The sequence below is a fragment of the Equus quagga genome, chromosome 10 (genome assembly GCF_021613505.1).
Source record: "Equus quagga isolate Etosha38 chromosome 10, UCLA_HA_Equagga_1.0, whole genome shotgun sequence".
NCBI lineage: Eukaryota > Metazoa > Chordata > Mammalia > Perissodactyla > Equidae > Equus > Equus quagga.
The window spans coordinates 23353987-23642344 of NC_060276.1; positions in this window are offsets into that span (position 1 = coordinate 23353987).

The window sequence follows — 288358 nt, forward strand, 5'->3', positions numbered from 1 at the left end:
AACTTAGTAGAAAAGGACTTTAAATTACCTGTTTAAATATGCTCAAATAGCTAAAGGAAAATATGAACAAAGAACAAAAGGAAATCAGGAGATCAACACATAAACAAATAGAGAATATCAATAAAGAGATAAATTACATAAAAAGGAACCAAACATAAATTCTGGCGATGAAAAGTACAATAACTGAAACGAAATCTCACTAGAAGCTTTCAATATCAGATTTGAGCAAGCAGAAGAAAGAATCAGTGAACTTGAAGATATGTGAATTGAAATTATCCAGTGACTTGTCATGTTCAAGGGATCTTCAATAAAATTAACATCACATTTCTCAACAGCATTCACAGCAGACAGAAGGCAGTAGAGTGACATTTTTAAAGTGCTAAAAAAAGCTGTCAATAAAGAGTACTATATCTAGCAAAACAGTCCTTCAAAAATGAAGAAGAAATTACTACATTCCCAGATGAAAAGAAGCTGAGGGAGTTTATCAATAGAAGGCTTATACTATAAGAAATGCTAAGCGAATCCATCGGGCTAAAATAAAAGGACACTAGACAGTAACTCAAAACCATATCAAGAAATAACACTGTTAAAGGTCACTGCATAGGTAAATATAAGAGCTGGTATTATTGTATTTGTAGATCATAACTCCTGTTTTTATTTCCTATATGAGTTAAAATACAAATATATCAAACAAATTATAAATCTGTTAATGGTCAAACAGTGAATAAAGATATAATTGATGCAATAACAACAAAAAGGGGAAGGAATGGAGCTGTACAGAAGCAGAGATTCTGTATGCTGCTGAAACTAAGTTGATATCAATTCAAACTAGAATGTTATAACTGTCATGAATTTAGGATATTAAATGTAATCCCCATAGTACACACCAAGAAAATATATTAAAAACATACATAAAAGGAAGAATGGATAAAAAAATAGAATCTAACATATGCTGTTGTGGGGGAATCAGAATTGGCCAGCCCAAAATGTGTCTCTTTAGCATGAAGATTATTTAGCCTTGTTATTTTTAAGAAACTACAGACAGGGGAGAATCTCTGAAAAGTAGAAGTTACCCTTTGTAAGAGATATTTACATTTGTAAGGGAAATCACCATCTGTAAAGGTATCTCCCTCTCTGTACCAGGAAGAAGGGGATACAACCTTATCTCTAGAAACTCTTATCAATGCACAAGTCAAGGACTTAAATCTTCATAATAACCTTATTCTTGTTTACTGAGATTTTCTGGTCATCTCCCATAACTGACTCCCCCTGCCCCCAAAACTCTCTTTGTCTTTAGCTGAAGATAGTATTTAAGGTAACAGCCTCCAGCATTTTAGTGAGTTACTCAGTTTTCCTGGGTTTCTCCAATGCACACATTATAATGCTTTGTTTGATTTTCTCCTGGTATTCTGTCTCATGTGAATTTAATTCATACCTCAGCCAGAAGGACTTAGAGGGTAGAGGATTTGTCTTCTTCCCCGACTCTGTCTACACAAGAGTCATTTTGGATCCAAAGATACAAATAGTTTGAAACTGAAAGGATAGAAAAATACGTTCCATGCAAATAGTAACCACAAGACCTAGAGTGGCTATAATAAAAATAGACTAAGTAAAAAAATTATTATAGAGAAAAAGAGGGATATAGCATATTGACAAAAGTGTCAACTCATCAAGAAAATTTAATGACTATAATACATACACATCAAACAAAAGATTCAAAATATATAAGGCAAATATTGACAGAATTAAAGGGAGAAATAGACAGTTCTACAATGATAGTTGGAGATTTTATAACTCCACTTTCAATAGCAAATAGAAAATATTGACAGAAGATCAGTAAGGAAACAGAGGCATCAAACAACACTATAAACCAACTAGAACTAACAGGTAAATAGGGTGTTCCACCCCAAAACAGCAGAATACACATTCTCTTTAAGTGCATATAGACCATTATAAATGGTAGAGAAAAGGTTAGGCAAAAAATATGTCTCAATAAATATAAAAAGTTGAAATCATATGATGCATCTTTTACAATCACAATGGAGTGAAATTATAAATTAAAAATGGAAGGAAAAAAGAAAAACCAGACCCAACTAAATGTTATCTACAAGAAACTTACTTTAAATACAAAGACTCCTACATATATATACATAAAGACTCTTAAAAGTAAAGGTATTGAGAAAGTTATACAATGCTAACACTCATCAAAGAAAGTGGGAGTAGAAATATTAATTTTAGACAGAGCAGACTTTGGAGCCAGGAAAGTTATCAGGAACAAAGAGGGGCATTACGTAATAATAAAGGGATCAATTCTCAAAGAAGACATAACAATCCTTAAAATGTATGCCCTTAACATCAAAAGCACACTTTAACAATTTAAAAGTATAGAAATTAAACAATGTCTGCCCTTAGACCACCATGAAATTAAATCGGAAATCAATAACAGAAAGATAGCTGAAAAACTCCAAAATAATTAGTGATTAAACAACACACTTCTAAATAACACATGGATTTCAGAAGAAATTTTAAGATATTTTGAACTAAATGAAAATGAAAATACAATTTATCAAAATTTGTGGAAAGCAGCAAAAGCAGAGCTCAGAGGGAAATTATAGCATTTAATACATATATTACAGAATAAGAAAGATCTAAAATCAATACTATAATATTCTACTCTAAAAAAACTATAAAAAGAAGAGGAAATTAAATCTAAAGTGAGTAGAAGAAAAGAAACAAAAATTCGAGCAAAAATCAATAAAACTCAAAACAGAAAAGTCAGTAGAGAAAATCAACAAAGTCAAAAGTTGGTTTTTTGAAAAGCTCAATAAAATTGATAAGCCTCTAGCAAGGCTGATGGAGAGAATAGGACAGAAGACAGAAGTTTGGAAATATCAGAAATGAAAAAAGATACATTGCTACAGATCCCATGAATAATAAAGGATAACAAAGGAACACAATGAACAATTCTACGTGCACAAATTTGATAAGCTAGGTGAAATGGACCAACTCCTCAAAAGCTACAATTTGATAAAACTCACACAAGAAGAAATAGAAAATCTGAGTAAACCTCTTCTATTAATAAGATCAAGTCAATAATTAATAACTTTCCGAAACAGAAAGCACAGGTTTAGATGGGTTCATTGGTGAATTCGACCCAATATTTAAGGAAGAAATCATACCAATTCTCTACAATCTCTTTCAAAGGATAGAAACAGAGGGAATAATTGAAAACTCATTCTGTGAAGCCAGCATTACCCTAGTACCAAAACCAGACAAAGATATTACAAGAAAACTATAGATCGATATCTGCTATGAACATAGATGCAAAATTCCTCAACAAAATATTAACAAATCAAATAAAAAAATGTATAAAAAGTACTATATATCGAGACCAAGTGAGATTCATCCCAGGTATGCAAGGCTGGTTCAACATTTGAAGATCAAATAATGTAATCCATCACATCCACAAGCTAAAAAACGAAAAAATCATTTGATTATATCAATAGATACAGAAAAAGCAATTGACAAAATTCAACACCCATTCATGATAAAAACTCAGTGAACTAGGAATAGAGGGGAACTTCTACTTGATAAAGAATATCTACAAAAACCCTACAATTAACATGATACTTAATGGTGAGAAACAAAGCTTCTCCACTAAGATCAGGTGCAAGGTAAGCATGTCACCTCTCACCATTCCGTTTCAACATCATACTGGAAGATCTAGCTAATGCAATCAGACAAGTAAAGGAAATAAAAGATATACCGATTGGAAAGGAAAAAATAAAACTGTGTTCATAGATGGCATGTTCATCTGTAGAAAATCCAAAAAAATCAACAAAAAACCTCTTAGAACTAATAAGTGATTATAGCAAGGTGGCAGGATACAAGAATAATATAGAAAAGTCAATTGCTTTCATATATATCAGCAATGAACAAGTGAAATTTAAAATTAAAAACACAATATAATTTATATTAGTACTCCCCAAAATGAAATACTTAGGTATAAATCTAAAAAAAAATATGTACAAGATATGAGGATATCTTATAGATATGAGGAAAACCACAAAACATTGATGAAAGAAATGAATGATGAACTACATAAGTGGAGAGAGATTCCCTGTTCATAGATAGGAAGACTCAATATTTTCAAGATGTCCATTCTTCCCAACATGATCTACAGATTCAATACAATCCCAACGAATCTCCCAGCAAGTTATTTTGTCCATATTGACAAACTGATTCTAAAGTTTATATGGAAAGACAAAAGATCCAGAAGAGCCAACACAATGTTGAAGGAAAAGAACAAAGAGGATTGAAACTATCTGACTTCAAGACTTACTGTAAAGCTTAATTAAGACAGTATGATATTAGCAAAAGTGTAGACAAATAGATCAATGGATCAGAAAAGAGGGCACACAAATTGACCCAAATAAATATAGTCAACTGATCTTCGACAAAGGAGCAAAGGCAATATAATGAAACAAAGATAGTTTTTTCAACAAATAGTACTGGAACAATTGGAAATCTACATGTACAAAGCATGAATCTAGACACAGACCTTACATACTTCACAATAATTAACTCAAAATAGATACAGGCCTAAGTGTAAAATACAAAAATATAGAACTCTTAAAAGATAACATAGAAGAAAACCTAGATGACCTTGGGTATGGTGATGACTTTTTAGATACAACACCCAAGGTACAATTCCATGAAAGAAATACTTGATAAGGTGGACTTAATCAAAATTAAAAACTTCTATTTTGCAAAAGACAATATCAAGAGAGTGAGAAGGTAAGCCACAGTCTGGGAGAAAATATTTGCAAAAGACACATCTGATAAAAGACTATAGTCCAAAATATAAAAAGAACTCTTAAAACTAAACAATAAGAAAATAAACAAATCAATTAAAACATGAGCAGAAGACACTTCACCAAAGAAGATACACAAATGGCAAAGAAGCATATGAAAAGTGAAAAGATGCTCCATACCCTAAGTCACTGAGGAAATGCAAATTCAAATAACAATGAGATACCACTATACACCTATTAGGATAGCCAAAACCTGGAATACTGACAACACCAACTCCTGGCATAACAGGAACTTTCATTTATTGTTGGTGGGAATACAAAATGGTATAGCTGCTTTGGAAGGTAGTGTGGCACTTTCTTACAAAACTAAACATCCTTTTACCATAAGATCCAGCAATTACACTCCTTAGTATTTACCCAAAGAAGTTAAAACTGATGTCCACACAAAAATCTGCACACAGATGTTTATAGCAGCTTTATTAATAATTGCCAAAACTTAGAAGCAACCAAGCTATCCTTTAGTAGGTGAATGGATAAACAAACTGTAGTATATCCAGACAAGGGAATATTATTCAATGCTAAAAAGAAATGAGCTATCGAGACATGAAAAACTGTGGTGGAACCTTAGATACATACTAGTAATTGAAAGAAGCTAATTTGAAAAGGCTACATACTGTATAATTCTAACTATATGACATTCTGAAAAAGCCAGAACTATGAAGACAGTGAAAAGATCAATGATTGACTGGAGTTGATGGGGGAGGAAAGAATAGGCAGAGCATAGAGGTTTTTTGCACAATGAAATACTATGTATAATACCGTGATGAAGGATACATGTTATTATACATTTATTCAAACCCATAGAATGTAAAACACAAGGAGTGAACGGTCATGTAAACTATGGACTTTGAGTGATTATGCTGTGTCAATGTAGGTTCATCAATTGTACCACTCTGATGGGGGATGTTGATAATGTGGAGGCTGTAATCATGTGGGAGCAGGGAGTATATGGGAAAAATCTATCTTCCCCTCAATTTTGCTGTGAACCTAAAACTGCTCTAAGAAATAAAGTCTTAATAAATATATTATATATTTCACATATATTAGTATTTATATTTAATTACTATTTACTTATACTTAATGTAACTATCATATATATGCATCTGTAAGTCATATATATATACATGCATGAAGTGCTGATATATGCTAAAACATGGATGAACCTTGAAAATATTATACTGAGTGGAAGAAACCAAACATAAAAGCTCACATATATATGACTCCAGCTACACGAAATATCAAGAATAGGCAAATCCATATAAGCAGAAAGCAGATGGGTAGTTGCCAGGGTCTGTGGCAAGGCAGGGATAGGTAGTAACTGCTTATTGGACATGGAGTTTCCTTTTAAGGTGATGAAAATATTTTGGAACAAAATAGAGGTGGTGGTTTCACAACATTGTGAATATACTAAATGCCATTGAATTGTTCACTTTAAAATGCTTAATTTTATGTTATATTAACTCCACCTAAGTAAAATAATAAAAGAAAAATCTTGAAAGCAGCCAGAGAGAAACAGTGCATTACCTGTAGGAGGAAAACAATTTGAGTAACTGAGGATTTTTCATCCAGAATCATGGTGGATGCAAGGAAGTGGAACAACATTTTTCAGTGCTGAAAGAAAAGAACTGTCAAGAGCAAATGATAACATACGAAAGTATTTTTAAGAAATGAAGAGAAAATAAAGACATTCTTAAATGAAGGAATACTAAGAATTTGTTGCTATCAGATCTACCCTTAAAGACTGGCTAAAGGAACTTCACCAAGCAGAAAGATAATGATAATAGATTAAGACTTGATCCCTCACCAAAGAACAATGGACTGGGTAAAAAGAGAAGTAAACATAAGAGATTATACTTCATCACATGAATTTCTTTAGTAATCTTTTATGGTTGAAGCAAAAATTATAATACCATCTTGTGCATTACTCAATGTATGCAGAGGAAATACTCAAGACAATTAGATTTTAAAAGTGAGGAAGTTGGGGCCGGCCTGGTGGCGCGGTGGTTAAGTGAGCACATTCCGCTTCAGCGGCCCGGGGTTCGCCAGTTCGGATCCGGGGTGCAGACATGGCACCGCTTGGCAAAAGCCATGCTGTGGTAGGCGTCCCACATATAAAGTAGAGGAAGAAGGGCACAGATGTTAGTTCAGGGCCAGTCTTCCTCAGCAAAAAGGGGAGGATTGGCAGCAGTTAGCTCAGGGCTAATCTTCCTCAAAAAAAAAAAAAGTGGGGAAGTTATCGGAACCTAAACGGAAAACAAAGTTTCTGTACTTCATTTTTGAATGTTAAGACACTGAATCCAATAGAATGTGATAAATCATATATGTGTGTGGCAATACCTAGAGAAATCACTAAGAAAATTATCTGAAGAGATATACTCAACAACACTTTAAATAGGAGAATACCAAATATATTTTTATGGTCAGAAATATGAAGGGAAGGAAGTTTGCTAGCTTGACAAAAAGACCAACAGCAATATTAATCAAAAATAGACCAAGGAAGTAACAAAATAAAGAGCTGGTGGTCAGCAAGTTTTAGGTCAAGTTTGGGGAAGCAGAAATTAAAGTTGAAATACAGTGGTGATTGCAATGAGCTTTGAACCTTCACTTTTTTCCAAAAAATAAGCAAACTGACAGATAAAAGAATCTCAAATTGGAAGTATGATTTCACACACATATTGATTAGAATAAAATGCAAATTCTGCAATTTTGTCTACTTTTCTCTTATTCCACCCCTTCTCAGCCTCACATTTCCAACCTGTTATCTTGAGGCCTCTTTAGCTTTGATTCAAAGATCTGTAGGCATCTAGAGTACAAAGAATTGATATCACTGTTTTTAAATAACTGCACTTACAAAATGAGGAAAGAACTGATATGAGTAAAATTATTTGGCTAAGAAAATCATCAGGAAAAATGAACTCATTAATTATTAGAAAATAATGAAAAAAGCAGACAAGTGGATAGTGTAATTTTAATTCAGTGTTCTTTTGTTGGTGGTTATTACTGCTGTATTTTGAATGTGCACCAACCTTGACCTTGTTAATTCCATTTCTAAACAGAAATCCAAAAACAATATTAAATGGCTTATATTCATCATTATTCTTCCCAAATCAAATCTTCTAGAGGAAAATCAAATAGAGTTAGAGTTAGTCTTTCGTACCTACAAAATATGCACATATTCTGTTGAGCTACAATAAAGAAAATACAATATTCTACTACATAAACTATTCTACATTAGATAAAACATGCATCTCTTCTGAGCAAGCACTACTGAGAAACATATTAAAATGAAAATTATTTTTTCTATTCCAATTTTTTCTGTGCAAAGCCTGGCCTAACATTTTATCCAGGAAGCACTGGAATAAATTAGACTAAACTGCTAGATCAATAACAGTATAGAAATCCCTGACCTAATAAAATTAAAAGTTTGCTTACTTGGCTTCCAAGGTCAAGTCAACTGTTGATCTTTAGATTTATGGACAGACATGCCCCCTAGTGGTTCCAATGAGGGATAAGAAAACTGGACAGCCCTGGCTACTGTCATTTTTGCTAGTAAATTGATCAGTCTTCAGAGAAGAGTGATGTAATCCTATAGATACATGCACGGCTTATAAGTATCAGAGGTGTAGGGGTAAAAAGTCCGAATTAATGAGTGTGTGAAACTAATATTCTCATTAAATCCCTGTGTCTCTCTCTATTCAAACACTTGTTTATTCAGATATGCCTATGTCTGTGTGTGCCTGTGTGTAAATAGGAATGTTGTCTTTCCAAATGAAAGAGGGTGTTGCTGTCCATGGAAATACCATTAACAAAAATGTTGCAAAAATATTTTAGTGTTGCTCAAACGACCTAATTGTCTTGTTTTACTTAAAGCTGCCAAACTATATAACATGTATAATGTGACGCTCACTAGAATGAAGAAATTGAAACAAACTAAAACAGAACATGGTCTCTTGCACTAAAAGTGTTAAATGAACACTGTCACGAACATGTAAATGGTATCTCTTGTATAGTGTAGAAAGTTGGTTTGTATTTCATCTAACTCTAAGTTTATGGTGTGTCTTGCTTAACATAGAAGCTTTAACACTGAGAGGGAAAATAATAATACAATATGTATATTCAGTAAGTGGTCTATGCGATTCCTACACTATATTATTTTGTGAAGTTGAAACACCTTTCTGTAATGTGCACAATTAACTCCTAATATTTGATAAGCTTATTTTTTTGTACTGCCTCTTCTTAAAATTAGATCTTGAATATTTAATAGAATTTAGTAATTGAAACCTTTTAAGGAGTATCCAGTGAAAATAGTTTACTTGTAATGAGGTTTCTGATCTTTTTGAAAAATACAAAAGCATAGTAATTTTCCCCACGTTTTCAGGGAATCCAGTTTTTAGCGTATCTTTATCTGCAAATATTTTTTACAACAATAGCATTTCATACCAAATTGAATAATTATGTTAAAAAATTTGAAAGATAAAATTAAGGATTAGCACAGTGTGATGTTTGATAAACACTTGCTGAATGAATGATAGAGAACACAATTGATTAGATCCATAAAACTGTCTTCTTAATTGATCTCAGGAACAAAATTAATTCCTTCAATAAAGAGGTTATATTTTGAAAATAAAACCCAAAATTTCTTCATTACACAGGTATCCCCAAAGGAAATATGATCACTCACTCTAAAGCTCTCTTACTCATTTTGCAGGTGTATTTCAATCTCCATGTATCTTCCTTTTCCTTGTTTAGACTCATTGAGAAAATGATTCACCTTGTCTCCTTTGAATACAATTACTTACAGTAGTAGGCACTAAAAATATATGTTGATTGTTTCCTTAATTAAGGTGCCTGTCACAATACTAAATTACTCAAGTGAAGAGAAGGGAAAATTCCAAATTGAAAATCAACATTTCTAATAACATGGGGATGGGAGTGGAGACAAAGATTTAAATATTTGCCAAAGCAAAACAAGCTTGAAGTGGAACATTCGAGGGGCCTCATTTTAAATAATCCTACTGATGAACAGCATTTATATTTGAACCCACTGTTGATGGGAGTAGGAACTGATAAAATCATGGTGGCTGGGTGTGTGTTAAGCTCTGTTTCTTACACTAGCTTTCCTTTTTTATAGGTTACTAGTATGTAAAATATACTTAATTAGTTTGCCTTCGAGGTTTGTTTGTTTAAAATAACTATCTTTAAGTATGTTGCTTATATTATGGTCAATACACTCTAAAGCAAATTTTTTTATTGTTTGGAGAACAGTAGTAAAATACATCACCATTAGACCTTGATGCAGCTGAAACAAATAAAGCAAAAACAAAATTATACTCTGATATCCTTGAAATCTTTGTTGTTTTGGAGTAAATGTGCATTGTTTCTTTAGCTTTGTCTTTTGAACAGATGTGTATTTGCATAATGTGAAGATTTAGTTAGACTTGTGAAAGGAAAATCACATCTCTATTTTACAATGGGACTAATATATGTATAAAGGATTAGATAAAGCAATCCAAAAACAAGCATATGATTTACACTTTAGTTCTAACCCACTCTTTGTACTTGAGGAGCTACAAGATGCATCATGAATGTATAACGCTATGCTTCATTTTCAATAGAGTGCATAAAGGTATGCTTCATCTGTAGAAAATTATTCTCTTTGCATCCTTGGGAAATCAACTTGTACTGTTGCAGTTTTTAATTTTTTTTTAAGATTTGTATGCTTGGGTGCTTCCTTGTGAATGCTAACTCTGAATCTTAGATAATATCCAAACCAACAGCAGATAACTAAAAATTTAATAGAATATAATACAAAATTTCAAACAGTTGGGCTACTATTGTGCCTTGAATTCTAATATCTCATTACTTCGAGTCATTTAGTGCCACAAAGACTTCCATGCACCAATTTATCATCTTTCTTCCCTTTTTTCTCCTAGAATGGAAGGGTTGATGGTGTACACAGCATGCTCATATTACACATTTTTTATGATGAGCACGAAAGGCAAGTTGCCCTGTATTAGGACTATATTTCCTGTAATAGTAGTGTTTATTGGTTGCGGTGGTAAAGAAAAATAGAAGCTTACAAACCTATTAGCAAAAGGTAGGCTGATATGAGACACATATTAAAATCTATTACAAATCAGGTCCAGTTCAACCTATTTCAATCCAGAGCAGAACAAAATATATTGTTTTGACTTTACATTCAGCACATTTGGATTTAACATAAAAATAAGGGTCTACAGTGAGGTCACAAATGTCTGAAATAAACTTGGATATTTTCTCCTTTCACTGCTCAGTTTAAATAAAGACTTTTAGTGCTTAGCAGTGTCTGACCTTCAGCACTGAAAATCCTGAATCTGCTCAACTGATAGGATGTGATAGAAGCAGAGAGCTTAAAGCAAAAACATTCAACCACATCACAACCTCAAAGAAAAATAAACACATTCAACCACGTTACCTTTTTGACCTGATCTAAATGCATCATTGTAACAAATTTCTTAAATTTGCAGTTATAGTAGTCCAAAGGTTAAAAGCACTCACTGACTAACTTTAGGTTATTCTTTGATTTATCTTAAGAGGCCTTATGGAAGACTTGGGGAAAGATTTTGCGCAAAAGGAAATAAGGTCATAAAGAAAAAGTCAGATAGCTTCAGGCTTTTAAATAATATATAGAAATTGAAATTCTCTCAAAGAAGGATTCTTTTCATTCCTTTTGCTTTATAATTCTGTATTGTTAAACAAACTTTAGGCAGTGTTTCAATTCTAAAAATTTCCAAATAAAAGTTCAAGAAAGGCAATTAATATTACATGAAGTATTGTCTTAATTTCATCCAACCCCTTACATAATAAAAGATTGCAAAATAAAGTGAGGGTCTAATAACCCCTCTGACATTGTCTACTCAAGAATCTACTGCAGTTAAATCCATAAAGTAGTATTTTATAACATCTAGAAAAATATAAAACAAACATTAACATTAGGAATTTCATCCAGTTGTTTAACTTTGATTAAAATGAGTTCATTGAATTTTGTGTCTAGCTCTGAAAGCCTTAGCAATATGTTTGGTTTATTTTTCTTACAATCTGGGAGAACTAAAATTCCTTATACTGGTTGGTAAAGGAGAAAAGCTCTGAGGAAATAAGTCATGAAATGCATGCAAGGCATCTTGTTTTTAGATTTTATTTATTTATTTTATAGATTTTATCTACCAGCATCTTGTTTTTAGAGTTTATATTACACTATTAAAACAATCAATATTTATAGCACAATCTCATAAGCATTGTCTCAGTTTTCTAAGACACATATGGAACATTCCAAAAAATTAATGAATATTAAAAACTATCGATATTCATGTTCTCACTTTATATTTTCATTTTTTACAAATATTTTCCCTTATAAATACTTCTCATGAGCACAGTAATCTCAATGAAAACTACATTTTCTCTTAAATCCCTTCTTTTTTTGTGGGAGAAATTTTAGTGATGTATATCCAAACTCATGACAGCATTCTTAAATTATATTTCATAGTAAAGCCTATATTTATGTTGCAGTTTCTGATGGCCAGGGCTACACACTTTCTAAGAGCAAATAATAATTTTACTATGCACATTCAAGAGCATAGTTAGGCTACTGTATCTCTGATAGAGATACAAGCTGAATAACCTTACACATCCGGCTTCTTGCAAATGCATTTCATTGTCTCTTTTTCACATTTTGTCTTTTCACATTTTGCCTTCGTGATAAAAAGGCATAAGCAATGATCCTGTTATAAACAAAAAAAAGAATAATTTTTGTTTACAGTCCACTATGTCTTTCAGTGACTGACTGTTCTTCATTTATTCTGTTTTTTGGTTTAGGTACACGTGTACTTTTTGAAATGCCATTATTTCAGTGCCACAGCACTTTGCTAAGCCATTTCATTTCTTTATAATTCAGATAGATTTGGGGTGGTGGAACTTTTCTAGAGTGGTATAAAGCTAATCCATGAACTAATTTTTTTTGAGATCTCTGTAAATGTTGTAACGCTAGTCAAAATAATATAGGCCCAAAGCAAAAATAGTTTACCGTTCTTAAAAAAGAAAATGTGTTTCCCTTGTTTCATTCTGAGTTGTAATACTGAAATTAACAAGTATTGTAAGCCACAGTGCCAATGTAGCATCAACAACAATAGCTAATTTTCACTGAGCACTTGTTCCATACCAGGTAAAAGTCAAGCTCTTCATATAAATATCTCATTTAATCCTCAAGCAACCTTATAAAGAAGGTACTATTGTTTATTTTGAAGATGAGGATAATGGTGTAGTGATGAGTGAGAGCTCTGGAATCACACTGTCTAGATTGGAACATCTATCACCTGTGTAACTTGGGGATAAGTAATCTAATCTCTTTAAACCTTGGTTTCCTCATTTCTCTGGAACTAGCAGATAGTCCAAATCGGCTTCATCAATGGGGCATTTGTATTAGAAAATTGTTGGACTTAAGGTTGGAGCTGTGACCTGGGAGTGAGTTTTGGAAAGCCTTGTATATTCAGCTAAAGATTTTGAACTTTATTTCATAGGCAGTGGAAAATGACATACTTTTTAAAATTTTTTCACCAATTACTATACTATAAAGATACATTTTCGGATCAATTTATGATTAAATCTTAAATGTGTCATTGAAATGTTCATGTTTCTACTGCTTTTAAGTATATCACATTTATTTTTAATATTCTAGACCTGCACTGTCCAATAAATAGCAATTAGCCACATGTGGCTATTTAAATTTAAATTAATTAAAATTAAGATACATTTAAAAATTAGTTCTTCAATCAAAACAGGCACATTTCAAATGTTCAATAGCTACCTGTGTCTAGTGGTTACTAGATTGTATTGGACAGCATAGATCTAGTACATTTCCATTATCACTGAAATTTCTCTTGTACAGCACAGCTCTAAACCATGCTTTTCTGCTCTTTGGAACTCATTCTCATCCCTTCACCTCCACCATATTACTCAATTATTTCTACATGTCTTATATGAGGGCACCTCATGTTACAGTCTATCCATTAGGAGTGCATGCAATATGTTTCATATCCTGTTCTGATTCCCCTCAGCCAATGTCTCCCTACCTTAAAGTCTTCTGGAAATGATTCTCCACTGCCACTACAGTGTCTATATCAGAGTATTGTCTCCCAGTACTCCCAAAGCACCATTCTTTCCATAAATATGAACTGTTAAAGCACTTTGCCATTTATACCCAGGAAATTATTTTTCCCACTTCCATCTCCCCTTCAAAAAGCAAGCTACATTATCCTACATAATCTCAAGCACACACAATAATTTGCATGACTAAGTTGGAGTACTTGACATCACATTCAGGTCAAAAGAACCTTACCATCTCTCTAAAGGTGTTTGGAAGTGTACCTACTTTATATTTGTATAATTAAAAGGTCCATTTTGATACTTCCTAAACAGAAGAAACCATCTTCCCTGAAAATAATTTGAAGTTGCTGCCACAACTAGATAAAACAGCCCTACAGTAACTTTGAAAATGCCTCCTCCTTTTGTCTCATTCATATTTCAAAACCTTAAGATGTCTTTATAGATAGAGCATACCATAACCAACAAAATGCCGATCAATCAATTTTATACTGATTTATAATCTGAGGTTACACTAATCTCAGTAGTCCCCAGGTATTATAGATGATAGATAGACTGTAGATAGATGGGTAGATAGCTACAGGTAGAATATACTTGCATCAGCTATTTCCTTACAATACTTTGAATTAGATAGCAATTTAGCTACTATATTTGGATTTGCTATATTTGGGCAATCTGCATCATAAAATCCCTTACTCTGTCCTCTTTGCACAAATTAGGGATAACACAAGCAAAGCAAAGATAATTGTTTTAAAGAAGTGTGATGTGATGTAGTTGTGTGCTTCAAATATTAGACAACTGGGTACTGGGCGTGAAATGAATTAGTGAGAGAAATGAAAATAAGAGGACGGGAGCAAAAATAGTTTAAAAACGACATTATTGATGATAATCCTTAATCTCTGAAAATTCACTTTAAAATTTCATAGAAATGTGAAGTACTAACAGAGGCTAAAAAATTAAGAACTGTCAACTTCCTTTAAAAAGCCATAAAACACCATTGGAACTAGAGATATCATTTTTCCTCATGCACATTTGCATATCTGTGGTTATAAACATGTCCATTTTAAGATTGTTCAACGTCTGTCTATCCAGAAGTGTTTCAGGACACTGTGTAAACAGAGGTAAACATTTAATTCTAGGGTATTCACATCATGTTTTGCTTTTATGAATATAGGAGTTTTGGCCATTAAAAAAACATGTAAGCATTATAGAGTATTAAGAAAAGATATCACAATGGCATATCACTTTACACCCACTAGGATGGCCATAATAAAAACAACAGTTGATAACAAGTATTGAAAAGGATATGGAGAAATCAGACCCTCATATACTGCTGGTGACAATATAAGATGGTACAGCCCTTTTAAAAAACAGTCTGGCAGTTCTTCAAAAAGTTAAATATAGAGTTACCATGTGACCTAGCAATTTCACGTAAGTATACACCCAAGAAAATTGAAAACAAGCATCCACACAAAAACTTGTTAATGAACGTTCATTGTATCATTATTCATCACAACCACAAAGTAAAAACAACCCAAATGTCTACCCACCAATGAATGGATAAATAATATGTGGTATAGCCATATAATAGGTTATTATTCAGCCATGAAAAGAAATGAAGTGCTGATGCATAGTACAGTAGGGATTAACCTTGAAGATATATGCTAAGTAAAATAAGCCAGTCACAAAAGACCACATATATAATTCTATGTACATGAAGTATCCAGCATAGGCCAATCTATAGACACAGAAAGTAGATTAATTATTGCTTAAGGCGATGGGAATTGGGAGTAAATAGGAAGTAAATGCTGTTGGGTATGATGTTTCTTTGGGGGGTTATGAAAATATTCTAAAATTAGATAATGATGATGGATGCACAACCCTGTGAATATATTAAAAACTTGAATTGTACACTTTAAATGGGTGAATTGTATGATATATCAGTAAAACTGTTTTTAAAAAGTTCATAGAATAAAATAATACCCTATAATCCCCCAAAACAGAAATAGCCAGTATTAACATTTTGGTGTATCTTTGTTTGAGTATTAAAACACACTTCTTTTTACATAGCTATTGAATGACATATAAAAGTGTTTGCATAATGATTTTTATGTTTACTGCAAGAATTTTTTTTTGCTGAGGAAGATTAGCCCTGAGCTAACATCTGTGCCAATCCTCCTCCACTTTATCCGAGGGTCGCCACCACAGCATGGCTGAGAAGTGATGTAGGTCCATGCCTGGGATCCAGACCTGTGAACAATGTCTTGCCAGCCCCTGGCAAGACATTTTTAAATGGCAAAACTGCATATAAGAATATAAAACTATTTTAATTAATGGTGAAATATAGCACATTCATAAATACAAAGACTTGGTATATAAAAGTTGACAATTCTCTACAAATTAATGTATACATTTAATGAAATGGAATCAAAATCCCAATAGGACTTTTTGTAGAAGTTGAAAAAATAATTATATAGGTTTTCTGGAATAAAAATAGGCAAGAATAATGTGGGAATTTTTAGAATAAATATTAATAAAGGGGTAGTAAATTGCATCATGAAGTTAGTGCAACTAAATGAGTTGGTAGTAGAATCAGTCTGGGCATCTACTACAACGGAATAGAAAAAGAAGTCCAGAAAACAAATTAAGAATAAAATATAATTTACTATATAAAGAATATGGTATTTCAGATCAGTAGGAAAAGGAAAGATTATTCAATAAATAGTATTGGGACAATTGGCTAGCTATCTGAAAGGAATTAAGGTGGCTCACAGTCTATACTAAAATAAATTTCAGTTGGATCAAAAATGTAGATATAAAATGATGAAATTTTCAAAGATTCAACATCACTAGAAATTTAAAAAATTAAAACAGGGTGTCAACTTTTGCCTATCATATTGACAAAGATGGAAAAGAATATTAATAATAATTGTTGGCAATGATGAAGAAACAGTAACTCTCATGCATCACTGTTAGGTGTGTGAATTTGTAGACACTCTGAAGTTCAACTTGGTACAAAGTAAAAAGAAAAATAAAAAGTTTCAAAAATGTTTCCTTTGAGTCAGCAATTTTACTTTTAAAGATTTATCCTGGAGATAAAGATATTCTTTACAGTGTGGGTTTTTATAGTGAAAATTAGAAGCAATCTAACTACCTACCAACTTGTACAAAATTTGGTATACACATGCAATTGATTATTATGCAAATATTAAAAGGAAGTTATTGAGTCTCATAAAGATGATTGTGATATATTGCTGAGAAAAGAAGATTCAATATATTATGATGAAAAGAGAGAGAAGAAACTGGAAACATGGAAAGATATACTCCAAAATGTTAATAGTCCATTATCTTTCTACAATGATTACACATTTTTAATTACACATTTTTCCCCTCATTTGTATTTTCTTCAAGGAACATATATTGCTATGATAAATTTTCCTTCCACGTGTGTTATATTTTAGGAAGGCTATCCCCATCCATAAACATTTCCTCCATATAGTCTATAAATTTTTACATTTACATTTTAAATCTATATTGAATATAGTTAGATTTGGATTATGATGTAGAAGTAGAATTATTTGTTGAAATGGTTAGCCAATTTTCCCAACATTATTTCTGAAAAATTCATACATGCCTGTTTAAAAAGATGATGAGTTGAACTTATGGCCCTGAGATTGTGAAACTGACAGTCAACTATCATTCTAGCCTATCCTCCTTTCTGAGTTTATTTATTTATTTATTTTTGCTGAGGAAGATGAGCCCAGAGCTAACATCTGTTGCCAATCTTCCTCTTGTTTTGCTTGAGGATGATTAGCCCTGAGCTAACATCTGTGCCAATCTTCCTCCACTTTTTATATGTGGGTTGCCACCACAGTATGGCTGATGAGTGGTGTAGGTCTGCACCCTGGATCCAAACCTGTGAAGCCAGGCCACCAAAGTGGAGCATGCCGAACTTAACCATCATGCCACAGGGCTGGCCCCACCAATCTTCCTCTTTTTGCTGAGGAAGATTTGCCCTAAGCTAACATCTGCTTCCAATCTTCCTCTTTTTTTATGTGAGCCTCTCCCACAGTACAGCCACTAACGAGTGGTATAGGTCCATGCCTGGGAACTGAACCCAGGCTGATGAAGCGGAGCACACCAAACTTAATCACTAGGCCACTGAGGCTGGCCCCTGAGTTTATTTTTAAAGGGCTGGAGAAGCAGAGTCATGAATCCTCAACATAGGAGTAGACTTCAATGGCTTTTGTTTGTGCTATTAGTGGGAGAGAGGTACAGTTTCCCTGGTAAATCCTAAAGCCAAGTAATGGTGGCCTATTAGGGCTGCTTGAAAGAAGGAGAAAGTAGGAACTAATTGCCTAGTTGGTTGTTTTCTTAGGCAGCAGATACTTTGATCTGCCCTGTGTTTAACAGAGCAGGATAAAAGTTACCTGGGCAAAGACAAAGGCTGAGTTTCCTCTGGATAAAGAGGATAGTGAGGAAAGCAGCTGAGCTTGAGAGAGCTTGCTGGTACCCCACCAAAATAACTGGCTGTATAGGCACAGGGTTCCAGGAATAAAACAGAGAGAGAGAAGCATGGGAAAGTGACCCCATAAGATGTTAATCAAATCCTGGGCTCATCCCTGAGCTGCACATGTATAGATTAGACCCTACTCAGAACACCAAAGACTTTGAAACTCGAACTAGCAAATTGACCACAACACATGTCCTAAGCTGACCACTGAGTAGCTCACACATAGGACATTTCCAAGTAGATTCAAGAAGCTCAGCAAACTCCAAACAAGACAAATTAAAAGAAATCTATGCCAGACATACCATAATTAGACTGCTGAAAGCTAAAACCAAAAATCATCTTGAAAGAAGCCAGAGAAAAATGATTCATTACCTATAGATGAATGTAACAGGCTGAATTGTGTCTCCAAAAAATTCATATGTGGAAATCCTAACCTTTAGTACTTCAGAATGTAACCCTATTTGGAGATAGGGTCTTTAAAGAGAAAATTAAGTTAAAATGAGATATTTAGGATAAGCCCTAATCTAATACGAGTGGTGTCCTTATAAGAAGGAGGTTTGGACATAGACCCATACAGAGAAAAGACCATGTGAAGACACAGGGAGAAGATGGCCATCAACAAGCCAAGGAGAGAGGCCTTAGAAGAATATAACCCTGCCACGACCTTGATCTCAGACTTCTAGCCTCCAAAATTGTGAGGAAACAAATATTCGTTGTTTAAGCCATCCAGTCTGTGGTATGTTGTCATGGCAGCCCTAACAAACTAATATGACAAATGATGATTCTAATTGGAGTTCTCATCAGAAACCACGGAATTCAAAGAGAAGTGGTATATTTTTCAATGTGCTGAAAGGAAAGAACTAGCAGCCAGAATTCTATTCTTGAGGAATGACGGTAAAATAAAGACAATCTCAGATAAAGGAAAAGTAGGAAAATTCATCATCAGAAGACTTTCTCTAGAAGAATTGCTAATGAAATATATTCAGACCAAAAGGAAATGACACCAGATAAAACTTTGGAAAATCAGGAATGAAGAACAGAAATACAAATGGTAAGGATGAGAGTAAATGTAATAGACTATTTTTAGAACTTAATAGTTTCCTGTGGCTCACCATTTTGGCCCTGTGTTCAGAAGTCTGGGGCTTTATTTACCCCACTCTGCCACATGCTTCTGCAACAGCACCTACTTCCAGAGCCAAGTAGTGGAGGGCAATGAGGAAAAAAAACCCACAATATTTTAGAAGAATGTCTTCGCCCCTTCTTAGGGCTGACTCATGTGAGCTCTCATTGGGTGTCTGTTGCCACCACCATGAGATTGCTGGAGGGTTGGTTCAAGAGAATTGAAAGAAATAACACAAATAGAAGTTTATCACACTCTTTATGACTTTTAGGTGTTCTCTTTCCTCCTCCTTGAGCCAGAAATAGTGGGCTTCTCCTGGAGAAGAAATCTAAAGTTGAAAGATCAATGATTGGGGATTACGGTGTTAACATACATTATCTTTTTACTCTTCAAGTCCTAGTTTTTCGACTAATATATCTCAGTATTACATAGATTTATGAAAAATGTTTAAACTTGAGATATATTTACATGAGGTGTACTCATAAAGAAACTATTTACTTAAATTTAAATATATTTTTCCTGTCTTTTTTCAATAAGTTGAATGCCTCAGCTTTAGTTTCTGTTTTGCTTTCTTTTGTTTTGCTTTTGCTTGTTTTAACTCATTGCATAGGGAAAGTTTTGAGTGTATTAGAATTAGTAATAGAAAGAATGTCAAGTGAGTTCTAGTTTCAATTTTATATTTTGTGACCAAAAACAAGTAATTTAATCGCTACATTTTACCAGGTAAAAATAATTAGGTTGGATGAGATAATTAATAATTAATAAAGTTCCTTAAAGTTCTAATGCTTAAACCTCTTCAGCTGTGTAGTGGACACTGTGCTGTGTTCCTACATTCCCCCAACCCCCTGCCCACGCCTGCTGGAAGTACTGCTGGCTGACATTCCTATACAGGAATTGCTTTCAGCTGAAGAGAGTCTAGTCCCATAGGATTATGCCCCTGCACCCGATGACTTGTAGAAAGGGAGATACAAATGCACATCCCCTCATCCGAACTCAGAATAATCATGAAGGGCCATCCTAGTTTCACAGAGCACTGTGAGGTTGGCTGAGGTTGTTGTTCTGAGGGCAATTTTTGTAACCCAACTTCTCCCCTTTTTAATTGAGGTATAATTGTCGCACAACATTATATTAGTTTCAGGTCTACAACATAATGATTTGATATTTGTATTTATTATAAAATGATCACCACAATAAGTCTAGTTAACATCTGTCACCTCTACCCAATCTTGTTTCCTTTCTTTCACCCAACAGGTGTTAATTCTGAAAGAACCCCCTAATAAAATTTGAGCATGCTAATCTTTGTCTCAGAGTCTGCTTCCCAAAGAGCTCAACCTTCAACAAGCTGGAAGTAATATTCCCCTCCTCAGGGGATTTTATTCTTATCTCTATCTTGGTGGTGCTTGCATTCTATAGTGTATTACACCCATTACACGTTTTTTATGTAGTTTTTTCTTTCCTACTAGTTTGCAACTTCTTCAAGTCAACGGCAATGCATTTTTTAAAATCTTTCATAGCAGCTAACATTGACCCATTGCTCAGTTGGTTTAGTAAATGCATAAATGAAGTGATATTGAAATAGTCATATTTTTCCCTGCTGATCTCTTTAGAATCAACAAGAATTAGCTTTTTATAAGTTTTTCTGTTTATTTTAGAAGTTGTGGTTTCCTATTCCCACGGCCTTTGAATTGTTTTCATAATTTTTGTGTGGTTCTTTTAGTTCTGTGGCATCTTTACAACCGTGTGATACTTAGGTTTTATTGCTGGCTATGGAGGTATTAAATCCTGTGACCCCGTGATGGGTTTTCTAATTGGTTTGTCAACTGCAAATTAGAAAACTTTAATTCTGTTAGAACTAATGAAGAAAAATGTATGATACATCAAAGATTTAAAGGCAAGTTTCTTTGCTTTCTATTATATTTGTAAAGCCAGTTGGTGATTTTTTTTAGTATTCAAGTTTCATTTTTAATCACATATGGTTGGAATAGAAATTCATTCAAATATTACAAAGTGATATTACTATTCTTAAAAGTGAAATCCATAGGTATAATCAGTTGCTATTCATTTGGAAGTCATAGATAAGAATGCCATATCATTTGTAACTGTGCAGTAAATTTCATTCTTTGCCTCGCCTTTCATTTCTAAAGAGTATTCCATTCAGTGGGAGTTTTTAGAATAACGTAAGAGACCAATCATACACTATACAGCACTCACATTGTATTAGCCCTTTTTCCAAAGCTTTCCCTTCTGTTTTCCAAATTATATTCCTGTAATTCATGAACTTACAAGCTCTCAGCATTTGAATTTCATGTTCGATCTCAGATGCTCTTTCAGTAAATCATGCCATTCCCTCTTCCAAAAAATAAAGAAAATCCTCCACATTGAAGATCCATCCAAAACCATTCCATTTGCACATCACTGAAACTCTTCCTACTTTTAAAATATCATCTTTGGAATTTTAGTTTCAAATAAAAAACAGCAAATTCTATCTTGCAGACAATTATTCGAGAAAGCAACACAAAATATCAACATTTCTACATTGCCGCACCAAAAGTGCCAGTGACAGGCCAAAAATCACCTTAAGCATTTGTTGCCATCAGATGCATTTGTCAACATCGGCAGCAAAGTCATCATCTATTTTGAAAATCGTCTCAGTCAGATTCTACATTAACCTCTACCATTCCGCCTCAAATAGTTCCAAGAAGACACATCCAAGGGAATATAATAATATTACAAAGGCACAATATAGCCATCCTATGGATTTAGTTATATCTATAAGAATTGACTCTAAGTGACATCCAGGACATCTTGAGTAAAAGAAAAGGAAGTATCAGAAAAAATATTAATGTCCTGATTATGATAAAAAACAAACTAAGAAAATATGTATACATAGTTATATGATCATATGACAGAATGTAGAGGTTATACAAGAAATTATCATTGGTTACCTTGGGGTGGTGGGGCCACGAGAATACTTGGGGCAAGAAGAAACCATTAAGCCTTTCTTTATATATAGCTATGTAGTTTTAACTATTAATTGGAGTATGAATGGCTTATGTAGTTAAAATGAAGCAAAGTAAAGGGCAAGTGGTAAATATTACCCTGTTTTAACATCCATTTGCTTCTCAAAACAAAACTACTTTCCTTCTATGGTATATTACAAATGGACTCACCATCTGAAGCATTTTTCCCTATGTAGAATATCTCTTATTTCATACCAGCCTCCTATGTTTCTTCTTTGTTTTAAACATTCCTTATACCGAATCTCTTTATGAAATCTTATAGTCATCCCAAAGACAACAACCTTTCAGCACTTAAGTGGAAGACAGGGTGAGGAAGGATCCAAGTACAAAAGACCAATTATCGAATCCATCAATTAGGGCCCTGCTTGCACCCTATCAACTTAAATCATTTCTTGTTTGAACATCTTCTTTTATTATAGTCAGCAATGACTTTTAGTGAATAATAATCTGTTTGAATTTCACAAGTATGTTAGAATTTCACAAATTGCATTTCTAAGCAAAGTCTTAGTCAATGTTTTCACAAACCAATACATGATAGGTCTTACGTAAGCTAAGAAGTGGCATTTCTCAGTAGCAGTATTTTAGCAGAAATTTTGATCAGTTCTTACCTGTGGTATTTTCTAAGAATACTTTAATCTTAACTTAGTCTTATATATAACATGTCTGCATCTCTGTAACCAATATTTTTAGGTATATTTTTGAGTCTTTGTCATTTGGATTTGTGTATGTGTATCTTTGCAGCTGTGGTTTTGTGTCTTACTCATTGGACTGCAAACTTCCCAATAGGATATATCAGATTTTCTGTTGTAATATCCCATAGTTTCTATTAAGTTTTTCCAGAATCTGGTTGATTTATTCCATAAATGGAGTGGAAACAGAACAGCAGAATTAGGAGTGTGGCATGGAGAGGTATTAAGATAGTGTTGCAGGGGAGAAGGAAAATGTGTTTTTCATTTTTCACTACCAAGTTAGGAAAAAAAAATTGAGGTCTTAATGTTGAATTTTTTTTGTAGTCAAATACATTTTCTTGCTTGAGTATAAATGTTAATCATGCTTTGTGTGTTAGTTCTTTCTGGGTATATTAAGACAGATGTTGAATATATGGAATAATAAATCTTCATTCATTCTTCATATTCTTTGCTATGACAAGCAACAAGCAAATTAAAGATGGGCACTTTCTGCTTAATCCATTGTGATAAAAGATGATCTGTTCATGTTTTGAAATTGAACCTCTGGCTATTGTATGCAAACACTGACAGATATGTCAGAATGAAGCTTATAAAGAGGAAAGAAAATTATCTTTCTCTATTTTAAGCTTAGACTAGGACCAACCTTAGGTAGTTAGGATGACTTTCACAGAAATGATCTCAGAAAATGTAGAAAAGGCCATACTTTATTTTTGAGTGTTTCTCTAACAAAACATCTAAAGTGCCTGAGATGTGGAACATCTTATCCACAAGAATTCTCTTTAGGTCCAGTGGGGTTTAACAAGGAAATGTGCTGGGCAGAGCCTCTGAATCAGTCTTAGGACAGGGAACTAAGGGATTTGGTTCCAAAGCCCCAGGAAGATCACACAATTGGAGTAGGACAAGCCTAGAATCAAGGTCCCCTGCCTCTCAATGCTCTTCCCAGTCTACTGAATTGCAGGGAAATGACATGAAATATGAGTTAGTTCCTCATTGGGTCCCACATTAGAAAATTTGGTGTATACCCTGAATCAAACTGTATGTTTAATGAGAAGAGGATAATTTAACACACTACTTTTCTACATTCATTGTATACTATACCATTGAGCCACTAGGTTACTAGCTGGCATACAAACAATTTTGAATTTGATGATGTTGGATCATTTCATTATGACAAAGAGATAATTTACCTTCAAGAAAATAATTTACAGAATTTATTTTAAAATAACTGGCCATCCCAAAAGTGAACAAAAGTCAGACCCATAATCACAGAAGTCATTTAGCAAATACTTTTGAGTGTAATCTTAAATTCTATAGTTCATACTTGTCACTATGATGATTCTCTTTGTTTTGTGATGAGTATGTCTCAGAATCTAACCTTGAAGGAGTTACCTGCTCGAGTTCTTTTCCTCTGAGTTTGCAAAGTAAAATCAATTTCTTACTCTGAAATAAATATGTTGGTGGGGATGATGGCAAAGATAGTTCCTGTAAACTACTGGTGGTAACTATGGCATACTGCTTTGAAACATCTACCATCTGGAGTTCAGCACATTTTGTGTTTTTATTTCTGATTCAATAGGTCCTATTGTTTTAAACGGTCTCATGATACTACCCATTGTAGTATTTTTTAAATAACTTAAAATTAGGAAATGCATGCATCTTTCTCATATTGTTTTTGTACTTATATGGCGCAGTTATAGCTATTATAAACCAGGCTAATGTGACAGACTAGTCAGTGTTTCATAATAAAAACATCTAAATGAACAGAAAATGTAGATGCTAGAAGTAAAAAGAACACTGGGCTCTGTATTACTCATGATCCCATATGAGAAATTTATATGTTACGTCTACATAGATACCTGAAGATATGAAAACAACTTCTAGGCAATTATGAGTAGGTCAGGAGGAATTAGATGGCCAGTTTTTGTCTAATGAAAATCTATGTCTTCATTGCTAAAATGAAGAGTATTTTTTATTTTTTGCAAAAGTTTTACTGATATAGTGTATTGCATGTATGTTTTATATACTGGCAGAGACTTATAAGCTGCTGGTTTTGTCTGATGATTTGTCAGCAAAACTGTCACTGACTTCAACAATGTGGCAAGAGCTGCTACATATTCTTCTATAGAATATGAGCCACAGAAGGACAAAATTGGGCAGTGCATCATTTCATATTTATTACCCCCTTAGGTATAGTGGGTCACAATGCAGACAGAACATTTGGCTGAGGTTGGACACATCAGAACACCTGAGGGGAAATTCTACTACTCACTTATCTACCTGCCAATGTTCCAGGTAGAAAGTCTAAAATACTGGGTTTTGTTTGTGAGTGTGTGTGTATGTGTATGTAAGCATACTATTGCATATCTCAAATAAGGTTTATCACTGAAGTAAAACTGGTAATTTTGAAGCTTCATAATTGTATGAAGTGTAAAAAACTTGATAATTAGAAAAGTAGGAGAGCCCATATTAAAATTTATAAACATTTTTATAGTTTTTATAAGTATTTTATAATTTAAAAAGTTAATATAGTGTCATTTAAAATATTAAAATACATAGAATCTATATAATATTGTTAAGGTCTACCTAGAAAAATAGTTTACTTTTAAAAATATAAACAGCTCAATAAATAGAAGAGAATAAGATGATGTTTTGGTCCCCTGCTCATCATAGTCTGAACAAGTTAGCTCAACTCTTTACAACACAGTGTCAAAGAAACCAAAATTTTGAATTTGTTCCCAATGTGAGCTAGTTTGTTTATCCACTAAAAGAAAAAAGGATAATCTCTGTTCCAGGCTTACAGATTCCACCCCTCATGCAAGGGAGTTCATTCAAAAGCATGTGTTACCCTTCACAAGGGAGGGTTCTGTGCAGGCATTTCTCCTTACCTGGAAAATAATTCAAAGCGTGTGCTTTAGTGAGGAGGGTTCAGTGATACCATCTTTACATGTGAAGGGCAGTATATACAACTTGATTAGTAAATGTGACATGTAACTTTTACTGTCTTTAACTTTATTGTTCTTTTTTTTTTTTACAGTGGAACATGAGTTCTGTGCTGTCCATAGTGAGACATCCGACAGCTTAAAGAAGAAGAAATAATTGCATTAATAAGGTATATAATGCAATGCACAATATAGTCTCACAATTGAGTCTACCAAGAGGGGGAAACGAATCTGATTTCTCTTCTATAAAACGCTTGAGAATTATTATCCAAACACAGAGCTCTGGATCTTATCATATAAGCACTAAATCAGTCACCACTGAGTTGGAAAAGCACTACAAGGCCTTTTACTGTCACAGGAAGGAGACATGTTTACAGCTCTTGAAATGCCTTTTCCTTTACAAAGTGCTAGTGCTTCTGTACCAGAAGTTAGTTACAGAAATTAAAAATCACCAACTTTTCCTAATTTTAAAGTGGTCACTATGAGCCTAAGTGACGGGTCTTGATAAAAATCTGCTTGGAATGAACTATATAATGGTGGTATTGTGAACATGTGCAATTAACCTGCACTAAAAATCAGTTTTAGCAGAAACACAAAAATCAGGTCAGGGAAGGAGTTGCCCAGGGAAGAGGCCAAAATTAAATTCTGCAATTTCATCCATCTCTTCTTTTCTTGATCTGCCTGTTCAAAAGTAGCATTTCTCTGTAGTGACTATCAGAATATACCTAATATACCTGGAAATGTTCAATACACCAAGAGGCTATTGGTCTTTTCACACAGCAAATTTCTTTTCTTTTTTTTTCTTCAAGGAAGATTAGCCCTGAGCTAACTGCTGCCAATCCTCCTCTTTTTGCTGAAGAAGACTGGCCCTGAGCTAAGATCCATGCTCATCTTCCTCTACTTTGTATGTGGGACACCTATCACAGCATGGCATGCCAAGCGGTGCGATGTTCACAACTGGGATCCGAACCGGCGAACCCCGGGTCGCCAAGAAGAGGGACGTATGCACCTAACCTCTGTGCCACCCGGCCAGCCCCTCACACAACAAATTTCTGAGACTTGGTTTGCAAGGATGACACTGCAGTTATTCAGGTCCTTGGAACAATATAAAGTGTTTTAAGTAATATGCTTCACAATGGACTAGTGCCTTACCAAACCATAAAGCAGCCTGAAAAAGAAGTGTTTTTTTTCTGTTGGGAGGGGGTGTTACCCACATTCATATAATTTACTTTCTTTTCTTTTTTTTTTCCTTTTTGAGGAAGATTAGCCCTGAGCTAACTACTGCCAGTCCTCCTCTTTTTTGCTGAGAAAGCCTGGCCCTGAGCTAACATCCATGCCCATCTTCCTCTACTTTATATGTGGGATGCCTACCACAACATGGCATGCCAAGTGGTGCCATGTCTGCACCCAGGATCCGAACCAGCAAACCCCAGGCCGCTGAGAAGCAGAGTGTGTGCACTTAACAGCTGGGCCACTGGGCGGCCCCATACTTTCTATTTATAGTCAACAAACCTGATTCTATTCAGCTTCAAATTTCTATATGTCTTCCCATTGAAATTCAGCTCTTCATGCATTTTGACCTTTTCAAGAAAGCCAGCTTCATAGTGAATTGTGGTGCATTAGGAAGGTAAACACATTCAGTGCTTGTTATTCGATGGGCTTGGATTTAGAAAGTCATTGTCAATAGGTTAATCCTTTTGCACAGACAGTCTCTTTGGCTAAGAGGCATCTTAAACAAATAAAGGTTTTACCAAAATGCTAATTTCTGAGTATTTCTGTCAACTGTAAAAGAATAAATCTCAGCAGAGGCCTTAAAATTGGTTAACTCTAGTTTATATTCACTTCCCATCAACAGAATTTCAAAAAGAACTTTAGTGTACATAAGTCTAGTCAGAGTTATTTGTAACCCAGCTCAAAAAATCATTAGAACTTTTGACTTTCATTCAGTCATCTACTTTTGTGCAATTGTATTTAATCAATAAAGGAGCTACCTACTTTGGGAGCATATTCAGGGATCATCAAAATAAAACGGAATCATAACCCTGCCTTTAATTTGGAATTCACAAGTTTTTCTGTGCTACATGAGATTGGCAAATAAAAAGCATACGTGGACTTAGAGAATGAGAGATTTTGTTCCAAAAGACTGCTGCAATAGGGGCAGAGGGACAATTGCAATAAGGGGAATGCTGTGGTCATAAGATCTGTAAAGTTCTCCAAGTCAGGCAGAAAATGACTTTTCTTTTACGGGAAGGAGAAAAGAAGGCTACAAAGAACCGAGATCCACAGTTGATCACGGCATGTCTTTCTTTGTGGTCAGCCAATTTTCAGGAGACATACTTAAGGAGGAGGGTGATGGTTAATTTTATGTGTCAACTCAGCTGGGCCACAGTGCCCAGAAATATGGTCAAACATTGTTCTGGATGTTTCTATGAGGGTGTTTATAGATGAGATTAACATTCAAGTTGATGGTGGACTTTGAGTAAAGGAGATTGTCTTCCATAATGTGGGTGACCCTCTTCCAATCAGTTGAAGGTCTAATCACAAGAAAGACTGACTTCCTCCAAGAAAGAGGGAATCCTGCCAGCAGAAGAAGGCCTTTGGTCTTGAACTATAGAATCAACATTTCCCTGGGTCCCCAGACTTTTGGCCCACCCTGCAGATTTTGGACTTGCCAGCCTCGATAACTGCATGAGTTAATTCCTTAAAATAAATCTCTTCCTATTCATAGAGTAGTCCCTGCTTACGTGCGCTTTTGCCTTCCAAGTTTTCAGTTACCCATGGTAAACCGTGATCTGCAAATATTAAATGGAAAATTCCAGAAATAAACAATTCATAAATTTTAGATTGCATACCTTTCTGAGTAGCATGATAAAATCTTGCACCACCCTGCTCTGTTGCACCCAGGATGTGAATCATCCTTTTGTTCAGTATATCCACTCTGTGTACACTACTTGCCATTAGTCACTTAGTATCCCTCTCTGTTATCAGCTCCACTGTTGCTATATCACAGTGCTTTTGGTCAAGTCACCCTTATTTTACTTAAGAATGGCCCTAAAGTATAAGTGTAGTGATGCTGGTAATTTGTATATTCTCTCACTGTGCCTAATTTATAAATTAAACTTTATCATAGATATGAATGTATAGGAAAAAAATAGAGTTCAGTACTATCCATGGTTTCAGGCATTCACTGGGATGCCTCGATGTCTTGGAACATACACCCTATGGATAAGGAGAGACTACTGTATACATATTCTATTGGTTCTGTTTTTCTGGAGAACACTCATACAGGAGCTATTCCACATTCCAATGCTGGCTCAGGCTGAGAGTGGGTGAAAGTTAAAAGTCCTATGGGAAAGAGAGAAGCCTAAATTTTGGTCAAGTTCACAAGAATTTTGTTCCCATTGATCAGTGGATACAAACAGTTCAGCTAATCATTCATGAAGCAAAAAAAAAAAAGGGAATTTGGAGGATCTGAGTCAGGCCTTGTCCTAAGTAAACAAGGCGGTTATCCAGAAGACTTACCTAAGTCGCACTGGGAAATGTGGGTCTTTGCAGTAAATCCTTTCCTGGAAGACAAAGAATGAGAGGATTTATTTGACTATCACCGTTTTTCAAGAGCACAGGGCTCAGGTAAATTCAACATTATCATGATTCTTTAAGATAAGTCTACAGAAATAATTTTGTTTATTTTATAACTGTGATGCACAATTAGGTACTATAAGCCTATTGAGAAGTATAGTATCTTCATTAATTTTATGTTGTTTATTAGTAATATTGTTGTTCTTTTAAAAAAAATTCTATTAAATAAAGTGTATTATAGTGAATACTGCATGCATTCCAAGAAACCCGGGTTTGAAACCTCCATTTACTTACTATGCATATTTGGGTATAGTTTTATAAAAACAGAGATACACTTAGTACTTATCTCACAGAATTTTTATAGCATTAAACATAATCATGTACATGCAAACTTTTAGAAATAATAGGTCTTCAATAAATGACAGTCTTTCTTCTATTTTATTCCTTTCCCTTCCTTCCATGAGGTAACTTCATTCCAATCCACATTTTGTAGATTGAGCATGAAGTACTATATTTTAATAGTTTGAGAAGAAAGTCAACTGGGCTAAAAACTGTATTCTAAGCCTCCTAGATCTCAAGAAGCAAACCCATGAAGACACTACTGGAACTACAAAATAGATTTGGCCTAAAAATAACAGTGTCAATAATAGGTTAACTATCACTCTCTTCATCATTATCGTTCTTCAGCACTATAACATGGATGAACCTTGAAAGCATTATTCTAAATAAAAGAAGCAAGACACAAAAGGCCATATGAAATATTCAGAATAGGCAAATCCACAGAGACAGAAAGTAGGTTAGTAGTTTCCCAGTGATAGAGGGAAGGGGAAATGGGGAGGGCTGCTAATAAAGAGTGACTGCTAATGGGTGCAGTATTTCTATTCAGGGTGATGAAAATGTTCTGGGACTAGATAATGGTTATAGTTGCACCACTTTGCTAAAATATACTAAGAACTATTGTACCCTTTAAAATGGTAAATTTATGGTATGTGAATTATATCTCAATAAAGATGTTATTAAAAATAAAAGGGAAATAATTTCTAAAAAAACAAATGAGAGAATTCATTGTTAGCAGATCTGCACAGCAAGGAAGGTTAAAGGGATTTGTTCAGGAAGAAGGAATATGATATGAGGTAGAAAACTGGACCTACATAAAGAAATAAAGAGTACTCAAAAGGTATAAATGAAGATAAAGATAAAATGATATTTCCTGCACTAATTACTCTAAATCATAACTGTCTATCTAAGGCAAAATTAGTTGCAATATATTCTGTTTATAGCATAATTGAAAGTGAAATATATGACAAAAATAGCACAAAGGATGGGAGCAAGGAATTGGGAACACAAAGTTGAAAGACTCTTATGCTATGTGTGAAACTGTTTTACCAAAAGCAGACACAGATTAATAAAAGGCATATTTTGTAAATCCTAAGGTACCACTAAATTCTTTTTTAAACACATAGAACAAATCAATAAAGAAAATAAAATAGAGTCATAGAAATGCTGAAATAAATCAAGTGCAGGCAGAAGGAGGAAAAATAATGATGCATGGAAGAAATAGAAAATAGCTAACAAGATGGTAGATTTCTATTTAGTCATGTTAAAATTCACATTAAATATCAATGGTCTAAACACACTAGTTAAGAGACAATAGTTGCCAGATTGGGTAAAAAACAAGATCCAAGTAAATATTGTCTAGAAGAAATCCCTTCTACATATAAGGAGGTAGATACGCAAATATACCATGAAAGCATTAACCAAAATAAAACCATAGTGTCTACATTCTGTTAGATAAAGTAGGCTTCAGAACAAGGAACATTATGAAGGCTAAAGAGAGGTATCACATAAGGATAAAGAGGTCAGTTCTCCAAAAAGATATAATGATCCTACATATGTATATGCTTAACAATGGTGCTTCAAAATACATGAAGCAAAAACTGATAAAACTGAAATAAAGAGTAGACACATCCATAATTACAATGGGAGACTTCAACATTCTTTTCTCCATAATTGATAGAAAAAGTATGTGGAAAACCAGTAAATATACAGAAGAACCAATTGATACTATCAACCAACCTGATCTAATTGACATTGATATATATATATAAGATTCAATTAAAAAAACAGCAAAAGTCACATTATTTTCCAGTACACATGGAAAATTTATTATGACAAACTTCATTTTGGGCAATAAAATAAACTTTAACAAATACAAAACAATAGAAATCATGTAACATTTTGTTTTCAGACTATAAGAAATTAAACTAGAAATCAAGAACAAATATATATATATTGGAAATCTTCAAATATTAGGAAAGTAAATAAAACATCTAAATAATGGATAGGTCAAAAAGTTAATAAAAGAAATTTACAAAATTTTTCAATTAAATGAAAATAAAACACAATATGCTAAACTGTGTTGGATACTGTGAAAGTAGTGCTTAGAAGAAAATTTATAGCATTAAGTACTTATATTGTAAAAAAAGAAAGATCTCAAATAAGTATTCTAAGCTTCTACCACAATAAATTGGGAAAATTAACAAATTAAGCTCAAAGCAAGAAGGAAGGAAATAATAAATAGCAGAAAATGAATCAGAAAAGAGAAAAACAATAAAGACCAATGAACCCAAAACCATGTTTTTTTGAGGAAAAAAAGAAATAAAATAAAATTGATGGACTTTAGCCAGACTGACCATGAAAAAATCGAGGACACAAATGACCAATAGCAGAAATTAAAGAAAATATACTACATCACTACAGACCCTATAGATAGTAAAAGTTAATAACAGAATATGGTGAGTAACTCTATGCCAATAAATTTTGAAAACAGATGAAATGGGCCAATTCCTTGAAAAAAATCTACCAAAACCCACTAAAGAGATAAAAGATAATCTGATTATCACTATATCTATTAAGTAAATTGAATTTCTAGTTAAAAACCTTCCCACAAAAAAAAAAACTCCTGGACCAGATAGTTTCCCTGGTGAATTCTACCAATCATTTAAGGAAGAAATAATACCACTTCTACACAATCTCTTCAGAATATAGGAGGGAGCACTTCCCAAATAATTTTGTGAGGTCAGCATTACCCCAACACAAAAACAAGAAAATGGCATTGAAGGGAAAAAAAACCTCACAAAATTTCAGGTGTATACCTCTTACTAACATAGATGCACATATCCTCCACAAAGTATTAGTAAATTGAACCCAGCAATACGAAATAAACTAATGCATCATAATGAAGTATGGTTTCTGCCAGAATGCAAGATTGTTTCAACATTCAAAAATCAATGTATTTCACCATATTAACAGACAAAAGAATAATAATCACACGATCATCTCAATACAATAAAAGCATTAAACAAAATACAACAGCCATTCTTTATAAAAACTCTCATACAACTAGAAGTAGACATAAACTTTTACAATCTGATACAGGGTAATATGGAAAAAATACTCATGTGTTTTCCTCAACACTCTAGTCACTATGAATACTTCAGTTCTGGCACTTCTGGTCACCAAATGTGTGTGATTTTTTCCAAATCAACCAATTCTCCAACTCTCCAGCAGACACCAGCTATGCTCCCTACAATTTAACTCAATTCTGCCACTATTTAGCTGGAGATAGCATCAGCTCTCACAGGTTAAGGGTTCAGTTTCACAAGACTGCCCCCACTTCAGATGCCGATTGCAAGTGCAGAGTATCACATGTGCTTCTGACCAATTGGCTATAAATCAGAGGTTCCCACAACCTCCTCCTCAGGTTCAACTAATTTGCTAGAACAGCTCACAGAACTCAGGAAAACAGTTTGCTTACTAGATTACTGGTTTGTTACAATGGATATTAAAAGACACAAATGAAGAGCCAGATAAAGAGATACATAAGGTAAGGTCCAGAAGGGTCTCAAGCACAGAGTTTCTGTCCCCTGGGTGTTTGGGATGCATCAGGAAGGATGTGTTCTTGTTCATCAACCTGGAAGCTCTGCAAACCCTATCTTTTGGGTTTCTATGGAAGCTTCATTACTTAGGCATGATTGATTAAATCATTGGCCACTGGTGATTAATTCAACCTCTAGTCCCCATCTCTTCTCCCCAGAGGCTGGAGGGTGAGGATGAAACTTCTAACCCTCTAACTACATGATTAGTTTCTTTGGCAACCAGTCCCAATCCTTAGGGGCTTTCTGAAAGTCACCTCATTAACTTAAACTCTGCTATGGTTGAAAAGGGCTTGTTAGGAATAACAAATGACACCTTTAATTCTCTTATCACTTAGGAAATTCCAAGGGTATTAAAAGCTCTGTGCCAGGAATGGGGAGGAAGACTAAATATGTATTTTTTATTATAAATCACACTATCACAAAGTGTAACTACAAAAAGCCTACACCTAACATTCTCCTTAATGGTGAAAAACTAATTGCTTTCCTACCAAGAATGGCAAATATTTCCCTTCATCTCCATTGTTCAGTGTTGTAGTAGAAATCCTAGCTAGTGCAACAAGGCTAAATAAATAAATGGCATAGAAATTACAAAGAAATGTAACTTTATGCTGACAGCATGATATTCTACATGAAAAAAACTCAGAGAATCTACCAAAAAACCTCTGGAACCGAAAGATTACAGGACACAAAGTCAATATATGAAAATCAATTGTATTACTTTATACTAATGGTAAACATCCGGAATTCAAATTTTTTTATAAGTACCACTCACAGTAGCACAAAAAATAAAATCCTTAGTTATATATCCAACGAAATAAGAACAGGATGTGTATGTTTAAAATTACAAACAACATCTAAAAAAATCAAAGAAGGCCTAAATGAATGGAGATAAATTCCAAGTTCATGTGTTATGAGGCTTAATATTGCTTAGGTGCTAATTTTCCCCAATTTGATCTGCAGACACAATGCAATCCCAGTCAAAATTCCATAAGGATTTTTTGTAGATTTTAATAAGCTGGTTCTAAAATTTATACAGAAATGAAAAGAAATAGAATAGCCAAAAGTGTTTTACACAAATACCAAAGTTGGAAGACTTGCACTACCTGATTTCAAGATTTACTAAAAAAATACAGTAACAAAGGCAATGTGATATTGGGAAAAGGATAGACACACAGATCAATGGAAGTGAATAAAGAGCCCAGAAATAGACACACAAAAATATAGTTCAAAGGCAATTCAATGAGTCATTTCAACAAATGTGTTGGAACAGTTGGATGTCCGCATGCAAATAAAGAAAACTGACCTGAAATTTAAACCCACACCATAAACAAAAAAATAACTCACGGTGGATCACAGACATAACTGAAAAATGTAAAACTATAAAACTTACAGAAGAAATAATAGAAGAAAGCTTTTTGAGCTTAAGTTAGGCAAATATTTCTTGACATAAGACCAAAAGCAAAGTCCATGATAGAAAAAAATGATAAGTTGAGATTTATAAAAATTAAAAACATTTGTTCTGTAAAACATATTGATAAGAAAATGAGAAGACAAGTCACAGACGGAGACAAAATATTTGCAAACCCCTTATCTGACAAATGACTTTTATCCAAAATATTTAAAGAACTCTCAAAACTCAACAATGAGAAAATAAACAGTTCAACTAAAGACATGCACAAAAAACATTTATTCCTTTGAAAATTATCAAATCCTCATAAAATTTCCCGATTTTCCAAAGGGAAAGAGTGGCCTATGATTGAGTGTTCATTGCCATTTTCACCTACCCTTTGAGTCTTTTGTTCTATGGGGAGAAGGATCTTAGTTGTTTCCTGCCTTTCCCACAGTGGCTGTTGTTCTCCTCCCCCAGGCTTTTACAAAAAGAAATGCTTTCTTAGGACTCCTGCTGTTCTAACCCCTTTAGGTTCCTGGAGAATAGCCTTCAGGTGAGCGCACATTCCCCTTACGTGTGGCCTTAAAGAGTTCTATATTCTTTTGCTAAGTCAGACTTGGCTTTTACCAGTTTGTTAGCAATTTCAGGTAAAATTTTCTTACTCGTATCTGACACTGTCTGCCTCAGGTAAGAAAACACTTGTGTCCTGTCTACCCTTGAACATATCTGAGTTTTCTTAGATTTGGGGTTAATTGGTTGCCCTGAGACTTTGGCTTTCTGATGGGATCAAGACAATTTGTGAATTTCTAGTTTGTCCAGCTTTTTTCTTGGTGTGGTAAGGGTGTGAGTGATGTTCTTCCCAGGTTTTACATCCCAAGTAAGACCAGAAGTTCCCCATAGTCTTTAAATGTACTTTTTGTAGGTAATATCCTTCATTTTATTGAATGCCAGGTACTGTGCAAGATACTTTACACATGTTATGCCACTTAATCCACATAGCAGTACATAAATTAGGACCTAGACCCATTTTATGGATGAGTTTATGAGTCTGAGAGAATAGTATATCTTGTTCTTAGTGGTGGAGGCAGTAAATAGAAGAGCCTAAAATCAAACCTAGTTCTGCTTGGTTCATGTCTGCTTTTTATTTATCCTCCATTGCTTCTCTTCAGGAGTTCAGAGAATTTAATATCCAGTTTCCTCTATTGCTACTTGGTAAGAAATCTAACATTTCTGAAAAATGACAGGAGGCACAAGGGGGATGCAGAGAGCTAAGTACGGACTCATCTGTGCTGGCAGTGCTGACTCTGGGGGGTTTGGAGTAGGAGTTTAACTTTTGACAGCTTTCTCTAGGTGAGCTGGCAGGGATAGGTCTTTGCAAATGAGAACTTTGCAACATAAAATTGATATGGCCAATCACTTACTTCACAGATGACTAGTTTCCCCCAAGAATAGGAGGCAGTTTGGATTAGTCACAAATTGGAGAGTGACACAGCAATCATTACAGTGTCTGAGTCCAGCTGCTAAACCTGGAGAGGTTAAGGCCATATCAACACCCACCAAGTAAAGCTCCCTGTTTGTAAATCTGTGTGACAATCTAGTCTTTTCCCTTCCCTTTAAAAGAGGGATACACTTGCCATGGCCAAAATTGGAAACATATTGTCATATCTATCTGATTTAGAAACCCAGCAAAAATGCCGCTGGCCTTAGAGCAAGTGCAGGTGTGCATGTATTTTAAACAATTTGGATGGCTCATGTTTTCCATATACTGGCCCTGGCTTTAAGGATGGACCCTTCCGTTTGAACACCCTTTCAGTGGGACCTGTGTTCACTCCTGAGGAAATAAGATCAGTGAGGGAGTCTGGGGACGAAATGTGGTTAAGTGGTTAAAAGTAATACACAGAAGAGTTTGATAGATAAATTCAGAAAACCTTATTTATAGCTGTGAAGTCTTAGCAAGTTATTTAGCTTCTATGTTCCTCTAGTTTCTGTAAATAGAGAATAATAATAGTAACCTACTTTATGGTTGCTGAAAATTAAAGGAATCAGTACATGTAAAGCACTTAAAAGTGACTCTACAACATTGTTAGTATTATGCACTGCATGATACAATATTGCAAGTACTACAAATACAAATATTATAAATGCAAATACAATAATACAAAATTGTTATAGTACAATAGTATATTGTATATATACTATTATATATAATATAATAGTATATTGTACTATAACAACAATAATAATACTGTTATTATTGTTGTTGTTAAATTTTATGTTCAAAGTAATGGAAACAGGGAATGATCTGATAAAAATTTCATTTGCCAAAGAAGCTTTCACAATTATATAGCATGTGATGGAGTGAAGAGATGCTAGAGATGACCCTATTGCTTTCATCTAGAAATTGAATGGTAAGGACCAGAGTCATGGCACAAATGTAGAGTGGAAGGATAGAAGCCAAAATGAATTTCCAGGGAGGTAATGGACAGATCTTGATAGTGTGAAAGATAAAGGATAGTAAAATTTTGGAAGCTGGGAGATTAGTGAAGCCAATTGTTTTAATGAGAAAATTAGTAAGGGGTTGACTGTTGGCAGGAGAGTGAGGGGTACATCATGTTTGAGGTATCATTTAGATTCCAAAGAGAAATGTTCTGTGGATGACTGACAATGTGGGACAAAACAGAGGAAGAGAGGTTAACATTGGAGATGAATACCTAAGAATTATCTTTGTTTAGGCAGGTCTTGAAATCATGTATATATCTAAGCTTCCTTCTAAAAGCTTCCAAAATCTGTAGTTGTTCCAAAATATAAACTTGGACTTGAAAATGAAGACTTGAGGATGAATAAAGAATTGTGATTTACATAAAATTATTCAAACAACTGAGGAGAAAATGAGATGCATAACATAGGCATAATAAAATCAACAAGAACAACTTGCCTGATAGTGTATTCTGACCCTGCAACAATTGCCCGAATTATACTCCAATCTAGCTATTACCTCCACTTGAGATAAGTCAACAATAATAAAGTATTCATTTTGAAATATTGTCATTCAATTAAAGTAAAACTACATTTGAAAACTTAGAGTGGCAATATAGAATAAAATAATATTTTCTCAATCCTTAGAAAATTGGCCATTAATGCCACCCTATATAACTCTCCAAAGATTGTGAAATAAGTGAATTCCTGAAGAGTTATAAGCAAATACATTATATCTTAAATGTATTGGGATAGCTAATAATTTATAAGAAAACTTTTATATGATTAATCATAACCTATTTTATCTGTGTAGTTAATTTGGAAATCTGTCTATTTGATTTTTTAAAAATAACGAATGTAGCCTAAAACAAAGATGATTAAGAATAGTGGGCTATTACATGTCTGCTCAGCTCATCTACCTTTCTCTGGGACAAGTTTGCTTCTACTCTCACCACTAATACACAGGGGTGGGCTCCCAGAAGCCATTTATCTTCCTTTCTGATTGCACACTCCTGATCGTGTTTAATTGAACTAGGTGCAAAAGCCTGATCACAGTTACTCAGATAAGAATCTTTCCCCCAGGAATTTGGAATTAGGATTTAACATAAATCAGTCTCTAGCTAGAACTATAACATGTACATTAGGAGATGAAGGGTAGCTATAGCTTACTGAGTGGAAGGAGAAGCAGAAAAGGCCCAACTGAAGAAAGAAAAGAGAACAAAACTGATAAGCAGATGTAAGCAGAGATTAGAGCTGGACTTTCTGAAGCCTTTTCAATCTTTGGCTCCAGTCTCCTTCTGAGGCCTGGGTCACCTCTGGGAGACAATTCCTTATGCTTACAATTTATTCTCCGTTTTTTTTTTTTTTTTTTTTTTATTCTGGTTTAATTTAGTTTTGCTACTTGCAACCAAAGGGTCTTATTAACAGAGCAACTGGTATCAGTTATAAGGATGCAATTGTCAGAATGTGAAATTAGTTGAGTCAAGATTAGGTGAAGCAAATTAGTGAGGATTCACGCTTCTCCAAATGGGAAGCTGGCTGTCCATTTAAAGAGCTAGGAAAGCAGTGTTTTATACTATTGTCTCTTCCCTCTTGGCATAAGACCAATTGTACCCCACGGATGATATTCAATGGAAAATGGTTACAAATTTTAGCATAAGGGGATGTCTTGGTTACTCCATGCAATGTTTAATAAATTGTAACAAGAAAGAGGAAAGTCAGGTCTAAGGTTGTCAAGCTAGAAACAGATGGGTAAAAGACTGTCTAACTGAAATCTGTGGAGTCTACATAAAAGAAAAATATATTTCACACGTATATTCCTTTACTAAAATAGCAAAATTTCTGATTTTCCCTCTTTCTCAGAACAAGAGTATTGTATCAATTGGGAAATTGGGAAATCTTGGCAATTTGAATAGGCAAATCTAAGATGAGCCAGAGACTTTAGAAAGCTCAATTTCAACAGGTTCCTCCAAAACGCTCTCCTCTGTGCTGTTCAGAACTGATTTATTCCACCCAATGCTAAGTATGTTACACCACTTAAGTTGGAATACAAAAAGGAGACATGATCATGACTCTGAGATAATTTAGAGTAGAAGACTCATTAACTAAATCATTTATTCATTCTTTCATTTTAAATTGAGGATAAGAGCACTACCACTCAAACTAAATTTGGATTCTTCTCATGCATCCACTCCTTCTTAGCTGGGTGATCTTTTTTAAATCATTGACTCTGTTTCTTCATTTCAATGCCTGTAAAATCTAAAAATTGTATCAATCTCATTGCATGTTTGAGGAATAATACAGATAAAGGGCTCAAAACAATACATGTTATGTGGCAAGAACTCAACAAATGATTATTGTTGTCATCATCATTCAATAATTATTTCTATGTGCCTCCTTTGTGCCAGTTATTATTCTAGGTGCTAAGGACGTAACAATAAAAGACAGACAAGGTCCCCATATTCAGGGAGCTTACTTTGTAGTGGAGACAGCAGGAGAAGACCAAAAACAGATGAATAAAAATAAGATAATTCTAAATAACATTAAATGCCATGAGGAAAATAAAACAGAATATTGGGATAGAGAATAATAACAGTTGGGATGGGAAGGTTAGATAGGATGATCATGGAAGCCCTCTCTGAGCTAAGATCTGAATATGAGACCAGTTATGAAAAAACTTAGGGAAGTTTGTCAAGAGGAGAATATAGCAAATGCAAAACTCTGATAAGGAGTTGGAGGAGGTAAGGACTTAGTGTTTGAGATAAAGAGAAAGAAGGTCTGTATGGCTAGAATGTTATAAGTGAAAGGGAGGTGCCAGATAAAGTCGGAGATCATGCAAAGCCTTGAAGGCCATGCTGAAACTTTGGATTTTATTCTAAGTGCAATGGAAAATGACTGAAGGGTTTTTAAGAAAAATGTTGACAAGAACTAATTTATATCTTGAGAAAAACATAAATGAGATGACTGTGGATACCTAGCATAACCACTTACTTGTAATCAAATTTTGGTGGCCTTTGTTTCCTGGAAAGACATGTAACGTAACACAGTTAGCTAGCTTTGTCACTTATTAGCAGTGTAGCCTTAGGAAAGTTACTTAAACTCTGTGTATATTAGTCTTCATTGATTCTGAAGCATTGGGAAAAATCACACTGACCTCACACAGTGTTGAGGATTAAGTTTGATATTTTATTTATTCATTCAACAAATACTTATTGGTCCCTTACTATGTGCCAGGTACTATTCCAGGAGCTGAGGATATAGCAGTGACTATAATGAAGTTCTGAGTTTCATGGAGCTGATATTCAAATGGATGAGATAGGTAATAAACACAAACAGAGGTTTATTATAAGATGAGCCATAAAGAATAATAAAGCAAGGTGAGAGAATAGAGAGGGATCAAGGAAAGTTTCTCTGAGAAGTTGACAGATTTCTTAGGCAGAGATATGAGTGAAAAGAGAGTTTGAGCCATGCATATATCTGGGTAAGAGATTACTGGACAAAAAGAACTAAAATTTCAAAACCCTGAGATATGGTCCTGCTTGGTGTTGGTGTACTTAAAAGGCATCAAGATCTGCATGGTTTGAGGTCAAAGAACAAAAGGAAGAGTGGTAGGAGATGATATCAGAGAGATAACCTGGAGGCCAGATGATGTAGAACCATGTAGGCCAAGGTAAGAACTTTGGGGAGGACATGATCTGAATTACATCTTCATAGGAACACTGGCTACTGGGTAGAAAATAGATTTGATACATTAGTAAGGATGGGTTGTATCTCTAAATTCAATATTGGACCCTTTGGTCTCTGAAGATATAAGCAAAAACAGATGGCCCAGAGCTCAACTTCTGTGGATTAACAGAAACTGAACCCTCCCCATGCTGACTAGGGTATCTGGAAGCTGGGTATCTGGAACACAGCCTTCCCCACCTCCTCACAACATGCCTTCAAAATTCTGGGGTCACTGCCAGTGGCTGTAGCCAGTGTCAATCTGTTGCCAGAGCAGGCGGGAAGGAGCAAGCTGCCTTCTGCTCTAGAACTAGCTCTGTAGTTTTCCTCCAGGATGACATCTCCAGCCAATAAGTTGAGACCTGGTTTTGGTCTGAGAAGCCTGGTGGGCTTGGTAGGGGCAAATGTAAAATCCCTAGACCTGAAGAGATCAAAGTGGAAAAAGAAACACACTCATCAAAAATTTTTAAAAGAACAGAAAAAGACCCTACCCAAAATAAGCCTGTAAACTAAAAGTTCACAGCAAGGAAGAAAACTGAAAAATAGCTAACAGACAGGAGAATTCGCTTGTAAGGGGCTTCACAAAATAGAACAATTTTCAATAAAGAATATTTAAATGAATGTGTTTTAAAAGGAATACAAGGGATTTTCCTGACCTGATAAAACATTTACCAAAATTCTACATCCAACATCATATCTAATAGTGAAACTTAAGAGTATGCCAGTGGAAATCATAATATGACAAGGTTTCCTGCTAGCATCATTACTAAACAACAGTTTAGTGAATAGTCTAGCTAATACATAGGGAAAGAAGAAGACACAAAATGTGTAAGAATTAGAAAAATTTAATTGTTTTTGTAGTTGAAATCATTTTTTACATTGCAAATCTAAGAGAATCTACAAATTTTTATAACAGACTTGATCAAATTTGCCGAATACAAAATCAACAAACAATAATCAACAGTACTATATATCAGCAATGACCAATTAGAAAATGTAATAGTAAAAAAATCCCATTTTATAATAGCAAAAAGATGCCCAGAATTGTGATATACTTAAAAATGAATTTGGAAAGATTCTATATTATAAAGATGTTAATTATTCCCTAATTGGCCTGTAACTTTAATGCTGTTCTACTCAATATCCTACCAGGGCTTTTCGTCAAACTATACCTACTCATTCTAAACTGAACCACAGAAAAAAGTGAAGGTCTAAAATATCCACATTAATTCTGAAAAGGAACAACATAGATGGAAAACTGGCTCTAGCATATATCAAGACTTGTTATGATGCTATAGTAATTAAAAATATGATATTGGCACAGGGATGGACAAATAGACTAGCTTAGCTGAAGAACCGGAAATAGATTTGACCTTATAAGTATATGAGAGGAAGTATATGAACATATGAGAGAGGTGTTATTACAAATTGAAAGGGAAGTGTAGACCATTCAATAAATTGTATAATGGAAATTGGTTCCCCATTTAAAAAAAAAAACAATTCCTTTCTCAAACTGTACCCCAAAATAAATTATAGGGGCTTTAAAGATTTACATATGAAAAATAATTAAAGCTATTAGAATAAATATTAGGAGAACACTATTGTAAATAATGGCAAGGGTCTGAAAACTTTTTGTAAGGGGCTAGACAACAGATATTTTAGGTTTTATATACCACATACAGTCTGTGTCACAAATTTTTTTTGGCAACCCTTAAAAATGAAAATAACTTTCAAAGCTCATGGGCTGTTCATAAATAGACTGCTGTCTGGATTTGACCCATCCAGATATACTTCACTGACCTCTGATATATGAGATAAAGAAGGATAGTTAAAAGAAGGATAGAATAAAGTAAAAAGGCAAGTCAGATACTAGAAGAAAATATCTGCAACCTATTTAACAAGGTTTTTGTATCCAGAGTATATAAAGAACTTCTAGAAACCAATAAGAAAACAAAAATCCTAATAGAAAAATGGAAACCGGCAGGTCAAGGTAGAAAAACCTGCATTATCCTTAGGAATTAGAAAAAAACATGTTAAAATAAAAATAAGGTACTACTTTCCCCCTGAGGTTGGCAAAAATTATAAAGTCTAACAGAACCAAGTATTGAGTACAATATGGAAAAGCTCCCATATATGGCTGGTTGGGCTATAAATTGGTGAAGCCACTTTGTAGATTGATGATAAATCCCACATAACCAACTGTATCATGGATCTGAAAAAATGCTAATACAAATTTAAGATTGAGCTAATAAAGGTCCAGTGTCTAGATCATAGGACTTAGCATCATTTTCCTGTTTGACCTTATACATCCGAACATATGTCTTTTATCTTCAGATACCACATTTTAAGAGGAAAACTGGTTAATTATAGTGTGCCTAGAGAAGGCTGGTCAAGAAGGTGAAGTGTCGGCTGAAAACTATGTACTATAAATCACAGTTGAATGACATAGGAACACAGTCGTTAGAAGGAAAAGCTAGTGGGACCATTAGAACTGACACAACACTGAAAATTACTAATGCAACAAACTTTTCTTCTAGTCTTCTGGAGTGTGTGTCTCTTTTTTTAAACTTAAGGAAGCAGATCTTATAATCGATTTAAATACCCTATTGTAACTACTATTGCTGTATTTTCTAAACCAAGAATCAGAACACATGATCTGAAAAGTAAAGGTATAATAATGAGGACAAAGGACAGAATGTTTAAATGGAACCCTGTAGAAAGTCTGGAAAGACATTATACTTCATATAGTACTCAGTAAATACCCTATGATTGATTATTTCCACTTACAGATCAGCTGTTACTATCTTTTTCATTATGAGCCCCAAATTATTTGCATGCTAATATTTATTGTGTAACTTAAAGTATCCCACAGCTGCTTGAAGGCTAAATAATCTTCAATTTTAAGAAAAAATTATACTGATTGCCTTATGAACTCTAGTGTACCTCATCATATTTAAGTTTTAGCTTTGAAACCTGGTATACTATATCATCATAAGAGATTTCACAAATGTCAGGTAATCTAGGGTTTTAGCTGCCTGGAACATTTCTCTCAAAATGGAATTTAAATATGGTAGCTATACTTTGGTTACTCTGACCCCTATTATCTAACTCTGCATTGTACCAACCATAAATTATCCCTGTCTCTATAAGATGACTTTATATATACCTCTGAGCCCTGACCCTGTTCATGTCTAGGGTTGAAAATAATTGGTCCATAAGATAGTAAAATGGTTTAGCCATCATAGATGGCTGGAAGACCAGAGAATAGTAACAGCTAAAGAGAGTGAAGTTCAAAGAACATAACAGTGGAAGCAACTGGTTTAGTTTGAAATCAGATTCTGACCTTTACCAGCTATTGCAGGGCTATTATGTTGCACAACTGGGCTTGAACAGTGCATAAACTACATAATGGACCAAGCTGCATGACCTTAAGCAAGTTACTCATAATCCTCAATTTTCTTATCTAAAAAATTGGGTTAATAATACTAGCTTTCAGAGTTTATGTAGATTTAAAGATTATATATGAAAACTGCCTACCAAATAGTATGCATTCAAAAAAGACAGTCATAATAATAATAGCAGCTGCTGTTATTTATTATTTGTTATTATTGAAATTTTAACATAGTGGTTAGGAAAATGAATTTGGGACCCAACCAGACAGCCTTCAGTGCAAATCACAATTCTGATGCTTCCTGAATGTGTTATCTTGGATAAACTAACTCGCTGGTCCTCAGTTCCCTCATTTTTACAATGTGAAATAATATCTCATCTTTAGTATGAGTCAGAAGCTGTTCTAAGAACTGTGTATATATATTTAAACATTTACTAATCACAAAATCTTAACGTAAGTACGATTATTATCTTCCCTCCTTCAAACTGAGGCACAGAGAGTTTAAGTAAATTGCTTGAAGTCATACAACCAAGAAAGAGGTTGAGCTGAGATTTGAATCCAAACAGTCTGAGTCCTGGATCCAAGTTACACTACACTGCCTTCTTAAGACTGGAAGGACTAAATCAGATAGCGTATATAAAGAATTTAGCATGCTATTTATTTATTTATTTAGTCTTTTAAAAAAGATTATTTATTTATTTTCGGATGTACATCATAATATATTTCAAATTCTGTGTAGATTGCATCACGTTCATCACCCGAAAACTAATTATAGTCCATCCCCTCACATGTGAGTCTAATCACCCCTTTTTCCCTCCCCCCTTCCCCCTTCCCCTATGGTAACTACCAATCCAATCTCCAATGCTGTGTGTTTGTTTGTTGTTGTTTGTATCTTCTACTTATGAGTGAGATCATATGGTATTTTACTTTCTCCCTCTGACTTATTTTACTCAGCAAAATACCCTCAAGGTCCATCCATGTTGTCACAAATGGCCGGATTTCATCATTTCTTATGGCTGAGTAGTAGTCCATCGTGGATAAATACCACATCTTCTTTATCCATTTGTCCCTTGATGGGCACCTAGGTTGCTTCCAAGTCTTGGCTAATGTGAATAATGCTGCAACGGACATAGGGGTGCAAGTATCTTTATGCCTTTGCATTTTCAAGTTCTTTGGATAAATACCCAGCAGTGGGATAGCTAGATCATATGGTAGATCTATCCTTAATTTTCTGAGGATACTCCATTCTGCTTTCCATAGTGGCTGCACCAGTTTGCGCTGCCACCAGCAGTGAACAAGGGTTCCCTTCTCTCCACATCCTCTCCAACATTTGCTGTTTCTTGTCTTGTTAATTACAGCCATTCTGACCGGAGTGAGGTGATACCTCATTGTAGTTTTGATTTGCATTTCCCTGATAGCTAATGATGTTGAGCATCTTTTCATATGCCTGTTGGCTATCTGTATATCTTCTTTGGAGAAATCTCTGTTCAGATCTTTTGCCCATTTTTTAATTGGATTGTTGGTTTTTTTGTTGTTGAGCTGTATTAGTTCTTTGTATATTTTGGATATTAACCCCTTACCTGATATATGGTTTGCAAATATCTTCTCCCAATTGTTAGGTTGTCTTTTCGTTTGTTGATGGTTTCCTTTGCTGTGCAGAAGCTTTTTAGTTTGATGTAGTCCCACTTGTTCATTTTTTCTTTTCTTTCCCTTGCCAGATCAGACATGGGACTTGAAAATATGCTGCTCAGACCGCTGTCAAAGAGCATACTGCCTATGTTTTCTTCTAGAAGTTTCATGGTTTCGGGGCTTACATTCAAGTCTTTAATCCATTTTGAGTTGATGTTTGTGCATGGTGTAAGGGAATGGTCTACTTTCATTCTTTTGCATGTGGCTGTCCAGTTTTCCCAACACCATTTATTGAAGAGACTCTCCTTTCTCCATCATATGCTCTTGGCTCCCTTGTCGAATATTAGCTGTCCATAAATGCGTGGGTTTACTTCTGGGCTCTCAATTCTGTTCCATTGATCTGTGTGTCTGTTTTTGTGCCAGTACCCTGCTGTTTTGGTTACTATGGCTTTGTAGTATAATTTGAAATCAGGGAGTGTGATACCTCCAGCTTTGTTCTTTTTTCTCAGGAATCCTTTGGCTATTTGGGTCTTTTGTTGTTCCATATAAATTTTAGGATTCTTTGTTCTATTTCTGTGAAAAATGTTGTTGGAATAGCATGATATTTAAAACATAGTAAGCACTTAATAGATTTCAGTAATTGTATTGGTCAAGATTCTTTTGGTTGCAAATAACATAGACACAATTGAAATTAGTTTAAGCAAACTTACACACAGAAATACAGAAGACTTTATTGACTTACATGACTGGAAAATGCATAGATCAAATAAGGCCAGCAGGACTCAATCTTTTGCTCCATCTCTTGGCTTTGCTTTTCTCTCTGTTTGCTTTATTCATAGGCAGGCTCTTTCCATGTAGTAGCAAAGACAGCTGCAAGATGGCCTATGTATACATCATCTTTACACTTAGCACTGCCAAAGAAAAGCAAACCTTATTTCCTAGTCATGTCTTTCCTTGGCCCAACATAGGCACAGGCCTTTCTTTAAATTAATTACTGCAACAAGAAGAGGAGCAATGGCCAGATCTGGGTCATGCCCCACTCTGAGACTAGGGCATGAGATCAGTCCCATCCAATCTTATGGATTGAAATTGAAAGAGGAGTGACTGACCCAAATTGACCATTCATAATGTTGTTAAGAAATCTGCCTCTTCAGGTCTAGAAACCTAGAAAGAGAAAACAATTAGAAAGAAAGACAAACTCTTTCCAAATAAACCCTGAAGAAGGTAGCACCTAATTAATCATCCTTAATTACATCCAGATATTTTTATTCTTCATGCTTTGCCAACCATCTAGATGCTTCCATATTTATTCTTCAATATTCTTAGCTCTCCCAAGTAGTAGTATGGTTTTCCATAATATTCTAACCTTCATCTAAAGACCTCCAAAACTCATGTGAATAGAGTATAAGAGTAGGGAATTTAAGGGAGAGTTTGAAAATACAAAATACTTTCAGTTCACTTTACCTTTGGTTGCAAATTTCTAAATAATTATATGCTAAATGAGCTTATGGTGTATGGATGTGAGTAAAATTTTAAAATCAATTTTCAGAAAACATTTACTGTAAAATCTTTCAGAGAAAACTATAAAAACATATGTTATATAAAGAAGTAGTATCTATATATCAAATCGATCAAACTGATACCTATATCTTTACTAAGATTTAAAAATTAATTTCTCTCTTGCAGTGATTTTAGGGAAGAGAAGGAATCCAAATAGATCTTGTATTGCTTAATGTATTTTATATTTTTTAAAATTCATGTTTAGTTTTCACTTGAGGTATATGAATTTTCTTGACTACCACACTCAAAATTCTAGTATAGAAAATGTTCTTTGATAGTACAATACATCTGAATAGATTAGTCATTTTTCTTTAATGTAGTTTTGCCAAATGCTATAACATTAAAACAAGCCATTTGTGAGATGTGATTCAGTTAGCCCAGCCTCTAAAACAGGACAGAGCCACAAGACTAGTACAGGGTATTAGTTGTACCTCACAGTATTTTTTTCCATATGTATTTTTTGATCTGTTAATCAAAGTCCTTGCATTTTAATATGTCAATATAATTTCATTAGTGGTATTGTAGATACAAAAAAAAAATTCTTGTCTGTCAAAAAACTTTGGATAAAAATTTACAATATGTTGTCCTGTATGTTGAAGATTCTCACCTGCCTGAAGGCAGCGGAATGGATATAGTGATCTCCTGAGATTTTTTCTAGGTCTGATCCTATCTTCCTAATCTCATGCTGATTTTAATATTGGTCAGAAATGTTGAGTAAACTCTCCCGCTCTTCTTTACTTGCCCTCCTCTCACATCACTCTGTCCTGTGCGTGATTGGGTGACTCTGAATAACACGGCCAGGCTATTTCAGTGCATCTCCTTCACCTATCTTGCCATTTTGTAATTCAAAAGAAAAATGTTTCTGATGACTACAAATTTTATTTCTTCTTTCTGAATTAGGTCATGTAAAAGTAGCAAGGATTTGTGGCTCTTGTTATATGACTTGTACTATGCTAGGTTATTGAAAGAAGATGAAATGGCATATTGTTCCTAGTTCAATGTAACCAACTTATTCAACAGTTTCAACTTAGTGGAGTCTAAATGTGAAATGGCTTTGCGTTTTTTCTCCAATCTCTGCCTTGCCCCTGAGCTATGTTGCATCTCCCTTTCTTGTCCTTTAACGACACCTTGAGTATATTACACAACTCCCAGTCACATGTGATTATTAAAAGCTCAGTTTAGAGCAGTTGATAACTGATTCAAATCTTCTTCTTTCCCATTGCTAGCAGGATTATGTACATACAGGAACCTGAATGGGGAGGAATATGTAGTCTGATATTTTCCTCCTCTTATCTCTTCTTCACCTTGAAGTGGTCAGTCTCCTGGAAGACCTACTCCCTCTTTCTCTCCTAGGCTCTGGTTCTTCAGATGTGTTGAAGGTTAGGATGGATAGATAGGTAGATAGATAGATAGACAGGTAGGTAAAGGAATAACAGGCAGATGTCTCTTACTTAAATGGTCATTGATTACAGTTTTCTTTCTGTTGTTGCTGCTTCTCTAACTAAAACTAAATGGTCATCAGGGCTGGGATTATAGTAAGATAAGTGAGGCATTTAAGGGACCGAAAATACTCAGTAATCAAGAATAAATAATGTTTTAATGGAATTTTTTTAAAAGTCAAAATTAATGTAACTTCTATGATGGATAATATGCCAAACTGGAAGGTTGGTAATCCTAATGAAGAATTCAGCGAGAATATAAAAATAGATTGGGAATGACAGTGCAGGGAAATTCTCAATCATCTGGGAGAGGGAATTTTATTTCCCAAAGAATGTGGGATGAGAATTCAAATATGTTTATTTGGATATTAAAAGAAAGTTGACCCAAGAAGCCTGGAGCATGTGAAGTCATTTGGATTGCATACATAATGCTCCAAAGAATAACTTTTAGCTTCAGATGAATTATTTATTAAGCATAACTTAGTGGAATTTCTGGGTTAAAAGCTAAGAATAAAAAGCTAAGACTATTTTAAAATATTTAGAATAGACAGACAAAGGATGCTGAGACGCTGACACAGGTAGACAAAGAGAACTGAAGCCGAGGCAGAGAGATGAGACACCCTTAAAGAGACAGAGATGGAGATGGGAAGAACACCAGCACTGGAGCTAACCTGATTCCTAAGTTTTCCAGTCACTGGTCAGTTATCTTTTACTATGTTACCTTGGAACCTTCCAGATACTCTTCTCACCTCTCCCCAGCCTTGACTTTCACTAGGTTGAGTTTTCTGTTCCTGGAATCCAATGAGCCCTTAATAGCAAGATAGGCACAGGGCCTGGTTCAATAGCAGTACCCATTAGCACTGAGTTAAATATTAGTCCCCATGCTTCATGTGACCACATTGCTTCAGAAAATGACCAGTGATTTGACAGAACAGCCAGCAGCGAATGACTATTGTAACAAATTATTTAACTAGGACTTCTTTCTCAGTTGAAGGACAGTCACTTTCTATGAAACCACTGAATATTAAAAACAAACAAAACTATTTTATCTCAAATGGAATAACCAAGCAAATAAATATCAGGCATTCTGATTCTACTTTTTATCAATTTAATACGAATCTTCAATTCCTACATGAGAATACACTTCTACAGCTACCCTTCCCTTCCTTTGCCTCCACTTTTCCTGATGTTCTTCTCCCTTTCTCAGAACCCCCTCTGCCCCTGCATTTTTCCCCATTCTTTCCCCTGACCTGCATCCAAAGTGTCAATTTAGCAGTAGTGGTGAGAGTTCGAGATCAGAGAGAATAAGAGGGACACACACACATACACACACACACACACACACACACGCACTCTCTCTCAGCTGCTTTGTCTTGCACTGCAGAGACTGAGTGCCCTCATTGAAATCCACTGCTTTCCAGAAGTCTTCTTTGATCCTCAGGCTTTCCTCACTTCCAGTCTGAGGTAAGCATGCCCTCATTTGTGCCACAACTATTGATAAACTTATTAAATGGCACAAAATCTTTCTGTATATGCCTGTTTCCTCTACTAAACTTATGAGTTACCCAAGGAATTTAACAATCTTATTCTTCTCCATGTTTATCCCATATTATATGTTACAATGTCTGAAATACTGTGGAAATTTAATAAATGCCTAAAAATAAATAACTTCTCCATAAAAACAAATTTTTACCCCTTCCAACTCCAAAAAAAATTTTATTTTAAGCTATTTTTAAATGAAAATCTTTTTAAAATGTATTGTATCCCCCCTTTTTTAAATAAAGAAAATACTGAACACAAGAGACAGTATGTCACACTGCCATATTGGATAAACAGCATGTGTTATGGGAGCTGCCAAACTGAGCTTGAACATTTAGTCTGCCACTTATCCATATAATCTCGAGCAAGTTACTTAACCCTTCTAAAGTTCATTTTCCTCATCTGTAAAATGGCAATAATAGGAGTACACATATAATAAGATGTATTGAGAAGTCAAAATGAGTCAATAAATGGAAAAAGCTTAGAAAAGTACTTGGCACATAGTAAGTATTCAATAAACGCTAGCTGTTATTGTCTTCATCTTTTCCTTAATGACTCAAAAACATTAACATAAGTATCAGTTTTACATTGTGCTTTAATAAGAGATTTAATTTAGAAGCTATCAAAATATGTAAAGATATTTGTTCTTATATTAGATGACCTCAGACTACTGGGATTTAAAATTCTAATGTCTATCATTTTCCTATTTTCTTCCTTGCTACCAGCTGACACTTCTTGCTAATACCAAGGTATCTGTCCATGGCATTCCCATTCCAATTTTTAATATATCATATTTAAAATTCTATGGACTAGGAAAACATATTAGTAAGCTTCTTAGAATAGTGTGTAAAGTAGTAGATAAGGGGTTATGAACAAATTCCTTATCATAAGGAATTTTCATGTGAAGAATAAAAGTACATTATTGGATGTACATATTGATTTTTCAGATGCATTTTGTGCTTTCTTCCTGATCGTCAACAGAAAATATTCTAAGTTTTTGAGTAATAAATTTCTGGGATAATTAAAGTGATATCTCACTAGCAGGCCCCCTGTAGAAGGATAATATGGCATAGTGGAACAGCAAAGAACACAGATCTGGGACCAAATTTTGATTCCATTTGCCCATGTTAACTTGAGCAATTTGTTTAGCATTTCTGAGCCTCACTTTCTTCATGTCAAGAAAAGAAATAGTCCTGGAATAATAAAACCTATAGGATTAGAAATCATCTATGTAAATAACCAGAGTGCCAATAAATAATAGGGCTCAATCCACAATAACGGTTAAAGTTATCTTCTGTTCATCCAAAATTGTCTTTAGATTCCCATCTAAATACTCAAATATTTTAATTTTTCACAGCTTTATAGTTTACTCTCTGAGATACCTCTATTTTGGTTTATAACAAATCTAAATATTTTACTGGATCAGTAATGCCTTGATAAAATGAATTATCTCAGTCTGCTTTTATTTTTTAATCTCCATTTTAAAAATAATGTTGAATATTAAAATTTTAATCCAATATGTCTAAACTATTTACAGGTAGTTTCAGTAAAAGAAGAATTAAAACTCTCACCCTTTTTGTTCCCTGCCTTGATGTGAATAATTTGAGTGGTCCTGGCTTGTAGGCTAATACTCATCCACTATGTATTCTGCTGATGGTTTTCTTTGAACAGTTCTGTCTCCATCTGTCTCCAAATCTGTCTTGCATTTTTCAAATAAATATTAATAAATTATAGATTTTTTGTTAAACAGACTGAATCTTAATAATAAAAGAAATAAGATAAGAGTAAAGGAGAACTATATAAAGTGAGTACACCCCGTACCAATTAATATGACATCAATAGCTTATCTAATTTTCGGGGGACCAGTAAGCATACAGTTTATGTAATGCATTTTGTCTGTTGCCTGATCTAGCCATTTTTCAATATTCAGGTACAAATGGTGATATCTAATGTATATAGCAGGTTATAAATTCTAATTTAGATCACAATTTCCCATTCTTGGAACAATAAACTACAATATTTATCATCATGTCACATTCGAGACACATTGGACTTTCTTTTTTGAACTACTTCCAAATCTAGTCTAAACTGAGGCAGAATTGTCTCTTTCATTCCCCTAGAAGATATCTGAGAATTTACGAGTGGGTGAGGGAGGGAACTGATATATTATGACTGGATGGCTATCTCTGTCTGATTCATTACTCTTTACTTTGAGATGTCTACATTTTAAACTTCTCATTATTTGTCCTCTCAAATGAAATATATCTTTCAAATCTCTAGAACACATTTAAAATTAAATTTTAGTCCTTTAACATTTGAAAGTAGATTTTCTACTAGCTCAGATTCATTACTGATTTTGCTGTGTCGCCTAAAATTTAATTATAAAGATGGCACTTTAATCCTAGTGAAACTGGTTGGTTTATTATAAGTGAGGAACAAAAATGCCAACAGACAGATCAGAGCTCCAGAAATATTTTTGATTTTTTCCAAAGGCACGAGTTATATTATCTTGGAAATGTATGTGAAAATAAACTTCAAATGTTATTCTTGCAGCAGTGGACATTCATAAGGGCAATGATACCTGACGTTGTGGTTCCTTTTTAGGTGCTTAATGACTTGTTGGATCATTAAACATCATTCGCTCCCTGCTTTTCATGGCCCCTCAAGCTAGTCATTAACTCCATAGTAAGGAATGTGAACAATGGAATTATTGCCTAATTGTAGTTACAATCTTTTCTCCCCTGTTTAACATGTATCTATATAACTAATATCAGAAACTGGATGATTTCCACTACTTCTGTAGTGACTGATGCCTTCACTGAACGACTTTTAAATCTACATGTTTTATAAAAGTGTTACAGATATAAATTTGGTATACAGAATAGCATTTTTCAGTTTTTTTTGGAAAATAACCAAACATTACCAATAAAATAATCCATATAAAATGATAATTTAAAACTGAAACTTGAACAGTATTGAAAAGTAAAGTAGAAAGCTATATTTGTATTACATTTTTCTCTCTGATCATTAATTCGCTTAGTTTATATTTACTGATTTGGAATGTGTCTTTCCCAATGGATAAATCAGTGGTACAGAAGTACGTAGTCTATCATTTTAATGGTGAAATATTTTAATGTATATTTTAAAAGTAAAAATATATACCAATTTAAAAGCACTTGCCTTTCATGACATCATTTGATTGTAACAGAATAGACAGGTTTTTTTACTTGATGGTTTCCATATTAAACTATAGACTAGAGGTCACAAAATGCAGCCCACAGGCCACATTAAGCTCACAGATATATATGTTTTTATAAAAATTTAGAGGCCAGCCCTGTGGCCGAGTGGTTAAGTTTGTGCACTCTGCTTCAGCGGTCCAGGGTTTTGCGAGTTCGTATCCTGGGCATGGACCTACCACTACTCATCAAGCCATGCTGATGTGGCATTCCATATAGCAAAGCTAGAAAGACCTATTACTAGAATATACAATTATGTACTGGGGGGCTTTTGGTAGAAGAAGAAGAAGAAAAAAAGAAGATTGGCAACAGATGTTAGCTGAGGCACCAATCTTAAAAAAAAAAAACAATTAATTCAAAATACTTAAAATTGACTCCTAGGAGAAAATTGAGGGAAAATCATTGTGACCTTGGCTTAGGCAAATGTTTCTCAGCTATAACACCAAAAGCTTGATCCTTAAAAGAAAAAAATTATAAATTGGACTTCACCAAAATAGTAATGTGTGCTCTTCGAAAGACACTGTCACAAGCAACAGACTAAGAGAAAATAATTTTCAAATCTTAAATCTGACAAAGGACTTACATCAAGAATTTATAAAGAGCTTTCACAATTCAATAAAATGAAAAGCAACAACCCAATTAAAAAGTGGACAAAGAATTTGAAAAAACACTTAAACAAAGAAGATATATAGATGGAAAATAAGCACATGAAATTATGTTCAACATCATTAACCATTAGAGAAATGTAAATTAAAACCATAATGAGATTTTACCACAAACATATCATAAGAGCTTAAAAAAATAGACGATGCCAAGTGCAAGGATGTGCAACAACTAGAACTTGCATTCATTGGATGGATCTCAACATATTTTTCCAAGTAGAATTTACATATATCGTATAGAGTATATAAACTCAGCACACAAACCACAATCTTCACTACTGTGTTCACTCAAATGAAATGAAAACTTAAATTTACACAAAAATCTGCACATGAATATTTATTAGCAATCACCAAAATATGAAAACAGCACCAATATTGTCCAACTGAGAAATGAATAAATAAATTGTGGTTAGTCTGTACAATGGAATGGATTAATACTCATAAATAAAAAGAAATTATTGATAAATGCAATAACCTGGATGTCTCTCAAGTGCATTGTGCTAAAGGAAAGAAGTCAGAGTCAAAAGGCTACACAACCATATGATTCTATTTATATGGCATTCTTGGAAAGACAAAACTATAGATATAAAAAAACCCAAAAAACTCTAATTGCCAGGTCCTGGGGATGTGGACAGACTACAAAAGGACACAGGGGGACTTTTGAGCTGATGCAACTGTTCTATCTTGATTGTGGTGGTGGTCACTCAACTATACACGTTTGTTTGTGAAGAATAGAGGGGATATGAAAGTCATTTTGGCGACTAAGAGGTGAATGAATCCAGTCTATCCGGACAAATAAAAAAAAATTGAAGAATCTGGGCCCACATTCCCATGTAACAATCTGACTTTCAATTGTGTCCTTTCATGTGTAGGGAGGGGCGCTGAAAAAACATTCATAAGAAGGAACTAAATGTCAAGTGATAATGATGCTGATGCAAGCTACTATTATTGAGCACCTACTATATGCAAAACATTTTACATAAATAGACTCTAATTCTCACAATAACTCTGTAAGTCACATAAGTATTATTAACCTGCATTCACAGAAAAGAAAACCAAACTTTAGAGAAAGTAATTTAGTTGAGATTCCACATCTAAGAGAACCACAGTTATCACTTAAACCCAGATCTGTTTTTTTCTAAAGAGCATTTGAAAGTGATCACCCTGGTTCAGTGGATTTTAGCCTTTTTTTCTGATCCAGCACACCTGAGAGATCAATAAATTCCCATAAGTAAAAATGGAACAGTCCTCCCATTAGTAACAAGAGAATTATGTGTCAGACTCTCCGAGGGAAACAGTTTGAAAAAAGGAGCAGGTAATTTTGAAATAATTGGGGACCTCTCTTAGGACAAGGGAAACGTGGTTCCTATCTTCAGCCTCCTTTGTTGAGACTCATTCTCTTTAATGGTTGAAATTAATATAAATCTACTTGTCTGAATATATTTCCAACTTGCAAAGCCATCTCATTTAATTGTCCCACTATTTTTTTGTTGGAGTTTCCAAATATTTACATAAATGTCATATATTTGATATAAAATATCTAAAAATAAACACAATAATAAACGCAAGTCTCCTTGCCTAAATGAATGCATCCAAGGGTATAATGAGAAATTGCAGACTTTGAACAACCCTTAATCAATGACTGTGGAGGACTTGTGGAAAATGGGAAAGATGCTTCAAGACTAGGAAAGATACTTTGCCAAAATTCCAAGAATGTCTAGAGAGACTGATATCAATCCTCAGCAATATTCTCTATTATTAATATGAGGATTCAATATCACTAGGAAAAATAAATAGAGACTCCTAGTTGCCAACACTGGTTCACTAAAAACCTGTCATATTAGATTATTTTTTTCTGACTGGTTGCTGAAAGAAACAGTAAATTTCTTCAAAAGGAATTTGACTAGGCTTTTCATGTTATCTTTGTGAACAAGACTGAGAAGTATAGACTTTATGGTAGTGCAAATAGGTGAAAAAATAAGTATTTAAATGACTGCCACTCAAAAGGTACAGATTAATTTGGGCAATTGGCCAGGGATAGAGGCTGATCACTTATGTTCTACATCATGGAGGGGAGAGTATCTAAATATGTTATTTGGAATTATTCTTTGAGGAAAATTTGTCACTTCATCCCTATTTATTTATTCAATCATTTATTTGATTGGTGCCAACCTAAATCACAAATGGCAGCTCACAAGTGTAGCTGTTCTTGGGTGTAGAAGAGGAGTTACAAGTATGAATGTTGCTATGGTCACTTTTTTTCCTACACTGTAAGTAATAAATCATGCTGCCATCACCGCACTCTCTACGTCATGATACTGACTATATACTGCAAATTGACTTCTACCTTATATATTTATCTCTCCTGTGGAAACATTATTATGCATCTAATAAATCTTGTAACATCACATTATTTTTTATTTAAATAAACATTTATAAGGCTAAAAATAAAATAAAATATTGCATCCAATAAGAGCATAAAAAAACATTACCTTAAAATACACATGGAACATTAATCAAAACAGACCATACGCTAGACCAGAAAATCTCAATAAATTTAAATGCAAGTTATAGAGTATATGTTTGTTGACCATAGAAACATTAGTGATGAATACCAGAAAGACATCTGAAAAATTTTTAAATATTTATAAATTAAATAACACACTTTGAAATAAACCATACATCAAAGAGAAATTCACAAGGAAAATTAGAAGAAGTTTTGAATTGAATGAAAATGAAACAAAACATATCAAAATTTGTGGAATGCAGATAATACAATACTTAGCAAGAAACTTATAGCTTTCAATGCTTATTTTTTTTTTAAAGTCTAAAATCAGCAATCTAAACTACCATCTCAGGAGGTTAAAAATAATAAGTAAAATATCAAGTTACACCCAAGTAAGGAAAAATAAATTTAAGAATGGTAATTAGTGAAATAGAAAACTGACAAACAATAGAGAAAAATTAATGAAAGCAAAAGCTGTTTCATTGAAAATATAAATAAGTTGATTACCATATAGATAACTGGTTAAGAAAAAAACAGACTCAAGCTAGAAATACCAGAAGTAAAAGAGAGAGCACCATTATAAAACATATGGAATTTAAAAGAATAATGAGACTATTACAAAAATTTATGACAATAAATTTGACAATTTAGATGAAATAAACACACTTTTGAAAGACAAATCACCAAAACTGATACAAAAATTAGAAAATATGAATAGCTTTATATTTATCAAAGAAACCGAGTTTGTAATTTATAACATTCTTGCAAGCACACACCCAGATTGTTTCACTGGTGAATTCTTTAACATAATTAAGGAAGAAATAATACCATGCCTACAATTTTTTTTCAGAAAGTAGAGGATAAAAAGAGCCTTCTCGGGCTGGCCCCGTGGCCGAGTGGTTAAGTTCGCGCGCTCCGCTGCAGGCGGCCCAGTGTTTCGTTGGTTCGAATCCTGGGCGCGGACATGGCACTGCTCGTCAAACCACGCTGAGGCAGCATCCCACATGCCACAACTAGAAGGACCCACAATGAAGAATATACAACTATGTACCAGGGGGCTTTGGGGAGAAAAAGGAAAAAATAAAATCTTTAAAAAAAAAAAAAAAAAAAGAGCCTTCTCAACTCATTCCAAGAAGTCAATATTACCTTTATACCCAAAACCAGACAACGTTATAAAAAAAGAAAACTATAGAATAATACTACTTATGAGCACAGACTCAAAAATCATTGACAAAACATTAGCAAATCAAATACAGAAAATATATTTAATAGACAATACATGCTGACCAAGTAGATTTATTCTAGAGATGCAAGTTTGATTAACATTTGAAAATCAATCAATGTAGTTTTCCAATTCAACATAAAACAGGAAACAAACCCAAGAGGATCATTTCAATTTAACAAAAGACGTGCAAGATAAGGATTATTGGTGCACTGCTTATTTTTCTACAACAATCAAAGAAGTGAAGTATTGATGCAAAGATAGACATACAGATCAATTGAACAGGATAAATAGTCCAGAAATAGACCCTCATGTATGGTCAATTGATTTTCAACAAAAATGCTAAGACAATTCAATGGAGAAAGCATAGGCTTTTCAAAAACTGGTGTTAAAACAACTGGATATCCATGTGGGGTAAAAAAATAAACCTTGATCATTACCTTATATACCATAAAAGAAATTTGAAATGGATCATAAACCTAAATGTATAAGAAAATTTATAAAACATCTAGAAGAAATAGGAGAACATTCTTGTGAACTTAAGTCAGGCAGAGGTTTATTAGATAGGGCACAAATGTCACAAACTATAAAGGAAAAATTGGATTTCAACAAAATGTAAAATGTCTGCTTTTAGACAGACAGTTATGAAAATGAAAAAGAAGGTTAGCACTTGGAAAAATATTCACAATGCATGTATCAAATAAAGGATTTGTATCAAAGTATATAAATGACTCATAACATAATAATAAATAGATGAAAGACAACTTCCATTAAAAACAAGAAAATGATTTGAGCAGACACCACACAACAGAAGATAAACATCTCACAGATATGCGAATGAAAAATGTTTAATATCATTAGTCATCAGAGAAATGCAAATTAAAATCACAATGTAATATCATTACACACTCACTAAAATATATAAAATTAAAAGGCTGACAAATTCAAGTATTCATGATGAAGTGGAAAAGCTTCAGCTCTTATATTCCTGATGAGAATGTAAAATAATACTTCCATTTTGGCAGTTTATTGTAATACAAAACATACATTTCTACTTACTATACGACCCAGCAATTCTTCTACCAGCTATTAGCCCCAAATAAATAAAAATAAAATACATTCAAAGACTTGTACAGAAATGTTCATAGCATCTATATATAATATCCCCAAATCTGGAAATAATCCAAATATCTATCAACAGGTGAATAGATAAACCAGTTGTGGTATTTTCATAAATGGAATATTACTCAGAAGTAACAAAGGAATGCACTGCTGAAACACACAAAAACATGGATGAATCTATATAGCATTATGCTTGTTATGGACTGAATGCTTGTGTCCCCCTAAATTCATATGTTGGGGTCCTAACCTCCACTGTGGCTGTAGCTGGAGACAGGGCCTCCAAGGGAGTAATTAAGGTTATATAAGGTAATAGGGGTGGGGCCCTAATCCAATAGGATTAGTGTCCTTATAAGAAAAGACACCAAGGAGCCCTCTCTCTCTACATACATGCACTGAGGAAAGGCCATGTGAGGATACAACAAGAAGGTGACCATCTGAAAGCCAGGAAGAGAGCTCCCACTAGAAAGTGACCCTGCCAACACCTTGATCTTGGACTTTTCGAGAACTGTGAGAAAATAAATTTCTGTTGTTTAAGGTATCTAGTCTGTGGCATTTTTATGGCAGCCTAAGCAGACTAATACAATACTTATAAAAGTCCATAAACAAAAGAATACATAATATATGATTCCATTTATATGAAGTTATAGAATAGGGAAAAAACTATATTGACATAAGTCAGATCAAGGATTGCCTGAACCTAGGAATGGGAGGAGGATTGAATAGGAAGGGGTATAGGGAAATTTTGGGGGGTGATGGAAATGTTCTATACCTTCATTACGTAGGTTTATAAATTCATCAAAACTCACAGAAAGGTACTCTTAAAGTGGATACATTTTGCTATGTGTAAATAATGCCTCAAAAAAAGTTTATTTGGAAAAAATGTAATTCAAGCTGAGAATGCAAAGAAATAGATTATATAGATCAAAGAATGAAATAAACACATCAAAATTTCTAATTTTCATACCACATCTAGGGTACTGGAAATCTTTGGGTAAGAAAAATTAAAAAGACCACAAAATATCCAGAGGAATGCAATCAAGATTCTTAAGAGCTTGAAAAACCTATCCTATGATGAAGAATTGAGAGAAACTGAGTTGTTCAGCCTGGAACTGGGAAAACATGAGGATGAGATAAGGCAAAGATAGATATCTTCAAATATTTGATAACTGCTATGTGGGAAGGTAAGTGACTCAGAGTCTGCGTAACTGCAGAAAGCAGATATAGATGATTAGATAGATGAAAGTTCCAATGGAAACTTCTAAGGCTCAATATGACAAAGTACCTTCAAATAATTAAAGCTGTCCAACAATATCCTCAGCCCTAGAAATAAGTGATTTGGTCAGGAGAAAGCAATGCCAATTACTGTCATTTTCCACAATATTTTTGAATAATTACCATGTACCACATTAATAATTCTGCATATCATTAAACATGTGTCAATTTAACCTTGTGAGTTTTATTACTATACTAAACCCTGTTCTTGCATTCTCAGTTTTTTAACTGTTATGACTTACAAAGCACGATCCTCTACTCATAAGTTAAAACAGTTAAAATATTGCTCAGCAATACTACGTACTCTTGCTAAATGCTGTGGAAGAAGTGAAAAATTCATTGGATCTTTCTATGATGGGCTGATTTCTAGTACATTTTACATCAAATAGATAAAACTTTTAATGTAAATATTTGAAAAAGCTATCTTTACATGCTGGCAGTATTACAGTGTCATCACAAATAGAAGAAATAGTGTCACAATTGAAGAGTTCAAGTTATTTATTGTAATACTTTGTGTTATATTTTAAAATGTGAGTTTAAAATGTAAGTTCAGATGTCAGGAAAAAGAAAAATCATTTTTTATCCTTAATGGCAATAAATCATACAGCAATTGTACAAGTAATTTCTGTTACCTTTGTTTTGAAATCAGAGAAAATTATCCGGTGCATGTACATGAATCATAAAAATGCAATTACATGAATCACAAATAGAACCTCCTACACATTTAGGTTTCTATTTTACTTTTTTTAACCATCTTAACCATTTTTAGATGTACAGTTCAATGATATTAAATGCGTCCATAATGTGGTGCAACCATCACCATCATCCATCTCCACATAACTCCTTTTATCTTGTAAAACTGAAACTCTATGCCCATTAAACAATGACTTATTCTTCTCTCTCTCTAGCCCCAGCAACTACCATTCTACTTTCTGTTTCCATGATTTTGATTACTCAAAGGACCTCATATGAGTGGAACTATATAGTATGTGTCTTTTTGTGACTGGCTTATTTCACTTAGCATAACGTCCTCAAGTTTAATCCCTATTGTAGCATATGTCATAATTTCCCTCTTTTTAAGGGTGAATAATATTCCTTTGTATCTATATACCACATTTTGCTTATCCGTTTATCTATCAATAGACATTTGTGTGGCTTCCACATTTAAGCTATTATGGATAATGCTGCTATCAACATGGGTGTACAAACATCTTCTCGAGGTCTTCCTTTTAATTCTTTGGATATATACCCAGAATTGGAATTTCTGGATCATATGTTAGTTCTATTATTAATTTTTTAAGACCTGCCATACTGTTTCCCATGGTGGATGCACCATTTTACATTGCCACCAATAGTGCACAATAATTCCACTTCCTCCACATTCTTGCCAACACTTTTTATTTTCTGTCTTTGTCATAGTAGCCATCCTAATGGGTCTAAAGTGGTATCTCATTCTAGTTTTGATTTGCATTTCCCTAATGATAAGTGACATTGAGCATCTTTCCATGTGCTTATTAGACATTTGTATATCTTCTTTGGAGAAATATCAAAGTCCATCCATTTTTGCATCAGGTTGTTTGCATGTTTGTTGTTGAGTTTTTGGTGTTCTGTATGTATTCTGGATATTAAAACCTTATCAGATATGTGATTTGCAAATATTTTCTCCCATTCTATGGGTTGTCTTTTCACTCTATTGATAGTGTCTTTTGATACTAAAAATATTTTTAATTTTCATGAATTCAATTTGTCTATTTTTTCTTTTGTTGCCACTGCCTTTTGTGTCATATTCAAGAAATCATTGCCAAACCCAAGGCCATGAAGCTTTTGCCCTATGTTTTCTTCTAAGAGTTTTATAGTTTAGGTCTTACATTTGGGTCCTTGGTCCCTTTTAAGTTACTTTTTGTATATGGCATTAGATAAAGCTCCAATTTTATTCTTTCGCTTCTGGATATCCAGTTTTCCCAGCACCATTTATTGAAAAGACTTTCCTTTCCCCATTGAATGGTCTTGGCACCCTTGTCAAAAATCATTTACATATGTATGCAAGGGTGTATTTCTGGGCTTTCAATCATATTCCATTTGTCTACATGTCTATCTTTATTCCAGTACCACACTGTTTTGATTACTGTAGCATTGTAGTGTTTTGAAATGAAGAGGTCTGAGTCCTTCAACTTCATTTTGCTTTTTCCAGATTGTTCTGGTGATTCAGGGTCCCTTGAGATTCCATACGAATTTTAGGATGGGTTTCTATATTACTACAAAAAGGTCATTGGGAATTTGAGAGATTGCATTGAATCTGTGGATCGCTTTGAGTTGTATGGACATCTTAACAATAGTATGTCTTCCAACCCATAAACATGGGATGTGTTTCTATTTATTTATGTTGCTTTAATTTCTTTCAGCAATATTTTGTAGTTTTCACTTTACAAGTGTTTCATCTCCCAAGTATTTTATTCTGTTTGATGCTATTGTAAATGGGATTTTAATTTTCTATTCAGATCATTCATCATTAGTGTATAGAGATGCAACTGATTTTTTTTTTTTTGAGGAAGATTAGCCCTGAGCTAACATCTGCTCTCAATCCTCCTCTTTTTTGCTGAGGAAGGTTGGCCCTGAGCTAACATCCATGCCCATCTTCCTCTACTTTATATGTGGGATGTCTGCCACAGCATGGCTTGACAAGCGGTGTGTAGGTCCGCACTTGGGATCTGAACCAGCGAACCCCGGGCCACCGGAGCAGAACATGCAAACATATCCACTGTGCCACTGGGCCAGTTCCAAGATGCAACTGATTTTTGTATGTTGATTCCATATCCTGAAACATAACTGAATTCGTTTATTAGTTCTAAGAGGTTTTTGGGGAATCATTAGGGTTTTGTATATATAAGAACATGTCTGCAAACAGAGACAATTTAACATCTTCCTTTCCAATTTCGATGCCTTTAATTTCTTTTTCTTTCCTAATTACCCTGGCTTGGATTTCCAGTACTATGTTGAATAGAAGTGGTGAGAGTGGGCATCCTTACTTTGTTTCAGATCTTAGAGGAAAGCTTTCAGTTTTTCATTGCTGAGTATGATGTTAGCTGTGGGCCTTTCATATATGATCTTTAATTTATTGAAGTAACTTCTTTCCATACTTAATTTGTTGAGAGTTTTTGTCATGAAAGAGTGTTGAATTTTATCAAATGTTTTTTATGCATTTGTTGAGAGAGCCTAATAATTTCTGTCCTTCATTCCCTTAATGTGAAGTATCACATTTAATGATTTATGTATGTTGAACCAGCCTTGAATGCCAGGGATAAATCCCACTTGATCATGGTGTATGATCCCTTTAATGTGCTGTTGAATTTAGTTTGCTAATATTTTGTTGAGAATTTTTGCATCCATTTTCATCATCTTTTCTTCCCATGTTGTGGTGTGGCTTTGGTAACAGGGTGATGCTGGCCTCATAAAATAAGTTTCGAAGAAATCTCTTTTCCTCTATATTTTGGAAGAGTGTAAGAAGCATTAGTCTTAATTCTTCTTTAAATGTTTGGTAAAATTTACCTGTGGGACCTTCTGTTACTAGGCTTTTTTCTGTTAGGAGGTTTTGTATTACTAATTCAATCTCCTTATTTATTATTGGTCTGTTCAGGTTTTCTATTTCTTGTTGATTCACTCTTAGCAAGTCGTATGTTTCTACAAATTTAACCATTTCTTCTACATTGTCAAATATGTTGGCATATAATTGTTCATAATCATTTTTTATGATCTTTTTCCTTTCTGTGGGATCAGTGGTAATATTTCTCTTTCACTTTTTTTTGTGAGGAAGATTTGCCCTGAGCTAACATCCATTGCCAATCTTCTTTTCTTTCGCTTGAGGAAGATTAGCCCTGAGCTAACAACTGTGCCAATCTTCCTCTACTTTGTACGTGGGATGCCTCCACAGCATGGTTGATGCATGGAGTAGTTCTGTACCCAGGATCTGAACCTGCAAACCCGGGCAACTGAAGCAGAGCATGCAGAACTTTAACCACTTGGCCACGGGTCAGCCCCTCTTCTCTTTCATTTTTAATTTTATTTATTTGAGGCCTCTCTCTTTTTTTCTTAGTCTGACTAAAAGTTTGTCCATTTTTTTATCTTTCAAGAAACAAACTCTTAGTTTTGTCAAATTTTTAAAAAGTATTTCTATTCCTTATTTCATTTATTTCTGCTCTGATCTTTATTATTTCCTTTCTTCTGCTGACTTTAGGTTTAGTTTGTTCTTTTTCTAGTTCCTTGATGTGAAAGTTAGATTGTTTGAGATCTTCCTTCCATATTTAATATAGGCATTTATCAATATAAACTTCCCTCTAAGTACTGATTTTGCCATATCCCACAAGTTTTGGTATGTTGTGTTTTCATTTTTGTTTGTCCCAAGAAATTTTCTAATTTCTCTTTCAATTTCTTCTTTTATCTGATGGTTGTTTAAGAGTGTGTTTAATTTTCATGTATTTGTGAGTTTTCCCAATTTCTTTTTGTTATTGATTTCTAGTTTTATTTCCTGTGGGATCAAACCAAATGTCTATAAACAGAAGACTGGATAAATAAATTGATATATATCCATGCAATTGTTTACTATACAACAAATTAAAATGAATACATAATAATTACATGCAACAACATGAATATTTCAAATATAATATTGAGTGAAAAAACAAACCACAACAGTTCATACTATATGATTTAAGTCATATGCAGTTCAGAAAAAAATATTCTATGGTGTTAGAAGTAAGGATAGTGGTTGCTTTTGGGGAAAAGGGTGGAGTTAGTGACAGGGAGGTACACAAGAGTGACTCTGCTTTGTTGGCAATGCTCTACCTCTTGATCTGGGCAGTGGTTACGTGGATGTATTAGCTTTTTAATAATGCATTGAGTTATGGTATGTGCACTTCTTCAATTCAATAAAAATAAATATATATATTAACAGATAGTATACAGTATTATTAGCAGGTTTACTTGAAGTGAATCATTTTCTGGATTTCAGATTTAGATGTGGGAGAATTGTACAACCGATTGGCCATAAGTAATAGGGTTCTTGGAAATTTTGGTATAGTGGTCACAAAGATGGAGAGAGAGAGAGAAAGATGAGTTTCTTGAAGTTTAGATTTGGAAGGTGCCCCTCATGGTTCCATTAGGACTTCTGAAACAATAAGGAATCTTTAGAGAAGTCTAAATAGAAATAATGGTTAAAACTCTTGATGGAAAATGTCTTCTAACTCTGAATCAAAATCCCATTGGGCTGCCACTAGCACTTCTTAAAATCAGACACTTTAAAAATAGCAATCTGTATCTTATTGGTTCAATTTGTATATGCAGGTAGTCAGTTTCAGTGCTGCATACTTTCTATTTTAGAGCAATCATCCATAACTTTAAAATATGAAAGATATGCTACCCATTTTTCAATACAGATATTCAGGATGTAGTATAAGATGTTTTTCCAATAAGAGTAACAAATCAACCTGATGTTTTAGACATTCTTTTGATTTGCAAATTCTTTTATTCTGTTCTTCCAGGTCTCAATATCTTTCCCATAGACAGTAGAGGGTTTCAAGAAATGTTCCATTTCATTCTTTTTTTTTTCTTAGTTTGAGAAACAGTCTTCTTTTTATCATGTATAACTTGCTCATATTTCAAATATAGTTTCTGTCATCCACAGGCTCATGAAACTTCATTTCAAATATCACAATTACTATGGAATCATATGGGTGTTTTAACTTCAATATGTTAATGTTCTTATGAAAATTATTTGGGTTACTTCTTCTGTGACCGGTGTTCAGGAGATTGTGCTATGCTGATCAATGTATGATGTTCAACACCAGCAGGAAAAAAACTCATGATTAAATATGTATTGTAAAGGGGAGAGGAAACAACGTACAATCTTAAAAAAAAAATCTGTTGGGAGCGATCATTAGTGTGCACTATTATTGCAGAGCCGAAAGTAATCAGAATTTGTGAAAAATCTGTCAGAATTCCCTAGAGTATATTCTATGATACTCTATCAACTACCAACAAAGTTGGTGTTTTTCAGAACACTGAATGTAAAATGTTGATTCAAGTAAAAAACTAAAAATATGACAATATGACCTGAAAGCTAGAAAGGCTCTTAAAGCAGTGTTTCTCAAAATCTCCTGAGATACATGCTAAAAATGCAAACAGCGCTCCACCTCCAGAGATGCTGAATAAGGCCTCTATATTTGAACAGGCTTCCCTAAAACTTCTGATGTACACTAAAGTTTGACAACTACTATCTTAGAGAACCACAGTCTAGTGTGGCTTTTTCATTTTCTAGATGGAGAACTGAGACTCCCACTTAACTAGTTAGAACAGAGACAGAATGCTAACTGAGATTTTTCAGGCTTTTAATCTTTCCACCGTGCCATGATACTCCCTATGGCAATTCATTGTTCACAAATACTTTTACAAATAATATTGTATTTTATTCCTTCAACATTCTGAAAGGTGGGAAGGTTGGGTTATTATTTATCCCTACTGCACAAATAATATACATATATATGTACATTTGTGCAATCATTATCTTGAACAAGCTGGATTCTGTAGAATGGTCTTTCAAATAGTATTTTTGTTCTTGCCCCCTCGTGAGGGATGTTGTGGTGTACTTGTCAATTTCCCCCTTCTGGATGGAAGCACTCATTCCTTCAGCTTCCATGAATGTAGGCTGCTGATGGCTCGCAGTTGAGTCCCAAACAAGGCAGTGTCTTGAACAAGGCCACACCGCCTTCCCAGGGGCAGCATAAGTCCAATGATTGGTTGATGCCTGTGTTACAAAGGTTCAGCTGTCTTGCTTCAATTTGGAACCATCTGGAAGGGTCATGGCAGTTCTAGAGCTTTCCATCATAAAGGTTAAGGCTTTTTTTGCTACTGCATTACTGTTTGACTCCACCATCTACCCAGTTTTTCATTCTTCACCCCTCATAGGTGTTCCCCAAGCAATTTCCTGTAAACCTGCATGCTAATTTCTGCTTAAGACTCTGCTTCCCAGAAAAGGGTACCTGGGACACCTCTGAATGAAATCTTGGGCAGATCCCTCATTCTTTTCAGCCATTCTCATTCAAAACAAGAAGTCTGATTTTAGAAATTAAATTTTCTAGTGGAGAATATTTCAAATTTCATTTAAAATTAAAATTTCTTCTCCCCCTATCTTGAACCAGTTTCAGGCTTAGAAACCCACTGTGGGAGATGAGGTTTGTTTGGTTTATCTCTTTTTCTCAGTCTCGCCTTTCCCCTCATTCTCATGGTTTCTTATCCCTCCAGAAAGGGGTCCCAGATGGAGGGTAGGATTAGGATAAAAGGGAATAGACTTACATGAAAACAACCTAAGTGTCCATTGATGAATGAGTGGATAAAGAAAATGTGGTATATATATATATAATGGAATATTATTCAGTCATAAAAAAATGAAATCTGGCCATTTACAACAACATGGAAGGATCTGGAAGGCAGTATGCTAAATGGAATGTTAGACAGAGAAAAACAAATACCGTATGATCTCTCTTATATGTGGAACTTACCAAACCCCCCCCAGAACTCATAGATACAGAGAACAGATTGGTGGTTACCAGAAGTGGGGACTGGGGAGATGGGAAGTGGGTGGGGGTGTGGATGAAATGGGTCAAGATGGTCAAAAGGTACAAACTTTCAATTATAAGACAAAGAAGTCCTGGGGATGTAACGTACAGCATGGCAACTATATTTAACAGTACTATATTGTATATTTGAAAGTTGCTAAGAGAGTAGATCTTGAAAGTTCTCATTACAATAAAAGAATTGTAACTGTGATGATGGATATTAATTAAACTTATTGTGGTAATCATTTCATGATATAAACGTATCAAATAATTATGCTGTACACCTAAAATTAATACAGTGTTATATGTCAATTATACCTCAATTTAAAAATAAATAAATAAATATAGAAAAGGGAATAGTTTTAAATAATTAGAATGTTTGCTATCTGGCATTAGCACCCTATTAGTAGCAAATATATTGCTGACTCTTCCCATAGGACATTTAAAAAATCTTTTTTTTTATTATGAGTATTTTCAAACACAGACAAAAATAAATAAAATATTAATTTGAAACCTCATGCACACTTCCTGCTTTGACAATTATCAACATTTTGCCAATATTGTTTTATCTACATCCTTTCACTTTTACTATTTATTTATTTATATGTTTATTTGTGCATTTCCTTTGTTTGCCTGCTTGCTTCCTTGTTTATTTATTTCTGGTATATTTTAAAGCAATCCCTGACTTATCACTTTACTCCTAAATACCTCAATATTTATTACCAATAGATAGCATATTTTAGAAACAAACTAGAATACCATTATAACATCTAAGAAAATTAACCATAATTTCTTAATATCATCCAATAGTGGGTCATATTCACATTTCCTTAATTGCCTCAAAAGTTTTAGTTAATTTTTCAAAAATAGAATCTAAACAGGTTTTTCATTTGATTGATATGTCTCTTGTTGTTTCATTCCCACAATTTTTTTTACGAGTTTTTTTTTTTTTATGTTAAAGAAACAGGGTCATTTTGTGCTGTAGAGTTTCAACATTCTGGATTTGGTTGAGTACAAATGTGTACTTTACAGTTTTCTCTCTCCTATATATTTTCCTATAAACTAGGAGATAGATGTAAAGATTAATTAGATTTAGTTTCAGTTTGTTGGCAAGAATACTTCATCGGTGATATTATACATTACTTGCTGCATCACCTCAGGAAGCACATACATGTGGCTGTCTCATTTTTAGTGCTGTTAAGATTTATCAGTGAGTTCAGGTATTATCAGCTGTTTCTATCCATTATAAATTTCTCCCATCAGCTTTTCATAATATGATTTTAGCATCCATTGCTGATCCATTGCCTAAACCCACTATTTTATTAGAGGGTACAAATAGGTCATATTCAAATTCTGTGACTCCTGCATTTATTAGCTAGGATTCTCCTATAAAGAAGAACATTCCCTCGTGAACGATTAATGCTTGGAAGTATATAATTCATACACAGAAAAAAAAATAGTTGTTCTTTCTGTTTACCAATTTCCAAGATAATGAGTGGTGGCCTAGCAACCTACAAAGATTACTTTCTCTTTCTATTACTTTCCTAGGGCCGCCTTAACAAATTACCACAAACTGGGTGGCTTAAAACAACAAAAAATTTATTCTCTCAGAGTTCTGGAGGCTAGAAATCCAAAATAAAAATGTTCGCAGAGACATGCTCCCTCTGAAGGATTTAGAAAAGAATCTTTCCCTCCCTTTTCTTAGCTTCTATTGGTTGCTGACAATCCTTGGTGTTCCTTGACTTATAGCTGCATTGCTCCAACTTCTGCATCTGTCTTCACATTACTGTCTTCCCCTTATGTGTATCTGTGTGCCTCTGTATCTCTCTCCTTACAAGGACAACAGCCATTGGATTTATGGCCCACCCTAATCAGGTGTGGCCTCATCTTACCTTGATTCCATCTGCAAAGACCCTGTTTCCAAGTAAGATCATATTCACAGGTACTGGGGTTAGGACCTCAACATATTTTTTGAGGGGACGCAATTCAACCCACAATAATGACCAGCGAGGTTTTGTTCTTGTCACTATTTTAAAAATATTATTATGACCTCGTTATATATGTAATTTGATATGGTTCGAAGCATTGCAGTTATTATCAATAATGATGCTCAAATTGGCCCATCTTTGTTCAGTGGGAGTCTTTCTGGTTGGCCTCCTCTATCCTGTTGACATGACCTCAGTAGTCTCTCATAGCTTCCTTACTGTTTAGTATGACCAGATTTCGCAGGCTCATCTTACATATTTCCTGTCTCACACCTGCAATCAGCCACTTCTCCAAGAAAATCATATTTTGAGACTTCTATCTTGGCTACAGTGTTGATAGTTTTAAAGGCTCCCTCAGTGAACAAAAAGACATACATATACATCTTTGAAAATGAAAAATAAATCATCTTATTTCCAATGATATTTAAAATTACAAGACTTTTAATTTCTCTGATTTTAATTTTTTTCTTATGGGGACAATCTTGGTAACTAAAGACATTAATGTGCTTAATTATTTGTTTTATCTAACATACATAAATGTTAGTTTTAAAATAACTGTGTTCTTATCACTACTAATATAAGAAAACCAAATTCAGTTTTCAAATTGCTTCACAGTTCTTTTTGTCCTTGATATATATCCCACTAGGAATATACAGTGAAAATACTGTGTTTTAAAGTCATTTGAAATATTTCTCATGTCTCCAACTTGATATACATATATAGATTTATTCGCTTTCATGTTATTTTGATTTAATTTTGTCATTTTAATTATACAAAATATTTACATGAGCTATAGGAAAACTGTTTTACTCACAACACTTATGACATCAAATGTGTGGGACTTGCACACCAAGCAGACACCAACTGGATGTGCTACAATTTAATTAAATTCTGACAGCGTCTACCTGGAGATAGCATCAGATCCCACAGGTTAAGGGCTCAGTCCCACAAGAATGTCCTCCACTTCAGATGCCAATTGCAAGTACTGGATCCCCAGGTTACTCACATGTCTATATGATTTGGCTACAAATCAGGGGTTCCCACAACCTCCTCCTCAGCTTCGGTAATTTGAAATAATGGTTCAGAGGTCTTAGGGAAACACTTTATTTACTATTACTGGTTTCTTATAAAAGATATTATAAATAATACAAATAGATATCCAGATGAAGAGGTACATATCGCAAGGTTCTGAAGGGTCTCAACCACATGAGCTTCACTCCTCATTGAGTTTTGGGTGTGTCACCGTCCTGGCACATGGATTCACTCATTAACCTGGAAGCTCTCCAAACCCCTTCATGTAGGGTTTTAATGAAAGTTCCATTACACAAGCGTGACTGATTATATCATTCCATTATTGGTGATAAACTCAATCTACAGCTCTTCTACTCTCCTGGAGGTCAAGGTGGAGATGGGGGTCGGGTAGGGGGCTGAAACTTCCAACCCTCTAATCATGTGGTTGGTTCCTGTGGCAACCAGCCCATATCCTGAAGTTATCTAGGGGCTTCCAGCTACCAGTCCTCTCATTAACATAAGCTCAGGTATGGTTGAAAGGGGCTTGATGCTTTTATCACCTCTATCACTCAGATTGGAAAGGAAGAGGTGAAACTCTTGCTGTTTGCAGATGACATGATTCTATATATAGAAAACCCTAAAGAATCCATTGGAAAACCGTTAGAAATAATCAACAACTACAGCAAAGTTGCAGGATACAAAATCAATTTTAAAAATTCAGTTGCATTTCTATATGCTAAAAACGAACTAGCAGCAAGAGAAATCAAGAATACAATCCCATTCACAATCGCAACAAAAAGAATAAAATACCTAGGAATAAACTTAACCAAAGAGGTGAAGGACCTTTCACTGAAAACTATAGGACAGTATTGAAAGAAATTTATGAAGACATAAATAAATGGAAAGAGATTCCATGCTCATGGGTCAGAAGAATAAACATAGATAAAGTGTCCATACAACCTAAAGCAATCTACAGATTCAATGCAATCCCAATCAGAATCCCAATGACATTCTTCATGAAATGGAACAAAGAATCCTAAAATTTATATGGAATGACAAAAGACCCTGAATAGCCAAAGCAATCCTGAGAAAAAAGAACAAACCTGGAGGCATCACAATGCCTGACTTCAAAATATACTACAAAGCAATAGTAATCAAAACAGCATGGTACTGGCACAAAAGCAGACATACAGATCAATGGAACAGAATTGAAATCCCAGAAATAAAACCACACATCTATGGACAGCTAATATTCAACAAAGGAGCCAAGAACATACAACGGAGAAAGGAAAGTCTCTTCAATAAATGGTGTTGGGAAAACTGGACAGCCACGTGCAAAAGAATGAAAGTAGACCATTATCTTGCACAATACACAAAAATTTACTCAAAATAGATTAAAGTCTTGAAGGGAAGACCTGAAATTATAAAACCTGTAGAAGAAAACATAGGCATTACATTATTTGACATTGGTCTTAGCAGCATCTTTTCAAATACCACGTCTATTTGGGCAAGGGAAACAAAAGAAAAAGTTAAGAAATGGCACTACATCAGAATAAAAAGCTTTGGCAAAGCAAAGGAAACCATAAATAAAATGAAAGACAACCCACCAAGTCGGAGAAAATATTTGCAAATCATTTATCTGACAAGAGGTAGATCTCCAAAATATACAAAGACTCATAGAACTCAGCAACAAAAAAACATACAACCCAATCAAAAAATGGGCAGAGGATGCGAACAGACATTTTTCCAAGGAAGATATACAGACGGCCAACAGACACATGAAGCAATGTTCAACATCACTAATTATTAGGGAAATGCAAATCAAAACTACAATGAGATATCACATTATACAGCTCAGAATAGCTATAATTACCAAGACAAAAAACAACAAATGTTGGAGAGGTTGTGGAGACAGGAAAACTCTCATACACTGCTGGTGGGAATGCAAACTGGTGCAGCCACGATGGAACACAGTAGATAGCTTTCTCAAAAAATTAAAAACAGAAATACCATATGATCCAGCTATCCCCCTACTGGGTATTTAGGTATTTATCCAAAGAACTTGAAATCAATGATCCAAAGAGATTTATGCACCCCTACGTTCATTGCAGCATTATTCACAATAACCAAGACGTGGAAGCAACCCAAGTGCCCTTCTACAGATGAATGGATAAAGATGTGATACACACACACACACAAAGGCCTACTACTCAGCCATAAAAAAGACAAAATCGTCCCATTTGCAAGAACATAGATGGATCTTGAGGGTATGATGTTGAGTGAAATAAGCCAGACAGAGAAGGACACTGCATGATTTCACTCATATGTGGAAGATAGCAAATACATGAATAAAGAGAGCAGATTAGTGGTTATCAGAGGGGAAGGGAGTTGGGGGGTGAGCGAAAGGGGTAAAGGGACACATATGTACGATGACAGACAAAAATTAGACTGCCGGTCGTGAGCATGACGAAGTCTATTCAGAAATTGATAAATAATAATGTACCTGAAATTACATAATGTTATAAACCATTAATATCTCAATAAAGTTACTGGAAAAAAAGTTCTGTGCCAGGAACTGCAGACAAAGATCAAATATATATTTACTACATCAAAATATCACATGTGCCAAAATTTAAAAAAAATAACTTCAGAAAAGTCTACTTCTCTGCCCTTGTCTATATCTATCTATAGGTATGCATATGTATGTCCACATCTATCTATCATCATATTACCCCCCTTCTTCATAAAAGGTAGTATAATAAAAACATTGCTCTGTATTTGAACTTTTTCATTTTTCAGTGTCTTAGAGATCATTCTACAGCATTATATAGAGAACTCCCTCATTAATTTTCACACCTGCATTGTAGTCCATGGTGGGGCACTTATAAATATTTCTTGGAGATCCTCCATTAAGGATCGACCTCTGAGGTCCCCCTGACATAGGCAATGCTTCTCCTCATGGCTAATTCTTACCCCTTTTCAGTCTATCTTATGGGAGCTTTTCAATTCTGCATATTGTCCTTTTGCCTAGAGAAAGTGCCACATTAGAGAAAGCTCAGCTTGCTCCAGATGCATTTGTCTTTTAGTGTCATCCTTTCTGACTGACCTAGGGTCAGCCTCTTGACATGTTGGCCTTTTTTAGGTGTGATTCCAACAGTGGGCCTTGTACTCCCCTGACACCAAGAGACTCAGGGCTACCTTTCTGAGTGGTTCTCTTGAAGCTCCCTCTCTTGATTGGCTTAAAGTGAGGGTAAACACTGCTTTCCCTTCTTCCATAAAACATTGACAACCCACTCCAAATATGTTCTATTATCTTTGTTCCCTCAACCTTAACCACTTATGTAGCATTTATCATGCCGTGCAAACATGGTCTAACACCTTGCTTTGGGAGGTGGAGATATGTCTTGCCTCTCTTTGTATTGGTCTCAGCTTTTGGAGTCTTTGACAAAAATCTGAGATCACAGGAGGAAAATTCTCATTTATTATCCTCATCTCATTGCTAAGAATAAGAAGATATATTGGGTGGTTTGAAATTGATAAACAGCAATCCTTTAAAAGTAGTATAACACATAGTGGTTAAGGGCACCGATTCTAGAGTGAGATTTAAATCTAGGCTCCTCCACTTATTTGTTGTTGTTACCTGCCATCAAGTCAGCTCTGACTCCTGATGACCCTATGAATGAGTGATGTCCACAATGTTCTGTCCTCGCCAGCCATACTCAGTTTCTGTAGATTCATGCCTTTATGTCCTTTATGGAGTCAATCCATCTCATATTTGATCTTCCTCATTTCCTGCTGCCTTCTACTTTTCCCAGCATTATTGTCTTTTCCAAAGAATCCTGCCTTCTCATGATGTGTCCAAAGCAGAACAGCCTCAGTTTTTATCATTTTTGTTCCCAGCAATAGTTCAGGCTTAATTTGCTCTAGGACCCACTTGGTCATCTTTCTGGCAGTCCAGGGTATCTGTAGAGCTCTCCTCCAACCATGTTTCAAATGAAACAATTTTTCCTGTCAGTGTTATTCACCATCTGCTTATTAGGTATATGAAATTTGGCAATTTTCTTACAAGCTGTGTGCTTATAAAGGGCAACACCTATATCATAGGGTTATTATGAAGATTGACTGGATTAATATTTGAAAAGCAATTAAAATAATGCCTGTCATATGATGAGTATTCTATAGGGGACAAGTTTTAAATAGTAATTAAATAAATGAATAAAGAAGTATGATACTTTGGTCTTTGAACATTTTAGCTAAAATTTATTACTGAAAATTATTACCGGCGTTTGGGCCTGAAAATCTGAATTTTTGACTCCTTAACTAATTTTAATCTCCAATAGTTTTCTGACACTTAGGCAGTATCCCAGCTAAGGCCCTACCTATGACACTGCTATCAAATGCTTGCCATCTCTTCAACTCATGTCCTGGCATGTTATGCCATATTTTTTAAAATTTCTTAATTATTTCTGTTTCCTTTGCCTTAAATCAAGACAGTATTCAGCACCTACTTCTAAATGGGTGAAGTGTTTGTAAAATAAGGTTCTTGGGAATATGTCAAATTTTATTGAGATATGCAGATAAGGGGAAGCCCAAGAGACATGAAGTGAGGAAATAATGAGACAACCTATTGTATATTATGCTTCCTCTCTTTAGATTTTTAAAATACGTTTGTATGAATCAATTACAACTGGGATCTAAAATTTAGTCTGAGTGCATTTAAACTGTAGATACACAATAAACATTTACAACATCATTAAATTCAATGTAACCCAAGCTCTTCTAAAGTGCCAATAGCTCCCTAGAGCCAGTTACTGAGTGTGTCTTTTTTACATATCTATCATTAGGTATAACTTGATCTTAATGTTAAATTAGCTAGCTAATGTTGACAGGCAAAGTTAGAACTTTGGCTTCAATAATAAATGAAGCTATACCATTCTCTTCTGAGGTGACACTGCATTTGACTATCAGCTAAATGTATGTGAAGGTTGTGCAAATGGTCAAAGAATACAAAGCCAGCGAATGTAAGTTAGGAAAACTCATCAAGAAATAAAATAACACCAATCTTCATAGTCTCTAAATGTATATTCTGTGAAGGCAAAAACATTAGAACATTGTTTCATTGGAGTGAACCATGAAGGCCCGCATGAGCCAAAGAAGATCTCTGTGATGAGACTTAACTTCTCTAAGAATATTTACAGGTTGAATTTAGGACTGCTATACCAAATTATTTAGCTGTTGCGAATTCACAGCTGGAGCCAACCTGCCTAAACACATTCCTTGTCAGATAAATTTCCTTTCTGCAGCTATTCCAAAACTTCATGGCAGGATGCATACACTTGCCTCAAATGTTCTGACAGCAGACTGGTATGTTATTTCTATCCTCCCTACCCTGCAGACTACAACAATAAACAGGAAACTAGGTAATTTTGTAATTAGATTACTCTGTTTTATCTGAAATCCTACATGTCAGAACACACAGCTATCTTTATTTAAAAATATAAGAAAATTTTCATGGTCTAATGGGTAGCAAACAGAGTACTTTCTAACATGTTGTGTCAGGCACTAGTAATTTCACTGATCACGTACGGTTCACAAAAAAAATGTAATTACCCATTTCTGTTAATCTCAGTAATTTATTTAAATTTGTTCCTGAACAAATTCCCTGGTGTTCATGAAAACTGCTGTTTGACTTCATTGTTTTCTTAGGTCTTTGAGCTGGCACTAAAAAATTTCAGATTTATGGCTGGTATTTTGATTAACCCTGCTTTTCTGTCTTTGAGAAATCATGGAACGCAGTAAGTTCAAGACTTACAAAGGTTAAAAGTTTTATACTACACAATGAGGGATATGGAAGAAGTCAAAAGCATACTTCTTCAGCTAAAGGAGTTTGGTTGTAAAGACTTTTAGATGTAAGGCACAATTGTTGTCAGTAAAGCAGGGAAGATGATGACATGAAGCTCGTGGATCACTTAACTTATGTATCCACATTACTTAGTACAGGGCTTGGATCATAGCTTAATATACATTTGTTGAATGAATGAATTACTATCAGAATGTAAAGAAGAGGTGCAGTTAACATTAACAAGATGTTAACAAGATGTAACATTAGCTATAACTGACTAATTATCCACATAGTACTTATATTTTGAAATTTTCATGCAAGATGTGGTAGATTATCTAAATATGACAGCAGAATGATATGAAACAGTACTCTTCAATGTTTTAAAGAGCCTTTTGCTCTTTTAATAAAAATAAAATTTCATGCCTCTGCTTGAAAATTTTGAAATCCATTCCCCTTATGTACACATAGACAAACATTGCTATATTCTGAATATTCACAAAGGATATTGTGTTAAGCTTTGTTTTCTACAGCATTTGTGAAAACAATGTTTTTCATTCATTCTCCAAACACAAAATTGTCTCATAGCTGTGAATATGTATTTCAAAACATTATCCAAGGAGCTCATATATTACATGCCTCCCCACACACACCTTGAGAACTCTAGTAATTATATCTGTAATAAAGCAATGTATACAGCTTAAAGGCCCCCGAACCCAAACTCAAAGACATTCTCCTTCAAAAACAAGGGAGGTTCAATTGAGGGCAGTTAATTGGGGGCTGGTAGAAAAAGCACCAGGGTGGAGTCAGCCCTGAGTTTGAATCCCAGCTCTATGACTTACTAGTTGTTTGATTTTAATGAGTAGTTTTTGATCAAGTTGCTTAATCTTTTTAAGTCTGTTTATCTATAAAATATGGATAATCCCATTCATTTTCTGTATAAGTTACTGGGAATTTACAGAGCAATCAGTAATCATTATTTGAAATTGGATAAGAGGACAGTTCCTCATCAGCTCTTACTCTAGCTCTGTAGCAAATCATGTAATTTTGAACATATACGTTCACTTCTCAAGGTTTAGATTTCTCATAAAATATTACATTTTCCCCTATTGCCTCATAGGGTGGTTGTGGTAACTAGATGAATAATTATTATGTAATTTATTAGCTTTTCTCTCCTGTATTTCCTATTTAAATGGAAGGAGCACATCATCTTATCTCTTTTGATCTGTAATTACTCTAACTCCCTGTTACAGGTTGACTTTCTGGGGAAGCAGACTATAAGGCGGTATTAAGATGAGGGAAGTTTTAGGGAGATCAGCCACCCGTGGAATGGAAGAGAAAGAAGTAGGAGTGGGCAGAGGGAGAGGTTGAGCCATAATGTAGTTTCAATGGAGGTCTCAGCTGACTCTGGAGGGAATTGGGAAGATGGGATGACCCTCCATAGCTGATCAAAAGTTAGGATAAGAGGACTGGGACTTTATACTTGCACATTAATCAGTCATTGGATATGGGCTGCTCAAGATGGAGGCATGACTAAGGGAAGGCAACTCACTTCAGCTGAGACAATCATAAAAGGAGGATGAAAACTGGTGGCTGTCTGCTAGACTCATTCCCAGCAGCTGGGGTAAAAACATCTTCATTTCTGAGCAGGAAACTGGGTGGTGAATCACCGTGTCCACAGCGGTCCATTCCGTGGACACCTCAGATCTTTTTGCTTGTCAAACTCATAGCTTATAGTTCAATGGGGCTTTTATTGTGTCCTATAGCCAAAGCATTCTCCTTTTGGGAACCAAGACGTCTAAACCCACAGAACCCAGGGTTTCAGGGATGGGAAGTATAAATTCCCCAAGCAGGTGCCTGGGAGTGACAGTAATTGTGGCCAATTCTACTTCCTCACCTTGGTCCTATGACCCAAGTATTCTTCCAGTTGCAACACAGCACCCATAGAAAGGCATTTCTGCCACAAAATCCTTGCTGTGAAATTGGTCAGTTGGTCTGATACAGTGTTATGTTGTACCCCATGCTGTGGATCAGACATTCTATAAACCCTTGCATAACCATGTTGGCTGAGGCCCTGCAGGCAGGAGAGGCAAATTTATACATAGAATATGTGTTTATCCAGTCCCTTCTCCTATACTAGCTCCATCATGTCCCTAGCTAAAGTTAAAATATAACCCTAGTTATAGGCTTAGTGACCAGAAAGGAATGTGGGAGAAGATGAAAAGAATGCACATTGTCCTGCAAGAGAGGGACTTCTGCACTGTCTCTAAACAAGGGGGAACTCCTAGACCTTCATGGAGGAGTGTCCCTCTTCTACATACTCAGAGGAATCTGCAGATTTAAGATTTTCAGGAGCATCAATCCAGAGATCCCTGTCCCATGTGTCAATGTCCTATTTTTTCCCAACAAGAGCCCTTACCTTGTTAAAGCAGACCTGCCTTGGTTGGAACTTGAACTTTTTTGGAACTCAACTATTCTTACAATTAAATCCTAGACTTGGTCCTCAGCTTTCTCTGCCTTTCTGCTTAAGGAGAAGAGTCTCTTTATATGCTACCTAGGAGGCCTTCTGGCTTTCACACTAGCCTTTAATTGTCATTTAATCATGCTCAGCTTTTTCTTGTATTTTTTCCCAAGGTGTCGATCGAGCTTATCAAGACAACCAAATTTCAATGCCATTACGGTTATTATCTCCTCTCCCATTTCTCAAAAACCTAATACATCACACTACATTATTTTATAATAACATGCCATCCCAGTTTATCACATGCAAAAGTTTTAACAATTATACCACTACCATGGACCAGGAGTCACCTGAGTTCCATCTACAATCAATGATAGAGATCTCATTACCAGCTAGGCAGCCAGTGAGCCAAACCTAAAATCTCATCCCAGTATCTGCTTTCTAAGGCCATTCTTGGCCTCAGCTATAGCTGGTTAGTTCTCTAGGAATCAGATGCTTAAAGATTAAAATACATTAGGCTTATGAGGGAATACTGTTGGGGTCAAAAACTGGAAGTGAAGGCAAAGAATAAGGATTTGCCAAAGGAAAAAGTTGAACTGTCAAGCAGTCTCAATGGAAGCTCCTGTCAAACCTATAGGGTGTTGTGGAGATGGTCCTCCATAGCAGTTTTGAGTTGGGACAGCATGACCAAGTCACGATATAAATCAGTCATTGGATGTAGGCCACCTAAGGAAGGGGGCATGACCTCGGGAAAGGTAGCTCTCTCTAGCTGAGGAAGTTCCCAAAGACGGCTGAAAACTGAGGGCTGTCATTACCAAAGGGAGGTTTTAGGCAGTGCATCACAGCATTTTCTATAAATCCTTATCCCTATCTTTCGATATTTTAATGAAAGCTATTAATGTCAAATTTGCTTTACTACCCTCTTCAGTGCCTACTAGGTTTCTATTTCTAGAAAAGTATACCCCTCTACCTGGAGTGAAACCCCCATCTGTGGTTCTTCACTTCAGAGGAATCTCTCCTTGTGTGCTTATCATTGGAGCAAATCTCAGACCGGAGCTTGGGGCAAAAAGAAAGCTGAGAAAAGAAGTGAATGGGTCTGAGGCACTTAGGCAGATGGAAGTACATTTTTGCAAATTCATGAAGATGGGACAGAAATTAGGCACTAAGGTTGGAACTACTTTTTGCTTCTGATCTGACTGGAGAAGCTTCTCTCTGAGCATTTGAGAAGTCCGCTTGTCTGCTACACAAACCAAACGGAAGTAATACCGTCTACTTTGCTTAGGTGCATAGGCTTGTTGTGAAAATAAAATAGGCAAATGAGATAAGGATGCAAAAGCATGTCAGAAAGAATAAAACACAGGCAATTCTGGGTTGTATTATTTAAAATGCATTTTCTTAAAGTAAGTTTCAACCCAAGTGCCTTTTTAGTTCTCCATCCGGATGCCTCCTTTTGTTCTCTTCCCATTGCACTGAAGAATTCTCTTTTTGAGACATTATATAAGTTTTTAGTTTGACTGATTGACGCTGACATGAATTATGAGTCTCTGAATTTGAAATATCCATATCATTACTGACAACCCAGAATCTGACCATTCCTATCTATATCCCCTTGTCACCAAAAAGATGCGTCATGCAATAATGTTAGTGGAAACGAGTGCCAACCACAATAATTGCTACCCTAGTGAGCATGAAATAAATATTAATTGAATAAATGGATGAATTTTTAAACCTATAACCAATTTTCAAGATGTATTGTAGGACTTCCACTCTGTATGGCTTGGTCTGTGGCAATGCAAAATCACTCATTTTTGTGGTCTAGGCTAGTTGTTCTTAATCTATTTTGGGGTGAGGTGTCTTTCAACTCTGTGAATTTGATAAAATACAAATACCTATATGCAAAATCTCACACAGTATTGCATATAATTTCAAGGGAGGTTACAGACTTCTCAACATCCATTCATGAGTCTTAAGTTACAAACCCAGAGTCTAGCCTAATTTGGCTATAATTTTCTATTCCAGTACTATCCAACAGAGATATAATGTAACTCACACAGTAACACAATGTCCTTATTTATTAGTATAGTAAATAATTAAATTATTTAATGATAATTACTTAATAATAATTAATAATATCAAATATATTAATGCAATCTAGCAGAAGGTATAATAAATGGCATAATTTCAATTTAGTGATAAGTATAAAAATATTTCAGGATATTTGCAATATCTATGAGTTTGACTATTTTAGATACCTCATATAAGTGGAATCATGCAGTATCTGTCCTGCAACTGGCTTATTTCACTTAACATTATGTCCTCCAAGTTCATCGATATTGTCACAAATGTCAGAATTTTCTTCTTTTTTGAGGCTGAATAATATTCCATTCTGTGTATATACCACATTTTCTTTATCCATTCATCTGTCGAGGGACACTTTGGTTGTTTCCATATCTTGCTGGCTAGCCACATTTCAGGTGTTCGATAGCCACATGTGGCTAGTGGCTACCATATTAGACAGCAAAATTCTAGACCCAACCTCAAAGTATGACAGTTAAATGGCATGTTAAATAAATAGCTGAGTATTTAAAACATAGTATTATTTAGTGATCTACAGAAATTATTCTAATATTTCATAGTTTTCAAGGAGTACATCCTTAAATACGTCTCAGACTCATGACTCAGTGAATTGCCAAAAAAATTTTCTTGGTCTCTATTTTCACTTTAGGTGATAGGATGCAGTAGGGAAGGAGCAGAACACAGTCAGGGGAATCAGACCACACATGAAATCCATGGGCTAGCTCAGGAACGCAATAAAGGTTTTAATTGGTGATGGATTCCTATATTGAAAAGATGCTTACACTTCTTTCAACTTCAAGGGAAACAAGTACCAAAACAGATTATAAATGCCTGCTATGGGCATATAATTCAAATAAGGTAGCTTATTTAGATCATTACTAACGTCAAAAGTCTAGCAAGGACTTCTGATTCTGGCAGAATGCCAGACAAGACATTCTAAACATTACAGTTATGTATTAGATAAATTAAAACAAACACATTATTTAAACGTATTTTTGAGCCTGCACTAAATGAAATCACCATGGGCCAAAACTAAAAACAAGCAAACTATAAAAGAAAAAGAAGAGCAGTGACCTGCAGTTTGAGAGGTGTACGGTAACAGAATACAAAATCTGACGATGTCCTAAGTGTAAATGTTGATGCCAGGAGCTAAAATTTAGTGGTTAACAGGGATAATAGTAAACTGAGGCATATCGGGAAACACTAACCAAAAGAAATCTGGAAGAACTATATTAATATCAAAAAATACAAAATTGAAAGACAGCATTATTAGGTCAAAAGAATACTCATAATGTTAAAAGGTTTTATTCACCAAGGAGATATAATAAATATAAACTTGTAATGCCTGATAATATAGCCTTAAATTTATAAAGCAATAACTGATGGAATTTTTAAAAAATTGACAATTCTACCATCATAGTAGGAGATATAAAAATACCTCTCTCAAATATTGATAGGTCAAGAGACAAAATTAAAATAGTAAAGATATAGAAGATTTGAATAACACAATTAATGCACTTAATTTAAGGAACATATAGAACTCTGCTCCCAACAGTTTTCAAACACACAATCTTCTAAAGCACACACAAAATATTTGGAAAATTGATCACACATAAAGTCACACAGCACATTTAAAAACATTTTAAGAATTTGTATCATAAAGACCATGTTTTATAACCACAACAAAATGGTCAAAACCCTACACATTTCGGAATTTAAAAATGCATCGCTAAAATTCTACTAGTCAAAGAAGAATTCATGATAAGAACTTTAAAATAATTAAAACTGTATAATATAAATTCTTCATATGAAAACTTGTGGAATACATCTAAATTGATACTTAAAAACACTTTAGGTATGATTGACATATAAAAAGCTGTACATAATTAATGTATACAACTCAATGAATTTGGAGACAAGTATACACCTGTGAAACCATCACCACAATCAAGGCCATAAACATATCCATCACTTCCAAAAGTTTCCTCCTACCCCCTTTTCAATTTTTTTTTTCTTTTGTGGTAAGAGCACTTAACAAAAGATCTACCTTCTTAGCAAATTTTTAAGTAAACAATACAGTAAAGTTAACTATAGGTACTTTAATGATAACAGAAAATAAGTTTTCAAGGTTTATTAGGTACTATTTCATTGATAAGGAACTGAGGCTTAGAGAGACGAAAGAACAATCAAGGTCAAATTGCAAAACATGCAGCTAGAAAAAGCAAAACCTTTTTCATGAAATCTGTGAAATACTGGTGAGAAACTATAACTTGCCCATGGTCAAATAATTAGTAAATTAAAGGAATAGCATTTGGACTGCAGCAATGAGCAATGTAGCTTTAGAATCCATCCCTTTAAAGAGTATATCATTCTGCTTTCTCTCTTTTTCCTTCCCTCCTTCACTCTTTCTTTCTTCTCTGAAAGAGACTTAATGGAAACTACCTCATGCACCTGTCTACCACCACCTTTACTTGCAGCAGAGAGAGTTGAGGACGGTTGAGATTGTGGGGCTGAGACTAGCAGGCACAGAACTGTACCAGAGCTGCCATAAATGCTGCCACAGGTCAAGAACTCCAACTGAGCTACTTTTGTTGTTGTTCTATTTAAAAAACAATAAAGGAAAACAATGTCTTTAAAAGTGTTAAACGTGTCAATCAATTGAATGCTCCATCTATTTGAAAGCATATTTCTAGAGATTAAAAAAAGCTTTCTTTCAAATAGATAATACTATGTTACAAATCAAATGATTTGGGATCAAGTGTTTATATGCATACCACCAGAATTTCTGCTTCTTTGCACATATTAAGTTCACAATATTTCACATAGTTAAAAATCAATATTCTCAAGAGAGAAAAGTGAAAACTAATTCACACCCTTAAAATAAACTATATATTTTAATTTGCAACTCCCTTGTTAAATTATTGCTAAAATCAACAGGCAATGATCATACAACCATTTTCCACTGAAGTGATAACAATGGTGTTTTAATTAATACTGCCAAAGTAAACAAAGTGTTGAGGCACTAAGTTGAAAATAATGAAAAATATTTTCACTAATGCTTAGAAATAACTATACACTACATATTTTCATTGAGATATTTCTAAGGTTCATTGTCTAGGCATACAACTAATAGTGGCTTACATCAGGAAAGTTATGTTAGAGAATATGTTATTCTTCCATTTAATGAAATTACTAAATAAAACTAAATGTTGGTTATTCAAAGTCTTATATCTTGATCAGAAGTGATAATATATATAATTGCATACTAAGCACAACTCCCCAGTATAAAATTCAGGATATTAAGTACTGTTAAATCCACATCTGCACTTTCATATTTTTGTGTATATCTTTATTATCTTCCAAATGATATGCTCTTTTTACTTAATAATGACTCTTACATATTTCCCATGTTGTTATATGTTTACAATTATAATTTAATGCCTACTTTCTATACTGTAATTTACTTATTCAACTATTTTTGGACATGTATCTGGGTTCCAACTTTTTGCTATTACAGATAATGCTCTAACAAATATTTCCTTAGGTTCAATTCTTGAGTAAAATAAGTGGTCAAAATTTTATGACTTGATATATATTGCCAAATTGCTTTACATGTTGTACTAGTTTACACTGCCACCACCAAGGCTAGAGTGCATTAATTTAATCACAGCCTTGCCTAATTTGAGTAGACTCAATTTTTCTAATTTAATAGGTACAAATGGCACCTCATTATTGTTTCACATTGCATTGCTCTACTTACTAGTGAGGCTGAACATTTATCCTTACGTCCCCTCTCTGTTTTTTCTTTTCTATTTTACTATTTATTCCTTTTACTCATCGGCTTCTTAGCTATATTCTTATGAATTAGAATCCTCTTTTTGTTCATTATTGATGTTAATTCTTGATCTGTCATACATAATGCCAGTGTATGGTTTTCTCTTTTATTTTCATTTCATGTTTTGTTGAATAGATGTTTCACACTTTATACAATTGAATCTGTCAATCTTTCCTTTTAAACTTTTCTTATTACTTCAAATTGTGGAAAGCCATCATCCAGCCAAAGATCATATTCTATTTTCTGCTAGCTTTTCCATGGCATGATATAATGTGCAATCCTTAATTCTTCTCGAGTTTATTTGCAGTGGACATAAAATATGTATCTAAACAGATTTGTAAATTAAATTTTTCCCCCAAAGACACTATCCAGTTATCCCAACACTAATTATTAAATAATTCCTCATTTCTGCATTTTTTTTCCTTTTTCTCCCCAAAGCCCCCTGGTACATAGTTGTATATTCTTCGTTGTGGGTCCTTCTAGTTGTGGCGTGTGGGACGCTGCCTCAGCGTGCCTTGATGAGCAGTGCCATGTCCGTGCCCAGGATTCGAACCAACGAAACACTGGGTTGCCTGCAGCAGAGCGCGCCAACTTAAACCACTCGGTCACGGGGCCAGCCCCATCATTTGTGCATTTTTAATGCTTGATTTTATTATATATTTAAATTTCCTATATAATTAGGTTGATTTTTAAGATGACTCAATAAGTCTGTTTCATTGAACATGTTAATATAATGACCACAATCCAACATCTTCCACAGTGGATTACCCCTGTTGCTCTAGTATTTTCTGATTTGTATAATCTCACATGCTTATTTTTAAAATGACTTTCAAGAAGAATATTATTGTGTTTTAGAACAAATTTGTGGAAATTTTATTAGCATTGTATGAGTATGTAAATTAACACAAGACAGAGTGACATAGGTTTGTAGATGATTCTTTTAGATTTTCTAGTATTCATTCAAGCTATCAACAAATAAGAACATATTAGTTTCTTCTATTGCAATACTTTTCTATGTATTCATTTTTTCAAGTCTCACTGCATTGGTCAGAATGCTAAAAAACATTAATAAATGATGCCCATCTAGAGAAAAGTGATCTGAAAACATCACAATAACTTTTTGAAACCTTTGGCAGATCTACTTGTGCAGTGCAGATAGAGGCATTAGGGTAAAGTCTCTCAATAACACCATCATCAGTATTACTCAATTAATCATTGAGTTAATGTTTGAATTCCATGCTTCCTATGTATGGTTATTTATATAGGGAATAACATGGCTTGCTGAAATAAGCAATTCAGGTAATTTCAGAAAATGGGATTATGTTTTTTTAATGGCAATATTTTCTTCCTCTTTTCCAGTGGGCATGTCTCCAGGGCTTGTACAGTAAGTAAGCAATATTAAGTATATCACTACTCTTCTTTGAAAATAGTTCCTCTTTACCACATTAAGGAAGTTTCTTATATTCTTAATGTATTTTTATTTTTATTGGTAGTGAGTGTTAAATTTTATCTGATGCTTTTAGCAGCTATTATGATTACATATTGCTTTTCTTATTTAAAAAAGTAATATGATTTATTAATAGATTTCCCGGTGCTAATAATAATAGCTACCATTGACTATATGCTCCCTCTATAGGCATTTTACATACATTATCTCATTTAATCCTCACAATAAATCTGCTAGTAGATACTGTATCAGTTTCCTAAGACCGACATGATAAATTATCACAAACTAGGTGGTGTAAAACAAGAGAAATTTATTCCCTTATAGTTCTGGAGGCTAGAAGTCCAAAATCAATGTATTGGAAGGGCAACCCTCCCTATGAAGTCTCTAAGACAGCTTTCTTTGCCTCTTTCAGTTTTTTTTAATCTGCAGACAATTCTTTGCATTCTTCCATTGTAGATGCATCACGCCAATCTCTGCCTCCATCTTCACATAGTCTCCTTCCTTATGGGTCTTGGTGTATTCTTCTTTTCTAATTCTTATAGGGATACTGTCACCGGATGCAGGGTCCATTCTAAATCCAGGATGATCTCACCTTGAGATTCTTAACTTAATCACATCTACAAAGTACCTATTTCCAGATAAAGTCATTTTCACAGGTACTGGGGGTTAGGACATGAACATATCTTTTTTGGGCCACTATTCAACCCACTAAAGTCCACCTTATGGCCCTCCAAAATTGATGTCCATCCCACATGCAAAATACATTCTCTCCATCCCAACATCCCCCAAAATCTCAACCCATTACAGCATCAACTCTAAGTCCAAACTCTCCTCTAAATATCATCAGCTCAAAAAGCTCCAAATCTCATCTTCTAAATCATCCAAATTAGGTATGAGTGAGACTGTGAATATGGTCCATTCTAGGGAAAAGCCCTCTCCATCTGTGGACCTGTGAACCTATAAAACAAGTTATCTACTCCCATAACACAAATGTAGGATAGGCATAGGATGAGTATTCTCATTCCAAAAAGGAGAAAATGGGAAAAGTAAAGGGGTCACTGGTCACAAGCAAATTTAAAATCTAGCAAGGTAAATTACATCAGGTGTCAAGATTTGAAAATAATTCTCTGTGGCTCTGTGTCCGCCCTCTGGACCTACACTGACTCCACCCTCTAGTCATTAACGGATATACTGTCTAGACCAGTGGAAGCTCCATGTTTGGCCTCTGCCTCTGGGCCCACAGGGTGGCTTAATTGGCTTCTGTAACTAGGGTGGCAGTTTGGTTGGTCTCTGCCTCTGGTTTTGCAACCCCTCTCGTCTCTTTTTCTGCCTCTGTGACTCTGCACTCAGAGTCTTCTTCCTTTTTCTGGAATGGTAGTACATGTTTGCCACAAACTGTCTATATTAGCCCATTTCTTGCTTGAGGAATTTTGAAAGTCCAACTGCTCTCTTTCACTTCATTCTAAGTCCCCTTCAGTCCAAGCTAGCAATGTTTCTGCTAATACAATATTCTGAAAAACCTCATCAGTCTTCCATGTATGTGAATGGGGTCCACTCCATTAGATGAGAGGGTTTTCCATGGATCATTCCTGGATACCCCCTCTCTATTCCTGGCTTCTGCTGAGATTGTCGATTGGATCCATGAGTGATACACCTAATCTCTTCAGGAAAGGTTTTACAGCCACACTCTTGGCCTTCTTTCCAAAGCATACTTTCTGAACCATGAATCTCCCAACATTGGCATCTTTTGCAATCTGGATAGCCTGAAAATTTCCCAAACCACCAAGTGCTGGTTTCCTTTTTGCTTAACAGATCCTTTCTCAATATATTTCTTTCCTCTTGCATTTTACTAGAAGCAGCAACAAGAAACAATTTGCTTGGAAATCTCAGCTAAATATCCAGGTTCATCACTTACAATTTCTGCTCTCCACCCAAAAGTAGAACACAATTCAGTCAGCATTTCTGTCACTTTAGGACAAGGATCACCTTTCCTATAGTTTCCAGTAATATGTCCCTCATTTCTATTTGAGACCTCACCAGAAGCACCCTTAACGTTCATATTTCTACCAACATTCAGCCCATGATGGCATGTATTCTTTAAGACGATTGAAGCTTTCTCTACAGTGTTCCTCACTTCCTTCTGTGCCCTCACCAGAATAACCTTTAACATCCATATTTCTACCAATAATCTCTTCAAAGCAATCTAGGTATTTTTTTTATCATGTGCCTCAAAATTCTTCCAGTCCCTACCCATTATCCAAGTCCAAAGCCACTTCTACATTTTTAGGAATTTGTTTCAGCAGCACCCCATATACCACTACCAAAATCTGTATTAGTTTCCTAAAGTTGTTATAAAAAACTACCTCAAACTGGGTAGCTTAGAACAATTGAAATTTATTTTATCACAATTGTAGAGGCTAAAAGTCTGAAATCAAGATATTGGTAGGGCTATGCTCCTTTTGAAGGCGCTAGGCGTCAATTCATTCCTTGCACCTTTCAGCTTCTGATGGATGCAGACAATCCTTGGCATTCCTTGCTTTGTAGATGCATCACTCTAATCTCTGCCTTGGTCTTTACACGACCTTTCCTCCTGTGTGTCTCTGTGTCTTCTTTTCTGTCTCATATAGGGACACAGTCATTGGATGTAGGGCCCACTCTAACTCCAGGATGATCTCATCTTGACATCCCTAATTACATCTGCAAAGAACTTATTTCTAAATAAGATCACATTCACAGGTACTGGGGGTTAGGACTTTTGGGATCATTATTCAACCCATATCACTTCCATCATATTAATAATATTTTTAACATTCTCTTACCATATTTCTTTTGAATAGTTGAATAGTAATGCCAGTTTAATTTTCCAACCACATCCATTTCTCCTCGTATTTATTGTTTACTATGGCTATTATTTGGTAAATATATATTATGTATTATTATTTTCCCTTTTAGCACTATGAATATATATTTTTTTATCTTCTTACTAGTTTTTGCTTAAAAATATGCTCTTCATCTTATTGATATATATTCATCCAGTAATTTTCTTTCTTTTCTGGGGACTTTATTATAAAAGTAACTCTTAAAAGTCTATGTTGTTGTACTTGTTTTTCTAAACCATTATGAAGAATTTTACCTTTTAATGATAGAAGGGTGGGAGTGGGATTCAGCATTATACAAATGCAATTTTATAGTCTGCATTTGGTTTTTTCTCTTTCTATTTTATATTTATGCGTTGTCTCTTTTCTATCATGTTCTCTTCTGTAAGCAATATGTTGTAACTCATTCCATTTGTTAATAAACTTCAAAAATGCATATTTATCTACCTATCTACCTACCTACAGATACAGAAAAGACACTTGCATCACAAATGTTCAACAGCTTGAGTAATTTTCACAAAGTGAACATACTTGTGTAACTTCCCTGAATCAAAAAATAGAACATTACCAACACTCCAGAAGACCACCACATGCCTCCTCACAGTAAATAACCCTGCCTACTTCCCAAAGATAATCACTATCTAATTTCTTTACCATAGATTAGTTTGTTTGTTAGTGAACTTTATAAGTGAAATTGTGCATGATGTCTTTTCTTTTGTCTGACTTTCTTCAAGATTATGTTATGTGTTGTTGCATGTAGCAATAATTTAATCATTTCCATTGCTGTATAGTATTCTACTATAAGAATATACCATAATACATTTATCTATTCTAATGTTGATGAATATTTAGGTTGCTTTCAGTTGTAGTTGTTATGAATAATGTTGCTATGAACATTCTAGTACATGTCTTTGGGTAAAAATAAACCAGTATAACTTGTATATTTAAATACAATTGATTTTTGAGTGTTGAACGTGTATTACCCTACCTTGCTAAACTCTCTAATTAGTCTAGGAGTTTTTGTGTAGAGTACTTGGGATTTTCTACAAGGACAATCACATTGTTTGAAATAGGACAGTTTTATTCCTTCCTATTTAGTATGTGATGCCTTTTATTCATGTATTCTGAAAATAGGGATAGTTTTATTTCTTCATATTCAATATGTGATGTCTTTTATTTGTGTATTTGCCTTATTGCATTGAGTAAGAGTTCCAGTACGATGTGGAATAGTAGGGGTGAAAGTGATCATCCTTGCTTTACTACAGTCTTAGCAGGAAATAATTCACTATTTCACTATTAAGTATGATGTTGGCTGTAGGGTTTCTTTAGATACACTTATCAAGCTGAGGAAGATCCTTCCTACTGGTTAGTTACCAAGAGTTTTTATCATGAAAGAATGTTGTATATTGTCAAATGCTTTTTATGCATGTGTTTTTATGACTGACTATATAGTGAATTGATTTATTTCTGAATATTGAAGCTGACTTGCATTCTCTGGATAAAACCCACTTGGTCATTATATATATATATATATATATATAATTATTTTTATGTATTCCTGAATTAGATTTGCTAATATTTTGTTGAGGATTTTGCATCTATCTTCATAAGGGATGTTGGTCTGTAGTTTTATTTTTTTATCCTGTCTGGTTTTGCCTTCAGGTTAATGCTGACTTCGCAAAATGACACAGGAATTATTCCCACCTCTTCTAATTTGCTGGAAGAGCTTGTATAGAATTGGTGTTATTTCTTTTTTAAATGTTTGGTAGAATTCACAGAGGAAACCACATGGGCCTAGAGATTTCTATTTTCAGTGGTTTTTAACTACAAATTCAATGACTTTGTTATAAAACATTTCAGGTTATCTACTTCAATTAGGTGACTTTTGTTAATTTGTGGTTATATTAGTTTTCTTGTTGCTTCTGTAATGAACTACCACAAACTCAGTGACTTAAAAACAATGCAAATCTGTTGCCTTACAGTTCTGGAGATCAGAATGTCTAAATGAATTTCACTGGGCTCAAATCAAGGTGTTGGCAGGGCTGTATTCCTTCCAGAGACTCTAGGGGATCATCCATTTCCTTGCCTTTTCCAGCTTTTAGAGCTGCATTCCTTGCAATACTTGGCTCAGAACACCTTCTTTCATCTTCAAGGTCAGCAGTATAACAACTTCAAATCTTTCTTTGTTTCGGTCTTTACATTGCCTTCTCTCTCATTAGGACCTTTGTGATTACATTGGGCTCAACTAGATAATTCAAGATAATCTCCTTCTATTAAGATTCATAACTTAGTCACATTTGTAAAATCCCATTTTGCCATATAAGGTAACATTCCCAGGTTCCTGTGATTATGATGTGCAAATATTTTGGGAGGAGCATTGTAAAGCCAACTACAGCAGTTTTTGAGTATTGGTCCATTTTATATAAGTTGTTGAATTTATACATGTGGAATTGTTTCTAGAATTCCCTTATTACCCTTTTAATGTCTGCAGGGTCTGTTATTATATCCCGTCTTCCTTTCTGATATCAGTGATTTTTGTTTTCTGTCTTTTTCTTTGTAACAAGTCTTGCTAGAGGTTTATTAATTTTATTGATCGTCACATAGAAACAGCTTTTGGTTTCATTGATTTTGACCTTTTTTATCTTTTTTCAATTAAAATATTTTCTAATTTTCCTATGGTTTCCTCTTTGACCATACATATGTCAATTAGATCAAATTTGTTAAAATGTCATTCAAATCTTCAATATCTAAACTTGTTTTCATGTTTTCCTATAATTTACAGAGGTATGTGTTAAAGTCTCCTACTGTGATTATGAACTTGCCTACTTCTCATTTTAATTCTGCCCATTTATACATTATATATTTGGATAGTACATTATTAGGTAAATACAAATTTATAATTGTTATATTTTCCTGGTGGGTTGACCTTTTTATCATTATAAAATATCCTACTTCATATTTAATAATGCTTCTGGTATTAACATCTATTTGTCTGATACTAATAAAACAAAACCTCAACATCTTTCTTTTGGTTAGCGTTTGCATGGTATATTGTTTTGCATCCTCTTACTTTCAACTTTTCTGTGTTTTTATATTTAAGATGTATCTCTTAGAAGCATCATAGAGGTTTTTTTCTTTTGAAAATTCACTCTATTTTTATTTAATAATTGGAATAGTCACTCAATTTTTTTTTTTTAAAGATTGGCACCTGAGCTAACATCTGTTGCGAATCTTTTTCTTTTCTTCTTCTCCTTCTCCTTCTCCTCCTTCTTTTCCTTTCTCCTCAAAGCTCCCCCAGTACACAGTGGTATATTCTAGTTGCAGGTCCTTCTAGTTGTGGTATGTGGGACACTGCCTCAGCATGGCCTGATGAGCAGTGCTAGGTCTGCGCCCAGGATCTGATCCTACGAAACTCTTGGCTGCTGAAGCGGAGCTTGCGAACTTAACCAGTTGGCCATGGGGCTGGCCCCAATTCACTCAATTTTTAACATACTTACTGGAATAATTAGGTTCAAGCATCATCTTAGTCTTTATGGTCTATTTGTACCACTTTGAGTGTTTCTCTTTTTTAACATCTTTTTCTCTCTTCTTTTCTGTCAACATTTTCATTATTAGCTTGGTATTTATACATTCTTTTACTATTATTTTGATATTTACCCTAAAGATTACAAAATGTATCTTTGACCTATTGGAGTATGATATAAATTAATACTTTTACCATTTCTCAAAAATATAAGGTCCTTTTTACCTCTTTCACCTTTGTTATCATTGTCTTGCACTTTAGATCATCATATATTTCCAACACCACAACACATTTTCATTTTTCTTATTTCATACAGTCAATGTTTGTTAATATTCACCCCCATAGCTTATTAGAAAGGAAATTACTATTCAGTAAATCTAGTCTCTCTTCTGCCTCATCCAGAATAATTTTTACATGGATCTCAGATTTCTCTAGCAACAAATAACATTTGAGGGCCCAGATCTATTTACACTAAAAACTGGCAGACGGAAGATGAATAGCCTTTGCTATACTATCACAAGGTCACGTGTGTTGCTTATGCATTTCCACTATGAAACATTAAGAAACAAATTACCTAGAACGCCTAGTACAAAACATGAAACCCATTATAATTTGCATGATATCACCTTTACTTCATATGATGGAAAGTGGATCACATTGATCTACTTGATCACCCTTGACTATGTTAATCTCCTAATTTCTTCCAGTCTATTTTGACAGATGTGATTCTTCGCCCTATTTCTGCATTAATTGATTCAATGATGCTGCCTATTTATCCACCTAGGGCACTTCAGTTTACTTAGACATTATACCTGGACCTTTTTTGTCTGCCATAGATGATACCTCCGACACTTCAGCTGGAGGAAAGGTGTTTATGGAATAGATGCAGAGGTGAGACCCTATAAATATACATTTTCATGTATTTTTTACTTTTGAACCCTATAAATATTTTGTACATTCAAAAATATAATTAAATGAAAAACAGTGAGCTCTAAAATTGAAAACAAGCCAAAATAAACAAACCTAACTGCATGTCAAAGTGGTAAAACAACCACACATAAAAATAATTGTTTCAAGTGACCTCTGAACATAGTGTCAGACTGTACATCTTTAGTAGAATATACTTTAAGGATAAAGAAAGAAAGGCAGAGAAAATTAAAAATCTACTTGGTGATTTTACTCTTAGTAGCAATATTGGCATTGTAATTTTGAAGCTGTTATGTATATTGTAGGATAAATCAAATAAATAAATATTTATGTGTGAACCTTTCTTAAGAATCAAAGAGAAAGGACATACAGATATAAAATAACATTTTAAGAAAAATTGATTTTATTTTTAATTGAGCATATACAGGAGAACTTGTGATTTTCTTTATTATTGTCATTAATATACTTCCTAACTTGCTCCACTGAAGGCCTGGAAGCAATGACACCAGTAACAATGAATATTTCTAGTCCCCAGATCTTGGCTTCTGAATACTATTGCAAATTATAAAGGACCATGCTTCCTTGTTGAAATGGTTTATTACAGGGCTGGAATAGAGAAAGTACAAGATTAGCATGGACATCTGGTTAGGGCAGAATACAAGGAAGAGGATCAACAATTTACAAATAACAGGAATTGGCATTTTTTAAACAGAGCTTTTGATGTTGAGCTGTAACTTGATAACAAAATGAAGATTTCAGAGTTGTGGCACCAAATTAAAAGTAGTAGCAAATATAACATGTTTTGCTTGTTTACCATATGAAGTTTTTTTCTCTAATGACATTCTATTGTGAATCAACTTTCATTATGTTCTTAATGCTTCTCATCACTCTACCTTGGTGATCATTTGATCCACCAAGGCATTCATTTAACAGTACTTTTGATCTGAGTTCTATGTTATCTTTGCAATAACTGTTGATTTGAGGTTGGCATCTCAAAAACACATTACTAATGCTTTAATTAATGTTTTGTATAGTTCCGAGTAATCACATGGTATGTGTTACATCCCTCAATTATCCCCTGATTGGTATAATGGATGTATTGTAAAATCTGTTGATTTCTAATTGCAGAGTAGAATGTGCTTGCATGTATGTGAAGATATGTATTTATAAATGGATAATGCTGCAATTTGTTTTTCTAATAGCTATTGCTACTTTATAGCATTTATTTGCCAGTGAATATATCCTGTGCATAAACAAATTCCTTCTTAGTATAATTTAGTACCATACAAGTAATTCATAAAATTATCTCAGCCCTGAGGGATTGGACTGGTTGAAATTGCATTATTAATTTGTTTAGATATTAACCTTAAAATAGAATTATACATAGCCCCTATCTTACTTTTACTACTGCCTGCTTAAACATAATCTATGTTGACAAAACACATTGAATATTCACTTTATTATTTTATAATATCTTTATTATAACTTACATAAAACAAAGTTCACCATTTTAAAGTGTACAATTCAGTGGTTTTTAGAATATTCACAGAATTGTGTAAACTCACCACTATCTAAATTTAGAACATTTTTTTACTCATAAAAAAATCCCATACCAATTCTAGTCACTCCCCATTCTCCCTGTCACCAGTCCCTGGCAAATTCTAATCTGCTTTCTGTCTGCATGGATTTGCCTATTCTGGACACTTCATATAAAAAGAATCATACAATAGGTGGTCTTTTTTGACTGGCTTCTTCCACTTACCATAATATTTTCAAGGTTCATCCATGTTGTAGCATCAGTACTTTATTTCTTTTTATGGCTGAATAATATATTCCATTGTGTGGATATACTACATTACATTTATCCATTCATCAATTGATGGACATTTGACTAGTTTCTACTTTTTGGCTATTATGAATAATACTGTTACAAATATTCTTATAAAAGTCTTTATGTTAGCACATGTTTTCAATAATCTTGAGTATATAATTAGAAATGCAATTGCAAGGTTATATAGTATCTTATTCTTTTAACAATATGAGAAACTGCTACACTGTTGTCTGAAGTGGTTACACTATTTTATAATTGCACCAGTAATGCATGAGGTTTCCAGTTTCTCCTCATCATTGCCAACACTCCTTATTGTATATCTTTTAGACTATAGCCATTCTAATGCATGTGAAGTGGTATCTCTTTGTGGGTATGATTTGCATTTCCTTAATGACTAATGATGTTGAGCATCTTTTCATGTGCTTATTTGCCATATGGATATCTTCTTTAAAGAAATGTCTATTCAGATACTTTCCTCATTTTTTAAATTATTTTATTGAAGTCATATTGGTTTATAACACTGTGTAAATTTCAGGTGTACATTATTATATATCAGTTTCTGTTTAGACTTCATTGTATTCACCACGAACAGCCTAGTTTTTATCCCTCACTGTACATATGTGCCCCTTTCCCTCTCCCCCTCACCCCCATCCCCTCTGGTAACCGCTAATCTGTTCTCCTTATCCATGTGTTTGTTTATCTTCCACATTATGAGTGAAATCATACGGTGTTTGTCTTTCTCTGTCTGGCTTATTTCGCTTAGCATAATACCCTGAAGGTCCAGTCATCTTGTCATAAATGGCATGATTTTGTCTTTTTTATGACTGAGTAATATTCCATTGTGTATATATACCACATATTCTTTATCCATTCATCCATTGATGGGCACTTGGGTTGCTTCAACATGTTGGCTATTGTGAATATTGCTGTGATGAACATAGGGATGCACAAATCTCTTTGAATTGCTGATTTCATGTTCTTTGGATATATACTCACTAGTGGGATAGCTGGATCATATGGTATTTCTATTTTTCTTTTTGAGAAATCTCCATAGTGTTTTCCATAGTGGCTGCACCAGTTTGCATTCCCACCATCAGTATATGAGGGTTCCCTTTTCTCCACATCCTCTCCAAAATTTATTTCTTGTCTCGTTAATTATACCCATTGTGATGGGTGTAAGGTGATATCTTGTCGTTTTGATTTGCATTTCCCTAATAATTAGTGATGTTGAACATTGCTTCATGTGTCTGTTGGCCATCTGTATATCTCCTTTGGAAAAATGTCTCTTCATATTCTTGGCCCATTTTATGATTGGGTTATTTGTTTTTTCTTGTTGAGTTGTATGAGTTCTTTATATATTTTGGAAATTAACCCCTTGTCAGAGATATCATTTGCAAATATTTCCTCTGAGTTGATAGGTTGTCTTTTCATCTTGTTCATGGTTTCCCTTGTCTTTCAGAACCTTTTTAATCTGTAGACTCATTTGTTTATTTTTTCTTTTGTTTCCCTTGCCTGCCTACACATGATATTTAAAAAGATGCTGCTACGACTGAAGTCAGAGAGCATACTGCCTATATTTTCTTCTAGGAGTTTTATGGTTTCAGGTCTTACATTCAAGTCTTTTATCCATTTTGAGTTATTCTTGTGTATGGGGTAAAATAATGGTCTATTTTCATTCTTTTGCACATGGCTGTCCAGTTTTCCCAACACCATTTATTGAAGAAATTTTCTTTTGTCCATTATATGTTCTTGGCTCCTTTGTCAAAGATTAGCTGTCAAAAGACATGTGGGTTTATTTCTGGGCACTCAACTCTGTTCCTTTGATCTGTGTGTCCGTTTTTATTCCAGCACCATGCTGTTTTGATTGCTATAGCTTTGTAGTATATTTTGAAGTCAGATATTGTGATGCCTACAGCTTTTTTTTTTTTTTTCTCAGGATTTCTTTGGCTTTTCGGGGTCTTTTGTTGTTCCATATAAATTTTAGGATCCATTTTTCTATTTCAGTGAAGAATGTTATTGGGATTCTGGATGGGATTGCATTGAATCTGCAGACTGCTTCAGACAATATGGACATTTTAACTATGTTTATTTTTCCAATCCATGAGCATGGAATATCTTTCTATTTCTTTATGTCTTTTTCGTTTTCTTTCATTAATGACTTATAGTTTTCAGTGTATAGGTATTTCACCTCTTTGATTAGACTTATTACTAAATATTTTATTCTTTTTGTGGCGATTGTAAATGGCATTGTATTCTTGACTTCTCTTTCTGTTAGTTCATTATTAGTGTATAGAAATGCAACTGATTTTTGCATGTTGATTTTGCACCTTGCAAATTTGCTGCAGTTGTTGATTATTTCTAATAGTTTTCTGGTGGATTCTTTAGGGTTTTCTATATATAGAACCATGTCCTCCATAGTGCGAATTTTATTTCTTCCTTTCCAATTTGGATGCCTTTTATTTCTTTTCCTTCCTTAATTGCTCTGGCCCAAACATCCAGTATTATGTTGAATAAGGGTGGCAAGAGTGGGCACCCTTGTCTTGTTCCTGTTCTCAGAGGAATGGCTTTTAGTTTTTCACCAGTAAGTATGATGGTGGCTGTGAGTTTGTCATATATACATTTTATTATATTGAGGTACATTCCTTCTGTACCCATTTTATTGAGAATTTTTATCATAAGTGGATGTTTGATCTTGTCAAATGCTTTTTCTGCATCTATTGAGATGATCATGTGATTTTTATTCCTCATTTTGTTAATGTGGTGTATCACATTGATTGGTTTGCAGATGTTGAAACATCCCTGCATCCCTGGAATGAATCCCACTTGATCATGGCTTAGGATCCTTTTAATGTATTACTGTATATGATATGCTAAAATTTTGTTGAGGATTTTTACAACTGTATTCATCAGCAATATTGGCCTGTAATTTTCCTTTTTTTGTGTTGTCCTTGACAGTTTTTGGTATCAGGGTAATGCTGGGCTTGCAGAATGAGTTAGAAAGAATCCTGTCTTCTTCAATTTCTTGGAATAATTTGAGAAGGCTAGGTATTAAATCTTCTTTGAATGTTTGGTAGAATTTACCAGAGAAGCCATCTTATCCCGGACTTTTGTTCTTTGGGAGGTTTTTAATTACTGTTTCAATCACTTTACTTGTGATTGGTCTATTCAGATTCTCTATTTCTTCTTGATTCAGTTTTGGAAGTTGTGTGATTCTAAGAATTTATCCATTTCTTCTAGGTTATCCAATTATTTGGCATATAGCTTTTCATAGGAGTCTCTTATAATCCTTGGTATTTCTGTGGTATCCATTGTAATTTCTCCTCTTTCATTTCTAAATTTATTATTTTGAGTCTTGTCTCTTTTTTTCTTAGTGAATCTGGCTAAGTATTTGTCAATTTTATTTATCTTCTCAAAGAACCAGCTCTTAGTTTCATTGATCATTTCTATTGTTTTTTAAGTCTCTGTTTCATTTATTTCTGGTCTGATTTTTATTGTTTCCCTCCTTCTACTGAGTTTGGGCTTTGTTCTTTTTCTAGTTCTGTTAGGTGTGGTTTATGATTACTTATTTGAGAGTTTTTGTTTCCGGAGATAGGCTTGTCTTGCTATAAATTTCCCTCTTAGTACCAATTTTACTGCTTCCCATAAGAGTTGGTATGCTGTGTTTTCGTTTTCATTTGACTCCAGGTATTTTTTATATATCTCCTTTGATTTCTTCATTGATCCAATAGTTGTTCAGTAGCATGTTGCTTAGTCTCCTCATTTTTGTGACTTACCCAGTTTTTTCTTGTAGTTCATTTCTAGTTTCATAGCATTGTGGTGAGGAAAGATTAGTGATATGCTTTCAATCTTCTTAAATTTACTGAGGCTTGCCTTCTTTCCCAACCTATGGTCTAGGTTTGAGAATGTTCCATGTGCACTTGAGAAGAACGTGTATTCTGCTGGTTTTGGATGGAATGTTCTATACATATTTATTAAATCCATCTGGTCTCATGTTTAATTTAAGGCCGCTGTTTCCTTTTTGACATTCTGTCTGGATGATCTATCCATTGATGTAAGTGGGGTATTGAGGTCCCCAACTTTATCATTTGCTGTTAATTTCTCCCTTTATGTCTGTTAATAGTTGCTTTATACACTTCAGTGCTCCTGTGTTAGGTGCATATATATTAATGAATGTATGTCTTCTTTCTGGAATGTCCCTTTTGTCATATAATACCCCTATTTGTCTCTCATGATCTTGAAGTGTGCTTTGTCTGATATAAGTATGGCAACACCCACTTTCTTTTGCTTGCTATTGGCTTGAAGTGTCATCTTCCATCCTTTCACTCTGAGCCTGTTTGAAGTTAGAGCTGAAATGTATTTCCTGGAGGCAGCATATTGTTGGGTCTTGTTTTTTAATACATCTAACCACTCTGTGTCTTTTGATTGGTGAATTCCATCCATTTACATTTAGGGTGATTATTGATATATGAGGGTTTAATACTGCCATTTTATCTGTTGCTTTATCTCTTGTTTTCCAGTTCTATATTTCCATTGTTTCTTTTCCCTTGTATTTCTGACTGTCAGTTCAGTTTGGTGGTTTTCTGTGATGGTTCTCTCAATTTTCTCTTTATTTATGAATTGTGACTCTGCTCTGATTTTTCGTCTTGTGGTTACTATGAGGTTTGTATAAAACATCTCATAGATGAGATAGTCTATTTTCTGATAGCCTCTTATCTCCATTAGCTTAAGCATGTTCCATCCCTTTCCTATTCCCCTTCTATACTTTTGTTGTCACAAAATATTCTTTTTTGTATTGTGAATTTGTGACTAAATTGAAGTGTTTATAGTTATTTGTGATGCTTTATTTCCCTTTATCTTTAATGTTATAATTGTTTGTTAACATATTCTGATACAGAGCTGCAATTTTCTCATTTTGTCTGTCTATTTGTCTCCTTACTCAAAGCTTTGTAAACCTTTGCCTTTTTGTTTCAGATAGGAGGGCTCCCTTCATCTTGTAAGGCAGGTCTAGTGGCGAGGAACTCCTTCAGCTTTTGTTTATCTGAGAAAGATTTCATTTCTCCATCATACCTGAAGGATACTTTTACTGGATAGAGTATTCTTGGCTCATAGTTTTTCTCTTTCAATATTTTCATATATCATTCCATTCTCTCCTAGTCTGAAAGGTTTCTTCTGATAAATCCACAGAAAGCCTGATGGGGGCTCCTTTACGGGTTATTTTCTTCTCTCTTGCTGCCCTTAATATTTTTTCTTTGTCATTGGCTTTTGCCTTGGGGAAGATCTTTTTGCATTGATGTAATTAGGAGTTCTATTGGTGTCATGTACTTGTATTTCCAGTTTCTTCTCCAGGTTTTGCAAGTTCTTAGCTATTATTTCTTTGACTAAGCTCTCTGCTCCTTTCTCCCTCCCTTCTCCCTCTTGGATACCTATAATTCTTATGTTACTCTTCTTAATTGAGTCAGATATTTCTCAAAGAATTTCTTCATTTGTTAAAGAATCTTAGTTCTCTCTCCTCCACCTGAAGTATTGCTAGGTTTCTATCTTCGAGGTCGCTAATTCTCTCCACCATAAGGTTTACTCTATTTTTTATGCTATCGATATTATTTTTTATCTCATTAACAGTGTTCTTCATATCCAGAATTTCTGTTTGGTCTTTTTCGAACTTGTCTTTGGTGAAGTATTCCTTCTGTTCATTAATTTTATTCCTGAGCTCATTGAGCTGTCTTTCTGAATTTTCTTGTGACTCATCGACTTTCTTTATGATAGCTATTCTGTCAGTTAGATTGTAGTCTTCTGGGACTTCAGGTTTGGTTTCTAGTGAGTTGTCATTTTTCTCCTATTCTGTAGCATTACGGCAGTTTTTCATGGTGTTTCATGAAGTGATACTCTGCCAGTGCATTTGTGGTAGTAATCACCTTTTCTTATATGGGAACAGCTTTGGTTACTTCAGTGCCAGTCACCTGGGTCTCTTATTCCTCCACTGGCTCTCTGTGGTCTTGGATGCTGCTGTCCTGTGCACCACCTATGCTGGTGCTCCCAGGTTTTCTTGTGCTTGTTGCACTGCTGCCAGGGGTGCTGGGTTCATGGTGTCACTGTTGCTGATGGGGGCCTGCAGACCCAAGGATTTGTATGTAGGCTCCACTGCTGGTGGAGCTGGTGTCAGACTTACCACCACTGGGGTCTGGGTCACTGGTTCTGTTAGGTTCCTGGTGCTTCTGGTCATATATTGTACGTGCCACTGTCAGGGAGAAGGGGATGTTTTTCTGTTCTTGCCCCATCTGCTTGTAGTTTTGCTGTTTGGCAGGTCTGTCTTCATGCAGAACAGGCCGTAGCTGCTTGATGGGGCACCTTTATGTGGGCCAGGCCACCTTGCTCAGCAGGTGGGTGACACTTGCGTGGGCATGGCTGCCACTTGGGCAGGGCACCTTCATGCCAGCTGAGCTGCCACCACTCAGCAGGGAGTGTTCACACAGGTGAGGCCTCCACAGCAAAGTGGGTTCTCCCATGGCCCAGGCTACCACAGCTCTGCAAGCATTTGCACATGGGCCAGGCTGACCCCGCCTCCACTCACAGTCATGTTGGCCGCTGTGTGTGGATCTGCAACCTGGACTGCTGTCACCAGGGTAGGGGAGGGGTCCACTTCCTTAGTTCAACTGCTTCCCAGGGGTCCAGTCTACCCACTTTCAGAGGTATAGCTGCATAGATCTCTCAGGTGTTCTGTTATATTGTGAAGGGAATCCTGGGTTGGTTAATGGATGTCCATTTAGTTGTAACTTAGAGAGGAGAGACAAAGGAACAACTCACTCTGCCATGATGCTGAAGTCAGTCTCCCCTTTCCTCATTTTTTAAATGGGCTATTCATCTTGTTATTATAGAGTTGTAAGAGTTCTTTACATATACTAATACAAGTTCCTTATCAGATATAGGTTTAACATATTTGTTGCCAATTTTGGATGTTGTCTTTTTAATTTATAAATGTTGTTCTTTGAAGTACAAATGCTTTTAGTGTTGGTGCAGTACAATTTATCTATTTTTTCTTTTGCTGCTTGTGCTTTTCATGTTGTATCAAAGAAACAACTGCCTTACCCAAGGTCACAAAGATGTATTCCTATGTTTCCTGTGTTCCCTTCTAAAAGTTTTGAAGCTTTCATTCTTATATTTATATCTATGGTCCATTTAAAATTAAATTTACTATATAGTGTGAAGTAGGGGTTTAACTTCATTATTTTTGCATGTTTATACCAGTTGCTTCAGCACCAATTGTTGAAAAATCTATTCTTTTCTCCACTGAATTGTCTTGGCAACCTTGCCAAAAGTCAATTGATTATAAATGTTTATGTCTGTATCCTCAATTCTATTCTATTGACCTATATGTTTATCTTTATGCTAGTTCCACAATGTCACTATTACTGTAGCTTTGTAGTAAGTTTTGAAATTGGGAAGTCTGTCAAATTTGTTCTTATTTTTCAAAATTGATTTCATTATTCAGAGGCCCTTGCATCCATATAATTTTAGGAGCAGATTGTCAATTTTCATGGAAAAAAAGATAGCTGGAATTTTGACAAGGTTGCATTGAAACTGTAATTCAATTTTGGAAGTATTTCCATCAGAACTATATTAAGTTTTCTGATATATGAACATGGGAGGTATTTCAATTTATTTGGGTCTTCTTTAATTTTGTTAAGTAATATTGTGTAGCCTTCAGCTTATAAGTATTGTACTTCTTATGTTAAATTTATTTCTGAATATTTTTTCCTTTATGATGCTTTTGTAAAATGTGGCAGTATTTTTAATTTCATTGTTGAGTTGTTCATTGTTAGGACATGGAAATGTGATTGATTTTTTAATACTGATCTTGTATATTGCAAATTTGTTGAAATTGTTGATTAGTTCTAATGTTTCTTTTGATTTTCTAAATATAAGATCATGTCATCTGTGAATATAGATAAATTTACTTCTTTCCTAATCTGAATGGTTTTATTTCTTTTTCTTGCCTAAATGCCTTGGCTAAAACCTCCAGTATAATGTTGAATGGAAGTGGTTAGAGCAGATATCCTTGTCTCCTCATTTTTTAGTAGTAAATTTTGGTAGTTATTTTTCCAAGTTTAATAATAATTATTTGATATTCGATTTGGATGTTATAATACATTCACATTTTTCAAATTTGAAATGTCCTTACTGGAAGTCATGATAAGGAAAATGTCCCTGTCTCTTCTGAAGAAACATTTGTCTTCTCTGACAAGTAGGAAATTATAGGCTAATAGGATATACGTAACCTCCAAGTGTGTTAGTGTTTCCTGTATTTATGAGGCATAGTTGTTAGTGAATTGAAAATATATAGTTTCTCTTTGTAGATCTCTTTATGAAGATGTGGGTAAGTTTGAGGGTGAGGAAACAAAGCACTCACAATATATTGGTTTTTGGAATAAAATTTAAAGGTTTCTTTATCCAATAGGAAAATCATTTAGTATCATTGTCTAATAGTTATTTTTGCAGAAAACCTTATGCAGTGGTGTGTTTCCTTTCAAGGCTTGCTTTTTTCTTGCTGTTTCCTTAGTTTACATGACTGTGAAAATTCAGAATCCAATTTTAATTCAGCCACAAATGATTCTTCTCAGTAACCTACTATGGCAGAGAATTTCACAGGTCAACCACATCTATTACAAAGAGTCAGTTCCTTTTATTCATTTCAAATTAACTGCCTTTCAGTTCCGTCAATTTTCAGGAATATGTTCAAGTCACTGAGGAGCTGTGGATACTGACATTCACTATGTCCATAATTATTTAGGGGGTGTCAATCAAGATCTTTTATTTTTCAGTCTTGAAAGAATAATTTTCAGTCCCTTCTTAGGACTCAGATTTTTCTATCTCAGAAGGAAGGAAAAATATGAACTACATTTATCACCATCCATGGTGATAGTACTACAGTACATACTTTTGGGAACTTCTTTCTATACAGAGTATTTTCAGGACTTAATTTCATTGGTAATCACAAACTTTCAATAATCATTGTTGGCTTCCTTTTTAAAAGAATTTTTCAAACTTATGCATTCAAAATATATTTTAAAAACCAAATGGTATGTTTTAATCAAATAATAGAGAAGGACTTATTATGAAAACAATCTTAGGCTCTACTCCTCCCCAGAGGGAACCATTCTTAAACATTTTAACCTCTTCTTCTGATTGTCACTTCCCTATCTCTAAATAATATGCTTATATTGTTAAATCTTGACTCATCAATTTTACATATTATCTTTTGAAATCCTGATATAATCTATTATATTAGGGGAATCTAATATAATAATTGTATTATTATATACTGTTATATGTTATTATATTATTATATATTATTATTATATATTATATCCTAATCTATTATATTAGGAATAAGCTTAATTATACTCCACCACCAAATAAATACCATGAAAATATAATTATATCTCTATTTTTTAGTACCATTATTTATTGTTTTTATAAATAACACACTTACATCCTAATGTTTTGTTTCATCAAATATAATCAGGGCCTCTCAATTTGCACTTTGTAAGATAAGGATATTAGCACTTGTATTTTCACTTCAGTTCTCCTGCCCCTTTCCATTACCTCACATTTGTTATCTATACCTATACTTTTTCACTGAAAATGTTAAAAGTGTTTACATACTTTTTAGTAACAGAATTTAAGTTGCATAGACTTTGGCTACAGATTATTATAAAAATTAAAAATAGGAGAACAGTGTTAACATTAGTCTGTAGGCATAAATGACATGAACCAAGTTGTATACTATGATTACATTTCTTATTTTGTTACAACTTTTTGCTTTTTCCTGGGGTTTCTTTTTAAATAACCTTTATTGAGATACAAATCACATACCATAAAATTTACCCTTTTAAAGTGTACAATTCAGGATTTCAGTGTATTCACAGAGGGTTGCTGCCATGACCACAATCTAAGATTACAAGATTTGCATAACTCCCCCAGCAAAAATCCCTGTACTCATCACTACTCACTCCCAAAACCCAACTCCAAGTCCTAAGCAACCACAAATCTGCTTCCTGTCTCCTTGGAATTTCAAGTTAGTCAAAGGGGAAAAACTTGCAGTTAGAAAATAAATAAGCTCTGGAGATCTATTGCACAGCATTATGATTATAGTCAACAACACTCTATTAGAAACTTCAAAGTTTCTAAGAGACTAGATCTTAAATGTTCTCACCACAAAATGAGATGATAATTATGTGATGTGATGGAGGTGTTAGCTCATGCTATAGTGGGAATCATATTGAAATATGTAAATGTTATCAAACCAACATGTTGTACACCTTAAACTTACACAATCTTATATGGAAGTTATATCTAAAAAAAAGTAATCATATAATATGTGGCCTTTGTCAGTGGCTTCTTTCTCTTAGCATAATGTTTTCAAGGTCCATCCACATTATCACATGCTTCAGTACTTCATTTCTGTCTCTGGCCAAATAATATTACATTGTATGGATATGTCACATTTTACTTATCCTTTCATTAGTTAATTGATATTTAAGTTGTTTCTAGATTTTGGCTATTATGAATAACACTGCAACAAGCATTTGTGTACAATTTTTTGTGTGAACATATGTTTTCACTTCTCTTGGATATAAAACTAGTAGTAAAATCCCGGGTCATATGGTAACTCTATGTTTAAATTTTGAGGAATTGCCAGACTGTTTTCCAAAGAGGTACACCATTTTGCATTCCTATCAGTAATGTCAGAGAGTTCCAACTTCTCCACATCCTCCTCATCACTTGTTATTACCCATTTTTTTATTATAGTCACACTAATAGATGTGAAATTATATCTCATGAACATGTTGATTTTCATTTCCCCTATGACTATAATATTGAGCATCTTTTCATATACTTATTTTCCATTTGTATATCTCCTTTAGAGAAATGTCTACAAAGATCATTTGCACATTTTTAATTGAGGTATGTTTTTGTTGTTAAGTTGTAAGAGTTTTTGAGGTAGTCTGCATACAGGTCTATTACCAGATATAGGATTTGCAAATATTTTCTCCCATTCTGTGGATTGTCTTCTCACTTTTTTATATCATTTGCAGCACAGAAGTTTTTAATTTTGATGCAGTACAATGTGTCATTTTTCTTTTGCTGCTTTCACTTTGGGCATATCAAATAAACCAGTGCCAAATCCAAAATAAAAATGATTTATCCTTATGTTTCCTTCTAAGACTTTTATAGTTTTACCTCTAACAATTAGGTCTATTATCTTTGTTTTTAGTTAATTTTTATATGGTTTAAGTTATGGATTCTATTTGATTCTTTTGCTTATGTATATCCAGTTATCCCAGCACCATTTATTGAAAAGATTATTCTTTCTCCATTTAATTGTCCTGAGAGCATGTTGAAAAGCAATTAACCATAAATATACATGTTTCTGAATTCTGAATCTCTTCCATTAATCTATATGTCTATCTTATGCCAGCACCACACTGTCTTGATTACTCTTGCCTTGTGTTAAATTTTGAAATGAGGAAGTGTGAGTCCTTCAACTTTGTTGTTCATTTTCAAAATTGTTTTTTATATTATGGGTCCTTACATTTATATATGGATTTTAGGAACAGCTTGTCAAATTCTGCACTGAGGCCAACTCAAATTTTGATAGGGATCACACTGAATCTGTGTTATTTTGGGGAGTTTGACATTGTATCTCTGTTCAGTTTACCAATTCAAGAACACGGGTATGTCTTTCCATTTAATTAGGTCTTCTTTAATTTCCCTCAATGCTATTTTGTAGTTTTCAGTATACAAATCTTCCACTTTTTTTGTTAAATTTATATCTAAGTACTTTATTTTCTTTTTGATGCTATCATAGATGGAATTGTTTTCTTAATTTCATTTTTAAATTTATCATTGCTGGCATGTAGGAATGTAATTGACTTTGTATCTTGATGTTGTATCTTATACCCTTGCTAAACTTGTTTATTAGTTCTAATAGTATTTTTGATAGAGTCCTTAGGATTTTCTATATAAAAGATATTTTTCTTTGTCAATATGGATAGTTTTACTTCTTTCTTTTCATTCTGGATGGTTTAATTTCATTTTCTTGCCTAATTGCCCTCACTAGAACTTCTAGGCAATGGTGAATAGATGTAGTGAGAGAGGGCATCCTCGTCTTGTTTCTGCTCTTAACATAAAGTATTCAGTCTTTCACCATTAAATATTATGCTAGCTTTGTGTTTTTTTAATAGACGCTCTTTTTCAGGTTAAGGAAGCACCCTTCTACTGCTATTTTGTTGATTGTTTTTATCATGAAGTGTTGTTGGACTTTGTCAAATAATTTGTCACCATGTGCTAAAGCAAGCATGTGCTTTTTGTCCTTTATTCTATCAATATTGTGTATTCTTGGCACCCTTGTCAAAGATCGGTTGACTGAATATGTGTGGGTTTATTTCTGGGCTGTCTATTCTGTTTCATTAGTCTATATGTCTTGCTGTTTTGCTTGAGGGCTTCCCTATGTATTACTTTCCAGATTTAATTGAGTTGTCTATTTGTGTTATCTTGTGGCTCGTGAAATTATTTAAAACAATTATTTTGAATTCTTTTTCAGGCAACATGTATATCTCCATTTCATTAGGGTTGGTTACTGGAAAATTATTGTGTTCCTTTGGTGGTATCATGTTACCTTGATTTTTTGAGTTCCTTAAAGTCTTGCATTGCTGTCTTCACATTTGAAGAAACAGTCACTTCCTCCAGCCTTTACTGACTGACTGGGAAATACCTTCACCAGACAGCCCTGCTAGAGATTCTGAGGCTTTCTCAGAACTTTTCTATGGATGTACCACTCTACATTTCTTGTTCCTTCTTGGGTGGCAATTCTTAAGATTTTTTCTTTCTCTTGATCTCACAAAGCTAGTCCAGGTCCTGAGAGCTTTCCATTTACTTTCCCTAGCATGGTGTCCTGAAATGCTCAAGTTTTTGTGATTTCTCCTAATCTTAGAGAGTTGGGCTGGCTTTCTGCATGTGCTCACTAGCTGTATGCAAAGGCTTGCACTTAATGCCTGCAGGGCCATGTACAGGGCGATGGCTATGGGATTGTGTGTGGGTGAGGTGTCTGGAGCATTAGGTGTGCCTGTGGGCCAATTGGTAGCGTCTGCAGGTAAGGCATCTCCAATGGCTTATAGACAGTCTTCCTGATGTAGTTCATGAAGCAGTAGGATCCATATCCATTTGATGAGTTCTGAACCCTGGCTGCTGTGCTCCCAGCCTCTCCTAACCCCTAAGTTGTGCAGATCACCTCAGTATTCCGGGTGGACTGAAAAAAATAGTGGGCCTCTTTGACAGCATCCCACACAGCTGGGGAAGGCAGGTACCCACTCACTATGTTGTCATTTTCCCCCATGGGAGAAATTGAAGGCCAAGGGCTTCTCTCTTGGCTCTGAGTTGTGCCACCTTGGGGGAGGGGTGACAGGAGTAAACTTAAACTGTTCTTAGCTTCTTCAATGCATCATTCTTAGATTTTTTGCTTCAGTGGTGTGCTGAAACTTCTATATTGGACTCCAGACTCCTACAAAGGTATTCTCATCCATGGACGAATATCAAAATCGATGTTCTTTGGGGGAATGACAGTAAAATACTCCTGTTCTGCCATTTTGTTGATGTTACTCCTCTTATACTTCTTATTTAACCTTTTTATTTATCATTTCCAATTTTCTTCATGTCTTTCTGTGGATTTGAGTTATTATTTAGTGTCATTTCCTTACTCCAATACTGCTTTTCTCCCGTCTGCTACCTTTGTGCTGTTCTTGTCAAATAGATCGCATTTATACATTATAAGCCCAACAATACAATGATTTACTATCGTTTTATTCAATTACTTTTAAAATCAGTTAAGAGAAGAAAAGGAAATAAATATGCAATTATACTGTCTATTATATTTCCCTATGTGGTTAACATTACTGGTTAATTACTGGCTATAATAATTACTAGCTAATTAGTTCTTCATTTGAATCAAGTTGCTATTTAGTTTCTTTTCATTTTAGCCTGAAGGATTCCCTTTAGTATTTCTCGTAGGGAAGATTTGGTAGTGACTGATTCTATCAGATTTTACTCTTTTTTTTGGTGAGGAAGATTGGCCCTAGGCTAACATCTGTTGCCAATCTTCCTCTTTTTGCTTGAAGAAGATTGTTCCAGAGATAACGTCTGTGCCAATCTTCCTCTATCTTATATGTGGGATGCTGCTACAGCATGGCTTGGTGAGTAGTCTTATGTGTCAGCACCCAGGATCCAAACCCATGAACCTCAGGCCACTGAAGCAAAGTGTGCTAACCTAACTACTACGCAACCGGGCTGGCCCCTCTCCTTCATTTCTGAAAGATAACTTTGCTAAATTTACTATTCTGTTTGACAGTTTTTTCAGCAGTTTGTATGTGTCACCTCACTGCCTTCTGGCTTCCATTGTTTCTAATGAGAATTTAGGTGTTAATCTTATTGGGGTTCCTTGGTATGTGATGAGTTGTTTTTCTCTTGCTTTTGTCAAGATATTCTCTTTGTCTTTTTCTTTCAACAGTTTGACTGATGTGTTTAGGTGTGGATCTCTTTGTGTTTATTGTAGGTGGAATTTTTTGCACTGCTTGGAGGTGTATATTAATATTTCTCATCAAATTTAGCAAGTTCTCAGTCATTATTTCTTCAAATATTCTTTCTGCCTCCTTCTCATTCTCTCTTTTCCTTCTGGTATTCCCACTATGCATATGTGTTCCATATTTCTCTGAGGCCATGTTTTTCTTCATTCTATTTTCTCACTGTTCTTCTGATTGTATAATCTCTATTGGTCTGCCTTCAAGTCCTTGATTCTTTCTTCTGGTAACTGAAATGCTACAGGCCTCTTATTCTTATCACAATTTAGTGGATTTCCTTGACTAAGTGTTTTCCCATTTGTTGTACGCCCTCAGGACAATTTATAGAGATGTTAAATGATTATTGTGACACACACACATACATATATATGTGTATATATATATATATATAGAAATTTTCTTCATTTAAATGGTTGTTTCTTGAAAGGGAAGGATTCTACTGTGCTCCTCTATGAGTCATCCCTACCTGGGATTTCTAATTGCCTTTTTTAATTTAGGTTTTAAATTCATTGTGGTAGGCAGAAAAGTGGTCCCCCAAAGATGTCCCTGTCCTAATACTCAGAATCTGTGAACATGTTAGCTTGCAGTGAAAAGGGGATTTAAGTTTGCAGATAGAATTAAGGCTACTAATCTACAGACCTGGAGATAAAGAGATTATCCTGGATTATCTGTTGGACAAATGTAATCAAAAAGGTCCTTAAAAGGGGAAGTATAAGGCAGAGGAGGAGTCAGTTTTATATTCATGTCATGTGAGAGAGACTTATCCAGCCATTGCTGGCTTTGAAAATGGAAGATTGGACTATGCTTCAAGGAATGTGGGCAGCCTTTAAAAGCTGGAAAAAGCAAGGAAATGGATTCCTCCTTAGAGCTTCCAAAAAGGAAGATAGCTCTGTTGACACCTTGATTTCAGCCCAGTGATACCCATATCAGACTTCTACATATAGAACTGTAATATATCAGATTTGTGTCATTTTAAGCTATTACATTTGTGGTAATTTGTTAAAGCAGCAATAAGAAACTTAAAGCACTCACCAACATGCCATTTATCACTCTTTGCCTTCCAGAGCTCTGTCCAGTTGCTCCAAGCTTTACTGGTTGCACTCTAGGTCTGCTGCACATCTACATGGATATCACCTGGAGAGGTAGATTTAAGATTAAAATTATGGTTTTCTAAATCTCATGTAGTATTAGTTATGCATAAATCACCTTAAGTTTTCAATTGCTGAAAGGATTCATATGATTCACACTGTTCATACTCATAAAAGAGCTTCATAACAGGCAAAGGACATGCATTGAAAAATGTCCAAAGATCTCGGGTACTGGCTTCTTTTCTTCATAATGTTGGATCATGCAAAGATGCACTTTTACTCCAGATCTCTAATGATTGATTACAAGTGTGGATGCAAAGTGTTTAGCTACCAGGAAGCCCAAAATCTATTCATTGTGGAGGTCTTTTATAATAAGCTGGTCATGTAAGAACATACTAGCTATGTGATCAGCCTTAACAATCAAAATTCCTTAAGCCTCACCAAAACCCATTGCAAATCATCAATCCAATTATTATCTTTAAACAATGCTGACAGGATGTTATGCCCTGCTCCTGAAACGACTCATGGACCCATGATTATAGAGCATCATTTATCTTTCCTTGATACATTTCATAGCATTGACCAAGGGTCAATACTTTGAGATAAGCCAAAAATCAATTTAGACTAGATGAGATTAATCTATGTGATGTGTATGTGTTTCTCTCCTTTGTTCCTCTTGTTTTGCTGAATTACAGAGTCAAAAACTATCATAAGAGAGCGTGGGAAGCTAATTTTTGTGTCATTTTATGTCCAAATAGTTTTTATATGCCTTATTATTGGTTTAATAGTTTGTCTTGATGGAGAATTAAAGATTCAAAACTATTTTACATCGCAACATGGAAGGCATTTTCATTCAGTGTTGTTGAGGAAAAGTCTGATGCTAGTCTGAGTACTGATTCTTTGTAAATGATCTGTTCGCTCTTTTGTCTGGAAGCTTCTTTTTATCCTTGGTGTCCCAAATTTTCAAAGGGATGCACTTAGGTTTGGATTTTTTTGTTTGCTTTTGTTTTGCAATTATTCACTTCTTTCATTTATTGTGCTAAGTACATGAGGAGCCCTTAAAATCTGAAGATTCATGTTCTTTAGCTTCAGAAAATTCTGTTATGAGTTTCGGTTTCCTCTCTGCTATGTTATTTATTCTTTGCTTTTGGATTCCCAATAGATATTGGGCCACCTAAACTGATGATCTGATCTTCTTAATGTTTTTCTCTCATGTCTTTTTTCTTGAGTTTGCTTCAGTAATCTGTATCCCTCTAGAAATTTGTCCATTTGATCTAGTTAACTGATTTTTTGACATGAAATTGTTCATCGTATCCTTTCATATTCCTTTTTACTTCTGCAAAGTCAGTATTCAATTGTAGTCAGAGAACATATTTTATATGATTTAAATCATTTAAAATTTATTGGGCTTATTTTATGGCTTAACATATCATCTATCTTAGAGAATATTCCATCTTCTCTGGAGAGGAATGTTTATTCTGCTATAATTAGATGGAGTGTTTTATAGATGTCTACTAGGTCTAGATGGCTTACTGTATTGTTCAAGTCTCATATTTCCTTGTTTCTAGCTGTCTTATCCACTTATCAAAGCGAGGTATTTATGTGCCCTATTGTTATTATTGAATTGTCTATTTCTCCCTTAAATTATTTCAGTTTCTACTTCTTATATTATGGATTTATGTTGTTAGGCAAATTTATGTTTCTAATTGTTATGTCTGTTAGAAGACTTGCCCCTCTTATTATTATAAAATTGCCTTTTATGTCTTTAGGAACATTTTTTGCCTTCATGTCTATTTTATCTCATATTAATAAACCCATTCCAGCTCTCCTTTGGATATCATTTGAATGGCATATCTCTTTATATTCTTTTAGGTTAAAACAAATTTGCGTCCTTAAATTTAACATGTATCTCCTGTAGACCACATATATTTGGATCATTCTTTTATCCATTGATGTGAAAATTCTCAACAAAATATTAGCAAATTAAATCCTGATATATGCAAAAAATATAATACATCATATCCAAGTGAGGTTTTTCCCAGGAGTGCAAGACTGGCTTAACATTAAAAACTCAATAATCATTCAAAAAGTCAATAATAATTTCTTATATTAACAGAAAAAGGAGAAAATTACACTATGATGATATCAAGAGAAGCAGAATAAATATTTGATAAAATTCAACCCTTATTCATGATAAAAAATATCAAGATAGAGATTGAAGACAACATTCTTAAATCTAAAGAAAATCTACAATACAAGCTGCACCAAACATTAAATTTAGTAATGAATAATTGAACTCAATTCCCCTACGAGCAGGAACATTGCATGCCAGCTCTTATCACTTCTGTTAAACTTTGTACTAGAGATCCTAGTCAGTGATATTAGAGAAGAAGACAAATAAAAAGCACAAGATTTGGAAGGGAAGAAATAAAGTTTTACTTGTTTGTATAATTAATTTTACATGATGTGTATGCAGACAATCCAAAATAGTTTACAATTAGTATTAATAAGTTAATTGAGCAAGATTGCCTGACACAAGGTCAGTATTTTAAAAACTGTATTTATATATATATATATAACAACTACAAATATAAAATGAATTTTAAAATAAACAAACTATTTTTAGTAATATCAGAAATATCAAATTTCTAGGGTAAATATAATAAAATATGTGCAAGGCCTCCAAAATGAAAATTATAAAATATTTTTTGAGAGAAATTAAAGACCCAAATAAATAGAGGAACTTATCATGTTCATATATAGAAAGACGCAATACTGATTTTATTCAATAATTGATTCAATATTGATTTATTCAACGAATTCCAATAATCTTATAAATTTTATTTTTTGTAAAAATTGAGAATATGATTATAAATCTACATGGAAATACAAAGGGACAAGAATACCCAACACAATCTTGAAGAAGAGGAACAAAGCTAGAGGACTTACATTACTAGACATAAGAAATTATTATAAAGCTATAATAATTTAAGACAGTATGCTATTAGTAATATAGAACAGTGGAACAGTATATTGAGTCCAGAAACAGAACCACATACATATGGATACCTGCAGTAAAATGTGAAGAAGATAAAATTTTCAACAAATGAACTTGATTATTCATATAGGAAAAAAATTAATCTTGCCTCCAACCTGTCATACACAAAAATCAATTACATATGAATTGTGTTACTAAATGTGAAACAGAATTAGATAACAATTTCTTCAAGAAAGCACAAAAAATGTTAAACAAAAAGAAAAATCTGTAAACTTCTGTTTATCAAAAGAGAGCTTTAAGAGGGTGCAAAGTCAAGCAAGAGTGGAAAATACTTTTGTAATCCGTATATCCAAGAAAGAACTCTCATGCAGAATATGTAAAAACTCCTACAAATCAATAAAAAAGGCAAACAGCCCAATAGAAAAATGGATGAAAGACTTGAACAGACACTTTACAAAAGAGCATAACCAAATGGCTAATTAACATATGAAAAGATGCTCTTCTTCATTAGTTATCACAGAAATGTAAAACAACAACATGATGCAATATCATTTTACACTCACCAAAATGGTTAAAATGAAAAGGATGAAAAATAATAAATTCTTGCAGCGATGTGGAACAACTGGAACTTTCATGTATTGCTAGTAGGAGCATACATTGCTACAATCAGTTTGAGAAACTGATAGTATCTAGTAAAGCTAAACATATATGTACTCTATGACACAACAATTCCACTGTTAGGTATATACTCGAGAGAAAGGCAAATGTATGTTCTACAAAAGATATATTCAAAAATGTTCACAGCAGTACTCTTCAACCTAACTCAAAGATGAAAATGATTCAAATGTCCAAAAGAATAAAACTGGGAAATAAATTATGCAATATTCAAGCAATGGAATACTATACAACAAAAAAATATATACAAACCTCTTGTAACAACATGGATGGATCTCATAAACATAATATCGAGTGGAAGAAGCCACACAAGTACATAATGTATCATTTCATTTTGGTAAAGTTCAAATGTATGTGAAATTCATATATGGTTATAGAAGTTATTATAATGATTACTGGGGTAGAGGTAAGGATGACTGGAACAGGACATTAAAGGGACTTCTGATATGTTGGCAGCATTCTTTTTTAAAAAAAATCTGAGTTGGTTACATGCTGTGATCATTTAAAAAATTTACTAATATGCATTTCTTAATTGTGCAATTTTCTGTATTTATGTTAGACTTTTTAAAAGAATGAAGCCACAAAGGACTAAGAGGAAAAAAAAGCCTCAGTATTTGGATCCACCCACATAGTCAATATTTAAAATATTGAAATCAATATTTTAAAATATCCAGAATCAGACCTTTTCTCTCCATCTCCTCTGATAATTCCCTTTCCAGCATTATCTCTCTTTTGGATCATTGCTAAAGCTCTGCTTCCACCTTTGTCCCCTTCTCACGTATTCTGCTAAATATAATCCTGTCCATATTGCTTCTCAAATTCTTTAAAATAAAAGACACAATCCTTAAAATGTCTTACAGTGCTCTATGTAATATGGACCCCTTTATCTTCCTGAGCTCATCTTATACTACTCTTCCCTAAATGAATTCCACTCTTGCCAAAATGGCGTTCTTGTTGCTCCTCCAGCACTCAGGCATAGTTCTGCTTCAGAACCATTGCAATTGCTGTTCACTTTGACTGGAGCACACTTCTGTCAAATATCCATATATCTCATTCATTTCTCCCTTCAGATATTTGTAGCCTTCTCAACGAGGCCTTCTCTGATTATTTTACTGAAAGTTGTATCAATTTTCCTACTTCTCAAAAGCCTCTATTATTTGCCAACTTGTTTTCCTCTATAGCACTTATCACCATTTGATGTATTGTATTTGTTACATGTCCCCTTGCACCGCTCAAGTAGAACACAGATTTGTGAGAATTTTTTTGTTCACCACTGTATATGTACTTAGATATATCAGTACAAGCAAATGAGTTTGAGTGACTTAATGTATAATATTACTTTAGATTAATTAAATTAAGGTCTAAATTAATACCTAATATTTTTCTGTGCTTTTCCACACATACTGTCTCATTCAGCTCTCTCAGCAACTCCATCACAGATGTAGAGTACATATTACTCTTCCATTTTATGAATAAGGTTTTAGATCCAGAACTCATAAGCAGTATGTTCAAGATTATACTGCTAGTATATGATCAGGTCAGAGCCAAGAATTTGATTCTTCTCTCAGCCCTGTGCTTTTCTCACTACATTAATGCAGATATATATCTAGAATTTTAAACTACAAGATCTGATGACTTTTCTGGTATCCCTTAAAGAAAAGATATCAGTCTTGCAAAATTAGAAGCATATTTTATTTTCTCAATTTCCTTTGTTTAATGTCCTAGCAGGCCATCCTGTTTTTGTCATTGAAACAGAAAAACTGGTAGGTTAGATTATGTCTTCAAATAATTGAATTAGACTTAAGTGCGTATTATTTAAATATTTTCCATATTCTCTCTAATATGTTTTCTTTTCAAAAACTGAACAAGCATTAGTCAAAATAGCACCTACTCTTTTGGATTTAGTGGAATCCTGGTCTTTGCATAAATAAATAGAGAACTAAATAAATAAATAGCAAGTGTCAGAGGGTTTTTTAAATTTATTTTTTATTGAGGTAACATTGATTTATAACATTATATAAATTTCAGCTGTAAATAATTATATTTCAGTCTCTGTGTAGACTACATCATGTTCACCACCCAAAGACTAATTACTATATGTCACCATACACATGTGCCCTTTTACTCTTTTCACCCTCCCCCCTTCCCTTTTGGTAATCACCATTCTAATCTCTATATCTATGTGTTTGTTTGGGGTGGTGGTGGTGGGGGTTTATATCTTACACATATGAGTGAAATCCTGTGGCATTTGTCTTTCTCTGACTGGTTTATTTCACTTAGCATAATACCCTCAAGGTCCGTCCATGTTGTCACAAATGGCAAGATTTCACCTTTTTATGGCTGAGTAGTGTTCCATGGTATATATATACCAAATCTTCTTTATCAATTCATCCATTGATGGACACTTAGGCTGTTTCCCAGTCTTGGCTACTGTGAATAATGCTGCAATGAACATAGGGGTGCAAATATCTTTTTGCCTTCATATTTTTCTGTTCTTTGGCTAAATACCCAGGAGTGAAAAACCTGGATCATATGGTGTTTCTATTCTTAATCTTTTGAGGAATCTCCCTACTGTTTCGCATAGTGTCTGCACCAGTTTAAATTCCCACCAGCAGCGTATGAGGGTTCCCTTTTCTCCACATCCTCTCCAACACTTGTTGTTTCTTGTCTTGCTAATTATAGCCATTCTAATGGGCAGGAGGTGATATCTCATTGTAGGTTTGATTTGCACTTCCCTAATAATTTTAGTGATGTTCAACATCTTTTCATAAGCCTGTTGGCCATCTGTATATCTTCTTTGGAAAAATGTCTGTTCCGATCCTTTGACCAATTTTTAATCGGTTGTTTTTTTGTTCTTGAGTTGTATGAGTTCTTTATATATTTTGGATATTAACACCTTATTGGATATATAAATTGCAAATATCTTCTCCCAATTGGTAGGTTGTTTTTTTGTTTTATTGATGGTTTCCTTTGCCATGCAGACTCTTTTAGTTTGATGTAGTCTCGTTTGTTTATTTTTTCTGTTGTTTCCCTTGCCTGAGGAGACATGGTATTCAAAAAGATACTGCTAAGACCAATGTCAAAGAGCGTACCACCTATGTTTTATTCTAGGAGATTTATGGTTTCAGGTCTTACATTCAAGTCTTTAATCCATTTTGAGTTAATTTTTATGTATGGCGAAAGATAATGGTCTACTTTTACTCTTTTGCATAAGGCTGTCCAGTTTTCCCAACACCATTTATTGAAGAAACTTTCCCTTCACCTTTGTATGTTCTTGACTCCTTTGTCAAAAATTAGCTGTCCATGGATGTGTGGGTTTATTTCTGAGTTCTTGATTCTGTTCCACTGATCTGTGTGTCTGTTTTGTACCATGCTGTTTTGACTACTATAGCTTTGTAGTATATTTTGAAATCAGGGAGTGTGATAACTCCAGCTTTGCTCTTTATTCTTACCAAAGCAATCCTGGGGGAGAAAAATGAGAAAAAAATCAGAGGTTTAATTATACATTTTTAAAAATTTTATAAATTCAAGCTATTGAATTCTATTATGATAAATCTCTTTCAGTGATTCAGTTCAAAATTTAAGATTCTACATGTCAATATACAAAAATATTTAAAGACTGTCATTTAAAAAATGAATTATGAAAGGACTAATTTGGGGAAAGATAGGGACAAAATTTTTTGTGGCTCTGAAATGATTCTATTAACTGGATGTATAAACATTTCGCAGAAAGGAAATGCTGAATATCTTCTAGACAGACAGGGCTTTCAGAAGTGCATAGATGTACACTTCACTCAAATATGTCAAGTAAATGTGTTCATATGTTCATGTGTATAAATTTCTATAATTCTTAAAATTTCTTTGAATATTTCCTCTGCTCCTTTCTCTGTTTATGGAACTTATTTTACAAAGTATTTCATATCAAAACATTTCACTCATATTTTTCATCTCTTTATCCTTTTGTAGCCTTTTGATTTTTTGAAAAATCCCCCAACTTGGTTGTCCAGGTCATTAAATCAATCTTTAGTTGTGTTAATTTGATCTCTTATTATTATTTTGCTTATCATTTTCAAGAATTGTGATTTATTTCATTGGGGGGTAGTGCAGAAGTGTATCTCCAAGCTTCCCTTTCCTAGCCAACCTTTACTCTGATTTCTGTCACATTAAATTACTTTGCATTCCCTAGAACTTTATATAAATGGAATCATAAAGTATGTAGTCTTTTTGTGTCTGAGTACTTATAATCAGCATGTTTACTTTGAGATTCATCCGTTTTGTTAGGATTATCTATAGCTTGTCCCTTTTTATTGCTGAGTAGTATTCCATTTTATGAGTATACTATTTATCCATTCAATAGTTTATGGAAATTTGAGTTGTTTCCAGTTTAGGGATATTATGAATAAAGTGTCTATCAACACTAGTGTACAAGCCTGTGCATGGATATATACTCTTATTAATATTAGATAAATATTTAGAAGTGGAATAACTGAGTCGTATGCTAGTTGTAGGCTTTTTTATATCTGTAAACTGCACATATTTAAAGTGTACAATTTTCTAAGTTTTGACTTATGTCTTACACCCAGGAAATCATCATCACTATCAAGACAATGAACATATCATCCTCAAAACCTTTTTTTCACCCCTTTGTAACCTATCCCTTCTGTCCCTACCCATATTTCCACCTGGAATAATTTTTCTTCTGTTTAAAGAACTTCCTTTAATTTTCTTGTAGTTCTGATTTGTCAGTGATAAATTATTTCAGCTTATGTATAAGTTTTTTTTCTTTCAATATTTTAGAAGCTGTTGCTCCAATGATTTTTCACTTGCATAGTTTCTGATGAGAAATCTCATGCCATCCTTATATTTGTTCCTTTGTACATAGAGTATCTTTTTCCTCCCTCTGGCTGCTTTTAAGATTTTCTCTTTATTGCTGATTTTGAGTAATTAATTTTGATGTGTTGGTGTGATGACCTTCATGTTTCTTACGCTTGATCGTCATTGAACTTCTTGGTTATTTGAGGTTATAATTTTGATCAAATTTGGAAAATTTTCAGCCATTTTTCTTCAAATTTTTTTTCTGTTCACTCTTCCACTTTTGAGGACACTAAATACACATAGATTAGGCCACTTTAAGTTGTCCCACAGTCCACTGGTACTTTGTATACTTTTTAAAAGTGAATTAGATTTTCTCTCTGAGTTCCTTTTGGAAGTCTCTATTGCTATTTCCTCAGATTCACTAACATTCTGCTATGTTTAATCTGCCGTTAATCCCATTCAGTGTATTTTTTCATCTCAGATATTGTAGCTTTTTTTGCTACAATTTCAGTCTGGTATTTTTTGTATCTTCAATGCAGTGGCTTAACTATTTTTTTGCATTCTTTTTAAATAAGCTTTTATTTTAGAATAATTTTAGACTTGCAGAAAATTGTTAAGATAATATAGAGTTCCTATACACTCTCAACAGTCAGTTTCCTGTATTAATTAACAACTTATATTAGTATGGTACATTTGGCACAATAAAAACCAATACTAATACATTACTATTAACTAAAGTACACACTTTATTAAGATTATCCTTACTTTTTACCTAATGTCCTTTTTATATTCTTGGATCCCATCCAGGCTATCACATTACATTGAGTCATCATGTCTCTAGTTTCCAAAGGCTGTGACAATTTTTCAGACTTTTCTAGTTTTTGATGACCTTGACAGTTTCAAGGAGTACTAGTTAGGTATTTTGTACACTCTCTCTCAATTGGGATTTGTCTGATGTTTCCTCATTTGTCTGATGATTAGACTGGAATTATAGATTTTTGGTAGGAAGATCACAGAGGTAAACTGCCATTCTCATTTCATCTTATTAAGGTAACATGGTTTATCACCGTTGATGTTAATCTTTTTCACCAGGCTGATGTTGTGTTTGTTAGGTTTCTTTTCTCCTAAAGGAAGTCACCATGTGTAGCCCATAACTCAACTGGGGAGTTATGCTCCACTTCCTTGAGGATGGAATACCTACCTAAATCATTTGGAATTCTTCAGAATGGGAGATTTGTCTCTTCCCTCCCATTTATTTATTATTCTATCATTTATTTATATCAGTATAAACTCATGGATATCTATTTTATACTTTGGGTTATAATCTAATATTACTTTATTTATTTTATTGTTCAAATTATTTTAACTTTTGCCATTGGAAGCTCTTTCAGTTGGCCCTTGTGTCCCTTTGACACAGTCCCATCTTTTTGTGTGTGTGTGTGAAGAAGACTGGCCCTGGGCTAACATCTGTTGCCAATCTTCCTCTTTTTGCTTGAGGAAGATGGTCCCTGAGCTAACATTCGTGTCAATCTTCCTCTGCTTTGTATATGGGATGCCACCACAGCATGGCTTGATGAGGAGTGTGTAGGTCTGTGCGCAGGATCTGAACCTGTGAACCCCGGGCCACTGAAGGGGAGCACATGAACTTAACCACTATGCCACCAGGCCAGCCCCCATCTATTTTTTTCCTTCAGTCCTTTTTTCTGGAACTAAAATATCCTCCAAGCTCATCCTGCATATTCCCAGCCCTAGTCTTAGAATCAACTATTTCTCCAAAGAGCCCTGGTTCCTTCTGTTGTATAATTATATTAAAAACCAAGACCTGGGTGCTAGATGTGCTTTTATTACTGGGATACCATTGCTTCTAGGCCCTTTCAGGCGATGCAGCAAAGAAATATGAGTGTATACTAACCCACATACACGTGTATGTATATGTGTGTGTCTGTGTATGTATGTATATCTATCATCTCCATCCTTATTGATATTAAGCTAAACGTGTGTTCATACTGATGTGTACAACTCTAATCCATTATCACATGAATCATAGCCTCCTTCTATTGCTTATCTGTAACCTTAAACTCCAACAGTAAGAAATCTGGCTCCCAACATCCACCATCAGTTAACTCAATTGTTTAATTCTTATATGTCTATATAATGGCTTTAGAATTATTAACCCATACTCCCATGGGAAAACAACTTTATCAACTTAAGTACAGTACTTGTATACATTTCCCTTTAACTTTAGTCTTACAGAGTCCACTCATTTCCAGAGTTACTCAGGTCAGTATCTTATTCTCCCATCCTATTCGGTGAGTTTGTTTCATACATTTGTGGTAAAATTAGATGCCTTTGTCACAGTCTACATTCTTTCCTGGGATCCCTCAACCTCCCAAATGACTTTTAAAATATTTTAATTCATTAAAATTTACTCTTTCTGTTATAAAGTTCTACGGGTTTTGACAAATGCATAATGTCATGTATCCACCATTACAGTATCATATAGAATAGTTTCAAGCCCTAATGCTTAACTTTTTTGAGAATATGTAAAACAATATATAGTGCTTATATTCCTCCCAAATAATGTTTGTGAAATAATATTTTACATTTCATTATAGTATTTGAATACTTTTACTTAATTGTATTGTTCTAATAGCAATAATGTAATTAATCCATTAAAATGCTTCAAATTCCCCATAATACTTTTTCAAGTTTTCCTTTAAATGACTTTTTGCATTCTTAAGTATGTTTGTTATTGTATCTGAAGGCCTTTTTTTATGTGAACACATCTTACATTTTGTCATGTATGTCAGTGTGGAAATGGTTTAAAGTATAGGGATTCTCTCTATATATAAGTTGTGCAGTATCTCTTCAATAAAGTGAGGCAATCAAATAATCACCTCTGTCCTTAAGGGCATCAATTTTCCTCAAAGTTTTGATATACAAAATGACTGTGGTGATAATCAAGAAGACTATGGGTCTGAGCAGGAAACCCAAATAAACAGGTAATGTGCCAAACAAAAGTTGGGTAAAGTGAACACTTGAGGGAGTCAGATATAGACAATTAGGCAGAACATACTAAACTCATTCAGGTACCATGATATACTCTAAAAAATTGCAACATTACTAGAAAAATAATCAAATATTTTTTGTTAAAGTTTAAAAAACACTTTGTTCACTTTGTAATCATACAACATGGAATGATGATGCCGCTACACTGAACTAGGAGACAAATTATTAAACAGAATATGGTACAATGCTGTTTTTGTGCCAAGCTATGAATATGTCTTCAGTTAGAATATTAAATTTACTTTTAATATAAATATATATCCAATGCAGTTCTTTAAACACACCTAACAGTCACCTATATCACTATTCTGTCTTATTTGTTTTAAAGCAATGGATTCTGTTGACAGTGCATCAAAAATAATATGCATGATCCAAATGATTTCTCATTTACGTTGAAATAAATTGTATTAGTATCTGCTTTCAATAGAAAGAAATCATGTCTACCGGGGAACATAGCATTTATTGGACTTGGTAATGTACGTTGAAAAGTGTTTTATTTACAAATTCACCCATTACTCAGTAAATTTCAATTTGCTTCTCACAAAGCACTTTTTTTTTACAAATGGGTAATATTGGTGCACACATCATCAAAAAGAAGCAGAAACAGAAATAAACAATAGCAATGATCATTAATGGATTAGAGGAAGGATTTAGATAGCTAATGAATGTATTTGGCAAAGAGATATAAAATGACAGAAATAATTCATAAAGAATAAGTAAAATAGAAAGTTATGTTTATTTATGAAAGTCATTATATTGGCTTTATGGGTTAAAAGAGTATAAAGATGACAGATTCCAGGTAAATTGATCACATAATCAAAAGTGTTAACTTCCCTCCCTCCCATACTCCTATAAAAATTATTTATAAAACATAAAAATAGGTAAAAACCTATAATAGTGCTGAAATGCAGAAAAGGTATGTCAAGAAACACAAGAAGATGCCCAATCAGAGAGTTTTCCCCTATGAAAGAACAAGTTTGGGAAGCAAATGGAGGAGATTCTGACATGTCCCCTCTAATATCCTTTAAATCACTGAGAGCAAGGAAGACAAGATACAGAAAGTTAATACAAACACTATCTTTCCTGACAAGTCATATTCCCTTCAAGAAGAGAGTGCAGTGGGGAAAAGAGAGGAAGTGGGCACAACAAGTAAAAGCTAGTACACCTGTATATTTCTCCAAAGTGAGAAAATTTAAAATGTGGCTGGATTTATGAAAAGACACTGCAGATCAGAAGAAAGAACCACCTCAAGAACCAGAGTAAACATGTTTCTTCTAGTCTGAAGGTGAGAAACATAAGAAAATGTTTAATTTGTTTTTTCAAAGAGATTAGAAAGAATCCTGCATTTATGAAGCCAAAACACATAGGTGTGAATAAAGATTAATCTGAGATGAGGAAACACAGCATAGATAAGATTGCTGAATAAAAGCAATAAAGAATGAACTGCAAATTCGCATTCCTGATTTTAAAATCTCTTCTTTAAATAGGAGCAAAATATTTCCTCCATTACGTGATACAATTGTTCATTTCAAACCAACAAACAACTTCATGTTTAATGGTGAGAAATAAAAGCAATGGTTTTCAAACCTGGTTGTACATTAGAATCACATAAAAAAATTTAAAAACAACTTTTATTTTGATTCCCAGGTCTTAGCAAAAAAATCAATTAACCCAGAATCTCTGGAGGTGGCATCCAGACATCAGTATTTTTTTTAAGTCCCACAGGTGATTTTACATGTAGCCAAGATTGAGAACCACTGCACTCTAGCATCATTTTTCAAAGTGCTCCTTTAATATGCTAATATAAAGGGACTGCTAGAGAGGGATATGATATGCAGCACTTCCACAGAAACTATTTCATGTAAAGCATCTGGTTGGACCACTATTCTGTGAAATACAATTTGGAAAATGCTGAATCAGAAGTATTGCCTTCAAAACAGGAGTGACACAAAAACGTTTTCAGTCACCATCATTATCTAACATTCTGGATGTTCTGGCCATTATAATCAGATAAGAAATGAAATGAGATTCGAATATTGGAGAGAAGGGGGTATGTTACAGTTACAATGTTGTAGTATACATGAGGAATCCAAGATAATCAAAGGGAAAAAATAGAATTAACAAGAGAGTTCAATAAACTTGCACTTACAAAATTAACATATTCAAAAAGAAAATAATGGCTTTATCTTATACCAAGTTTTCTCAATCTTAACACAATTGGCGTTTTGGGTTAGATAACTCTTTGTTATGGAGGAATGTCCTGTGCATTGTAGGATATTTAGCAGCATCCTTGACTTCTATCAATTAGTTAGTAGTGGCACCACCCTACTCCCACAATTATGACAACAAAAATGTCTCCAGACATTGCCAATATTCCCCATGGCCCCAAATTCCCCCTACTTGAGAACCAGTACCTTATAGAAATAATACCCAGGCTATACAACAGAAAAAATGAAAATGAAGAATGAAAAATAAACTCATCAATAAAAGCATCAATAAATACAAAGTAGTTATGAATGAACTTGGCAACCTTCATAGCTTACATTAAAATTGTAATTTAATAATTAATACAATTATTTTATAATATTTGCCATAACCATCTCTCAAACCAGACTCTAAGATTTAAGTTGGCAAGTTGCCATATCTGGCTTTGTTTGGTGTTTCAACCCCAGACACAGCACAATTCTTTGCTCATATTAAGTGTTGAGCAAATTTACTAGAAGGTATCACAGTGCGGCAGTTGTGAGTTGAGACTGAAGGGCCAGAGTCTACCTAGATTCAAACTCCAAGCCCAGAAATAACACTCACTAGTCACATAGCTGTTTGACTTTCACAAGTCATTTAGCCTCTTTTTGCTTCAAGTTTCTCATCTGGAAAATGGGATAACAAAAATACGCCCACCTCATAAGGTTGTTTTGATGGTTACTTTGACACAAATATGTGTGTGTGTTTTATACACACATATATATGTATATATATATGTATGTATATATATAGTGCATATATATAAAACAAAATTTAGAGTAGTGTCTGGAAGAGAGTGTTATATAAGTTATATGAGTATAAGATTATATTTATTAAATGGATGTTGAAAAAAATTCAATTTATTAGCCATTGATGCTAATTATAGCTCAGAAGTTTCACAATCCCAAAACTCATATATCCGATAACATATATATATATATTTATATATGTGTATATATATAAAGTAAAGTGATCGAAGAAATAGATATAATAATCAATATATAGTAACCACAACAATTCATTGATTATATAGTTACTATAATCACTATATGATTACTCTGTAAATATACAGTAATCAAAGAAATGGAAATTAAAACAATGAAAGACCATTTTTAACCTTTTTTCTAATAATAATAATTATGAGCAAATAATATTCCTATTTACTGTGACTAAAAGCACAAAATCACATATCCTTTCTATAGGGCAACTAAATGGCCCTAAATCTATTTTTATTCTTTAGAAAATCAAATCTCTTTCTAGATATTTTTTGAGAAACATTCAGAGATGTGTATAGTAATGTATAAGATTATTCAAAATGTCAGCATTTATAACAGTAAAAATTTTGAAACTAATTAAATATTTAACAATAGAACATTTACTAAATAAATTGTAGTCTATCCATGCAACGGAGTACTATGCTGCTTTTAAAAATATACAAATGCATGTTATTAAAAATATTTAATGGCATGGTGAGATGTTTATGATTTTTACAGTAAAAACAGATTATAATATCAAAGTAAATGTATGTAACTATATTAAATATACATAGAAAAAGGAATAGTAGGTAATGGTTTTAGTATTATCTCTGGGTGGAGTGATCAAGGTTCTTATTTCCTCATTATGCTTTACTTTATTTTCCCAATTTTCAACTATGAACATGTATTTGTTTTATAATCACAACAGTCAATAAAAACTATTAAAATTATAAAGGCAATTAAAATTTGGATTTTCAAATTAAGCTTATTAATAAGAACAAGAAAAAATGCTTTATGGCATAGGATTACCTAGGTGTGAGGCTTAACTTAATGTGCCAACTTGACTGGGCTAAGGGATACCCAGATAGCTGGAAAAACACTATTTCTGGGTGCCTCTGTGAGGGTGTTTCCAGAAGAGACTAGCATTTGAATTGGTAGACTGAATAAAAGAGACCACCCTCACCAATATGTGGGGGCACTATTCAAACCATTGAGGGCCTGAATAGAACAAAATAGGTGAATGTGCTCTCTTTCTTGAGCTAGGACATCCATCTTCTACTCTGGACATCAGTGCTCCTGGTTTTCAGGCCTCCAGACTCAGATTGGGACTTACGCCATTAGCTCCCCTGGTTCCCAGGCCTTCGGGTCTGGACTAGAACTACACCATCGGCTTCCCTGGGCTTCCAGCTTGCAGATCAAGGGCCTTTTCATCCTCCATAATCACAGGAACCAATCCCTCATAATAAATCTCTTTCTATATTTCTATATATATCCTATTTGTTATGTTTCTCTGGAGAACCCTAATACACTAGGTTATTGTTTACATTTTTAAATGTGCCCTGGCTTCTGGATAGAACTAGAAATCAGAGTTTATATATTTCAGCTAAGGTAAAAAATATGACTCTATAAAAGAAGATAATTAATAATATATTACTTATACCTCTAAAGCACTGTGAAAGATGCATATATAACATATATATCAGACACATATGATATGTACGTATGTCTATGTGTGTGTGTGTACATATAAATATATACATGTGTTGTCTGATATACAGGTTTGGGGATTTTGAATTTTCTGAGCTATAATTAGCATCAATAGCTAATAAATTGAAGTACTGGTAAGTAATAGTGGAACAAGCAAATCAGAAGCTGAAAAAATATTCTTAAATTAGATTTGCTAACCTAAGTGGAGACAATGTACAATGAAGGATATTAGCAATTACCTGGACATTTTTAAAGGTCCCTTGCAATACATACATATACAATTTATAGCACAATAAATACTAATAATAAAAACTACAATTCCCCATTTCCTCCTCCCATTAGCATATGTCCAAATTCGTCAAAATGTATATATTAAATATGTGCAATTCTTCATATATCAATTATACCTCGATAAAGAGTTTAAAAAAGAAAAACTACAGAAAAACCCTCCATTTATTCACTTTAACTTAGGATCCTAAGTTATTCATCTTGATAATCAAGTGCCAGAATAAAGTAAATGAATTCTGGACACAATTCAAATAGCTTAGAAAACTCATATGTGTGTCAGAAATATTAGACGCCACCCATATCTTTCCCATATATACTTATATATTACTATTTAATTAGTATATTTAATATCAAATATCCAAAGGTATCAAATTAGTATTATTTATTTTCTTTTCCTTACATATCAGTTTTTATGAATGATATTTTTTCTCCTATTTCAGCTTCTGATTGTCAGAGAATTTTACCCTTGCATTGTTGCATTTGCCATTCATTTTATCTTCAGATACAGACTATTTAAGTTTATGATCATCCACATATGTATCATCTACAGAATGTCCTTTCCATTTCATAACCTAAAATATCCACTGTAATCCCTCTCTTGCTGTCTTACCATGTGACCATTAAAACTTCCATATTCCAGGTATTTAGGGAAGCCATCTTCTCTACTGATTCCAATGAACAAGCACTCTCCCTAGTTTTATTATTGGAAACAGTACTCTATATTAATGATTAAGTGTTTACTCATTCATTCATTGATTCATTCAAAAAGTGCTTAACATAGACATAGTACTATACCATACAACAATTAGGAAATAGTGAGAGTTCTTATATTTCTTCATTCCTGAAAAAAAAAATATAAAAGGCAACTTTGGTTATATTAAATTTCCAAAATACAAGAAAATTAAATTAAATTGGATATAATTCATTAAGACTGGTGGTAGCCACGGCTTTTAAGAAATCATTTATAGTACTTAAATAAATACACTAAAATGATGAGGTTAGACTTGAGGAGCTAAAGAAAAAGGGAGAAAACATATTTTAATCATTTCTAGGAAAGGGCTTAGGCAATAGCATACACATTTCATCATCATCATCATCATCATCATCCTAGCAGGAATACACCCAATAAAAACTTTTGCTGGCAAGTGCCAAACCTTTAAATATAAAAGGCATTGCTATTTTTTTCTGGAAGGAAAAAATAGAAAAGAAAAGAAAATCTAAAAAACAGTTACTCTAATATATGCAGAAGAAATACAATTTCATATTTAGAAAGCCAAAGTTGTAGAGAAATTGGTGTAACATATTTGCCTTTCCAAGTATGTAACAGACTTGGCTATGTCTTTAGTTTCCATTTTCATATCCATATAAGAGCCTTAGTTCCTTTCCACTAGGAAAATTTTTGAGACTATATTTCCTAATTCTAAGAGAATTTAGTAGCTCATTTCCCCAAGAATATTCTAAGAATTGCATTTCATATGTGACTCTTGTTTTTTTGGCAGTTCAAACTGTATTCATTACTCAAAAAACTAAAAATAGAACTACCATATGATCCAGCAATCCCACTTCAGGGGATATACCCGAAAGAATTGAAACAGGGTCTCGAAGAGACCTTTGCATACCTGTGTTCGTAGCAGAATTATTCACAATAGCCAAGAGGTGGAAACAACCCAAATGTCCATCAACAGCTGAACAGAGAAACAACATATGGTACATACATACAATGGATTATTATTCAGCCTTACAAAGGAAGGAAATCTTGTCTCATGCTACAGTGTAGATGAACCTTGAAGACCTTATGCTAAGTGAAATAAGCCAGTCAGAGAAAGTCAAATACTGTATGATTCCACTTATATGAAGTATCTAAAGTAATCAAATTCATATAAACAGAAAACAGAATGGTGGTTACCTGGGTCTGGGAAAAGGAGGAAATGGGAAGTTGTTTAATGAGTATAAAGTTTCAGTTTTGCAAAATGGAAAAGTTTTGGAAATGGAAAACCATTAAAAATGGTTATGATGGTAAATTTTATATGTTTTTTTACCACAATTTTAAAAATTAAAAAATATATATATCCAATTGTGGAGAGTTGGATTTTTTTATGGTAGACCAGGATGATTTCTACTCAACGAGGCTACTGGGATCAGGGACAAAGGACAGATATGTGCACTATTATCTGGTATTTCTTGGCAAGAATTAGCTAGTTTGGCTATCCTGGGTCCTGGGTACAAGAATAAATATCTCTTGGTTGGATTTTGGGAGAAATTTTTTCTTTATACTATATATACTATATATATATATATATATATATAAAATATATATACAATATGTGTATATATACTATATATATATACAAACATAATAAATAGGACAAAGATATAGATAATCTTATCAGAACAAGAGTTAATTTATATAGGGTACACTAATCTCACCAGTAACTTAACAACTAAAAACTTACAACATATACTAGCAGAAAATATATTATAGATATTGTAGTCTAGTATTGTTCATGACAGTAAAACAGAAAAGTTATATACTGACTTAAAAATAAAAGTGCAGCACTGTATCCTATAAATAAAGCCTTTAGCTCTTTGAATGCGTTTTTGAAGTGAATTTTCTTCTTTTGGAAGAATAACATTAGTTGAATTGAGAATCACTAGATTCATTTCATTTTGACAGATCCAGTGTTTGATTTGTATCTTGGGCTGTATTTGATTAGTTGTTCGGGGGGGAAGAGACACATATGACCCTTCATTGACTCTACCAACTTTCCCATATGAGTAATATCATCGAAACAAGTTTGTAAGAAACTGAAAAAGTTTTCAAGATAGTCTTTGCCATTTATTGAACTGAAATTCAAACATAGGTATGTCCTCACTTTAAGTAATCTTAATAAACAGAAATACAGGTTTATAAGACAGACAAGTTAATCTGAGACTGTTCACTTCACAAAAGGAGTCATCCTAAATTATATACTGTCCTAGCAAATTTTACCTAGAATTAAATTTTGTTTTATACAAGTTCTCAGTAAGAGGTTTACTCTGCTGCTAATGCCCTTCAGTCAAAGACAATCAGGAATATACCTGCAGGTGAACAATTTGGATTTATTACTCATCGAAGCGTCTTCAGTAAGAAGGCATTAGGAAGAATTTATGATAGGATTTGGCCTTTGGTTGGGTGATACTGGGGAGGGTCTAAGCAAGCAAGGGTTTGCTTTGTATTGAGTGCTGTCAGGAAGTTGGGGCAATTCTTTGACTCAGTATCTTAATAGATTTTATCTATAGGGAGGGCAGGCTAAAATAAAGATAAAGCTGTAATTGGTTAAAAAGTAGCAATCACTCATAGTAATTTAGTTTAGATCATGAAAGCCTTACACAGAAGATTAAAACTTTTATATTTCATACTATTAAATATGAAGATCGAAGAATTTTAAGTGAAGAATAACATAACCAACTTTTAATTTAAAAATGATAACAAAGATTAGAGGGTAAATATTAGGGACTGTGACAAATTAGTAGAGAGCTGCACTAATTCTTATTTTGAGGGCTCGAATTGACTATAAAGATGGAAAGATAGAGATCTGAGAATGATTTGGGAGGTGAAATCTACAACACGATGACTAATTGTGTATTAGTCAGGGAGAGGAGAAAGTCAACAATGACTCCAAGATTTCTGAATCATTCCCTGAGAATGAAAATATGGGAAAACATGCAGGGTTTTTGGGGGAGAGTGGATAGCTAGAGGGAGGGAGATGTTGAGTTTACTTTTGAATATAATTCATGTTCTTAGAGGACATCCAAATAGACATATCTAGATAGAAATTGAAATGTGAGCCTCAAGGTAAAGGGTCTGCCCTGGAGGTAATGACTCAAAGTCATGTCATTGTATCATGTGATGGTTATTTTTATGTATTGATTTGGCTTGGCCACGGGATGCCCAGATATTTGTTCAAACGTTATACTGGATATGTCTGTGAGGGTGTTTTTGTATATGACTGATATTTACATCAGTGGACTGTGAGTAAAGCAGATTGCCCTCAATAATGTGGGCCGGCTTCATGCAATCAGTTGAAGCTCTGAATAGAACAAGAAGACCAGTCTCCTGCAAGCAAGAGAGAATTCTCCAGCACACTGCCTTCAGACTTCATTTGCAACAATCGGCTCTTCTTGCTTCTACAGCAGATGACCTCCAGACTGAAACTGCAGCATTGGCCCACCCTGCAGATTTTGGATTTGCCAGCCTCCATAATCGTGTGAGCCAATTCCTAATAATAAATTTCTTCAGATATATATATATATGAACATACCTATATATACACACACATTTATATATATATATATACACACATCCTATCAGTTCCATCACTCTAGAGAACCCTCACTAGTGCATACAAATAAGTAGGAATGGTCTGCCATCACCTAGAGGCTAAGTATAAAATATCCAAAAAAAGTAAACATATTTAGAGGACGAATGGAGCAAGAGGATTCATGGAAACAGACTTAGCAGGGTGTTAAGAAAACAGGAAGAGAAGCAGCAAAAAAATAGTGTCCAAGATGAGCTGACAGGAGAGTTTCAAGAAGTGAATGGTGAACAGGGTCAAGTACTGTAAGGAAGTACAAGAAGATAAGGATGGAAAAGCGGATTGCGTAAGTAAGAGGTAGAAGTTAGATCAACCAGAGCCTCATCCTATCTTTTATGAGATGCTGTGACAGCAAAATATGAGAATAATGCCTTATATTTGTAGAGTACTTCATCATCTACACAGTTCTTTCACATATTTATTTGATTTAATCTTCACAACAACACACTGTGAGAGAGGAAGGTATAGTTATTCTCATTTTGAATTTGAAGAACTGAGAACTTGCACAAGCTTTCCAAAGGTTTAACATTTAAATGTCAAAATCAGTACAAAAATCTAGGACTGCTGACTCCTAGTGTAATTCAATTACACTATAACACAAGGAACTTCTACTAAGTTACATAAAGTTCTAGAGGATCTGGACATCCACTGGCCAGAAACTTGGTTTTCCTTGACATCAACGTCAGAAGTCATGGACTTCCAAAAGATTCCTGGCTTGAGCAATCCATTATGGAGTTTTCACTCTTTAAACCCTTGTGGGAGTTGCTCATATTTTTATTCTCTACCACTTTGTAGGGTAATTACATTCCATATGTTGATTACTATTTTGCATCCAGTCACACTTTCTTTTTTAATAATACTTACATAATGATTACCATGACACTGTTCTAAGCAGTGTATATATTAAATCACTTAATCCTCACAACAAACTTGAGGTAGGTCTTATTATTATTACTCCCATTTTGCAAATCAGAAAACAGAGATACTGATTATTTAAATAACTCGCTCAAGATAATACAGCTAAAAAATGGTGAACCTTGGATTCAAATCTATTCCTTTCCAGTATTCTAACTGCTCTTGTCTTCCAAGTTCAAAGAGGCCTATTAACTATGATATTCTAGCATTTAGTGAACAAATCCATACATACTGTTTGTCCTCTTATCTTACAGACTTGTTTTTCAGACTCTGTGTTTAAATTGAAATTTTAGTTCTCTTAGTCTGTACTTAAACGGCAGCCCCTCTAGTTCTCCTTCTCTCCTGTCCCATGCCCCATCTCTTATAGGCTTTTTTGGTCCTTTTCTGCATGTTATTCAACATTATAGTGGCTTTCTTCAAATGTGGTGCCTGAATCCCAGTTATGTTTTCATGAGTTACAGATGCATGTGTTTTGATGTATATTAAAAATAAAGGGTTCAAATGTTCTTAGCAAAGTTGTCATAAAGTTATATTATTACTCTGTTTATCTTTTGGACTGTGAGTAACAATTATTCATTTCTATTGTCAGTAAGTTCATGTAAGTCTATTTTATTTGTAAAAAAAAGAAGTAGTATGACAAGAGCAATGTGTTTATCCAGCTTTTGAAAGGACATTACCCTTGATCTTTTCCTCCCCTCTACTCTAAAGGAAGATTGCAATATAGTATTTTCATCAATCTTCATTCAAGGCCTTTAAAAACATTAATTTGCTTAATCCATTGGACTAGTGATTAGAGCTGTAGAAAAGACTGTCCTGGACTGTACAGTTTAAATACTTCACATAGACACAAGGTTGATAGGTTTTTGAAACCTCTAACTACTTAGAGCACATCTTCTCCTCTGTCATTAATCGACTGGCATTCTTTTAACTGTTTGCTCTACAATAACAGAGAAAACTTCGTTACACATTTCAATGACACTTTAGATAGAGTGAATACTAGAGAGACAGTAGATTGCCTGAACTGGAAGAGAGACGATAAGTAGATTTATATCCTTTTTTTTTTCTTGCAACTCTGCAAAAACACAAACAGAATTATATAGCCAATCATTTAAACGCCTTTATTTTATTACATAGGCCTAGATCAAGATAATTCCTTTTTAACACAACAGTAATGATGTCGCAGTGCTTCTCAAAGCAGTTCTCTTTCTAACGTTTCATTAGCTTCTTAAACTTCTTGCTTTGATCCAGAGTATTTTTTCTTTATTTCATTTGTAAAGCAAGTAAATGTAATAAGCTCCCTTTTGGAAAATCAGCCTGGCTTAAATCATGCATTCTTTACACAATGTTAGGAGGAGAATGGTTAACATTTGTAGCCTCATGACTTGCAAATGAAAGAAAATAATAACGCTTAGCAAGACATTAGAAGAACACATTCACCATGAATCATACTGCCCTTGAAGGTGCAGCTTAAAAAAGCAGAGAAATAGATTTGACACCACTTGGACTTGAAGCTCGGACATGCTGCATTAAACTGTTCAAAATTAATTTAATCTGAGCAAGGAGAATAATAGCCTCTCAGTTCAAGGCTTCTGATAGCAGTAATTTGCACTCGAAAGTACTTCCAAAGGGAAAGAATAAATGAAGGGCGACTCTCCAAAACTGAGTGAGCAAATGTATTCACTAAATGAAAGCCTCTTGATCACCCTATAAAAGATCATCCAAAAAATGACACATTCTATATCACTCTCTTGGGTAGGAATTTTCTCTTGCAACTGTTCAGTTGCTCTGCTTTGGGGATAGATTCATCCCTTTTTGAACTGTTGATAGCTCTGGAGGAAGTTTCTGGCTTCAGTTGCTACATTAATTCAGTGGCCCAAAACCAGTTTGATGAAAGATCATGCAGTCATGGGCTTCATGCCCAATATTCTCTTTCATACTCTTGGGGAAGACCTTTCTTGGTGAGTAAGTGAGCAAGAATCACAGCAAGTACTTTGGGTTTGAGACAATCCATTCCACATTCTTACTGTCACAGAAATGGTCTCACCAAACTCAGGTGCCAAGATGCTGAGCACAGGGAAGGACATGTACCCAAGAGAGGATGCTCACACTAAAAAGCCTGACTCATCAAACCAATCAATGAGTAACCAGGAGGGGCAAACTGGTATATAGTGTGACTTGAGAAGAACCAATATGATCTGCTTGCTCGAAATTCTCTCTTCCATTGACTTACCATACAGTCAAAAATTCTGCCCACATGTCAATCCCTTAGGAGCAATGCCTTCAGGAATCACTGACACATTTATTTATCACATTAGCAATTGTCCAGCACTTCGCAGAACTCTGAGAGACTGGGACACAACATAGGCATAGAGAAAATTAGCTTCAAGGGTTCTGGGCAGGTGAGTGCCTTTGGAAGTAGATGGAAGAGGGGACTCCTGGTAAATGCCTCTTGTTTGTAATATAATAATATAAAAAAGGAGTAAATGCAGATGAAAATAGTGATGCTAAGTACCAAAATAATTACATGCACCATGCAGGAAAAGACAAAACTAACTTCATTTTAGACAATTTACTTTCCTTGATGTTAATCAAGTAGTTTTCTGCATATACTGGGAGAAATTATTTTTCCCTTGATTTGAGTTCTAATGGTGGTGAAAAAGTACATGCAGGGAAATACAAAGAAGGAGTATTTCCAAACAGCATGAGAATAAGTAATATATTAGTATTCAAGTTTCATTTCCAATTCCTTAGTTGCTTTTCTTCTGCAAATTTAGAGGAAGGAAAACCAAAAGGTCTTTTTAAATTCTCTGGTAACACTTAATTTCTTCTGAATAATTTACCTGCCAGTAGTTATTTGTTCTATAATAATTCAAAGAATGCTGGTTATGCCAAAGGCCTTTAAAGAAAAAGAGGAGAACGTCTGTAGGATATGTTAGAGGTTTAAAATAAATTGAAGACTTTCAGGACATTAAAAAACATAGTCGCTGTTGATCAATGTTGCCAATTAAAGCCCCACTTCCCCAAAAATAAAACAGAAATGAATATCATTTACAAGTTGCACACAATGTTTTGCATACTTATCTGGTCCTTAATGAAAACTAATGAAACTTCTTCACAGAGTTACACCATTTCTCATGGGTTAGATTGATATTATTAGATGAGTGGTTTTAAAACTTTTTTGTTAACAGAACATTTAAGAATGGCTAAAATTTTGTTAACTTCCTTATGTTAGCAAATTTCTCCTTTTCATTTCAGAAGAAACATAGAATTCTATGTATTACCATTTGATAACAAATTAGATCATGTTTCTCAAACTGGGGCTATAAACCATTTGTATCAGAATCACTTGTGGTATTAAGAAAATATATAGTCAGCCCCCGTCCTTGAGGCTCCCTCCCTATGGGAGTTGTTCTAAACTTTGAGAAACCCAGTTTTCCATATTTTACACAAATTCCTATCTAATGCAGAAACTCACTCTACAATATCATTGAAGGATAGGCCTCTGCTTTAAAACTTCCACTGAAATGAAACTTGTGATGTCACATGTCAGTCATTATTAAACAGCCTTAATGGTCAGAAAATTTTTCTTTATACTGAGTCAAAATATATTATGAAACTTCTGCTTTCTGGTTCCAGTTCTTCCCTCTGAAATCATGCAAAATAAATGTAATCTCTTTTCCATATGACAGTCTTTCAAATATTTGGAGACCACTACTATATTCCCTCTGTTTTCTACCCTGGGCTAAGGATCTTCAGTTTCTGCAACCATTCCTTTTCTGATACCATTTCCATATGCTTTACTGTTCTTGTCACCAACCCTAGATAGGTTCAGGCTTGTCAATGTCAGTCTTCAAGTGTGGCACCTAGAGCTGAACATAATATAGATGATGTGGTTTGACCAGTATAAAGTGTTGTGACAGTAATCTTTCTCTCACTTGTTTAGAACACTAGACAGGAATAAAGTACCCTAAACTCATGCAGGCTTTTGTCACTGTGTTTATTTTTTTTTGCATCCACATGTCACTGTAGCAGCATATTGTACTCAAGTAGACAAAAGCCTCTATGTCTTTGTCATGTAGAAGGTTATCAAGCCAGCTCTGCTACACATTCTATGCATTATAGTTGATATTCACATCTAAGGCCAGGACTTAGATTTTATTTCCTTTACATAAGATTATATTATCCATCATGGAAGCAATATGCAAGTCCGTATGCTTGTCAACATGCAAATCAATGTGACTTTCTTTTATCACACACAATTTAGTAATATCCATTCCAGCCTGCTTTGGGTCCTCTGTTAAATTTGAGAAGTTTTACTTTTTTAATGCCTTCATTCAAGTTACCAACTAAAATATTGAAATTCAGGAACAAGTTTAGAATCCTGTTGGCAAACCCCTAGTGATCTCCTACCAGGCTGATCTAAATCCATTAATTAAAACTTTAAAATTTCTTTGACATATTTATTTGTGAATACATTTGAATTTTTTTCATGCATTTGCCATTTATATTCACTTTTTGGTTATTACTTCGTATCCTTTACCCATTCTTTTTCCTTAATAGTTTTATTGAGATCTTTGTCACATCTCATAAAATTGACATTTAAAGCATACAGTTAAATGTTTTTAATATATTCACAGAATTATGCATTCATCACCAAAACAAATTTTTGAACAATGTCATTACCCCATAAAGAAATTCCATGCCCTTTAACAGTGATTCTCCACTCCAACAACCCCAGAAACCTTAGGCAACAACTAATTTACTTTCTGTCCTTATATATTTGCCTATCCTAGACATTTCAACTAAGTAGAATCATACAATATATGTGGAATTTTGTGTCTGGCTTCTTTCACTTAGCATAATGTTTTTAACATTCATCCACATTGTAGCATGTATTAGCACTGCCTTTCTTTTTATGGCTGAATGATTTTTCACTGTAGGTATACCACATTTTATTTCTCCATCCATCAACTGATGGACATTTGGATTGTTTCCAAATTTTGAATATTATGAATCGTGTTTCTATGCACATTGCTGTACAATTTTTTGCATGGACATATGTTTTCACTTTTCTTGAGTATACATTCAGGAGTGGAATATAGGGCTCAGACCTATGTTTAAACTCTATGGTTAACCATTTGAGGGACTGCCAGATTGTCTTCAGAAGTGTCAGTAACATTTTATATTAGCACCAGCAGTATAAAGTTTCCAATTTCTCTATATGCTCAGCAACACCTGTTATTGTCTGTCTTTTTTATTATAGCCATTCTAACGGATGTGAAGTGGTATCTCATTGTGGTTTTCATGTGTGTTTCCCTCACATCTAATGATGTTTAGCCTTGTTTCACAAGTGTATTGTCTATTTCTATATCTTTGAAGAAATATCTATTCAGATCATTTGCCCATTTTTTAAAATTCCTTTTTTGATCTTTTTATTGAGTTGTAAAAGTTATTTATATAATCTGGATAAAAGTTCATTATCAGATATATGGGCAAATATTTTCACCCATTCTGTGGGTTGTCTATTCACTTTCTTGACGATGTCCTATGAAGTACAAGATTTTTTTATTTTTTTAATTTTGATACTGTCCAATTAATCTACTTTTCTTTTGTTGCTTGTGCTTTTGGTATCTTATCTAAAAAACATTGCCAAGTCCAAGGTCATGATGATTTATACCTATGTTTTCAACTAATAGTTTATACTTTCAGCTCTTACATTTAGGTCTTTGATTCATTTTTAGTTAATTTTTATATGGTATGAGTTAGGGGTTCAATTTCATTTTTATGCATATAGATATCCAGTCGTCCCAATGCCATTTGTTGAAAAGACTATTCTTTCCCCACTGAATTGTCTTGATACTCTTGTTGAAAATCATTGGACGTAGGTATATGGGTTTATTTCTGTACTCTCCATTCTACTCCACTGATGTCTATGTTTGTCCTTATTCCAGTACCACACCGTCTTGATTGCTGTAGCTTTGAAGTAAGTTTTGAAATCAAGAAATATGAGTGCATCAACTTTGTTGTTTGTTTTCAAGATCATTTGGCTGTTGTGGATGCCTCGACTTTCCATGTGAATACTAGGATCAATTTGTCAATTTCTACAAAAGAGGCATCTGTGATTTGACAGAGATTGCATTGAATCTGTAGATCAGTTTTAAGTATTGCCATCTTAACAGTATCAAGTATTGCAATCCATAAACACAGGATATCTTTCCATTTATTTAGACTTTTTAATTTCTTCAATGATGCTTTGTAGTTTTCAATTATATAAGCCTTGCACTCTTTTGTTAACTTTATTTCTAAGTACTTTATTCTTTATATGCCTCTGCAAATGAAATTATTTTCCTAGTTTTAATTTTGGTTTGTTCATTACTATATAGAAAAAATTGATTTTTCTATATTGATCATGAATCCTGCAATCTTGTTGAAATCATCTTAGTTCTAATAGATTTTCAAGGGATTCCTAAGAATTATCTCTGTACAAAGTCATGTCATTTTCAAGTAGATATAATTTTATTTATTCCTTTCCAATATGGATGAATTTTATCTCTTATTCTTCCTTACTTGTCTTGGGTAGGACCTCCAGTACAATGTTAAATAGAAGTGGTTAAAGTGAACAACCATGACTTGTTCTTGATCTTAGGGGGAAAGCATTCGATCTTTTACCATTACGTATGATGTTAGCTATGGTTTTCTCACAGATGCCCTTTAAAAGATTGAGCAAGTTTCCTCTTGATTCCTTGTTTATTCAGTGCCTTTGTGATGAAATGGTGTTGAATTTTGCCAAAAGCATTTTCTGCAATAGATCATCTCTGTGGAGATGATCCTGCACTTTTGTTTCCCATTCTATTGATGTGATGTATTACAATAATTGATTTTTTGGAGGTTAAATAAATTTTGTTTTTCTGGTATAATTCCCAATTGGTTATCATGTGTAATCATTTTTATATATTGCTAGATTTGATTTGATTGCTTGTATGTTATTCAGGGTTTCTGTGTCTATATTCATGGAAAACCTTGTCCTGTGCTTTTCTTTTCTTGTGTGATATCTTTGCCTGATTTTGATATTATGGCAAAAATGAGTTGAGGTGTTCCCTCTTCTTCTATTTTTGGAAGAGTTTGTGAACAATTGGTACTAATTTTTTTCAATGTTTGGTAGAGTTCAAAAGTAAAGCCATCAGGGCCTGCACTTTCATTTGTGGGAAGTTTTTGGATTACTAATTCAATATCTTTATTTGTTATGAATTTATTAAGAATGCTCATTTCTTCTTGAGTCAGTTCCAGTGTTTTTATGTCCTTCTAGGAATTTCTCCATTTTATTTATCTAATCTGTTGGCACACAGTTGCTCATAGAATTACCTTATAATTCTTTTTATGTATGTAAGGTTGGCAGTAATGTTCCCTCTTTCATTATTGACTTTAGCAATTTGAATCTTTTCAAAAAAGAATCTTTCAAAAAAATATTTTTTTCTTGGTAATTATAACTAATGTTTTGACAGTCTTCCAGATCTTTTCAAAGAACCAACTTAGTTTCATTGATTTTCTCTACTGTGTTTCTACTCTGTTTCATTAATTTTATGCTCTAATTCTAATTATTTCTTTCCTTGTCCTTGTTTTGGCTTTAGTTTGCTTTTCTTTTTCCTGTGTCTTAAGGTAGAGATTTGCTTGTTGATTTGAGATCTGTCTTCTTTTTTAATGTAGATGTTTTCAGCTGTAAGTATCTCTCTAAGCACTACTTTAGCTGCATCCTGTGAGTTTTCATATGCTGTCTTCATTTTCATTCATCTCAAAGTATTTTCAAATTTACCTTGTGATTTTACATTTGAGTCACTGGTTATTTAATAATGTATTGCTTAATTTCCACATACCTTTGAATTTTCCAAACATCTTTCTATTATTAATTTCCAATTTCACTCCACTGTGAACAGAGAACATACATAGTATGATTCAATTCCTTTAAATTTATTTACATTTGTATTATGACCTAGCATTTTTTTATCCTGGAGAATGCTCAGTGTGCACTTGAGAAGAAGATACACTCTGCTGTTGTTGTGTGGACAGTTCTATAGAGGTCTGTTAGGTCTTGTTTGTGTATAGTGTTGTTCAAGTCCTCTATTTCCATGTTCATCTTCTTTCTAGTTGTTCTATTCAATACTAAAAGTGAGATGTTGAGTTCTCTGAATATTATTCTTAAATTCTCTATTTCCCATCTCAATTCAGTCAGCCTTTGTTTCACACACTTTGGATCTCTGTTGCTAGGTACATATTTGCTTATAATTATTATAACTTCTTGACAGATTAAGCTTTTTACCATTATAAAATGTTACCCTTTATTTCTAGTGGCATTTTATGTTTTAAAATATTTTTTATGATATTAATGTAGCCACTACAGTTTTCTTATTATTGCCGTTAGCATGATATATCATTTACTTTTTGCTTTCACCCTATTTGTATCTTTAAATCTACAGTGTCTCCTATAGACAGAATATAGTTGAATCTTGTTATCTTTTATCCAGTCTAACAATCTCTGACTTTTCATTACTTTTTTTTTTTGAGGAAGATTAGCCCTGAGCTAACTGCCACCAATCCTCCTCTTTTTGCTGAGGAAGACTGGCCCTGAGCTAACATCCATGTGCATCTTCCTCTACTTTATATGTGAGACACCTACCACAGCATGGCTTGCCAAGCCATGCCATGTCCGCACCCAGGATCCGAACTGGCGAACCCTGGGCCACTGAAGCGGAATGTGTGCACTTAACCGCTGCACCACTGGGCTGGCCCCTCATTACATTTTTAATACATTCACATTTAAAGTTATTCATGACATAGTTGGATTTATGTCTGCCATTTTACATTTGGTTTTCTGTATGTCTCATGTCATTTTCATTCCTCTTTTCCTCCTTTACTGCTTTATTTTGCATTAAGTAAATATTTTCTAGTATAACATTTTATTTATTTTAATGATTTTTCACTATATTTTTTGTTATCTTCTTAGTGGTTGCTATAAGACATCATATACATCTTAATTTATCAGAATCTACTTTAGAATTATATAAACTTAATTCTAGTGAGATATTCATATGGCACTCCTACATAGCTCTATACACTCTTCCCTTTTTCTGTGTTATTATTGTTATATATATTTCATCTATATATGTTACAAACCCAACAATACATTGTAATAATTATTACTTAAATAAATTTATGTCTATTTAAGAAGGTGAGAAAAGAAAGGAGAGCAAGTATATATTTGCCTTCTTATTTAACATTTATGATTTATCTGTTTCTGTGCATTCCAGTTATCATCTGGTGTCATTTGCTTACTCCAATACAACTTTGCTTTCACTCACCTCTTGGGAGCTGTTATCAGATATATTAAATTTCAATATGTTATAGAATCAATAATCCAATTATATATATGTGGTTTTACACAATTGATTTTTAAATAAGATAAGAGATGAAAGACAAATAAATGTGCATTTATACTATCTTTTATAATTACATTTACCAGTTTTCTTTGTTGTTTCAGGTGGATTCAAATTTCTGTTTGGCTTTACATGCTTTTAGGTGAGGAACTTCTTGGATGTTTCTCAGTTTTGTTTATCTGGGAATGTCTTTATTTTACCTTCATTTTTGAAAGTTAGTTTTATTGGATAAAAGATCGTTGGTTGACAGTGGGGTTTTTTTCCTTTTTGCATTTTGAATATTTAATTCCACTGCCTTATGATCTCCATTGTTTCTGATGAGAAGTCAGATGTTAATCTTATTGGGGCTCCCTTGTACATGACAAGTCATTTTTCTCATGATGCTTTCAAGACTGTCTATTCATCTTTGGCTTTCAGCATTTTTTCTATGATGTGTCTCAAGGTGGATCTCTTTGAATGTGTTCTACTTGGAGTTTATTCAGCTTCTTGGATTTGTAGACTAAATGTTTTTCAGAAAATTTGGGACACTTTCAACCATTATTTCTTTGAATAGTTTTTCTGCTTCTTTCCTTTTCAACTCTACTTCTGGTACACTCATAACACATATGTTGGCGCAATTAAAAGTGTCCTACATTTCTCTGAAGTTCTGTTGATTTTTCTTCATTCTAGTTTCTTTCTACTCTTTGGATTGCAGAATCTCTATCAATCTATCTATTTTTAAGTTTGCTGATTCTTTCTTCTGCCAGTTCATAATATACTTGGAGATTCTCTAGTAAATTTTTCATTTTGGTTATGGTACTTTCCAACTCCAGAATTTCCTTGTTTTAAAATAATGTCTATCTCTTTAGTGACATTCTCTGCATGAGAAGGCATTGTCTTTATATCTTCTCTTACTTCTTTAAGTATAATATCCTTTAGCTCTTGTAATATTTTTATACTGACTAATTTGAAGTCTTTGTTAAATCAGACATGTGTCACTGTCAAAGACGTTTTCTGTTGCCTGCTTCTTTTTACTGTGTATCAGCCTGTTTCTTTGCATTTTTCAATGGTTTTTCTTGAAAACTGGAAAATTTAGGTAATATAGCAACTCTGAATGCTGATTGCCCTTTCTACTCTCCAAGAATTATTTGTAATTTTGTTTGCTTATTTATTTGCTTTGTGAATTGGCTAGGCTATTTTAGTAGAGTTTGTCAGCTCTGCAATGTGAAGCCATTGGTATTGCTCCTTAGCAGGTACAGCCTTATATATTTATACAGTCACTCTGGAATTACAATGGTTTTAACAGAGTTCTCTTTGTATCTTTCCCTAACTTCTCTGTTAAACTGTTTGCCCCATTTTGTATATCACTCAGTCCTTAGATCACACTAATTCCTGGTTGATTTTTCTATTATTTTTTATAATGCCCTGGGGCATATATTGTTTGACAGCCTGATCCAATTACATTCAGACAGGGTTAGATTTTGAGGCCAACTTTGAGGTTTGTTCTGACCCCAGGAGGGCTCTCCTTACCTGTTTCCTTCCCTGGTTCTCTTTGGTGAACAAGATGTCTAGTATTTTCCTTGTTGCTCTTAATTAAGAGGAGATACTCTTTTTAAGAGTGTCCTTAGGCTTGAACTGTCCACATACTGTTTCAAATAGAGTCAGTTCCTTTGAGGAGAACTCTTTCCATATGGACCACCTCCCTTCCTAGGTAAATTCTCTGTGTCACTAATCTGGGCACTTGGAAAGTGTAGTGGGTTGAATGGTGGTCATCCCCAAAACATATGTCCACTGGAAACCTGTGAGTGTGAACTTATTGTGACAAAGGATCTTTGCAGAGATAATTAGATTAAGGATTTCAAGATGAGATAAACCCAGATTATCGAGGTGGGCCCTAAAGCCAATGACAAGTTAACTTCTAAAAAGGCAAAGGGAGAAGACACACAAGAGAGGACCATATGAAGTCTGAGGCAGAGATTAGAGTTACGCATTTCCAAAACAAACAACTAGAGCCACCAAACGCGGGAAGAGGCAAGTAAGATTTCTCCCATAGAGTCTTCAAAGGGGGTGCAGTCTTGCTGATATATTGATATTGGAATTTTGCCTTCAGGAATTTGAGAGAATAAATTTTTATTATTTTAAGCTACAACATTTTTGATAATTTATTATGGTAGTCCTAGGAAATTAATGCAGATTTTGTTACCAGGAAGTGATGTGCTGCTGTGACAAATAACTAAAACTGTGGAAGTGGCTTTGGAATTGGGTAATGGGCAGCAGCTGGAAGAATTTTGAGGCATGTGATAGTAAAAGCCAAGATTGCCTTGAAGAGACTATTAGAAATATGAACATTAAAGGGAATTCTGGTGAGAGTTCATAAGGAATTGAGAAGCTCTGTAGAGAAAGCTTCTATCATCTTGTAGAATGCATATATAATTATGAACAGAATGCTGGTAGAAATATGAATGCTAAAGGCATTTCTGGTGAAAGCTCAAAGGGAGATGAGGAACATGTTATTTAAAACTGAAGGAATGGCAATCCTTGTTACATAGTGGCAGAAAACTTGACTGAATTGTATTCTGCTGTTGGGTATGAAGCATAATTTGTAAGCAATCAACTTGGATGTTTAGCTAAGGAGATTTTTCAGGTAAAGTGTGGAAGATACAACCTGGTTTCTCTTTGCTGCTCATAGTAAAATGAGAGAGGAAATAAATTGAGGAAGACATTGTTAACTAAAAAGAAACCAGCATTTCATGATTTGGAAGTTTCCGGCCTATCCAGAGAGTAAAGGATGCTAAAATTATGAAATTCACTCTTGGGAAAGACTGCTCTGAGGAGAGGGACAAGGATGCTGCTGGACAAATTTTTGCTGAAGAGATTGGGTTTATGATTCAGAGATCCAATCAACCATCTCAGCAGAAGTCAGAAATAGAAATAAGGTTATCCAGGAAGGATCTGTGGAGAACTCTGTTGTCTAATGTCATAGACCTCCTTGAGACATGTGGGAGACCAACTAGGTTTCTGAGAATCTTTAACCAGTAGAAATACTTCCAGCTTGGACTAAAGGGGAAAAGACAGAACAGAATGAAGAAATGCTGTCAGTCATTTGAGTTTCTACAGACTGGAAATGGACTGATAGAGCTACTCAGCTGCAAATGTGCTACACTTCAAGAAAAAAGAATGATTCTGAGGGCAGAGCCTTGAATACAGAGACAGAGTCTCACTCATACCTGATTTAGATAAATTACATGATTTAAATGATGAGATTTGGAACTTTTTGTGCTGATCATATTTACCTGAGAGTTTAGACTTAGAGTTGATGCTCTAATGGGTTGAGACTTTTTGGATGTTAGGATGAGTTGAATGTATTTTGTACATAGAAGAGAGATGAATTTGGTGCACAATGGGGAGGACTGTAATGGGTTGAATTGTGCACCCCCCAAAAAAAAGATATGTCCAGCCAGAGCCTGTGAATGTAAACTTATTTGGAAAAAGAGTCTTTGCAGATGTAATTATGTTAAAGACTTCAAGAGAAGATCATCCTGCCTTATCAGAGTGGGCCCAAATCCAATGAGAAGTGTCCTTATAAGAAGTAAAGAGGGGAAGACACAGAGAAGGTCATTTGAAAACAAGCAGAGACTGGAGTTATGCATACCCAAACCAAGGAACACCTGGAGGCACCAGAAGCTGGAAGAAACAGGAAAAGATTTTCCCCTAGAGCATTCAGAAGGAGCATGGCCCTGCTGATAACTTGATTTCTGACTTTTGGCCTTCAGTACTGTGAAAGAATAAATTTCTGTTGCTTTAGGCCACTGGATGTTCAGTATTTTTTTATGACAAAAACAGGAAAATAGGGTGGAGTTATAGCCTCTGGACTTCTTGCCTTGCCTCTCCTAATTTAGAATTTTGTCCTACCACTGAGCTGGGATGTAGCATTCTCAGCCTGCAGGGCCTGGGTTAGGGCCTCTGCCCTATAGGTAGGATCTGGGTCGAGGAAGGGATCTTCTGTTCTCTTGGCCAGACTCACCAAGAATTTAGCCTCTTAAACTTAGAATTGGAGAGGATAAGAAATGCTAGTGACCTGCTCCTTCCAGTGAGATGAAGTATGCCATGACTTAGAGCTGAGGGGATGGGGAACACTGTGTTCTTGCTCACACACACCATGAGTGGAGCATTCATCAGTCTGATTTGGGGAAGTAGAGTGGGAGAGGATCATAGCTCAAATGGCACAGATTCTTGCTATTCTTACCTAATTTTGGTAGATTTTCTTGAATAAATATTTCTTCATTTGCTCTATAACCTTAGGAAAATTTCCCAAGACTTTAAATGGCTGGGATTTTCTATGGTTTTCATTAGCTGTGCTTATTTCACTGGAGAGAGGATCCACAGAACTCCTCACACTGTCATCTTGGAAGTGGAACTCCCCCATTCATTTTTATTGGGTAATTGATTTTTTACTTAAAATTTTTATTTTGAGATAATTTTAGATTCATATGCAGTTGTAATAAATAATACAGAGAGATTCAGTGTACTCTTTACCCAGTTTCCCCAAATAATAATATCTTGCAAAACTATAGTACAATATCACAACTAGGATATTGACGTTGACAAAGTCAAGACAGAACATTTCCATCACCACAAGGATCCCTCATGTTGCCCTTTCAGAGCCACAAGCACCTCCCTAAGAGCCTAAGGATTTATAGGTAACCAACAAGCAGACCAATATATCCATTATGGGAGTCCCAAAAGGAGAAGAGATGGGATAAAAAGGGGGTAGAAGGCTTTTTTGAAGAAATAATGGCTACAAACTTCCCAAATTTGAGGAAAGGCATGTATATACAAATACAAGAAACTCAATGAACTCCAAGTAGGATAAACCCAAAAAAGACCCACACAGAGACACGCTATAATCAAACTGTTGAACTCTTGAAAGCAGCAAGAGAAAAGTGATTCATCATATACAAGGAATCCTCAATAAGATTATCACCAGATTTCTCAGCAGAAACATTGCAGACCATAAGGCAGTGAGATGATATATTTAAAATGCTGAAGGAAAAAACCTGTCAACTGAGAATTCTATGTGTGGCAAAACTGTTCTTAAATACTGTAGGAGAAATTAAGACATTTCCAGATAAACAGAAGCAAAGGGAGAACATTAACACTAGACTTGCCCTACAAGAGATGATAAAGGGAGCCCTACAAATCGAAAAGAACGGCCACTAGATTCAAACCATATGAAATGTAATGTAAAACCATATGAAAATATAAAGTTCTCTGGTAAAAGTAAATACATAGACAAATATAAAATCACCTATTATTGTAATTTTGAAAAAGAAGTAAAATTATCTTTGTTCACAGACAACATAATCTTATAAATAAAAACCCTAAATAATCCACAAAACACTGTTAGAAATAATAAACGGACTCAATCTACACACAAAAATCAACTGTGTTTCTATACACTAAAAATGAATAATCAAAAAAATGAAATTAAGAAGCAATTCCATTTAAAATAGCATCAAAAAGAAAAAAGTACTTAAGAAAAACTTAATCAAGAAAGGAAAAAGACTTGTACACTGAAAACTAAAAAATATTGCTGAAACAAATTAAATAAAAAACAAATAAACGAAAAGACATCTCATGTTCATATATTGGAACCCTTCATATTGTTAAGTTGTCAGTACTAACCAAAGAAATCTAGAGATTCAATGGAATCCCTAACAAAATCCCAATGTCATTTTGCAGAAAAATAAAAAATCCATCTTAAAATTCATATAGAATCTCAAACTATTCGAGGTTGCCAAAACAATCTTGAAAAGGAAGAACAAAGCTGCAGGATTCACACTTGCTGATTTCAAAACTTATTACAAAGTTAAAGTAATCAAAACAGTGTGGAACTGGCATAATGACAAACAAAGAAACCAATGGAATAGAATAGAGAGCCCAGAAATAAACCATTATATATACAGTCAAATTATTTTTGACAGGGATACCAACATCATTCAATGGAGAAAAAACAGTCTTTTCCACAAATGGTGTTGGGAAAACTGAATATTCACATGCAAAAGAATGAAGGTGGACCCTTATCCTACACCATGTTCAAAAACTAACTCAAAATGGATCAAAGATCTAAACATAAGAGCTAAAACTATAAAACTCTTAGAAGAAAACAAAGGGCAAAAGCTTCACAACACTGGATTTGGCAATGATTTCTTGGATCTGACTCCAAAAGTACAGGCAACAAAGAAAATTAGGTAAATTGGACTACATCAAAATTTAAAAGTCCTGTGCATCAAGGAACAAAATCAGTTAAGTGAAAAGGCAACTAGAGAATGGGAGAAAATAGTTCTAAATCATATATCTGATAAGGGGTTGATATCCAGAATATATAGAGAACTCCTAAAATTCAATGACCAAAAAAAAAAAAGACTCAATGTAAATAGGCAAAGAACTTGAATGGACATTTCTCCAAAGAAGATATACTAATGTCCAGTAAGTACATGAAAAGATACTCAACATCAGTAATCATTAGGGAAATGCAAATAAAACCACAATTAGATAAAATCTCACAGCAATTAGGAAAATTACTATAAATAAAAACAAGACAGAAAATAGGTGTTGACAAGGATGTGGAGAAATTGGAACTCTCATGTACTGTTGGTGAGAGTGTAAAATGGTGCATCTATGATGGAAAACAGCATGGCAGTTCCTCAAAAAATTAACATTAGAATTACCATATCATCCAGTAATCTCACTTGGGATAGATACCCAAAAGAATTGAAAGTAGGATCTTCAAGACATATTTATACAGCCATGTTCATGGATGCATTATTCACAATTGCTAAAAGGTGGAAGCAAACAAAGTTTCCATCAATGGATGAATGAATAAAAAATTGTAATATACACATAATATTATCCAGCCTTTAAAAAGAAGGAAATTCCGACACATGCAACAACATGGATAAACCTTGAGGACATCATGCTAAGTGAAAAAGAGCAACTGGAAAAAGACAAATACTATAGGATTTCACTTATTTGAAGTACCTAGAGTCATCAAATTCATAGAGACAGAAAGCAGAATGATGGTGGACAGGGGTTGGGAGAAGGGAGGAATGGTAATTTTTGCTTAATGGTTACAGAGTTGCAGTTTAGGAAGAAAAAGAGTTCTGGAGGTGGAAAGTGGTGATAGTTATCCAACAATGTGAATGTATTTAATACCACTAAATTTTACACTTAAAAATGGTTAAGATGAAAAATTTTATGTTATGTGTATTTTATCACAATTACAAGTGTATAAAATGAAATAAAATCAGTTAAATATAAAAGAATGGGTTTATTTCTTGACTCAGTTTTATCACCTTGGTCTATATGCCCATCCTTATGCTAGTACCACACGGTCTTAATTACTATAGCTTTGTATAACTTTGAAATCAGAAAGTGTGAGTCCCTCAACACTATTTTTCTTTCTTAAGATTTTCTTTTTTTTTGCTTTTCTAAGCTCCTCGAGTTTTCTCATGAATTTTAGTATCAAAAACCAGGTAGGATTCTGATAGGGATTGTGTAAAATGTATGGATCAATTTGGGAAGTATTGCCATCTTAACGATATTAAGTCTTCCAATTCATGAACATGGGATACATTTCCAGTTACTTTGGTCTTAAATTTCTTTCAACAATGTTTTGTAGTTTTTAGAGTATAAGTTTTGTACTTCTTTTGTTAAATTTATTTAAGCATTTTATTCTTTTTGATGCTATTATACAATGATTTTTTTTCTTAATTTCACTTTCAGATTGTTCCATGCAAGTGTATAGAAATACAATTGGTTTTTGTGTATTGATCTTGTATCCTGCAACCTTGCTTGTTTTATTACTTCTAATATTTTTAAGTGTATTCCTTAGGATTTTCTGTATACAAGACCATATAATTTGAGAATAGAGATAGTTTTTCTCCTTGTTTTCCAATATGGATGCCTTTAATTTAAATTTATTGCTTAATTGCCCAAGCAAGAACATCTAGGACAATGCTGAATGGAATTACTGAGATTAGCTATTCTTGTCTTATTCTTGATCTCAGGGGAAAGTGTTCAGTATTTCACGATTATGTATGAATTTATAGGTGGGTTTTTCATAGATGCCCTTCATCAGGTTGAGGAATATATCTTGTATTCCTAGCTTAACATTTTTATCATGAGGGTATACTTGATTTTTTCAAATGCTTTTTCTGCATATTAAAATGATCATTACTCATTAATTCTTCAAGCACTCTTTTAGCCCTACCCAATTTCTCCTCTATTCTGGGATTCTGATAACTTGAATGTTAGATCTTTCCTTATAAGACAGACAAGCTCCTGAGGTTATCACCATTTATTTTCATTCTATTTTCTCTTTATTTTTCAGATTGGGTAATTTCTATTATTCTCTTTTCAAATTACTGATTCTTTCCTTTTATGCCTCCATTCTGCAGTTGAGCTTATCAATTCAGTTTTTATTTTTGTATTTTTAATTTATGAAATTTCCATTTGATATTTTTTATATTTTCTGGTTTTTTGCTAAGTTGCTATTTCTTTGCTGAGGCTTCCAATTTTTTTTATTTGTTTCAAGCCAGTTTGTAATTCCTCCTGGAAGCATATTTATGATGGCTGCTTTAAAATCATTGTTAGGTAACTCTGTCTTTTCTGTCATCTCAGTTTGGGCATCTATGGATTGTCTTTTATCATTAAATTTGAGATCTTCCTGATTCCTACCAGGATGAGAGGTTTTTTTAATGAAACCTAGGTATTTTAGGTATTATGTTATTATAATCCATATCTTATTAAAAATTTCTGATTTTGCTGGCTTTATCTGATACCACATGCCAAAGGATAGTGGGGTGCTGCTTAGTTATTGCAAAATGGGGGTAGAAGTCCAAGTCCCCCAGTAGGTCCTCTTTTGACACTGAGGGTGGCTCCTTATAACTGGTGGGTAGGGGTGCGAGTTCTGGCTCCCCACATGGAGTCCACTAATACGGTAGTGGGAGGATGTGTGGCTCATTACCGAACGGTAACAGTGAAAGTCTTGATTCTCCTCTAGACTCTCTCTGATATCACCCCAGTGGGGAGAGAGAGGGTTCCTCATTACTTCTGGCAGGGGTGGAAGTCCATGCTCTCCAATGGTATCCAGTGACACCAAGCAGAGGGTAAAGAGAGGGGTGTGCCTCATTACTTCCCAGTTCAGATCAAAGTTCTGCCTCCCTGCTCAGCCTTCTCCCTACTCCACATCTCCCAGCTCTGGGTTTGGGGCACCATATTAGAGCCTGGTGAAGGTACAAGTCTAGGTTCTCCACTAAACCTTTGCTGGTGTGGGTAGGAACTGGTCGATAGGTTTTCTTTGGTGTTTGGCTGGAGTAGAGCAGTTATTGTCTAAAAGTTTTCTATTTTGATTGTCCACCCAATTCCTGGTCCTTTACCTATAAAGAGGAGATTTAGGTGATGGGGTCTCTTTTTTGTTGGCTCTCATTCATATTTTGGGGTTGTCATCTTCTTCTAAGTCTGGTATATTTGAGGCAAAAAGAAAACCCAGGGAACTCACCATCACCTTGTGCCTTTAGTCCCAAGGTCCCCAGCCAGTCTTCCTTCTTCTCTCAACCTTTAAGAGTCTTCTTATGTTTCTTTTATATATAATATTCATAGGTTTCAGTTGTACTTAGAAGGAGGAATATAGAAAAGTACATCTACTCCATCTTCCCAAAAGTATAAGACTGCTAATCAAAATCTTTTAAATAAAGCTGTTCAACTGGCTACACATTCATTTGACTTACTGTTACTCATCCCATATTTAATCATTTTAATGCATTAACATATGCATACTTTCATTTAACAAATGATTATTGAACATCTACTATATGCTAAGAACTAATAAATAAGGTCCCATCTTTGCCCTCAAGAAGTGCAGAATCTAGTGAGTGAAGACAAGAGAATATTTGATAAAAATATAATTTCAAACGTGCAATGGCCTTGCAAAGGAGAGACACCTATATGATAGATAAAGGAATCTGTTAACGTCTTGCTGAAATCTAGATATGGTATCCCTTCAGTTTCCCTTACTACAAGCCTACGAGTCTAGTAACCCTTTAAACAAAGGTAATTAAATTAGATTTACAATATTTATTTTTATTGAATCAAGAGTACTCTATATTTACTAATTTTTTGCTAAATGTTCACAAGCTTATCTGTTTATAAATATAAAAATTGGGAGGTTATTAATGCCAAGATGTCTCTAGTTTGTAATTGGAAGGATTTACATTTCTCACATTTATGAAAAAAAGTGAATCAGAACAACATTTTTGAATCAAAGAAACATTTGTACATCTCTATTCTTCTGATGATTCTCTTATTTTTGTGATTTACCAAAGATTAGTGACAGAGGTTTCATGACTACATCTGGAATTTCTTCCATTTCCCTTACATATAATTCATCTGGCCTGGAAGTTTGAAGCATTGACAGAACATGCTCTCTTACTATTCTTTCCCATGTATTGGCCCTCATCTCACTCCTAACCATATGTATTCAATGGGTTCCAATAGGAAAGCATTTCTCTTTCTTATAAAATTTGGACACATTATATTTCTCCCTGTCATCTGTTAATATTTTGTCTTTAGCAAAGAGCTTCTCTTGTCCTGGTTTTTATTCTTACATTTAATACAGTTGTCTGTATTAAAGCCCTTTTGTCTGTCCTCAGCATTTTTATAGCTCTCAGCATATTTTGTGTTTAATCTTTCAAACCATATTCTTAAAGAATATTTTGTATTTGTACTTGATTGTATGTATTTTCTTCTATATTTGAACATGTCTCTGAAGAAAAATATGAACTCATGAGAGATTTCCCAGTGCCACAGTTTTCTTTAGATGCCTGTGATGAGAAAACAGCTATTTTGAGTTGCTGCCTAGGCATTTTACAGTGTAACAACCCTGCTCACACCCAGAGTCTGGATATTGAGATAAGGATCCTAAGTTAGGATTCCCATCCCAAGTTCCAATTTTGCTTTTCCTGGGGCACCTTTTTAAATAACCACTTAGAGTTGAGCCTGCAAGAAGTTAGTCACCTCAGCCCCAACCACCTTATAAGTAATAGGTGTTTGCTACTCTACTCTCTATCTCCTGCTCACTCATGACCTGGGACAGAGGACTGCCTTTCCCTCTTCTCGTTGCACCCCCTCCCTATTTTTGGGATTTCTAAGTAATAAATCTTGTGACTTGACTTCCTTTGTGTGAGTGAACTGAAACTGTGACTACAATCAAAACAACCCTGGGGTTTTCACCTTCTCTAAGTGGGAGCTATTCAGCCGGTCATAATCTGCATATTCTTAATTTAATACACCAGGTATGGGTCCCCCAGGGGTGCATTGAACAGCAATGCCTCTTCTGTTCAAAATGTTTTTTTAAAATATCTCATCCTTCTTGTGTACTTTTCTATCTTAGAGTCTCTGTCTTCAAATCTGGCCTGTGGAAATATTTTTTTTTTTGAGGAAGATTAGTCCTGAGCTAACTGCTGCCAATCCTCCACGTTTTGCTGAGGAAGACTGGCCCTGAGCTAACATCTGTGCCCATCTTCCCCTACTTTATATGTGGGACGTCTACTACAGCATGGCTTGCCAAGCACTGCCATGTCCACACCCAGGATGCGAACCCCAGGCTGCCAAAGCAGAACGTGCACACTTAACCTCTGGGCCACTGGGCCAGCCCCTGGAAATATTATTTTTAAAGTCAAGAATACCTTTGAATATTCAAACCTTCCTTCCCTTGACTTTCTTCCCTCTTTCAGTGCTTTTTTGGGTCAGTATGTGCCAGTAAAGTACACAAGCACTTTTTCCTAGATCAATGCTGCCAAATGCCTACTCAAATAAATGAATACTTTCCTCTCAACTCATCTCTTTGGAGGGACAAAAAGTTCATATGGTAACCTGTGGATGTATGGATGTGTGCATATAATCTCTGCTGCCCCATTTATATGAATATAAAATATTTAAAACAGGTATTTCTGTTATCATGCCAACATGTCTTTACATCAAGAAATGATATTTTCAACTAATGTTTTTATGCTGACATTAACCCACACTTAGCTAAAAATGGGTCATGTGAGGTTAGAGCAAAAAGGATCACAGAGCAATCATTAAAGAATTTCATATTCTCCCAATATACTTTTACTATAAGATATTACGAAAAAACCACAATACAATGCATCACACACACACACACACACATCCACGCACACACACACCTATGTCTCCAGAAAAAAATTCCACATAATGGCCTAGTGTTGTATACCTCAAACTTTTTCACTCTGAAATCCTACTTTATACAAAATAACACAACTCTGATACCGTAAGACATATAAGAAAATTTAAATCTGGGGTAGCTATTTTTAATAAGTATATATAACTATGATTATTACAATAGCCATTAAAGATTTAGGATGCATGTAAAAAGCACACATAATACCCACAATATTTTCTTTGTTTTTGCTTGTGAAAGGAAGACTGGTTTTCCCTAGTAGTGTTTTTTCCAACTATTTTGAGGTATGATTGACAAATAAAAATTGTATATATTTAGGTGTTCAACATGATTTTTAATGTGTACAACATAATGATTTAATATAGGTAAGAGTGATTTATGTACCACCACTATAGTATTAGAGTATTCTGAATTTGACTATATATTTACATTTACCAGTGAGTTTTGCACTTTTATATGTTTTCACATTGTTTAGTGTCCTTTCCTTTCAATTTGAAGAACTCCCTTTAGCATTTCTTGTAAAGCAGAGATAGTGGTGAAAACTTCCAGCTTTTTGGGAATGTCTTTCTCTCTTCATTTCTAAAGGACATCTTTGTCAAATAGAGTATTCTTGACTGGCAGTTTTTTCTTTGAGCACTTTGAATATATCATCCCATTCTCTCCTGGCCTGCAAGGTTTCTGCTGAGAAATCTGTGGATAGCCTTACGGGGGTTCCCTTGTATGTGATGAGTCCCTTTTCTCTTGCTGCTTTCAAAATTCTCTCTTTGTCTTTACTTTTGACAATTTGATTATAATTTGTCTAAGGGTAATCTTCTTTGGGTTGACCTTGCTTGCGGTAATTTGAGCTTCATGTATCTGGAGTTCCATATTCCTCCTAAAATTTGGGAGGTTTTCAGCCATTATTTCTTTAAACAAACTTTCTGTCCCTTTCTCTCTTCTCGTTCTGGGATTTCCATAGTGTATATATTCATTCTCTTGATGGTGTACCATAGGTCCTTGTGCTTTCTTCACTCTTTTTTAATTCATTTTTTCTTTTTGTCTCTTTAACTATCTAATTTCAAATGACCTGTATTTGAGTTTTCTGACTATTTTTTTCTGCATGATTGAGTCTGCTTTTGAAGCTCTCTATTGAACTTTTCCGTTCAGTCATTGTATTTTTCAGCTCTAGAATTTATATTTTTTTTAATGGTCTCTATTTCTTTATTAAACTCCTCATTTTGTTCATGCATTGTTTTCCTGACTTTGTTTAGTTGTCTATCTGTGTTCTCTTGCACATCTCCTTGAGATTCTTTAAGAAGATTATTTTGAATTCCTTGTCAAGCTATTAATAGATCTCCATTTCTTTGGGGTCAGTTACTAGAGCTGTATTAGTTTCTTTAGGTAGTGTCACATGTATCTGATTCTTTGTGATCCATGTAGCCTTGCATTGGTATGTATGCATTTTTTAAGGAGCAAACACTTCTTCCAGTCTTTACAGACTGGCTTTTGGCAAGTAAAGACTTCTCCTGTCAAGTCCCCAGGCTAATGATATTATCTCTGCAATCACAGTCTAGTGGGGTTGGAGCTAGGTCAAATGGCTGTTTCTGGGTCTGCAGTGGGGTCTGTGGTTGACAGGCCTGTTACTAGGGACTTGGTCAGGTGTGGATTTTGTTAGGTCCCTTGGTGGATGGGATTTCCTTTAGGACCTTGGTCTTTAGGACTGGCACTAGGACAAGGGTCCACTTCAGGGTCTGTAGATGGTGGGCCTTTTACCAGGTACATGGATGAGTGTCGCTTCCTCTAGATCCCTGGGAGGGTTTTTGACAGGTCACTATGTAGGTCCCCAGGTGGGCAGGATTGATCTCAGACTGCAGCTGAGAGGGGCTGGAACAGAGTCAGTCTGTAATATTTTTTTATTGTATAAATTTAAAAGTAAAGATCCCTACTCAGTTCATCTAATCTTTGGTGTCAATGCTTCCCGAACTTTTCTTAATTTTAGGTAGTCATGTTGACCACAAAAACCAACACAGGACCAGATCAAAAACAGCCTATCCAGTGTAAAGGAAACCATTGTAGTTGCTGAAATAACAAATGGCCTTACTTGAACGTCCCTCTATTTCCAAATAGTGTCAATTCATTATTATTACCATCATCCTAAAATTGATGTTTGCAATATAGGCAGATTGTTGAGCCCTCAGTCTGTTGCAGAACATTATATTTTATTAGGCTCATTCAAAAAATAGGAAATTTTACCATGCTGCTCATTAGAAGCATAAAGATAACATCTTGAATTTCAAATTCCAAGCATATTACTAAAGACATATTATTTGGGGACAGAGGAGTCATGATGTAGATTATTTGAAGAATTATATTTTACATGATTAACAATAAAAGTGAAAACCATGAACTCATTTAAATTAGTTATTTTTTTTAAAGTTTGCTGACATTGTCTAGAAGCTATTCCCTCCGCACATCCTCCCCACAAAATGAAGTATACAGCAATACATGGTTATTTTTATTCTATGATGTAAAGCTTTTGAAACTACATGGAATATTAACCTTCACAATTGACTTCAACTTTTTTCCTGCTTTAACATCTATTGTTAATACAAGAGTACATTTATATAATATAAACTTTTAGCTAGAAGCTAAATTTGGTTTTTGGCCAGATATAGATGAGATGTAGATGCCCCTCTGGGCTAAAGTAGAGCAGATGAGATGATATCTTAATGGAATGGAGTGAGAAGAGGTTGAAGACACCAAGGGTGAGAAGAATAAAAGAATGCTTCAAATTTAACCTGAATTTTTATTTTGCTTCAAATCCTTTCTGTTCTAAGTGGAGTAGATAATTGGAGTGGAGGCAGATGATGAGAAAACTCCCTGTGCTATAACCTACAGTTATAGTTTTAGCTCTATAACTCAACTTTTACACAGCATGTTATCTGGAGTTTGATAGTTTATACAATTTTAATGATTCTTACTTTGTAAAATAAGAACAAAATAATAATAGAAGGCTTTCTAATGAGTCTAAAAGGGTAAATTTAAGTTAAAATGTCGTAGCCACATCCAAGACTAAAACATGCAATTAGCCATTTTGATGACCTAGTAATTTTTTTTACAAAGTAGCACCTTTAAAAACACCCTATCATCTTTCATCTCCCCAATCTTGAGTTAAAATGATAATGGAGCACCCCAGGTGCTGTTGAAATTTGCAATTATATAACGTGCTTGGAGTCACATATTCTACCACTAGTGAGAGGCTGCCACCATACAACTGTAAAGTGGCAAGATCTAAGGTGGTTTTCCAATTTTATTTAGTTAAAAAACCCCTGTCATCTGAGTAATTTTTTTCTGGAAATACACTTACTGCTTATGCCTAGGTTTCTCTTCTGTCTTTAATTCTAACATACTCTATGTTATTTTTTGAGGGAATCATTCAAATCCTACCATTCTCATCATCCTCCTTTTTCTACATTTTTCAAAATATTTTAAATTGTGTATAAATATATCTTCCCTCAAAATGAGGACTCATTGAAGGTAGGGAATATGTCTTGTTTAGCTTTTAAATCTCATTACCTAGCGCTGTGCTGGATGCATAATGAATAAATAACTTCACTTTAGCTCTGATTGCCACAATTTCCTATTTATTATTTCTTCTCTTCTCTCTTTCTTCCAATTTCCATTAGTAAAAACTCTAAGAGATGTATCACAGGAAGTCTCCTCAGAATTCACATCTTAAGAAAACATACTGTTTAGATTTCTAACATCAGGCCTTAAAATTCTGCTGTGAAAATAGAAGAGAAACTAGACAAGAAATTTGAAGAAAAATCTGCTGTGAAATGCAAATATGGATCATGAAACTGGGTCAATATAATTTAGTAAGATGGCAAAATGAACTCCCCAAATGTAATCATATTTGAAAAGCAGTTTGTGGTAGAGTGAGTTTTATAGTAAAATGGCAGAAAGAAAGAAAAGGGATAAAGGCTCTGTCAGGTAACTTTTGCTTAGCGTCATCACAGAAGGCCTAAGATTTAGTGTGAACAAGGAAAAGAACAGGGAAATGAAAGAAGAAAAAGTAATAAATAAAGTGACTTACAGAAACATTACTATATAATGTTTTAAGAACTCTCAAAGGTAAGTTGAAAAGAACTAATTGCCAATATTTATTTGATTAAAATATCACAAAGTATGTTTAATCTTTAACACATCAGAAATAGATAATGAAATTTTCAAAGATTAGAGAGAATATATAATTTGTTCAAAATAGAGTCCTGAGCATATATCTACTGCTGGTTCTCCTTAAAAATCCAACTGAAATTACTGAAAAGTACTTAGAGAGTATAACCATGGGAGAAAAGAAAATATAAACACAACCAGCAAACTAGAAATTTTGAGAAATTTTATTTCTGATTAACAGAAATAAAAGAATAAGTAAAGCTACAGCCTAAAATAAGTGTGGTCTATTGCACAGTTGGGAATAGCTCTTTCCTAAGAAAGCCTCAGATAGACTCAAAGTTCAGAGTCAACAAATACAAAGAGCAGTAAAGAATCTGCAGGTACCAGGGCTGGCCCAGTGACGTAGTAGTTAAGTTTGTGGGCCCTGCTTCAACAGCCTGGGGTTTCTTGATGTTGGATCCCAGGCAGGGTCCTACACCACTCATCAGCAGCCACGCTGTGGTGGCAACCCACATACAAAATAGAGGAAGACTGGCACGGATGTTAGCTCATGGACGATCTTCCTCAAGCAAAAAGAGGAAGATTGGCAACAGATATTAGCTCAGGGCCAATCTTCCTCACCAAAAAAAAAAAACCGGAATCTGGAGCTGTCAGGATAATTAATCAATGGAGTGCCACCCCTCCCCTGCATATAATGTGCTGTAGGGCACAGTGATATTTGTCCTCAGGATAAACTCATGAATATCTGTTTTTCTGGGTACTAGTCATTTTTCTTAAACATTTTTATTTAAGAAATACACGTACATAGTTTTAAGAGCCAAAAGTATTAGAAGTCTCATAATGAAAAATGGGATCCCATAGCACTTCCTACACTAAAGAGTCAACTACTCTCAACTGTTTTAACTGCTTTATTTTATTATTGTTATTTCTTAATTTTTTTTTCATTTTAGACTCTTTATACTGACTTCTGACTTCAGAATATTAATATTTAGTGCTAATTCAGCAACATGTACTTCTAATACTTCATCTTTCCAATATGGATATATCATCACTTATTTGTTAAGTCAATATTTACTTCTTAAATTATTTTGACTACATAAATATTACTCAAGCTGAATCAATCAGTGTAGTATAATTTAATTTTCTTTCTTGTACAGCTATATATTTTTCCTAGAGTTAATAATTGCTTCAAATTTATTTGCTCAGTTTTCTTTGTAGCTATCACTAACTTGTCTCCAAAATATCTGACAGAACGCTGTAGCTCTTCTCAATGTGGTCACATGCTGGAGGTAATTTGTAGGTTACATTTTTTCATGGAGACATTACTCTGTAATACCTCCATTCTTTTACTCCAATCAGAATTGATTCTCTTTAGTGCCACTGTATAGCTGTGATATTGGGAGCTCTATTCACCATCATCCTAAGAAATCCCTTTACTTCTTTCTGTGTTGGATAACCCATTCCCAAGATAGAAAGATTTCCTTTTTCTTGGTTTACTGCTCCCTGAAATTGTCTCTGCTCCCCTTCTTCTTAAATTCTTATTTTTATGTTATAGTTTATTTTCTTGTCTGAATTTTTAAGATGGAAGTTATCTTCAAAAATCTAATGTTTGTTCAGTCATATTTAAGGAAAAAAAACAAGCATGAAAACTTGATTGCAAACGCATTATGGGAGGGTTGGCTTTGTAACTGGTTGATCTCCCAGGGAGTGATTGAGTGGGGACCTAGCAACGTCATATGGTTACTTTGAAGTGTTAGTATTTGACAGTTTTTTGAGGGCTTCAGATTCCTCAAAGGTATAGTCTAACCAGCTAGTTTGATAGGGGTGAGTTAGACCCACTGGACCTTCAGTGTTTTGGGAATAAGTAGGGGGATGAGGGGTATTAGAATTAACTAACATAGGGTTTCATATGATCTCTCTTTTAAGTAAGGTACCTCATTCCTGTCCTCTGCTGTGCCTGGTGTCTTCCAGGACAAAGTTTCATTTGTCCAATTTTACCACATAGTAAAATTCTCATTTTGTACAAGAAGTGGTGGTGTGATACACTCATCCTTAAGTGCCGGTTCAGAAAGGGGATCAGGAGTCTAAGCATTCCTCATACAGATTTTAAATATTTCTTTTTTTAGCCCCATTTTCCTCCTGCCTTCAGAGTTACCTGATGCCTCCAATTCTTGGATTTTTCTCGGCTTTCACAGTGGAAATTGGCTTGTTTACTGTGGTGTCCCCCAAACACTTCCACTTTTGCAGGCACTTAGGGAAAATAGAAACCTAAGTTAATTACCACTTGTCAAACCACTTTCCATCTTCCAAAACCACATTCGCATATTTGTCTGCTTTCATCATCTCCTCTTTTATCCTTGTGGCTTTATAACTTTTAAAAATTTCTTCGCTATCATTTTAGCTAGATCTCAGGAGGGGAGAAAGACAAAGACATACTCACTTACTTATATTTACAAAGAAATCTCAGAACTACATTTTAAGTAAGTAAAGGGCTACTAATGTGAGTAATTAACCTAACAGAGAAGCAGAAAGGAGCCTGAACATAACTCTGAAAAGAAGAACAAGCAGTAAAAGGAATACCTGATTCTAACATTTTCTCTCAGGATAAAGCCCTGTTTAAGAAAGTGTGAAATTGGAGTTCTGACTCTGTCTCTCAGAATGGATAATGGGCCTGATGAAGCAGGGAACTTCTCTAGGAAAGAAAAGGAAATATCTATACTCAGACAACCACCTATGGATACAGTCCATGCAACCAAATGTCCAAGCCATCTCCCTCAATTACCTAAGACAGACGTCTGAATCAAAACCTGTGTTCTTCAACAGTTGAACCAGGGTTTTGCATTTAGGTAGGCTGGAAGCTCTATTTAGAGTTCAAATACAAGTTACAAAGAAAAATCAAAAATCACCTGATTTTAAAAAGTAACCCTCAGGTAATAAAATTAATTGGGAAAACAGAATAAAAAATGTTAAAGAAGAACAACCAATATAATTAGAGTAATTTTATAAAAAACAATATGCCTCAAAAAGAACAAACTTCACTGTTGAAGAAATAAACTTCTTGGGGGCCGGCCTGGTGGTGCAGCAGTTAAGTTCGCACGTTCTGCTTCTCAGTGGCCTGGGGTTTGCCAGTTCGGATCCCGGGTGCAGACATGGCACCGCTTGGCACGCCATGTTGTGGTAGGCATCCCACATATAAAGTAGAGGAAGATGGGCATGGATGTTAGCTCAGGGCCAGGCTTCCTCAGCAAAAAGAGGAGGATTGGCAGTAGTTAGCTCAGGGCTAATTTTCCTCAAAAAAAAAAAAAAAAAAGAAAGAAAGTTCTTGAAAGAGATAAGCTTAAATAATTAATGAATAAAATGAATGAATGAACATGAAAACATATCAATAACATTGGGATGACACTAAAGCAGTACTTAGGCAAAAATTTGTAGGACTAAGTCCCTATACTGAAAAAGAAGAAAAGTCTCAAATCAATTAATTCAGCCTCCGCTATAAGAAACAAGAAAAAAATAAAAGCAATTTAAAGTAAACAGAAGAAAGGAAATAAAGAACAGAGCAGAAAATAATGAAAGAGAAAACAGAAAAAAAAATAGAGAAAGCCAAATCTTTGTTTAAGATAAACAAAATTGAGTGCTGGCCCGGTGATGCAGCGGTTAAGTTAGCACGTTCCACTTCTCGCCAGCCCGGGGTTCGCCAGTTCGGATCTGGGGTGCAGACATGGCACTGCCTGGCAAAAGCTATGCTGTGGTAGGCGTCCCACGTATGACATAGAGGAAGATGGGCGCAGATCTTAGCTCAGGGCCAGTCTTCCTCAGCAAAAAGAGGAGGATTGGCAGTAGTTAGCTCAGGGCTAATCTTCCTCAAAAAAAACAAGATAAAATCGACAAAGCTACATTGATCAGAAGGGAAAAAAAGAGAGAGGACAGAAACTTTCAATATAAGAAATGAGAAAAGTAACATTAATAAAAATTCTAGAGGCATTAAAAGGATAGTAAGGTCATTTTATAAACAACTTTGTGCCAGAAATTTTCAAAATTTAGTTTAAAGAGACAAATTCCATGAAAGATGGAAACCACCAAGGATCACTCAAGAACAAACAGATAACCTGAATAGTCTAGTCTATTTTTTAAACTGACTTTATAGCTAAAAATCTTCCCACGAAGAAAACACTAGGCCCAGATGGGTACACTGATGAAGTCTACCAAACATTTAAGGAAGAGATAATACTAATTTAAAAAAAATTCTCCCAGTAATTTGAAAAGTAGGAAATACGTCCAGAATCATTCTATGTAGCTAACTTTACCTTGATATTCAAGCCAGACAAAGACATTACAAGAAGAGAAAACTACTATTTTAAACAAAATTTTAGCAAATTGAATTCAACAATATATAAAAAGGATGATACATTATAACCAAATGGCGCTTATCTTAGGTTGATTTAACACTCAAGAATCAATTAGTGTAATGCATCATATTATAAAATTATACAAGAAAAGCCATATGATCATTTCAATAGAGGCAGTAAAAGGTCTTGGCAAAATTCAATATCCATTATAAATTCTCAGAAAACTAGGAGTGGAAGGAACTCCTTCATCTTGATGGAAGACACCTATGAAAACTTTCTTTTGTTTTGGTAGTGCACTCAAGGCAATTCTAGCTCCAATGCTATTCATACGGTTTCACAGTCAATTTTTCAGGAAGTGGGTGGCCAGGTCCTTCTTCCTAGTCTTAGTCTGAAAGGTCTGCTTAAACCTGTCCACCATAGGTGATCCTGCTGGTATGTGCAATACCAGTGGCCTAACTTTCAGCATCACAGCAACACACAGCTGCCAGAGTATGACAACCGACAGATGGATGGTGTGGTTCCCTGTGGAGGAAACGAACCCAGGTCACGGCAGTGCACAGCTTAACCACTAGACCACCAGCCACCATAGCTGGTATAAAAACTTTACATTTAGTATTATGCTTAAATGTAAATGATGGAATGCTTTCATTCCAATATCAACATCAAGACATAGATGTCTACCCTCACCACTTCTCAAAATTTCACTGGATGTTCTAGTCAAGGCAATTAGGCAAAAAAAAAAAAAAATTGAAGGCATTCAGTTTGGAAAGAAAGAAAGAAATCTGTCTTTATTTGCAGTCAACATGATCATGCATGTAGAAATTTTTATAGAATCTGCAAAAGGCTACTAGAACTAATAAACTAGTTTACCAGTGGGGCTAGATACAATATCAATATACAGAAATAAATTGCATTTCTATATATTAGCAATAGACATTAGAATATTGACATTTTTTAAAGTACCACTTACTAATAGCACCAAAAAAATAATAAATACTTAGCAATACCTCTAAAAAAATTGTTCAGGACATCTAAAGTTGAAAACTACATAACATTAATGAGAGAAATTAAAGAATATTTAGATAAATAGAGAGATATACGTTGGTCATGGGTCAGAGGTTCAATATTTTTCTTTTTTTGGGGGAAGATTAGCCCTGAGCTAACATCTGCCACTAATCCTCCTCTTTTTGCTGAGGAAGACTGGCCCTGAGCTAACATCTGTGCCTATCTTCCTCTACTTTTTTTTTTATATGTGGGACTCCTGCCACAGCATGGCTTGAAAAGTGTGCATAGGTCTGCACCTGGGATCCGAACTGGCGAACCTCGGGCTGCCAAAGTGGAACATGTGAACATAACCGCTGTGCCACTGGGCTGGCCCCTCAATATTGTTTTAATGTTAATTCTCCACAAATTGATCTATAAGTTCAACACACTCCCTATCAAAATACTAGTAGGCATCATTTGTAGAAATTGACAAGCAGATTCTAAACATTTATATGGAAATGTAACAACGTAGAATAGCCAAAACAACTTTGAAAAAGAACAAAATTGGAGAGCTCACACTTACTAATTTAAAACTTATTATAAAGTCTACTGTAATTAAAGTGTTGTGGTATTGCCATCATGATAGACAAATAGAAAAATGTGACAGAATATAGTCCAGAAATGTATCCATACATATATGGACTAATAATTTTTGACAATGGTGCAAAACAAATTCAGTGAAGAAAGGAAAGTCTTTTCAACAAATTGTGTTGGAAGAATTGTATCTCGACATGCGAAAAAACAAATTTTGATTCATGCCTTATACCACATATAATAATTATTTGAAAATGGATCATAGACCTGATGTAAAACCACAAAATATAATTTCTAGAGTAAAACATTAAATAAAATCTTTTTGTTCTTGGGTTAGATTTCTTGATCTGAGCCCCAAAACATAATCCATAAAAGAAAAAATGATAAATTGGACTTCAGGAAAATTTAAAACTTATGTTCTTTGAGAGATAATATTAAGAGAATATAATGACAAGCCACAGACAGGGAGAAAATATTTGCAAAGCATATATCTGGTAAAAGACTTGTGTCCAGAATACATAAAGAACTCTCAAAGCTCAATATAAGAAAACAAACAGCCTAATTAATTAAATTGATAAAATATTTGAACAGATACTTTGCCAAAGAAGATATCTGTATGGTACATAGGCACATGAAAATATGCTAAACATCATTAGCCATCAGGTAAAAGCAAAATAAACCACGGTAAGTAACTACATACCTATTAGAATGACTAAATAAAAAAGACTAACCATAGCAAGTGTTGGAGAGGATATGGAGCACTCGAACTTTCACACACTGCTGGTGGGAATATAAAATATCACAGCAACTTTGGAAAATAGTTTGGCAGTTTTTTAAAAAGTTAAAACATATGCTTACCACATAATCCACCCATTCTACTCCTAGGTATTTACCCAAAAGAAATTAGAGTATATGTCCACACAAAGAGTTGTACATGAATGATACTAGCAGCTTTATTTCGAATAGTCTCAAACCTGAAAACAAGCCAAATATCAAAAAGAAAAAAGATAAATTGCCGTCTATCTGTTCAAAGGAATACTACTCTGAAATTTAGAAAAACGAGCTATTGATGTATGCATCATGGCATGAGGGAACTTTTGTGGATGATGAATATTTTATGTGGATATATCTCTTGATTGTTATGATGGTTTCTTAAGTGTATACATATGCCAAAACTTCTTAAATTATCTACTTTGAAAATGTGCAATTTCTTTTATGCCAAAAGCTTCAGGCACATGTCACTTCTTTCCAAATTAGCAAGAAAAAGAGTCTGCTTCTCATAAAGTTCAAACATACATCTCAGAATTAGACTGACTTGCTCTGATGAGCATGCCTCATATCATGTCCCTATCCTTGAACCCATCACACTGGCTTGTGACTGGGATATATACCTTACACCAATTAGAGCCTATCCCTGGAGTATGAAATGGGGTTGATCCCACAAATTCACATGGTTGGAAAATTCTGGGTATTGTTAGGTTGCATAAAAGAGTAATAAATCCTGGGGAGACAATCAAAACTGTCCATTACAGATTTTAAATGATTTAGGATATTTTAAAAATCTAAGAATTCCTCATCAAATTCCTTTCAAGAGCTATATATTCTTTGATCCAGTCAACAAATATTTGTTGAGCTTCTGCTCATTTGTTAGGCAATGTGATAGGCACTAGGATACAGCAGTGATAATAACAAACCATATCCCCACCTTCATAAAATTCACATTCTGGTGAGGGAGACAGAACATAATAAAGTAACTTACACAAATATATCATTTTAAATAGTGATAATTGCTTTTAATAAAAATAAAACATGGTAAGGGGAAATAGTTATGGGGATATTTTAACTTTTTATTATGAAATATTTAATACATACACAGTTATAAATATATATATATGTTTGTATATCTATAAAAAAGTAAAACGAACACTTGCATATCCACCACTAAGTATAATAATAGAAAATTACCAGTACCTTTGAAACCGCATGTTTTCACTGCTACTACCATGTACCTAATGCCTTATTCAGAAGGGGAATATTGTAGATAGGAATGAGAAGAAAGTCTCTCTGAGGCCCTTCTACATTTTATGAAGAGATCTAAATGAGGGAATGAAGTGAGCCATATGATGGTCTTGGGGAACAGCATTCCAGGCACAGGAAAGAGCAAATGCAAAAGCCATTAGATACACATTAACTTTGTTCTTTGAGGAAAGACAAGAAGAGCACTGTGGCTGATGAGGAGCAAACATGTGGAAGAGTAGTCGCATATGAGGCTTGAGTGGTATCCAGGAACCAGATCATGTTGATCCTTAAAGACTGTGAAAACAAGAGTGGATTTTATGCTAAATGAGACTAGAAGACATTGGAGAATTTGAGCAAAAGTGTGATGTGATCTGATTTTACTTTAAAGCAAAGATTACTCTGATTTTAAGAGGTCAAGAGAGGACGCAAAAAGATTACTTATAATGCCTTGCTGTAGTCCAAGAAAGAGAGATTACGGTGGTTTAGACTAGGATGAGAGGAGTGAAGGTTAGATTAATTGGATTTGGGATATATTTTAAAGTTAGGATATGATTTCCTGATAAAAGTGATGTACAAAGGGAAGAAAGAAATCAAGGATAACTATCAGATTTGTCCTGAGCAACTAAGTGAATTGTGGTGCTGTTTACTAAAACAAGGGATATCAAAGCAGGAATGGGTTGAGAGGCAATCAAGAGTGATGTTTTGGCCATGACAAGTATGAAATGTCTATTAGGTATCCAATGAGAGATATCGAACAGGCAGTTGGAATAATTCTGAAACACAGAGCAGAAATCAGGAAAAAATAGAGTATATACCTAGGAGAGGTATTCCTAGGGAATAGAAGGATATAGCAGTGAACAGAAGACACAAAAATTTGACCCTCCTAAAGCTTATATTCTAGCAACAATAGCCAACGCTTCTACAATGCTTGCCATGTGCCAGGTACTGTTCTAAGGGCTATGTATATAATGACATTCGATACTCACAAAATTCAATGGGATAGGTGTAACTATTATATTTATTTTCCAAATGAGGAAACTATGGAACAGAGAAGTTAAGAGACTTGCCAAAGATCACATCACTAGTAGGTGATAGTGTAGAATTTGAACTGAGTCTGGTCCTAGAGTCTATGTTCATAACTACCATGTTATACTGTCCCATTCAAAAGAGCAATAATTCATATATAGATAAAGATGCAGATATTTAGATTTAGAGATACAGCTTTATGTGACAGAGGCATATAACATATGTTCAGAAAGGGGGAGGGATAAAGAAACTCACAGGTAATTATGTAGCAGGTGCTTTCAAGTTAGCATATTTGTTCAATCCCCATGGCAGCCCTAAATGCTAGATTATATTATTCTCATTTTCACATAGAAGACATAGAGGTTGACGGGCTTGGCAGAGATATGTTTGCAGGGCATAAATAGAAGGCCTTAAACCTTAGGGTTATAACCTTAACTACAAAGTAAATGATGACAGGTTATTCAGAATAAGTAAATAATTGTTCAAAATGATGAGACCAAAAAGGCAAAAAATTAAGTTTAACTTAACTTATAACTGCACCTCACTTGATGCACAAATAAAGGGGTACTAGGGAGATATTTTTTTCACACTAGATCACAGTGTTTCTTTCTATTTTCATAACACTAGCATTAACATATTTTGTGTAAAACAAAATCAGAAATACATGAGTTAATGTAAATAAGGTAAATGAAAGGAGGACAATCAGCATGGCTGACTTTATTTCAACTTCCTTCTCCGTTATTAGAATTACTGTGGTTATTTAGCAAAAAAAAAAAAAAAAATCTAACTTCAGTGAACAATTTGTCATTTACATTTGCTTACATTATTCATCATGAGCTATTCAGGGTTACCTCTGGTTATGCTTACATTATTTTAATATGAAGGGAAAAGTTCTCCTGATAATTTAGCTTTCCCCTGTGGTCTAAATTTACCTTTCCAGAGCATTTGATGTGAAATATATTTAGAAATGCAGCGTGATCATATCCCAGAAATGTTTCATGTTTGGTTATCTTTTTTTATACTCTATAAACAATTTTGAATTTATCTAGACAAATTAAAAAGTATGGATCAGATATGATTTTATCGTCAATATGATAAAATGCATCCATGGTCTTCAGTCAATCTAAGTCTCTATGGGACCCGCAACGATCATTCAGGGGTTTAAATTAACAGAAGTCTTGTGATTTTATAAGTATCCAGCATCAAAGTCACTTCAAGAACATTATTTTACAATAGTATTTATCTGACCACTTCTTGTCAGACAAAAAGAAAATGATATCAGTGTATGTGTTTAAAAAGTTATACTTTATATAACTTACCAATAAATGTTTGCTTTTATTATTTTCTAATAAACATTATTGACATACTCTATATCCAATAAAATTCTCACAATTAAGTATATATTTTGATGAACTTTGACAAATGAATATACCCTTGCAACCGCTACTACAATCAAAATATAGAACATTACATTCATCCGCAGAAAATTCCCTTGTGCTCCCTCTCAGTTAATCCCTGTCCCCACCCATAAAAATTGACCACTTGTTCTGGTTTTCCAGGGAGTGTCATGGGTTTAGCACTGAAATTCCTGCTCCTAGGAAACTTCTCAGCACCAAATGAAGCCAGATGGTGAAACAGTAATCTGCTTTCTATCATTATAGATTAGTATTGCCTGTTTTAGCGTTTCATACAAATGGAATCATGCAATATGTATTCTTTAACATCTCAGCATAATTTTAAGATTTATCCACATTGTTGCATGCAATAGTAATTCATTTCTCTTTAATACTGAATAGTATTACATTCTCTGGATATAACACAATTTGTTTATCCATTACATGTTGATGACATTGGGTGGTTCTCATTTTTTTTTTTTTTTTTAAGGAAATTTGGCCTTAGGTTAAAATCTGCCACCAATCCTCCTCTTTTTGTTGAGGAAGACTGGCCCTGAGCTAACATCCATGCCCATCTTCCTCTACTTTATAAGTGGGACACCTGCCACAGCATGGCTTGCCAAGTGGTGCGTAGGTCCGCACCCGGTATACAAACCAGTGAACCCCGGGCTGCGGAAGGGGAACATGAGAACTTAACCGCCGTGCCACTGGGCTGGCCCTGGGTGGTTCTCATTTTTTAGCTACTATGAATAATGCTGTTAAGAATATTCACACATAGGCCTTTTTATAGACATATGTTATTATTTCTTTTGGATGAAATAACTAAGAGTAAATACCTAAGAGTAGTAACGCTGGGTCATAAGATAAGTATATGTCTAAGTTTACAGGAAACTAGCAAACTATTTTCTAAAGTAATTGTATCATCTTACATTCCTACGAGTAATATACACGTGTTCTAGTTGTTCCACATCCTAGTTATAACTTTATCAGTGTTTTTAATTTTTGCCATTCTAGTAGTTATATAATAAAATCTCATGATTTTAATTTACATTTCACTGATAATTAATGATGTTGAGAATTTTTCATGTGCTTATTTGCCATCCAAATATCATCTTTTGGATGCCTGATTAAATATCACAAAGAGCACATATAAATCCAAAATTAGCTGGGAAATGTTGATGCCCAACATTATTTTGAATTGATATTATAGAAACAACTGATAAATCGTAAAATACACAAAATTTGTTTTTCAGGTTCAACTAATACTTATCACACTTGCTACACAACAGAAATAACTTTAAATTTTGTGTAGCATTTAATATTGAATAAATTTATTTTCAGAGACTCAGGTAACTCTGCCAAAGTCACAGATCTAGGACATTACAGAACTAGGATTCTAACTACTTAGCTCATGGTTCTGAATTTTGTGCTTGTACTTCTCCCACTCATTGTTTCTCCTTCAACCAAATGCTTCCTCATTGTTGCCTCTGTCCTCCCACTCTAATCCTTTGTTCTCTAATCCATATCACCTCCTGAGAAGTGTGCCATTAGTCACACTTTAGCTGGTATCTTCACCTTCATCAGACTTATCCCTTTGTTGGCTTATTGTTACACTAATCCAAGTGAAGGGTAAATGACCACTACTGCTTAGGGTACTAACCTCACATAACAAAATTGGCATCCTGTTAACAGAAGTCTCTGGCTACCTAATGAAATTAGAATTACTGTGAGAATCTTAGATACTGAGACCAGACCAGAAAGGAGGCATAAGGATGTGTTTAGACATTTTTGAAGGTCCCTTGCACACATTACCCTAGGCAGCTGTTGACTGTGCCTACTTCAAGAATAAGCCATGGGTATACATAGACTATATGTTGATACACTACTCTTACCCCAGAGAGTGCGAAATGATGAGAATTTCTTTTCACGTAGCCTTACTCAGCACTCCACCGACAGCTGTGTTTTCTATTTTAAACTAGGGGACACTAGAAATAAATATAAGTGGTGAGAATTAGTATACAGATTACTATTTTTCTTGATTTTCATCTCTAAATGGTATGAAGTGAGTTAAATATATAAAATGTAAACCATATAATTTTTACTTATTCACATCATCTGGACATGTATTAAACATTTATCAAATGGCTTCTATGTACAAAGTACTGTGTTTGGCACTGTGAGAGTTTAAAAAAATCCTGCATATCACACAAATCTAGCCCTCAGAGATTCATGTAGTCTGCTGGAGAATACAGAAATGTCTATGAGAATTGGGAGGGAAACAAACTTAGTATGGATATATCCAGCTTCAAGTTTAATCCACTCATTCAACAATATATACTCAGCACCTACTATGTGCAAGGCACTATGTTGGAACTGGGGATTAAATGATGAACATAACCCACTACAATCCCTACGTCATGGTATACAGAGACTAGTAAGGAAGATAGAGACATAAAGAAAATAATTATTTAAAAAGTGGAAAATTTTCAACTGTGAATAAGTGTGATGAAAATGAGGTAACAAGAGGATTTTACCTGGACAGGAAGCTCAGAGACATCTTCACTGATAGAAGGATAATTAAGCTACAATCTGAAGTGTGAATAGAAGTTAACCTGGTAAAAAAGGGAGAGAATAACATCCCTGGCCCTCTGGCAAGAGGGAGCAAGAAAGAGACTAAAAAAAAGAGCAGTGTGGCAAAAGAAGTTAAAGCACATACATGATGAACCTAGAGAGGTAGATGAAGCCAGACTATGACACAAAGACTTGTGGCATATAATATAAAGTTTCAAAATTAGCGTTTTCATGATGGAGTAGAACCTATTTAAAAATTCCACCCTATGGATATGCCTGATGTTAGAATCTTATTTATATATTAATTATATTTGTATATTTCCCTCTACATTATAGCTAACTTGGTTAATCATGTAAATTACTCTTTAACAAAAATACACAACAGATAAGAAAATTTAGCACTTAATCTTTCACATGCTTCTCTAAATTGTACACTGAAAGAGAGAGGTGAGAGGTGTGCATTTGCAAAGATTTAGAGATCATGAGATAAATTCAAATTGGGAATTAAATATGAAAATCATTCTGGAAATAAATTCTATAATTTTAACATATTGAGATCATTTGTTTTTCTAAGAAAAGGCCTGAGGAAAATGTGATCAAATACCAGCTATGCAAAACATTCTCTAGTCATCAAACTGCTCTGACTTTTAACGAAATGAAAGAGATGCAAATTCTTTCCTAAGATACACACTTTTTTTTACTCTCCTCCATTTGGAGTTAAAAATTTGTACTGTATTTAAGGTTTGACCAAGTGTGTTTTTAACAATCTGGATAGTGCAGCAAATACATGTTGTTCTAAACGCTATCTGTGTCACTAAGAGGTGCTTTTATAGCTCTGCGTATCGGAAGTTCAAGGTAAATTAAACCCATGGTACATACTTAAAGGCCTACTTCAACCCAGACATAGCTGTATATTTTTTCCATTATAATCATGGCAGATACAATATCACAGGCATTAAACAGAAGAAATAGACTGCATAGGTCATGCTCTACTCATTATGCACATCTATAACTTCAACAACGCATGGCTCTTGTTAACATACAGGGAACTATGTAGGTGAAATACGCTCACCAGAAATTATAGCCTCAAGAGAGAAAATTGTGCTTCCTGGTTCCTAGTCTAAATAGAGAACAAGAAAGCAAGAGTAAGCACAAAGGCCTCTTCCTATTTAAATAGTATAATGCTTTTATTAAATATATACTTGATGCAGGATGAATAGTATATACTTCTCAAATTTCATAAAATATTAAAGTACATTTTTAAAAATCAAATTTTACTAACACAAGAAACATTTCAACATGATATTTTTAAAGGAATTCTTGAATAAAAAGCTATCACATTGCTCAGGCTTTTTTTTTTTCCTTTTCCATGTACATCTTGCTCAAGAAGCTTGAGAGATTTTGGAAACTTCAAAGATCAAAGAGCTTTAATTTTGTCAATTCCACATTTTTAGTGGAACAAGTACATCCCCATTCAATGTTCTTGAAAGCATTCTACAGTAATCAGCACTTGAAAGCTAATCTGGTTATGTAGCTTAGCTCACTGTAGCTGTAACACATCATGTTTTTTCAGTGCAATGGTCAAATTCAGAGCAAATGCTTCCTATAACTAAAATGGAGGCTATTATTGAATATGAACTATGTTACTATTTTTATATATATTAACATCGTTATTATTTCCATCACTATTGCATATGGCATTCTCAATTTTTTAAAGCAACTTTTCATACTGTAACTTCTAAAATATTAGTTCATTAATGTCATTGTAATTTGAAAATCTCTCTCTCTTAGTCAGTTTGGACTGCTAAAACAAAGCACCATAGGCTGAGTGGCTTATAAACAAGAGAAATTTATTTCTCACAGTTCTGGAGGCTGGAAGTCTGAGATCAGGGTGCCAGCCTCCTCATGTTCTGGTGAGGGCTCTCATCTGAGATGCATAGTGCCAAATTCTCCTTGTATCCTCACATGGTGAAAAGAATGAGAGAGCTCTCTAAGATCTCTTTTTTGGGGGCATGAATCCCATTCTTTATGTGAGTCACCACCACAGCATGGCCTCTGAGAGACCAGTGGTGTAGGTCTGCACCTGGGAACCAAACCCAGGCCACCAACATGGAGCACACTGAACTTAACCACTAGGCCACTGGGGCTGGCCCAGCACTAATCCCATTCTTGAGGGTTCCATGCTCATGATCGAATCATTTCCCAAAGGCCCCACTTCCTAATACCATCACATTGGGGGTTAGGGTTTTAACATACGAATTTTGAGAGGACACAAACCTTCAGTGCATAGCAATCTCCAAAGCAGCAAGTTGTTTAATTTACAATGATTTTTCCAAAATTAGAGTCAAATGTGTTTTCTGAAATCAAGATTAACAAAATGCCTGCTACATAAGATTTATTAAATTTATTAAATAAATTTATTAAAATTCCAAGAAATTAGATTCCATTATAGGTCAAGTATGATTTATCTCCAGCATTTATTTTGTTTATTACTGAAATCTGTGTGCATCTTTTGAGATTTTTGGGATATTTAAGTACCATGGAGAAATCATATGCTGTAGTTCATTATTCAGTATTCTTGTATCATTAGTGAACTCAAACTTCTGGAAAGCCTTAGGTTCACTAGTGTTGACATCATTCAAATAATATAAATTTAGTATGTGCATTAAAAGGAACATACCTGGGGGGGTGCTGAAATATAGTCATTTGCTGTCTGAATAAAACAAAAAAGCAGTAATGCTAAAAGACAAATAGGATGATAGGAATAGAAAATTAGGTATGAGCTTACAATGTGATAAAAAGAATAGAAAGGCAAGTACTCCCCTCACAATTTAATACAAGGAGTCTGTTCAAGAGAGACTAGGACATCGTTTCATCAAGCAATAAATGAGGTACTCTGTCAGTACTCTAGAATGTGAAGAACAGAACTCCCCGATAGTGTTTATCTGCAAAATAATTTTTGGACAATTAAATCAGCCATTAACTCACAAGTATAGAAACACATTGATGATGAGAAATGTTAGATTTTTGAAGTCTTCAAATTTTTTAAATGCATAATCTATAGAGCTTTGCTGTCATGCAACCTGCTATATTGTAACATTTGTCTGAATTTGGGTACATATTGGAATTTGCTCTAGAATATTTAGTTAACAGATTTATCAGCAAGAAAAAGTTCTTGCTCATTAAATGCTTTTCTGTAGTCAAAATATTTGTAAGAGTGAAGGTGGGAAAGAGAGACTCAAAGTTGCCTTCTATTACATGAATCTCAAAAAAGTTGGATTGTATTTTATGGACTCCTTACTTCCCTTAATAATTCTGTCAGGGATATCTAACTATGAATTTACCTAAATCTTAGCAAAGCTATTTATATTATTATGCTGTACATTTGGTAACAAATGTTCTCTTTTTTTAAATTTTTTATTGAGTTAATGATAGGTTACAATGTTGTGAAATTTCAGTTGTACATTATTGCCTGTCAGTCATGTTGTAGGTGCAATCCTTCACCCTTTGTGCCCACCCCCACGCCCCCCTTCCCCTGGTAGCCACTAATCTGTTCTCTTTGTCCACATGTTTAAATTCCTCATATGAGTGGAGTCATACAGAGATTATCCTTCTCTATCTGGCTTATTTCGCTTAACATAATTCCCTCAAGGTCCATCCATGTTGTTGCAAATGGGACGATTTTGTTCTTTTTTATGACTGAGTAGTATTAAATTGTATGTATATATATATATATATGTATATATACCACATCTTTTTTATCCAACCATCTGTTGATGGGCACTTCGGTTGCTTCCACGTCTTGGCTATTGTAAATAATGCTGCAATGAACATTGGGGTGCATGGGAATTTTGGAATTGCTGACCTCAAGCTCTTTGGATAGATACCCAGTAGTGGGATAGCTGGATTTTATGGTAGTTCTATTTTTAATTTTTTGAGGAATCTCCATACTGTTTTCCATAGTGGCTGCACCAGTTTGCATTCCCACCAGCAGTGTATGAGGGTTCCTCTTTCTCCACAACCTCTCCAACATTTGTTACTATTTGTTTAGTTATTTTTGTCATTCTAATGTGTGTAAGGTGATATCTTAGTGTAGTTTTGATTTGCATTTCCCTGATGATCAGCGATGATGAACATCTATTCATGTGCCTATTGGCCATCAGTATATCTTCTTTGGAGAAATGTCTGTTCATGTCTCCTGCCCATTTTTTGATCAGGTTGTTTAATTTTTTGTTGTTGAGTTGTGTGAGTTCTTTATATATTATGGATATTAAGCCTTTGTCAGATGTATTACTTGCAAATATTTTTTCCCAGTTAGTGGGTTGTTTTTTTGTTTCAATGCTGTTTTCCCTTGCCTTGAAGAAGCTCTTTAGTCTGATGAAGTCCCATTTGTTTATTCTTTCTATTGTTTCCCTTGTCTGAGAAGACATGGTGTCCGAAAAGATCCTTTTAATACTTATATCAAAGAGTGTACTGCCTACATTTTCTTCTAGAAGCCTTATGGTTTCAGGTCACAGCTTTAGGTCTTGGATCCATTTTGAGTTTATGTTTGTGAAAGGTGAAAAAGAATGGTCAATTTTCATTCTTTTACATGTGGCTGTCCAGTTTTCCCAGCACCATTTGTTGAAGAGACTTTCTTTTTTCCATTGTAGGCCCTCAGCTCCTTTGTCGAAGATTAGCTGTCCATAGATGTGTGGTTTTATTTCTGGGCTTTCAATTCTGTTCCATTGATCTGTGCACCTGTTTTTGTACCAGTACCATGCTGTTTTGATTACTGTAGCTTTGTAGTATGTTTTGAAGTCAGGGATTGTGATGCCTCCAGCTGTGTTCTTTTTTCTCAGGATTGCTTTAGCAATTCGGGGTCTTTTGTTGCCCCATATGAATTTTAGGATTATTTGTTCTATTTCTGTAAAGAATGTCATTGGGATTCTGATTGGGATGGCATTGAATCTGTAGATTGCTTTAGGTAGAATGTACATTTCAACTATGTTTATTCTTCCAATCCATGTCCATGGAATGTCTTTCCATCTCTTTATGTCGTCATCCATTTCTTTCAGAAAAGCCTTGTAATTTTCATTGTATAGGTCTTTCACTTCCTTAGTTAAATTCACCCCGAGGTATTTTATTCTTTTTGTTGTGATTGTGAATGGTATTGTGTTCTTGAGTTCTTTTTCTGTTAGTTCGTTATTAGAGCATCGAAATGCTACTATTTATGTAAATTGATTTTATACCCTGCAACTTTGCTGTAGTTGTTCATTACTTCTGAAAGTTTTCCAATGGATTCTTTGGGGTTTTCTATATATAAGATCATGTCATCTGCAAACAGCGAGAGTTTCACTTCTTCCTTACCTATTTGGATTCCTTTTATTCCTTTTTCTTGCCTGACTGCTCTGGCCAGGACCTCCACTACTATGTTAAATAAAAGTGGTGATAGAGGGCATCCTTGTCTCATTCCTGTTCTCAGGGGGATGGCGCTCAGTTTTTGCCCATTGAGTATGATGTTGGCTGTGGGTTTGTCATATATGGCCTTTATTAGGTTGAGGTAGTTCCCTTCTATCCCCATTTTGTTCAGAGTTTTTATCATAAATGGCTGTGGGATCTTGTCAAATGCTTTCTCTGCATCTATTGAGATGATCATGTGGTTTTTATTCCCCAGTTTGTTCATGTGGTGTATCAAGTTCGTTGATTTGCAGATGTTGAACCACCCCTGTATCCCTGGTATGAATCCCAGTTGATCATGATGTATGATCCTTTTGATGAATTGCTGTATTTGGGTTGCCAAAATTTTGTTTAGAATTTTTTCATCTATGTCCATCAGTGATATTGGCCTGTAGTTCTCCTTTTTTGTTCTGTCCTTGTCAGGTTTTGGTATCAGCGTGATGTTGGCCTTGTAGAATGTGTTAGGAAGTGTTCCATCCTCCCTAATTTTTTGGAATAGCTTGAAAAGGATAGGTATTAAATCCTCTCTGAAAGTTTGGTAGAATTCCCCAGGAAAGCCATCTGGTCCTGGGGTTTTATTCTTTGGGATGCTTTTGATGGCTGTTTCAATCTCTTTCCTTGTGATTGGTCTGTTCAAATTGTCTGCTGCTTCTTGAGTGAGCTTTGGGAGATTGTAGGAGTCCAAGAATTTATCCATTTCCTCTAGGTTATCCATTGTGCTGGCATATAGTTTTTCGTAGTATTCTCTTATAATCTGTTGTATTTCTGCGGAGTCTGTTGTTATTTCTCCTCTTTCATTTCTGATTTTATTTGAGCTTTGTTTTTTTCTTAGTAAGTCTGGCTAGGGGTTTGTCAATTTTATTTATCTTAAAGAAACAGCTCTTTGTTTCATTGATCTTTCTACTGCCTTTTTTGTTTCAATAGCATTTATTTCTGCTCTGATTTTTATTATTTCTCTCCTTCTGCTGACTTTGGGCTTTGTTTGTTCTTCTTTCTCTAATTCTGTTAGGTGTAGTTTAAGATCGCTGATTTGGGATTTTTCTTGTTTGTTAAGATGTGCCTGAATTGCGATGAATTTTCCTCTTAATACAGCTTTTGCTGCATCCCATATGAGTTGGTATGGCATGTTATCATTTTCATTTATCTCCGGGTATGTTTTGATTTCTTCTTTAATTTCTTCAATGATCCATTGCTTGTTCAATAGCATATTGTTTAGTCTCCACATCCTTGTGCCTTTCTCAGATTTTTTCTTGTAATTAATTTCTAGCTTTATAGCATTATGATCACAGAAGATGCTTGTTATTATTTCAATTTTTTTTAAATTTGTAGAGGCTTGCCTTGTTTCCCAGCATATAGTCTATCCATGAGAATGTTCCATGCATGTTTGAGAAGAATGTGTATTCTGCTGTTTTTGGATGGAGTGTTCTATATATGTCTATTAAGCCCAACTGTTTTAGCTTTTCGTTTAGCTCCACTGTTTCTTTGTTGATTTTCTGTCTGGATGATCTGTCCATTGATGTGAGTGGGATGTTGAGGTCCCCTACTATTATTGGGTTATTTTTGATATCTTCTTTTAGGTTTGTTAATAGTTGCTTTATGAACTTTGGTGCTCCTGTGTTGGGTGCATAGATATTTACAAGTGTTATTTCTTCTTGATGAAGTGTCCCTTTGATCATGATATATTGGCCCTCTATGTCTCTCTATACCTGCCTTATCTTGAAGTCTGTTTGGTCTGATATAAGTATTGCGACACCTGCTTTCTTTTGTTTGCTATTAGCTTGGAGTATTGTCTTCCACCCCTTCTCTCTGAGACTGTGTTTGTCCTTGGAGCTGAGGTGTGTTTCCTGGAGGCAACAAATTGTTGGATGATGTTCTTTAATCTATTTTGCCACTCTGTGTCTTTTTATTGGAGAGTTCAATCCGTTTATATTGAGGGTGAATATTGATGCCTGAGGGCTTAATGCTGTCATTCTGTTGCTCATTTTCTGGTTTTCCTCTGTTTCCTTTGCTTCTCTTCCTGTGTGTTTTAGCCTACCCATTGACTTCTGCAATTTCTTATGCTGGGTTTCTTAGATTTTTACTTATTTATGTTTTGTGTCTCTGTTCTGTTTTTTAGTTAAGTGGCTACCCTGAAGTTTGTATTCAGAATCTCGTGTATAACATAGTCCATTTTCTGGTGGTCTCTTACTTCCTTAGCCTAGACTGTTTCAGTCCCTTTCCTCCTCCCCTCCTAAATTATTATTTTCATCTCTTATTCCAACTTGTGTTGGGAGTTTGTGGTTAGAGTGATAAGATTGTCTTTGCTTTGGTGATTTCCTTCCCTTTATCCTAATGCTATAGTTGAATATTTGCTGTCCTATTCAGATTCTATCTATTTCTCTCCCTACTCTATGTTTTGTGACCCCTTACTCCCCTTTTTTCTTTTTTCTGGTATGAGAGCCTCCTTGAGGATTTCTCATAGTACAGGTCTTGTGACTACAAAGTCCCTTAGCTTTTGTTTGTCTGGAAAAGATTTAATTTCTCCCTCATATCTGAAGAATATTTTTGCTGGATAGAGTATTCTTGGCTGAAGATTTTTATCCTTTAAAGTTTTGAATATGTCACTCCAATCTCTCCTAGCTGGTAAGGTTTCTGTACAGAAATCCGCTGGAAGTCTGACGGTAGTTCCTTTGTAGGTTATTTTCTTCTGCCTTGCTGTCATGAGTATTCTTTCTTTGTCATTCATTTTTGCCATTTTTACTACTATATGCCTTGCAGTAGGTCTTTTTACGTTGACAAATCTAGGAGATCTGAAAACTTCCTCCACACACATTTCTCTCTCAATCCCTAGATTTGGGAAGTTCTCTTCTATTATTTCGTTGAGCACACTTTCTGCTCCATTTTCCTTTTCCACACCCTCAGGAATTCCAATGATTCTTAAGTTGCATTTTCTCATTGAGTCAGCTATTTCTCTGAAATTTTCTTCAGTTTTTTAAATTCTTAGTTCTCTTTCTTCCTCTGTCTGGAGGCATTCAGCCTGTCTATCTTCGATTATGCTAATTTACTCCTCTATGGTGTCTACACAGGCATTCAGGGAATCCATATTCTGTTTTATCTGATCCATTGTATTTTTCACCTCTAGTATTTCTAATTGATTCTTGTTTATAATTTCAATCTCTTTTGTGAAGTAACTCCAGAACTCGTTGACTTGTTTCTCTATATTTCCCCTTACCTCAGTGAATATTTTGATGATAGCTGTTTTGAACTCATCTTCACTTAGTTTACCAATTTCCAAGCCCTCAGGACCTACTTCTGTATTTTTATTGTTTTCCTTTTGGACTGGAGCCTTTATAAATTGCTGCATGGTAGAGGAGCAGGTTTTGCACATGATGCTATTATTTGGTTGCAGTTACAGCCTGTTGCCACTAGCTGGGGGTCGAGAGCCTTGCATTCTGAGCCTTCTACCTTCAGCTGTGATGGCGGAGCACAGCATGGGTTGAGGGAGGAGGGGCACTTTTACTCACACTGACCTGGATTGGATCAGGTCTTGCTTTCTGGTCTCCCAGGGCCCTGGCTTGCTGGGGTTCCCCCACGAAAAAGCTTTGCCCCATTAGAGGGTTTCCACTGCATTGGCGGTGGGAGTCCTGGATGATCCCCGGATGTGTGGCCCCACCCCTGCTCCTTCTCTCACCTGCGGCAGTGATCCCAGTTTGTAGGGGAGGGAGCGAAGTTCTCTCCTACCCCATTCCAGCTCCTCCGAGGGTGGCTCCAGCCTCTCTGCCTTCCATCATTTGGCTGCTGTGGGTCTCTGGCGATTTCTGTTATTACGATTTTTTTTTGGTTGGAAAGTAGTTGCTCTTTTTGGTTGTAATTTGGAGGGGAGAGAGTCCTGAGTGAGCTCACACCACCATGTTGCTGACGTCACCTCCCTGTTGGGTAACAAATGTTCTTAACTACACATTGCAGTAAAAAGTAGTCTTAATTTATCTTGTATCTACATTCTGTGCAGGGAATAAATGTAGATCTCACTCTCAGAAATCACAAGGGTTCCATTTCAGGTCCATAAGAATACAATGAGATACTGAGAAAGAAAATATGGTGCTGTTTTCACTTACAAATTAATTATCTGTGTTTAGTTTATTTTATATCCAAGAAAATTGTATCATTAAAATGTTCACACTGAACTCTTTCCTCTAGTCCAAAATAGCACCTATAGTAGATCCAAAAATATCTCAAATCTCTCTATTGAGAGAAACAGGTGTCATTGGCACAATTTGGGATGGTGTGCATTCATTAGTCATACATTCTAGTTAAAATATTAATATTAATATACTAATATATTATGTTCTATATATATGGATTACCAATCATTAAAACAGAGATTACAGTAAAGTTAATAATATTATAATGTCTGCAACTACTCTTGCTGCTTCTACACTTGTTATTTCATTTGGTCCTTACAATGACTCTATTCTGTAATGATTACTATCCCATTTTACAGGCGAGGAATTGAGGCTTAGCAAAGCTAAGTAAGTTCACTACAGTCACACAACTTATTAGCGTCTTATCCAGAACTTGAAAGAGATCCAATACAACTTATGCTCCTTCCATGACCTTTGATGTAAAAATTAAATATAAATAATCTATTTTAACCTTTCCTTCATAATCATCGTGATGTAAATCACTCTTAGGCAATAGATGTATAGATATGTCACACAGAATATTGGGTAGGCCTATATTCTTCTGGATTCACATTCCACGTGTTTCAGTGGGTCTCCAGATTTGGGTTTTTTTTTAATTTCCTAAAAAGGAATTCATTGTCTCTGATTTTTCCTTACATTTTTTAAAGCTTCTATTTAATTTGATCTTTTAAAAAATATATTTGACATATAACATTGTGTAAATTTAAGGTGTACAATATGTTGATTTGATACATTCATATATTGTAGTATGATTGTTGTTACAGCAATATTTAGCACCTCTATCATTTTGGATAAAGAAGCCTATGGGTCAGTTTATGAGAGGACCTAGCATTTGAATACAGAAATGTGTGGTATAATTGTTTAACATAAACTCAATTTCCTTTTGGATGAGATTTTCTGCCTTGAACCTTTCTTTTCTCTCTTTCTTTCTCTTTTTCTTTTCTCACCCTTGGCACTGTTGACATTTTGCATTGGATAATTTTCTGTTCTGTAGGGGTATCTTGTGCATTTTAGGATGTTTAGCAGCATCCTTGGCCTCTGCCTAGTAGATGTCAGTAGCACCTCCCTTCGCCAATCATGACAACTAAAAATTTCTCCAGAAATTGCCAAAAGAAATATCCCTTCAGAGGCAAAAGCACCTTCTGCTGAAAACCACAATTTATGACAATACCACTAAAGAAAAAGAAGCAGATCAACATATTTCAGTGTAGCTTTATTCAACTTAGAAAGAAGGCAGAATCATGGACGTTGCTTTTCTGACCAACTTGAGGATTATACAGTTGCCTATTGAATGAAGAGTTTTGAGTATATTATTATAAGCATAGTTTATTTTCACCGATTTTTCATTAAAATTAAACATATTTTATTAAGTAAATTTCATATAGATGATAAAACTTTGAAAAATACAAGGAAGTCACCACGTATTTAGTGTTTTTAATATGATCACTGTTATAAGTAATATACTCAGTCGTGGTTTTACATTGCAGAGATTTCCCACTCTGTGCTCCTGTGAGTTGGATTCCATGCTTGGCCTAAGAAGCTATTTTCTCACTAGATTAAATATTGCGAAATAAAAAGAAAATATGTAAATATAATATGCCCCAAAGCAAAAAATTAATTTTCAACACGGATGGGTTCCAGGAGGTTTAATGCCAAAGATTTTAAAAATCTTGTGCCGGGGGGACTTTGCAACTAAGAGAAAATGCTTTCTGTATTACCCTCACACAATGATGAGTTTCTTTCCCAAAGCAGACGTTAGAAGGTCATTTGAAATAAAGTGAAAAGTGTTAAATATCCAATTCCTTCAGTCCCAACAGTATCATTAACTCCATCTGTCCTGCCCCCCAAAATGGAAAGAAGGACTGGTAGGTAGGAAGGTGGGTATACTGCATTATGACGTGAGTTTTTTCCCAAACTGAAATTAAACACAAAAGGATAATTCTGAAGTTTCTATTCAGTGACAACCTTATATGAAGTCAATGGAGGTTGAATCTAAATAAGGACAAGCTTATTTCTCATTCTATATGGTGAAGTGATACCAATGAAGTCTTCCACAAGTAGGAAAGAAAACGTTCTGATTATCATCAAATGACACATTTCCTTGCAGCCTTCCTTTGTCAATAAATAAACACTGCAGTGCACGGAGGGGTCAGGTTATCTATTCAACATTGGATCCAGTCATTGCCTTCAAAGAGTTATCATTATATAAAAGGTAGTTAGGACAGAGATACAGGGAACTGCTGGAAATACATAATCACACTTTTTTTCCCCCCTGAACACACAATATGCACTTAATCAATGTGGAATGTAACCAAACTGAGAGAAGTTACACGAATTAGAAAACAGACTGAATTGTTCTAGGAAGACTTATACCCATATAAAAGAAAGTTGCAAATGACCTCAAATTCTTAAAATCCTCTTTAGGAATGCTTTAGTAAATCTCAAGATATTCTATTTGATTACTCAAAATGTGCAGCTTGGGCTAACAGACAAGTTGAGAAAGAATCATATTTGCAGCCACCACACATCTCAGAATTTCTGCAACAGTCCATTATCCCCATAAATTCACTTGCATGTGTCCCAATTTTGGTAAAGACAGTTTCCTCAAAATAAGCACTTTATTCTCAAATGTAAATCTTAAGGACCCTTCTAGCTGTGGCTTTGCCCTTGGTTCAAGTGCTTGGCTGTGTAAACGTTCCTCTATAACTTAATTTGTAGTTGGACTTACGCAGACAAGTTTTGGGGAAGCTATTTCTTTATAAATGTTCAACATGCCCACTGTGGCATTATGGCTAATCTGGGAGACTCACTTCCAAAGGAGAAATGAGAGGAGAGAATTTATGGCTGAAGTCAAAGGCCCAAAGAAGTTTGCTCTGCAGGCTGTGGTCTCTTCTCCTCAGTAAAAGAATAACACTCTTCAGAGTTTGAATGACCTCAACATGCTTAAGCCACCTTATCCCTAGTCTAAATAAGGGTTTATTATTTCATACTACACAGTTCCAAAAAAACTAATGATAATGATATTTAGCATTGAAATTGTTATGCATGCATAATTATTTGTAAAAACTAGGTATGTTATGATAAGATATGCTCATTTATTTTAGATGGACATTATCTCAGACATAAAAAAATTACTCTAAATAAAAGTTTTGGTCAACTCAAACAAAAAAGCTAATCTTGTATATATACCTCAAAGGAATTCTCTATAGAGAGAACACCATCATATAAATGAATGACAAGGGGCACTAGCAATGTAAAATTATTAAAAGATAAAATCTACTTCTTACCACAAAAAGTACATTTAAATGCTGTAAAAAATATTCACATTGTGAATGAAATCTTTTTTTAAAATGATACATGTTCCTCATACTGTCTTCAGAGAACACAATCATGGAAATTTACACTTAAAGTGATATAAGAAAAAGATTGAATGCACCATAATAATATTACTGATTTTACTGTGACCCTACAAATGTTTATTTTTTGCTTAAACTTAAGGTTCATATTTAAAATATATATAATAAAGTCTACACTATCTAATACGGTAGCCACCAGTCATGTGTGTCCTTTATATTTAAATTAATCAAAAATGAATAAAATTTAGTTTCTCCATTATACTAGTCACATTTTCAGTGCATAATAGCCACATACCCATCATTACAGAGAACATTGTCAATTCTGCTATGCATAGTATAGGTAGTGATATGAGAAATATATGTATCCTGAAAATATTTAAAGATTGAGAGAATTTACATTTTTCCCAATTGTAGAGCACCTGACTTTGAGAGGAAAGGCACTTCTAAACATTGACCAGTTCTATCTGATTATGCAACACTTTTATCAGTCACTCCAATTAGAACCAGGAAATATTAAATTAAGACTTTTCTACTTCATGCACTTTTGAAAATAGCTTTCCTAATTTCATTGACTAGCTCTCCACCAAAGTGATGACAAGGCTAAAGAGTACAAAGAAGATTATTATATGTAATTTTACTGATTGCCCCCACTATTATCATTACTTTCTACTTAGTTTTAACTTCTTTTGAAAACTTGGGGGTAAGGACGGTGTACCAGTCCTGATTCTCCAGAGAAACTGAATAGGAATATATATATATATGATTTATTCCTAAGGAATTGGCTCACACAATTGTGGGAGCTGACAAGTATGAAAGCTGTCAGGCAGGCCAGCTGATTTGAAACTCAGGCAGGAATTGATGCTGCAGGCTTGAGGTAGAATTTCTTTTTCTATGGGAAACCCCGGTTTTTGCTCTTAGGGCCTTAAACTGATTGGATGAGGCCTATCCACATTATCAAGGGTAATCTCGTTTACTTAAAGTCAACAGATTGTAGATATTAACCACATGGAAAAATACCCTCACAGTAACACCCAGATTACTGTTTGATTATAACTGGGCCTAGCCAAGTTGACACAAAAGTAACCATCACAGATGGTAACAAGGTCATCTGAATTCTCTAAAATGGGACTAGGGTGGGAGGGAGGTCTCTTCCCATGGCCAAAATGTGTCCAGGTCTCTGTAAGAATTCCTATTTACCACTTCAAACTTCAAACAACCCTTGTTATGATAATGATCTAGACAAGAGGTTCTTGATCAATGTGATTAAACTGGTGGATTGCAAGGCACTCCCTCCTTTGCCCCGATGGACTGGTGAATTGTCTGCAGTTTTCTGCCTTTGTCTCAAGGACTGTTTCCAGAAGAGTGGTGATTTTTGATTTATTTTCTTTGTCAAAACTCAGTGAAAATAACACTACACACCTGTGCCCTGCCCTCTCTCCTCCCAACTCGATACTTTATTCCTACAATCATTGACATTCTTGTTCTCAGCCTCCTTCCTTTTTCTTTATTGTTCTAACCTCAGTTTATTTCAAGAACTTGAATATAGATCTAATTTATCAATCAAATTTTTAAACACTGTGGTCAAAACAAATATTTTTTATTAAAAGCTATGATTTTGGAAATTTGAAATTACTTCAAATTAAGATAAAATGGTGAGAAAATATTATTATAATTCATGCTGTATATGAATTAAACTCAGGGTTTAAGAGTATACATTCTGAATTTCTTGTTGACATTCATTTAATATTTATTTCCAGTTTCAGAATAAAGCAAGATAGAAGCTGAACATTCTTGCACATTTTAATCTCAAAACAAATGTGTATGCCCCTTCCCCCAAAAGGTTTCAGGCATATATGCCTATGAACTCAAATATAAGAATGTTAAAGATTGTACTTTGTGATAAGATCCTGCAGTAACATGGAGAATCATACATCCACAGGACTCTAGGTTATATGCTTTGAAAAATACAAATAAGAAAGTTCAAATTTACAACTTGGAATGGCAATTGCATTAGAAGATAAAAGATGGATAGTGAATAAATACAAGGTCATAATCATTCACTGAGAAGGCCCTTGCTGACATCATAAAACATGGGAGCACAGTTTGAACAGCTTTTGTATGTTGGGAGACCCCCAAGAGTGATTTGCAACCACTTGCTTCTCCATTGTCGCACTTAATATATAAAAGGTATGTTTTTTACCCCTTTTAAGAGCCTCTTCTGAAAAACTTTTTTAACTGTGAGGAAGCTTAGAGAAAGTTGCCCACCCCATTTCTATGAAAATGCAGTTTGAAACTTTTTATCATGAGGTGATAATGTTAATTAATTCAAGAAATATTTGTCAAGGGCTGTGTTAGGTGCTATAATTACAGAGATGAATACCATCAAGTCCTGCCCTCAAGGAGCCCACAGTGACTTTAGCACAGTTGTCATTAATTTGTATCAAAGTGCCACCTAAAAGAGATTTACAGTAGTCCTCCAATTTGATCCCTGCATAACCATAGTTAAAACACGCTGGATAGATTTTCTAGATACATTTTTATTTGGGAATAATTTTAGATTTATAGAAAAATTGAAAAGATAGTATAGAGATGTGATGGTTAATGTTATGTGTCAACTTGACTGGGCCATGGGTGCCCAGACATTTTGGTCAAACATTATTATGGGAGTGTCTATGAGGGTGTTTCTGGATGAGATTAACATTTGAATCCGTATACTAAATAAAGCAGATTGACCTCCCTTATGTGGGTGGGCCCCATCTAATCATTTGAAGTCCTGAATAGAACAAAAAGGCTGACCCTCCCTTGAGTTAGACAGAATTTCCTCCTTTCTGACTGCCTTCAGCTGGGACATTGTGGGGTGTTTTGTCCTACCATTGGACTTGGACTGGAACTAAACTATACTACTACTATATACTACTAAACATATATTTATGTATCCTTTTGATTCTGTTTCTCTGGAGAACCCTGGCTAATACAAGAGAGTTCTCATATATCCTACACCCAGTTTCATTTTCCCATATGTTACCATCTTCATTTTTATGATGCATTTGTCAAAACTAAAAATAACAAAAACACATTGCTACATTATTATTAACTAAACTAGAGATTTTATTTGCATCTTACCAGTTTTTCCTCTGTATACTGCTGTTCCAGAATCCTTTTTCTGTTCCAGGATCCCATCCAGAATACTACATTGTATGTGGTTTCCATGTCTCTTCAGTCTCATCTGGTCTTTGACAGTTTCCCAGTCTTTCCTTGCTTTTCATAACTGACAGTTTTGAAAAGAACTGGTTATGTATTTTGTAGAATGTATCCCTATTTGGGTTTTCTGATTTTTTTCCTCATGATGAGACTAGGATTATGAATTTAGGGGAAGAATACTATGCAGGGGAAGTGCCGTTCTCATGCCATATCAAGAAGCACATGATATTGTAGGGGACTCGTCTTGGCCACGCCAAGGTATGTGTCTTTGGCATGAGGATTATTTGAGGCTGATTGCTTTTGATAAACTGGGACAGGGAAGGAGGCTCTGAGGAGTGGAACTTGCTTGCCCTTTGTTAGGAGACTTTTACATTGTAAAGGAAATCTCTATCTGTAAAGGTGCCTCCCTCTCTGGACCAGGAAGAAGAAAGGGGATGACCTTGTCTCTAGAAACTCTTAATCAATGCCAAAGGCAAGGACTTAAATCTGCATAATAATCTTATTCCTGTTTCTGGTAACCTCCTGTAACTGACTCCCCCCACCCCCAACATCCTCCTTTGTCATTAGCTGAGATGATTTAAGGTGAGGGCTTCAGCCATTTTGGCGAGTTGCTCAGCTTGCCTGACCTCTCCCATGTATACATGTTATAAAGCTTTGTTTAATTTTCTCCTGCTATTCTGTCTCATGTGAATTTAATTCGTTCTCTGGCCAGACGAACCCAGAGTAGGTAGAGGAAATGTCTTCCTTTCTACAATATCCATATGACATCACTAGTACTATTAACCTTGACCATTTTTTTAACGTGGTATCTGCCAGATTGCTCTACTATGAAGTATTTCTCACTTTTTGTATTCTATTCCTGTGAAACAAATTACTATGTCTGGTTCATACTAGGAGGGGCGAAGGGAGTAATCTCCACCTCCTGAAAGTAGAAGTATCCACATATATTATTTGGGATTTTGCAAATTACATGGTTAACAAAGCCCTCTCCCTCAGTAGGAGAGACTTCATCAAGAGACTGAATACATGATACACAGCTATAGAGATTCAAAGTATAGAGCTTGCAGTTCATCTTTGCTTGTACATCATACCATGTTCATGGTGGCAATTTGGGTATGGATAGTAAATCATTAAAGGCCATTTTTTTCTTCCCCAGGAGCTGTTTAATGCCCTTCAGACTGGTGGAAGATAGGAAAGAGAAACACAGACTGAAATTTAACTCTTATCTCTTTGTACTTCATTTCAATTCCTGGAAATATTGGTCCCTTTGCTCCCAATATTTACTTAAAGTGTGGATCTCCCATCCTTGACAATGGAAACTAATAAGAAATATCATAAATGCTGAACACATTGTGAAGATTATTAAAAGTCTTAAGTGTTTAGCTCCAGCTATTTAAAAACTATTATGCTGTCTTTGAAACAAATATTTCTCAGTGTTGTCATCCTTGGGTTTTGTTTCTTTATAGGTTCCACTATAACTCCTTGTCCAATTCCTATCACAGTTGAGCATATCCTATTATTGTTGTATTAACATATCCTTAACACAATAACATTGTATTAAGTAACTAATTTTTTCCTGAAATGCATCAATATGTGAATTTGAATTTTATCATTTTGTCACCACTACAAAAAACACATTTTGTTTTCTAGCCCTAACTTTTAAAAAATTAGCCACATCACTAAACACTGTTCACTAAGTAATGAAGATGAATAAGAAACCATGATTCCTAGTTTAATAATAATAAATATTATATTGCCTTGCAGTTTACAGAAGGCTTTCATATATGTTCTCTCATGTGATCATGTCATCTCCTCCCAAAATCTCAGGAGGAAAGCATAGATTAGAAATCATAATTTGAAAACGAAAAAACCAAGATGCATAGAAGTTAGTGGCTTGCCCTTACTGCTCCTGAAAATTAGGGCCATATATAGAACATATGTGGTCTCAATATGTTTCAATCAGACTAAATGAGTTTATGCTGTGTACCAACATCCCAGGAGCTTAACACATTAAAAGTTTATTTCTCACTCACACAAAGTCCACTCTGAGTCTGGGAAAGTCTCTAGGGCATCTGACCTCTATTTGGTCATTCAACATTCTAGGCTGCTTTCATCTTTATTCCTCACCCCAATCCGATAAACACTTCCACAATTACCATGGCAAGGAAAGAGAACATGGAGAATCTCATACCAGCCTTTAAATAATTCTACCCGAAATGACACAGGTCAATTCTCCTCTCATTTCATTTACAAAGCAATCATATGACCATATCCAACTTCAAGGAGGCATGTGCCCAAACGATGAAGAAAATTAGAGATCTTGGCGAACATTCGTATGTCCACCACAGATTACTTGCTTGGATCCCTTCCACAAGATCATACCACCTCAACTCAGAATGTTCATGAGTAGTATCAGTAACAACCCACCAGCTAATGAAGTGCCCTTCTAGACCTATAGTCTAAACAATTTTATGACTCTAAGCCACTTTTTAATCCACATGGCTAAAACATTCCCAAAGAGGCACTATTACCTAGTCATCAAGAACTTGAGCTTTGAAGTCAGAAAAAATTTGTTTCAAACCCAGCTCTACTACTTACTATCTTTGAGACCTGGGGCAAGGTTTTTAACATCTCCAAGTAAAAAGAAGATAAAGATAATATCTACCTCACAGATTTCTTTTGAGCTTTAAGAAAGATAACGCATTAAAGCACAATGTTTGGCATATAGTAAACCCTCAATCAATGTATGCAACTTTCATTATACTGTACCCCACTGTAATTATAATAAACATAGGTCCTGGGTTTTCAAGGACAGTCCCAGTGCTGTCTTATCTTCCCTTACTCTAAATGTATTGGCTTTGGTGCAAAAACATTGCTACAAGTATAATCTGCAACAAGATAAATTTGAAATCTTAAAGAAAAATAGACTACATCTAAAAATGCTGACATATGAATATCAATACACTAGAATAATATTTTGGGAAGAGTCAGAAGAATATAACATCTGCTTTACTTCCATTCTATTTAATAAGGTCATTTGTCAGTAAGAGGAAGAAATTAAAATGTTCCAATATGAATGATTCTTGATAATTCATGTTGTTTACTCTATTACTCTGAGGTCTTATAGATATTTGACAATTGATTGTTTAGTGTTTAGATCCATGAACTACCAGGGTGGAACAGCCTTCAAATTAGAAAGTCGGGGACACAACTAAGACACTTTTCAACCAGATACAGTTTATGGTATTACTGAAGGTATAGAAAGGTATTTGAATCACCATAAGCACTAGCATAACAGAAATTATTTTAGTATTATTTTTGAAGTACCTAATGCTACATAAACATTTCATATTGTCAATTAATGTGCTTATAAACACTAGCTTTCCCCCAACACCAGTAGAATCCCATAACAGTGGACACTTCCTATTTCCATTCATTATATATATAAATAACATCCTGAGTTTACAACAGTTCCAGATAAGAAACCATTTAGATAAGCTCCTAATCAATATTAGGCTCATCTAACCGCTGATCAGAAGGAAATTTCAGAACTTTTGAAGTTTAGCCATCCAGAATATTAACGATTTTGTGTTTTGTGTGTGTACCTATGTGAAGCATGAATTTATCCTTAAAATTACACTGAAATAATCTGCTAACTTCTTTTTTATAGATCAACAAATATATACAAATGGAAGTGAACTATTGACCTAACGTGAAGACACAAAATTAGGACTTTACCTCCAACTCTACACTAATTGATAAGCACTTATTGAAATAATATTCTTCACACAAAGTAACAGTATCTTTTCTAACACTTGCCTCACTCCATTATAATTTTTTTAATAAAATGGTATGTTTATGACAATTGTCACTGATTAAAATTTGGCCCATTTTCCCACTTTCCGAAGCATAAGTGAACCTTTGAAATCTGACTGAAATGAATTACAAATGACAAACTTTGCCTTCCTTTTCAGAAAGAAGCTAGATTTCTTTTAAACTCCACTTTCCTACCGTCACTGACACATGTATCCATTATAAGAAATTAATTTCCCAGATTGTCTCAGTAAGGTCATGTTTCCTTGCTAATTTACACTAAATGAATTTTGTACCCTACACGAGGGTGAAAGCATCTAACTAAACTGTTAAAGCACCACCAAATTTGCACTCTAACTTCATAGTTTTATACCAGATATTTTGGGCCCTCCTGTTTTCCAAGGTCAATATTAAAATACTTTCTATTAAGATCTCATGTAAAAAACTAGTTTGCATATTGGAAAACTGAGATTTATTTTAATTATTCCAGAAAATTCAAATGAGGAATAAAAATAATAATACACAGTGAATAACTAATATCTTATAGGAACATTGTTCTTCTGAACATGAACTGGGAAATATTGATCTAGACAATATGCTGCTCAAGGCAGTGACCATGACTTATTTTTCTATGCAATTTCCCCAGTACCTGACTTAGTGCTAGCAAGTGTCTAGTAAATGTTGAATGGATGAATGGACAAATGGATGGAAGGATGGATGGATAAATGGATGGATGGATGAAAATGTGAATGAATGAACAAATGAATAAAATGACTTCTGATCAACAGTTGAAGTAGGTCACAGACTTCACTTTATGAGGTCAAAATTTCTTTGCCCCAAGAAAAATTCTTTTTGTACTCTATTAAATGGCCTTTTAAGATTTGAACTTGACATTATCATCAAATCAGTAGATACATTTCAAGAAATAATACATGATTTTGACCTTTTTTTTGTAGCCACCACATCATCAGTCTGCTTGATTAACTTGTCAGCTTTCTCCTCTCCAGACAGTGAGCCAAGCCCTTTGCATTGAAAGCTTTTAAAATGGCTAAAGAATCCATGATAAGGTCAGGATATATCAATAGAGAAAGCAGAGCCAGATTTTTTATTTTATTTTTATAAGATTAAAATGACTGAAAATTGATTAGTGGCTGTCTCATGACACTTCACTTATTCATGATTTTTTGTGTGCGTACAAGTAGGACAGAAGTTTTCTCAGGGTAAAAACTTTGAAATCAATTTAAGGTATATTTCTGTTTTAAGACCCCATAAACTGAAAGTTCTTTATAAAACTGCAGCCTGAGCGGCATTTTCACGAAGTATCTTATTTATTAAACAAACAGAATAGTAAAATACCCTGAACTAAGCAGAGAGAAATAACACTACAATTCCCAAGACTAGCTGTTATCAATGTCAATCAACATTTTGTCGATCCCATTTGACACAAAGCATTGTACTACATATTACGAAGGGGTCAGAAAATAAGTTTTCTAAGTACCTAAAATCGATGTAATTTATGTAGAAAGAGAAACAGTCAGGTGATTCAGCTTAAGACCTTCTAAAAACATTGCTATAAAAACATATAAATTTAAATACTCAGAAGAAATAACAGGTAGAGGACACCATAGTAAAGGAAGGATTAGGATAACAGTTCACAACGGATCAGCTAAATCAGTGGTTCTCAACTAGGGGAGATTTTGCTCGCCCTGAGACATTTGACAATATCTGGAGATATTTTTGTTTGTCACAACTGAGGTGTGCTACTAGAATTTAGTGGATAAAGACCATGAATGATGCTAAACATCCTACAATGCAGAAGATGGTCCCTCACAACAAAGAATCTGGCCCAAAACATCAGCGCTGCTGAGGTTAAGAAACCCTGAGCTAAGTTGTGGTAAGACAAATTCATGATACTCTCCGTGTTCAACTTTCCTCATCTTCCCAAAATATTAGATTGCTAAGTTTGCACTAAAGCAATCAATATTTGAATGCTCACATTGCTCTAAAAATTATGTGATCTAAGTCTATTTTCCTACTTTAATGTAATGACAATTGACCCTTATGCACTGAAATTATTTTAGTGATGGACATAAACAATTTTACTGTTTGTTAGTGTATGAGATAAGATTATTTGATTTTCCATGGCTATTTTAAATTTTCAAAGAGAAGGAATAGTGAACAAGAGTTAATGACAGCTATTATAACATGTCTCATCTTGAAGGTAAAACAATAAAAATAGAACTATCCATAATGACCATTTCTATCATCAGAGGTTTGTTTTTTTTTTTTTACCACTTGGTGGGAAACATGATTATTAGGAAAAGAAAAGTTTGAATATTGGTGTATTAACTTTTTTTATAAGGTAAACATTTACTGCCAAATGTCTTTCATATCTCTGTCAATGAAAAGTACCTGGTCTGTGAATAAAAATTTCTCAAACATCATGGTCTCAGTTCTCAGTGTTTTGGGCTGAGATTTTATATGCTCTTTGACTTGTCTTCTAAAAGAAATGAAACAATCTCAGGAGCAGCTTAAAAGTTTTAGGACCCCATTTCATATTTGGTAATCTGAGCAGATGAGACATGATTTTCAAATGACCTTTGGCAAGAAGTATTAAACAAGTCCTCCTGAGTTTTTTTTAGACAAGCAAATTCAGGATGGGAAAGGTTTCAGAAAAACCTTGGAGTATTGCTCATATAGCAATCCTACTTTCTATCTCTGGAACCTTGGTGCATCCATAATGCTGCTCAATTCCCAGCATGCTTTTCTACAGTGTTTCCATTCTTCTCTCCCTCACTTGGGCGAAGTTCCATAGCCAGAACTTGTAACACCCTGCTTCCCTCAGGAGATGTTCTATTTGATCACTGACAGTAATCAAGATAACCAATCCATACTAATCATCGCCAAAGTATAATTTATCCAAAGTACCACATCTGCATTTCAATATAGCCCTTTTAGAAATACAATGCCTTACATGAAAGCAGTGATTCCAAAGCAACATTAGTTGATTACCATATTGATTGCATTTTTGGCCTAATAGATTTATTAATATGTGAAAGATGCAACTTAACCAAGTGATAATTGAAGCAATGAATTCATAGACCTAAGAAAATAAAATACAAAATAATTGAGAGATGGGTGTCTCTGATAGAAAGTGACACTGATCATAATAAAATATACACATGCATATTCAGTGATTGTAGAAAAGGAATCAATCCTATCTAGTATTAATATACTTTGGTGGTAGAATCTGAAGTTTGTCCATTTTTGATAAATATTAATCTAAAAGATAATTCCTAAAAAAATAATGTATTTTTTTGTTTCAGTTGTCATTGTCAGGTTATTTTGATTTAAAACAAGCGAAAGAAGACAGAGTTGACAACTGAATAAGTATTCATCATAAGATAAATAGTAAGGATATATCTATCAGTTTATTTTTATAATAATTCTAGCAAAAGCAAACTATTACATTTTACAAATGAACAGAATACAATAAGAGAATATAGGAAGACAGGATTCTATTAGACTAGGATTGTATGTAATTTGGCTTGAGATCTATTTTCTATGACACTTACAAGTGAGTGTGATATTCCTCTGGATTATCAGCCAAAATCCAAGAAAACATGGATAAATAATGGCTGAACTCCTACAGCCTGAGAGGGGGGTTAAGATGCCTGTTACCATGACAAACTGTAAAAGTTGGGAAGGAGTAAGTCTGGATGTTACAGTTGAGAAAATTAGGTGAAATGACAAATTTACAATGATGGTTACACCGAGGGAGGAGATAGAACTTCACTGTAGGAGGAAAAGATATAACATGACAAAATAGTATGTAGTAAGGATCATAAAATAATGAATCGCTAAGAAGGAAAAACTAATATAAGAAAAATCAAGAAAATGCTATAATTGCTTATCAATAAAAAATATTTTTGAAAGAACTATAGAAACATAGTATATTGGCTTTAGAATGAAGCATAGAAAGCACCTAGTCCATCTCCATCATTTTGAAAATGACGAGACTGACATCAAGAGAGATAAAAGTTGTCCAAAGTTACAAAATAAATCAATGGCACAATAGTATTTTACAGTCTAATAAAAGTATCACTTAAATTCTGAAGATAATTTGTTTATTCAAATTAGATCCCAACTCTCCCACACTAATTCCCCAAAGAAGTAAGAAGTGTATTATCCAATGGGGACTTTTTTCCCATTTGCCTCTTATCTAAAGATCGCTGATCATTTTAGATTGGTTTTATCCATATTGAAAAATAATAACTAGCATATATTCATTGCTTACTGTGTCAGATACTGCACATATTTTTCTTTTCTCTCATTTAACTCTTAGATCAATCTTATGAGGAAGACACACTTAATGTCCCCATTTTAGACAAAATAATGGAGGCTTAACAAGGGAGTAACTTACCAAACTCTCACAAATAAAAATAGAAGGACCAGGATTTTAAATCCAAGTAGTCTAGCTTTGGACATCTCTAGGCTCTACAGCTTCCAAAAGATGGAATTTGCCCCTAACACCTAGTTTTTCAAGGTAAGTACGTAAAAAATGAACAAGGCTCAATACCCTGGACTGTTCAGTGAAGCAACATGCGAATTAAGTAACAAGAAAATAAAGTAACAAATAAAAGAACAGAATTTTGCTTGAGATCTAAGCAAAGCTGATTGCAAAAACAAATAAACAAACAAATAAAACTTAAAAGATAATATCTCGGGGAAGGTTTAATTGTCCCTGAGTTCCAGTAATGAGGGTAGAAGCTTGGAATGAGTCAACAGAATCAGAGATTGGCGATACAAAAAAGAGGGAATAATCCGTAGAACAAGATTCCTACAAAGATAAGAAGGACGGACTCAGCTCACAGGCAAGTTGGTTAGCCTTGGAAAGCAGGAAGGACACCTCTTCCCTGTAAAATAAGGGAAAGAGGAAAATACGGGTGTGGACGCAGAGATGATTTTTGGTTTGGTAGCAGTGAGACAGAGTGGGGGAGGTAATTTAATGGTGTCCATTTTCTCTGTGAAATAGGCAAGAGATAATCAACTGTAAAAGTTTGGAGGTTTAAAGAGAATGAAAAGTTTTGAAATAGATGCTGCAGAGTATGGATGAGAGCTGACTGGGCAAATGTAGAACTATTGTCAAGTAGCATTAAGGGCCCCTCTGAGGGAGGAAGTGATTGATATATTTTATTGTGAGATATATCATGTATGGCGGTTAATTTGATGTGTCAACTTGGCAGGGCCACTGTGCCTAGATATTTGGTCAAACATTCTGGATATTTCTGGGAGGATGTTTTTGGATAAGATTTACATTTAAATAAGCGGACTTTAAGTAAAGCATCACCCTACATAATGCAGATGGGCCTCATCCAATCAATTGAAGGCCTAAATAGAACAAAAGGCTGACTTTCCTGGGGCAAGAAGGAATTCTCCAGCTGACTGTCTTCAGATTTCATCTGCAATATCAGCTCTTCCATGGGTCTCCAGCCTCACTGCCTTTGGACTTAAACTGCAACTCTGAGTCTCCAGCCTGCCAGCTTCCTCCATCAGATTATGGACTCACTAAGCCTCCCCAATTGCATGAGCCGCTTCCTTAAAATAAATCTCTTCCTATACACGTACACATCCTATTGGTTCTGTTTCTCTGAAGAACCCTAATTAATACATCGCCTATACAGAAAAATGAATTAAACATAAATACATAATGAAAAAATTAAAATTATAAACATTAGTATTTATAGATTAAGAAATAGAACATTCCTAATGCTCTGAATACCTTATGTAACCTATCCTGATCCCACTTCCTCCCAAGACCATATCCTAAAATTAACAACAATTTACACAATTGTATCTTTTTTTTCTTAATAGCATTCAGCATCCCTCTGTAGACTCCAAAAGGGTAGATAGGTGGATTGAGCCAAAGTTGCTTTTAACAGAATGCTACAATATAAGGACAACTGGATTAAAAAAAAATAAGAATAATGACAGAGTGTCTGATGGAATGGGCCATATCGGAAAAGGGGTAAGCTGATATGTTAGAAAGGAAAGAGAAGACTGGAAACCTATAAAATATGGGCTTAATAGACCAGAGCCACTGCTAGCTAATGATAGCCAGAAAGAATGGCTTCCAGTATTCCAAAATTAGTTAAAATTATTAGTAAATATCCCTAACATTTAACTGACTTATAACCAATAAAACTATCTAATGAGTTAACCTATTTTGATCCCTTGCTATATATTTTTCAACCAGCTTATACTACAAGGTTAATTGGAGAGCTGTGTTGCTTGATTTTAGAAGTATTATGGGTGATTTACTGAGCTTTCCTTCTTGTAGGTGAGAATTTTGCATGTGGCATCAAACTTGGGGACTTCTGATATCTGTTTATCTGTGTACCAAAGCAGAACATATTGACCTTGCCAACCCTCAATCCACCTCTACAGAGATGAAAAGGTCTTCTTTTCAAATGTGCACTCTCATTAGGCTTCTTTACTTGATAAGAAGTCATTTCTATGCCCTATTGATGTCAAAAGCTTACGGGTCTACACTTCACCATTACCACATTTCATGCTATATACCTCAGGCCTGTTCCAAATCAATATTTATTTTAAAAATTATTAAGTGAAATAGGACTTTTTAGAGGATTGTCTAAAAGTTATGCAAACCATTCATTTCTCTATTCACCAAAACTTTGTCCTTGGATTAAGCTAAACCACCAGGGAGTGATATACTCGAATCATATTATTTAAGACTCATACAAAGTTATTTTTATTGATATCATTGTCTCATCTTGAAGAAGGCTATAAGGAAATATCTTATGAAATGCTTCATTGTATTTACTGTAATGCTAGTGTTGAGGACATTGTTCATCATATTATATAACATCTTCCTTATAACAATGCCTTGGAAAATTTTCCTTACATCTCAGTACCAAGTATAATTATATTTCTTTTATGACACTGGCTTATTTTTATCTTCTGTTTACTGTGAATCATGTGTCTATCTTTATATTAAATGTTAGCAAGCTCAGAGGTAAATGTTTGGCATACTTCGAGCAGATATACTGACATTATGTCACTAATTCTGTGTATTTATATCACCCCGGCTTTGTTTTATTTTTCTATGTGTATTTTTATTTTGCTCTGATTGATCTTCCTTACTTTCTGTTTCAACCTTTCTGTGCTGTACGAATTTTATAAGCCATCTTAATTCCTTTTGAGAATGAGATAGGGCATAAATCAGTAAATATACTATATATAAATTATGGACAAAGAGGGAAGCATGGACTACTGGAAAGAACAAATTCTAAGGTCACTTAACTGGATCTCTGTTTTATAATGTAAAAAAATATGTAAGTTACACTTTCTCCTATTGCTCAAGATCCTTGTAAAAAGAAAATCAGATAATACATATGAAAACACTTTAAATAAAAGACTAATTCTTAAATGCAAAACAACTATAGTATTACCTTCGTACAAGTATAGTATAATTGATGATTTGTGCAATAAAAATTTAAGTAGAATTATATCCCCACAATCACACTGAAAATAATAATAACCATGTAAAAAAGGCCCTGTGGCCAATATTAGTGGTTTTATCCCAACTCTTGGTGACAAGTGACAATCTGAAATTTGGCATTATCATCAGCTAGTTAAAAATTGTTTATTGCCCTCCTATGTGCATGAAACGTTCTGTAACAATCCACAAAGGTCTTTATCCCAGAAAATGAATTGCTCAGTTCCCACACCTATAAATTGAAGAGGTAGACTACATGTTCTCCATGTTCCCTTCTGGAAAAAATCTATATGATTTGATAGCTTTTCTGGGTTATATAAGTCAAACAATTATTCACAGTATGGTTTTTTTTCAACAGTTTTTTGTTTGTTTGTTTTTGAGGAAGATCAGCCCTGGGCTAACTGCTGCCAATCCTCCTCTTTTTGCTGAGGAAGACTGGCCCTGAGCTAACATCCGTGCCCATCTTCCTCTACTTTATGTGTGGAATGCCTACCACAGCATGGCGTGCCAAGTGGTGCCATGTCCACACTTGGGTTCCGAACCAGCAAACCCCGGGCCGCTGAAGCGGAACGTGCACACTTAACCACTGACCCACCGGGCCGGCCCCTCACAGTGTGTTTTTATGTTGTCATAAAATAATAGTTACTATTAACTTTATTAAACATTTATTTATAGAACTAATTATTACAAGTTCAGTGCTACTTATCCTATTGTGCCATATATAATAGCCTCCTACTTAATACCACAGTCTAATCCATAACAATATCATAAAAGACATTAGAGAAACAAAAAAACACTGATAGGACTGAGGAAATGTCATATTCAACACCCATGTTAGGAGCCAAACACAGAATGGATAAAACGTTTCTTGGAAAATAGATCCTGGTGACTGCTTTAGATGTGGCTGTGAAAATCCAGGAAAAAGCATTAAAAAGGCTATTTGGAAGCACTGTTAATAAAGTGCTTAAATATTAAGATATTAAAGAGACTGTAGGAAAAATCAATAGGTACCTACTACCATAGCTGCCATTGAAGCCATAAAGAAATAAAATCACCCCTTCAGGTGGCTTTCTTAGTGACTATGAGGAATGACTAAGAGGAATAAGAGGTCAATAATGTGATGATTTTAAGACATGTCCACAAATACTTTGATATTCCTAACTTCAAGTGCAGAGCCTAATTTCCCTCCCCTTAGTGTGAACTTTAGTTAGGGATGTGCTTCTAACAAATCAAATAAAACATTGTGTGACCTCAGAAATTAGTTCATAAAAAGCACTTCAACTTCTCTCTCTCTCAGATCACTTATTCTGGAGAACCCCAGATGCTCAGTCATGAAGACACTTATCCAGAGACCTGTGTGGTGAGGAACTGAGGCGTTCAGCCAGTGAGGAACTTGAGGATTCCTACTAACGGCCATGTGAGTGAACTTGAAAGTGAGTGAATCCTCCAACTTCTCAATCAGTCCTTCAGATGACTGCAGTCCTGGCTGACATCTTGCCTGTAACCTCATGAAAGACCTTGAGCTACACTCGCCCAGCTAAGCTTCTCCAAAATTCCTGAGTCAAAGAAACTGTAAGATAATAAATGTTTGTTATTTTAAGCCACCAAGTTTGCAGTTAACTTGTTATGCAAAAATGCATAACTTATACAAATAAGGAAGTTAATCCTAGACATCTCAGGTATATGAATTTATTAAAAACAGGAAGAAAGAACTTGAATTACTTGGTGAATAGTGGAGAACACCTGACAAAGTCATATACCTTCATGTTTCAAAGGATGGGGGCTCAGCTATGTAAGTAGGTTATTCAAATGGGAGAGTTTATTTTTATCTATTTTGAAAACAGTTTTCAAAGTTTAATCTTTTAATATGGTCTTACTAGTAACTCTAAAGAAACTCTTCCTTATGAAAGACTGTTCATATCAATAGGACTCTTCCTCCTACTCTTTCCTTTCTTTTTAGATACTGTGATTATTTTTAATCCCTACTAGACTAGTAATCAATTTGAAAGTATTTGGTGTGTTTTAGTATTGCTAGGAGTTTAGAAACCAAACAAGAAATGCTTTTAAATATCACAGAGGCATAACACTACCAACCTGTAAAAATGCAGATAATCACTCTCCCAAACATATGCTACTTCAAATGCACTCCCCCATCCGTTTTGATTGTGCTCATCATTTTTCAAGCTGACAAATCAGAAAGCTAGACCTTTTTCGTTCCCTTCGGCTATTGTATTTATTCAAAGTGAGCCATGAACAGGCTTGGAAAAAAGTAAATTTAACTGACAAGGTGACAGTTGCGCAATGATATAAAATACTATTCCAGCCTTAACCCGCCTCACTTTCAACTATCTCTGGTGCTCTCATGTTGTAGAATTTTACTTCTTGATTCTTATACATGCAAAGCAGAAGCATTTCCATCTTATTTTTATTAGATAAAAATGACATTGAAAAGTTTACATTGTCCTTCTCATTGGTTAACACACTAAACCATCACCATAACAAGTTTGCAATATAGAAACTTCTACCTCCATCCAAATACACATTGAAATAACAAAGGGGAGGAGATCTCGTCAAGATGGCGGCATGAGCAGACATTGAACTCGCCTCCTCCCACGAACACAACCAGGTTACAACAATTTTTGGAAGAATTACCCTGGATTGAAAACTGAAAACTGGATAAAAAGAACCCCCACGACAAGAGACAGTCCTGACAAAGGCACAAGAGGCAGTAAGTCTGGCCTGAGAGGAAAAAAGCCACCTTTGGGAGCAGCAGAGCTTCTCAGCTGGCCAGGCGGGAGCCACCCTAAGGTACGAGCCCTCCCTGGAGGAGTGAGGTCTGGAGCGGCAGCGATACTGCTATAAGCACCCTTTGGACTCAGCCCAACTGAGACGGGGGTCTTACTGTCTGGCTTTGCTGGCTATTAACTGCTGTGAGGACACCCCTAGAAAAGCTATCGGCTGAAAGCCGAAAAGACCCGGGTCTTAAAGGGCCCACACACAAACTCACTCATTGCAGCAAACTAAAATCACCAGAGAGAAGGCTGACTGTCCTTTGGTGAAACAAGACTCACGTGGTGGGCTCTGGGGGCATCTTGGTGAGAGGAGGATCCTCTCCGGAGACTGAGACATTGGTGGGGGCTGTTGTTCTGAGCTGGTCCAGGCATGCTGATACGGACACTGGTGGGGTGCATCCCTTGGGCTGTTAGCCCAGGGGTCTGCCACACCCACTAGAGCACAGATTTAATCCAGTTCAGCCAGGGCAGGCAACCCGCCCTAGGGACTGGCTGAACCTAACAGCAAGCCCTCAGGCTACTTTTCAGCCTGCATTGACTGGGTGCCTTGATCCTCTACAGGCTGGCAAGGGTGTCTGCCTCTGTGGGGCAGGGCCTGTGTGAGGACCAGGTGAACTGTGGGGGGCATTGGGGGAGAGGTGGAGGCCTCTGCAGTGTGGTGTTGGGGTACGCTCCAGTGGGTTGAGACATGTGCAGGACCAGGACTGTGTTGACAGTGTATGTGGTCCTGTGGGGAGTGAGGCTTATCAGCAGCAGAAGGCTTGTGCTTCACAAATAGCCATAAAAAGGATTAGCTCCACCTTCCAGAGCCTGAAACAACTGAGTGCCCCCATGCCAAGGGCTAGCCCCACTCAGCTGCACTCCTAAGAGAACTGACAACAGCCTTGGTGGCCTCAGGCCTAGCATAACTGTAAGCCCCTGAGCCTAGCAACCAGCTACACTGGGTACAAACCCAATTAAGGAGGACATTTGCAATAAGGGTGTGCTGATAGACTTTGTAGCCAAGAGTGCTGAGGCCCCCCAAACCGGATTTACAAACAGCTGGCCAGGGAAGGAAAGATCAGACTCCGTGGGTACCTGCAATGGCGGCAACCCTGCCACAGCAGAAGGAAACAAGTAGCCCACAAAGGGGTCACTCCTGGTTCTTATGGGCTGGTGACGAGAGGGAAGCACACTGCTGGGACTCATAAGGCATCTCATACATAAGGCCACTTCTCCAAGATCAGGAGACTTAGCCAACTCACCTACTACAAAGAAAATAGCACAGAGAAAGAGGCATAATGAGGAGGCAAAGAAATACTTTCCAAGTAAGGGAACAGTACAAAACCCCAGAAAAAGAACTAAGTGAAACAGAAACTAGCGACCTCCTTGACAAGGAATTCAAACAAAATATCATGAGGATGCTCACAGATATGCAGAGAAGAATGGATGAACACAGTGAGCACATCAGCAAAGAACTGGATGATATTTAAAAAACCCCAACCAGAAATGAAGAATACAATACTCGAAATGAGAAATTCACTAGAGGGAATCAATAGCAGAGTAGAGGAAGCAGAAGAACGGATCAGCAAGCTAGATGAAAGACTAGAGGAAATCACCCAAGCAGAACAGAAAAGAGAAAAAAGAATTAGACAGAATGAGAACAGCGTAAGGGAACTCTGGGACAATATCAAGCATGCTAACATTTGTATTATAGGGGTCCCAGAAGGAGAAGAGAGAGACAAAGGGGCAGAAAATTTATTGGTAGAAATAATAGAGGAAAATTTTCCTAACCTGAGGAAGGAAACAGACATCCAAGTTCAGGAAGCACAGAGAGCTCCAAACAAGAGAAGCCCAAAGAGGCCCACACCAAGACATATTATAATCAAAATGTCTAAAATTAAAGACAAAGAGAGAATCCTAAAAGCAGCAAGAGAAAAGCCACAAGTGACATATAAAGGGAAGCCCATCAGGCTATCAGCAGACTTCTCAGCTGAGACCCTACAGGCAAGAAGAGAATGGCATGACATATTCAAAGTGGTAAAAGGAAAAAACCTACAGCCAAGAATACTCTATCCATCAAGGTTGTCATTCAGAATGGAAGGAGAGATAAAGAGCTTCCCAGACAAGCAAAAATTAAAGGAGGTTATCACCAAGAACCCAGTTCTACAAGAGATGCTGAAGGGACTTATTTAAGTGGGAAAGCAATGACCACAAATAGAGATAAAAAAAATTATCAAAAAAAAACCCAAAACAACAACAAAAAAACAGGCAATAAAATCACTTGTAAGGTAAAAATATAGTAAAGGCAGCAGATCAACCACCTGTGAAGATAATATGAAGGTTAAAAGACAAATGTACTAAAATCACCTATTTCAATGATAAGAGGGTAATGGAGAGACACACACTAAACAAAAGACTATATATGATGTGAAAAACATATAATGTGGGAGGAGGGGAGTGAAAAAGTAGAGCTTTTAGAAAGAGGTCAAGCTAAAGAGCCTATCTACTCAATATAGACTGTTATATGCATAGTATATTAAAAAGGATCCTCATGGTAACCACAAATCAGAAACGTATAACAAGCAGGAAAAAAGTAAGACAAAAGAAATCAAACATATTACTGAAGATAGCCATCAAACCACAAGAGAAGAGAGCAAGAGAAAAAGACAGGAACAGAGAAGAACTACTAAAACATCCAGAAAAAAAGAAAAAGTGACAAAATGGCAATAAATACATATTTATCAATAGCTACTTTAAATGTCAATGGACTAAATGCTCCAATCAAATGCCATAGTTTGGCCAATTGGATAAAAAAACAAGACCCATGTATATGCTGCATACAAGAGACACACTTCAGACCTACAGACACTCACAAAGTGAAAGTGAAAGGGTGGAAAAAGATATTCCATGCAAATGGCAAAGAAAAGAAAGCAGGGGTAGCAATACTTATATCAGACAAAATAGACTTTAAAACAAAAACTGTAATTAGAGACAAAGATGGGCACTACATAATGATAAAGGGAACAATCGAACAAGAAAATATAATACTTGTAAATATCTATGCACCCAACATAGGAGCACCTAAATATATAAAGCAATTATTAATAGACATAAGAGGAGAAATATACAGTAACACAATAATAGTAGGGGACTCCACTTACACCATTGCATGGATCATCCAAACAGAAGGTCAATAAGGAAATACAGGCCTTAAAGGACACATTAGACCAGATGGACTTAGTAGATATATACAGAACATTCCATCCAAAAACCACAGAATACACATTCTTTTCAAATGCCCATGGAACATTCTCCAGGATTGATCACATATTAGGCCACAAAACAAGTCTCAATAAATTTAAGAAGATCAAAATAATACCATGCATCTTTTCTGACCACAAATGTATGAAACTGGAAATCAACTACAGAAAGAAAACCAGTAAAGCCACGAAAATGTGGAGATTGAACAAAATGCTACTGAACAATGATTGGGTCAATGAAGAAATCAAAGAAGAAATCAAAAAATTCCTGGAGATAAATGAAAATGAAAACACGACATGCCAAAATCTGTGGGATACAGCAAAAGCGGTTCTATGAGGGAAGTTTATAGCAATTCAGGCCTACCTCAACAAAGAAAAAAAATCCCAAATAGACAATCTAAGAGCGCACCTAAAGGTACTGGAAAAAGAACAACAAAGCCCAAAATCAGCAAAAGGAAGGAAATAATAAAAATCAGAGCAGAAATACATGAAATAGAGACTAAAAATAATAGAAAAAATTAATGAAACCAAGAGCTGGTTCTTTGAAAAGATAAACAAAATTGACAAAACCTTAGCTAGACTCACCAAGAAAAAAAGAGAGAAGGCTCAAATAAATAAAATCAGAAATGAAAGAGGAGAGATGACAACAGACACCTCAGAAATACAAAAGATAATAAGAGAATACTATGAAAAGCTATACGCCAACAAATTGGATAATCTAGAAGAAATGGATAAATTTTTAGAAACATACAACCTTCTAAAACTGGACCAAGAAGATGTAGAAAATTTGAATAGACTGATCACCAGTAAGGAGATCGAAACAGCAATCAAAAGCCTCCCAAAAAATAAAAGTCCCGCACCAGATGGCTTCCCTGGTGAATTCTACCAAACATTAGAAGAAACACCATTAGAAACACCATAAAGAAGACTTAATACCTATCCTTCTCAAACTCTTCCAAAAAATTGAAGAGGAGGGGAAGCTTCCCAACTCCTTCTACTAAGCCAACATTATCCTGATACCAAAAGCAGACAAGGACAACAAAAAAAAGAAAATTACAGGCCAATATCACTGATGAACATCGATGCAAAAATACTCAACAAAATACTAGCAAATCGAATAAAACAATACATTAAAACGATCATACATCATGATCAAGTGGGTTTCATTCCAGGGATGCAGGGATGGTTCAACATCTGCAAATCTATCTACGTGATACACCACATGAACAAAATGAAGAATAAAAATCACATGATTATCTCAATAGATGCAGAGAAAGCATTTGACAAGATACAGCATCCATGTATGATAAAAACTCTAAATAAAACGGGTATAGAAGGAAAATACCTCAACATAATAAAGGCCATTTATGACAAACCCACAGCAAATATCATTCTCAATGGAGAAAAACTGAAAGCTATCCCTCTAAGAACAGGAACCAGACAAGGATGCCCACTGTCACCACTCTTATTTAACATAGTATTGGAAGTCCTAGCCAGAGCAATCAGGCAAGAAAAAGAAATAAAAGGGATCCACATTGGAAAAGAAGAGGTGAAACTGTCACTCTTTGCAGACGACATGATTTTATATCTAGAAAACCATAAAGATTCCACTAAAAATCTTTTAGAAATAATAAAGGAATACAGTCAAGTTACGGGATACAAAATCAATGTACAAAAATCGGTTGTGCTTCTATACACTAACAATGAAGTAGTAGAAAGAGAAATTAAGAATACAATCTCATTTACAATTGAAACAAAAAGAATAAAATACCTAGGAATAAACTTAACCAAAGAGGTGAAAGATCTGTACACCGAAAACTATAAAACATTGTTGAAAGAAATCGAAGAAGACACAAAGAAATGGAAAGATATTCCGTGCTCTTGGATTGGAAGAATTAACATCGTTAAAATGTCCATACTTCCTAAAGCAATCTATAGATTCAACGCAAACCCTATCAAAGTTCCAACAACATTTTTTACAGAAATAGAACAAAGAATCCTAAAATTTATGTGGAACAACAAAAGACCCCAAATAGCCAAAGGATTCCTGAGAAAAAAGAACAAAGCTGGAGGTATCACACTCCCTGATTTCAAATTATACTACAAAGCCATAGTAACCAAAACAGCAGGGTACTGGCACAAAAACAGACACACAGATCAATGGAACAGAATTGAGAGCCCAGAAGTAAACCCACACATTTATGGACAGCTAATATTCGACAAGGGAGCCAAGAGCATACGATGGAGAAAGGAGAGTCTCTTCAATAAATGGTGTTGGGAAAACTGGACAGCCACATGCAAAAGAATAAAATTAGACCATTCCCTTACACCATGCACAAGAATCAACTCAAAATGGATTAAAGACTTGAATGTAAGACCCGAAACCATGAGACTTCTAGAAGAAAACACAGGCAGTACGCTCTATGACATTGGTCTGAGCAGCATATTTTCAAGTCCCATGTCTGACCGGGCAAGGGAAACAAAAGAAAAAATGAAAAAATGGGACTACATCAAACTAAAAAGCTTCTGCACAGCAAAGGAAACAATCAACAAAACAAAAAGACAACCTAACAATTGGGAGAAGATATTTGCAAACCATATATCAGATAAAGGGTTAATATCCAAAATATACAAAGAACTTATACAGCTCAACAACAAAAAAACCAACAATCCAATTAGAAAATGGGCAAAAGATCTGAACAGAGATTTCTCCAAAGAAGATATACAGATGGCCAACAGGCATATGAAAAGATGCTCAACATCATTAGCTATCAGGGAAATGCAAATCAAAACTACAATGAGGTATCATCTCACTCCAGTCAGAATGGCTATAATTAACAAGACAGGAAACAACAAATGTTAGAGAGGATGTGGAGAGAAGGGAACCCTTGTTCACTGCTGGTGGCAGTGCAAACTGGTGCAGCCACTATGGAAAGCAGTATGGAATATCCTCAGAAAATTAAGGACAGATCTACCATATGATCCAGCTATTCCACTGCTGGGTATTTATCCAAAGAACTTGAAAACACAAAGGCATAAAGATACTTGAACCCCTATGTTCATTGCGGCATTATACACAATAGCCAAGACTTGGAAGCAACCTAGGTGCCCATCAAGGGACGAATGGATAAAGAAGATGTGGTATTTATACATGAGGGACTACTCAGCCATAAGAAATGATGAAATCCGGCCATTTGTGACAACATGGATGGACCTTGAGGGTATTATGCTGAGTGAAATAAATCAGAGGGAGAAAGTCAAATACCGTATGATCTCACTCATAAGTAGAAGATAAAAACAACGACAAAAAGAAAAACACATAGCATTGGAGATTGGACTGATGGTTACCATTGGGGAAGGGGGAAGGGGGGAGGGCAAAAGGGGTGATTAGGCTCACATGTGAGAGGATGCACTATAATTAGAGTTCAGGTGGTGAACATGATGTAATGTACACAGAATTCGAAATATGATGTACATCTGAAAAAAATTAAAATTAAAAAAAAGAAGTAACAAAGGTATCATTATGAGGCAGTTTGGACTTTGATGGCTTCAAGGAAGACAGCAGGGCTATAGTGAAATGCCAGTGTGTTTATTTAACTTCATCAAAACCATGCTAGGATAAGTACTAAGAATGTTAGTTGAAAATAATAAGATATCAATACAGATGCTTAAGTTTGATTTTTTTATTAAAAGCATGTTTACTTTGAATAACATTGCAAATCATTTAAATCACTCTTTATTTGTAAGGGTTTTAAAAATGAAAAACAGTATGTGAAGTTGTTACAACAAGCCATGGATCGTGGTATGCACTCAATAGGTAGGATTTACTACTACCACTAGTACCGCTGCTGCTCTCATTTTTTATCAGAAGTAGTAATGGTAGTGGCAAAAATAATCCAGTAGCTTGACAATAGTTCCCTGCTCTCTTCCTCTTTTTTAGGTGTGCATATTTTCCAGAAGGGAACAATTATATTAATTATAGAAGGGCCAGTCCCTCATTTAATCCCTTTATTGTACATAATCAGGAGAAAGGGAACAGATTTAATGGAAGACAACGAAAGACCCGAGTGAGAGTATAAAGGGAAGGAAAGCTGGAGAATTCTTCTTAAGTTTTGCAAAGAGAGAAAAGTCCATATTTTATCTACTGAGACATGTAATAATACCAGCCCATTGTGGGATTCACTGCTATGCGTTGTAAAAGATATTACCACTATGAAATCCACAGAAAGAAAAGGAGGAAAAGGAAGGGAAAAAAGCATCATCATCATCCAATATGGAGACGAATACAGAAAGGAAGGCAGTGAGAACTGAAGACAAGTTTGCTAACTGTAAAATTATATTGACAGGAAGGACAGAGACAAAATGTGGACCTCTCCTCCAAAGCTTATTATTTTTACAGACCTAGGCACTTACCCAGTCTATTTTTTATAAGGAGGTGACTCTGGTCCTAACTCCTCCACAGAAGAAGTTGGATTTATAGAGGGCACACAGATTTCCAAGAAAGACAACTTAAGATTGTAGGTAAATATTTGGGTTCAGGGATTTCAAATCCTGGGGAATCTTCAATTCAGACACTGAATTACCCTGAATCCTCTCTTAAATCATTCAGCCTCTCTGCCCTTCTGTTTTACTTAGTTAAGAGGTTTCTTTTCTAAGTCGAAATAATGTGCATTCCTATATCAGTCATGATAAAGACTCCTTAGAAATACAAAATAAATTTCAGCTGTTATAATTTTTTTTAATTAAAAACTACAGTTTTATCTAAGATCAGAATTAAAGTCAGACCAAGGTGGAAGTGCCGGGGGAACTTAGAGTCCAAGATATTTATTTTTCTTTATCCTCAGCACTTCTGAAGTGTTCACAGAAATATTAATATCTGTTTATTAAAAGCAAGAGAGAGGGAGTAGTGGGGAATGGATAATAAAAAAGAACTTGATTTCATATTTAGTTCCTTAAGTTATCAAAGCTCTTACGAAACACTTTACATGGTAATAAGTTAAATGTCAGCAGCGATGAGCATGGGTAAAATGAGATACCTTTTGCACTTGGCAACAAGTTACATAGAAACTTGGGGGAGAGAACTTACTTTACTTACTTACAGTGGGGGTATTTGGTAGGATGCAAAGTGCTGCTATTGCTGTTGTTCCTGTTGAACAAACATTTGTACAGGACTTACTATTTTATCAAGTGCCTACAATAATTTTTATTATTGTTCATATGCACCTAAAGAGGTGAGCCAATATTAATCATCCCATTTTCCAGATGAGAACGCTGGGGTACTTAAATTTTTCAAGCAGTTGTTACTTGAATCATTCATTGACAAAGAGCTTTTTAAAAGTGGTTCGCCCAAATAGGAATAAGCTCCAATTAAGAGTTATTCTTACAATCACCAGGACTTCAAATTGGCATGAGTCCATCCGATCTAAATGTCTTTTTAAAACATTAATTGATACTTTAAATTCAAAACTTCATAAAACCAAAAAAATACAGAGAACGAAAATCAGAACTAGGTAATGAATATATGCAGTCTGCTGGGTATTAATTTAAGCATATACACTGTATATTAAAAAAATACCAGACAATCCCTTTTCGCTGTTCTCTGGACTATATGGTACTTCCACATCTGTCACTGTTTCATGCCTCTGCTAGACCACAAAAGGCTTATCTAACTTCTGATATAATTATAGACTTTTTATTCTCTCTCAGAAATTATTCAAGGTTCAGATTTTATATTACTCAAAGGTCTTTTCCTGTTAGCCAATTTCTTAAAACTGTACACTCAGAAGCTAGAATTAAAAGCTACTTCCTTGCAACAATTAAAAAATGCTTTTGCTGGGGCTGGCCCCGTGGCCGAGTGGTTAAGTTCGTGCGCTCCGCTGCAGGCGGCCCAGTGTTTCGACGGTTCGAATCCTGGGCGCGGACATGGCACTGCTCGTCAGACCACGCTGAGGCAGCGTCCCACATGCCACAACTAGAGGAACCCACAACGAAGAATACACAACTATGTACCGGGGGGCTTTGGGGAGAAAAAGGAAAAAATAAAATCTTAAAAAAAAAAAAAAAAAAAACAGTCATGTACCCTTTAAAAAAAAAAAAAAAAAATGCTTTTGCTGAGGTTTTCTCATTCAACTATTTTGAGCCCTTAACCTGTGAGTTACAAATACAATTCTCTATTTCTGTCTTTCCACTCAGTTGCTTAACTATCTGAAAAAATCTTTTACTATCTTCAATACCTGAATAGTCATTGCTATTTAATCACAAAATGACTACTGGGGTGAAATAAAACTGCATGGGAAAGGAAATAGATAGGTGGCCTTATCTAGTACTGCAGTCTACTAATTGTCCTTATGAATAATTTCTAACAGAATGGGTGAGTTACTGAAAAATAGATTATATATTTCTGTTCATAAAAACATCATTTTTTCTCTGGCCTATATTTTTTAAATTAGAAAAATATTCCAGTGGGGTTATTTGGCAGAGAAAGGAGAAAAAGAAGTAAAGTCGAATTTTTAAATCCCATTTAAAAATTGTGCAAGCTATTTAAAATCCTACTTTTAAGGAATTATTAAACTATTTCATTAATGAAAATACTCAAAATAATGAATAATTATTTCCAGATCCTTGTACATAGTTGGTGATTGAAAAGTGTTTATTGAACGACAAAATATCACCACATAATCTTGCATAATCTCACTAGAAAATATATCCTTTAGGGCACTGGATTAATATGAAATAATATATACCCTTTAGAAGTTCAACAGTCTGTAGAAAGCAGATAGAAAGAACAGACCTGCCTTATTTTTAAAAGTTCAATAGATTCATTGTATGCCAACTAAATATTCCTTCTTTCTCTACTTACTATTGAGTTGATAAACTACTACCAAAAGTTGCTGGATTTACACTACAATCTCTTAATTGCTCCATTTATTGACATTTCCAACTGGGCTTGTTAACTTCTTAAAGAATATTGGAATAGAGAAGAAGGCATTTCCTTTCATTTGAAATACTTTTGTGAACGAGGCAGCACTGTCCTCCTTAGGAAGATGTGTCTCCATGTATTAGAAGAATTAACAATCTTCTTTACTATTTTCATAAAATGATTATCTCATCTGCCTTGGATTTCCTTTAAATGAGGTGCATAATGTCTTACATATGTACCATCCCCCCTAAAAACTTCTGCATTTGGTTTGGTTGAGTAACCTCCACCCCACATAGCAATTTCTGTCAATGCTCTTTATAATTTTACCCTGCTATAAACAGTTGTAGAGTTCATTCATTTTACATCACTGTCTTTTCAGTAAAGGAACAATTCTTCTCTACAGAAGTCACAACGTATAAGTGAAGCTAATGCCCTGCCTTGATGGAATTTTAAAGTTTTTCAACAGCTGATTTGTAAAAGCAACATAGAGACTAGAGATTTTTAGAATCTTCAACATTGGATCAAAAAATAATCTGAATAACCTCACCTTAAATCACTGCCACACAGAACCACTAGTCTGCAAAAGAAACAAACACTAAGAGGAACTCATCAGAAGGAAAACTCCAAGATTTAACTACAGGAGTCTAGAGGATTTAACTAGACACATTTTTCTTCCATATAAGAGTGGCAAAAAAAAGTGGTTTGAGTTTGAATTTACTTACCTCTCCCTGCCCTCCCCCCCAAAGTAGAAGTAGTGATGAGATTAAATAGCCATAGGCTGAAAGGATAAGAGAAAACAGAAGAGCACTTGGATCATCAATCTGTGAACACTGGAGAGTGAATGATACCAAAAAAAACGTTTCTTCCTTCATCATGTGTCAGTGATCACGCTTCACCTTGTACTTATGTCTTCTCCCTCTATTTGCTAAATTCCTAGCAAACATTTGTCTTTTACAAATACAGTTTAAAGTATTTTAAAATATTGGTTGTTAAATGTCTGATACTAGAACGAGGCCAGGAATTGAGAATTATCCTACACTGTCTGCCAAGGTAAATCAATTTTCACTTGAACCTTTGACTTGGTTAAAGTTTAGGGACAGATTTTCATTAGAGGATTTTTCACGTAATAATACAGCCAGGAATAAAAGCATTTGACAGATTATCACATAATTCATTAGTAGCTAGTATTCTGGTAAAACAAGAGAGCCAATTGTTTGTCCTCAGGATATGTACCTGTAATTGAGGCTGTGCCCCATCACTAATGGAGCTGTTGAGCTCTCACAAGTACATAGACCATCTGCAGGATTCAATCGCAAAGACCAGAAAAAAAAGATGAGACAGAGAGAGAAAAGGAGGAGGAGGAAAGAAGGAACAGAGGGGAAAAGGGAGGGTGAGAAGAGAGAAAATAAGTTATACTAGAACACAATTTGCACCCTCATATTTCTTCTATGGTGAACAGACTTTCAGCTAGCCTCCATGATACTTGCCTCCTGGTGTTTATGTCTTTGTATAATCCCCTCCCTTTGAGTGTAGATGAGACTGGTGACTTTCTTCTAACAAACAAAATATGTCAAAGGTAAAAGGATGTCACTCCCATCATTGTGTTATGTTATGTAAAACTTCATCTTGCTAGCTTGCTCTAGGGTCTTGTTCTCCTTTTTGGCTTTGGAGAACCAAGCTGCCATGAGCCCTACAACTATAAAGAAATGAATTCTGCCAACAAACTGAGAGAGCTTGGAAGCAGACACTTCCTCAGACAAACTTCCAGGTGAAAATCCAGCCCTGGCTGACACTTTAATTACAGCCTTGCCAAGGACTCAGATAAGCTGTGCCTGGATTCCTGACCCACAGAAATTATGAGATAATAAATGTGTGTTTTTTAAGCTATTAATTTTGTGATAATTTGCTTTGCAGCATAGAAAACTAATATATCTTATTTTGATAACATGAACATGTATCCCAAATTAACTTAGCCTACTGACTAGTTTTTTTTCTGAATAAATTAAAAGGTCTGGCATAATATTTTGAAATTTTCATATCCCTTCCATAGTAATTGAGAAGTGAATGCCAACTAGTGATAACTTAAATATTTATTCTCCTCAAAACAACACTATAAAATACTTGTAAAAATAGGAAATCAGTTTTTACTACTATCTGTAGGTATAAATTCACAGTAATTGAAAATGTGTATGTAAAGCATTAAATGCTAAATTTTCAGATACTCAGTTATTGTCAATATTAAGGTGATTTGAATAAAATCATAAATGTAATAGAAGTGAAAGGGACCTCAGAGAGGTTTAAATCCAAGTCATTCTTTTCAGAGACGAAGTTGAAGCCCAGAGAGGTGAAGTGACTAAAGTAACTTAGCTATTTAGCGTCAGAGCAAAAACCAGAAACCTCAGGTACCTCATATTTTTCACCATTCTATCCTTATACCTAAAACTGTCCTGTTATTTTAAAAGAAATGCATAACACATTCAAATGAATGTAATCTTCTTAGAATATAAACAAATGTTTAATTATACAGGTAAGAATTATAGGTGCCTACTATATTTCTTTTTTTTATTGCAAGAAATGGTGTCCTATTACATTCACAAAGCCATGTCATCTCTTTTTCCAGCACATTGTCTTTCTACATTAGTGCCAAAGTGGTGGAGGTCAATCCACTTTTGCTTTTACTGGTTTGAGACAGAGTTACATATGATTCTTACTGAAAGACATAATATTTGAATAGTATAGTTGAATATTTCACTATATTGATTAAACACTTCAGTTTCTGTAAGTGGCTCCTAAGTTGTTGAGTCAGTACTGAAACACAGTAATTCTCATACTTGCAGTTGGCTCAAAACATTTCTATATCAATCTGCCATATATTAAAGACCATCTGGTACTACATTTTATATTATACCATTTTTATTTGGGTTTTGTTAAGACAAATTTTTATTTTTTTCCAAAAAATGAGTTTGCTAGTCATTTTATTTTCATTCTAGAGCACCACAATGTAACTAAGTCAGCAAATACTCCTTAGTCAGTTTCCATAAATGAAACAATCCAATTAGGTAACCTTTCAAACTATAATATTTGGATTGCAAATAATCTCTTTTAAGATATTCTGGTAAAAAAAAGTGATGGGAAAATATTATACTATCCACATTCAAAACTCAAGCTGCAGCCTTAAACTTATAGTTCCTTTATAAATTCTTATTGTCCAGTAGATGTTTCTCTATAGCTTTGAATGCCTCCCAGGGAAGAAAGTAAAAGGAAAGGAAAAATGGGACAATGTACTAAGAAAAGAATGGTAGAATATCACTAAAAATTGTATCAGATAACCCAAAATTCCATATCTACCTCTGGGTTATACATAGCATATTTTTAAACTTTCAACACACATACACACATGCACACTTTGATTTGACCCCTTTGAACAACAGACAGAAGTAAACTAAGGGAATTTATATGAAGAACAGCATATCTTGACATTAATCCTTTGGTAAATACATTCCCCCCCAAATAGGACAAATTGTCCATTACTGTCTTTGTGTAGTTGATGAGACAGCAAGGCACTACATTGTATGGATCTGCCGGGCAATAAGCAGCCTAGTGCTTGGGAGCCAATTCAAAGGAATTGGATCATCCCCATCTTCCAGGATTGCTCAGAAATGAAGGGAGAGTCTTTAGTAATGCCTTGTCATTACTTGAGAACTGTATGACTGAGTTCAACCACTTCTTTTCATTTCCATTTTAGTTTCTTCAAATATACTGTAGATAATAAATACATTGTGGTGGTCCAGTGTTGTAAAAGTTGTTAAACTAGTGCTCTTAAACAATATTTCAAATGACATTTTTATTAAGCTGGCATGAACCATGTTGCTAAATTGCTTTTAATATGATAATGTTTGCAGTTTACTATGCCATAAGTGCAGTTTGGCAGCGGAATGTACATGAATATTTCATCCAGCAAAGGCCATGATTCTGTAATTATAAATAGACCTGTTCCAACAGGAGTAGACAGATGCTTGTGTTTCAAAGAAAATGTTCTAAAGTACAGGTAGCTGGTTAAAGGCTTGGGGCAAAGCAGAGGAATGCGGTATATGTGTGTGTTGTGTGTGTGTGCATGCATGCAAGTGCGTGCAAGTACATACACCCAGGTGCACATGTTATCTGTAGCAATTCATTATTTTAGGCACCAGGAAAGTTGAGAAGGCAGCACTAACATCAGCCATAGCTGTGACTGAGACTACGTTACCTCTGTAGCACTCCATTGTACTTTTGTTTCTCTTGTGCCACTTCCGTTTTGGAAAAGAGCTTCTGTCTTTGCTCCAAGTACACCTCTCAATCCTAAACAAATAGTACCAAGATCACCAAAGGGCTTAAGCAGGCTGTATGCGGTATGTTTTGTCACAAGTAAATTAATTAGCTAATGCAATTTTTCACTTTTCTTTATTCAACATTTTTACATGATGTATATTGAGTGTTGTGTCACCAAGATGAAATGACCTGTATCAAAATGAAGTAAGAGTAAATACTGTCTTTCTGTGTGTACTTCTAGTGAACTCAGTAGTCTGAAAGACAGTGGCTCTTAAAGACATACACTGCTTGCTACATTTTTTATGTTAATTTTGTGTTTCTTCTTTGCCTCATGTTTGATTTGATGAAGGCAATAGTATACACGTGGTTAGAACACAACACAGAGACAATAATAATATAGTACAGCACCAACAAGATTTTACCCTATGGTAGTTTTCCATAAGACTAAATCTTCACCAATACATCTAAAATCGACTCAGAATTTTCTCAAGGTGTAAAAGGTGTTGTATTTGAATAAAAAACAATGTCTTGATTAGAAGTGTAAATTGCAACAAAGTTATAAATTACTCAATACACCCTTGCTTTACCAATAATGGAGTCATTGGCAATGAGAAATTTTATCACCATTTCATAATAATTTCTGAAATTATTGTTTCAAACACTATTGGGTTAATAATAAATGTAAACTATAACCTTTTTCTTTATGTAAAAGTTCATGCAATTAAAATGTATATGGGATGAGTTTATAATAGTAAATGCATTCCTTGAGTATTTTATGTTCATTTCTCAGTGACCTTTATAGTTTGTGTTGTTTCCTTAGCCAGTGGGAAATTGGATGGATAGTTCACATATAAGAGAAACAAAAAAATTTTTGAAAATTATAATGTACTTTCTTGGAGGATGTTTTTGCTTTCATGCTGTATTGTTTTAAAGTTTTGGTTTTGTTTTTAGTTCTGAAAAGCTTATTATTATCCATTGCTTTGTACCTTTGTCCATTCTACACCAATCACAGGGTTTCTTTGTTCCATTACAAATTTGTCTTCTGTAGAACCAAAAAGGAATCTGGCATAGAATTTGTCATATGTTTTCTAGTTTGTCTAAACTAACCTCATCCTTTTAAAATATCTCTGCATATCTAGTTTTCTTTGAAAGTGCAATTCAATTTGAAGTAGACTTGGAAAGTTTCTTAGCTAAACTAGACTGCTTTTTTTAATCTAGGTTGTACAGGCAGAGAAAAACATTTTTTTCAACTAATTTGGGTAACTCAGGGCACTATTTAGGTTAAAATGTATATTTTTTCTTTCACATGAATATTTGGCATTAAAAATTGTCTCAAAATAAATTCCTAACCCAATAGAACTAATTTATCATTAATACTGCTAATAACCATTTATAATTACATCCCTATATCTCCACCTCTTTTACAATACAACTCAAGCCTGTTCCTTCTATTTTCTTTCCTTATTCTGCTTCATCTTTCTCTCCTACTCTTATTATTTAACTGAAGTTTTATTGCCATCTTTGCAAAATGTTCTATGTTGCCATTTGTTTGAAGGATGCCATAATAAAAAAATTTGTAGAGTATTATATTTATATACCACTTTTTACCTCAGAAGATCCTAAATCACTTCAAAAACTCTATAATGAGCCAAAATCTGCAATCAGTCCATGCACACAACTCCTATTAACTTCATAGGGAATTCTGTGTAAAAAATGATTACAAGATCACATCCCCTGAATAATACCCTTTAATCATGTCACCCTCCACTGAAATGTAGTCACCTCTGGGTTTGGACCCAGAAGCTGTTTGAAAGCACAGCACAATACTCCACAAGTTTAGAATAGGAAATGAGATTGCAGCTATTCAAAATAGCAGAAAGGAGGTGATTAGTTGTTGTTTGATTCATAAATGCACCCAATGCTATAAACAGCCTCTGGGCATATATACATTCATAAAAAATGTAAACACTATTTCACAAAAGAGAGGAGAGCAGTTGGGTGAAAATAAGTGATCCGCTTTATAGCTGAGCTCATGTGTAAATAAATAAATTCCTTATGGGGTAATTTCATCCTTACCTTCCTGGCTAAGCCAGTCAAAATGAAGAATACTGAGAAAATTTATTAAAACAGCAATTGAAATTACAGAGAAGAACATTTGACTCGCAAGGGAATTTGTGGTGAGAATGAAGATTCAGGAAAAGTAATCTCTGAGGGAATCCTCAACAAGGTCCCCAAATATTTTCTTAGGTGATCTGAATAGGTAGGGCATTTCTTTGCATCAACTCTCACCATCCTTCTCCAGATTTCAGGCTTCTTCCAGTTTTGATCCTCTCTAATCCCATTTGCAGCTACTAACAATCACACCAAGTGCCTATACAAAGAAACACAGGTTTGCATATGTTCTTCTGCCTCTCTTCTTCCTTCACTGTGCTTGAAAGAGCTGCTTTCTATGTCTTCTACATCTTGGACTAATTTTCTGGACTATCTTCCGAAACTCTTCACATTACTCGTTCTTTCAAGCGGTAACCACAATGCCCCCTTCCCTACATACTAAAATCACTCATATAAGGGAAGATGATCTGTTCCTTACAATTCTTTTAGGCTAACAGGTAAAACTATAAAGGCAGAAAGAAGATAAATGACTTGTCTTAGATCATACAGCTCAATAGTGACAGATCCAGGACTCAAGTTTCCTAAACTTACTTAATCAACCAGCTCTTCCAGAAGAACATTATTCTATTTGTATCTAATCAGTGTGGGTTATTGAATTTTATCTAAAATGTGAATCCAAAGTATGTTTCTACCTGATTCACAAACTTCCTATAAACTTTTCTTTTTCACTGTTTTTATTGAGGTAAAATTCATACAACATAAAATTAACCATTAATCATTTTAAAGTGTACAATTCAGTGGCATTTAGCACATTCTCAATGTTGTGCAACTGCCACCTATATCTACCTTCAAAACGTTTTTATCACTACAAAAAGAAATCCTGTACCAATTAAGCAGTCACTTCCCATTCCTCCCTACTCCCAGCCCTCAACAATCACTAATCTACTTTCTGTCTCTACCTATTCTGGATGTTTCAGACAAATGGAATCAAACAATATGTGACCCTTTGTGTCTGACTTCCTTCTGTTAGCATAATGTTTTCAAGGTTCATCCATGTTGTAGCATGGACTGTATTTCATTCCTTTTTTATGACTGAATAATATCCTATTATATGGATATACCACCTTTTGTTTATCCATTCATTAGTTGATGGACATTTGGATTGCTTTCAGTTTTTGGCTATTATGAATAATACTGTTAGGAAAATACATGTACAATTTTTTTTTCCTTTTTCTCCCCAAAGCCCCCTGTACATAGTTGTGCATTTTTAGTTGTGGGTCCTTCTAGTTGTGGCATGTGGGACACCACCTTAGCATGGCTTGATGAGCAATGCCATGTCCGCGCCCAGGATTTGAACCAGCAAAACCCTGCCACTGAAGCAGAGTATGCGAACTCAAGCACTCGGCCATGGGGCCGGCCCCTACACGTACCATTTTTGTGTGGACATATGTTTTCAATTCTCTTGAGTACATACCTAAGAGTGAGACTGCTGACTCATATGGTAATTCTATATTTAACTTGCTGAGGAACTGTCAAACTGTTTTCCACAGTGGCCAAACTACTTTATATTCCCAACAATATTGTATGGGGATTCTAATTTCGCCACATTCTCACCAACACATACTATATCTGTTTTGTTTTGTTTTTAATTATAGGTATGAAGTGGTATTTAGTGGTTTAATTTGCATTTTCCTAGTGACTAATAAAATTAGTCCTGGTGGTCTAGTGGTTAATATTTGGCACTCTCACCTCCACAGCCTGGGTTCATTTCCCAGTTAGGGAGCCACACCACCCGTCTGTCGGTTGTCATACTGTGGCAGCTTCATGTTGCTGTGATGGTGAAAGCTATGCCACCAGTATTTCAAACACCAGCAGGGTCACCCATAGTGGAGAGGTTTCAGTGGAGCGTCCAGAATAAGACAGACTAAGAAGGACTTGGACAACCAGTTCCAAAAAAACTGGCCGTGAAAACCCTGTGAATAGCAGTGGAGCACTGTCTGATATAGAACCGGAAGGTGAGAGATGGTGCACAAAGACTGGGAAGGGCTCCACTCTGCTGTACACAGGGTAACTAGGAGTAGGAGTCAACTTCACAGCACTAACGACAACAAAAGTGACTAATAACAATGAACTTCTTTACATGTGCTTGTTGGCCATTTGTATATCTTCTTTGGAGAAATGTCTAATCTAATCCCTTGTCCATTTTTAACTTCGTTGTCTTTTCGTCGTTGAATTGTAAGTGTTCTTTATATATTCTGAATATTAGACGCTTATATTTATGATTAGCAAATATTTTATCCCATTCTGTAGGCTGTCTTTTCACCTTCTTGATAGTGTCCTTTGATGAAAAAAATGTTTTTTTCACCTATAAGCATTTTTCTATAAAGTTTTTCATAGCATTTTGGGTGTTCCAAGTGCTGATATAAATTTTACTGTTGTAGCAACTTTTATTGGTTTCTTTCATAAGCATGCCTATAATTGTATACCACTATTGTCTACATTCATCTGACAGATGGGTTTTGTTCTGTTATACTTTTACCAAAGCTATAAGTCACAATAAAAATGAACAAAAATGAATTACTTGACTTCCTTTATCATTCTGTTTCAATTAAATGGCTGACAGTTGCTCCCCATAAAATTGTTGTGAGATTAGATAAAATCAGAATATTATTGCACTTCTTTAAAAAAATGTATTCTCTTTCAAATCATGGTGACTTTTCCCCCAGCTTTATCTTTTTAAAAAGAGATGTTCCTTAACGTGCTTTTGAAGAATAAGGACGTAGGCTACTTTCTAGTATTCATTAATTCTCCAGAATCATTAGCAGTCTTTAAATTTAACTTAGATTTTCATGAGCTCATAAATGATTTGTTTTCATTTTTTAATGTTCTCAAAAAGTCCACTTTGATACAATTGCCTAAAATATTCACATTAACAAAGAAACTAGTAGAAACCTTCTTGAAAAAAAGACAGTGAGTGCCATTCTGAAATAGTTGTAAATCATCAAGTAATACGGTAATATTTTCACCATTGCATAGTTTTTCTGACCATCAGGAAAAACAGACCTTTCTACTTGGATCCAAAGTATATACCCAGTACAAAACAGGGAGCTTAGGCATATGCAGTAAGAGATGCTGGTATTTCCTTTTTGAAAAGTCTAACATTTGTACAGAATTAGAGAAAGAGTATTCATAATTTTAAAGGTGAGAATCTCAGAGAAAATATAGTATTCTCAGGATGGGCGCTAACAAATAAATTAAAAATATGGCCCATGTAGTTATTTTGGTGGTCTTTATAACTAATGGCAAGAATTATAGGAAAAAAAATGGAAGGAATAAAAGGACTAGTCATGATACACGTTATAGCATATCTACTCTGAGTCTGGGTCCAAGTGTAAAAATATGCATTCAAGGTTCCTCCATGTCTTTTAATGGCTCACAGCTCATTTCCTTTTAGCACTAAATAATATTCCACTGTCTGGATGTACTAGAGTTTATTTATCCATTCACCTAATGAAGGACATCTTGGTTTCTTCCAAGTTTTGGATATTATACATAAAGCTGATATAAGCATGCATGTGCAGGTTTTTGTGTGGATAAAAGTTTGCAATGCATTTGAGTAAATGACAAAGAATGTGATTGCTGGATCATATGGTAAGAGCATGCTTAGTTTTGTAAGGAACAACCAAACTGTCTTCCCATGTGACTGTACCATTCTGCATTCCCACTAGCAGTGGGTGAAAGTTACTGTTGTTCCATATCCTCGGGTCAGCATTTGGTGGTGTCAGTGTTCTGGATTTTTGCCATTCTAATAGATGTTGAGTGGTTGTCAATTTCTGGGTAGATTATTTCTCTAGAAAATCATCTTAATTTCCTTTCTTAACAAAATCCATAACACATACAATACATTATAGCATACATATGTTCTCAATAAGAATAGAAAGTCCTCAGATGTTTCCCTTTGTGCTGTCCCCTCTTCAATGATGTCCCAGCTGGGGGTAAGAAAGCAGAAACCTGCACCCTAGGAAGCCATTGACAAAACTGCAAGACAATTGGTATAGTTTGAAAACAGAGCAGTGATATATGCTTTGCCGTAGCTTGAATTGTCTTCTTTCTAAATCAACTTGATTTTAAGATAGTTTATGTAAAATAAAAAGCGTTCATTTTAATTGTATAGTTCAATGAATTTTGACAAATGTATATACCTATTTAACCACTACCACTATCAAGAATATTTACATCACTGCCCGTCCCCAAAAAAACCCTCCTTCCCCTTTTGCAGTCAATCATTCCTTCCCCTCATCCAAATCACTAGTCCTCAGCAACCAGTGATCAGATTTCCCTCATTAAACATTAGCTTGGTTGTCCAGAATTTCACATAAATTAAATCATAGAGTATTATTTTCTGTTTGGCTTCTTTCATTAAGCATGTTTCTGAGATTTATCCACGTTTTTTGTGTACCAGGAGTTTGTTCCTTTTTATTAATAAGTAATATTCCATTGTATGGATATACCATAACCTATTTATCCATTCACCTGTTGAGAGATCTTTAGGTCATTTCAAGTTGTGCGCTATTATGAATAAAGTTGCTATTGAAATGTGACTATAATTATTTCATTTTGTAGACATATGTTTTCATTTCTGTTGGGTAAATAAATATCTAGGAATAGAACAGCTAGGTCATATGGTAGGCATATGTTTAACTTTATGAGAAACTATCAGACTGATTTCCAAAGTGGTTATGCCATTTTATACTCCACCAACAACATATGAGATTCCTGGCTGCTCCACATCCTCACTAACACTTGTCAGTCTTAATTTTAGCCATTGTAGCAGATGTGAAGTGTTATCACACTGTGGTTATCATTTGTAGTCTCCTAATGATTAATGATCAGAATCTTTTCATATGCTTAGCTGCAATTCATATATCTTCTTTGGAGAAGTGTCTGTTCAAATATTTCTTCCAAATTATATTCAGTTGTTTTTCTTCTTAGTATTTGGTTGCAAAAGTGCTTTTTTTTTCAAATTACAAATACCAGTTTTTTGTCAATTATATACAGAGAATCTTTTATCCTAGTCTGGAGCTTGCCTTTCCATTTTCTTAATATCATATTTCAAAGAGCAGAAGTTTTCATTTTGATGAAATCCAATTGATCTTTTATTTTTAATTTTATGGTTAGTGCTTTGTGCCCTCTAAGAAATTTTTGCCTTTCTCAGAGTCCGAAGGATATTCCCCTAGAGTTGCATTTGGATGATTTTTACTCTTAGCTTTTTCAGTTAGGCCTATGATCCATTTTGAATTTAGTTTTGTATATGGTATGAAGTAAAGGTCAAGGTTCATTTTTTTTTCATATGGATATTCAGTTAATTTAGCACCATTAGCTGACTGAAAAGACTATCCTTTCCCCCACTGAATTATCTCAATAGTTTTGTTGAAAATCAATTAACCATATATGTGTGGTTTTTTTCTGGACTCTTGTGTTTCCTGGATCGATATGATCTATACATCATATTTAAAACTAGCTTTAGAGTAAGTTTTCAAATAAGTGTGAGTCTACTAAATTTATTACTGTTTTTCAAAATTGTATGGCTAATGTAATCCCTTTGCACTGCCATATTAATTTTAGAATCAATTATCAACTTCTCAGTAAAACCTGCTGGGAATTTACTTGAGATTCTATGGAATCTATAGATCAGTTTGGGGAGAATTGACATGTTTACAATATTGAGACTTGTAATCCTCATACATGGTATATAACTCCATTTATTTAGGATTCAATTTCTCTCAGCAGTGATTTTCATTGTGTGGTTGTTGTTGTTTGCTTTTTGTAGACACCATTTATCAGGTAGAGGAAGTTTCCTCCTATTCCTAACTTCCTGGAAGTTCTTATCCGAAACAAGTGTTGAATTTTGTCAAATTTACTTTCTGCAACCATGGGGATAATTTTCTTCTTCTTTACTCTGTTATTATGATGCTATATAACTGATTTTAAAATATAAAACCAGGGTTACATTCCTGGGATAAACCCGATTAATCCTGATGTATTATCCCTGTAAATACTGCTTCAGTTACATTCCAAAAATTTTTATATGTTGTGTTTTCATTTTCATTCAGTTCAAAACTTTATCTAATTCCCCTGTGATTTCTTCTTTAAACCATGAGTTATTTAAAGACTTGTTCTTCAAAATCTAAGTATTTGGCGATTTTCCTAATATATTTCCATTATTGATTTCTAATTTAATTTCTTTGTGGTCAGAAAACAAAGTCTGTATAATTTCAATCCCTAAAAATTTATCATGACTTTTTTATTGCTGACCATATGACATATCTTGGTGACTATTCCGTACGCACTTGAATATAATGTACATTTTGCTTTTGAGGGTGTACAGTGTTTTACAAATGTCAATTAAGTCAACTTAGTTATTAGTGTTTTTCAACTATTATAACTTTACTTATTTAGTATTGTTATGTCTTCCTGATGAATTGATTCTTTTATCATTGTGAACTGTATCTCTTTATCTTTGATAATATTCTTTACCTTTAAGTCTACTTTGTTTGATATTAATATAGCTTTCATGAAATATAGATTTCATAGGATTTCTTTTTGTTTGTTTGTTTGAGGAAGATTTGCCCTGAGCTAACTACTGCCAATCCTCCTCTTTTTGCTGAGGAAGACTGGCCCTGACCTAACATCTATGCCCATCTTCCTCTACTTTATATGTGGGATGCCTACCACAGCATGGCTTGACAAGTGGTGCCATGTCTGCACCTGGGATCCGAACTGGCGAGCCCTGGGCTGCAAAGAAGCGGAACGTGCACACTTAACCTCTGCGCCACCGGGTGGCCCCAATTTCTTGTGACACTCTTTGCATGTTATGTTTTTTCCATCCTTTTAATGTCAGCCTGAATCTTTGTATTTAAAGTACATTTCTTGTAGGCAGCATGTAATTGAGTTTTGCTTTTTTATCTAATCTGCCAATATCTGATTTTTAATTGAAGCATTTATAACATTTACATTTCATTTAATTATTTTGGTTCTGTAGATTTTTAATTATCATGAAATTTAGGAAATTTTTGGCCATTATTTTTTCAGCTGACCCTTCCTTCTGCAACTCTAATTTTGCTTAAGATAACCTCTTAATATTGTCCCACAGGATACTGAGGCTCTGTTAATATTTTCATATATTTTTCCTTTTTTCTTCAGTTTAGATAATTTTTATTTCTGAGTCTTGAAATTCACTGATCTTTTCTTCTGCAGTGTACAATCTGATATTAAGCCAATACAGTGAATTTGGCTTTTCAGTTATTATATTTTCAGCTCTAGAAGTTTCAATTTTATTCTATCTTCCACCACTCATTTCATTGTATTAATGTTTTCCTTTAATTTTTGAGCATATTTACAATAGATGTTTTAAAGTCCTTTTCTGCTAAGTCCAACATGTTAGTCCTCTCTGGATCTGTTTATATTGACTGATTCGTCTCCTGGTTTTCAGTCACAATTTTCATTTTCTTTGCATCTCTAGTAATTTTTTATTGGATGCTGTACATTATGAATGTTGTATTTTTGAGTGTCTGAATTTTGTCTTGAGAGGCAGCTAATTTACTTGTAGATCACCTTAATATTTTTTTTCTTAAGATTTTATTTTTCCTTTTTCTCCCCCAAGCCCCTTGGCACATAGTTGAGTATTTTTAGTTATTGGTCCTTCTAGTTGTGGCATGTGGGATGCTGCCTCAGCATGGCTTGATGAGCAGTGCCATGTCTGCACCCAGGATCCGAACCGGCGAAACCCTGGGCCATCGAAGCAGAGCACGCAAACTTAACCACTGTGCCACCAGGCAGGCCCCCCACCTTAATTTTTTTTGATGATTGATTTAAGATTTGTTAGGAGAGGTCTAGGGTAGTCTCTATTCTATGGCCAGTTTAGCTCTACCAAGGTTTGATGCTTCTTAAGTCCCTACTGAATTCCCCAGGTGTTCAATAAATTCTCTTGAATCTGGCTGGTCATTAGGCAAATATTTAACAGCTGTAGGTTATCTCTGGGACTTGTTCATCTTAAATCTCCCCCACAGCTGATCTTTGCCCAACCTCATGGATGTTTACCCCACAATGCACAGCTTGGTATTAAGTAAAAAACTTAAGGGGATATGTCAATCTTCATGGCAGCATTGTTCACAATAGCCAAAAGGTAGAAACAACCCAAATGTCTATCAACACATGAATGGATAAACAAAATGTGGTATATACAAACAATGGAATATTATTCAGCCATAAAAATAAATGAAATTTTCTATATATTACAACATGGATGGACCTTGACAACACTATACTTAGTGAAATAAGCCAGATACAGAAGAACAAACATTGTATGATTCTACTTATATAAGGTACCTAGAGTAGGCAAATTTATAAAGACTGAAAGCAGAATAGAAGTTAGTAGGTGCTGGGGTGAGGGGCAGTTATTGTCTAATGGGCACAGAGTTTATGTTGGATAATGAAGAAGTTTTGGGTATAGATAGTGGTGATGAGAATATAGCACTGCAAATATATTTAATGCCACTGAATTGTATACTTACAACTGGTCAAAATAGGGCATAGTATGCTATGTATATTTTACCACAATAAAAACATAATTTAAAAAGAAGCGAGCTACAGAGAAATATTGTTTCTACTTTCTCACTGTTTATGGAACAATTAATATGTATGTTTCATAATAAAAAATACTTTTGTTCTAAAAATAAAAACTAAAGGGGACCCCCCAGGTAGATTTCTAAAGTTCTTTTTTCTGTGTAGCTTCCTCCTCTCCAGTATTCTGCACTGCAAATTCCACTACCTTGCATTCCAAAACTCTGATATCTGTCTCTTTGAATCATTGAGATGGACATGTTCTTCTTGGGGATACCTCCCAGTACCATTCTCTGGAAAGTGCCCCCAGGTAGAAAGTCAAAGCAGCCATAAGGCTCAGATAATTTGTTTTCCATCTCTCAAAGATCAATCATGAGCCCCTGTCTTAGTTTGTTAGGGCTGTGATAACAAAATACCACAGACTAGGTGGCTTAAACAACAGAAATTTATTTTCTCACTTAGAAATTTACTTTCTCACTTGCACTCTCACTTGGACTCTTAGTTCTGTAGACTAAGAGTCCAAGATCAAGGTGTCAGCAGTTTTGATTTCTTCTGAGGCCTTTTTGCTCTATCCTCACATGAACTTTTCTCCATGTGCACCCATCCCTAGTATCCCTTTTGTGTGTCCAAATTTCCTCTTCTTATAAGGACACCAGTTAGATTGCATTATGACCCACCCTAATAACCTCATTTTAACTTGATCATCTCTTTAAAGACCTCATCTCCAAATATGGTTATATTCTGTGGTATTAGGGATAAAGACTTCCACATATGAATACGGGGGACACAATTCAGTCCATAACAGCTCCCTATTGTACAATGTCTGAAAATATTTTCACATTATTTGTTTATTTTTCTAATTGTTTATAGCAGGAGGACAAACTTGGTACCAGTAAGCTTTCAGGGTTTTTTTAATTAAACATTTTACTTTGAGATTATTGCAGATTCACATACAGTTCTAAGTAATAATACAGAGAGACATCCATGTATCCTTTAACCTGATTCCTTCAATGGTAAGGTCTTACAGAACTCTAGTACAATATCACAACCAAGGTATTGAGATAGTCAAAATACAAAACATTTCCATCACTAGAATAATCCCTCATATTACCTTTTTGTAGCCACACCCACTTCTCTTCCCTGCAATTCCTCCTTAACCATGTCAACCACTAATCTGTTCTCCATTTGTATAGTTTCATCATATCAAGGATGTTATATAAAGGGAGTCATCCGGTATATAACTCTTTTGCATTGGCTTTTTCCACACAGCATAATTCCTGAGAGATTCATCAAGGTTGTAGCATGAATCAATATTTCTTTCTTTATATTGCTGAGTAGTATCCCACAGTATGAATGTACCACAGTTTGTTTAACCATTCACCTATTGAAGAGCTTCTGGATCATTTCCAGTTTATGGCTATTATAAATACATCTGCTATAAATATTCGTGTACAGATTTTGTGTAAACATAATTTTTCATTTTGATGGGATAAATGTCCAGCAGTGCAATTGCTGTGCTGTATGGAAAGCACATGTTTAGTTTTGTAAAAAATGCCTACCTGTTTTCCAGAGTGGCTATGAGTGACCAGTTTCTCCACATTCTTACCAACATTTGGGGTTGTGATTTTTAAATTATGTCTATTCTGAAAGGTATCACATTGTGGTTTTAATTTGTATTTCCTTAATAGCTAATGAGATTGAACATCTTTTCATATGCTTATTTGCCATACATATATCTTCTTAGGTGAAATGTCTCTTTCTGTCTTTTACCCATTTTCCAATTGGATTTTTGGGGGGTTATTGCTGCTCAGTTTTGAAAATTCTTTATAGATTTTAGACCGTAATCTTTGTTGGATATGTGGTTTGCAAATGTTCTCTTTCAGCTCTGTAGCGTCTCTTTTCATCTTAAAAAGGGCTTTCATGGAGTGAAAGTTTCTAATTTTGATGAAGACCAACTTATCATTTTTTTCTCTATGGGTTATGAATTTGCTACCAAGTGTGAGAACTCTGTCCTAGTCCTAGATCCTAAAGATTTTATAATGTTTTTTCTAAAAGTTTTAAAGTTTTACATCTGACATTTAAGTCTGTGATCCACTTTGAGTTAATTTTTGTGGAAGACATGCAGTTTAGGTTGAGGCTCATTTTTTTGCCTATAAATATCCAGTTGCTCCAGCACTATTTATTGAGAAGACTATCATTTGCCCATTTAATCTGTTTTGCACCTTTGCCAAAACTCTGTTGATGATACTTACATAACTGTATTTCTGAATTCTCTATTCTTTTCCATTGATCTATATATCTATCCCTCCACAATTTCCACACAGTCTTGGTTACTGTAGCTATGTAATAACTTTTGAAAGTAGGTAGACTGATTCCTCCCACTACATTTTCCTTTTCCAGTCATTTCAGCTATTCTAGTTCACGTTTTTTTAATATAAATTTTAGAATAATCTTGTCTATATCTATGAAAATAATCTTGCTAGTATTTTCATAGGAATTGCATTACGTATATATCAATTTGGAAAGAATTGACATTTTTACTATGTTGGATCTTCCAATCTATGAACATGGTATATCTCGCCCTTTATTTAGATCTTATTTTATTACTTTCATTATTGTTGTGTACTTTTCAACATATGTCTTATACATGTTTTGATCAATTTATATTTAAGTATTTCATTTTTTGAATAATTGCAAATGGTATTGTTTTTAATTTTGATATCTACATGTTTCTTGCTACTATATAGAAATACAATTCAATTTTGTATGTTTATCTGATATCTTCTGACCTTTTGTATGTTTATCTGGTATCTTCTGAACTTACTTATTTCTAGGAGGTTTTATTGTAGATTCATTGTGATTTTCTACACAGTCAATCGTATCATCTGAAAATAGGGAGAGTTTTTGTTCCTTTCTGATCCGTATGCTTTTTATTCCCTTATGTGCTGGCTAGATTATTCAGCATTATGTGGAATAAGAATACTGAGAGCAGACATCTTTGCCTTCATTCTGATCTTAGAGGGAAAGCCTTAGTCTTTCACCAATCAGTAAAATGTTAGCTATAGGTTTTAGTAGATAGTCTTCATCAAACTGAGGAAGTTCCCCTCATTTCTTATTTTTCTGATAGTTTGTATTGTGAGTGGTTGATGAATTTTGTCAAGTTATTTTTCTGCATGAATTGGTATTATCATGTGATTTTTCTTCTTTAGCCTGTTAGTATGGTGGATTGATTACACTGCATGATTTTCAAATATTGAACCAGCCTTGCCTTGCTGGAATAAATCCCTCTTAGTCATGGTGTATGATTCATTTTGTATATTGTTGAATGCTATTTACTAACATCAAATTAAGTTTTCTGGGTCTATACTCACTAGGGATATTGCTCTGTAATTTTCTTTTCTGGTACTGTCTTTTTCTGAGTTTGACATCAGAGTAATACAAGCTTCACAAAATGAATTGGGAAGTGTTCCCTCCTCATCTATTTTTTGGAAGAGACTTTCTAGAATTGGTGTTTTTCTCTCCTTTAAACATTTGGTACAATTTACCAATGAAACCATCTGGGCCTGGAGATTTCTTTGTTGGTAGTATTTTAATTATGAATTTAATTTCCTTAAATTTTATCGAATTATTCTCTGTTTCATCTTGGGTAAGTTGTGACAAATGCACTTTTTTTGAGGAATTGGTCTATTTCATCAAATTTACTTGATGTCAAATTTATGTCTATAGAGTTGTTTGTAGTGTTCCCATGTTATTCTTTATATGTCTTCTTGGTTTGCAGTGATATGTCCTGTTTCACTCCTGTTACTGGTAATTTGTCTTCTTTCTTTTTTCTTTGTCAGTCTTGACAAAGGTTTGTCAGTCTCATAATTTTTAAGAACCAGCTCTTTGTTTCATTGATTTAGTCTATTGTTTTGTTTTTCTGTTTTCAGTTTTACTGATTTCTGCTCTTATCTTTTTTTTTGAGGAGGAGGATTAGCCCTGAGCTAACATCTGCTGCCAATCCTCCTCTTTTTGCTGAGGAAGACTGGCCCTGAGCTAACATCTGTGCCCATCTTCCTCTACTTTATAAATGGGATGCCTACCATAGCATGGCTTGCCAAGCAGTGCCATGTCCGCACCCAGGATCTGAACCGGCAAACCCCGGGCCACCCAAGCAGAATGTGTGCACTTAACCACTGCGCCACTGGGCTGGCCCCCCGCTCTTATCTTTATTGTTTCTTTCTGTCTGCTCTCTTTGGGTTTGACCTGCTCTTCTTTTACTAGGATCTTGTGATAGAAGCTCAGATTATTTATTTGAGACTTTTCCTTGTGTGCATTCCATGCCCTAAAGTTCCCTATCATCATCACGTTATCTATGTTCTATATATTATAACATGTTGTATTTAAATTTTTATTCAGTTCAATGTATTTTTATTATTGCCACTGGAGACTTCCTCTTTGATCCATTGATAATTTACAAGTGTGTTGTTCAGTTTCCAAATGTTTGGAACTTTTCCTGTTATCTTTCTGTTACTAATTTCTAGTTAGATTCCATTGTGTTTGGAGAACACATTCTGTTTGATTTCAATTCATTTAAATTTCTTAATTTTTTTTATGGCCCAGGAGGTATGGCCTATCTTGGTACATTTTCCACAGGCACTTGAAAAGAACATGTATTCTGATGTTTTGGGATGGACTGGTCTCTAAATGTCAATCAGACCTTGTCTTTTGCTAGTGTTGAGCTCTCCAACATCTTTGCTTATTTTGTTAGTTCTATCAATTGTTGAGAGAAGGATGTTGAAAACTCCAACCATAATGTACATTTTTCTATTTCTCCTTTCAGTTTGATCAATTTTTGCCTCACACATTTTTAGCTCTCTTTTTTGGAGCACATGCTTTTAGAATTGCTAGGTTTTCTTGGTGGATTAACCCATTTATCATTATGTACTGACCCTGTCTGTATTGGGTAGTTTTCTTCACTCTGAAGTCAACCTTATCAGATGTTACCATAGCCACTCCTACTTTGCTTGGATTAATGTCTGCATGATATATGTTATTTTTCCACTCTTTTACTTTCAATATGCCTATACCATTACTTTTGAAGTTGCTTTTTAAAGACTTCTTCAAAGACAGTATATAATTGCATCATGTTTTTAAATCTAGTTCACCAATCTTTTAATTGATGTGTTTAGACCATTTACATATTGATATGTGATGGCTTAGATCTGCCATTATATTTTTTTATTTTCTCTTGGTTCTCTCTGGTTGTATTCTGTTTTCTTTTGCCTGCCTTCCTGTGGGATACTTGAATATTTTTTGGAATTACATTTTTATTTATCCATAGTGTTTTTAATGTCTCTTTGTAAAACATTTGTAGTGCTTGCTCTAGATATTAAGTTATATATACATAACATCACAGTCTACTGGTGATGTTATTTTACTGGTTCAAGTATAGAAAATTTAATTCTCTTTACCTCCCTTTAATCACCTACATTATAATTCTCTTAAATATTTGCTCTACATATGTTTAGAATTGCATCAGACAGTGTTATAATTTTCCATCAACTGAAAAACATAATTTAGAAAATTCAAGAGAAGGAAAGCCTATTATATTTACCCACTACCTTCCTGATGTTTGAAGATTCCTTCTTTTATCATTTCCTTTCTGTTTAGAGGGCTTCTTTGTCAGTCTTGACAAAGGTTTAGCCATTCTTTTAGTGTATGTCTACTGGTGAAATATCCTCTTAATTTTCCTTAATATGAAAATGTCTTGATTTCTTACTTCATTCCTGAAAGACCTCTTGGGGGATATAGGATTCTGGATTGACAGTTCTTTTCTTTTGGCACATGAAAAAATGTTGTGCCACTTTCTTTAGGTCTCTATGATTTGTGATGAGAAAGTCAGTCATTCAAATTGCATTTCCACTATAGCCTGGCTGCTTTCAAGACTTTGTCTTTAGTTTCAGAAATTCAATTATAATTTGCCTTAGTGTGGATTTCTTTACATTTCTTTTCTATGGGATTCACTTAGCTTCTCTAATATGTAGGTTTTTATCTTTTGCCAAATTTGGAAAGATTTCAGATACTATTCTTTCAAATATATTTTAGTCTTGACCTCTTCCTCTCTTCCTTCCAGGACTCCAATTATGTGAATGTTTGATCTTTTGTTATAATTCCACAGGTACCTGTGGTTCTGTTCATTTTCTGTCTATTTCCTCTCTGTTGTTTAGATTGGTTAATTTCTACTGCTCTGCATTCCAGTTCAGTGATTTTTTTCTTCTGTTCCTTCCATTCTGCCATTGAGTCCATACACTGAGGTTTTTTTTTTTTAATTTCAGTTACTTTATTTTTTGTTTCTAAACTTTCCATTTGCTTCTTCTTTATATCTTCTCTTTCTTTTCAGAGATTTTCTATTCTTTGCCGAGGCTCTCTCTTTTCTCATTTGTTTCAAACACATTTATAATTACTCACTGAAGCATTTTTATGATGGTTGTTTAAAATCTTTGTCATATAATTCTAACATCTCTGTTATCTTGGTGTTGGCATCTATTGATTAACGTTTTAGTTAAAGTTATCTTCCTTGTTCTTCATATAATTTTTATTGTAATTTGAACATTTTGTCTCTTACTTTGACACACATCTTTTTAAAATATTTAGTTTTAGCTGGCTTCTTCTGACATTGCTCCATCAAGGCAAGGGGAGGTGATTACATTCTTGTTACTGCCAGTTGGAGGTAGAAGTCCAGGTTCTTTCCTTGGCCTCCATTGGCACCCTAGGTAGAGGAAGCTCTTCATTACTGCTGGGCAGTTGTGGGAGTTTCTTATATAATCTCCACTGAAACCACAGTGGTGGTGACCTCATTACTGACAGGTAATAGTGAATGTCCTAGCCCTTTTATGACATCACTACAGTAGGGAGGGGCTAGAGTACCTAGTTACTGTTGGTGGGGTTAGAAGTTCAGGCTTCCCATGTTGTTCCCATTGACACTGTGGGGAGGAGCTTATTACTTTCCAGCAGGGATGAAAGTCCCATGCTGCTTCTTGAACTTCTCTGACTTTATTCTGGCACGGGTGTTCAGGGCCTCCATTACAGCTTTATGAGGCTGGAAGTCTAGGTTTTCCACTCAACCTATGCTGGCATGGATGGGCATAGAGATACAGTTTTTTCTCTGGTGTTTGGATGGAATAGGGCAGCTTTTCCAAAAGGTTTTCTGCCTTGCAAAACTGTCCCCTTCCTGGTTCTTTGGTTTGAGAGAGTCAGCTCTTGGTGGGACTTTGGTTTTTCTGGGTTGCTGGCTTCTTGTGGTCCAAGACTGGCATATGTGAAAAAAAAGGAAAATCCTGTGGATTTACCACCATGTCATCCCTTGGGTCATGAGTTCCCTAGTTAAACCGCCTTCTCTCCACCTGTCAATCTTCTTATGTTTGTTTTATAGATATAATATCCAAGGTTTTCAGTTTTACTTAGCAGGAGGCAGAGGAGAAATTATGTCTACTCTATCTTGCCAGAAGTAGATTTTTACAGTGTTTTTTTATCTTGACATTTAATTTACTTTGCAATTTCAAGTATCATAGAGGAAGGCTGGAGATTGTTATGATTATCATGAGATTTTTAAAAATTGGGAAGCACTAGTCTCACACAAAATCTCCTTAGGTACTATTTGTTGCTGGGTGTTTTAAGCACAGTCAGATGTTTTTCTATCCCTATGAACAAAATTTACCCATACGTAGTTTTGGTGACCATACAAAATTATTTTCCACACTGTCCTATGACAATTTGGTATTTTCCAGTTATCATTAGACATATCAGGAAACATTTTGCATACATACAGTATACTTTAAATTGCCATAAATAAAGTGTTTCATCTGCCTCACCTGATAAATATGGTGATTTTTCAGCTATAAGAATGGATTTTTCTAGGAAAAAATGGTGAAAAGACTTATGAAATTATCTGTTCATAAGTCCTTATGTTCAGATGCAAGTGCTAGCAAGACAAAAATCAAACTGTAAAAGTAGTAATAAAAATAGTCTTCCTATCATGACTTCAATTCCCCCTTTATGTAAACCAACTGTTTAGGAACTTCCACTGAGTTATCTTGTTGGCCTTTCACTCCACCTGCCTTACCAAATAGCCTAATCATTTTTCTTCCATCTCTCTCTCTTCAGTCAAAATTCATTTTTCCATTACTATTATTTAGCTGGGGCCAGGGAGGGACTTTGCTTTCCCTAGGAATATCTGATAAACTATCTAGGTGCCTTATCTATAAAATGAGAATAATAATAGTATCCAGTTTATAGGGTCTACGTCATGATTAAATGAGATAGTGGATACAAAACCACTTATTTTAAAAGTGTATTTTAAGAGCAATCTTAAGAATATTAAACAAAAGCATTCATTATGATAGACATTTCAGTATAACTTCTGCAGCTAAGATATTTTTTAGATGTGCCCCACCTGGAACTCTTCAAATAATACCACAGTGGTATTATTCCTTCTGCGTATGCTCAGGAATGTGCCTGATTATGACTCAAAGGAAAAATATACTGAAATATCAGTTGCTATACCAGGTCATAAGGTTTATCCATCTAATATTCTATTACTAAGAATATTTTCATTCATTCAACAAGTTCAGCATCTACTATCTGTGCATTATTGTTTTAGGCACCGAAGAGATATCAGTGAAAAATATAGACCAAAACAAACAAAAATAAACAAACTCTGTCTACACTTTGGTTTTCATGACTGATGTCAAGTTTCAACTTTCTAAAGTGGCCACATCTAGCTCTAGTATTCATAGATTTCTCTGAACTGTGTTTGAATACATTCATATTTCTTGCAATGTCACTTAGCATAATATGTCCCATTCACCTCTTATCTGCTAGTTAATTATATTTTCCTAAGTTTACTTATTAAAATATGTTAGCACATTGAGATTTGGCATACAAGTCATGTTAACCTTATCCACATATTCATTATTTTATAGGTGTCAACTAAGTATCATTTCATCTTTGGCTCTTCCAAATTGGAAGGTCCTGGTTTTCCATTTATTCATAAGGCAGTCCACATCAATCTTCCCATCATTTTAATGGTGCTCTTATAAACATTCTTTAGTTCTAAATATCCTAAGAGATATGCAGTAATTAGAACATAACAGAATTCCAGGTGCAGATGTACCATAATTTTACCTAAATTAGGGGAAGATCTTTCCTATGACATTTTCAATATCTGTTTTTCCTGTTTAATTTCTTAAACATTGTGTTATGTAAATTTGAAAACACATAGAAATGTTCAAATAAATGTACAGTGAACACCTGTATATCAACCACCCAGCTTCTACTATTAACATTTTATTATATTTGTTCTATTATGTATCTATCCATATGTCCAACCCTCTATCCAACTATAAATCCACCTCACGTACTTAAACATTTAAAAGCAAATTAAAGACATCAGTATATGTTCCCCTAAATATTTTATCATGCATATCATTAACTAGAATTCTATATTTGTTTATATTTTATTTTCTTTTAAGGTAAAATTAACGAGCAATGAGATACATGAATGTTAAATACGCATTTGCTGAGTTTTGAAAAATGAATATATTTGCACAACCCAAACTCCTATAAGAACATAAAACATTACCATCGCCCCAGTAAGTTCCCTAATAACACTTCCCAGTCAAATCCTGATACCACATCAAAGAGAAAACCATTACATTGCCTGTTCTAGAACTTCATATACATAAATCATACTGATTCATCCATGTTGTTATTTGTATCAGGAGTTTTACTTCATTTTTGTCTATCTTTTCCCCCCAGTTATACCGAGATATAATTGACATATAACATTGTATAACTTTAAGGTGTACAACATAATAATTTGATATATATATATATTGCCAAGTGATTAGCACAAGTTTACTTAATATCCATCACCTCACATAGTTACAACTTTTTTTCATTGTGATGAGAACTTTTAGGATCTACTCTCCTAACAACTTTCAAATATACAATATAGTATTGTTAACTATAGCTACTATGCTGTACATCACATCTCCAGAACTTATGTATCTCTTAACTGAAAATTCGTACCTTCTGACCCCCTTCACCCATTTTCCTCATCCTCTACCCTCCCCTCTGGCAACCACCAATCTGTTCTTTGTTTCTACAAGTTTGGTATTTTTTAGGTTCCACATATAAGTGAGATCATGCAGTAACTGTCTTTCTCCACCTGACTTAGTTCACTTAGTATAATGTCCCCAAGCTGCATCCATGTTGTTGCAAATGCCAAGATTTCCTATTTATAGCTGAGCCATATTCCATTATTTATATATTTTTTCTTTATCCATTCATCTGCCAATGGACAGTTAGGTTGTTTCCATGTCTTGACTATTGTAAATAATTCTGCAGTAAACATGGGGATGCAGATATATTTCTGAAAAACTGATTTCATTTCCTTTAGGTATATACACAGAAATAGAATTGCTAGATAACATGGGAGTTCTATTTTTAACTTTTTGAGGAAACTCCATAGTGTGTTCCATAGTGCTTGTACCAATTTACATTCCCTCCAACAGTGCACAAGGGTTCCCTTTTCTCCATATCCTTGTTAATAATACTCTCTTGTCTTTTTGATAATAGCTATTGTGACAGGTGTGAGGTGACATCTCATTGTGGTTTTGACTTGCATTTTGGTGATGCTTAGTGATGTTGAGTACCTTTTCATATACCTGTTGGCCATCTGAATATCTTCTTTGGGACAATGTCTATTCAGGTCTTTTGCCTCTTTTTTAATCAGATTATTTGTTTTTTTTGTTATTGAGTTGTATGAGTTCCTTATATATTTTGGATATTAACCCCTTATCAGATGTGTGGTTTGAAAATATATTCTCCCATTCTATAGGTGGACTTTTCATTTTGTTGATGATTTATCTTGCTGTGAAAAGGTTTTTTTTTTAGTTTGATATAGTGTCACTTGTTTATTTTTTATTTTGCTGCTTGTGCTTTAGGCGTCATATCTAAAAAATCACTGCCAAGATTAATGTCAAGGAGCTTTTACCCCATGCTTTCTTCTAGGAGTTGTACAGTTTGAGGTCTTAAATTTGAGTCTTTAATCAATTTCAAGTTAATTTTTGTGAGTGGTGTAAGATAGACATCTATTTTCATTATTTTGCATGTGCATATCTAATTTTTCCAAGCACCATTTATTGAAGAGACTGTCTTTTCTCCCTTGAGTATTCTTGGCTCCCTTGTCAAATATTAGTAAACTGTTTAGGCATGGGTTTATTTCTGAGCTATGAATTCTGTTCCATTGGTCTATGTGTCTGTTTTTATCCAGTACCATTCTGTTTTTATTACTATAGCTTTGTAATATAGTTGGAAACAGGAAGTGTGATAGCTCCAGCTTTGTTCTTCTTTCTCAGGATTGCTTTAACTATTTGGAGTTTTTTGTGGCTCCAAACAAATTTTAGGATTTTTTTTCTATTTCTGTAAAAAATGTCATTGGAATCTTGATAAGGATTGCACTGAATCTATAGATGACTTTGGGTCATACGGACATTTTAACAATATTAATTCTTCCAATCCATTAACACGGGATACCTTCCCATTTATTTGTGTCTTCTTCAATTTCTTTCATCAAGCTCTTACAGTTTGCAGTGTAGAGATCTTTCACCTCCTTGGTTAAATTTATTCTTAAGCATTTCTGTTCTTATTGATGCTATTGTAAATGGGATTGTTTTCTTTATTTCTTTTCAGATAATTTGTTGTTAGAAATGCCACTGATTTTTGTATGTTGATTTTGTATCCTGCAACTTTACTGAAACCACTGATTATATCTAACAGTTCTCTGGTGGAGTCTTAGGATTTTCTATATATAAAATCATGTCATCTATAAATAGAAACAATTTTACTTCTTCCTTTCCAATTCTGATGACTTTTATTTCTTTTTATTGCCTGATTTCTCTGGCTAGTACTATATCCTAGTAATTTCTAGTACTATGTTGAGTAGGAGTGGTAACAGTGGGTACACTTATCTTGTTCCTGATCTTAAAGGAAAAGCTTTCAACCTTTTACTATTGAGTATAATGTTAGCTGTGGGCTTATCATATATGGCCTTTATTATGATGAGGTAGGTTCCTTCTATAACCAATTTCTTGAGAGTTTTTATCGTGAATGGATGAGTAGTTAATTTTTTGTTGTTACTGAGTAGCATTTCTATTATATGACTACACCATAGTCTGTTTATCCATTCACCTAATGATGGACATTTGAGGTGTTTCCAGTTAGAAGTTTTATAAGTAAAGTCTATGTGAATTTTCTTGTATAAATCTTTACATGAACATGTCTTTTTTGTTTTTTTAAGATTGGCAACTGAGCTAACTGTTACCAATCGTTTTTTTTCCTGCTTTTTCTTGCCAAATCCCCCCAGTACATAGTTCTATATTTCAGTTGTGGGTCCTTCTAGTCGTGGCATGTGGGATGCTGCCTCAGCATGGCCTGCTGAGTGGTGCCATGTCCATGCCCGGGATCTGAACCGGCGAACTCCAGACCACAGAAGTGGAGTGCACGAACTTAACCACGCAACCACTGGCCTGGCCCCTACATAAACATGTTTTTTCATTTATCTTTTGTAAATATCTAGCAGTGGAATTGTTGGGTTATATGTTTGGCTATTTAAAAAATTGCCAGACCCTTTTCCAAAGGTTTGTACCATTTTTACACTCTAACCACAATGGATAAGAATTATGATTGCCCCATATCCTTGCCAACATTTGGTTTTGTAAATATTTTTAAATTTCAGCCATATTGCAACATGTATTGTGGTCCTATATCCTTTGGAATGGTGTCAAGCATTGGCCAGTCTTTTTGACTACAGCATCACATGAACATGTTATCCTTAAGAAATACTCTACAATGAATCCAAAACGACTTTTAAATGGTAGCTATTATCTCAAAGCATCTTAGAGAGATAAATTGATAGTCTAGTAATTACTTATATATATAATTATATGATAATAATAATGTTACCACTCACACAAACTTGTAAGATCATTTCACATTTTATCCTTTCTAGTTTGGCTCTTGGCAGGTGAGAGGAGCTTATAAAATTGGCTAAAAAATTGTTAAAGGAGTACGAATCCCTGGGTTAGGTGTGACTTGGTCATCTTCAATTTGATGGTTAACATCTGTGCATTAACTAGCAGACCCCATATAAAATCAATTTAAATATAAAAGATAATGGTTAGTTCTCTTATTATATAAAAACCTTTAAAAAATAAAAATTAATTAAAATCAAAATAGAAAAATTAGGGAACAACATGTATAGGTGATTTGCAAAAGAAAAATATATATTGCCCAAAATATGAGATGCACATATATATCTCTAACCTATGTTGCAATATATAACATACACATAACATAACATATATATTGCAATAACATGCACTGCAATATATAATAATATATCTACTTAATTATTTGATATATCTAACAGACTAGTGGTATATAGATTGATGATGACAGTGCAGGGAAGCCAGTGCTTCCATGCGTTATTGATGAAAGGGTATATTAGAAAATAATAGTGAAGTTTATTTGGGCAATACATATAGGAAAATTTAAAATATAAAGTATACATAAATTTTGCCCAGAAATTCCACTTCTGGAAATTTATCCTAAGAGAAAAAGCAGACAAGTGCACAAATATATGTACAAGGATAATAGATGCAGCATTGTTTATAATAATAAAAATATTTAAAATAACCAAAATGCTCACAACAAGACTAGTTAAACTATGATGTATTATAATACTATGAATCAATTTTAAAAGACAAGACTACTTTCAACTGACATGTGAAGATACTCATATTATTAAGTGAATAAGAACTGGCTACAAAAGAATATATGTAGTGTGATTCTATTTTTGTGGAAAACAAAAATGTGTATATGCATGTAAGTTTTATATATGTAGAGAGAAAAGCTCAGAAGCAAAAAGACTTTATATTCAAGAAAGAGTTGGCAAACTTTTCTTGCAAAGGGTCACCTAAAAAATGTTTTACAATTTGTAGGACGCATGGCGTCTGTCACACTACACAATTCTATCATCAAAGAATGAAAGCAGGCATATACATGTGTAAATGAATGAGCATGGTTGTGTTCAAAAGAACTTTATTTATGGACACTGAAATTTGAATTTCCTGTAATTTTCACATGGCACAATATATTTTTCTTCAATTGTTTTAAATAATTTAAAGATGTGAAAAATATTTCAGTTTGTAAGCCATAAAAAATAGGAGGCAGGCTAGATTTGTCCCACAGGCTTTAGTTTGCCAACACTTGCTCAAAATTATTAGTACTTACATTGTGAGGTAGGAGGTTTTTGGAGGGTAGGGTGAGTGAGAACACTTTTATTTTATACTTAATAAACCTTCAAATTATTTAAAAATTTTAGAGCAATTTGTGTTACTTTTAATAATAATAAAAATAAAAATATTTTATACTGAACGACGAAATGTTCATTTTCTCATAGGAACCAGGAAAATTCTAGAATGAATACTTCCTGCTTCTTTGGTGGATAGTCATCTTATAATTGTTAATTTTCCTCACTATCACCTAAACTAAAACAGAATTTTCCTGGGCGAAATACATAGGTTTAGATATAGGTATAGATACAGATGCTATAGATATAGATATAATCTATGGCTGAAATTATCCTCAGTAGAGAAAGACTGAATGATTTTCCCCTAAGTTGGGAAGAAGGCAAGGATGTACACTCTAACTACATTTATTCAACAATGTAATATGGGTTCTAGCCAGTGTAATAAGCTGGGAAAATAGCTAAAAAGGCATACAAATTGAAAAAAAAGAAACAAGAGTCTCTTTATTTACAGATTCTATTTATTTATTTATCTTGTAGTTATTTATGATTGCATAGAAAATCACAAATAATCCACATAAAAGCAACTAAGATTAATAAATGAGTTTAATAAGGTCAGAGTGCTATAGACTGAATATTTGTGTCCCTCAAAATTCATATGTTGAAATCTAATGCTCAATGTGATCGTATTAGAAGGTGGAGCCTTTGGGAGCTGTTTAGATCAAGAGAGCAGTTCCCTCATGAAAGGAATTAGTGCTTTTATAAAAGAGACCCCACAGAGCACACTAGCGCCTTCCACCATATATGGACACAGTGAGAAGTCAGCAGTCTGCAACATGGACGAGGCCCTCACCAGAACCTGACCATGCTGGCACTCTGATCTTGGACTTCTAGCCCCCAGAACTATGAGAAATAAATTCCTGTTGTTTATAAGCCACCCAGTTTACAGTATTTTTGTTATAGCAGCCCAAACAGACTAACACAGAGGGTCAATGTACAAAAATTTACTACATTTCTGTTTACAAATAATGGAAAATAGGATATACATTTATTAAATAAAAAGTACCATTTAAAATGACATCAAAAACATAAAATACTTAGGGATATATCTAACAAAATATGTGAAATATTTTTATGCTGAAAACTATGAAACAAAGGTAAGACAATTAAAGACATAAATGGAGAGATCTATCATTAAAATTCAATATGTTTAGGATGTCAATGCTGCCTCAAATGTTCTACATATCCAATGCAATCCCAAACAAAATCCCAGCAGGGTTTTTTAGTAGAAATGGAAAAGCAAATACTAAAATTTATATGGAAAAACAAGGAACCTAGAATAGCCAAAAAAAATTGACAAAGAATGAAGCCAGAGAGCTTGAAGTACCAGATTTTAAAACTTACTATAAAGGTAGACTAATCAAAATAGTATGTTGTTGACATAAGGATAAACATATCATCAGTAGAATACAATGGAGAGTCCAGAAATAGACTCATACATATACGGTCAATGGCTTTTCAACAAAGTTGACACAGTACTCAATGGAGAGGTTTATCAGTAAATTATACTAGAAGAACTGAATACCCATATTGAAAAAAATTCATCCCTTACTTTGCACCAGCTACTAAATTTAATTCAAAATGGGTCATAAACCTAAATATGAGACCTAAAACTACAACACTTCTAAAGAAAACATAGGGGAAATTCTTTGTGACCTTAGGTTAGACAAAGATCTTTCAGAAAAGCCACAGAAAGCACAAATGATAAAAGAAATATTCACTGAATTTTAAACTTCTGATCCTTGAAAGATGATGTTAAAAAAATAAAAGGACAAGCTAGATACTAGGAGAAATATTTGGACATATATTTCAGATAAAGAACTAGCATTCAAAATATATTTTAAAAATCACACAACTCAATAATTAGAAAACATAAAAACCCAATAATAGAATGGACAAAAGATTTGAACAGACACTTCACCAAAGAAACAGTACAGATGGCCAAAATACATATGAAAATGTGTTTAACATCATTGGTAATTGGAAAATGCAAATTGAAACTGCAAGAAAATATTACTATACACCTATTAGAATAGCTAAACCACTTTTTAAAAACTGACACTATCAAGTGCTGGAGACAGTGTGGAGCAATTGAAATTGTTGGTGGAAATGCATAATAATAAAGCCATTTTGGAAAATAGTTTGACAGATTCTTATAAAATAAAACATACTCATACTCAACACAGTACTGAGCAATCCCTGCCCTGATTACTTATCCACAGGTACACAAAAAGACCTATGCTTGAATATTTATGGAGCTCCTCAAAAACTGGAAATAACCCAAATGTTGTTCAGTTGTTGAATGGAGGCACAAACCGTAGTACATCAATAAAATAGAGTACTACTCCTTAATAAAATCAAACTACTAATTCATTCAACAACAATGATGAATCTCAAAAGCATAATGTTAAGTGAACAAAGTCAGAAACAAAGATTACATATTCCATTTATATAACATGCCAGAAGAAGTAAAACTGTAGGGACAGAAATCAGATCAGAGAAGAGGGTAGGTGAGGTGACTGATTACAAAAGAGAATAAGGGAACGTTTTAGAATGATGAATATATCCTATAACTTAACTTCAATGGTGGTTACATAATCATAATGTTTACATGAACAACAAACAAACATGATTACATGTTACTCAAATCCATTAAGCCTGTACATCTAAATAGGAAGAATTTTACTATAAGTAAATTATACCTTAGTAAACTTGACGTTAATCAAATATTAAAGTTTAAAAATTTATAAATTTGGAGACTTTTGATTAGCTGTCTGACAGAACTTTGAAAACTTGGTTTTTGTAAAATATTCAAGTATATGGACCATAGTTTACAAAGTATACTTCTAAGTAAAAGATTATATTATTTGCTTGAATAGAAATAGTCGTCACACCTTTATTATTTTGTTTTGGGTTCATGACATTTATCATGAAATCATTAAAAATTTATCTTTTTTTCCTTTGCCTAAAAGCCAAAAAATTATAAAATATTTAATACTAGTCTTTAAAGCAAGTGATTATTTTTAATATTATTTTTTTCTCTTTACAGTTTTGGGAAAATATTTGATAAATATCACAAGCAATTATTTGTTTTTAAGATCTATTCTCAAAAAATATAGGAAAGAAACCTCAACTCATTCTGCTAGAATAAATGTTCTTTTATTGTGCAATTATCAACTCCAGAAATAACTTTACACGAATTTGTCTATTCCAGCTGAAAATGCATTCCATGATATCATTGGACCCATATGCACAAACTTTGGTGAAAATAAAAATTTCCTTTGGAATCTGTAGATTTTTATGAATTAGGGTAGTAGGTGTTAAACTATGCACTGAAATTCGAGGAGTTCTGGAAAGTAACCACCTGACAGAATCTATTTTCTCTGCTTGTTGGCTACTAATATCAGAAATCCCACTGTTAAATGTCCATTTGCTTAAGATGCAAGTGCCCTTGAAAGAGAAAATCAATAATTTCCCCACCTTTTACAGTTAAGAATATTCACTTATTTTTCCCTATCAGGAAGAGTAAAGAATCAATTCGAAAACCCTGGAGGAGTGGGGAGGGTGCTAAGAGTAAGAAGAAAGAATCAAGAAAGAAGATTGGCCCACAGAAAAGAAACTTCTACCAACCTCACAATACTGCCTGATATTGATTGTCAAAGGGTAAATGTGAATGTTTCTCTACAAAGCTCCAAAATGATGGCAATTTTTTTCCTTTATATTGGCAATATAATCCTTATTTTGAGATACAAATAATTTTAACAGCTATCATTCATTTTTCCTTTTTTTATTTACTAAGTTTTACTTTCATAACTCACATACTCTCTTTATTTGATTCCAGTAGCACAATGGAATGAATAGGCAACCTGTATATCATTCACTGAACATCCATCTTGTAAAAAAAACAACACAAAACAATCAATACAGGATACTTTACTCCTATTTGTAACACTGCACTGTATGGTGTGACAACAGGAAAAAAATATTGATGGTAAGCTTTTTTTTTTCTTTAAGTCTTCAGCAATGTAAGAAATATGACTACTTCTCTTTTAAGGCTGTATTCATTTTTAATGATATTACTTTTGGTAAACAGTAATGTTGTAGCCTTAAAAAATTGTGTATATAGCTTAAGTATCAGTTTCATTGGAGGTCCATGCCTTTGTTTTACTGTGCTCAACAAGTAAGATGAAGTGTTGTCTAGTTTTCTACTCTAAGTAAATTTCAGACTTCTGATTACCTATGAATCTTTTTTACTCTTTATGGGAGAGAGCCATCAGCCTCATAACACACAAGCAGTTACTAACATCTTAAAAAGTATTTTTCTTACATTCAAATTCAGTCCTTCCAACAGTATCACCCCAATATAAAATTTCATTTTATTTATTTTTTCTCATGGTTTTGAAAGTTATAGTTTAATATATAATGGGATTACAGGTCTGGAAGGGATGCCAAGGCCCTTTTGATTTGTAATGTAAAAAACAAAAAACACTTCTCTCTCTTTTTAAGATTATTTTCAGAATATATTTTATCAAATAAATTGTCTTGTGGATACTATATTTATAGATTAATAGATTTATTTATAAATACTATATAAAGATACTATATATGGATATATAGATACTATATGTGAATATCACTAACTCTTAATAAATCATCTTGAGGTAGTTAGATCATAATATTCTCCCAATCAGTTCTTGGGACTTCATGTTATAAACTTTAAAAATCTAAATTCTGCACATATGGGTACCTATCTTTGGGAACTCAGCCTTATGGTAAGAGATTATGGTAATGAAAATTGTCTCATTTTAATTTTAATTTCTAAAGGATCCTCAGTGCTTTATTCTCACTTGCATAGCTCAAAAAGATGATTATCAATTTTACAGTTAAGAAGAAACAGCCCAATGACAATTCTATATTTCATATCCATATCATAAGAATATTAGACATTTAAAAGGCCATAAAACATCCTTACAAAGTATATTGCTGGCTAGCTCAATAAGATATACTAACAGACCTAAGAGGTCAAGATCATGTGGTAAGGAGGCACCAGCAAAAATGACAGAGTAAGAACCTCTAAAAAACTGCTCCTCCATAAAAGCAATGAGAACACGGGCAAAAATTGTCAAATCAATTTTTTCCGAACCCTGGAAATTAACCAAAGTCTTGTAGCAAGCTAGGTAGTGTTTATTCAAGAAAAACAGTTGAATTTCAGTAATAACAGCAAGCTTTGTGCTGTTTTAAACTTAACCTATTCTCATCTTCCCCTTTCCCAGATCAGCAGTACTTTTGAAAACCAACAGCCCACAATCATGGTGAAAACCAAAAGCCTTGAAGGAATCAGAGGAGGCAATATGGAGTTGGAGATCCTTGTAAGCCCCATTCCCAGAGAATTATCATAATTTGACCTGTTTAATTCTCAGAGAATTATCATTATTTGGATATTCCATGGAAGATCCCACTTAAAAGAATGTCTCTATTTTAGGAGCTTATCCAGTATAAAAGCCCAGGGGACTCAGTCAAAGACAATTGCAGGCAATTGTGACTGCCTAGGGCAGCAGTACTAGTTGGGGCAAACAATAGATCACCCAAAAAACTTAGAAGTAAAAGCTTTTGAATAAAATGTCCATAGGAGCTTTGAAAAGTTATGAAATATTCATGGGAACCTAGAAGTCCATATGTGTAGGGCTGTGTGCATGCCCAGGGCTGTGCATATACTCAAGAAAGATCTGAGGAGGCCCTTATTTCTCACCACCTCCTGAACTTGACGCTCTGCAGAAGCAGGATATAAAGACTAAGACAGAGTTATTAACTATCTGGCTGAGTGTTGAAGGCATGTCTCAACAAACATACAGAGCCCCTTGGCAAAGACTGAGAAACTCACTGGTTCCAGGCATTTAAGGAAATCTTGGTCCAGTTGTTAGCTGACCACTAAGCTAACTAAGCAGAGATTTCTGTGTCCACATATATCAAAGAAGACAGACTCTACAGGAATTAGCCTAGAAAAGTCAAAATGCAAGCAAACAACAACCAATAGCAAAAAGAACAAAAGTGGAGAAGGTGAAGAATCTGATATCTAGAGTGGCTACATTATATTATTTAAAATGTCCAGTTTTCAACCAAAAATATAAGACATACAATGAAATAGGAAAATACAGCCCTTCACAAGAAAAAAAGCAACCAATAAAAACCAACCCTGAGAAAGCCCAGATTTGGACTTAGTAGACAAAGACTCTAAACCAGCTGTTTTAAATATGTTCAAAGTACCCATGTCAGGAGAACTAAAGGAAAGTTTGAGAATGATGTATCACCAAAGACAATTTAAATAAAGAGACAGATATAAAAAAGAGCCAAATAGAAATTCTTGAATTGTAAAGTAAAGTAACTGAAATAAAAAGTTCAGAGGAGAGGTTCAATGTGAGATTTGAGAAGGCAGAAGAAGGAATCATTGAACTTGAAAGGTCAGTTAAAAATTATCCACTCTGGGACCAGGCCAGTGGCGCAGCAGTTGAATTCACACATTTCACTTTGGTGGCCTGGGGTTCACTGGTTCATATCCCAGGTGCAGACCTGTGCACTGCTCATAAAGCCATGCTATGGCAGGCATCCCACATATAAAGTGGAGGAAGATGGGTGCAGATTTTAGCTCAGGGCCAATCTTCCTTAGCAGGAGGAGGAGAATTGGTGGCAGATGTTAGCTCAGAGCTAATCTTTCTCAAAAAAAAAAGAAAGGAAAAAAAATTATCCAGTCTGAGGAAAAGAAAGAAAAAGGAATGAAGAAAATGAAGAGAACCTAGGAGACCTGTGGGATGCTATCAAAAGTACCAAAATATGCATGAGGAGAGTCCCAGAAGGAGAGGAGAGAGACAAGAGCCAGAAAAAAAACATTTGAAGAAACAACAGCATAAAATTTCCCAAATTTGATGAAAAACATTAACATCCAAGAAGCTCAACAAATTCCAAGTAATTTCAAAAAAATTCACATCTAGACACATCAAAATAAAGCTGTCTAATGACAAACAGCAAATCTTGAAAACAGAAAGAGGGAAACAATTTATCATGTATAAGGAATCCTCAATAAGATTAATGACCAATGTCTCATCAGAAACCATAGAGGCCAGAAGGTAGTGGGATGACATATTCAAAGTGCTAAAAGAAAAGGACTGTCAACCAAGAATTCTATATCTAGCAAAACTATTCTTTAAAAATGAGGGAGAAATTAAGACATTCCCAGATAAACAAAAACTATGAGAATTCATTGCTAGCAAACCGACTCCAAAAGAAATACTAAAAGGAGTCTTTCTAGCTGAAATGAAAGTATATTAGACAGCAGCTCATATATGCATGAGAAAATAAAGAGCATTGGTAAAGTTAACTAAATAGGTAAATATTACAGAGAGTATAAATGCATTTTTTGTAACTCTTTTTCTCCCCTAATTTGAAAGACAACTGCATGAAGCAATAAATACAAAACTGTTTGAAAGGCACAAAATATATACAAATTTAATTTGTGCAACAATAAAAGCACAAAGGAGTGGGTAGGAAATGAAGCCATAAAGGAGCAAAGTTTTTGTATACTATTGACATTAAGTTGGTATTAATATAAAATAGATCATTTTAAGTTAACATGTTAATTGTAATCTATATGGCAACCACTAAGAAAATAACTGAAAAAAACATAGTAAAAGAAATATAATAGGAATTAAAATGGTACATTAGAAAATATCTATTTAACACAAAAGAAGGCAGAAATGGAGAAACAGAGGAACAAAAAAGACATAAGACAAATAAAAAATCACAAATCACACGTAATTAAACAGATTTCTTTACTGCAAGACCTCAAATATTTTAAAACATTAATGGATTTTATGAAGCTCCAATAAGGGGAGTATGCAACATACTATGCAGAATTTTCCAAACATACTTGGACATAGAACTGTTTTTTCAAAGGTTATTCCATAGGTCTAATGTTCTATTCAAAATACCCTTTAAAACATACTAAATTAAATCTTTATAACATAGAACAACAACAAAAATCTATTATCCTTTTTGTGATTCATAATTCATAGGCTTGAAAATGAATTTTGACAGTATTCTCAGGGCCTGAGAGGGAAATTTCTTACTATCTTTCTTTTGTCAAAAAAGATAAGAGTTTTATTTTATTTATGAGAGTTGATACTGGCTCATACTATATATTGGGGGGGAGATCAGAATCAAGCAGAGTGCAATGGAGAGAAGAGAAGTAGTTGCTTGGGCTTTTGAGGCTAATAGAATTACTAGCCACATAGGAGCTTTATAACACTGGTTAAGTTATTTAATCTAGTTAAGTCTCCATTTTCTCCTCTGTAAAACAGAAGGTGTTAATACCCAGCTCATAGGATGGCTTGGAGGAGTAGAAGACATAAACATCTAATTATTATATCAAACATCTTATTATTGCATCTGGCACACAATAAGCACTTAAGTATCACTCATATATTATTCCATGGGTAGCATGAGTAATATGTTATGGTAGGTCCAATAAATGCTTCCATCAACATCCTACCAGTGCCATGACTTATTCTCAGAACACTCAGGTGATTATTTTCAGTTATTTTGTGTAAAATTTGCTATTAAATAATGATTGATCACATCCATGAGTGAAAATGCAGCAGCTACAATACAAATAAATGGTTCACGCGGAAGTTGTAAACTGTGTCTACTCTTTCAGATTAGTAAGCATGCCAGAGGAATGCCTGTCTGTACAGAGACAGGCAGTGGGAGAATAAAGTGTCATGTATAAGAGGTGGATGTGAGTAACCATTGCCACATCCAGCTCTTCCCAGGGAAAGTAAGCCAAAGAACTAAAATAGTAAATACTATTTATTGAGCAGGTACTATGTGCTTAAGCTGTACTTTACCCATATTACTTCATTTTACCTTCACAGCAGCTTTATAAGTTTGTAAAACTGCTATCTCAGCCTTAAAAGGTGAGTACTATTATTATCCCTGTCTTGCTAACGGGGAAACTGAACCTAGGAGAATTGACTTGCTGTATCATTCAGAAAATATATTCAGCAGTTGTGAAAGTTAAATGAGAGATGCATATATACCATTTAGTATAATTCTTAGCACATAATAAGTGCTCAATACATACTAGTTATTATTATTCTAACTATGAGATCTTCAGAGTAAATATACTAATAATAGTTTTCTCATATGTGAAAATAGGACTAACAATGGTACCTATTTTATATGAAGTGTTGTGAAGATAAAATGAGATTATGCATGCACAGCCCCTGCACATACTAACTGCTCAATAAATGTTAGCTATTATCACCCTCATTTTACATATGTGGAAACTGAAACACAGAAATTGTTAAGCAGCTTTTCCAAGGTCATAAGAGCAATTATAGATCCAGGTCTGAATCCAGTAGCTAGAGACCATAGCCTGGGTATTTAACCACAGAGTAGTGCTAATTCTTCATCTGATTAGCAGAGTTAGAGACAGTGTTCTGCAAAGCACCATTTAAATGCACATATCCCCTCTGGGAAGGGAAGGAGGACCCATTGCCTTCTCTTATTAGCACATCAGTACAAATTGATTCTTAAATTTAGCTACTTGTCACCTCAGGAGGCCCAGAGAGACTGCCCACAGGAGAAAAGAGATGGGACTGTAACATTTAATGAGAACTAAATGGGAGTAATCATAGCAGCTACAAGCCTTAGGTTATAGAATATGGACATTGTGTCAGAAAGAGCAAGTTCCAGAGAAAGGATATCCAAATGAGTGGGTACCAAAACTTAATTCCTTCAAAGACCAGTTCATTTGACTCAATGTTTTTGTTAGACTAGGTGCTGAGCTCTCAATTTTAATTTCATGACTGAATACTGTCTTTGAGCCCAACTCATTTAATTCCCCGCAGTTGGACCAGGGTAAAAAGGACAGTTCCATCCAGCTCCACAAGGAGCCCAGATTCCTACCGTATGGGAGGAATAAAGTTCAGCTAATATCCACAAAAGTATTGTTGAATGTAAGCCTTCAACTGCCCAAATCAAATCTCAGGTCAACAAAGCTCCTTTCACAGTTCCTTATTTTACCCTTCCCCTTTCCATTGCCCACTGTGGTTACTTATACCCTGTGGTGTAAGGCCTAAAATTAAGGCCCAATATTATGTGCTGCCTTGACATCTAGTGAAGTTGGGAGGGACTCAAATGGCCTAGTGGCATGTTCCCCTCCCCACTCTGCTCCTGCAGATAAAGTATCCAAGCTAAACAACACTCCTTATCAAATGGACCAGGTGCAGTTTCTGCTTATCCCTGAGTAGGGGGTTTCAGTTCCCTGCCAGGCCCATGGAATTATTTAGACAAGACAATCACAATTTCCTGTGGGTACTAGGTGTCACCTCAACCTCTTGATACTACAAACCCTGCTTCCCACAGGCCCTACTTGTTCACTCTGTTCCCAAGTACAACTTTCATGTGGCCCTGCATAGCATCCCCCCAGGCTATGAGTATATGTGACTAACAAACTGCTATCCATCTCACCTGTCCAGCATCTGATGTCATGTGTTTGGCAATCCACATAGCCCTAGGGCAGGAATCACTCCCTCATCAATGAAGTGAATAGGAAACAAAACAACTGGAATCATGAACAGGATGGTCCCACTATGACCAACAACATCTGGTAAGCTTTACCTAACTCTTCTTGGCTAACTAACTGGCTCCATGATACAATGAAGGCCACCTAAAATGAAACTGCCAATTGCTGCTGGGCTTGTGCTTTGGCCCAAGCAGCACTTTGTTGTATTTGTTGAATGTTACCATCTCTCTCCACCTTCAAATGCTCTCGTCCTCAAGAGGAGAATTGGTATTAGCTGACTATACCCTAGCATGATTTGTTAGGTTCAACCTACGTTTGAGAAGTGGTCTCTGTGGCTCTTGCCTATAAAGGTGGTGATGACACAGCACCTCAAGTTGGCACTTGTGTTCTGCTTACGAAAGGTCAGGCTAGAGCTCTCTGGGCACGTATAGCCTCATGACCATCAGTGACTGCTTGGGGCAGCCATATGGACATTGCTTGCGACTGTGCACCCCTACGATGGGCTGGAGAATGGCCCTTTGTTAGGTTTGTGGGAAAGAAGGAGACTATCAAACTGGGGAGAATTAATTATGGCACTTCCAGTTGCCTAACAAGAGTCTTTGTTGTTCAGGCAAGGTGGCAGCCTTGTCCATTTCCTATGCTGCTGTTTCCTTTGCTGTTATCATGTGGGCTCTCTTGATCCCCAAAGATATCAAGGTACATACTTATGGTAGTCCATGGCCCAGGTGCTGATGAGAAAAAAAAAATAGAAAGGAGTATTTGGTATCAGCCCTCCAAAAACACCAAAGAAGGTGAATTACTCTCCCAACACAAAACCCTTCGCCAGTGTGCCTGGGCTTTGCTTAGTGCTGCTGCTTACCAGCTAGTGAAGCACTAATCTTGTGATCATGGGGATTAATGGCCCTCATCTGGTCCACAGACAAAATGACTTTACTGGACTTGGACTGTGACCTAGGGAGGCTGACTGACACTCCCTGGAGAAGGAGGAGGAAACCTATGAGGTGAGCCACTGGGCACTCAAACTTTTCTCCAAAACCAACCAGAAGACCCAACTATGGGTGATCAGATGGAGACAGAAACTGAAAGCCATCATTTCATGTGACTAGAAATCCAACATACTTTGAAAAAAATCCTTACAGAGAGAAAAGGAAAAAAAGTAGCCATTAGGTGGTACATTGAGGTCCACACACCTAATAGCAGACAGTTCACCAGGACCTTTAAATATCTTTGCTGCCACTGCCTATCACTTTAACAACAAAGATCCTGGTCCTCAAGGTTATGGGGGAAAACACCCATGGCACTCCTGTAGGACAGTAAAGGGATTAATTCAAACCTGACTTAAGCCTGGGATCCTTAAACTCTACAAAGCATCCATTGCCATCGGGACCCATAGCCCTGGCAATATCGATATGAGGCTTTCTGGAGGAAGATATTTATAAATATGAGCAGGATAGAGGGGACACCTCTTAAGGTATATCAGGTTAGGGTGGGGAAATAGAAAAGAAAAAAAGAAACCTGGATATAAGGAAAGAAACAAGGAACTGAAACAGAGGTCTACAATTTGACCCAATTGGGAATTCAAAATTTACCAAAAAAATTTATACAAGAAAAAGATAAAAAGTTGCTGATTGGCTTTTATACCTCTGCACACAGGTTCTGAATTAATCTACAGAAACATACCGATTAGCAAGCCTTCATGACCTTAATCAATACTGGGGCTCAGATTACAGTTATACCTGAGGATCTCACTAAATGTAAACATGGCACACCCTGTAATCTTAGGGAAAGCACTGAATATAAAATAAAAGACAAGTATATATGCTTCACTTTAACCACTGAAACTATTCCTTTGCGTAAATTCTCTATGGCCATAGCACTCTCTGGCCTAACGTTAGGACAGATCCATACTGAGTATAGACACTCTGACACAATGAGTAATAAATTAAAACTAAATTAAGTCTTTGACACAAATTGCCTTGAGAAAATGGAATTCCATGGATCATATCCCCAGTTACAATAGGTAATATGGCCAAATATAAATTAAAACAGGGCCTTTAAGGATTGGAATCCCTTATATAAGACCCATATAGTGAATGGGGTGATTATCCCCATTGTTTCTTTGAACAGTCCATTTGCATGTTCTTAAGCTTGGAATGAGTGGCATCTCACAGTGGTTAACACAACCTTAATAGTGTGGTCCTATCCATTAAGGCTTCCATATCCAATAACCAATATTATCAAAATTACTAACTCCATCCAGTTGGCAACTGGAATATAGTTTGCTATTATACGTTTGGCCAATATGTTCTATTTCGTGACTACTTCAACAGCCTTTCATTAATAGTTTGCCTTCATGTCCAAAAGGAAATGATACTTGGCTACCCATGGGGTACCTCAGCAGCCTTGCCATCACACACAGTCTTTATAGACAGTATCTTAACTGCATCAATCTTTCTCCATGAGCACAGGTGTATCATTACATGGATGGCATCTTTTGAGGAGAAAATTCATTTCCCACATTTATTCAGGACATACAAATATAAAAGGGCTCACAAAAAGGGATGGGCCATTGTCCCATATATAGTGGAAGGGACATGCCATCTTGGTTAAATTCCTAAAAATTACTTGGTAACCCAAGGGTTACTCCATCCCTGACGCTGTCAAAAGGCAACTATGGATCCTCTATGCACCCTCAATGTTAAAACAAGCCCAACATCTTTTAGGCTTTTTTGGGCTCTGGGGGCAATGTATTTCTCATTCAAAAATTTTATTTAATCTCACTTATGCTGTTACTTGCAAATCAGCCCACCATGAATGGCACCTCCTCCAAAAAAGGCTTTAGAATATGTCCAAATTGCCATACAATAGGAACTACCATTAGTGCCCATCAGACTTCATTTTAGAGGCTTTAGCAACCTCCTCTCATGCCTCATAGGGTCTCTGGATCACCCATGATAACTAAAAGCTGCCCATAAACTTCTGATGCAAGAAATTGCCCTCCTTGGCCAGATGCTATACACCATTAGAGCAGTAATTTCCGGCCACCTACTCAGGTCTTTTGGAAGTTTAGGCTCTCATTGGCCCTGGACCCACAACCCTCTGCACTCAGCTGAGCATTAGACCTTGGGTTATAAAAGCAGCACTTTGAAATCTTGGCATTGCTACTAAGGCCTTCTTGCTACAAGATGGAGCCAAACCTGAGCCTTCCGGCATATCCCACCTTTAGAAAAAGGTGACTTCCCCCGCTCTCACTTCCTTGCCAGATGCCATGGTGCTGGAGGCGTTACCCCTCTTCCAGACCTCTTGGCTACCCAGAGAGTCCCTTGGGATCAACTGAGTGAACAGCAATGAAAGTGTACACTTTAGGGATACTACTGCCATTATATAGGTGATGGAGCTCAGTGGGGATTTGCTGCTTTTTCATCCCTTAACCAGGATATCCCTGATAAGGGACCAGACCTAAGGGTCAGCACAATTGGCCACACTTCATACAGTCACCTCAGCACTGGATGCCCTAGCCAGCAAATGGCCCCACCTGCACATTCTTTCAGACTCTTAGGCCTTTGCCTAAAAGTTTTCCCCTCTGGGGTAAAGAACTCTGGGAATCTCCTGCCTAACAGATACCCAAAATATGAATCAAGGTAACAGAGGTTTCTATGATATGAAGGCCATAATATAAGCCCTTACCAGGACATTCCTTATCCACTTCAGAGCTCTAGACATTGCTGATCGTGACCAAGACGGTCATTTCACTCCTTGGAATACACAATGCTGGGCTCTTGAAAAAGGCATTCAATGGAACTTCTACCTCCCCCATAAGCCCCAGGCAGTTGGTTTATTTAATTGAGGAAATATAGGCTCCTCAAAGTACTCCTATTTTAGTTAAAAAGAGTCAAATGGACCCCCTTCCAGGTATCACTATTGACACAGATATTAGTCTAAATTCACACCCCCTGGGGACATGTTCCTATTATCATGCCACACAAGTCTCTCAATTGGCTTTATTAGCCATAACGGGAGATACCTCTAAAGTTCATGGTTTTTACTACCACCTTAACATGTGGTCCTCTCCCTTTTGGTCAAGGGCCCACTTTATTTCCTAAGGAGGCACTTCACTTACTCCCTAGAAGTCTTAGTCATCACCTAGCTTTAAATTGATGTCAAGGAATCAAGGGGTCAATTGTCGTGTAAGGCCTAAAATTAAGACCCGATATGATGTGCTGCCTTGACATCTGACAAAATTGGGAGGGCCTCAAGTGGTCTAACTGCAAGCTTGCCTCCCTAGTATGTTCCTGCAGATAAGCCCCCCTAGCCAAACAACCCTCCTTATCAAGGAGACCAGATACAGTTCCTGCTTATCCCTGAGTAGTGGATTTCAGTTCCCCGCCAGCCCACAGAATTATTCAGACAAGCCAAGCACATCCTCCTGTGGGAATGAGGGGGCACTACACCCTCTTAATACTACAAAACCTGCCTCCTACAACCCATGGTTGTTTACTCTGTTCTTTAATGCAACGCCTATGTGGTCCTGTGTGGTATTCTGTGTTGTTCTCACCTGGGCTGTGAGTATATGTGACTAATAACTACTGTCAATCTCAACTGTCCAGTATTGAGTGTCATGTGTTTAGCATACTCATAACCGTAGGGCAGGAATTCCTCCCTCACCAATGGGATAAATAAATGATTAAAACACACCATTTCATTGGGTCACCAATAAGCATAGATGAATACCAAGCAGCTATGCTTCCAGGAAAGCCTGTCCTCTGCAAGGCATAGAAAACGAGGAGTTTGGTGGGGGGAGAGGAGCAGGAGGCAAATTTCGTTTGGAAGAAGTACAAGCCATGTCAGGGTAAATATGGATCATGTGGGAAAATGATGTACAAATGAATCAGATTTGTGAAATGTAGGCTACACAATGTTCCTCATCCCAGACTAAAACTGTAAGTTGTGAGAATTAAAGGTAGTAAAGTAAAAAGAGAGCAAGCAGGGGAGTTTAAACATCACTTTCCAAAATGTTCTTAAGGAACCTGTGAAACAGGAGGCAAATGAGTTAAAAGAGCAAGATAGCGGGTGGATAATGCACAAATACACGTTTAAATAGAAGTTGGAGGTTTCTTTAAACAGAGGAAAACATGCATTTGTAAGAATGATAACAAGTGAGAAAAAGTTTGTCATAGATGGGCAGGAAGCATGTCTTTATTCTTTTATTTTTACACGTGCTCACAGACCCTAATGAGCAATGGGTCCATGCAATGAATATAAAAGCTCAATAACAGATGTTAGAATCATCCAATCTACTAATCCCTTACGCTCAAATTACAAATTCAAGATTGTTTTGCAATTTTTCTCTACCACTATATTACATTTAATTTATTTTACCTGGAATAATTAACCACCCCGAATAAGAAAGGATCTCTGCTTAACATTTTAATAAGTATTTTTATGGGCTATGTATTGGAAAGCTAGGATTCCATTAGGCTCTTTTAAAAATTAGATTCAGGGCTGGGCTTTCCCTTTTAGTTTGAAACTTGGCAGCCTAAAATAAGAGCAAAATAAAACTTTGGAAAATTTGATTGGTCTCTACAGCTATTTCCAGGAAGTTGCAACACAACTTTTGCAGCGAGCGTTAGCTAGAACTTCAGATGACAACATCATAATTCCAGAGCAGGTGAATACCTCCAGCTCTGAAGTCAGTCTTCACCTGTCTTATGAAACCAGCAATGGGACAAGAAACACATATGAGAATCATTGTGATTCCCTCCCTGGAAGTATTTCTGATTTAAGTATAACAGCTTCTTAGTGCCTGTTACATAGCAGCTGGGTGATCTTGAGATTACAAGGAACTCCCTTCCTGCCCTGCTGCTCCTGAATGAGATTTCCCTCAGTTGTCTGCACCTGGGATAGATCCACTTTGCTTTTCACTTTCCCCTAGGATTGGAGCAGTCTTTGAACTTTGCAAAAAAAAAAAAAAAGAAAGAAAGAAAAGTAAACGTACCTAAGGCACTAATATAACTGACTGCCAAATGAGAGGCGTTACTTTGACTCTTAGGAATACAGAGTTGGGAAGTCAAGAAATGAAGGACATTGTCTTTGGTTTGGTTTTTTCTCCTCACTAGCATCCAGCAGAGTTCTAAGTACACAGCAAGTGGACAATAAATTCCTAATGATTGTTTTTCTACTGAATGTGCAAATAGATGGCTCTAAAGATCGCTCTCTACTCATAGAGTAGGTTTTTTTGTCAGCATGATCCATTTCTAATCAGAAAACTCTCAAACCCAAACCCAATGCTGGCGAATAGAAACCTTGACAATTCATCCCTATATTCTTTCCTTAATAATACATATTTACTTGCTTTTTTCTCCGAGGTTGGATGAAGGGCAGTCCTACTTGCTGGTACAGGGTGAAGCCTAGAACTTTGGCTCCAAATCTGTAGATCATAGATTCCTGGGCAACTAAGAAGTTATCTATTATAACTGGTATATGAATCTAGAAGCAAATTACAGTAATTTGTTCTGCAAACAACAGAATAGACTAGAAGTAAAACAGAAGTAAAAAAAAAATGGTTTTCATCCATTAAAAAAAGTTGAGACATATTGGTCTAGATAAACACGTAGGTACTCTGCTAATTCTATAGTTCCACTGCCAGTGAAATATAAAACAGTTAACAGATAAAATTTTTTAAGTTCCAAAAAGTAAATTTTAAATTAAAAGCTCTGACATTTCATTTTCTTTTTTTTTTCAAAGATTTATTTTTTCTTTTTCTCCCCACCCCCCCCCCCCCCCCCGCAGTACACAGTTGTATATCTTTTCAGTTGTGGGTCCTTCTAGTTGTGGCATGTGGGATGCCTCCTTAGTGTGGCCAAATGAGCAGTGCCATGTCTGTGCCCAGGATCCGAACCGGTGAAACCCTGGGCTGCCGAAGCGGAGTGCACAAACTTAACCACTCAGCCATGAGGTCGGCCCCTGACATTTCATTTTCTGATTCATGCTCTTGCTCTAAGTGTCTCACCCCTGATTTTGCAACTTTCCATGTAGTTTAATGACAAAAGCCTCTAAATGTTAACAAAATCCTTGATTCTCTTCATTTTAAAAAACATGAACATATGCAAAAGCAAGATACAACATTGCATATGGAGTTCAATCTCAATTCTGTAAAAGAAAAAGACCAAAGGAAAACAAAGTGAAATTATAGCTGACTTGTATTTCCTTCTTTATACACTTCTGTATTTTGAAAATTTCTATTACAAACGCAGAAACAACTTTTATAATAAATAAATGCCTTGTAAGTTCTCTTAGGAGAAAGAAATCAGGAATAATAATTACTAATAATGTAATGTTACAAATCCAAAAGGGTTTTGAATTCCTACTTTTTTTACTAGGTCATGCTGATTATCAAAAATCACATTTAACTTTCCCTCCTGGGATTGTTACTGGCTCTTAGTTAATATCAGCCCTGATATTGGTTCCCCTACAGTGAACCCGGCATATATGGGTTAAAACTAAAAGCACACATTTCCAGTCCCCTGGTTCTTTAGTTACACTCATATATAAATGCTTGTTTCTTTAACCTCTGACTCCCTGAGCTTTACAACCAAACAGAAGTTACAAATTGTTAAAGCTCAGATGGACTCAAGGCTGGGCTCCCACTAATGTTGTAGCTAATCACAGGACCTTGAAGTTCTTTTACAGAGAAACTAACGTACAGGGAACATCAAGAAACTGAAGCTTCCCAGGCCCAACTCGTTGGCTTCCTGACATCAGAGTCGATCTTTCACCATGGAGATAAACAGCCAAGGACACTCATCTGAGAAATTCTTTGTCTCCTCCACCAGAAGCAGCCTCAGACACAGGCTCAAGGGAAAATGCTGACCAAGAAGGCCACAGCCCCCCTCCCGTACCTAAAACCCCAAATAAAAACCCCTACCTGTTTCTTAATAGGGAGCTAGCAATCTTTGAGACACCAGCCCTTGCTTTGCTCCCTCTGCTTGGCAAAGTAAAGCCTTTCCTTTTTCACCCAAGACTCTGTTCTCATTATTTGAATTGGCATCAGGACCAGAGACCGAACTTTCGGTAACAGGATTACTTCGTATATTGTTAACCAAGTCAATGCTACTGGAAAGCTAGAGTAACCAGAATGTTTTGGGGGATTGTGCATTTGTATCTTCTGTCTTCTGCTTGCATAACAATGAGTAAGAAAAGGTAAGTAAAGGAGACTCTACTTAAGGACATATTAAAATTTTCAGCAAATAAATTCAACTCCTCCAAAAAACCAAAAACAGGATCAGGATCATTTTGACTTAAGCCTGCATCCAAGATCGAAAAGTGCCCAGTGAGTCATCAGGTTTTCATGTTAAGTGCATGTTACTAGACTACTGACATTCTTGACAATCTCCAAATTCAAAAACGCTATGACAGAAAGATTTATAAGGAGCAAGTTGAAAATAATGTCTCATTCCAATATCTTTTATATTTGGATGTTGTATCTGTCTTTCTCCAGGTTTGAAAGGTCTGCCTGTCTGTTAGTGAAACTGGGCTATCTCAGCAAATAATACTTGGATAAACCTGTAGTCAAAATGCCCTGGATTTTTCTGTGTGGGAATCATTTGGAGAGTACAACGTGAAAAATAACGAAATATATCAAGTGGCTATGTTGAATGATTATATACCTAAGAGACAGATCAGCTAAGACATGAAAAAAAATTTATTTTGGCTATGTGTAAAAATGCAAGGTAACAATGTTGAAATTATTGAGGAACTGCCAAACTGTTTTCCACAGTAGCTGCACCATTTTACACCCTCACTAGCAATGTAAAAGTGTTCCAATTTCTCCATATCCTCACCAACACTTGTTATTTTCCTCTTCTTTTATTATAACCGTCTTAGTGGGTGTGAAGTGGTATCATGTGACTTGACATGTTATTGTAGGCCATTTGTATATCTTCTTTGGAAAAATGTCTCTACAAGTCCCTTGCCCATTTTTAAAAATTGGGCTGTCTTTTTGTTGTAGAGTTTCACGGGTTCTTTATATATTCTCGATACTAGACTGTTATCCTATATATGACTTCCAAGCATTTTCTCCCATTCTGTGGAATATCTTTTTACTTGCTTGATGGTATCCTTCTGAAGCACAAAAGTTTTTAAATTTAAGTAAAATTTTTCTATTTCTTCTTTTGCTGCTTGTGCTTTTTGTGTCATATCTAAGAGTCCTTTACTAAATCCAAAATCATGAAACTTTACTGCTAGGTTTTCTTTCAGTACTTTCATTGTTCTGGCACATATATTTGAGTGTTTGATCTATTTTGAGTTAATTTTTGAATATGTTCTAAGGGTCCAACTTCATTCTTCTGCATTGGCATATCCACTTGTTGCACCAATATTTGTTGAAAAGACTATTCTTTCCCCATTGAATGGTCTTGGCATCTTTGTCAAAAATTATTAGGCCACAGATATATGGGTTTATTTATGTATTCTCAATAATATCTCATTGGTATATATGTCTATCTTTATCCCAATATCATACTGTTATGATTGCTGTAGGTTTTTATTATGTTTTGTAAACTGAAAGTTGAGTCCTCCAACTGTATGCTTTGTTTTGAATATTGTTTTGGCTCTTTGAAGTCCCTTGAAATTCCATGTAAATTTTGGGATCAGGTTTTCTATTTCTGCAAAAAAATTGGATTGTGATAAGAATTGCATTGACTCTGTATATTGCTTTGAGGAGTATTGCCATCTTAACAATATTAAGTCTTCCAATCCATAAACACTAGCTTTCCACATATTTAGGTCTTTAATTTCTTTCAGCAATGTCTTGCACTTTTCAGTGTACAAGTCTTCCATTTCCTTGGTTAAATTTATTCCAAAGTATTTTATTCTTTTGGATGCTACTGTAAATCGCATTGTTTTCTTAATTTACTTTCTTGAGTGTTCATTCTTACTGTATAGAAATACAACTAATTTTTGTGAGTTGATCTTTATATACTGCAGCATTTCAGAAATCATACAACAATTTTTTTTCTGGATTCTTTAGGTTGTATTATACATAGGATCACGTCATCTGTGAATAGTGATAGTTTTACTTCTTCCTTTCCAATCTGGATGTCTTTTACTTCTTTTCCTTGCCAAATTGATCTCACTAGGACTTCCACTACAATGTTGAATAGAACTGGCAGAAGCAAGCATCTTTGTCTTGCTCCTGATTTTAGAGAGAAAGCTTTCAGACATTCACTATTGAGTATGATGTTAGCTGTGGGTTTTTCACAAACACCCTTTATCAGGTTAAGGGAGTTCCCCTCTATCCCTAATTTGTTACATGTTTTTATCAGGAAAGGGTGTTGGATTTTCTAAGATTCTTTTTCCTGCATTAGTTACAATGATCATGTAGTTTTCTCCTTTTGTTCTATTAATATGCTATATTACATTGATTTTCATATGTTGAACCACCCATAGATTCCTAGAATAAATTCCACTCAGTCACAGTATATAATCCTTTTAATATGCTATTGGATTGGATTTTCTAGCATTGTGTTGAGAATTTTTGCATCTAAAGTCATAAGGGATATTAGTTTGAAATTTTCTTTTCTTACACTATCTTTGGTTTCGTATAAGGGTACTACTGGCCTTATAAGAATGAATTAGGAAGTGTTCCCTCCACTTCTATTTTTTGGAAGAGTTTAAGAAAGGTTGGTGTTAATTCTTTCAGTGTTTGGTAGAATTTGCCCTTGTACATGACCAGTTGCTTCTCTCTTATTACTTTCAAGATTCTCTCTGTCTTTATATTTTGACAGTTTGACTATAGCATGTTCTGATGTGGATCCCTTTTGTGTTTATTCTACTTGGAATTTGTTGAGCTTCTTAAAAGTGTAGATTCATGTCCTTTACCAAATTTGGGAAGTTTACTGCCACTATTTTTTTCAAATTTTTTTTTCTTCCCTTTTACTCCTCTCGTTCTCAGACTTCCATTATGCATTTGTGGATATGTTTAATGGTGCCCCATAGCTCTCTTCGACTGTATTCATTTTTCTTCATTTTTTAAAATTTCTGCTCCCCAAACTGGATAATCTCAATTAACCTGTCTTTATGTCCACTGATTCTTTCTTCTGCCTGCCCTACTCTTCTATGATCCTCTCTAGGGAAATTTTTGTTTTATTATTATTATTGCACTTTTCAGCTGCAAAATTTCTCTTTGGTTCCTTTATTTATTGAGATATAATTGACATAAAATATTATATCTTTGATTCCTTTTGATAATTTTTAGCTTTTTAAATATTCTCTATTTAGTTTGACATTGTTCTCCTGATTTTTTTCAGTTCTTTGTCCATGGATTTCTTTAGCTCTTTCAGCATATTCAAGACTGCTGACTTAAAGCTTTCTTTAAAGAAATGAGTTCAATTTTTGTGGTTCCTCAGGGACAGTTTCTATTAATTTCTCTTTTTCTGGGTATGGGCCAACTTTCTTGTTTCTTTGCATGCTTTGGAATTTTTTGCTGAAAATTGGACATTTTGAACATTATAATGTGAGAATTCTGAAAATCAGATTCTTCCCTTCCTCACAGTTTGTTGTTATTTACTGTGGTTTATAGTTATTTATGTAGTGACTTTTCTAAAATATATCTAAAGACTATTTCTTTGTTGTATGTAGTCTCTGTTCCTTTAGTTTTTGGACAACCAGTGGTTTGATAGTGTTATAATTCACTGTCAGTCGTATAAATACTATTTAGTGTTAAAATAAAACACACATATATTCTTTGTCATTAGAAAAATGTGTACTCCTAGAAAAATGTGGACAATAAGTAAATGTCTCTTTTCTAAAACAAAATGCATCTGGAAGGTTTTAAGGATAAAGTAATTAATTTGCAACTCATATTTCTTTGTAGCTGAAAGGAAAAATGCCAAGACTCTTAGAACATTGACTCATTTGTATCTAAGAGTGAATTTGCCAATGAAATTGATACAATCCTTAACAGATTTTTTTCTCAACTTTCAGTTCTTCACCAAATATCTTTATGATCTCATGGCAATATTCTAAAGCCTCAATACAATTGAGAAGTGGACAACTTAAAATTTTTGTTTGAATCAACAAGCTACTATAGTATATCAATTCAAATTTCAAAAGTTCCTAGGCCAAGCAGTCCTTACCTCTGGTACGTTATATGCATCCAAACTTATATGAAGGATTATACATGAACACATGTTGAGGAAAATCTAGGCAGTACTAATTATTGTAGTCTAACAGGAACACCAGAAGCAGCGAAGCTTTCCGAAGTCAATAAAACTGGTCTCATATTTATGCACATGATGTGATCAGTAACAAAAATAGGTACAAAAAACTCCTGGTATAGGTAGGAGAAATATTTCCGCTTCCCATGGTTATTTGACAGCATGAGAAGATGTTATACACTGTCCCCTGGAGCTCCATAAAGTCCTCCTCTTTCAATAGAACATTTTCTCCATTTTAACTTTAGAAATGTCTATTTTGTCTATTTTCAAAGAGAGGAGAAAGATTCATTCTCTCAGCCATTTAAGAAACAGTTTTAGTGCATCCACTATGACAGGAAATAGACAAACAAATAAGTAATTATTTAATAAATGAAAACTTGATAGATGGTATAGAGAAGGATAAAGCAAAGAAACAGGAAGTGATATGGTAGAAATGGTACAGAAATTGAAGGGATTGCCTCACAGGCCACAGAGCCTTGTGGGGAATACAGTCAGGAAGACTTTTTCAGGGACTGATGTAAACAGGACAGAAGACATCATGGGATTCATCCAGATGGTCTCAGAACACATAATGGAGGTGAACTTGGGACACTGAGGGGTCCAGAAGGGTGGTGGATCAGTCAAAGACCTGGGCCCTCCCCTTTAGTTCTTCCAATGACTTCTGGCAAAGAAGGTAATCTTATCCTGAGCCAACAGAGCTCTGGGTCTCCCTCTTGACTCTTCCTGAATAAGATGTGGAGGCCTCCACACGATAAAAATAGAATGTGTTTTTTTTTAACACCTTAGCAATAGCCAACAACCTATTAAATGAAAGCCAAAGGAAACATTTTTACAACTGTAAATAAAGCCTCACACACTATTTGAGAGATTACAAAGGTTTGTGGCACACTGACAGATTGTCTGTTGGTAAATTCCTTTTTTCTTGAAAAACAGTGCAAGTTCATAGGGCTGGAAATTGCTGATGGAATTTACTTCATGTCTTACAGATATTCTGTTGGATAGCACAATATAAAGTAAAGTACAGTAATCATGTTTGGTTCATATTTATTCTTGAGTTTCTACAATATTTTACTGTCCACCAACATAAAAGCAAGGAACCGGAGGCACTGGCAAGACTTTACGTGACATTCTTCAGTAACTTTCATATACTGTTTCTTTTCATAATTTGAGATGCAATAATGATTTTTGTTATAAATTTCTTCATAAATATTCTTACTGATGGATGATGCATTTATTTAGGCATCAGTGGACAAATAAAGTTATCCACGGGTGACTAACAACCTTGAATAAATACCACTTCACTCAGTTGCTATCCATAGTACCTAAGAAATGCAATTACATGCTGGGACCTATTATCCCAATTAATGGACTGTTTTATATTCACTGTGCATTATACTTGAAACACTTTAGGGGCCTGGCCTTCACTTAGCTACAGGCAAAGTAAAATTTATAACAAATAACCAAGAAAAGGCTTTCATTTACTTACCAAGATATGTAGCGTGTAATTATACTTTAAGCATAACTAGGCAGGGCTCAAAAATGCCCTTTGATTTGAACCACAATAAAAGTATATTTTTTTTTTTTTTTTTTTTTTTTTATTTTTATTTTTATTTTTTATTTTTTTTTATTAATGTTATGATGGATTACAAGCTTGTGAAATTTCAGTTGTACATTTTTGTTAGTCATGTTGTGGGTACACCTCTTCCCCCTCCGTACCCTCCCCCCACCCCCCCCTTTTCCCTGGTAACCCCCGATCGGATCTCCTTCTCAATATACTAATTTCCACCTATGAGTGGAGTCATATAGAGTTCGTCTTTCTCTGACTGACTTATTTCGCTTAACATAATGCCCTCGAGGTCCATCCACATTGTTGTGAATGGGCCAATTTCGTCTTTTTTTATGGCTGAGTAGTATTCCATTGTGTATATATACCACATCTTCTTTATCCAATCATCAGTTTCTGGGCATGTAGGCTGGTTCCACGTCTTGGCTATTGTAAATAATGCTGCGATGAACATAGGGGTGCAACGGACTCTTGAGATATCTGATATCAGGTTCTTAGGATAGATACCCAGTAATGGGATGGCTGGGTCATAGGGTATTTCTATTTTTAACTTTTTGAGAAATCTCCATACTGTTTTCCATAGTGGCTGTACCAGTTTGCATTCCCACCAACAGTGTATGAGGGTTCCTTTTTCTCCACAACCTCTCCAACATTTGTCGTTCTTGGTTTTGGATGTTTTTGCCAATCTAACGGGGGTAAGGTGATATCTTAGTGTAGTTTTGATTTGCATTTCCCTGATGATTAGCGATGATGAACATCTTTTCATGTGTCTATTGGCCATATTCATTTCTTCTTTTGAGAAATGTCTGTTCATGTCCTCTGCCCATTTTTTGATCGGGTTGTTTGTTTTTTTGTTGTTAAGCAGTGTGAGTTCTTTGTATATTATGGAGATTAACCCTTTGTCGGATAAGTGGCTTGTAAATATTTTTTCCCAATTAGTGAGCTGTTTTTTTGTTTCAATTCTGTTTTCCCTTGCCTTGAAGAAGCTCTTTAGTCTGATGAAGTCCCATTTGTTTATTCTTTCTATTGTTTCCCTCAACTGAGGAGTTACAGTGTCCGAAAAGATTCTTTTGAAACTGATGTCAAAGAGTGTACTGCCTATATTCTCTTCCAAAAGACTTATTGTCTCAGGCCTAATCTTTAGGTCTTTGATCCATTTTGAGTTTATTTTGGTGTGTGGTGAAAAAGAATGGTCGATTTTCAGTCTTTTGCATGTGGCTGTCCAGTTTTCCCAGCACCATTTGTTGAAGAGACTTTCTTTTCTCCATTGTAGGCCCTCTGCTCCTTTGTCGAAGATTAGCTGTCCATAGATGTGTGGTTTTATCTCTGGGCTTTCAATTCTGTTCCATTGATCTGTGGACCTGTTTTTGTACCAGTACCATGCTGTTTTGATCACTGTAGCTTTGTAGTATGTTTTGAAATCGGGGATTGTGATTCCGCCGGCTTTGTTTTTCTTGCTCAAGATTGCTTTAGCAATTCGTGGTCTTTTGTTCCCCCATATGAATTTTAGGATTGTTTGTTCAATTTCTGTGAAGAATGTTCTGGGGATTCTGATTGGGATAGCATTGAATCTGTATATTGCTTTAGTTTTTTAAACCATAACAAATATAACTTTGTAATGAACAAGTCATTGTGGGCTACTGCAACACTGGAGGTTTCATTATCAACTATGTCTATCTTTCCCTTCTAGTAATGATGTGCCAAAGGGTAAACTTTATTATTATTTATTATATTCAGAAAGATTTTCACTATTCCAGGCATATGAACTAAAAGAGTAGCCATACACGAAGGTCTTCCACTAGCTGGATGGATGAACAAATAAAATAGTCTGCTAAAAAGTACACAACCCCTCGTTGTGTTGCTACTTTGTAAAATGTCAGCCTGAGGCTATGTTTTACTGCAATGGAATTTGACCACTGAAGTTTAACTCTACTCCCTCTGGTGGTTTCCAAAGCTGTATTACCAAAGCTATAAAATAAAACGCAGTTGTAATTCTTCTCCTTATTGTAAGAAGCATTGATCGCCTCTGATTGTATATTATAGCAAAGGGGCAGTCTATTACATAAATTTATTGCATTTTCTTCCTGATAATTACTGGAAGTTATTGAACAAGGCAGGGAGTTATAGCCAGTAAGTTCCTGCTCTAGCTGAGGAAGCAAATCTACAGATATTTAGTGGATCTAAACAGCTGTAAACAACACATCCTGTTTACAGTGTACTAGAAATTTATCATTTACAGTGCATTTGAGGTTATTTTAAAAATTATACTCTCAATTTCACAAATTTAGAATTGAAATATGAACTGTAGCAAAATGTCACGCCAACTATATCATCTTTCTTTTTTAAAACTGATTTGACAACACTTAAAATGTCAAAAGTCAAACCGTTTGGATTTGCTATTTCACTTTCTTAAGACAGATGAGTTTTGTTAATTTTTATTTAAATTTGTCATGTATAGTGAACACATCATCTTTGGTCATATTTATTTTTGCACTTGAAATTATAATCATTTATGTATCTAAACTTACCTTTGTTTAGTAGAAAAACCGTCCAATAATCAAAAACATAACCCAATTTTAAGACATCAAGGTCATTGGAAGAAAAAGATGCACGTTAAAATACAATACTTAATTTCTCTTTCTGCAAAATATACGACAAAAAATGGCAAACATAAGAAATCAGGAAATGTTAAAATAAATAAAAATATATATACATATATGTGTGTGTGTATATACATATATATACATGTATGTGTATGTATACACACACACACACATCTCCAATTCATGCTATACCAAGTGTGAAATAAGGTTATATTTATACAACAGTCAAGGAAATATAGGTTGGTAATCAGCTAGTACCATTCACTATCTTATCTTATTTATATATTCTAAAATCACATAGTTTGGATGCTCCCTGTCTGACATAGAGGATTAACTCTTACCAGACCAACATTCCTACAGATAGCAACTCTGGGGAAAAAACACCTGAAGGCACTAGAGAGCAAGCAGAAGCAGGCAGATACTTTATGGAGATTACACTTGGAAGAAGGAAAAAGCAATGGTTGAGTTTCCATATTTTGGAGCATTTTGCTTGAAGGCAGGCCCTAGGCAGTCCCAACTGAGATAGATAAAATTGTCTAGAAAATCCAAAACCATAATGGCTTGAAACAAATAAAAGACATACGAGCAATGACAGCAGCTAAAAAGTGAAGGCAGTATCTCATAAAGAAGAAAGTCATGGGGCAGGGAGGGAGGGACAAATTCAGTGTGTAAAATCTCCCTGTGTATCTAGCTGACCTCTGAATTACACAGCTGTGAGACAGACTGTAAGCATCCCAGTTATAGCTAAAAGAAGTAAATAGAGATTTCAACTCCTGTCCACCAAAGGGGAAACAAAATTAGGAGTAAGAGTTCAGCAAAGTTAAAAACTGCTGCCTGTTCTAACAAAAATAACAACAACAAAAATCAGTACCCTTCAGAGGACTATAACAGAATTCAGAATTTCTGGATTGTATCATTTATAATGTCCAGGATATAATCTAAGACTAACAGACTTATAAAGAAACAGGAAAATGTGACCTATATTCAAATGAAAAGCGAATCAATTGAGACTATATCAAGATGACCCAGATGATGGAATTGGCATATAAGAATTTTAAAGCAGCTATTATAACTATGCTCAAAAACATAAAGGAAACTATGTGCATAAGAAATTACATAATAGAAAATCTCAGCAAAGAAACAGAACAATAAAAAAGAGCCAATGGGAAGTTAAGAAAATAAAATACAATTTCTGTGAAAAAAATTCACTTGGGTGGATTTATTATCAGATGGGAGATGATAGAAGAAAAAGTAAATTAACATGAAGATAGAACAGTAGAAGTTATCCAATCTCAAGAACAGAGAGAAAAATAATTGAGTAGTCTCAATAACCTGAGAGATAATATCAAAAATTTAAACATGCATATAAATGGAGTATCAGAAGGAAAAGAGAAAGAGAAAATGGGTCAGGAAAACAAAAGATTTGAAAAGAAAAATGACTAAAATTTTCTCAAATTTGATGAAAATATAAATGTAGAGACTCATAAAACTCAGTAAATCCCATATAAGTTTATAAGGAAAAGCATAACAAGACATATCACGTCACTTTGCTAAAAAAAAAAACAGATATAAAGACAAAATTTGAAAACTGCCAAAAATAATACATTATATAGAGAGGAACATTTATACAAATTATTGCTAAGTTTTCATGAGAAACAATGAAGACAGTGGATAGAATAATGACATTTTGAGATAAACAAAAACAAAGCTAACTTGTTGTAAAGAAAGTTCTTCAGGTTGAAGGGAAATGATACCTCATAGAAATTTAAATCTTCACAAAGGAATAAAGAGTACCAGATAAGAAAATATACGAGTAAATGTAAAAGATTGTTTTCCCTCTTAATTACTTTAAAATATATATGACTGTTTAAAGCAAAATTGTAATATTGTATTGTGAGATTTGTAACATACACAGATGTAATACATACGACAACCAAAGTGATAAATAGTAACTTTAGTATGATTGCAGGGAACGAGGCTAATGTACAAAAATCAATTTCACCTTTATAGACTAGTAGCATTTAGCAAATTAAATCTCATTTAAAAATAAAATTTCATTCACAAAGTGTCATAAAACATTTTGGGAATAAATTTAGCAAAAGATATGCAAAAGCTCTGTGCTGAAAACTACAAAACTTTGCTTAGAGACATTAAAGATGTCAAAAAATAGAGAAATGGACTTTGCTCATGAATTGAAAAGACAAAATTTACTTAAGATGCTAATTTCTTCAAAGTTATACATATTAATATACTTGTATATATAATATTTTATGTCTATATACCTAAGATATAATACATATTATGTATACATATTATGTTATATACATATTATATTATATATCCATATATCTATATATTTCTCTCTCTCTCTCTCTATATATATATGTGTTACCCCAGGCCTTTTGTAGAGTTTGACAAGTTGATTCTAAAATGTAGGTGGAGTTGCAAAAGACCTAGAATATCTAAAACAATCTTGCAATAAAAGAATAAAGTTGGTAGATTTATACCACCTGACTTCAACACTTACTATAAAACTACAGGAATCAAGACAATATGGTTTTGGCATAAGGATAGACAAATATATCAAGGGGACAGAACAGAGAGCCCAGAAATAGACCCACATTATACGGTCTATTGATTTTTGACAAAAGCACCAAAGCAATCCAATAATGGTTGCTAGAGCAACCTACCTCATATCACACACAAAAATTAATTTAAGATGGGTCATAGCCTCAAAGTGAAAACCAAAACAATAAAATTTCTAGTAGAAAACATAGAAGAAAAGTTTCGTGACTTGGGGGTTGGCAAGGATTTCTTAGACATGACATAAAAAGCAATAATGATAAAAGGAAACTGTAATTAATTTCACTTCATAGAAGTAAAACTTCTGCTCACTGATAGACACAATTAAGGAATAAATTGCCAAAACACAGGCTGGTAGAAAATATTTGCAAAGCATAGTCTGATAAAAGACTCATCCAGAATATATAAAGAACTCCTATAACTCAATAATAAAAAGACAAAAAGCATTTTTAAAGAGCAAAAGTCTTGAACTGACATTTCAGCAAGAAAGATATACAAATGGCCAATCAGCAGATGAAAAAAATGCTCACCATCACTAACCATCAGGCAAATGTAAACGTGAACCACAATGATATTCCATTACATACCCTCCAGAAAGGTTACAATTAAAAGACTGGCAACATCAAATGTTGGTAAGGATGTAGAGTAACCAGAACTCTCAAAAATTGTTATTAGGAATGTAGTTGACAACAGCTACTTTGAAAAAGGATCAGGCAGTTTCTTATAAAACTAAACATACACTTACGCTATCACCAAGAAATACTACTCACAGATATTTACTCAAGAGAAATGAAAGTTTATGTCCACATAAAGACTTATAAGAGAATGTTCAAAGCACCTTTATTCATAATAACTAAAATCTGGATTCAATTCAGGTGTCCATGACCAGAAAAATGGACAAACTGAGATACATTCATTCAATGGAATTCTACTCAGTAATAATCCTCTGAAAAATACAAAATGGATGAATCTCAAAAACATTAATCTGAATGAAACAAGCCTTACACAAAATAGCGGAAAATATATAGTCACTTTCACAGGAAATTCTAGAACAGACTAAGTTTATGGTACAAAAAAATCAGGCAAATGCCTTCTTGGGTTGCTAGATGCAGAGATTGACTTAGAAGGGACGTGAAGGAATTTCCTGAGGTAATGTTAATGTTCTATATTTCCATGAAGGTTTGGGTTATGCAAGTGTACACATTGGTTAAAATTTACCAAATGTTCACTTAAGATCTGTGTATTTCAGTATGTGAATTTTCTTTCAAAAGAAAAAAATATATAACCACATATTGAACTCTAGTTAACAACATCCATGCTGAAATGATTAAGGAAGAAGTATACTGATGTCAACTTTTTGAAATGCATGAAAAAATAAAATATTTTGATATATCAATAGAGGGATGGTAAGATGGATAAATATGTGATAAAGCAAATATGGCAAAACTTTATTGTAAAATTTAGATGGTGGTATGTGGGTGTTCACTGTATAATTCTTTCTACTTTTCTGTATGTTTGAAATTTTTCAAATAAAATGGTGAAAAAATACATCATTGAAGAGAATTGTTTTTTAGTTATCTGTTACTAATTAACAAACTATCCTAAAACTTGGTAATTTAAAAGAACCATTTTACTTTACCTCATGATTTTGGGAGTCAGGAATACAGACAGGGCTGGGCTTGACAATTCTTCTGCTTCACATGTTGTTGACTGGGATAACTCTGTAATATTCAGTTAGCAGCTAGACTGATCTGAAGGGTACAAGATGGTTTCACTCACACGCCTGGTACCTTGTCAGGATTGGCTAGAAGGCTGGGCATATGTGGGCTCACCTCCCTTTCCATATTGTTTCAGGGGTTCTCCCACTTCCAGCCATATAGTTGGACTTCTTACATGACAGTTCAGGGTTCTGAGAGACCATCATGGAAACTCTCTTAAGGGTTAGGCCATCACATTCTGTTAGTGAAAACAATCATAAACCAGCCAAGATTTAAAGAGATGAATGTCAAATAATTTATAGCTACCTTTAATCTGCCAAACTTAGCATAAGTGTTTTAACTGAAGCAATGTAGATATTTAAGTATTTGAACTACTGAATACATATTTATTGACTACCTATTATGAGTGGTCAGAATTTAGTGAGACATGGTTTGAAAACATGATTCTTACCCTCAATGGGCTTAGAGCTTAGGTTGATGGGGAGAGGGGTAAACATAAACTTATAACACAACATGATCATTACTTTAATGGAAGTAAATACAGAGAAGTTGGAAACAGAGGAGGGAGCAAGGAAGAGTCAGGGAAATTTTCCTAGAAGAGAGAAAAACTCAGTTGACTCTAAGAGCAGTGATGGAAATTTGCCATACAGATAACAAGAAGGCATTGTGTCAAGAGAAGGAAAGCATGTTACTTCAAAATCCTTTCCTGCCTCCTTTACCTCCCATTTAGGTAATACTCTCCACTCCCCTCTTTCTGTCCTACTATACCTATGCAGATTTCTATCATAGCACTTAGATCATCTACTGTATTTATTTACACATGTATCTCCCCCATTAGAGCAAAAACCCCTTGATGGCAGAGAAGATGACTTACTTATCTCTGTATCTTTGATGAGTGAATAAAAGATCTCAATAAATGTTTATGAAGGAGAGAAAAAAATAATCTGCCAGCAGTTCTTTTAGCATCCAATTTATGGAGATATTTTAGCCTGCAACTTCACAAAGATGTCAAGGCACGTGACTTTAGGCACAGAGCTTGAAACTCTCTTGCGGTCCACCTCAAAGTGGGAGCAGAGATGCATTTTAGTATTATAAAAGTGCCTCTGTAGAGAAAGCCAAAGAAAAAGAGGCCTCATTTGGAGTTCTACCCCTTGTACTGGCACTTCCTCTTCCCCATTCAAAAAATCATGAGAGTTAAGAAGTTGGAAACATTTCTGTAAGTGAATACATAAATGAAAAATAAAATAAAGCAAGTAAAGTAACTAAATGGTAACATTAATTCCACTATGGTAAGGAGGGACACAGAACTACGCAAAGCCTTCATCTCTATTAAAAAAAGGTAAAGCAAATCAAAAGCTAACAAATGTCCTATCAACTGAGGTGAAAAAAGCTTGTTTCCCCCTCTGATCCTCTGGCTTGAAGAACAGTCAGAGAATGAATAACCTTTTCAAGGTCCCCTAGTGAGATAGCCAAGAGCAGAGAGCCCTTTTCTCAACAGAGCCTAAATCACATGCTTTCATATTAGATTCCCACATGAGTAAGGATAGTTTCAGCCATTTTTCCCCTGTCTAGTCAGCAATATCAAAACCTATAACTAACAGACCCTTCTCTCTCTCCACAAAGATTCGGCTTTACACGATACCAAAGCCTCGGTATTAAATTATTACTAAAGAGAGAAAAATAATCACTCTTTAGCTCAGGAAATCTCAAGGCCATTCTGACCACTCCAATTATGAGAAAAGCCCATATTGAGAGAGCAAGTGTGAAATTTTCACATAGTTCTAATATTCAGAAGCACTGACTAGTCACTGATGGTAATTAATGCTGTAATAAACCAGGAGGCCTATGATGGGCAAGTAAGAACTGTGGTGGGCAAAAGAACAATAAATATTAGCATAATCAATCAATGAGTTAATAAGTGCTCTCTCTTTAATGAGAGCCCCCAATTTCTTCTTTAGCTATGGATCTTCTATTTCCATCTTTCTCTCTTGTGTATATAATTTACACACGTATTTCCCCTGGTTATGAATATTGTTTTCATATTGACACAATTATATTTTCGTTTGAATGAACATTTATCTATACAGCACACATGCTTAGGACTAAAACTGAAGAAAAACAGAAAGGAATTTTCATACATTTCTCCAAACTTCTTTTGTCTATGATGGAAGTTATTAAAATTGTTTTATTATTATGCATGGCAAGCTGCCCTAAAGGTTGTTGGCTAAACAAATATGTATGTCATTTTTACTTTACATTTATTGACACATCACATTACTTTGGAGAAGATAAAGGATTTATCTTTAGTAAAAAGCCATTATTGCCATAATATTTCACAAGTGACTTGCCAATTTCCTCCATTATCATAAAATCCAAATTATCCCTGGTGATCACCCAAGTCAGAAGTAAAGACAGAATAAAAGGCACCATATTAAAGGAAAATTTAAAACTATTCATCATTGTCCCAGTTTGATTTTTTTAATATAAACAACTTTAGATAAAATATTTAGAGTTGTGCCCTTTTAATCTGTTTTTAAATAAAATGAGCGTATAATACCTTAAGATCTTGTATCCCTAAAAATATTTCCTCCCCAAATATTTACATTTATTTTCTGCTGAGTGCATATTTTTTTACCAGATATAAGAAATTACTGTTACACAATAAGAGCTGATATTGCTGAGTCCCTATAACGTGCCAGGTACGGTATTAATTGTTTAAGATAATAATAATAACATTAATCGTGACAGACATTTAATGAGTGCTTACTACATGTCAGGTATTATTCTAAGTGCTTACATTCATTTAATGCTAACAACCCTATGAGACAGCATAATCATTACAATTTTATAGATGAGAATATTGAAACACATCAAGGTTAAGCAATTCATGATACCAAAAGCATGAGAAACAACCAAAAAAACAGTTAAACTTGACTTGATCGAAATTAAAAACTTTTGTTCTTCAAAGCAAAAGTTTCATCGAGAAAGCAAAAAGATAACCCACGACATGGGAGAAACTACTTACAAATCATATATCTGATAAAGGACTTGTATCTCAAATATATGAAGAACACTTACAATTCAATAATAAAAGAGAAGCCAATTTAAAAATAGGGAAAGTTCTTGAATAGACATTTCTCCAAGGAAGATAGACAAATGACATCATTAGTTACCATGGAAATGCAAATAAAAACCACAATGAAATACCACGTCACACCTACTAAGATGGCTAGAATCAAAAAGTCAGATAATAACGACTGTTTGCAAGGGTGTAGAGAAATTAAAACCCTCGTGTAGTTTTGCTGCACCATGTAAAATGGTACAGTCACTTTGGGAAACAGTCTGGCAGTCCCTCAAATGATTAAATATAGAGTTACTATATGACCCAGCAATTCCTCTCCTAGGTATATACCCAAGAGAAATGAAAGCATATGCCCACACAAAAATTTGTATACGAATGTTTATAGCAATATTATTCATAATAGCCAAAAGATAAAAACAACAGAAATGCTCATCAACTAACAAATGGATAAACAAAATCTGATATATCCATACAGTGAAATATTATTCTACCATAAAAGGAATGAAATTCTGATTCATGCTAAAACATGGATGAGTCTTGAAAACACTATGCTAAATGAAAGAAACCAGTCACAAAAGACCACATATTATACGATTCCATTCATATGAAATGTCCAGAACAGGGAAATCTACAGAGACAGAAAACAGATTACTGGTTGTTTAGGTAGGGGAGAGATGATGGGTGCTCGTGGGATGATATCTAAAGCGTATGGGAGTTTCTTTTTGTGACAATGGAAATGTTCTAAAATTGGCTGTGGTGATGGTGATGGCTGCACACACCTGTGAATATACTAAAAATAACTGAATTGTGAACTTTAAATGGGTGAATTGTATGGTATGAATTATATTTCAGTCAAGCTGTTTTTAAAAACATTAAATAACTTGTTCAAGATTTCACAGTTGGTAAGTTACAGAACTGGGATTCAAATTCAGGCAGTTGGGCCCCTGAGTTCAAACGTTTAACTACTATACCCTTAGCCTCCTATGTGTCTTTTTTGTTTTTCCAAAGATTGGCACCTGAGCTAACAACTGTTGCCAATTTCTCTTTTTTTTTCTGCTTTATCTCCCCAAATTAACCCTGTACATAGTTGTATATCTTAGTTAAAGGTCCTTCTAGTTGTGGCATGTGAGACGCTGCCTCAACGTGGCCTGATGAGCAGTGCCATGCCCGTGCTCAGGATTCGAACCTGTGAAGCCCTGGGCCGCTGCAGCGGAGTGCACAAACTTAACCACTGGGCCACGGGGCCGGCACTATGTGTCTTATTTTGTTTAATGTTTACAATAACCCAGAAAATGGGGTTTGTTATTAAATTCACATTATAGATAAATGATAAATGAAGATATAGACATGGTCTCTGCCCTTAAGGAAATTTTAACCAAGCATGGAGGAGATAACATGCATTAAAAAAAACTAAAGGCAAAATAAAATGAGTATTACAATAGAGGTATGGAATGCTGATGTAAAGCACAGAGAAGAGATCAAAGAAGCATTTGCTGTACAAAATTCTTGTTGCAGAACATTCAGAAAACTTAGTCCATAAAGCACTATTACTTTGAAGTGACCAAAAAAGACTTAGAAATAACATTTATGAAGCTACTCAAATACCCTTCTTTCTGTCTCACCCATCCATCATCACATTGCTTACAGAATGAAATTCAAACTTCCTATCAGTGATATTTAGGGTCTCTCACCATCTGGCCTTAAATGAACCTCCTAGCTTCAACAATAACTGCATTCTAATGCACACCCTATGCTCTAGCCATAGTAAATCATGTCTTCTCAGGCCTCATCCCTTCTGTCATGACTCCAGAATGGAATGCCCAGTTCTCCCTTCTCTTTTTATCAAAAAGGCAATCTCCATGGTTCAGCTGAAATTTTAGCCCCTCCATAAAGATTTTCCTATCCATTTGGTATTAGTCATTCCTTCCTTTGCATTCTACGTGAGCTTTTTGCACCACCATTATAAAATTATTTCAACTTATTTTATACCATCTTGTATTATACTTAGTTTTTTATGCGTGTCCTTCCTGACTCCCACTACATTATGCAGTCCCTGAAGGCAGAGACCAGCCTTATATATCCATTCATGCTTTCTAGAACTTTAAACATCATAAATGTCTGTTGAATGAATATCTGCCAGTTCTTGATGGAAATTATACAATTGTTCCCTCTACTCCACCTATTCTGATTTAGATGTTAGCATCACAAGCCTGTTAAAGATTTCATTATCAATTGTCACTTGGAACAATTAATTTATACATGAACTGTAATGCTTCTAGACCAAGTGCCTTGATGACTCAGAGTTTTTATTTTGTCTCTTTATCTCTAATAATGCGTCTGGTATACATTAGGACTATAGTAAAGCGGTTTTTTAATTCATATTATTTTTATTGAGATTAAATCAAAGTTTCCTCTGACTTAAAAACAATTTTTTTTAAATCAAGAATGCCTATTTTTTTAAGTGTAGAGTTCTTTTTTTGATGTAAAATTGGTTTAAAACATTATATAAATTTCAGGTCTACATCGTTTATATATTTCTATTTCTGTGTAGATTACATCATGTTCACCACCCAAAGGCTAATTACCATCCATCCCCACACATGTGTGCCTAATCACCCCTTTCACCCTCCTCCCTCCACCAATCCAATCTCTGTTGTCTTGTGTTTGTCATTGTTTTTATCTTCTACTTATGAGTGAGATCATACAGTATTTGACTTTCTCACCCTGACTTATTTCACTCAGCATAATACCCTCGAGGTCCATCCATGTCGTCACAAATGGCCGGATTTCATCATTTCTTATGTCTGAGTAGCACTCCATTGTGTATATATACCACATCTTCTTTTTCCATTCATCCCTTGATGGGCACCTAGCTTGCTTCCAAGTCTTGGCTATCATAAATAATGCTGCAGTGAACATAGGTGTGCATGTATCTTTATGCATACGTGTTTCCATATTCTTTGAATAAATACCCAACAGTGGAATAGCTAGATTATATGGTAGTTCTACTCCTAATTTTTTGGAGGAATCTTCATACTGTTTTCCATAGTGGCTGCACCAGTTTGCTCTCCCACCAGCAGTGTATGAGGGTTCCCTTCTCTCCACATCCTCTCCAATACTTGTCTCCAGTCCTGTTAATTACAGCCATTCTGATGGGAGTGAGGTGATATCTCATTGTAGTTTTGATTTGCATTTCACTGATAGTTAATGATGTTGAACATCTTTTCACGTGCCTGTTAGCTATCTGCATATCTTCTTTGGAGAAATGTCTGTTCAGATCTTTTGCCCATTTTTTAATTGGGTTGTTAGTTTTTTTGTTGTTGAGATATATGAGGTCTTTGTATATTTTTGATATTAACCTCTCATCAGATATATGGTTTGAAATATCTTCTCCCAATTGTTAGGTTTTCTTTTCATTTTGTTGATGGTTTCCTTTGCTGCGCTGAAGCTTTTTAATTTGATATAGTCCCATTTGTTTATTTTTTTCTATTCTTTCCCTTGCCTGATCAGACATGGTACTTGAAAATATGCTGCTAAGACTGATGTTGAAGAGTGTACTGCCTATATTTTCTTCTAGAAGTTTCATGGTTTCAGGTCTTATATTCAAGTCTTTAATCCATTTTGAGTTTACTTTTGTGTATGGCATAAGATAATGGTCTACTTTCATTCTTTTGCATGTGGCTGTCCAGTTTTCCCAATACCACTTATTGAAGAGACTTTCCTTTCTCCATTGTATGATCTTGTCTCCCTTGTCAAAAATTAGCTGTCCATAGATGTGTGGGTTTATTTCTGGGCTCTCAATTCTTTTCCATTGATCTTAGTGTCTGTTTTTTTTCCAATACGATGCTGTTTTGGTTACGACAGCTTTGTAGTGTATTTTGAAATCAGGGAGTGTGATACCTCCAGCTTTGTTCTTTTTTCTCAGGATTCCTTTGGCTATTTGGAGTCCTTTGTTTAAATTTTAGGATTCTTTGTTCTATTTCTGTGAAAAATGTTGTTGGAACTTTGATAGAGACTGCATTGAATCTATAGATTGCTTTAGGAAGTATGGACATTTTAACTATGTTAATTCTTCCAATCCAAGAGCATGGAATATCTTTCCATTTCTTTGTGTCTTCTTCGATTTCTTTCAACAAAGTTTTACAGTTTTCAGTGCACAGAATTTTCACCTCTTTGGTTAAGTTTATTCCTAGGTATTTTATTCTTTTTGTTTCAATTGTAAATGAGATTGTATTCTTAATTTCTCTTTCTGCTACTTCCTTGTGAGTGTATAGAAATGTAACTGATTTTTGTATGTTGATTTTAAATCCCCAAATTGACCACATTCATTTATTATTTCTAAAAGTTCTTTAATGGATTCTTTACGGTTTTCTATATGTCAAATAATGTTATATGCAAATAATGACAGTTTCACTTCTTCCTTTCCAATTTGATTCCTTTTTATTTCTTTTTCTTGCTTGATTGCTCTGGCTAAAACTTCCAATACTTTGCTAAATGAGAGCAGTGGAAGTTGGCATCCTTGTCTGGTTCTGTTCTTAGAGGGGTAGCTTTCAGGTTTTCTCCATTGAGAACGATATTAACTGTGACTTTATCATATAGGGCCTTCATTATGTTGAAGTACTTTCCTCCCATACCCATTTTATTGAGAGTTTTTACCATAAATGGATGCTGTATCTTTTCAAATGCTTTCTCTGCATCTATTGAGATGATCATGTGATTTTTTTTTTTTGAGGAAGATTAGCACTGAGCTAACTGCTGCCCATCCTACTCTTTTTTCTGAGGAAGACTGGCCCTGAGCTAACATCCGTGCCCGTCTTCCTCTACTTTATATGTGGGAAGCCTACCACAGCATGGCTTGCCAAGCAGTGCCATGTCTGCACCCGGGATCCGAACCGGCAAACACCGGGCCACTGAAGCAGAATATGTGCACTTAACTGCTGCACCACCAGGTTGGCCCAGATAACGTAATTTTTATTCTTCACTTTGTTAATGTGGTGTATCACGTTGATTGATTTGAGGATGGTGAACCATCCCTGCATCGCTGGAATAAATCCCACTTGATCATGGTGTATGATGTTTTTAATGTATTGTATTTGATTTGCTAGTATTTTGTTGAGGATTTTTGCATCAATGTTCATCGGTGATATTGGCCTGTAATTTTCTTTTCTTGTGTTGTCCTTGTCTGGTTTTGGTATCGAGGTAATGGTGTCTTCATAGAATGAGTTAGGAAGCTTTGTCTCCTCTTCAATTTTTGGAAGATTTTGAGAAGGAGAGTTATTAAGTCTCCTTTGAATGTTTGGTAGAATTCACCAGGCAAGTTGTCTGGTCCTGGATTTTATTGTTCAGAAGGTTTTAGACTACTATTTCGATCTTCTTCCTGGGGATTGGGCTACTCAAATTCTCTATATCTTCTTGATTCAGTTTTGGAAGGTTGTATAATTCTAAGAATTCATCCATTTCTTCTAGATTATCCAACTTGTTGGTGTATAGCTTTTTGTACTAATCTCTTATAATCTTTTGTATTTCTGAGGTGTCTGTTATAATTTCTCCTCTGTCATTTCTGATTTTATTTGTGAGCCTTCTTTTTCCTTGGTGAGTCTAGTGAAAGGTTTTTGAATTTAGTTTATCTTTTCAAAGAACAAGCTCTTGGTTTCATTTATTTTTTCTATTGCTTTTTAGTCTCTATTTCATTTTTTTCTGCTCTGATTTTTATTTCATTCCTTCTACTGATTTAGGGCATTGTTTGTTCTTCTTTGTCCAGTTCCTTTAGGTACACTATTGCTTTGTTTGAGATTTTTATTGCTTGTTGAGGTAGGCCTGTATTGCTATAAACTTCCCTCCCAGAAACGCTTTTGCTGGATCCCATAGATTTTGGAATGTTGTATTTTCATTTTTACTTGTTTTCAGGTATTTTTTTATTTCTCCGTTGACTTCTTCATTGACCCAACTGTTGTTCAGTAGGAACAACAGGGAAGGCTGCGTACCTTAGAATTGCTCCTAGTTGGCCATGATGCTCCATGGGTCACAAAGTTGGCTTTTTCTCTCTCCAGGAAGGAATTTCTGCCTCTTTCCCTCAGTCAGGACTCTCCCTTGTTGTAGGGGTTCTTTTTATCCAGTAATCAGTTCTCTGTCAGGTGTAATTGTTCCAATAATAGTTTTAAGTTGGTTGTGTCCATGGGAGGAGGTGAGTTCAGAGTCTGCCTATGGTGCCATCTTGACACCAACCCCATAGTAAAGTGTTACTGAGTGAATGAACAAACATCCAGAAGAGACTATTTCTCCAAGTGACATAAAACATGCACACATTGTTATTATACAGATCATATCTGAAAAATATAAATGAGATAGCATACAATGTCGTAACTTAAAAGTTGCAAAAGTATAGATCAGCATCTAACGGTGCAAATATTGGTCTGCCAGTCTCATTTCCCTTAAATTGTGTTGCCAATCTTTAGTTTCAGAACATTTGTTCTCACAGTTGTTTCTTAAATAACTCAAGAGTCTAGTTATAAAAGGGAATTAATGTAAAAACACATTTAAATGTGTGGCATGTCAGAAAATAAAGTGTCATCATGAATGCTATAATTAAGGCTAAAAAGGCAAGTAGACTATAAGCACATAATTTTAAGGCTTTTATTTCTCACAGAAAGATTTGTGAAGGTAAAGGTTTTCATGGTTGTTCCTAGTCTAACTATCCATTTTATTTTAGAAAGTTTTGGAAAAATGCGTCACTATTTTATAGTGAATTTGGCCTAAAATACATATTCTAGTCACTCAGAAATTATTTATATGCTTTTCTCACTGCTAAATGATTCAAAACAATTTCATTTTAAAATGTCAAGCTTGTTGTGTGCAATACTGAATGGTAATGTGTGACGTTGCTATAATCAAGTAAGTTTGATTTTCAAAATTGAAAAAAATATTTACGGAAATTTTAAATAGCACACTTAAAATAGTATGCACTACAAGAATTTCTGTTTCTCTACAAAAGAGACAAGCCTGATGTTGCTCTGTTCTTTGCAGTTGTAGATCCTAAAGGTTCTGGTAGTCAGAAAGGAAGAGAGAGACATATTGATTCAGCTCTCTTTTTTAAAGGAAATGTGCTCTTTTTAAACTTTCTTCTTGGTGCTCCAAGAACCCTTGCATGAGAGAAACATTATTCTCCTATTTGAAGAGTCAGGAAGAAGAAATAATGCTCCATCTCAGTAATCAATCCATGCAAGCCTCATTTATTATTATTATTATTATAAAATAAATACATGACACGAGATCTACCCTCAAATTTTTAAGTGTACAAGACAGTATTAACTGTAAGCACAATATGGTACAGCATATCTCTAGAATTTTTCATCTTGCATGACTGAAACTTTATACCCATTGAAAGAAATTTCCCATTTGTTCCTCCCCCAGTTGCTGGCAACCACCATTCTACTTTCTGCTTGCATGAATTTGATGACTTTAGATACATCGTGTAAATGGAATCATGAAGCATTTGTCCTTCTGTGACTGGCTTATTTTACTTAGCATAACGTCCTCAGTGTTCATCCATGCTGTAACATATGACAGAATTTCCTTCCTTTTTAAGGCTGGATAATATTCTATTATGTGTATATACCACAATTTCTTTATTTACTCATCCATTGATGGACATTTAAATTGTTTCTACCTCTTGGTTGTGAATACTGCTGCAATGAGCACGGAAGTGTCAATATCTCCTCAAGATCTTGATTTCAACGTTTTTGAATACCTGAAGGTGAGATTGTTGGATAACATGGTACCTCAGTTTTTAATTTTTGTGAGGAACTTCCATACTATTTTCCATAGTGGCTGGAAGATTTTACATCCCCACCAACAGTGCACAATTTCTGCACATCTTCACCAACACTTGTTATTTTGCTTGTTTGGTTTTTTGATAATGGCCGTTCTAATAGGTATGAAGTGATACCTCATTGTGGTTTTGATTTGCATTTCCCAGATGATTAGTGATGTTGAGATCTTTTCATACACCTGTTGGCCATTTTTGTCTCTTCTTTGCAGAAATGCCTATTGAAGTTGTTTGTACAATTTTTTAACTGGGCTATTTGTTTTTATGCTATTGAGTTGTAGGAGTTCCCTATGTATTTTGGACATTAACCCCTTATCAAATATATGGTTTATAAATAGTTTCTTTCATTCCATAGGTTGCCTTTTCACTCTGTTGATTGTTTCCTTTGCTGTGCAGAAGCTTTTCAGTTTGATGGAGTCCCATTTGTTTATTTTTGCTTTTGTTGCTTATGCTTTTGATGTCATATCCAAGAAATCACTGCCAAGAGCAATCTCAGAAAGGTTTTACCCTATGTTTCCTTCTGGAGTTTTACAGTTTCAGGTCTTAAATTTAAGTCTTTAATCCATTTCAAGTTGACTTTCGTGTATGATGTAAGATAAGCATCCAATTTCACTCTTTTGTATGTGGATATCTAGTTTTCCCAGCATCATTTGTTGAAGAGACTGTCCTTTCCCCATTGTGTATTCTTAGCACCCTCATTGAAGATCATTTGATACTATGTATGTTGCTTTATTTCTGGGCTATTTTGCTCCATTGGTCTATATATCTGTCTTTCTGCCAGTGCCACACAATTTTGATTACTGTAGCTTTGTAATATATTTTGAAATCAGCAAGTGTGAGGCCTTCAATTTTGTTCTTCTTTCTCATGGTTGATTTGGCTATTGAGGTCCTTTGTGGTTCCCTATGTATTTTAGGATTGTTTTCTATTCCTGTAAAAATGCCATTCGGATTTGATAAGGACTTTACTGAGTCTATAGATCATATTGGGTAGTATAAACTTTTTGACAATATTAACTCTTCCTTCCCATGAACATGGCAATTTTTCCATTTATTTTTGTCTGCTTTAATTTCTTTTATCAATGCTTTGTAGTATTCAGTATACAAGTCTTTTACCTCTTTGGTTAAGTTTATTCTTAAGTATTTTATTCTTTTGGATACTATGATAAATGAGATTGTTTTCTTAACTTCCTTTTCTGATTGTCATTGTTAATATATAGAAACATAACTAATTTTTGTTGATTTGATATCATGATTATTCTAGATACATTATATAAGTGGAATCATACAGTATTTGCCTTTTTCTCATTGGCTTATTTCACTTAGCATAGTATACTCAAGGTTCATCCATGTTATAGTTGAATAATATTTCACTGTATGTATATACTACATTTACTGAATTTATTAATTAGAACATTTTCTGCGAAATCTTTAAGGACTTCTACATGTAAGATCATGTCATCTATGAACAGATATAATTTTACTACTTCCTATATAATTTGGAAAATTGGAAGTATTTCTTTCTTGCCTAATTGCTCTGGCTCTGACTTCTAGTACTATATTGAATTGAGGTGGCAAGAGCAGGCATCCTTGCCTTGTTCCTGATCTTAGAAGAACAGCTTTCAGTTTTTCACCATTGAGTATGATGTTAGCTATGGGCTCTTCATATATGGCCTTTGTTATGTTGAGGTAATTTCCTTCCACTCCTAGTTTGTTGAGTATTTTTATCACGAAAGAGTTTCGAATTCTGTCAAATGCTTTTTCCACATCTATTGAGATGATCATGTGATTTTGTTGAACTATTTGAATGTCACAAAGTCAGTCAGGAGGAAGGAAAAGTTGAGGCAGGGTCCAGCCATATCACACTGACACACCTGGTCACCTGGATGGTGCGCTCACAGTCTGCTTGTGGGGATGTTCAGGCAGAAGGAAATTATGAATTTATTTTTGTATGTTAAACCATCATTGCCACCACAGTGATAAATCCCACTTGGTCATGGTGTAGAATCCTTTTAATGTGCTGTTGAATTCAGTTTCCTAGTATTTTGTTGAGAATTTTTGCATCTATATTCATAAGGGATAATGGCCTGTGGTATTCTTTTCTTTTTGGGTTCTTTTTTTTCTGGCTTTGATATCAGGGTAATACTCGCCTCATAAAATGAGTCTGGAAGTATTCCTCCTCTTCAATTTTTTGGAAGAGTTTGAGAAGGACTGGCATGAATTCTTTAAATGTTTGGTAGAACTTACCAGTGACGCCATCTGGTTTTGGGCTTTTCTTTGTTAGGAGATATTTGATTACTGATTCAATCTCCTTACTAGTTACAGGAATGTTCAAATTTTCTACTCATGATTCTGTCTTGGTAGGTTATATGTTTCTAGGAATGTATCCATTTCTTCTAGGTGGTCCAATTTGTTGGTGTATAATTGCTCATATGAGTCTCTTTCAACACTTTTTATTTCTATGGGATCAGTTGTAATGTCTCCTCTTTCATTTCTGATTTTATTTGAGTCTTCTCTCTTTTTTTCTTAATCTAAGTAAGGTTTCGTCAATATGGACTTTTTTAAAAAGCAACTCAGTTTATTTTTTCCATTGCTTTTCTATTCTCTATTTCCTTTATTGCTGCTCTAATCTTTATTATTTCCTTCCTTCTGCCAGTTTTGGGCTTAGTTTGTTCTGCTTTTTCTAGTTTTCTGAGATGTAGAGTTAGGTTGTTTGAGATTTTTCTTCTTTTCTATTAGGCATATATTGCTATAAACTTATTGGTATATAATTGCTTGCTGCATCCTATAAGTTTTGGTATGTTATGTTTTTGTTTTCATTTGTCTCAAGATATTTTCTAATTTCCCTTTTGATTTCTTGTTTGACCTACTGGTTGTTAAAGAGTGTGCTAATTTTGACATACTTGTGAATTTTCCAGTTTTTCTTCTGATACTGACTTCTAGTTTTCACTCCACTGAAGTCAGAAAAGATACTTGGTATGATTTCAATCTTCTTAAATTTGTTAAGATTTATTTTGTGATTGAACATGTGATCTATCTTGGAGAAATATTCCATGTGTGCTTGAGAGTGTCCATTCTGCTACTGGGTGGAATGTTCTTCACATTTGTTATGTCCATTTGTTCTTTAGTATTGTTAAAGTCCTCTGTTTCCTTATTGATTTTCTGTCTGAATATTCTATCCATTATTGACAGTCAGGGATTGAAATCTCCTACTATCATTGTACTGCTGTCTATTTCTCCCTTTAGTTCTGCTAATGTTTGCTTCATGTATTTCGGTACTCTGACGTTGAATACATATATATTTATAATTGTTACATCATTCTGGTAAACTGACTCTTTTATCATTATATAATGTCCTTCTTTGTCTCTTGTGACAATTTTTGACTTAGAATCTATTTTGTTTGATATAAGTGTGCCATCTCTGCTCTCTTTTGACTGCCATATTCACGGAATATTATTTTCCATCCTTTCACTTTCAAGTATGGGTGTCCTTAAATCTAAACTGAGTCTCTGTAGACAGCACTGAGTTGGATCTTGTTTTTTATCCACTCAGCCATTCCATGACTTTTGATTGGAAAGTATAATCT